At 42.6% G+C, this 259,698-nt stretch overlaps 3 protein-coding genes, 2 long non-coding RNA genes and 1 other non-coding gene across 13 annotated transcripts; 4 read left to right on the top strand and 2 right to left on the bottom strand.

The window, feature by feature from the left end:
* The first annotated feature begins 2,441 nt into the window (after positions 1-2,441).
* Positions 2,442-34,938, top strand: LOC118919736 (uncharacterized). 2 transcript variants are annotated; one of them, XR_008997411.1, is made up of 5 exons: positions 2,442-2,608; positions 8,231-8,346; positions 18,599-18,668; positions 31,304-31,426; positions 33,964-34,938. It is a non-coding gene; the product is annotated as an uncharacterized LOC118919736 (long non-coding RNA). The 2 variants fall into 2 exon arrangements; XR_005027627.2 differs by lacking the exon at positions 2,442-2,608 and adding an exon at positions 2,651-2,867.
* A 123-nt stretch (positions 34,939-35,061) lies between these two features.
* Positions 35,062-39,802, bottom strand: LOC118919690 (uncharacterized). The gene is made up of 3 exons (XR_005027607.2): positions 39,437-39,802; positions 38,308-38,414; positions 35,062-38,181 (listed from the first exon to the last, which is right to left on the bottom strand). It is a non-coding gene; the product is annotated as an uncharacterized LOC118919690 (long non-coding RNA).
* A 46-nt stretch (positions 39,803-39,848) lies between these two features.
* Positions 39,849-49,517, top strand: METTL2A (methyltransferase 2A, tRNA N3-cytidine). 4 transcript variants are annotated; one of them, XM_036899839.2, is made up of 10 exons: positions 39,907-40,003; positions 40,199-40,398; positions 41,085-41,128; positions 41,932-42,287; positions 43,169-43,218; positions 43,541-43,601; positions 44,921-45,060; positions 46,513-46,619; positions 47,880-47,945; positions 48,778-49,517. In XM_036899839.2, the coding sequence occupies exons 3-10, from the start codon at positions 41,095-41,097 to the stop codon at positions 48,951-48,953; spliced, it is 990 nt and encodes a 329-aa protein (XP_036755734.2). In that variant the 5' UTR covers positions 39,907-40,003; positions 40,199-40,398; positions 41,085-41,094; the 3' UTR covers positions 48,954-49,517. The 4 variants fall into 4 exon arrangements, 3 of the variants coding, with proteins under 3 accessions (XP_036755732.2, XP_036755734.2, XP_036755735.2); XM_036899840.2 differs by having other exon boundaries at positions 39,925-40,003; positions 40,199-40,290; XR_005027609.2 differs by lacking the exons at positions 41,085-41,128; positions 47,880-47,945 and adding an exon at positions 47,734-47,879 and having other exon boundaries at positions 39,849-40,003; positions 40,199-40,290; positions 48,778-48,947.
* Positions 49,518-71,945: 22,428 nt separating this feature from the next.
* TLK2 (tousled like kinase 2) lies at positions 71,946-190,455 on the top strand. 4 transcript variants are annotated; one of them, XM_036899760.2, is made up of 22 exons: positions 71,946-72,435; positions 74,214-74,296; positions 121,760-121,831; positions 122,707-122,776; positions 123,765-123,808; positions 124,531-124,626; positions 132,728-132,895; positions 143,982-144,077; positions 145,280-145,372; positions 154,693-154,803; positions 155,799-155,935; positions 161,590-161,742; positions 165,011-165,077; positions 166,077-166,174; positions 167,844-167,925; positions 171,623-171,714; positions 177,659-177,748; positions 180,999-181,168; positions 182,394-182,532; positions 186,032-186,143; positions 187,577-187,684; positions 189,703-190,455. In XM_036899760.2, the coding sequence occupies exons 2-22, from the start codon at positions 74,216-74,218 to the stop codon at positions 189,874-189,876; spliced, it is 2,253 nt and encodes a 750-aa protein (XP_036755655.1). In that variant the 5' UTR covers positions 71,946-72,435; positions 74,214-74,215; the 3' UTR covers positions 189,877-190,455. The 4 variants fall into 4 exon arrangements, with proteins under 4 accessions (XP_036755655.1, XP_036755656.1, XP_036755658.1 ...); XM_036899761.2 differs by having other exon boundaries at positions 71,946-72,430; positions 74,212-74,296; XM_036899762.2 differs by lacking the exon at positions 71,946-72,435 and adding an exon at positions 72,742-72,762.
* On the bottom strand, positions 138,669-138,772 carry LOC118919749 (U6 spliceosomal RNA). Its single transcript, XR_005027644.1, has one exon. It is a non-coding gene; the product is annotated as a U6 spliceosomal RNA (small nuclear RNA).
* An 11,119-nt stretch (positions 190,456-201,574) lies between the features above and the next one.
* Positions 201,575-254,499, top strand: MRC2 (mannose receptor C type 2). Its single transcript, XM_036899832.2, has 30 exons — positions 201,575-201,872; positions 232,662-233,063; positions 233,774-233,947; positions 234,149-234,313; positions 234,495-234,608; positions 235,117-235,260; positions 237,437-237,625; positions 237,781-237,935; positions 239,204-239,311; positions 241,161-241,276; positions 241,731-241,879; positions 242,430-242,647; positions 243,325-243,467; positions 244,540-244,642; positions 244,890-245,028; positions 245,141-245,176; positions 245,493-245,653; positions 245,756-245,823; positions 246,308-246,408; positions 246,690-246,832; positions 249,733-249,847; positions 249,959-250,122; positions 250,298-250,406; positions 250,948-251,186; positions 251,305-251,473; positions 251,567-251,716; positions 252,035-252,154; positions 252,359-252,538; positions 252,999-253,025; positions 253,145-254,499. Exons 1-30 carry the CDS (start codon positions 201,749-201,751, stop codon positions 253,366-253,368), a joined length of 4,449 nt encoding a protein of 1,482 aa, XP_036755727.2. The 5' UTR covers positions 201,575-201,748; the 3' UTR covers positions 253,369-254,499.
* The last annotated feature ends 5,199 nt before the right edge of the window (positions 254,500-259,698 follow it).

Raw genomic sequence — 259,698 nt, forward strand, 5'->3', positions numbered from 1 at the left:
TGAGATAGGGAAATTATGGTTTATCTGGGTAGTCTTAATGTAATCGTAAGGGTCCTTATAAGAGGAAGGCTAGAGGGTCAGAGTGAGAGTAGTAAATGTAATGATGGGAAAGGTCAAAGTAGTGTGGCCATGAGTGAAGGAACGCATACAGCCTCTAGAAGCTAGAAAAGGTGAGGAATAAATTTTCCTCTAGAGCCTCCAGGAATGCAGCCTTTGATTCTAGCCCTCTAGGATCCATTTTGGACTTCTGACCTCCCAAAATGCAAGGTAAAAAATTGTTGGTTAAACCACTAAATTTGTAGTAATTTGTTACAGTAGCAATAAGAAACTAATACAAGCATCAGAGTATTTATGGACATACTTTGAAACCATCACAGTCCAGCTTCTGGTCAAAAAAATAATTTATAGTCCTTCCACAGGCAAAATACACTTACTCCTCCTAAGGTTCACAAAGTCTTATCTGATTATAGCATCAGTTCAAAGTTCAGAGTCTTCTGAATAGGTCCAGAGGTAGATGAGTCTTGTTGCATTATTTGCTCAGATAGTCAAGTACAGTACCTCTCAATCTGAAGTCCTGTGAACTAAAAAGGAAAATACTACATATTCCCTTCCTACAACCACCAATGTAAAATGGTGTGCCAGGATAACTACAATAGATACTCCTGTTGCAACAGGCAGAAAATAGGAGATGCACAGAAGTCCCTAGTGCATAGCATTCCTAAAATTCATAGGTACAGTTTTTTGGTTCCACATTCAACACCTGGGAATAATTCTCCATGGCTTTTGGTTCTACCTCTAGGCTCTTGGTTTTCACCCTCTAAATCATCCTTTTTTCACGAAAGGTAGCATGTGTTTGCACCTAATAGTTTTCTTGGCCTGCTTCCTGCTTACAGAACTTGAGAGTCCAAATGCCTCTTTCCTTTTGGTGCTCTTTCAGCCCAAGCTGGCAGTGTTTCTCACAATACAACTCTCTTTAAAAATTGTGAATTTCCTGTAAATCTTACTGGGCTTCACTCCATGAGATAAAAGTCATATCCATAAATATCTGAGATAAATCTTTATCTTGGGCTTCTGCTGAAGGACTGACTATCTCGGAGTGATTATCTGAACCTCTTGAATGTGAGAGAGAAATACAACTTTATCATGCTTAGGCCACTATTACTTAGGGATTTTCTGTTACTGGCAAAAGAATCTAAAATCCTAACTAATATATCTTTGATGCTATTGGGGGTCTGTAAAACTAATAGAGTAACCAGCTAACTCATCAACAGATTCAGTACTAAAAAGCTACAAGTGTTCAAGCTTTGTTAAGCATCCATTACAATCCTTACACATTAGAAATTGATGCTTTGTGAATAGGTGCAAAATGGCCTGAGTCCATTAACATAGGTGACTGCAAACAGGGATGGGGTGGGGAAGTAGGGAAAGGGGGGCGGGAGGGTGTTTACAAAAATAAAAGGGCCTCAGCGCTTAGATCACTTATAAAGAGATAAATAGTATACACTTTAAAACTACTGAGGAATACCTACAGAGCAGTGTTTAAGATACAAATGAGCACAATAGCAGGTGGCACTGAAGAAATGAACTATTGTTAAAATTCTACACACATTTTTGAATTATCACAATCCTGGAAGAATGAGAAAACTGAGGTTTAGAGAGCATAAGTCGTTTGCCCCACTGCATACAGCAAATAGTTAGAATTTGAAATCAGACAGATCTGTCCCTAAAGCCCATTCTATTCACCTGTATGAATGTTAAGTAATTTAGATTGGAGAGCTCAGGTTGGTTAGGTCAATCAATGTGAAAAAATTTATATGTTTGTAAAGAAAAGGCGTTTTCAATCGTGGACTTTTGGGGGAAAATATTTTCAAAATACTCCTTGCTTGACAGAGTATTTACAACTTTAGTTTGGCAAACCTAAAAAATGATTAATTTCACCAGATTGGTTATATGCAACGTTTTAGAGACGTAGTACTGGCCAAAGCCAAGAAAAATCGATCTGTCTTCTCTTTTACCAGTATCATTTAATTTGCTGGACGCAAGAAAAGAAAAATTGGTTTTCAAAAAAACCCCAGAAAAACAGAAAAAGCATCTCTTACAGTAAGCGCTAGTCCTCTGAAGGGGGCAGCTTGGACTGAAGTTCGGCAAGATAGTGTCCTGACAAACGGCTTCTAGCAGCTGACCGTTACTGTGGAGTAGAAACCAAGAAGGATGGAATGTTTTAGAAGGGAGGGCGGGTATTCAAAGGATGGAGAGAAGATAGAACTGAAATAGGATCAGACTAGGGCGGACAGGACAGCGCACCAGAGAGTGAACAGAGCAGGAGGAGGAGTAGGTAGCGTGCAGGACGGAGGGTGCAATCGAGCCCGGCTGCGGGGGGGAAAAGCGCGCAGAGGAGCCCCGCCGCTCGTGGCCAGGCGCCGAGCCCCGGCCCGGTGATGTCACAATCTCTTGTGAGGCTGGCGCGGCCGGCGCGCGGAGGCGGCTGCGAGTTCCGGGGCTCTGTGCTGCCCCGACGGCCCTGACCTGTGGCAGCCATCGCGGAGTGCGTCGCGCCGCTCTCGGGCGCCGTCCCAGGCCTGGTGGGCGGAGCGGCGTGCTCGGTCAGGTGACCTGGGGGCGGAGCGAGGGCTTCGTGCTGCGCGAGGGGCTGAGTCTCCGAGGGGCTGGTGGCCGGTGCCTGCGGGGCCCGCAGCGGGGGCCTCTGGCTGGGAGGGAAGGAGGAACAGCCAGGGGCCCAAGGGGCCGACGGGGGGGGGGATCCTCAGGGGACAGAGGCTGGGAGGTGAGACTTGCGGAAGAGATGGCCAGGAAGAGCTTCTGGGGCCTGAGGGAGCAGATGGAAAAAGCACTGTGCTTGGGACAAAGTAAGACACTTACGGGGATGGGCGAAGGTTCCAGAAAGGGCGGCGAGGTGCGGGAGCCGGACAGTGAGGGGGGACGGGCCGGCGGCCCCTCAGGAACGGTGGTAGCGGTAGAAGGGCAAAGGTCACGGAGCTTGGGAAGCGCCCCTGCCTCTCCGGCCTGCAATGGGGCCCCTAAAGAGCACTTGTTTTCCATCGTAGGTAGTTTACGTGTTTACAGGACCACGTACATTCTTCCCAGAGACGGTAAGTTTGGTTAGCGCGGGGCCTACTGCAGCCGCCCCGAGCACAGGTTCTCGCGTGAAGCGCCGTTCACGGGGTCTCTGTGGGCAGAGACGCTGACGGGGGTGGTAGGTGTCGGCGTGAGCTTCCCCTGCCGGAGATGCAGGTGGCGTGGCCGGGGAACGGTGGGCACGTATGGAAGGCCAGAGCAGGAGGCGCTCTGCGAAGGGAACTGGGCAGCAGCGAGTACCCCGTGCAGGTGGCGATGTGAGAAAGTACAACTGTGAAAGAAAGCACAACGTAAATATTAAAGCTAAAAAGATCAAGGATTATGGTGAGCTTTTGGAGTCATATTCTTCCTGTCTCAGCTCCACCACTTGGTTTACTAAGTAGCTGTGGAATTGAGTGGAATTTAGCTCCTGGTTTTAGGAGTCAGAGGCAGGAATGTTGCTACTATTTTGTGTACATTGTGTGAGCAAATCGCAATCTCTCTGGCAGTTTCCTCATATATAATGAAGGGATTAGACTAGAAAGGTTTCTCAAATCATTCTAGCTCTGTTATGGATTCTGTGATTTCATGTAACAATAAGCAAGGAATCCTTTTACCCCTCCTCCCCCAACATTGATCTGTTAAGTCACAAAATTTTGAAAACTCTATACTCCACCAAAAATTGGAAAAACCCTTTAGTAATAATACAATAGCTTGATCTACATAGGAAATGAATCAATCATGATAGTTAAAAGATTACCTTTGGTATATCAGAGGGTTTTAATCAGAGGGTTTCCTCACTCCTTTTTGGTAGTTTTTGATGAATCAGATGGTGACAGCCATGATATAAGAATGAGAAAGGATGTGTGTGTGGGAGTGTGATGGGCAGAGTAGAGTATGGCTACTGGTGGCTGTTTTCTCTCTCACTCTCCCAGTGCCACTGGGACCCTAGTGGCAACAGATGCTCTTCTTGATTTTCATAGTTGCTTCCAGAGCTCTCTTTGCCCCTTTCTCAAAATGCTCAGTTTTGCATCTCACATCATCAGAATATACTACCCACCATCACACCTTTTTGCAGTCCAATCTCAGCTCCTGGCTTCCTGCCATTCTAACATTCCTGTCATAATTCTTGTGATTTTGGTGTTCATGCAGATGATCCTTCCAATACCCCAATGTCTCAGTTCCTACCCTCCTCTCCTACAATAATTTCACCTTTCTTCAGTCACTTGCTCCCTTCCTCATAGCCTCAATCTTGTATTACCAGTTACTGCAACTCCGTATCTCAGTATAGTAGTCTCTCCTTCTCCAAAGTTTTGCTTTCTTCGATTTCAGTTACCTGTGGTTGACTGCAGTCCAGAAGCGTATGATCTTCCTTCTGACAATACATATGTCAGTAGTAACTTACTGCTACGTCACAATACCTACACAAACACCTCACCTCATCTCATTTAGGCATTTTATCATCTCATATCACGTATAATAAGATACTTTGAGACAGACCACATTTACATAACTTATTACAGTGTATTGTTATCATTGTATTTATTATTAGTTGTTGTTAGTCTCTTTCTGTGCCTAATTTATGAATTAAACTTTACCATAGGTATGTGCATATAGGAAAAAACAGTATATATAGGGTTCAGTATTATTTGCCTTTTCAGGCATCCACTGGGGTCTTGGCACATATCCACCAAGTATGTTCTACTCTGTAACCATCACACTGCTGTCTTTCAGATTCAGTCACACTGCTGTCTTTCAGATTCAGTCATTCTCTAACAATCTTTGAACCCCACCAGGATCTTCAGTCTACCTTTTTTTTTTAATGTCCCTTACCCTCTCTTGTCCTTAGTTCCCACCCACCTACTCAGTTTGTTTCATGGTCAATAATTAAAACCACTCCTTTGCATTTTCCCCAGTTCCCTTATTACCTTTTCAGTTCATTTTACTTTCTTGGCTAAATGATAGCCCTAGATTAGATTTAAATCTCTGCCTCTGGATCAATTTCTGCATTGAACATGGCAGGAGAAAAACACACATCCATGCTTACTGGTTTCATTCCAAATTCATGATCTCTTACATCAAGGGGCTTGGATGCTGCCCAGCAATCGTGTTAATCAAAAGGGGCTTCTTGCACTCCCCTAGATGACTCTTTATAACAATACCTCTCTCCTCAAGCCTCCAGCACCTCCTCTCACATCCTCATTCTCAGTACATTACCTTGCTTTCTTGCCTCCTGTTTCACTAAGAAAACGAAAGCAGAGATGATATTCACAAGCTCCCACAACCACATCTACTCGCTCTATGTATAATTATGCCCAATTACTCTATCATGTCTCCTATTACTATGAATATACCCTTAGCTAATGCCAGACCCTCCCCTGTGGCATTCCTATCTCCTTTCTCCCACTTGGGAATTCTTTCTCCTACTTGTAATTCTCCCCTCCTGTCTGATAAATTTTTGCTCCTCAACTAGATTATTCCTATCTACATGGGAACATGCCTTTATATTCTCCCATCTTAAACCCTCATAACCCCTTTTCCTCTCACCTACTACCATTTCTCTTTCCCTTTATAGCATAACTCCTTGAAAGAGTCATCTCTTCTGATTGTCTCTAATTTCTCTTCCCCATTCTCTCCTGACCTCAATAAGGACATTATTTCCTTACCATACCACCCATATGGCTCCTCTTAGGATCATTGGTGTCCTCCATGTTGTAAAACCTAAGGAGTTACTCAGTACTCATCTTATTTGACCTAACAGCAGCATTTGTCACAGTTAATTAATTCTTCTGTTGAAGTACTTGTTTTCAACTGACTTACCAAGGACCCAAACCCACCTGATATTCCTTCCTCCTTGTAGCAACCAGTGATCCTTTCAGAAAGGACTTTAGATCGTACCATCTCGCTGCTCAAAACTCTCCAATGGCTTCCCATCTCCTCAGAGTACAAGCCAAAGTTCTTAATAAGATCTAGGGGTCCTCCATGATCTGCCTCCCTCACCTGACTCCTCTGATCTCCTTCCTTTCCCCTTTACTTTGTCTGCTTAGCCTCATGGGCCTTCCCAGTGTTCCTTGAACATTCTAGCTCCTTCTTTCTTCAGAGCCTGTGCACTTGCTTTTTTTTCTCTGGCTGAAATACTCTTTCCTAAGATACTCATTAGCTCCTTGCTTTAATTCCTTCAGGTCTGTACTCTCAAGTCTCCCCAGTAAGGTCTTCCTTGGCTACTCTGTCTGTTCCCTGTATACCCTACACCATGTGCCATATTCTCCCCTGGCTTGCATTTTTTCCCTTCATATTTATCACAAATAACATACTTTTACTTAATATATATATATATATATTTTTTACATATTTATCTACTGTCTCTCTCCCCAACTAGAACTCCATGGGCAGGACTTTTTTTTTTTCTTTCTATTCACTGCTGTATCCCGAAAGCCTAACACGTTGTAAGCATGCAATATATATGTGTCACATTCACGGATGGAGAGAGGAGTGGTTGATGATTGATGAAGAGGGATACAACTCTTCACTTCTCTTGGTTTGTCCTTGCAAGTTCACATATTTGTCATAGGATTGAAAGAGTTGAGAAGCAATTCTGTTGTCAGACTTAAGGGGGAAGAGACTTTCTTGTACTGTTTTTTTCTCTTAGCTTAAAGAGGGTTATGGGGTATCTGATTCATCCAGCAGATTAAGACATGACAGCTTTTTGATAATCAGTTCAATAAATTATTAAACAGTTCTTCATATTTACTCTGCTTAATTAAGTACTTTGATGACTTATGAAATCTTAACAAGCAAGCTCAATAGGGAGAAAACTCCTTCCATCCTTCATTCTTCCCTCTTTTCCTCCCCTCTTCTATCTTTCCTTCGTTCATTATATGTAATATGGTATTGCATTTGGTACTGTGAGAAATAATTCAAAGAATGATAAGATGCCAGTCCATTCCTTAGAAATTTAGTCTGTAGTTTATATAAGAGCTATACATGTGATAATTAAATAAAAATACAAGGCAAGTGAGTAATACCAGTTGAATAGTGAAGACAATAAGAATAGTGAAGACAGTAAGTGCTATGCCACGTAGTTTAGAAGTGAAGATTAAACTGGTTAGAGAAGATCTAAAAGAGTTTGCATAGAGCATATTGGTGGGGAAACCTGTGTAGCCATCTAATGTCGTCTGAGATGGGTATTTTTAACCTGGTTTCATTTTATTTTGCGTTGAATTCCAGGAATGCTGGACATACCATACTGAACAGTAATTACTATAACATATTTCCGAAATAAATGATTTTAAATTACTTTCTCACTATAGACAGAATACTAATACTTGTAGTTAAACCTTACAGTATAAAAAAGGCACTGATAATTGCAACTAACATATGTAGTATGTAATAAACTAGCAATATAATAAACAGCTCATCAAATGTGACTTAGATGATTTTAAAAATTGTGAAAATTTTGGAAATTGATAAAATTGGTTGGGATTTAAAGTTGGTCATTACATTTACATAGTGTGGAAATCTTTTGTTTAAAACAGGTGAAGGCATATTTTGTTTGCAATAATGTTGTTTTGAGAAGCAACGTTGTATGGTACTGAAGACCATGAGTTAGAGTTAAAAAACAGCTCTTGAGTTAGGCTGCCAAAGTTCAAATTCTGACTCTGCTATGCTGGCTGTGTAATTTTAGACAACCTGATCTAAGTCTTTACTCATCTGTAAAAGTGGGCGATGATAATTCCTTAAAGGATAATTGTGAGGAATAAATTAAATAATTCACATCAAAGTGTTTATCATAATGTCTAGTACACAGTATTTAGTAACATTAGCAATTATTGCCATGTTTAGTAGTTCTGCTTCTCTGGGTTTATTTGAATAAATAAATATAACTGGATTTTTTGTGCTTTTCATGCCATTCAAATTTGGATTTCTTCTTATACCATGAAAGGTAAAGTTAAGGGACTGGATGATTTCCTATGATTTGTGATCTATTTGTTACTTTTTCTAGAGTTTGTATGCATATCTGGGTTGGACATTATCTTTTAGGTATTATTCCATAAGTGGGTGTTACATTGAAAGCATAACTTCAGGTAGGTAAATATAATTACTTAAATCTCCTAAACAGGTATATGATTTTTTCTGTTTCTTTTTCTTTTGGCAGGAAATCTGTTTGTGCTATTGTTCATTCACACTTGTTCATCAAGGCCTTTGAGTCCTCAAAGGTAGAATTTACCTCTAAATAGAAAGATGGCAACTGAAGTACATCTATCCTGCCAGGTATTTTTTCAAAACAGTTTTCTAAAGATTCTTTCCTTTTTAAAAAAAAATTAGCTTACATTACCTCAGATCCATAATCAGTAAGCAAGTTCATAGAGTAATACAGTCATAGGATTTTGCCTAACAACTTATGTGACTTTTGAGCTCATTTAATGGACATATATCAAAATTTCATCCCAGAAACCCATGTAGTATCAAGAGACCTGTGGTGTAGGATGAGAGTATATTTGGGGGTAAGGACTGAGATAAATTTTCAGGAGACCAAAGGATTTAAACCTACACAAGAGTCTATATATAATGTAATTAATGATGTGGGGGTCTAACCAAAAAGCAATATAAAAGATACCAAGTTTCTGTAGCTTTCTTATCTGTGATTCAGGGGATGTTCTTATCCATTGGCTAGTATTGTTTCACCTAAAAAGCAATCTGGATTTCATTCAAAAGGATATTGCAAAGGAGAAAAGGGCCTATTGAAATTGTAGGAGAGGGGGCTATCCCAACAGGGAGAATGCTGTGACTGCAAGATCTGCAGGCATCTCAAGGGCTAGGCAAGAAGGGGCTTTCTTTTATAGAGAGGAGTAAATAAGGCTAGGAAGACCTGGATATGGGGAAGTGGGATGATCAGGTCAATAGATCAGAATATTTTAGGGGCCTGGAGGAAGGAGAGAAGCTTAACCAAAGTTTGGTTAGTAAGCATTTTGTTGTGATTAATTAGTGGGGATAAAACAGTTCAGCTAATCATTTATGAGGCAAAGAAAGTAAATTTTGAAGGTGTTGGCTTTGTCATAGGTAAACAAGAGGGGCATCTGTGAGTCTTACCTATATCATATGGGGAAGGGTGATTTGCAGTAAGCCATTTTCTAGAACACAAAAGGGTGAGGGGATTCCTTTAATCTTCACTGTTTTCCAGGTGCACAAGGCTTAGGTGGAATTCAGCATTGTCAACTGGGAATCTTAATCTTTTAAATTTATTCTTGTAATGGATCTGGTGCCACCATGTAAGACATGTATCTATACTATAATCCAAAAAACAATCTTAGGGCTTCTTGCTAAATGCTGATGCATATAATTCCTTCTTTTTGTACTTAATACTTTGTTGAATGTGCCTTTATAAACTGATTTTAAAGATGAATCTTCAAAAAATTAGCAATATTAAAATATTATGCTAGTTTATTTTCCTTAGGCTTTATGGTTTATACTTCACCGATGGTTCATCATTAACCATAGAATTTCAGAGGTTCCTTTCTTTCCTCTTCAGTGTTGTCAACATTTCTATTACTGTTTGACTGTTTCCATTCATCTGGCTTTTGATCAAGTTTTTGTGCCTCTCTTTTTCTTGAAATATCATTGATATATAATCTTATGTTGGTTTCAGATATAAAACTGGTTCAACAATTACCCATATTATTAAATTCTCACTCCCTCTAGTGCAGTTACTATCTATCAGTGTGGGAAGATGTTACAGAATCACTGACTATACACTCTATGCTGTCCTTCTGTCCCCATGACCAAGTTATATTGTGATTGCAAATTATTGTGTCCCTTTATCCCCCTCACCTTTCCCACCCATCCGCCCTAACCCCTCTACCTTGGTAACCACTAGTCCTTTCTCAGTGTCTATGAGTCTACTGCTATTTTGTTCCACTTTACTTTTTTTTATATTCCACAAATAAGTGAAATCATATAATATTTGTCTTTCTCTACCTGGCTTATTTCACTGAGCATAATTGCCCTCCATGTTGTTGCAAGTGGCAGGGTTTCCTTTCTTTTGATGGGTAAATAATATTCCATTGTATATATGTACCACATCTTTATCCATTCATCTATTGATGGACACATTGGTTGCTTCCATTATCTGTGTGCCTCTCTGTCTTTTAAGATGCCCCTCCTTTTTCTATTTTGTCTATTTAGATCCCCCTCCTGGTTTCTATTTTGGATCATTTTCTCAACTTTTCTAGGGATCTTTTCATCATTTGTAATAAACATCTATCTCATCAAGGCAGAAAATCAGGTTGCCTTTTAGAAACAAGTTGTTAAAATTGTGCCTCTGTTGTTAAGACCAATGTATGCAGATTGTAAAAGTCATTGAAATAGTTCCATCAATTTCCACCTCATGTGGAAATACAGGTTCTCTCTAAACTTCCTTGGTAATATGTTTTCTTGTTGTTGTTGTTATCATTAATGTACAATTACATGAGCAACATTATGGTTACTAGACTCCCCCCATTATCAAGTCCCCACCACCTACCCCATTATAGTCACTGTTCATCAGCATAGTGAGATGCTATAGAATCAGTACTTGTCTTCTCTGTGTTGTACAGCCTTCCCCATGCCTCCCCTACATTATGTGTGCTAATTGTAATGACCCATTTCCCCCCTTATCCCTCCCTTCCCACCCATCCTCCCAGTCCTTTCCCTTTGGTAACTGTTAGTCCATTCCTGGGTTTTGTGAGTCTGCTGCTGTTTTGTTCCTTTGGTTTTTTCTTTTTTCTTATACTCCACAGATGAGTGAAATCATTTGATACTTGTCTTTTCTGCTTGGCTTATCTCACTGAGCATAATACCCTCTAGCTCCATCCATGTTGTTGTAAATGGTAGGATTTTGTTTCATTTTTATGGCTGAATAATATTCCATTGTGTATATTACCACATCTTCTTTATCCATTCATCTACTGATGGACACATAGGTTGCTTCCATTTCTTGGCTATTGTAAATAGTGCTGCGATAAACATAGGGGTGCATATGTCTTTTTCAAACTGGGCTGCTGCATTCTTAGGGTAAATTCCTAGGAGTGGAATTCCTGGGTCAAATGGTATTTTTATTTTTAGTTTTTTGAGGAACCTCCATACTACTTTCCACAATGGTTGAACTAGTTTACATTCCCACCAGCAGTGTAGGAGGGTTCCCCTTTCTCCACATCCTTGCCAACAATTGTTGCTGTTTGTCTTTTGGGTATTGGCCATCCTAACTGGTGTGAGGTGCTATCTCATTGTGGTTTTAATTTGCATTTCTCTGATGATTAGCAATGTGGAGCATCTTTTCATGTGCCTGTTGACCATCTGAATTTATTCTTTGGAGAAGTGTCTGTTCAGCTCCTCTGCCCATTTTTTAAATTGGCTTATTTGCTTTTTGTTTGTTGAGGTATGTGAGCCCTTTATATATTTTGGATATCAACCCCTTATCAGATATGTCATTTACGAATACATTCTCCCATACTGTAGGATGTCTTTTTGTTTTACTGATAGTGTCCTTTGCTGTACAGAGGCTTTTTAGTTTGATATAGTCCCACTTGTTCATTTTTACTTTTGTTTCCCTTGCCCTCGGAGATATGTTCATAAAGAAGTTGCTCATGTTTATGTCCGAGAGATTTTTGCGTATGTTTTTTTCTAAGAGTTTTATGGTTTCATGACTTACATTCAGGTCTTTGATCCATTTCGAGTTTACTTTTGTGTATGGGGTTAGGCAATGATCCAGTTTCATTCTCTTACATGTAGCTGTCCAGTTTTGCCAACACCAGCTGTTGAAGAGACTGTCATTTCCCCATTGTATATCCATGGCTCCTTTATCATATATTAATTGACCATATATGTTTGGGTTAATATCTGGACTCTCTATTCTGTTCCACTGGTCTATGGGTCTGTTCTTGTGCCATTACCAAATTGTCTTGATCACTATGGTTTTGTAGTAGAGCTTGAAGTTGGAAAGCAAGATCCCCCCTGCTTTATTCTTCTTTCTCAGGATAGCTTTGGCTATTCGGGGTTTTTTGTGGTTCCATATGAATTTTAGAACTATTTGTTCCAGTTCATTGAGGAATGCTATTGGTATTTTAATAGGGATTGCATTGAATCTGTAGATTACTTTAGGCAGGATGGCCATTTTGACAATATTAATTCTTTCTAGTCAAGAGCATGGGATGAATTTCCATTTCTTAGTGTTCTCTTTAATTTCTCTTAAGAATGTCTTGTAGTTTTCAGGGTATAGGTATTTCACTTCCTTGGTTAGGTTTATTCCTAGGTATTTGTCAAAATGGTATTTGTCCCATTTTGTTGAGAGTTTTTATCATGAGTGGATGTTGAATTTTGTCAAATGCTTTTTCAGCATCTATGGAAATGATCATGTATTTTTTGTCCTTCTTTTTGTTGATGTGGATGATGTTGATGGATTTTCTAATGTTGTACCATCCTTGCATCCCTGAGATGAATCCCACTTAGTCATGGTGTATGATCCTCTTGATGTACTTTTGAATTTGGTTTGCTAATATATTGTTGAGTATTTTTGCATCTGTATTCATCAGGAATATTGGTCTGTAATTTTCTTTTTTTGTGGTGTCTGCCTGGTTTTTGTATTAGAGTGATGCTGGCCTTATAGAATGAGTTTTGGAGTATTCCCTCCCCTTCTATTTTTTGGAAAACTTTAAAGAGGATGGATATTGGGTCTTCACTAAATGTTTGATAAAACTTGGCAGTGAAACCATCTGGTCCAGGCGGTTTGTTCTTATGTAGTTTTTTTTTTCATATCCTATATAGCCTCTAGACAATTTTATTGTAGAATATTTAATGATACGGAAAAATATTCATCACATATTAATGAATACAGAATTAGTAAATCATAAAACAGTACATTGTATATGAAAGCAGTGGGTGAGTGGATTATGCAAGTTAAAATTTGTGTGTTTTTCTGCTTGTATCAGTTTTCTATTGCTGTGTTAAAAATCACCACAAATTTAGTGGTAGTTACACTTATTGTCTTATAGTACCTATGGGTCTGGAATCCACACAAGGCTTAGCATGATCTTGCTGGGGGTTTTACAAGCCTGCTATCAAGGTGTCAACTGTTCCATGGTTCTTGGCTGGATCATATTTCTTCAGGATCCTCTTCCTAGCTCATTGAGTTTGTTGGCAGAATTCAGTTGTTTGTGGTTGTAGGACTGAAGTTCTTATTTTCTTGCTAGCTGTCAGATGAATCTTATATAGTTTTTTTATTACAAATTCAATTTCGTTGCTCATAATTTGTCTATTCAGATTTTCTGTTTCTTCCTGCGTCAGCTTTGGAAGGTTGTATTTTTCTAGAAAGTTGTCCATTTCTTCTAGGTTATCCAGTTTGTTAGCATATAATTTTTCATAGTATTCTCTCATACTTCTTTGTATTTCTGGTGTCAATAGTGATTTTTCCTTTCTCATTTCTGATTCTGTTTATGTGTGTAGACTCTTTTTTTCTTGATAAGTTTGGCTAGGGGGTTATCTGTTTGTTTATTTTCTCAAAGAACCAACTCCTGCTTTCATTGATTCTTTCTATTGTTTTGTTCTTCCTGATTTTATTAATTGCTGCTCTAATCTTTATTATGTCCATCCTTCTACTTACTTTTGACCTCATTTGTTCATCTTTTTCTAGTTTCATTGTGAGTTTAGACTGTTCATTTGGGATCATTCTTCTTTCCTGAGGTAGGCCTGTATTGCAATATACTTCCCTCTTAGCATACCTTTGCTGCGTCCCACAGATTTTTCGGTGTTGAATTATTGTTGTCATTTATGTCCATATATTGTTTGAGCTCTGTTTTTATGTGGTCATAGATCCATTGATTATTTAGGAGCATGTTATTAAGCCTCCACGTGTTTGTGGGCATTTTTGTTTTCTTTATGTAATTTATTTATAGTTTCAAACCTTTGTGATCTGAGAAGCTGGTTGGTACAACTTCAATCTTTTTGAATTTACTGAAGCTCTTTTTGTGGCCTAGTATAAGATCTCTTCTTGAAAATGTTCCATGTGCACTTGAAAAGAATGTGTATCCTGTTGCTTTTGGATAGGTCCATCTGTTCTAATATGTTGTTCAGTGTCTCTGTCTCCTTATTTTTTGTCTGGTTGATCTGTCTTTTGCAGTGAGTGGTGTGTTGAAGTCTCCTAAAATAAATACATTGCATTCTATTTCCCCCTTTAATTTTGTTAGTATTTGTTTCACATACATAGGTAATCATGTGTTGGGTGCATAGATATTTATAATAGTTATATCCTCTTGTTGGTCCGACCCCTTTATCATTATGTAATGTCCTTCTTTGTCTCTTGTTACTTTCTTTGTTTTGAAGCCTATTTTTTCCGATACAAGTACTGCTACTCCTGCGTTTTTCTCCCTATTAGTTGCATGAAATATCTTTTCCCATCTCTTTACTTTTAGTCTGTGTATGTCTTTGGGTTTGAAGTGAGTCTCTTGTGGGCAACATAAAGATGGGTCTTGTTTTTTTATCCATTCAGTGACTCTGTGTCTTTTGATTGATGCATTCAGACCATTTACATTTAGGGTGATTATCAATAGGTATGTACTTACTGCCATTGCAGGCTTTAGATTCATGGTTAACAAACATTCAAGGGTAATTCTCTTACTATCTGACAGTCTAATTTAACTCACTTAGTATGCTATTACAAACACAATCTAAATGGTTTTTTTTTTTCCTTCTCCATTCTTTATATATTAGGTACCATATTCTGTACTCTTTGTCTATCCCTTGATTGACTTTGGGGGTAGTTGATTTGATTTTGCATCTGCTCAGTAATTAATTGTTCTAGTCTCTTTGCTGTGGTTTTATTTCCCCTGGTGATGGCTATTTAGCCTTAGGAACACTTCCATCTATAGCAGTCCCTCCAAAATACACTGTAGAGGTGGTTTTTGTGAGGTAAATTCTCTCAGCTTTTGCTTATCTGAAAATTATTTAATCCCTCTTTTAAATTTAAATGATAATCTTGCTGGGTAGAGTATTCTTTCGAGGCCCTTCTTCTTCATTGCATTAAATATATCATTCCACTCCCTTTTGGCCTGTCAGGTTTCTGTTGAGAAGTTTTTTGATAGCCTGATGGGTTTTTCCTTTGTATGTTATCTTTTTTCTCTCTCTGGTTGCTTTTAATACTCTTTCCTTGTCTTTGGTTTTTGCCATTTTAATTATATGTCTTGGTGTTTTTGTCATTGGGCCCTTGTGTTGGGAGATCTGTGGACTTCCATGGCCTGAGATACTATTTCCTTCCCCAAATTGGGGAAGTTTTCAGCAATTGTTTCTTCAAAGACGCTTTCTATCCCTTTTTCTCTCTCTTCTTCCTCTGGTACCCCTATAATGTGAATATTGTTCTGTTTGGATTGGTCACACAGTTCTCTTAATATTCTTTCATTCCTAGAGATCCTTGTTTCTCTCTCTGCCTCAGCTGCTCTGTATCCCTATTCTCTGATTTGTATTCCATTAACTGTCTCCTCCACCTCACCTAATCTGCTTTTAAGTCCCTCCATTGTTTGTTTCATTTAAGTTATCTCTCTCCTGAATTAGTCCCTTAGCTCTTGAATATTTTTCTGTAGCTCTGTTAGCATGCTTATGACTTTTATTTTGAATTCTTTTTCAGGAAGATTGGTGATTTCAGTCTCACTGAGCCCTCTTTCTGGTGTTTGAGGGATTTTGGGTTGAACAAGGTTATTCTGCCTTTTCATAGTCCTGGAGCAATGAGAGTTGGCATCAGTGAATGGTGTGTGTGTCAGCCGGGAGGACAAAGTCCCTTCCTACTTGCCAGTCACCATGCCTGTCTCCTGTGTCTGTGCCAGTTAACCATGTGCAGGGTGTGGCCTTTGGATTAATCACCTAAAGTGTTGTGGGCAGGGCGGCCCTCGGGATGGCCTAGGGCGATGGCGGGGTTTACAGGCAAGCAGTGCAGGTTCTGCCATGAGAACAAGGCCCTTTTGTGCATCCCGGTCTCAGCACCTGTCTTTGCTGTCTGTTCCGGTCAACTGAGCAAAGGATGCAGCCTCTGGGTCTGGGCCAGTTGGCCATGGGCAGGGAAAAGCCTCTGTGCTAAGCTGTGTAGTTGCTGTAGGTGGGTCTGCCCTCCAGCTTGTCTGCAGCAATGGCAGGGACAGCCGGTTTGTGCACAGGTGCTGGCACTGAGGAAGGAGCAGCAGGCTGCTTATTGTGGTGAGGGGCTTTGGGGCTGCATTGCCAACCAAGGGGATAAGACACCTGAAGCTCTTGAAAGTTCCAAGCCTGCTGTGCTGAGTGTGCTAGGATGATTTTGTCCAGCTGTTCCTTCTTCTAAACCCTTGCCTCTTTAAGACTTTTAAAGTGCCTGCTTTTCTTTTATCCCAGGGCAGCCAGTTGTGGGAACCTGTTCTCAGTCTTACTCTCAGACATTCCTTTTCAGCCCCTCTAATCTCCAGAGCACCATGCAGTGTGGGTCTGTGCTTCCAGAGTAGATTTCTAGGGCTTGGTATTTAGCAGTCCTGTGCTTTCACTCCCTCCACCACACTCCCCGCTTTGATTCTTTTCCTCCCACTTGTGAGCCAGGGTGGGGGTAGTGCTTGGGTCCCGCTGGGTAGTGGCTTTTTACTCTATCCCTTTCTGTGAGTTGTTGACTTCTCCCAGATGTAGACTGACTGGTGTACTGTTACTTCTGGTCACTCTTTTAGGAAGAGTTGTATTTGCTGTATTTTCAAAATATATGAGGTTTTGGGAGGAGAATTCCACCAGTACTCATGCCGCCATCTTTTCCTGTCCCCATTGCATCATAAATTTTAGAAGCCTCAGTAACATCACCTTATCTGATTCTGCAGATTATTTCCCTTGCCTTATAGGTGATGTAACAGTTGCTCTAAATTATTTAATGGACGCTGTCCATGAGTGCTCAAGGGTGAGTTGCAAGCTTTGATGAAAATGTTATAAATAGCGTCTAAGTACTTTGCAATTGGTAGATGAAAATATTTACTTTCATAATATTTAAATTCTGTCATACAACATACATTCAATTTTTGTGGATGTAGCTGAACTTGACTAAATAGTATAAATATCTGCTTCTATATCAATTCCTAATATTCTCTCACATTTTCTCCAAAAGAGCTGTACATTGTAGTAATAGATATCAAGAGCCAAAGAACTATTCCTTTTCCCACTAATCCCACTCCTAGGAATTTCTCTTGTGGAAATCATTTAATTGACTAAAAGAAATCTTTGCATAAAGTCCTTCAGAAAAATTTGAAACACTCTAAATATCTAACACTATTGGAATTGCTACATAAACCTACATGTCAGCCTAATGCGATATGAGATCATGTGTTGAAATACTAAGTATAAAGATTATGTGGTAACTTAGAAACATGTTTATGAAGTTATGGTGTTAGGGTAGAAAAGCAGAATACGGAATTGTATGTATATTATTAGATTTCCACATTCTAAAAGTACAACTTTATTGTCAAAAGCCAGAAATGGAATATGAAAAGCTAAAACACAGTTCTTGTGGTAGGGGGTGGAATTATATTTTTCCTTGTTTATATTAATCTTTGATGTTGTTACATTATTTTCACAATGAATGAGAAAAAAGTACTTTTGACTGTTGACTGAGATGAATTAAAGTTGTTGGGATGCATAGTGATTAGAAAAGCAAACCATAGGCAAATTGTTTTAATAAGAATACATTTTAAAACTGGTATATATTAAAAAACAATTGAATTTTCAAGTGGGGTGGGAGAAAGAGAAAAATAAAACCAAATCCCTATACATAGCTTAATTTGCTATGGATTTTTCAATAACCCAGCAGTCAGTTTCTAATCAACAGTATACTTTCTATATTTGTAGCCTCCTTCCAATTCCATAAACCAAAATTAATAACACAGGATTTTTTCCTGACCATCATTGATTCTGGGTCTATGTGGGCAATGGTATATATGAGAATGGATGATGTATTTCAGCCCTTGAAGATTGTTCTGCATATCTGCAACTTATTTCTCACTTTTCTAAGTAGTGATGATTGATGTACAGGACTTGGACAACATTCTAGCGAGTGAGGGTTGAGTTCAGAGAAGAAATGAAGGATCTGATTCCTCATGTGACATTTAATGGTGAGGTTCTTAAAAATTCTGTGGTGTTTCTGTTAGGCAGAAAGACAAAGGTGAGAGGGATGAAAAGGAGAGAGGTGCCCCCCCCCCAAATGACTCAAGCAGTTAGTCAGATAAAGCCAGAGAGCGAGAAATGACTCACAGAGCTAGTCAGATGAAGGCATGGGTTTAAGAAGGACTAGGAAAGGTCCAGGGTCTCCGCAGATAAGAACCATCAAAAGCATAGGCAAATACGTCAGCCTAATGTTTCACGAATGAGAGAAAGCCTAGAGGGCTAAGAGCTATCAGTCAAGGAATTCTCTGGCCTTCCAAAGCAGCATAAATCAAGGTTCACAATAAGGACTGCCCTGTTAATATCTACAGAGTGTAATCAAACTTACGTTGCTTTCCTGATTTAGGTTGCACATGGCGCTGTGAGTCCTTTGCCACTCCAACGTATTTTGGAGCCATGACTCAGATAGAGTGGTGGTAAGTTACTCTTACTTTCCTGTTGTGTTGGGCAGCCACCCTGGCCAAAGGTGGGCACGGGATGGCCACACTGAAATGCTGCTAGGGCAGGCCGCCGCTAGAAGACTCCCATGAAGGGAGGATTAAAGGTGGCAGCGTGAGAGGAGAGACAGAGGTTTCCTCCTAAAACTGGACACAATTAGAAAATATAGTTGGCGCAACTAATCCTGAGAGAACAACAGGAAAGAGGATGGCACCAGACTGCACACACCTGGAGAAAAGAGCAGACGTCACGGAACAGGGCAACGTACCAAAGCTATGGCCAGGCGGGACCCAAGCCCTTCTCCCACCCCAGCTCACCGGTGGTAGGAAGAGAAATGGAGCAGGGAGGGAGTGGAAGCCTGGGACTGCTGAATACCTAGCTACAGAGATCTTCTCTGGGAGCACAAACCTACATTTCATGGTGCTTTCATGATACTTGCATGACTACCGGGTTGGAAAGCTAATACAGGCAGAATTCCTGGAGAGACTGAGATTCCAGCTGCTTGTGGAAAGCAGGGATCCATATCCGGCTGCTCTGGGACAAAAGCTTAAACCTATGTGCTCGGCACACTGGTTAAGTCAGTGGAGACAGGCACAGCAACCGGAAAGCGGGGAACAGCTCTTTCCTCCCCCCAGGCACCAATACCTCTTTCCTGTGACCCCCGGCATTGCTTCAGGGGCTGAGCAGCTCCAGAATACAGCTTCTGGACACTAGAGGGCACCATATACAAATATGAAACGCCAAAGGAACCTGGTCCAGAGTAAAATTAATATAACTTGGGAGAAAGATTTAAATGACGTGGAACTTATGACTCTTCCTGAGAGGGAGTTCAAAATAAAAATCATCAACATGCTAATGGAGGTACAGAAAGATATCCAAGAACTCAGGAATGAATTCAGGTCGGAGATCCAATCACTGAAGAGCACGATGGAGGGTATTAAAAGGAGGCTGGATACAGTGGAGGAGACAATAAATGAAATAGAAACTAGAGAAGAGGAATACAAAGAAGCTGAGGCACAGAGAAAATAAAGGATCTTTAAGAATGAAAGAATATTGAGAAAACTGTGACCAATCCAAACGGAACAATATTCGCATTATAGGGATACCAGAAGAAGAAGAAGAAGAGAGAGAGAAAGGGATAGAAAGTGTCTTTGAGGAGGTAGTTGCTGAAAACTTCCCCAGGCTGGGGAAGGAGATAGTCTCTGAGGCCATGGAGATCCACAGATCTCCCAACACAAGGGACCCAAGGAAGACAACACCAAGACATATAGTAATAAAATTGGCAGAGATCAAGGATAAGGACAGACCATTAAAAGCAGCCAGAGAAAGAAAGAAGATCACGTACAAAGGAAAGCCCATCAGGCTAACATCAGACTTCTCAGCAGAAACCTTACAGGCCAGAAAGGAGTGGCATGATGTATTTAATGCCATGAAGCAAAAGGGCCTGGAACCTAGATTACTTTATCTGGCAAGATTATCATTTAAATTTGAAGGAGGGATTAAATAATTTCCAGAGAAACTTGTAGGGTTACCTGCGGATGTTCAATGAACAGAAGATGGAATTCCTGTACCCTTGAAGGACTCAAGGAGGCCAGGGATTTATGACTCCAAAGATCCTGTAACCGGTGTGGGGAATACACAGTAATGGACTGTTGGAGAGTTAATTTCAGGGCTTCTCGGGCCAGACTTCCTGCAGCTGCCAGGGCTCAGAGGCAAGGCTGCTACCCCCTGGCGGTGGTAACTGTTTGGAGATAAAGGCAACAGGATGGTACCCCGGCCCTACTGGCTGTGCTAGCACCCCGGTTGCCACCCCTGCCCTCTCTGCTGTATATACAGTAAAGGGCTTAGTTAAGTTGGGGAGCATCAACGGGGGTGCGGGGGATGAGAGCAACGTATCCTGCAACTGATTGAAAGCAGAAGCTACTTTGGTGGGTGAAGTTAGTGGCCCAGTAGGAGTCTCTGTGGCAGACGCATAAAGCGGTCTGGCCAGAAGGGCAAAGTTAGGCACCCAGTGTCTGAAAAATCCTACCAACCCTAGAAAGGATAGTATCTCGGCTCCTGAAGTAGGTGGCAAGAGAGCTTTAATTGCAGCCGCTCAGTCTGCTGTCAGGGCTCTAGTGGTGGGATTTAGAGCTAGCCCAAGGTATGTAACTTGAGATAGAGACAGCTGTGCTTTGGCAGGGGATACCCTGTATCCCATGTCTGCCAGGAAATTAAGAAGGGATGTGGTGTCTAGAACCTAGGTCTCCTTCGAGGCACTGCAAAGTAAAAGATCACCTATGTATTGGAGGAGAGTACTCTCACCCATTGAGTGTCGCTAGAGGTCCTCCGCCAGGGCCTGTCCAAAAAGATGGGGGCTATATCTGAATCCCTGAGGTAGAACTGTCCAGGTTAATTGTCTAGACCGATGAGTGTCAGGGTCTTCCCACGTGAAGGCAAATAGCAGCTGCGAGTCTGAGTGGAGAGGCATTGTGAAAAAGGCATCTTTAAGGTCTAGTACAGTAAAATGAGAGGTACCAGAAGGGACCTGAGACAGAAGAGTATATGGGTTAGGCACCACTGGGTGTAAGGGAATAACAGCCTCGTTAATTATTCAGAGGTCTTGAATGAGGCAATACGCTCCAGCAGGCTTTTTTACCGGCAAGATGGGAGTATTGCGTGGAGAGTTAGTGGGTACCAAAAGCCCCTGCGAGAGCAGACGATTAACAATAGGCTGTAGTCCCCTTTGGTGAGCCTGTGAAATAGGAAATTAGGGCCGAGAAGGGAAGCGGGATGGGTCCTTAAGGCATATTAAAACTGGGGTGTGGTGGGTTGCCACTACAGGGGTGGAGATGTCCCACATGACCGGATTGACAGCAGTCCAGGGGGTTGGGAGACTCAGGTCCCTGTCGTCCAACCCCTCTTCGCCGACCAAAGCAATGAGGGAACTTCTGGTGTGCTGTAAGCGTGCAAAAGGTGGGAGGGAAATAGAGGGTCTTAACTTATAGAGCAAATCCCGTCCTAATAGAGGGGTAGGACAGGAAGGCATGACTAGAAAGGAATGGGTAAACGGGATGCTTTGAAAGGTGCAGGCCACTGGGCCCATCTCAGAAGGCCTGGAGAGGGTTCCCATGACCCCAACTACGGAGACTCTGGCAGGATATAAAGGCCCTTTGAAGGAGGGGAGAACAGTGTAGATAGCCCCCGTGTCCACCAAGAAAGAGATGGGCTTACCCGCTACCCACAGCTTGGCCCTGGGCTCGGCGAGGGTGATCAGGGTGTCCAAGTCCAGGCATCTTCAATCTTCGAGGATGCCCAGCAGGTCTGAAGGGTAGTCTTTCAAGTGCATCCGACCCCGCAGGGCTCTGCCGCTGGAGGAGGACCACCCCCCAGTGGACAGTCTACTTTCCAATGACCTCACTTACCGCTGCTGGGGCACGGTTTGGTTGGTCTGCATGGTTGGTTGGGGCACTTGCGTGCCCAGTGCCCTTCTTCGCCACACCAAAAGCAAGGGCCCGGAGGTTCGAGTCGATCTTCAGGGACACCCCGACGATCTCTACGAGCCGGCCGCAGAGCAGCTGTTATGGCACGAGTCTGTTCCACCATTCGGGCAGCTGACCTCCTCTCAGTCTCGTCCTCTCGGGCATGAAAAACTTTAAATGCCATATCTACCAGGTCTCCTAGAGGGGTCTGGGGACCATCCTCAGCCTTTTTAAGCTTGCGCCTGATGTCGGGAGCTGACTGAGTTATAGAATGCATGGCCAGGAGAGAGGAACCTAATGCTGAGGCTGGGTCAATCTTAGTAAAATCCCCTAGGGTTTCTTTTAGGTTCTTGAGGAATTCTGATGGGTTTTCATCAGGCCTCTGGGTAATCTCTCTAAGTTTATCGTAATTAATGGCCTTTTGGGTGGTTGAGTTCATACCCTCCAACAAGTAGTGAACCATACAATCCTGGCACACCTCACCCTCGGGAGAATTATAATCCCACAGGGGTTCCTGTAGAGGAACAGCCTCCCTGCCCATAGGTTCCCGTTCATCTGTGGCATGGGCCTCATTGGCACAGTGCTGTGCCGCCGCTGTGACACGGTCATATTTCTCCGGGGTTAGAGTGGATTGGAGGACTACATGTACATCGTGCCAGGTGAGCTTGTAAGCTCAAGTGAGATATTTAAACTGTTTAGCAAACATTACGGGGTTGGAGGAGAAGGACCCCAATTGCTGTTCCACTTGGGACAAGTCTTCCAGGTCAAAGAGAACATGAACCTGCACCACCCCTTCAGCCCCCGCCACCTCTCTTAGAGGAGCCATCACGTGAGCTTGAGACCGCTGTGACTTAGAGTGGGTTACGGGAGGTCTAGACCATTTGGGCACTAGCCGCGGTGAGTAGGACGGCGGCGGGTTTGAAGGAGGGGACGGAGGAGGCGACACTGGCAGTGGGGGATACAACCTTGGAATCGATGCAGAACTCGAAGGCTGGGGACCAGGATATGGGGGAGTTTTATCCGTTTTTCCAAAGTGGAGTGAGTACCTGTGGAGCAAGATGACGGCGTGACCAGAAGAGAAGGGGAACAAGATGGACATTGAGGAAGGAAGCTGGCCCCCGCGGTGGGCCTGGAGGAGCGGGAAGGGGGGTAACTGAGATCTTCCACTGAGTCCGTCAGAGAAGAGCCTCCCAGTAATAGGAGTGGTAGAGATCGGTGGTCCTTGGCGGAGGCCTGGGCCAACAAAACTTGGGAAGGAGTACACTTAACACACAGATCTGGGCGGGCGTGCAAAGTTCAAAAAGCCTGCACATATGGGATTTCACCCCACTTTCCACTCTGGTGGCAATAATTAGTCAAGTCGGTGGAGAGGCCAAAATCGAAAGTTCCATCAGGGGAAAAGCAAGATTGGTTGTCCAAGGGATACTGAGTCCAGGCCTGAGAGCAAAGGAATACTAGCTTCCGTTTTCAAACTTCCCAGGACAAATATAGAGTAGCTAAATTAGAAGTGATACCGCAGCGTGGTCTGAGCCTCTGCTTTTGAGGGCTGGTTCCCCATGTCTGCGCCACCCCCCCCAACTAATCTGGCTTAGAGGAGTGCCCAGCGTTCCAAGCGTTCCAAGTCAGGGGAGATGTACTGGGAGCCTGTGTGAGGGATGTCTCCCACACCACAGGGCCAGGGGCAGGCCAGATGCCTGCAGAGGATGGGCTGGATGTCCAGGGGCCGGATGCCCCAACCTGGACGTAGCTACGATTTCGAACGTACCAGGTGAAAAGGAGTTAGGAAGGGAAACAGACCAGGGTAAACTGAGGGACTCACCGGAAAATAGTCCACGCAGTGGAGAGCAGGCTGAGGTCCCAAGTCGGGGAAGGAGAGGGCAGGGCCACTGATGGCCAGGTTTCGGCACCAAACATAAGATAAATTCTAACTGAAATGAGCAGGCGATGAGAGGCAACAAAAGGCCAGGCAGTTTATTTGAGCGCAATCCCAGGTGAGGTTCACCAGTCTGCACAGACACAGGCCAGAGAAGTCATGCCCAACCAGACAGACGGGGAGTTTTTATAAGCACAGGGAAGGGAGGGGGAAGTGGGCCACACCAGGGGTATGTGGGGAATTTTTATTGGCTCAGGGTCAAGTGATGGACAGCCAGAGGTCTCCTCCTTACGGATGGAGGTTGTCTGCATCCGGGGTTTGTCGGCACGTCACGGGACTGGAATCCGGGAAGAGCTGTCCGTTCCTTCCTTATATGGCACAGAGCTATTTGGTGCTGCCTTTGTTCCGCTTGCATTGTCCTCACTTTCCTCCTCCAGTACCTCCAGCCTTACACATGCAAGAGAATGAAACTGGATTATTGTTGAACTCCATACACAAAACTAAACTTGAAATGGATTAAAGACTTGAATGTAAGTCATGAAACCATAAAACTCTTAGAAGACAGCATAGGCAAACATCTCCTGAATATAAGCATGAGCAACTTCTTCCTGAACCCATCTCCTCGAGAAAGGGAAACAAAAGCAAAAATGAACTCATGGGACTACATCAAACTAAAAAGTTGTTGTACGGCAAAGGACATCGTCAACAAAACAAAAAGGCATCCTACAGTATGGGAGCATATATTTGTAAGTGACATATCCGACAAGGGGTTAACATCCAAAATATATAAAGAACTTACACACCTCAACACCCAGAAAGCAAATAACCTGATTACCAAATGGGCAGAGGATATGAAGAGACGATTCTCCAAAGAAGAAATTCAGATGGCCAACAGACACATGAAAAGATGCTCCACATCACTAATTATCAGGGAAATGCAAATTAAAACCACAATGAGATATCACCTCACACCAGTAAGGATGGCCAGCATCGGAAAGACTAAGAACAACAAATGTTGGCGAGGTTGTGGAGAAAGGGGAACCCTCCTACACTGCTGGTGGGAATGTAAATTAGTTCAACCACTATGGAAAGCAGTATGGAGGTTCCTCATAAAGCTCCAAATAGGAATACCATTTGACCCAGGAATTCCACTTCTAGGAATTTACCCTAAGAATGCAACAGCCCAGTTTGAAAAAGACAGATGCACCCCTATGTTTATCGCAGCACTATTTACAATAGCCAAGAAATGGAAGCAACCTAAGTGTCCGTCAGTAGATGAATGGATAAAGAAGATGTGGTACATATACATAATGGAATATTATTCAGCCATAAGAAGAAAACAAATCCTACCATTTATAACAACATGGGTGGAGCTAGAGGGTATTATGCTGAGTGAAATAAGCCAGGCAGAGGAAGACAAATACCAAATGATTTCACTCATATGTGGAGTATAAGAACAAAGAAAAACTGAAGGAACTAAACAGCAGCAGAATCACAGAACCCAAGAAGGGACTAATAGTTACCAAAGGGAAAGGGACTGGGGAGGATGGGAGAAAAGGGAGGGATAAGGGCGGGGAAAAAGAAAGGGTGTATTCGATTAGCATGTGTGATGTGGAGGGGGGGTCATGGGGAGGGCTGTGCACCACAGAGAAGACAAGTAGTGATTCTACAACATCTTACTACACTGATGGACAGTGATCATAATGGGGTTTGTCGGGGGGACTTGGTGATGGGGGGACCCTAGTAAACATAATGTTCTTCATGTAGTTGTAGATTGATGATAACAAAATAATAAAAAATAAATAAAAGAGACTGGAAAACACAGGTGAGATTTAAATTATGTTACATCAGTTTATTTAAATACTCCAGTTTTTATGTTTTAACTTAACAGAACTAGTAACATACTTTATAATCACAGATTTTTCAATCATTAGATTTCAAACCAGATTCTATAGCCATGTTCCTAAATTTAAGCTTGGGTATCAATATTTCATTTAATTTCAACAAATACCTAAACTTACTGAAAAACTATACAATCCAAGGCTTGGTGCTTAGGGGTAGGGAATATAAGAATAACAATGAAAAGGCACTCTGGTCCTACCTCCTATTGCTGTCCTGTCAACTCCGGGACCACAAGCTGCATTTTGGTATAGAACTGGCATAGATCATGGTTGAGCCAGACACCATGGGATGAAAGAACCAAGTCATCCCACAACCCAACAAAAAGTAGACTTATCAGCAGACTTTGTGTCCACAAAAATACAGGCCAGAAGATGAAATAATATCCCCAATTTAGAATATAATTCCCAGCTAAACTATCACTCAAGAGTGAGGGCAAATATACTTTCAAACAAAGAAAATGGAAGAGTTTACCTCTTAGACCTTTGCTAAAGTAACTATTGAAGGGTACATTTTAGAAAGAAGGAAACTAAACTGAAAAGGAAGTGAGATGCAAAAAGGTAGTGCACTGGCTTTGCTCTTCCTTAAATAGAAAAAGTATAATACTTCTCACTTCAGTGCCTTTATATGTGCTATTACCTGTGCCTACAAATGCTATTTCCCTTGATTTTTGCATGATTTACTTCCTTGCTTCAAGGCCTCTGCTCAAATGATATCTCCTCAGAGAAGCCTTCTGCCTACCACCTTATCTAAAATAACATCTTCCATTATCCCTTATGTACCCTGCTTAATGTTTCTACACAGGATGTATTACTATAGAACATTACATCATATACCTATTTGCTTATTTGTATGTCTCCAAAGTGGAATATAAGCACCATGAGGCAGGTACCCTGTATTATTCAATAATGTAATCCCAAATACTTAGTAGTCACTGGAACAGTCATTTGAATATTTTTAGTACTATTTTTGAGTAATATTAAAAAATATTAATAAATGGTGAACACATAAAATGGAAAACAAGAATTTAATTGATAAGAAATGACTGTAAAAAATAATAATAATGCCACAAACAACAACCAGTTATAACAAGTTAGAAGATATAAGAAGATAAAATTACCTCTTTTAAAGTCATAATAGAAGAGATAAAAATACCTGAAGATTACTTAGAAAATGTTAAATATCTATAGGAAGAAAATGTTAACATGCTCCTGAAGGACCCTGAAGAAAATGTATACAAAGAGAAACGTAGATCACGCCCCAGATTAAGAATGTTTGACATCATAAAGATACTGTTCTTTCTTGCTTGATCTATAATGTTAATGTGGTTTTAGAAATTTACCCAAAGGATTTTTAAAACTAAATGATCTGTTTCATACAAAAAATAAATAAGCAAGAACAGTCAGAACAGTCTGAAAGAAAGACATAATAAGGACAGGGACTAACAATATTAAACATTAAGGCATATTTAGTAAAAGTTCAAATGATTAAAACAGTGTGTTCTATTAGCATTTTAATAGATCCAAAGAATAAAAGAGAAAGTCCAAATATAGATAAAGAAAGAGAATTTTAATTTAAGAAAAATGGAAAATTTCAACACAACAGGGAAAAGATAGGTTGTTGAATAGACTACTAGGCAGTCATCTGAGAAAAAAAGATTCATAATTCATACCTTATTGAAATTACAAATAAATCAAAGATATAGATGTAAAATGGGAAAGGGGAAAAGAAATCTTTAAAAAACTGAAATAAACTCTGGGGAAGGCCTTCCTAACTATGACACAAAAGTATTTTTTAATAGAAAGATATTAATCCAACTACTTCAAGATCAAAAATCTCTACATGACCAAAAAAAAAAAAATCACACTTTCAACTCATAACACAAAGAGCTACCTTCTCTGATACATCAAAGAGCTTCAAATTGATTGTTAAAAAGCTAACCCATATAAAAATTGGCAAAGAATAGGAAAAGACAGCTCTCAGAAACATGAAAAGATATTTAAGCTCACTTTTCATAAAACATCCAAATTAAAACTGCCTTGAGATAATTATCTTTCCATATTAGATTGACCAAGATCAAAAAGTTGCAGAATCCATGGGGCACTCATAAATTGCAGATGGGAGTTTAAATTGGTTCATCCTCTACAGAAGAAATTTGGCAATATCTACCAACATGACAAATCTCACACCTTTTGATTATAGGTGAAGACTAATTTCTCCTCTACCTTCTTAGGGTCTTTGGCTGGGCCTGAGAATTAAATTGACATAAAATACTTCAACAGGAGAAAAGCATATGCATTTTGTTAAGCTGCACATGTACATGGGGGTCCCCACAAGAGAATGAAAACACAAAGAAATAGTTAGAATTGGACACTTATATACTGAATTGGACAAAGAGTAGTAAATTGTTAAAATGTGTCTAGGCAAAGGGATTTGGGCTAGGATACTTAATTTCATGGAGAAGTGACTAGGAAGATAAGGGGTAGGTTAACAAGGTTTGTTTGTTTCTCTCAGCCTTGACTCTTTCATCCTCAGTGCTAACAATGTTACTTTCCTCCTAGTATAGTGAAGACATCTTCCATAATGGGCAGGGTTCTATCTCCCGCATTCAGGAAGAAAATGGAGAGATCAGAGTGCCCTTCATATACCTGCTATTTTTCAAGTGCCTTCAGCTCAAAATAATCCTTAGGCCAAAGTCACATATTTTAGGCTGGCATATTCTGCCACCTTCATGACCTCGCAATTCCACTCCTAGGAAACTGTCTAGGATACACAGTTATCTTGCACATATTCCAAATACCACCCATACAGGGGAATTCATTACAAGGTTATCTATACTAGCAAAAGATCAGGGGGAAAACTAAACCATGACTAGGAGACCAGTTAAATTATGCTTCATCCAAACAATGAAACATTCTACAGCCATTATAATGGCTTAAGAAACTTTGTGTGATGATGTGGAAGAGCTCCAGATGGCCAAAGAAAATACAAAAAATATACACTACCATTTGTGTAAAAAGGAAGAAAAATACGAAATGCACATTTTTTTTTTCTTGTAAAATCTCCTGGAAGGAAATCCAAGAAAAAAATAACATTGGTTGCCTGTAGAAAGGGAAACTAGGGGATTGGGAGACAGAAGTGACAGAAAGATCACAGTATATACTCATCATACTTTTTGAATTTTGAACCATGTGCATGTTTTACCCTCAGAAAATTGAAATAAAAAAGAAGAATTACTGGTTTGAGGAGTATTAAACAATAAGAACTAAAATACTACACCACAGTAAAATGGAAGATGAGGAGGGTGGTGGTCAGAATTGAGCTTTCTAAGTTCTTTTTGTGTTTGGGTAGAGATTTATGATATTAGTTAAATCCATAATTCATTACATTAATTATGAGTGTTAAAATGTGAGGATAATGACTAAATCGAATAATGAATAATGTAATGAATATCATTAAAATGAGTAACTGTCAAACCAACAGAAGAAAAATATAAGAAGAAAGAAAACATGGGATAATAGAAAATGCAAAACAAAATAGGCAGAAAAATCAAGATATAACAGTAATCACAATAAGAGATTAAACATACCAGTCTAAAAAACAAGAATTAAAAGGAAGGAAAGACAATGGGTCATGTTTCAAGTTTAAAGAAAAGGATTCTGAGACTGAGTTTTAATAATTTTCAGTTATGTTCTTTAAAGGAGACATACCTAAAATGTAACAAAGAAAACTTGAAAGTAAGGGGACAGAAAACAATATATCAGGCAAATCCAAATTGAACTAAGCTGGTATCAATATATTAATATGGGAAAAGTAAAATTTAAGGAAAATATAACTAAAGATAAAGATGCTACTTAATGATTTTTAAAATCATGAGGAAGACATAGCCATCCTAACCTGTATGCACCTAGCAAATTGAGAGAGAAGGTAATAATTAACAGAATTATAAGAATTAAGTTTAAACTTTTTAAGGTATTATGCATGCTAAAATAAAGGAAGAATGGCTGCTAAACAAATAGGCAAATCCATAATCTCAGTGGGAGATTTTTATCATGCATCTCCAGAAACTGATAAAGCCAAACAAAAAAAATCAACTCCTCTTACAAAAAAATTTTAACTATGAAGGAAGAGAGATATGAAACTATAGGCTGATACAGAATCAGAGTCTAGACAAAATGGTTTCAGGATGCAAGAGACTTGAGCACATTTGTCACCAGAAGGAAGGAGCCCTAGAGCTGTTGTTCTCAGTCTTGGCTGCTCAGTGGAATCACCAGAGAAAGCTTTTAAAAACCCTATACCCAGGCCCCCACCTTATCCAATTAAATCAGATCTCAGAATGGGGCCCAGGCCTCAATATTTTCTCAAGTACCAACATGCAACGAAAGCTGTAAACCACTCGAGGAAAAGAGAAATTGAAGGTTAAGGAGAGCAGGACTGCTGGACTGGCTACACAATTTGGGGGGCCTAGCACGAAATGAAAAAGTGGGGCCCCTTGTCCAGAATAGTTACAGATTTAAAGACAGCAACAGCAAAACAGTAACCCAAACTCAGGGTTCTTCTTGATTGTCCAGGTCACTCCCCGATGATGCCAGCCCTGGACAGAGGAGAATTGAAGGTAAAAGGTCCAGGAGGCAAATAAACAAAGATGTGGGGAAAACTTTGGCATTGGAAATTAGGAAAGGCTCTCATATATAAGAAGGAAGGAGGGGGGGAAAACCTTAAAGGATGGAGAAACCCTAAGGTGGAAAAAAGAGTTAAAAGAATTCATATTAGGTAACTTTGAAGAGCCAAGATCATTAGCTGACGGAGTTTGAAGGTCTGGTTTTCCAGGAGCCACCGTAAGGACCATACGGCTGTTAACAGTGAATGAAGAAAAGTAATACTGAGCTATACCAAGGGCTTTGATGAGATTGGGAGACACACATTTTTGAAGAAAGCACTTGTGTTTACACGATTTCACCAGCATTGTTCAGCAGCCCAGCAAGAGGGATAATAGACGGCCGGTTCCCCATGAGAAGTTTGAAGTAACATGAATTGTACTGTGTGGAGGGCACATTCATTTTCAGTCTTTGTGATGGTTTGGGAAGTTTGGGTGAGGATGGAGTTGGTTTCTTCCTACCCTCCATATCCACTCCAAACACGAACCGTCTTCTGGTCTGTACTTACTCCTATGAGTAGGCGTCATCATTATGAAAGAGAATTTGCTAAATGGCACTGTAGATCCACGTGCCACAAAACAACTGGCAAGTGATTTAGCAATAAACCTTATAAATCATATACAAATGCTTTCATAATACAATATACTTCTGTTTAATATGTCTTTCTTATATAATTCAAACTAAAATATATAACTAACCTTCTTTTTCAAATGTGCATAAAGGCAGCAAATGTAAAGCCCATTGGCCCTGCCTCAGGCTATCCAACTGCCATCCTTGCCATTGATCAAATACTCAAGAAAAAGCAGAACTGGACAGTGACCGATGCAGCTGCTATTAAGCAGCACGTGAGTATCCACTGTTAAATGCCTTTCCAGAGAGCACTGACAAAAATATTTTCCACTTCAATGCTACAACCATAAAAATGAGATTTTTTCCTGCTCTGTCTTTAAAATAATACAAGATCATTTCTCATTTTTACCCATTGTGATGACATTTCTTGCTCTATATTCAAATGGACTCAAGTTTAACTTATAATTCATCCTACTAATCACCTATGGAGTCATAGCCAGCATTCTTTCTGGGACTTTCATCTGTTTCATGCTGGAAATAGCAACTAGTTAAAGTAGTCAAATGGTAGTCATAGAGAGTGGTGTACTCAATAGTATCATCATGAGTGAAAGCATCTTGATTATAGAGCTGAAAGAACAATAATAATCTTAGTAGTTCAAGTACACTTCGTAGGTGCCTGGCACTGTGCTCTATACTTACTCTACAAGTGCTCTACAAGTGCTCTACAGGTGCTAATTCATCCACTTATCACAGCAATCCTCTGAGGCAGGCATTGTTATCATTCTGTGTCATTTTAAAGATATGCACAGAGAGGTTAAGTGACTTGCCCTAAGACACATAGCTAGAAAGTAACAGAGCCAGGATTATAAACATGAGCAACTTGGCACCAGTATCCACTTTTAAGCACAACTCTATGCTGCCTGTCTAATTCTCAGCCCTGCCTTCATAGCAACTTTTGTGCTCCACAGAGACAGACTGAGGTGTATTATTTTATGCCACCTGCCTTCTGCTTTGACTCTAATGATCAAATTTCCTTGACACTTTATACTTCCTTGACCTTTACAATACTGCATCTTCAGTTCTCCTTGTAACTGTGTTCCTTACTCTCTCCTCTCCCCATCTCTTAAGTCTCCATATTTCCTAGTTTTCTAGCCTCATCCTACTGCTCTTCTCATTATATACACTCATCCGTTCATATGTTCAGTAAATATTTATTCCATGTTAACAAAGTTCTGGGATTAGGAGATTCCCACAGAGAAAAAAATGCAGTTCCTACCCTCAGTGAACTTGGAGTGAGAGTGGAAGATACAGAGGAGGAAATGAGCAGTAATAATACATTGGGACAAATGGACCTACATGTGGTCAGCTTTGCATACCACAAGTATGCAAAGGAATGGGCTCCGAGCGCTTCTCATCATGGTGCATGATCGCGTGGGGGTAAACAGAGGCTGTGTACAGCCAGAGGCCTCCAGCCTGGAGCACCAGCTGTCCCAAGGGCTAAGGAAGCTTGAGGAGATGGATAATTCGGCATACCTGTAACCCAGCCACATCAGAGTATTGGGGATCTCCGTGTTAAGGGAGGAAAAGCTAGGGCAGGTATTCTTTGGACTCTATTTTGTACTGTCCCCGTGTTTCAGCTGCTACCTATGTACTGATGACTCTAAAGTCTGCCACTAGCCTTCCCTCCAGTACTTCTGTCCCATCTCAGTGCCTGCCTGACGAACATTTTTACCTCCCTGTCTCCTAGTGAAATGAACTGGACATGTCCAAAACTAACTCACCATCTGCATCAAACTGGCTCTTCCCTGGGGATCCTGTATCTCAGTTGCGGATACCACCATCTCCCCAGTCACGGAAACAAGGCAGCTAGGAGCCATCCTTAACGTAACAAGTTTGCCTCATTTCCTCACATCCACCAGTCACCAACTCAGGCTTCTCTTGTTCTCCTGAAGATTTTCCAAATCTGTCCCCTATTACTACTGCCCTAACTGAGGCTCTCATTAGGTCTTGCCCCCCTATTTCTACCACATAGCTGCTCCCCCAACCCATTCTCCACACAGCTGCTAACAATCTACCATGAAGACCCAGCTGTGTCACTGTCCTCCTGAAGAGGGAATGCATCCCTCTCAACGATGGCAGGGTTAGTCAACCACATTTTCTGTTCCACACATGAGGCATTTATTTCACTTCCATCAGAAACAGTGGCTCACGACAGCCTGGTTTTCACCAAGGAAAGGGCTCTCCCTACCCTCACTGATGTCACAGCTCAGGGCCTGATAACAGCAGACAACACTGCCTAACTTGCTCACACTCGTTCCCTTCCATTTTAACTGACACTTCGGCAATACCGAAGTGCCATGTATCAAACGACCCCATGCCAACTCCAGGGAGCCTACTGCCTTTGAGCCTTTGTTTATGCTGTCCCCTCTCCCTGAGCATCTTCCCATCACCATTCATTCCCTCAGCTTGATCAGAGGGGCCCTACTCAGCCCAGCGTCTTCTCCCTTTCCGTCCTAGGCTGGGCTGAGTGCCACCCTTGGCACTTCTATTGTATCCAGAGCCTATCTCCCTCCCACATTTCCCCTGTTTTAATCTGTTGTGTTTTTAAGATTCTTTGAATAGCTATCTCATTATTCCCAATAATAAATTTTGATTGTCCATCAACTACTAATGTCAACAAGTACCACTACCCAATATATAAACTCAGTGACTTTCCAGTAGCCTGATAACGTAACTCAGGATATCTGTAATTCTGGTCCACCATCAGGGTATTTTAAGGTAACTACTGTAAATTTCTGCTTTCTCACTGCAGGTGAAGAGAGCTACAGATACCTATAATTTAGGAATTGCCCTTGAACACAGGAAAGAAATGCTAAACCTCTGGCAGAAGATCTGAGGGGATTTGATTGGAATAGACACTAAAAATGAGTCCTTTTATGACACCTCTTCTACTTACATCATGGTCCTGGAATGTTTGCCAAGAATTACTTTCCACAAAGGACTTAAGGTTATATGATGCCTACATGAACAGAAATTCCTTCCGCAGTTCTGTATTCTCTTCCTTCTCTGATATCAGTGAATGTGACAGAGAGACAGGAAGAAAAAGAACACGGAAAGGTCTCAAAGGGTTTTGATGATGAAATTTCTACATTTTCTAAACATCTCACTGCGAACTACTTTTCATAGATACCAAAATTATAGTTTCTTGCTTTTGTCTAGTGCCTTCTTGGTGGCTTAAATGTGACATCTTTTGATTTCTGACTAGTAAAAAAGTTTGAGTCATAATGTGGGTTCCCTTTCCTAATTCTTACTGTTAGTAAGTAGATGCCATGCTGTTATTGCCTAGCAAACAGCTGAGCTCTGCTGCCCCCATCTGGCTCAAAACTGCCTGGGCAGGAGAAAAGCTAAAGCTCGCACTTGTGAACTCCTGAGGGCCCTCCCAGCAATAGGCATCCGAGTTCATGTTAAGTGACATTAGTTTCTCTTTATTATTTGTGAAACAGGCCAGGGGCAGTGGAAGACAATGACTTTTCAGTTTCAGGGAATAATATCATCATCCCCCAGGGAATCTTGATTAAATTCAGGTGCTCCTTAGGCTCCTTAGCCACACATCTTCAGACCAATCTCTTAGATTACTCTTAAAAAGAACTGATCTCATCCATTATATTTGCTGTTGTTATTGTTCTTTAATGCATTTAAGAAATACATGTGAAACTATATTACAAGTTGGGCGGACCGTAATTTTTTTTGTTGAAAAATATACATAAAATCTAGTATCTTAATCATGTTTAAGTGTGTATCATCCATTACATTTTTTCACCTTTTAAGAAAAGGAAAACGTGTTCCATTTTAATGGGTAGATTCTATGATTTAAAATAATAACATACCATGAAAAATTAATTAAGGTTATGAAGGCTCCCAAAATTGTTTAATGAATTAGACTTGAAGCAATTTTGTTACCTTTAATATTCAAAACTGTGTAAATATATTTGCTGTTCTTTATAATGTTATGATGTTGCGATAAAAAACTAATCTTATAGATAAGTGACCATGTTTTCTAACTAGAACAAGATTTGTGGTTTGACAAAGAGGTTTATTTATTTATTTTTGGTACGGCTGCTAGGACAGCAGGCAGTCTAAAAGATGTAATTTGGATGCCAAAATATTAGACTTCGTGCAATATTTCCTTTGGGCAGTGGCTGTGGGGAAGTTGGGGTTCCTATGGCCAGGATCCTCACTGAACCTAAACCACCTGATGATGTAACTGGCCTGTTGCTAGGCTGCCGCTTCCACACCTTTAGGCAATAAGCTATTACTGCGCTATATAGAGAGCCAGGCCCCGTGCTCTGGGCGGAGGCAGAGGCGCTAGTGCTCAACCTACTGCCGGAGAACAAGCTGGGTAATAAACCCTTTCACCCCAAGAACGTTTTGCTGTAGATTACTTTGGCCAGGGCTGAAACCCATTGGCAAGAATGGCATAACAGGACAGAATATTTTTAAGTAGATTGATCCTGGAAAATCCAGAATGTACATTAATACATTATAACATTGTTACACACTGTTGGTGACAGTATAAGTTGGCATCTCTTGATGGAATGCAGTATAGCAAAAGGTACTCAGCCATTAATTTTTGTTGTTGTTGCTATCAATCTACAATTACATGAAGAACATTATGTTTCCTAGGCTCCGCCCTTCACCAAGTCCCCCCCCACACCCCATTACAGTCACTGTCCATCAGCGTAGTAAGATGTTGTAGAATCACCACTTGTCTTCACTGTGTTGCACAGCCCTCCCCATGTCCCCCCTACATGCTAATTATACATGTTTTTTCCCCGCCCTAATCCCTCCCTTCCCACGCATCCTCCCTAGTCCCTTTCCGTTTGGTAACTGTTAGTCCATTCTTGGGTTCTGTGATTCTGCTACTGTTTTGTTCCTTCAGTTTTTCTTTGTTCTTATACTCTGCATATGAGTGAAGTCATTTGATACTTGTCTTTCTCCGCCTGGCTTATTTCACTGAGCATAATACCCTCTAGCTCTATCCATGTTGTTGCAAATAGTAGGATTTGTTTTCTTCTTATGGCTGAATAATATTCCATTGTGTATATGTATCACATCTTCTTTATCCATTCATCTACTGACGGACATTTAGGTTGCTTCTATTTCTTGGCTATTGTAAATAGTGCTGCGATAAACATAGGGGTGCATCTGTTTTTTTCAAACTGGGCTGCTGCATTCTTAGGGTAAATTCCTAGAAGTGCAATTCCTGGGTCAAATGGTATGTCTATTTTGAGCTTTTTGAGGAACCTCCATACTGCTTTCCACAATGGTTGAACTAATTTACATTCCCACCAGTAGTGTAGGAGGGTTCCCGTTTCTCCACAACCTCGCCAACATGTGTTGTTGTTTGTCTTTGGGATGGTGGCCATCCTTACTGGTGTGAGGTGATATCTCATTGTGGTTTTAATTTGCATTTCTCTGATGACTAGTGATGTGGAGCATCTTTTCATGTGTCTGTTGGCCATCTGAATTTCTTCTTTGGAGAAGTGTCTGTTCAGCTCCTCTGCCCATTTTTTAATTAGATTGCTTTTTGTTTGTTGAGGTGCATGAGCTCTTTATATATTTTGGGTGTCGACCCTTTATCAGATCTGTCATTTATGAATATATTCTCCCATACTGTAGGATACCTTTTTGTTCTGTTGATGGTGTCCTTTGCTGTACAGAAGCTTTTTAGCTTGATATAGTCCCACTTGTTCATTTTTGCTTTTGTTTCCCTGCCCGGGGAGATATGTTCATGAAGAACTCGCTCATGTTTATGTCCAAGAGATTTTTGCCTATGTTTTATTCTAGGAGTTTTATGGTTTCATGACTTACATTCAGGTCTTTGATCCATTTCGAATTTACTTGTGTGTATGGGGTTAGACAGTGATCCAGTTTCATTCTCTTACATGTAGCTGTCCAGTTTTGCCAGCACCATCTGTTGAAGAGACTGTCATTTCCCCATTGTATGTCCATGGCTCCTTTATCGTGTATTAATTGACCATATATGCTTGGGTTAATGTCTGGAGTCTCTCTATTCTGTTCCACTGGTCTGTGGCTCTGTTCTTGTGCCAGTACCAAATTGTCTTGATTACTGTGGCTTTGTAGTAGAACTTGAAGTTGGGGTCAGCCATTAATTTTTTACCCCATTATTAATATTGACTTGCATAGTGTGTGCTAGACCCTGGATGTGTAACAGTGAACAGATAAAATACCGTGACCTCAGAGAGCTTAATAACAGAGCTAATTGTAACCACTGACACAGCACTTCCACTTTCAGAAATTATTCCTAAAGAAATAATCATGAATGTACAAATAATTTAGTTATAAGAATGTTCATCATGTTGAATTTTTAATAGTAAGAAACAAAGTAACTTAAGAGTCCAATAAATCATGGTACAGCTGTACAAAACCATACCAGAATCATTAAAATGAGTTGTAAAAGAATATTTCAAACAAAAAAATGATATTCGCAAGCTACTATTAAGTTTAAAAATAGGCTACACCTGTTAAGAGGTGTGAGAGAACTTTATGGGGTTCTTAAAACTTCAGATGGTGGTTGCACAAATATAGATTTTTATGAAAACTCATTGAACTTTACATTTAAAATGGGTGAATTTAATTTTATGTAAATCATACTTCAATAAGGCTATAAGAAAAAAAGGAAAAAGCCTTTGTTCTGAAACTATTTTAAATTAAAAATTAAAAAAAGACTGGAAGGATATAAACCAGTGTTTAATGAGTTAAAGATGAAAGGGGGTGTTTTCTTCTGTTTTATCTTCTAAATGTATTCCAATAAGCACATATTTTGCAGTAAGGAAAAAAACACGCTAAAGCTGTTTTAAAGTCGTTAAACTAGCTCATTCGGTTATCTGGGGCTGCTGCAGGTTCTGTGAAACAATAAGGAGGGCAAATCAGGGCACCAGGATCCCTTTCCCAGCCCTTCGGTTCCAGAACACACGCTCACACAGACCAAAATTTCCACTGATTGGAACTGAAAGAAAAGCATGAAACAATTAACTACCCCTGGGAGGGACTGACACCAAGGCAATAGTCCAGACAGAGTTCTTAACTTTACAGGCTTCAAACCCACGCCACCCACTGAGTTCTCGCTACTCACCAGCAAAGGGACCTTTAGCTCCTCTGAAATGCCGTGTTGGCTGAGGTATAGTTCCGTATGGAGTATGATACCACAGAGCACTCACAGCCATTTCTTCCAAATGTCTTCTGAAAAATTATTTCAAGTGCTTAAAAAGTTGGAGAAAAAGGTGTTCTACAGGTGAGGCAAAGACAACTGCAAAAGTTAAGTGTGGAATATTTTATCGCATTTCATAAAAAGGCCCCAAGTTGGTTGACATTTTAAGTGGCTCTAAATATTGGAACTACTATGAGTAACTTCAAGTGAAAGCAGAGAGTGAGCTTGATTGGGAGCATTTAGGTTTGATGTGGGGAGGAAAAAGCCTGTAGATGAGAGAACAAGACGCCAAGAATAAATGTAAATCAGCTATGTTATCTGCCGACAGCTGGCCTTGAGAAAAGAGAAATCCTTGTAATTGTTGGAAAGGATGTTTTGAAGACCATGTGTTCAAAATGTTTTGAAGACCATGAGAATGGCAAAAGAATTTTGCCTTCAAATAAAGAACAAGTTCTTTACTTTCTTTTTGATTCACTCAAGTATTTTATTTATTAGAGAGGGATTAGAACTTGTTCCAATTTCTTAGGTGGGAAAGGTACAGATAGAATCTCCCATTACTCCCCCTAGTTTTGCCTATGAAAAGAATCTGCAAGATCACTGGTTACCAGTGTGCTAAGTCTTGCACTGCACCACTTAAATAATTAGCCCTCTCCTCTTCTTCTAAGTGGAGTCACCGCTCTTCCCCTGGAAGTCTCAGCTAACTTATCTGATGTTGACAGCATATGTTCTTCTAGTCTTCTGAGTATCAGTTTGTAGTAATTATGGAAATAGAAATGTAAGGCTGGAATATTTCAGTATAACTATGTGGTTACGTATTACCATCTCTATTGTGCAAATAAGCTCAGGTACGTGTAATTCCAAAAACTGGACGGCTATGAAACTTTTTAAAACTTTTCTTTGGATATTCCATTTGAATTGACTGATAAACTTCGTGTTCTCTCATTTCCTATCCTCTCTCCCCCACCCAGAAAGTGTGGAGATGTGTATATACACACATATATACGCACACACCATGTACAACTGACTACAGAAGCTGGAAGCCCTATTTCCTTACCCTGCTTTCTACTTTGCTCAATTCTTCTGACCACCAGCTCTATAGTGGTACTAGGCAGCCTGATTTCTTAAAGTGATTCGAGATCTTTCCTGTCTCACAACTTGAGGGAAATTGGGGGACCTGTTAGAGGATCCTAGCATTGAAAGGAGGCTCAAATATAACGTCTATTTTCTTGCCAAGCCTGCACGTCCACCAGCGATTCCTCAGGGAAGAACGACTCCCGGGCGAAATTTCGCGGGGTAGCCGCGCATCTCTAGAGCGCCCTCCGCCAACTAGACACAGCCCCATGCGGAAGTCACGGCCTCCGGTCGCGGGACGCCAGGGCTGCAGCCGCCCCACCCCGCCCCGCGCCTCCGCTTTTCCCGCCCAGAACCCTAGCGTGCCCCGGAAGGGGGCGTAGCCCCGCGGGGCGCACTCGCGTTCCGGAAAGGCGGGCGCTTCCGGTTCCGTTGACATGGCCGGCTCCTCTGCGGAAAGCGTACCTGCCGCTGCGGTGGGCGGGAAAAGGCAGCAGTTCGGGAGCCGGTTTCTGAGAGACCCGGCGCGCGTCTTCCACCATAATGCCTGGTAACCGCCCTGCCCCTCGCCCAGCCTGCGGCTCTCCCTCTGTCCCGCCGCCCCAGAGCGCTCCGAGAAGCCCCTGGCCGCTGGCCACGAGTCCTGCTGCCCGCCTCCAGGCGCCCTCCTCCCAGGAGAGGGGCGTGCGGGGCCAGCCGCTCACCCGAACTTGAGGCCCCTAAGCTGCCCGTTTGATTTTTGTAGGGATAATGTGGAGTGGTCGGAAGAGCAGGCCGCGGCGGCGGAGAGGAAAGTGCGGGAGAACAGTTCCCAGCGGGTGTGTCAGGAGAAGCAAGGTGCGCCCGGGTGGGCCCGCAGTGTTGTCGACACCAGCGTACCGCGGAACGCGCCGTCCGGGAGAGGCTGCCAAGAGCCTTTGTTACTGGACTGAACCGAACTCGCGGGTAGAACGGGAGAGGGAGCGAATGGCAAGGATGGAAAAGGGCTGCATCTTAAAATATTGATAGGGTTGGTTTTGTTTGAGGGTTAACTATCTTGATAACTATTTTCTAGCTTAATTTTCTAGGTTAAGGCTTCAGTTGACCAGAGCTTTATTAATAGGACTGGCCTTTGGCAACCGTGCAGTCACAGGATTGTCGTAGAGGATGTGCTTTCTACATGTGATCACACCTTGCCTTAGGGAATGTTGCCACTGAAACCAGATTCAAGTGATCACATTCTAAATAGTGTTGGGGGAGGTAGCTAATGACTTGGATCACGTGTCTTTCCCGGCTATGATGGCTGTCAGGATTTAGGGTATCCGCCAAGCAAAGATGGGTGAAGCAAATAAGCAGTGGAGAAAGTGGAGATGAGTCTGGCCCAAGAAAAAGAGGCCGCTTCTGGAGAGTGGATGATTTCACTGCAGAGTATTGCTAGATACTTAGTGACAGGTGGGCCTGTGTCCTAAGAGGCATTGAAGGTAGGACTAGAAACTGGAGAGTAGTGCCCACTGAACAAGTTCCATGTGACAATTAGAAGATTCCAGATACAAAATGTTCGCTCAACATAGTTTGACAGAGATGAGATCAAAGCCAGTTAAGAATTGGAAGGGATTTTGCAAATCATATAGTCTAATGTCTTCATTTTACAGTTAAAGAAACATGGACCACAGGACATTAAGGGCCTTACCCAGAGGTAAGCAGCTAGTTAGTAGTAGCAGTGGTGAAACTAATATCTACTTCTTAGGTTTATATTCTTTCTGCTACAGTAGTCAAGGCTGTACATTGGCAAAGAGTAGAAAACAAATCTAGTACTGCCTTGATCACCTTAAACAACAGCTTTCTTTTAAATAGTCCACACTTCTCTAGTGTCTCCTGTCTGCTGTCATCAGAACTCATTTGAAGACATTTTCCCCCCTTGTCAGCATTTTCTATTTTCTTTCTTTGTTTTCATTTTTAATATCTTCTAGTAGTATTCAGTTCATTTCTGAGCTCCACACTAAAGAACTCAGAGAAATGTCTTTAAAGAAGAGCTGCTCTTGTCATACCATTGAGTTCACATGGGCAACAACTGAAAAATAACTAGGATACTTAACTTGTGAAAGAGAATATTTAGAGGGGGAAATAACTGCTCTTAAATACAAAAGAGTTTTGTGTGGCCCTGAGAAATAGTAGGGCCTTTTGACCAAAACGGATTGGAAAGATTTTTTGCTCAATGTGGTATATTCTTATAGTTAAGAACCATCCAAAGATGTGGGTGGAGAATTGATAGTAAGCTTCCTGGCAGAACTTGGATCCCTTGGGAAGGACAAGATAAAGAGGAAAATCAAATATGATAGGCAGTAGGACTAAATGACCTCCAACTCTGAGACTGTGGCTCTACTCGAGTATACTTATAGTATAAAATGACATTTCTCAAAGCAGGATGATAATTGACATTGGATGAAAATGGAATGTTGAGAAATGGTTCTTAAATTCTTCTTTAATAAATATTTACAGTTGACTATGAGCTCAATGCCCACAAATATTGGAACGACTTCTACAAAATCCACGAAAATGGGTTTTTCAAGGACAGACATTGGCTCTTTACTGAATTCCCAGAGCTGGCACCTATCCAAAATGAAAATCATTTGAAGGATTTGCTCTCTGAGAACAAGAGTAGTGAAGTACATGAATGTAGGAGCCCTGAGGATGGACCTGGTTTAACAACAGAAGAGCACAATTGTTCTTCAAACAGCCTTGGACATAAAACACAGGCACCTCCTGTGGAAGAGAGTGTGATTCAGAAACTCAGTCACCTGGAAATCTGTGCTGATGAGTTTCCCGGATCCTCAGCCACCTACCGAATACTCGAGGTAACTTCTCCTTACTGTCCTGGTAGCAAGGTTAGTGAAGCTGTTGCACTTTACACAGGGTGGTTCAGAGAGGCTGACCAAAATAGTGACATGTCTGATGGAGCTAACTAGAAGTTGGCCTGGAATCACCTCTCTTTTTTTGAATTAACTAAATGCCCTAAATGCAGACCAGATATCTCATGGTCATGACAGACAAAGATCACCTGAGGTGCTACCTAGGAACACATCTGAAAGTTGTAGCATCATGCTGCACCTGCCATCTGGAAAAGAGTCCCAGGTCACAAGACAACTTCTGTTATTTCTCTTCCAGTTACAAGATGGAGAGGTTAGTTGGCATGGTGCCTGCTTCCCAGGCATGGGGGAATTCTTGTCTTCTGAGTTGCAGTGGTGGGGCAGAGGCAAGGCTAGACCTAGAAAAGTGTCTAGGTGGGTCCTGTAATGGAAATTCACAAATTGGTGATTACACACTCCACTGGAAACCGATTAGCCTTGGGAGTGAGTCCTATGGTTTGACCTTGTACTTGTCCCTTACCCTCCCCAAGCAGAATGGGACCTCTGCCTCAGAGTTAGGGGGATTAATTGAGATGATGTATGTAAAAGGACGAAGAATAGTGTCTGGCACACAGTCAGCCCTTAGTGAAAGTGAGGCCTTTTTTTCCAGACCATCTCCTTTCTGCTAATGAAAGTCTGTGTGCTTGTCTTTGACGGCAACCGCTTTAAGGGTTCCTATGGTCAGGGTCAAGGAATGTTGTGGGTACTGTTTAGCTCTGGTCACTACACCTGCCCTATGAGCAAGGCTTTCTACTCTTGATTATTTTTCTAACTTCAGGGGATTAATTCTTTGGAAAGTTCTGTGATTAATAGTTCATTTCTGTCTGCAGGTTGGCTGTGGTGTGGGAAACACAGTTTTTCCAATTTTACAAACTAATAAGTAAGTATGTCGTAAAGTTTAACTGTATGATAGCGAAGAGGAGAAAAGCAGGGAGTTACTGTTTCCCAAAACTCTTCATCAAATTGCTAACTGGTTTATTGGGAACCCTGGGTTATGGGAGATTCCGATGTTTCGTTATCTTATAGATTGTTTTGCTTTAATTGGATTTGTAAGTTACCTTTGTCATCAGGAAATTAATGAAGGTTAAAACATGTTACATTGTTAATATATGGTGCCTTGATTTTTAACTTCACAGGAAAGAATTGGACATGGTACAGTTTGTAATCTAATTGTTCTGCTGGTTTTTTCCTGCCCATTTCAGTGATCCAAGACTCTTTGTTTACTGTTGTGATTTTTCTTCTACGGCTATAGAACTGGTTCAGGTAAGTACAGTGGCTCCTATCAGTAATTTTCACTAACTAGAAGGAAAGGGTCTCCTAAAAATAAAAATCAAGATCTCTAGCTATTTTCTTATTGTACTGTGATCAAAAAGTAAAAGATTTACTGAAACATCTTGGAGTAGAGGAAAGGGCCAGACGTGAATGTATAATCTGCCACTTGCCAGCTCTTGACCTCGCTAAACTTATGTTTTAAGGATTGAAATGAGATGATTGTTTCAGTCAGGTTTCTCTGAGCTATAAATCACAGAAACTCCAGACATACAAAATCTAGACAAACTCAGCCAATTAAAGGGAATGCCATAGAACTCAATGGCATAAAGTATAACCAGGAGTGGAGCTCTGTGCTGAAAAGGTGTCACATGCCAAGGCTTACTGGCTGGCTGGTGAGACATTGCCTCCCCTCCTGTCACAACAGGTCCCTCGAGTTCATGTTGTCTTTTCTCGCTGCTCGCTGCCCACTGCCCATTTGCCTTTGTTTTCTCTTTGCAGACCAGCTCTGTAGTTGGCTTTTCATTACTTTGCACATGGTCCCAGCATGCTTGCCCCTCCCAGTCACTTACAAGTTCACCCGGTTCAGGTATTCTCAGAATCACCCCAGAAGACTGTGTCCCAATTCCAGGCCCCAGGAAGAGTCTTGTTGGCCCAGGCCGGCCGATAGTCTACCTGCCATGTTTCAATTAGCTGTGGCCAGTGAGGAATGAAGGCACATTTTTGGAGAAAAGAAATGAGGAAAGGGAAGTTACTCAAAAATGTGTATTATAATCACATATAATGCTCCAAGCACAGGAGTTCAGGAATTAGTTACTCTTAAGGATCTACACCAGATGACTATTGAGGCTTATCTTTCGTTAGTTTTATGATAATAAAATATAAGTTAAATTTTCCACATCTAGAGAAAAAAAAACTTCCTTGGAGAAGGCTATGATCTGTGTAATATAGTTGGGTTAGGAGCTGTTTAAAATCATGCTTTTCAATATTTTGTCTCTCTCCTTAATGAGGTTTTCTTTTCCTTTTGATTACTTACTTTCCTAATCACTTTCCAGTCCTCAGATCTAACTGTGCATCAGAGTAAAAAATAAAAGTAGAGGTATTGGGAACATTCCATTTTAAAAGCACCAGTTATAGTCCAGAGGCTGTTCCCTAGAGTTGTTCTTAGCCTATCGAAAGAATGTGTGCCATAATGATTAGATCTATATTCCTCAGAGGGACGTAGCTACAGTTGCTCTTGAAGCAGGGTAAGCTTTCCTTCAGAGTATGTGAGCATTTTCTGACTTGTGTGCTTCTCTTCCTCCTGTCTGCAGACAAATTCAGCATATGATCCTTCTCGGTGTTTTGCCTTTGTTCACAATCTGTGTGATGAAGATAAGAGTTACCCAGTGCCTAGGGATAGTCTTGATATCATCATCCTCATATTTGTTCTTTCAGCAGTTGTTCCAGACAAGTAAGTTTTAGGTTCCTTAAACAGCATAACAAAAACAAAGCTTTGGTCAGGGACCTTAATATCAGAGTTCAGCCTTAAATTAAAAGGGCTTTCTGAAAGACACAAAGAAGCCCCTCCATCCAAGGGAAAGAGCATCTCAACCATTTACCTATATTTGTCTTGAAGTTCAACTTCTGTTTCAGCCTCTAAACCTCTGCTTATTGACTGCAGTGGTTGGTTCCTCTTTACACTGTAATAATTTAATATCACCAAAGGATGTGGAAGCAGCCTTTCTTGGGTGTGTGGGGACATCCCCTGTTGATAATCTGTTTGCATGTTGTAGAACTGTGGATGCCACAACTGTTAGATATCTAACACCCCATTGACCTTTTTTATTGCTTTGAATACATCATGCTTATTAACAGCACAAAATTTACAGTGAAGCCTAACCCAGGTTTTCTCTCATGCTGACGTTCTTTTGAAAACTGCAGTACAGGAAAATCAAACTTCCATAGATGAAAAGTCAAATGCTGCACCCTAAAAAACACTGTTAAAGCCTCACAGACATAGGCAGCCAGTCGTCCTGATGAAATACTGTCTTAAGGAAGCATTGCCGGCCTGAGACCCAGGGAAGTGATGGATTTTCTCCAGCCACACTTCCTCTAGAACAGCATTGAGTCATCTGACCTGACGGGGTTGTGAGTGTGAAACAAAGGCAGGTGGAGGATGGCCCTAAAGGCCTGGCATGGCTTTAAACATTTATAACTTCAGAAGTTCAAATGCTGCAAACTTTCAAAAACTTCCTTGGACTGAAACAAAACATTAAAATTAAAATTTCATTATTTAATATTCAAGCAGACTTAAACATTTTTTTTGCAAGTTTGTAGGATTTATATTTCTGAAGTTACTAAACCTGTGCAAGACTGTCTACATGGAAAATGCAGTCCGGAAATGTAATGCACTCTGCCCACAGTAATCATTTGCATACTGACTGTCACTGTATACTTGAGGTTTGGTCTGCACTTTAACAAATGGAAAAAATACAATCTCTGCCTTCAAAGAGCTTGGGCCTAGTGGAGCAGGCAGATGAGTGAACCAGTATTCCCCACACCAGCGGTCAGGGCTCCGCTCAGAGAGCCCCAGGGGCACAGGGCAGGGACGGCTTCCCTGTGAGGCAGCCCCAGGAGTAGGAAGTGAGCCAGGCGGGAGGGTATGTACTTCTCCTCCACTGACCCCCTCCTGCAGAAGCAGCTTCTCAGGCCTCTTCCTAGTGAAGGTGGTGGATCATGGCTACAGTTGTGAGCAGACGGCACATCACAAGTTTGGGCACGGGTGCCCATTCTAACTGAAGCAAGAGCAGAGGAGCTAAGGTTTCAGAGTATATTATGTCCCACTGGCTTTTCGGGACTTGCTATAAGGACAAGGAACCCTGTCCTTAAGGAGACCTGGTCTTTGTTCCCTCTTACCCGACAGGGTGCAGAAGGCTCTCAACAGGCTGAGCAGGCTTCTGAAGCCCGGAGGGATGATGCTTCTGCGAGATTATGGCCGCTATGACATGGCTCAGCTTCGGTTTAAAAAAGGTATTTTGCTGCAATGATTAAAACCATATCTGATGGCGTCATCAGAACGGGAACTCTAGAATTATAGCCCACATATAAAGCCATGTAATACATGACAAAGGTGGTATGTTTTTGAAGTTTTGTGTAATCTGGGTTTTAAAGAAGTCTTTTTAACCAAGATGGCTACTTCTAGAGGAGCTGTTTTTAGAAAAATACATTTGATTATATAAATAATTTTAAGTGTGGTATGGCAAAAGATATTAAAAAGTTAAAAGACAAGGTTTTGGTGTGTACAACAAAGACTGCATATCTGTGCTCTTCAAGGGGGCTGTGGCAAATTGATAAAGAAAAGGTCAGTGACCCGCCCATAAAATGGGGAAGGAATATTTTAGAGTTGATTCACAGAAGAGCATATCCAAATGGCCAAAAACAAAACTTTAAGGAAATAAAAATAATAGTACCATGAGATGCCAGTTCATAACCTGTTGCTGGCCAGTTCAAAGAAAGAGAAATGTTCTTTTATTATTCGTAGAAATACTAATTATTTGGACCTTTTTTTAAGTACACTGGTATTGTTTATTCAGCCCACCAGTCTGTGGGAATTATTCAAGAACGAGCACATATACGTAAAGCAAAATCCTGGAAACAAAGTGAATGCCTCTCAATTGGGGAATGTTGTGTCTGTCATGAGATAGACCCTATACCACTGTTCTCAGAGGGGTTTCTATTCCGTATTACCAAGTGAGAAAGGCAGTATAAGGTTGAGTATTTTGAATTTAGTCCCACATATAACAGGGGCTGGGGAAATATATGTAAGTAAAGCAAGTAAGATTATATTGATATTCAAGAGGTATAGAAAGGATTACACATCAGTTAAATTGACATTAGGTCGGGGGAGCTTAGCAGAACGGAAAGAGTATCCATGGTGAAAAAAAAAAGTTTCCTTAAACTTAGCTATATTGCTTGATTTTTATTTATTTAATTTTTATAAAGAAACTATGGTGGTTATTTGATCACAAGGGGCAGTGGGGAACAGAACACTAGAACGGGGGGCTGAGAAATCTCACGTGTTACTTAACACTGAAGTTTGATTATTCCCTGGGCTGCTCTCCTGCAAAGCACCATTCCTTTGTAGGAGAGAAATTGCAAAGTACCAAGGGTAACCAAGAAAGGAGTCCATTCCCTGCCCAACCAGTGATAACGGTGGTGCACGTGTGATTGGCAGTGAAATTCAAAGAAGGGCTTTAAAGTTTCTCTGATTTTTGCCACATCACTCTACAGGTCAGTGTCTATCTGAGAATTTCTACGTGAGAGGTGATGGCACTAGAGTTTACTTCTTCACACAAGGTATGAAAACACTTATCTCGATTTATGCTAGCACTCCCCAGAATACCAGGCTAGCTGTTCCTCAGGTTGTTCAGAAGTAAAGCCATCTGGCCTCTCCTGCCTTCTGCCGCCTTTGCCTGCCCTTCTCCACCCGACACCCAGCCCGCCTAAACCGTTCACTCTTCTCCGCACAGGCTCAGCTTGTGTGAGCGTTCAGTCCTCCACCCTGCTTGTCTGCTCTGCTGTTCCTCCCTGTCACTCTGTCCAGAATGGGAAACTGTCCACTTTGCAAGTTTCCAGTACAGCTGTTTGACCATCTAAGTGGTACTGCACCTTAGGGGCACCAGACTCGGGGTGAACGCATCGCTCAGGAGAGCGACCCGGAACTACTTTCCTTTGCTGCTGCTCTGCTGTCTGTTCCCTCCCTCGCGGTGCCTTGTGACAACTCCATTCCTGGGCCCTTTGTTGGGTCACTTGCTTTTTTGAGCCTTTGGTTAAAGTGATGGAACCTCTTCCCTTAGAAAAGTGACTTCGATATACACATAGGTAGTTTTTGCCTGTAATTTTAAGGTGTCCATAGAGCCCTTCTTGAAAATTCCTCCCCATCAGCTGACTTAAGGAAGCTGTCCCTCTGGGATCCAGGTTGCCCTTCCCGGTGGTTTGACTCCCCCTACCTAAATGTGAGCTTGCCGTTACCAAGCTGCTACTGCATTTATAACTAAGCAGCCCTGTAAAGCTACTTTAACTATGTAAATAATGACAGCAATCTCATGGAGCCCATTTAACATGGGAAATGGTAGATACATGCTTTTTCTTCAGTGGAGAGTATATGAACATCTCTTTTCTAAACTAGATGAATTGGACACACTTTTCACTACCGCTGGACTAGAAAAGGTTCAGAACCTGGTGGACCGCCGACTGCAGGTGAACCGGGGGAAACAGCTGACAATGTACCGAGTTTGGATTCAGTGCAAATACCGCAAGCCTCTTCTGTCCACGTACCGAGAGACACCTGCTCCTGACATGTGAGCTCATTGGGCCCAAAAAGAACATCCACAAAAGGTGTCTTGTCGGTGTAGGACAATTTCAAGGATTCAAACAGACTGGAACCTTGAACCTAAGAAAAATTACTTTTTATCAAGATTCTAACGATTGGGCTTCATATTTGTAAAGGCCTTTAATGTATACCTGAAAGCCCTTTAATGTATAACTGAAATGTTCATGGGAATCATTAATTTAAAAGCATCAAGAGTTTATTTCCCTCTGAAAGTATTATATATGATAAAGTGTCATTTGACTGTAAGTAACATTTAATTATCTGGGAATTCAAGTACCTGGGCTAGATGATTGATACATACGAAGGTGAATAAAGGTCTCATTCAGGAATGGGGGAAGCAAGTGGGAAAGAATCATCTGTTTTTGGTTGTTTTCCCAACTCAAAAATACCACTTTAAAGAGCATCAGGATGTGTCTGTATTAAGTATTTGGTTGTGGTCTCCACTTGGCTCTTAGTTCCATGGAATTTTAAGCATTGTTCCCCCCTTTAAGTAACCTGTGTCTAAAAAATTAAAAGGATCTTCACTTTTAGAAAAATTGCCTGATTTTTTTATTGTACCCTTAAATGTTTGATGCAAAAGGAATTAAAAACTTTATTTTAGCCTCATCAGTTCACTTCTGAGTTGGCTACATTTTTTCCTGTTCTGCTTTTTTCCAGTTACTACTTAATTTATATGGTGTATTTTTAATTTTACCAAATGAAGAATTTTAATTTTGGATTTTCAACTCAGATATTCATAATTATTTTATTATTTTAGTTATACATGTGAAGATGTGATAAGATACAAGCAATTTTTAAAAATAATTCCAGAGTTACAGAAAAGTATAATACATTTTTGGCAGGAATATCAGAAGTAATGCTGTGCTGTTCCCACAACTCCTTATTAGGAGACATGGTTTTGTATTATCCCATTATTGGATCATTGATGGAAAGGGGGGTCTCTCCTTGGTTTCTCTACTGTAAAGTTACGTACAGGTATTTTTCAGGGTAGTTCTTTGAGACTATATAAATAACTGACTCCTCATCAAACTTTACCTGTGAGTTTGAGCATCTGTTGCTGTTTGTTGGCTGAATTACTGTGGTGATGGTAGCCAAATAGTGTTTTCTAATCCCACTATTCCTTCCTACATATATTGGTTGACATTCTACTACCATGAAAACTTTTCTTTCTCAATTAATACAGACTCATGGGTTTTTTTATTCAGTGATGATAATACATTACTATCATCCTTTTGATGCTCCTACTCCCAGATTTGGTCAATGGGAGCTGCTTCCAGTGCTTCTGTGACCATTCAGCTGTCCCCATTATTCTTTGAGCACTTCAAGGAAAAGCTGTTACAGGCTCGTCTTAGAGATTCTCTGCCCCAGTCTGAATCAGCCCCTTCCCTAAGGAGTTCTGGTTTCTTTTAGTAGAGAAAGGCATTTAGAAACCAAGCTAAGTGTTCTTGCTGCTATTGGGCTGTTCCTGTTCCCAGGGTCCCCCCAGTGAATGGAGCTTAGGGATATATGTATATATGTACACACACACTTGTATCTACATTTCTATACTTAGTTATATATTGAAAATCATTTCAGATCAGTATCTTTGATTCCAATCCAACACTGCAGGATTTATTCTAGTTTATATTCTCTGTACTCAGAGTTCCCCTTTCCAACAGTCCCAAACTCCCTTGATCCTCAGGATATTTGGCAGCCCCCGCATATATAACCATTCCCTTTTTGCGACCACCCACAAATTGATGCCCTTCTCACCTCTCTTGGGCTCAGACACCCCATTCCAAGCCACTTGCCACCACTTCCACACACACATACCCTCCTCACCCTGTCCTGGGCCCAACACCCACATGGGACTACCACCACCCCTCTGCCCCTGGCTAACATTCACCTTGCTTGGCTTTACCTAACAAGTTTTAAAATGGGAGGGAAGGGTGAAGGAAGGAAGGCAGCTCCCATCTTTTCCATTGTTCTTGAAAAATGAGGGACAGTTGAATTTGAGACAGGTGCACTGAAGCTAATGGAACAGAGCCATGTTCCCCAAGGCAGTGCCCAGGGTCAGGTACAACCATTGCCCAGAGAGCTTGGGTTCTTCTGTGATTCAGCTCTGATTTTCTGTGCCTGAGTATGGACTCTGCTGATGCTGTCAAACCTACGGTTTGCAATGGGTCCACTTCCTGCCTTCATCTAAGTTCATACTCTCTTGGACTCTAGTTGAAAAACTAGAACCTTGGAAATTTAATAGGAAAAGGAAAATCTAATACACTAAGACATCCTACTTCTAATTAATTCCTATCTTTGTTTAAAGATGTTACTTTCATAATAGTGGGGAGTTCTATCTGTGGCTTAAAAGATGAGCTCAGGACAAACAGCTTCTTTCACTGTTCACAAAGGCCTGTTCTTCGGTTTGTGGCTGCAGCTGCTATTTTCAGGGCCAGGCTGCATGGTTGTGTTGCAGATTTTTACATACTTCTTAATTTGGTATGGTTGACTTGGGAACCTTGGCTGAGAGGTGGAAGAAGTGCTGGTGGTAAATTTCACAGGTAAAAGCACCAAGATGGTGAATCACAGCCACTTTATTTCAGTGAATTTCTAGGTTCAAGATGGGACATCATCTCTCGACTAGTCAGTGGAATGCAGTGCATGACCAATTTGCAGGACAAACAGCCATAGTTGGATTCCATGCTCCACTGGGGGTCCCTGAAATGCAGGAGCTCATGACCGTGACCAAAGGCTTCTGCTTGGCATCTTCCTGAGGTGAGCCCCAAATTGCCTTCATTCATTCATAACCCACCCTCCTTTCTCTGAGTTTGGATTTCTCCATTGAGAGTTAAAATATCCTTAGAAGGAGCTGTACTTGAAACCCTTATCAGCAATAGCATGTTACAGAAACACCCCTGAGGGATGAGCAGGGCTGGAGAAAGCTGTGTGTAGCCTGCTGTTGGTAAGCCCCCCACACCCTCTGCAGCCTTACTTCCCATTACTCAATGTTTATTTGGTGATAAAGGCTGACACTCAGTGAAGCTCACTAAACGATGAGTTCCTTGAGAGAACTTTGTATTCTCAGCACTTACCTGGTAGCAAAGCACCTGGCCCATGTTTGGTGCAAGTGAATGAGGACGGACGGATCAACTAACTTCTTCCTGCCCTACCCCTGCCCTCTCACCTTCCAGGACACCCACTGACACAGTTTGTATTTAACTCCAGAAGGGCACGGTGTAAAAGGGCTATGGTTGCCTGTATAAACAGTCAAGCTGGTTTAAATGAGAAAATAGAAGGTAGAAAGACACAGGTTACTCCCATGGACCCCCCAGAGCAGAAATATAGAGGGGCCACCATCTGCCCCAGACTCTAAGGACCTTCTGTCTGCTCCTCAGTCCACTTATAGGAGGCAACCATTACCTGGCTCCTGAGGCTTGATGTCTCTGTAAAGTGTGTGTGAAGTGTCTGTGTGCACGCACATGCATGCACATGTGTACCTCACACATTGGGTGTAAGCAGTCCTCAGAATGGGTTTACAGGCTAGGCAGAGCCCTCAAAGGCATCCACAGAGTACTGCTTTTGTTTCATCCTTTCAAATATCCACATCCAAGCACTGCCATTATTTGCTTGATCTTTCTCAATTACATTCTTACATTTATTTTAAAAGGAAACTTTATATCAGTGCTATAATGTAAAGTATCACTTGTCATGAATAGAAGTATTAAAAATAAATAAAATGAAAACAAAATAATAATATACTAGCTGGACACCATTGCTGGCCAAAGGGTTTGAGCACTAGGCCTGGAAACACCATAGTGGACAGAGCGGAGTTGCAGCTCTTGGAGCTCACATTGGGATGGGGATATTCGAGCAGTAAAGCTATAAAACAGGAATCAGGTGGGCATGTGCAGAGTAGGGAGGATAGAGAGGTGGAGGGGAGCTGGTGAAAGGGCACTGAGATGGGGTTGCCAGGGAAAGTCTCCTGGGGGAAGAACCTTCTGGACAGAAGGAACAGCCTCTGCAAAGACCTGAGGATCATGGTACACTGCCATGCTGTCCACCGCATACATGGGGAACACTGCATCATGAATATAGGCTTATGAGACCATTGCTCAGTCTTGTAATAAATGTATCTGCCTTTAGTACATTTTAATAAGAGTATTACCCCAATGCACTATGTAGTAAGAGATCTGTAAGAATGATTACCTGTCTCCTAGTGACCCTCAGGTCTAGAGTCTGGATTCTCTGTTCATGTGGGGACTATTAAAATATGAAGCCAGCCCAACTCACAAGAACCTGGTATAAAGACCAGGTTTATTGATCTGGAATCAGAAGCATAAGGAACAGGCCACAGGATCTCCCAGGGAAAGGAAGCTGCCTGAGAAACTGAATACATCAGAAGCTGATTAAGAATACACAAGAGTACTGGCACAAGAACAGACTCACAGACCAGTGGGAAAGAATAGTCTCCAGACATTAACCCAAACATATATGATCAATTAATATAAGATAAAGGAGCCATGGACATACAATGGGGAAATGACAGCCTCTTCAACAGATGGTGTTGGCAAAACTGGACAGCTACATGCAAGAGAATGAAACTGGATCATTGTCTAACCCCATACACAAAAGTAAATCTGAAATGGATCAAAGACCTGAATGTAAGCCATGAAACCATAAAACTCTTAGAAAAAAACATAGGCAAAAATCTCTTGGACATAAACATGAGCGACTTCTTTAAGAACATATCTCCCCCGGCAAGGGAAACAAAAGCAAAAATGAAGAAGTGGGACTATACCAAGCTGAAAAGCTTCTGTACAGCAAAGGACACCATCAATAGAACAAAAAGTTATCCTACAGTATGGGAGAATATATTCATAAATGACAGATCCGATACAGGGTTGACACCCAAAATATATAAAGAGCTCACACACCTCAACAAACAAAAAGCAAACAATCCAATTAAAAAATGGTCAGAGGAGCTGAACAGACACTTCTCCAAAGAAGAAATTCAATGGCCAACAGACACATGAAAAGATGCTCCACATCGCTAGTCATCAGAGAAATGCAAATTAAAACCACAATGAGATATCACCTCACACCAGTAAGGATGGCTACCATCCAAAAGACAAACAACAACCAATGTTAGTGAGGTTGTGGAGAAAGGGGAACCCTCCTACACTGCTGGTAGAAATGTAAATTAGTTCAACCATTGTGGAAAGCAGTATGGAGGTTCCTCAAAAAGCTCAAAATAGAAATACCATTTGACCCAGGAATTCCACTCCTAGGAATTTACCCTAAGAATGCAGCACTCCAATTTGAAAAAGACATATGCACCCCTATGTTTATCACAGCACTATTTACAATAGCCAAGAAATGGAAGCATCCATCAGTAGATGGATGGTTAAAGAAGATGTGGTACATATACACAATGGACTATTATTCAGCCATAAGAAGAAAACAAATCCTACCATTTGCAACAACATGGATGGAGCTAGATGGTATTATGCTCAGTGAAATAAGCCAGGCGGAGAAAGAAAAGTACCAAATGATTTCACTCATATGTGGAATATAAGAACAAAGGAAAAACTGAAGGAACAAAACAGCAGCAGAATCACAGAACCCAAGAAAGGACTAACAGTTACCAAAGGGAAAGGGACTGGGGAGGATGGATGGGAAGGGAGGGGAATCTTTAAATGCCACCAACAGTTGGGAAGTTCCCAAGAAAAAAGGGGGCCTTACGATTAGCATGTATAATGGAGGGTTATGGGGAGGGCTGTGCAACAGAGAAGACAAGTAGTGATTTTACAGCATCTTACTATGCTGATGGACAGTGACTGAAGGGGTATGTGGGGGGACTTGGTGAAGGGGGGAGTCTAGTAAACATAATGTTCCTCATGTAATTGTAGATTAATGATACCAAAATAAAAAAATAATAAAAAAGAAAGAATACACCAGAGCCCAGGAGCCGTATGGAGCCAAGAGGCTTCTGTCAGGCTGTGGCTGCCCCAAGGTCTCCATCTGCACCACGAAGCAACTGCTGAGCAGATCTGTAGTTACACTAACTGGCATTTGTTTAGATCATAATACCCTTTAAAAAGCTTTTCATACCTTAATCCTCACAGCACCCCTGTGAAATATAAGCATAATTATCTCCATTTACAGATGAGGAAATCTGAAGTTCAAGGAGGATAAATCATTTACCAGGGTCAGACAACTAGTGTTAATCTAAGGTAATTGGCCTAAGATTAAGGAGGGGTAGTTTGATGTAAATGATATTTGACATAATATATAGATTTAAACATTTTTTGCTCCAACCAGCTGTGCCTTCCCCAGGAAAATGTTACACTTGCTCAGATGTTACCCTGTAGCCTGCTGTCCTCTGGGAGAGGGAGTTGGAGAGAAGGCACTGGCCCCTCTGCCCATCTCAAACCTCCCAAGAGAAAAGAAAAACCTGCAACTGTTAGAAGTTGATACAACTATCAAAAGTCCACAAAATACACAAATTGTGTTGGTTTTGCAACATTGTACAATGTGCAACATTTTCATCAAAATAAAACATTTTAATCCAAGTTCCTTTACCCTGCTTGGGGCCCAGCCTGTGAGGCTCAGCTCAGCCTGGGGTGAAGGGAAGACCTGGATCCTGGAGGCCTCCTCTTCCCCGGGATCTCCACAAGGCCCAGGGTCAGCGTCATGGGCTGCGACCTGCTCCATCGCACCCACTGGGCACTCGGAAGGGCCCAGCTAGGCTTAAAGCTCTGCTGTTGCCATCCTGAAATTCTGAATATTTAACAAGGGGTTCCCGCAAATTGTGCAGCCAGTCCTGCTGCTGCTTGTTGCTTGCTCCTTCTTCTTCCCTCTTTCTCCTTCCTTAGGAAAGACAGGTTTTCTCTTGACTTTTCATTTTTCCTTCTCACCTGTCATCTGACTCTTGGCAACCCTGGGTTGGGCCTTCCTGCCCAGGGCAGGACCCCCTGGTTACTTCACTCTTCTGGCCTTTCCAGGCCCCTCTGTGTTCTCCCAGCAGACAGGCCTTCCAGACATGCCAAGCCTGGACCACTCAGGACTTGCTGCTCCTGCTGGGAAGGCCCTGCACATACCCCATCTTCTCATGACTGGTACTTCTTATTCAGGTCTTGGTTTGAATGCCCCCTTGCCCAGAGTCCATCCCAGCTGACACCCTCAACCAGTATCACCACCACCCCTCAGACCTCTCTCCATGCCCTGAGTCCTACCATATTATGTGATTATCTTTCTCATGACACAACAGTTACTTGTTTATTATCTGCCTCCTGGGGTCAAGGACATTGTCTACTTTGCTACCATTGTATTGTCAGTATCTACAGTGGTGTTTGGCACATAACAGGTGCTCAGTATTTACTGGGTGAATACCTAGAATGTCACCCAGAAGCTGGATACATAAAGGCAATCAGGCATCAAAGTGAAGAAAGTCAAGTTCTGCCATCTAATCCAGCAAGAAATAGACGGGCTAGAAATGGAAGCCTAAGCCCTGTGGATTGAGGGTGCCCACTAAATGTTTCTCAGAAGCCAAGTACTCCTGAGAAAGAAAGGGGAGTGAAAGCCAGCAAAGGAGCAAGGGATGAGGGCAGCTCAGAATGGTTTAAGGGTCAGAAACAATCCTAGGGAAGCCCCCTGGCCGGACCCCAAGGTACAGAGAGATGGGCAACAGTGAATGAGCTGATCCACTTGGAATCTTTAAATGCCACCAACACTTGGGTAGTTCCCAAATCTATGTGACAAGCTAAGGATCTCACATGGGCCTTGAACTAGTTTATCTAAATACCTCCTCCATCTCTCTCCTGGAAGGCCCTTGGGCACCTCAAACTCAGTCCAGCCAAAGAAGCTTATAGGAGCACGGAAAGAACAGCTAGGATTGGTGATGGGTATGAGGGGAGGGAGGCAGGGGTGAGAGAAACAGAATAACCTCCAAGTTTCAGTCTTCAACCATGGAAAGAATGTGTGTGTGGCATAATTAAGGGTTCAGTCGAGAAGGAGGAAAAGATTTGAGGGTATGGACAAGAGTAACAGGCCTGTGGTTTGAGCTGCCATGGCTTGGAGGCACCCAGAAGCCAGATACAAATTTGGAGCCAAGAAATAAGTGGGAGAGGATTTCAGTGAGGGACTCACCCCCGGAAAGGTGGTGGCTAAAGCCCTGTAATGGATGAGATCAGAGTGAGGGCTGAAAAAGATGTAAGTCTCCAGAACTGTGCTCTGAAGAAGGTGGGCAGGAGGGCAGCCCTTCAGGTTCATGACTAGAGGTTGCCCAGAGAGGGGACACCAGAGCCAGCGGAGGCCAGCGATAGTTGTCACCAGCTGGTGGAATCCTAGGGTTTCCTTCCCTATTATTTCCTGTATTTTTGAACTCTTTTATCATTAACTATATGTTGCCTTTTTTGGTTAAAAAAAACTTTACTGAAAAAATAGAAGGGGCAGCCCCAGTAGGTTAAAGTTTAAGACTAGGCAGAGATGGAGCCACTTGTGGGATCCAGGCCTTCAACCCGTTCCGCCAGAGCGGCTCCCGCGGCAGCCCGCCGGCCTCAGAAACCAGGCTCCAGGCAGCCAGGTTTCTGCCCCGTGACCTGCGCTCTGGCCGCAGATGGCTGGACAGGTGGGCATGTGACACATTCTAGGCCAATCAGCGCCCTCCCAGGACCTTAGCGCAGCCCCACGAGCACTGGGGCTGGATCTGTGTGGTGTGACCCGGGCTTTGGATGCCGGGAAGGCCGAGGACCCAGGGTAAGAGCATGTCAGGCAAAAGCCGCGAGCTGGGAACACCTCTCATTCTAGCGGCCAGAGGGAGGCCAGGGTAGGGTGGTGGTGGAAAGGGGTTGGAGAGAGGCAGGGCGAGACCACTGGGGCCTCAAACCCTGCCCGAGTTGGGATATTTTCTCATTACAATGAGAAGCTGTTGGAGGGTTGAAGAGTTTAAGTTGGGAGTGATCCAACCTGGATTACATTTTGAAAGATTAGTGCAATGGAAAGTGCACGTGGGGGTGAGGCAAGGGTGGAGAGCAGGGAGAGGCTCCCGGACAGTGGAGGCTGTGAGCATGGAGGCAGCAGGAGGCCAGACCGGACCCAGTGGGGCTGGAGAGGAAGGGGTGGAATCAGGACAGATGGCGGTGCTGTGACTGAGATGGGAAGGAAGGGAATACATTGGGACTTTGGTTTGGACCCGTTTAATTTTGGGTGCTGATGGCATGTCCCAGGTAAGAGGCCAGAAAGAAGGCAGTGGGGTGCACCAGTCTGGAGGTGGGTGGTGGATCCAGGCTGGACGACCCTGGGTGTTGGAAATGTGGGTGGCATTAGCATGCAGCTGGTGTTAAAGCCACAGGCTTAGATGAGACCTGGGAGCTCAAGAGGAGGGGCCCAGCACAAAGCCCTGGGGTACCCCAACATTCAGAGGACTCATGGGGAAGGGCCAAAGGAGGGGAGAGACCAAAAGTTTGGTGCCCCAGAAGCCTAGGGGAGACTGCCCTGGGGAAAGCGCTTGCTGAGGGCAGAGAAGGACTCTAGATGTGGTAACGAAGTTACTCTCACCTTGGACAATCTGGGTGGAGATTTAATCTGAAAGTTAAATTCTGGGGAGCCTCATCTTTCACGGGATCTGGATTAAGAAACAGCAGTGAAGGACGTTTTGGAGGCAAATGGGGAAATCTGAAAATGAACTTCGTATTAGATACTAGCACGTTAGTGTTGTGTGGTTACGTGAAACAATCTGGTTCTCAGGAGACATGCATTATAGCATTTATTGTAATTTTTAGGGGTAAAGGAGAGGGTGTCTGAAACTTTCCAGTGGTTGGATAATAACAACACACTAAGCATACATGCATACATGTATTTATATACAATTTAAAGATACACATTTAGGTATCTATATATCTAAGTGAAATATATATATGTGTATATATATATATATACACACACACTGTATAGGTATATATCAATTAGAGAAGGAAATCAAATGTGGCTAAATGCTTACTGGAAAATCTAGCTGGAGGGTATTTCAATACTTTCTCAACTTTTCTGTAAGCTTACATCTTTCCTTAAAAAAATGGGAAAAAATAAATTAGAGGAACAGCAGGTGAAGATGAAATAGAAACAGCACAGTTTCAAGGAGAGAAATGGCACAGAAGCTGGAGGGGAATGTGAGGCCAAGGGAGGATTTTAATGAGAGCATGTGTGTATGTGGATGGGAATTTTCCTGTGGACAGGGAGAAATGGGTGATGTAAGAAAGTGGGGAGAGGTGAAGGGCAAAGTCCTTGGAAAGGCAGGCCAGGGCCCTGAGCACACGCAGGGCAGCCTTTGGCCCAGAGGGACCCGTGCTGGGCTGCAGGGTCACTGGTGCTGGGCGGGCCTAGCTGATGGCCCCCCATTTTCTTCAAGTAGGATCTTAGGCTCTTGGCTGACAGGGACTGGTTGGGCAAGTGGGGGTTCAGGCAGCTTGGGGGCACAGGGCCAAGAGAAAAGTGGTCAATTTGTTGCTTTGTGTTTAAGATCTGAATGAAGATCATTCATTGGCTCAGGGAAGGAGCCAACAGAGGAGAGGTTTAGGCCATCCAGCCTCTGCTGCCCAGTTTCTCCATCTGTACCGCGAGGGGAGTGAGCTTGGAGAAGCCAGCGGAGCCTCCAAACTCCAGTGTGCTCAGCGGGCCTTTGTGACGCCTGATGCAGAGCTTTTACTCAATAGCATGTTTTGGCTGTTTAAGAATTAAAGGTGGCTAGAAAAACTAGACACTTGCCTAACAGGTTTCTAATTGAAGGTAAAAACCACTATACCCAGATTGAAGGGTATATTGCTTGAAGGGCAGATTGCTTAAGGCTTCAGGGCACCCCTGAGGGAATGAGGGGTGGCCTGAGGTCACTGGGCCTCTGGGATGCCCTGACAGGCACCGTGTGGGTAAAGGCAGTAAGAGGTCCTTTTGAGAGTAAATTCTGCTGTCCTGGCTCTCGCTGGAGTTGGCATCGCAGAGCATGAAATGAAACAGCAGATTAATGTGATTAACACTGAATAAACCTCTGTGTGTGAGCAAGCATAGCATGAAGTGGGTTCAGGAATAGTAAAATATCTATTATTAAAGACAGACTGCAGGGGTACCGTGGCATCTGATGACAAGCCATGGGCTGCTACCAGATGCAGGGTTCCCATAGTCCTCAGGCAGGTGCTTTGAGGGCTTCTGTACTAGTGCTCTTTCCAGACCCTGTTGGGGATCATCACCACTACCCCACTTTACAGATGAAGAAAATAAGAGCATTGCTAATAGCAGGTTTCCTACATCTTGAGGGCAGAGACTGTGGATGTCATCACCGGCTCCCCAGTGACTGGCTGAGCACCTGGGGGAGGGAAGGAGCCTCAGCCCGGGAGCTGGCCGGGGCCAAGTGCACTGTGCTGGGACGCCAGCGCTTGCTGAGCAACGGCTCCGGGCTGAATGCTTGACGCAGATGGTCTCACTTAGTCTTGATGACAGCCCTTGGAGGCTGGTATTATTAACCTCAAGAGGAAGCTGAGGGCAGGGTGGTTAAATAACTTGCCAAAGTTCACCTGGCAGAATCAGGATTCAAGCTCTCATTTGTCTGAACCAAAGCTTATGCTCTTGACTGCCTGGCTGGCCATTGTCTTCCAGGAGAGCGTGGAGTGGATTTTCATTCTTGCAGCCCCTTTACTTGAAAGCCTGACCACAGTGCAGAGCACAGATAATAGGGTGCTTGACAAATATTGGTGACTGTTGACTGAGGGGCTGACGGTTGGAATGGATGAATGGTTGGAGATGTGAACTCAGTCTTGGGGGTCTTTCTCTTCAAATTGAAGATTTCCCCAAAGCTTATGAACGCTCAATCTAATTAAGACAAAAAGGCATCAGAGAATTGCTGGGCCTTTCTTTTATTAACTGTCAAGTCCAATCTGTAGGCTGTTTATGTACCAAGGTCAGAGATCAGTCATTAGCTGCTCTCCTTTGATTCATCTGGCAAAGCGGGGAACGTAAAGTTCACTGATGCAAAACTGATTGGCAGGCAGAGGTACCCAGATGGCGGGGACAGGGACTATCAGAAGGAGTTCTAAGTCCCTCTCGGGTCAGTGCTGCTCCTGCGCTGTGCTGACTTTCTGGGCCCCAGGTTCCTGGGTCATAGCTCTCTGCACTGCTGTCTAGATGAGCAGCCAGTGCTGTCTGGACCTTGAGCGGCGTTCACGGAGCCCATCAAGATGGGTGGGGAGGAGTCCTTACTCCTGTTTCTGTCTGTTAACTTGGAGAGAGTGAGACATGGAAGGTTGGGTAGGCATGTGCTTGAAACTTCACAGATCAAAGGAATTTCTGTGGAAGCCTCCCTCAGATAGGCCTCGGAATCAGAAAGAGGAAGGTCATCATTACACCTGCAGTTTGCTGCCAGCTCATGACGAAAGCTGCCCCATTTTACAGCTTGTCTCTGGTGAGCTTGTGCCCGTGCCTACTCTGTGCTCCCTGGCAAAGAGAGTGGGGAGGCATGTGTGGCTGCAAAGCTGGCTCTACTTGCAGAACATCCGTGGGCTAAGAACCAGGAGGTAGGCAGCAAGTTCCAGAAGAGGGAAGTGGACACAGGAGATGTGGCTCATGCCAGTGAAGATGCGGAAAGGTCTCAAATACTCCTTCTTAACAGGACCAAATTTGATTCTGTCAGATCTGAGAGAAAAACCCTACCTGCCGGTCATTTAAAATACTTTTGTTAATCTTTGTAACTGGGAAATAGTGGTTTTCCACCACAGACAGCTGTCTAGATTTAACCCCTGACACTCACACATCAGCAAGGGAAGTAGTCCATTGAGAAGCAAAAAACAATGAAATTAAATAAACCAACCCCCGAACTCACCCTCATTTTATTTTCTTAGGAAAATGGCCAGGGTCAAGGTCTAGTCTGAGCAGGGAATGTCTCTTCTTTTGGTCTGTTTCTGGACAGGCAGGGGCAAAGTCCCTTTTCTGTTCTCCATGGCAGGGCTGGGCCCAGGTTGCACAGAGCTCCGGAGAGAAATGTCCACCAGGCGCAGGTGGTGACTCAGGACTTCAATGGCCAGGACTCATCCTTGATTTCAATCAGCAGAGGACAAGCATGTGCTGTTGTCAGGTGACAGGAAGGTGATAGAGAAAGGATCCTGGAGACCCGCACGCCAACCCCTAACCACAGCGCAACCTAATGAATATGATTTGCGCAGTAGGAAAACAGTGTTTTAGGTATACAGAGAAAAAAGAGGGTGGGGAAAGGCTTCAGTGATTCACAAAGCGGGTCCCAGACCGGCAGCATTAACTTCTCACCTGGGAAGTTGTTAGAAATGCAAATGTATGCATGCATGCCCCACCCCAGATTTACTGAGTCAGAAATGCTGGGGGTGGGGCCCAGCAATCCGAGTTTGAGGTGGCCCCCAGGCAATTCTGCTGCAGCTAGAGTTTGAGAATCCAGGGGATGGCAAACTATCCTGCAACCAGTAGCCTCTTTTTGCAAAGTTTAATTGGAACCTAGCCGTAGTCATTTACATGGCATGTGTGGTTCCTTTCCTGCTTGCCGGCAGAGTTGAATAGTTGCAACAGACACAATAGCCCACAAACCCTAAAATATTTACTCTCTGGCCCTTTACAGAACAGGGTTGCTGCCTTCCAAGGAGTGCGACGGGGAGAGGCTGGGTCCCCTCTTCTGCAGCTGGTGCTGCAAGGGCCTCTGGCAGCCGCGCTTCAGTCAGCTCGGTCCTGGGACTCAGCCATAGTTTGAGGACTTCCTGGGAACTTAAGTCAGTTTTCGACATGATAAGTAGGTATCAGTTAGGAAAGTAGGTTTTTCAGTCAAATGAGAAGTGCTAATTCCTGGAGGCCCCCGGTTACTGCCTGCCTGCTCTGCTAAGCCCTGGGCCTGATGCTTTAGGTAGCCTCGCTCCACCCTGTAGGATGGGTACTGTATCCCTAGTTTGCAGATGAGGAAGTGGAGGCTTGGAAGCTGAAGTAACCAGCCCTAGTTCACAGAGCTCAGCAGAAAAGAGCTTGGGCTGGGTCCCGGATCAGCCTTCTTCCAGGTCAGCTTCTTGGCCTCACACCCACCGCCTCTGTTTAACAATTACAGTATAGAGACTTGCCCTATGAACAGTAGGACACCTCAGGAATCTGTTAACATGCACAATTTTCATACTTTTGCCAGTGGGGGAGACAAGTCAAAAGGGGCCTGAGAACCCCACCCAGGTCAGCATCCTGGGGGTGCCCAATCCTGCAGGGAGCACAGTGAGGAGCGGGCAGGAATGGGCCCACACGGGTGCAGGACCGGCTCTCACCTGCACTGGCCAAGCGGGGCAGACGAGACCACGCAGATGCAGAACTGGTGCCAGGCATGAGACCAGCCTCTGGGTAACGTACACACCAAAGGCCTCAGCCCCAGGCCACAGATCCTTCTGCCCGACTCCTGTCATTGTGGGGGTACGTATAAGGGTGGCCCAGGGAAGAACAACTTGGTTTAGGTGAGTCTTATGTCTGTAAGAGCAGATAACCTATCAGGATATTTCCTGCTCTGATACAGGAGTGGAACAGATCATCTGGTCAATCAGGTGCCAAGTGTGCAGTCAGACTGGGGAACCCGTTACTATGTGATGTCCTTGCAGCATTGATGCTGGCGACTAGGAGTCACAGCAAAAGCAAAATCTTGCCCTGCTACCACATAAGGAAACTGGGGGCTAAAACACCACTGTCTGGGTGGTGGAAACGGGGACCTCTCCGCCTCAGCTGTCGATTTTGGTTTCCAAATATTTTGTTAGAATAGGAAGACCAAAACCATCCTTAACAAACAAGAGAGCTTCGTATATTGGGAAAAAGTTCAAATCTCTGAAGATTGCATTTTCAGAAGGCTAATGTTCAACTGCTTTCTCTAATTAAACAATTCAATGCCTGTGACCTTTGTATTATTTTAAACAAGCATTCTTTGGAGTATATCTTCTATATGCAGACTCTACACCAATCTTTCTTAACCTAGGTTCCCACATCCCATCCTCTCATAGCAGGTCATCTGAGCAGATGGGGTATCTGGAGCTCCATCAGGTGAACACGCTTGGCTGAGCCTCCCCCAGAGCAAGGCAGAGCTGAGATTTGAACCCAGGACTCGTGACCCTGTCTTATATTTCTCTCATAGCATCACATTTGCTCTGCAAGTAAATCTGGCCTTAGGAAACAATAAGGGGAGATCAGGGGGGCAATACCCAAGTCTGCAGATGGCTTCATTTAGATACAAGAGTATGTTTGGGGTGGTGGTTCTTGGAACCTAGATGGAAGCACATTTCTATTGGTAATGGACATGAGGCTACTGCATAGACAATCTAGGCTATAGATCAGGCGCAGCTCTCTATGACCTGCTATAACGTCACCCTCTCTTTCTCTGTTGTAATTACTGTTTTAGGGAGATCTTGCCTTGAAAAAATAGTTTCGTTTTGCATTACATGATACTTTTTTTAAATTTCAAAATACTTACATTAACAGGCTTCATCCTTAGAGAAACCCTGGGAGGAGGAGAAGTGTAGGTCTGTTTGAAGATGAGGAATATGAAGTAACTTTCCTAAAGTCTTATGCTAATAAGTGTTAAAGCAGAGTCTAAAACTTGAGGCTTCACCAAGATACCTGCAAAACTGAAAACAAAACTTTGAGGACTCAACAAGCGTAGGATGAGATCAGCCACTTAGAAAGAAGCAGGGTTGGCTAAGAATGGGGGATCCCAATTGCTAAGAAATGGAAAGCCTATACATTGCCTGTGGTTTCAGAAAAGGTGTGATCTGCCCACCCAGCCTCTAAGAGAGAGGAGCATAACAAGCCAGGCTGTGGTGTGATTCCATGAGAGGGGCAGATCCAGTGTCCTGATCCTTTAGACCACAGTGCCCAATTTCAAGGAACTGGCAACAGCAGCTGTCTAGCTTGTCGCAGTGGAGCCATTCAGATCATCACGCTCTTTCTCCTTGCGTGCTCACCGAGGAAGCTTCGGCCTGTGGTTTGCCTTCCTGAGTAGCTTTTCCTTGAGAAGAATCCTGGTCAGCTGTTGCTGCTTGGCGGTCATACTGTGCTTTTACGATGAGCAACTGGACGTCATGGGTCGCCTGCCATTCTTTCTCCCTGTTTTGATTACATTCTTCCTGAGTTGGATTACCTGAGGCAAGAGACCCAAGAGCTGAAAACCAGATTCTGGGTGGTGGGGAACTTGGTAAATCTTAGCTAAGTAACTAATGCCCACATCTCAACCTCCAAAGGCAGTGGAAACTGCCAGGCAGGAAATGTATGGCACACATTTAACATGGGGTAGTGCAGCAAGAAACCAGAATGAGATGAAGGAAAGTTAGAATTAATAGAACTAAAGGAGCAGGTGAACCTGGAGTGGGCCACGAGGGGCAGAACTGGGCATGCAGTGTGCCGTGTGCCTGACAGAGCCTGACCCCACCAAGTGGGGACAAACAGCACTGGTTCTGGGGCCAGGACATTTTGGGGAGAATTCCCCTTCTGCTACCTGGAAGCTGACTGGAGATTTCATACCTCCTTTCCACTGTCTCTTCCTCATCTGTATGGTGGTCCTCCCTCAAGGTTGTAAGGATTAAATGTGGTGATGAACTTGCTCTTATTCTAGTGCCTGCCCCACAAATGCTCAAGAAGGGCATTTTGTTGTAATCCCTGTCCTTTGAGATTAGGCATTAAACACAGGCTAAAGCCATTGGAACTCACTACAGTCTGAAGGACCTTGTTATGCCACAACCTTGGTGAAACTGTGGTCTCCCTTTGCCCTCAGCTCAGCAGCAGGCATCTTTCTCACTCAGTCAGGCAAACCCTAAAAAGCCTGGAAACATGCTGCAGCTTCGCCTGACAAAGTCAAAGTGCAAGTTCCGGCCCCAGGATACCTTCACTCACTATTCGCTTGCTGCAGACGGCAGCTTCATTTAGGCACCTGCTCAGATGACACATTATCAGAGAAAAGCTGTCCTGAACTACGGCTCATGTAACGGAGCATCCACGCTGCCACCAGGAGCTGGCGCTTTTTCCATTATCCTGCCTTCTCTCTCTCCGTGGCACTTAATCCCCCTGATGTGCAATCATATGTTTACTATCCGTGTCTCCCACTAGCCTGCACAGGAGCAAGGACTTAGTTTTGGGCTCTGCTCTTTCTTTTTATACTGCCACCCCCACTTCCCTTCTGCTATCCAAAAGCTTAGCAGGGTTGTTCTTTGAAAGAGACCCAAGGGCCTTCTTACTTTCCCATGGAAAGGCAGCTACATGCCAGCTCTACAGTATTTTCACATGTTTGCTAAAGATAGGATGTACTCTATCCAAGGTCCAAGGCTGGCTAGGTATCTGCTGAAGAGCACTCCAGGCAGAGAGATAGTAAGTGCAAAGGCCCTGAGGTGGGAGCTGGTAGTGAGGCTGGAGTGGAGGAGTTGGGGGTTGGGAGGTAGGAATAAAAGAGGGAATTACAAGGTTTCTGATGTAAGTAATGAAACAATGGAATTGCCGTTTGTTAACATGAGTCAGCTGGTGGGAGGAGCAGGTTAGGGTGTGTTAAGTTTTGAGAAGCTTTCAGGATGGAGGCCAAGTGTCAAGTGCTTTGCATACATTATTTCCACTGCACAGATAGGGAAATCGAGGCAAGAGAGGTTATGGGTCTCAGAACATGTATGTAGAAGGGCTGGGATTTGAACCAGGCTACTTCTCCAAGGGTTTGTCACCCTAAGCAGCACTGGTCACTGAAGGAAGGGCTGAGAGAAGACTTGCCTCAAGCTGGAAAAAACGAGAATAATTTGGGTGAGGTGAACTCAGGCTTCTTTCCAAATTTTGTAATATCAGGACAGAGTGGGCCCTTTGGTGTTGGACTGCCAAGTTTAGGGCAAATGAGAAGAAGAACTGCATCTCAGGAGCTGTGGGGCTTCTGGCAAATCCATTCCCACATCTCTCCAGGCTGTCACATGCCACAACCTTGGAATGACACGTGGAAAATCCACTTGAGGGTATTATGGGTTACACTCTGATTTTTCACATTTTCTAGTATGTGCTTAGAAATCATTCACAAAAAAGTATAACTCATGTACGAGAAAAGCCCTCCAAGCCTGATACCCAGGACATCTGCAGCCCAGCAGCACCTGGGAGCTGTTGGAAATGCAGAATCCCAGGCCCCACACCAGACATTGAATCAGAACCTACATGTTAGCAAGATGCTCAAGGAATATATGTGCTTGTCACGATTTGAGAAGCCCTAGAGCAGCCATTGGCAAACTTTCTACAGAGGGCCCTACAGTAAATATTTCAGGCTTTGCTGGCCTGTCACAACTACTCAGTTCTGCTGTTGTGGCGCAAAAGCAGCCACAGGCAAGATGTAAAGCAATTAGCATGGCTGTGTTCTCTGAAACTTCATGGACAACAAAATCAGAATTTTAAATAACTTCCAGGTGTCATGAAATACTATTCTTTTGATTTTCTTTCAACCATCTAAAAAACTAAAACTCATTCTTAGCTTAGGCATTGTACAAAAACACGCCCATCTTCTGACTTGTCCCCAATCTCCTACCCCTAGCTGGCGTGATCCCTCTCTCCCTACTCTTGGGGCACGGGGCTCCCCCTTTCCCTCACGGCCATGTCAGTGTGCGCCTCAAAGTCGCTTACTTGTCTAACATGAAAAGTCAATAGAAGAACTGAGATTTTGCAAATACACTTGGCCAGCTTCCACAAGTACAGTGTGTTTGCTGTGTCCCCTCTTGGAAGCTTTATTTGAGAAAACCCAGTATGGAGGATTCCAGAGCTAAGGGGGGGCGCTTGTTACATTTAAGTGGTATTTATTCTCTTTATCCCCCCTGTTTTCTATTTCAATTTCAGGGAAGAAAGAATACACAATGCAGGGAAAAAGACAATCATTAAAGAATACACAGTGCAGGGAAAAGGACAATCATTAAAAAGTAACATTTGGGAGGGAGAGAGTTGAAAGAGGAGCTTGGAGAAGGGAGGTGAACTCTAGGAGAATAAGGAATGCATGACTTGATAAATAAAGCAAACTGTGTCAAGGAGACTTGCTTAAGAAGAGTTTCAGAAGCAAGATAGGCAGTAAGAGGATATGAAAAAATACAGATAGGAGAGCGTTTGGCAGAGAATCTTACAAAGGCTGAGATCTGAATTTTTAAAATCTGTAGTGCATTTTCATGGCAACTGGCATGTTTCCATTTTGTTAGAAATCGGGAGAAACAGAGGAAATAACCCTGACTAAACGCCTACTGGATGGCAGGCACAGTTACAGGGCCCTTCCCATCAGTATTTCAATTTTAATTAAAGCCGCTCATGGAATTAAGGATGCTGGCCTCGGTTTTCAGATGAGGAACCTGAAAAGTGAAGAGTTGGGATTGGAACCTAGTTCTGTCTGATGACAAATACCTTAATGTTCTACACTGTCCTGCACGGCACAATTTATGGTGGAAATATTGCCTTCATGAAACTCCTTATTTCTTTGTATCATCAGAAGCCCTCAATTCTTTTTTTTATTATTACTTTTTATCTTTTTTTTTCTAAATTTTTATTAAGGTATTATTGATATACACTCTTATGAAGGTTTCACATGAAAAAACAATGGTTACTACATTCACCCATATCATCAAGTCCCCGCCCATACCCCAATGCAGTCACTGTCCTTCAGTGCAGCAAGATGCCACAGATAAGAAGCCCTCAATTCTTGGGGTTGGGGAAGAACATAAACAGAGGTGACTTTATGTTATCCTGTTTATTTTTCCCCCCCAAAAATGTAGTGCTTTCATTAAAGAGACATCAAGACCTGTCTGTTATGACGAAAATAGCACCACTAAACAACTCAGTACATTGGCAGCCTAGTTTCTGAAATTAAACTGTGTGCTGCCAAATCACTCTAACGACAAATGCATAATCCTTGGCAGAAATGTGGAGTTTGGGACCATTTTTTCAGGGATTACTCTGTCAGACATATATATTATCTCATTTAATGCTCCAACAGTTTTGAGAGGTCTTAACACCCTTTTATGGATAAAGAGACAGAAGATTAAATATCTTGCTTCAGGCTACACAGCTGGTAAGAGGCAGGGCCAAGATTACAACCAAGGACCTTGAGTAGAATGTGTGTCCTCTTGGCCACCACACTGCAGGAAAGGCTCCTTTTGGAAAAGGTGCAATCACATGAGATTCCACAGTGCACTCAACCTGCTTGGTATCACATGCCACAATCTCTTTGCTGCTGATGGTGGATGTTATGAAACTTTCAGGATGGACAGTCCTTGGTGTGGTATGGGTGAAAGAGCAAAAGTGGGTTAAACTAGTTTTAGCTTTCTGGTGTCTTCCTTAGAGCACCAGCCACCCACCCACTAGGACGGTGGTTCTAAAACCAATAGAAAAAGACTGACTACCCCAACATGCCTCTTGGAGATTGCCATATGCTTATTAAACATTTTGGGCTCTAACTAGGACTTTAGTAAAGGATTCCACTGAACTTTAACCTGGAGTTTCCCAAGGACCAGTGTACACTACTCCTTCATGTGGATTAACCTTTTAACATCTGCAGAGCACACGCTGGGACACTGGAACTAGTCTGAGGCATGTCTAGCCAGCTTGTAGGTGATTTCTGTAACTGTGAACATGAACCTGGAGGACTCATTGTACACTCCCCAGAAAGCAGGAAGAACCAGATGATCAACGTGCACATCTTCTAGTTGGATCTGTTTGCACCTTCTGCAGCTGATGGGAATTGGGCCTTTGCACGGGCCATGTCACCATTTGCCAGTTCATGACAAGTTGTCTCACAAGTTGTCATGTGATCAAACACACTTCAAGCAAGTTGGCTCATGAATCCAAGATTAAGTCACATTTTAAGAACCACCCAACAGCACTTAAATGATCCATCTTTCTCTGAGAAAGGGTGGGCCCTATTGTCTATGCTTTTTACCCCTTATTACTGATATATTTTTAAAATTCATTTTATTATTATTGATACTTGCTATTTTTATTTATATGCTGCTTATAATTAGAAGCACCCAATCTTTGTGGTAAGCAAATTCGTGACATAGTTCTGGGCAATTCCTATTGGGATGTGTGTCAAATTTAGAGTGGGACTGTGGACAAACCTATGACAATGTAAGTGCTTTGATATGTGGAGAAAAACACATTTTTTAATAAAAATTTAATCTTTCCCTTTATTCTAATGATTACCTCAAGAAATTACTTCGAGAAATGAAATCATAGCCTTTTAGACCTGGAAAGAACTTTGGAAATCCTCTAGTCCGAACCCCTCCTTCACTGATGAGGATGGCAAAGTTTGAAAAGATGAGGTAACAGGACCACGCAGTTTTGTCTGTGGAAGAGCTGGGCTGGAACTTGGTTCTCTGTCCTGTGTTCTTCTTTTATACTCCTCTCTCCTCATTTAAGAATTCAGTGTCATTTTAAGGGGTTACTTTCTTGATCATTCACTATAATGAAAGCTTGCCTCACTCGCTTTTTTTGTGCTGGAGTGGAAGTCAAGTAACATGACACTGCCTGCTCCTTGACAGCCCTCCACTTTGCCCTTTTTTCCTGTTCTCTGTTCTCCGAACTTGCTCTCCTCTCCCCTTCAAACACTGTTATGTTTATCTTTGGAAATAATTGTATGCACTTCGCAACCTGGCTGGGATCTGGAACAAGGTGACTCTTGCTTTAATGAGGTTTTTCCACAGTGCTTAAATTTGCCCAGGCGTTGGGAAGGTTGGACAACTAACACAAAGTGAACTGCCATCCTGAGTCCTTTCAGCAGGCCTGTATTCTGTTAACATAGGAAGACTTAAGAAGGGATAAGAAAAAACTGCAGAAACTCCACTTGAAGTACTTGCCTAACACCTGAAAAGTTCCAGGCTGTTGTTCATGGATTGAATTTTCCCCTTGTGATTTGCTTCTAGTCCTTAAGTCATCTTCAGACATCTGACCGAGGAAGCATCAGAAGAAAATAAAAAGTTGGGCATTTGCATTAAAGTTAGTGTCCTGGCTCATAGGAGTCGGTGGAGAGAGTGCTTTGCTCCTTTGGTGATGGGTGATCACAGTGGGAGCCTTTCCCTATGCAGGAAGTCCTCCGCGCAGCAGGGGCTACTGCGCACAAGAGCTCACGCTTTCATATTTCTCATTCCTCAGTAGACATTCTCTGAAGGGCAGGCCTGTTTTTTCCATTCTAGTACTTACCCTCAGGCCCCCTAAGGACCCAGGAGGGCCATGTTTTTAATCAGAGGTTGAAATAGAACCTCCCCCCGGGTGCCCAGGGAGAGTCCCTTTGGGGCAGCGGCTCGCCTTCTGGAGGGCAGCATCCTGGTCGGGGTGGGGGCTCAGCTTTGATCCCAGGGCACCTTTTGTCCCTGGAGACGCCCTGCCAACTAGGTATGTGGAGGGAGTGATGTCCGCTTTCCGGTGGGCACAGCGAACTCACTAACAGGGCGTCTCGGGGAAGTTCGGGCGGGGTCCGCGGTTCCCGGGGTTCTTCCTCTCAAATCCGTCCCTGGGTAGAGCGGCCCCACTTCTCACCCAAACTCGTGGAAATGAGGAATTAGGCGGGCGCGAGGTTCGGTGAGGCGGAGCCGGGGAGCAGCCGGCCCAGGCGGAGGGTGAGGCCCCTCCAGCGCCGGTCTGCGGCCCAGGGCGCCGGCCCAACCGCCTCGGCTGGGCGGGGGCCGCTTATACAAAGACGGCGGCGGGGGCTCTGGGACTCCAGCCCGGGCCGCTCTCGGGGCGGCCGGTCCGCGAGCGCCACCCGTTCGCCGCCCTCCGAAGCCCGGCGAGGCGGCAGACGCCTCCGCCGGCGCGGGGTCCCCTGGTTAACCCCTGCCCGTCAGCCCGGCTGCTGATTGGAGGAGGCGGGGCGCCGGGGCAGAGGGGACCCCCCCACCTTCCTCGTTCCCTCCCCCTCCTCCCCACTGTCGGCTCCCCCCCCAGGACCCCCCCCTGCCTCCCAGCCGTGCAAATCTCGCGAGGAAACACGCGGTTTCACTAGTGTGTTTACACCGATCACTACTAATCCGGACCGAACCGATCCGGATTAAGGGGCCGGAGGCGGGTCCTGGGCACCAGCGGTTCCGACCCCCCCGCCTTCCGCGCCGCACCCGAGTGGCCCCCAGCCAAGCGGGCCCCCACCTCCCGGCCCGGCCTGGGCACTCCTGCGCCTCCCTTGGCCTTTGTCCGGCGCCAGGAGGCCGGTCCCGCGCCCCCCGCGGCCGTCCGGGCCCCGGCCCGTGTCGGGCGCCTGGCTCTGTACGCGAGCCCGGGGATCTGCGGCCTCCGCGGCCCCCCTACCCCGCCGGCCCTCTCGTGGAACCCGGCGCCGGCGGCTGCTGCCCGGGCGGGGGTTTGCGGCGCTCAGGAGAGGCCCCGGCTCCGCCCCGGGCCTGCCCAGGGGGAGAGCGGAGCGGTCCGCAGCCGGGTCGGGTCGGGGCCCCTCTCTGGGGGAGCGTGGAGCGGCGGCGGCGGCGGCAGCAGGTGAGAGGCTGAGTCCTGGGACCGGGAGGGCGCCGGGCCTCGGGCATTAGCTGTTCGGGGGACCCCCTCGACTGAGGAGGCTGCGGCCCGGGCCCGCCCCGGGGCCGACGTCGGCGCCGGGCCGCAGGTCCTCGGCACCGAGGTGTGAGGGGCTCCCGGAGGGCTGCGGGTCGCCGAGGGGCCGGGCCGAGGAAGGGGGAGGCCCAGGCGGCCCTGGTCTGGGAGTGGAGCTGGCGGCCGGCGGGAGAGGGGGGCGCCCCGACAGCTGGAGGCCCCGGGAGCCTCCCGGGCGCCCCCGAGAGCTGGCCCGCCCTCCCTCCGTGACAGGTGGGCCTGGAGTTGGGGAAAGTTTGGAGCTGGCGGGAGACGAGGGGCGCCGGGACCAGGCCCCATCGGTCCTGCTTTCCGGCTGTGGGCTGCAGGGAGGATCCCAGCCCAAGGCCCCGCTGGAGTGAGACTGTGGATGTTTCCTTAACATGAGTTGACATTAAATGGAATAACCGCTGGGGCGTCATTTTCCGGGCCAGGCCTGGGGATGGAGCTTTAGGAAAGGTTGCGAGAGACCCTGGGGTTTGAGGGAGGCTGCGATCTCTGCCATTCCGGCCTTGCTTAGGGCAGGGCTAGATGCGAGGAAGGCCACTTAGGGGAAGCAACACTCAATCTCCTTTTTTCTTTCCCTCTTTTTCTGTTTTAAAGATGCCTTTTTACTCTTGCGAGAATTTTCTAATTCCCTGTCTAACCTGCTCTTGTATGTGTGGGTGAAACTTTGTCACCCTTTCATTCCCCTTTGCCCCCGGGCTCTCAGTCCAGGAAGGGAAATGAAACTGGAGGACTTGTAGGGGTTTTTACTGGAAATTGTGGAGTTGTTAGATTGCAGAGGAGAATGTTTAATTCATGTTTTAAGTGAACTTTTAAATCATGCCAATCATTCCAATAACCAATAATATGTTCAAAAGGTTTCTGTGTAGTGCTGTATGCTCCTTTTTCACTTTTAATACTAGGTTTCCGGTGGGTTCTCCAAGAGTTAATCTCTTGCAGAGGATGGACGTATTTGCTGAAAGTGGCCTGTGTATTAATTGGTCATGGAAGGAGTTTAAAAATGGTGTCCTCCTGCCCTTCCCTGCTTGAAGGAGTGCTAAAAGCAGATGTCTAGAGAAACCTACTGCTCTAGGGAGTGGTCAGAAAAAAGATTTCGTAAAGGGATGGTTATGGAGCTATACGAATTTCCTGAGTGAATGCAGGTTGATGGCTTTACCATGGGTTCTCTATTAAATTTAAAATAATTCCTTTTTTCATGAGCTGCTGTGAGTTTTTCAGAGAAAGGAGCTGTATAATAGCGTTATTTGAAGTTATTTGTAGCTTCTGATTCATTCTGTGTTAGTTAGAAATTATTATTAATGATTCATATTTTTAGATTAAGAACTAGTTCCTGTGTGTTTGGGAAAGAAATATCCAAAAGTACTTAGCTAAACTCAGCTTTCTTCTTTGCTAGTCATTGCTTAACTTTTACAGAGATTATATGAAGGGGGTGAGGGTTTTTTTTTCTGTATTTGAAAAGCAAAAATCAGAATTAGAGAAGAATGAGCCACTTTACAACTTTAAATGTTTTACTATTTGATGCAGTGCATTGTTGTTAATCCTTGTATGCAGTATTTACTTGACGCTTACCTGTATGTGACCATTCCGTGAAATAATTACTGTGCGTTTTGTGATCTAAAAATTGGTTCCTCAAGTTTTAGTTTTTATGGTCTCACAACCTGCTTTTTCATTTTCAATAGAAATGATGGAAGAATTGCATAGCCTGGACCCACGACGGCAGGAATTATTAGAGGCCAGGTTTACTGGAGTTGGTGTTAGTAAGGTGAGTAAAATGATGATAATGAACGCTGTTCATAGACTAATTTAAACACATTTAAAAAACAACTAAGAGCAATTGGGTGGACCATACTGATAGATTGCAGGGGAGAAGATTCGGCTCAGGATCTAGTGAACTTCTAAATCCTACCGTCATTCCAGCCATTCATTCAACAGTATGTTTGATGGTGTTCTGTATGGTAGCACATGCTCCTTTCTCCCTCTCTAAAGTAGGAGAGGTTTCCCGTGGGTCTTGTTGCAGGTATACTAACAGGATATGATTCTAGATCCTATGCTATATTTTGTCAAAACTATTCAGTCATGCAGAAGAAAACTGTTAATGGAAAGGTACTGGCACAGCTTCATACACTGGACTTGCTGGATAGTTGTATAGTAGCATTTTGAAAAATCTGCCTCCGCTAAGGCTGTTAGTTCTCCACATCTGCCATTCAGCAGATTCCTCCTGGCTGCTCCCCAGACTGCTTTCTCTCTCCCCCTATTTTTCCTTCCTGTTCACTCTTTATTTTAGTTCTGGGAGTATAAAATAAAATGAAGCCCCCATTAGCAGGCAGGTGTTAAGCAGTTTTTTGGCATCCTGTGTGTCCTCATGTATCTGCTACTTCACCCTTCTGCTCTCATAGGATGGTTTTAGTACAGTATGTAAAAACATTTATTATTTTAATACACTATGTAAAATATATATGTTTTTTTTTTTTAAACCTTCACCATTCTAAGATTGTAGCATTTACTTGGTCTGTAGACTTGTGAGTTTTTGATCCTTGGCTTCATGTGATACATTTCTTTTTGTGCTTTTCAAGAAATTTTATTTCTTACGGTGACTTACTAGTACCATGGTTTGGTTAGTGGCTTCTTAAAGGAGAAGGTGTTTATCAAGATTTACTTGGAAAAACTGCCTGCTTTGTTGGGTTTCATAATTTTGGTGAGCTGGGATAACTTGATAGTTTTTGTTTACTCAATGGATATTGAGTGCCTGCTGCATCCTAGGCATTGTGCAGGGTGTTAGGGATGACATCTCAACACATTGCCTCCAGACCCTCATTGTGGAGAGAGCAGGAGGTCCAGAGAGAAATGGTGGTGTAATGAGACCTGTCTTAGAACTGTGAAAAGGGAACACAGGATTTAAAAATATTTTGTAGGGCTTGGTTTCTTTGGCCATTTTAATTAAATAACTGGCTTCTGTAGCACTTTGGAGGGGCTGTATTCCTGATTTCCATTACATACTGAAGTTACATGACTAAATATAAATTTCCTGACCTGGGTAGAGTAGCTTCAACTGGAAGGGAGCAGTGTATTTGAGTATTAATTGATCTCTGATTTGGTTGATTACCTAAGAGTGACCTCTGATCTGTCTTTTGGAAATTCAGAAGGCTCACCTAAATCTGTTCAAGTCACCCACTGAGTACAAGTAAGTTTATATTTAAATTTATGTAGTTTAAATTCATTGGGCTTTGTTGTTAGGATGCTGTTCTTCTGTTTTTAGATTCATGAGAGCTACATCCAAGTACACTTTTTTTTGTTGGAATAGAGTGTAAGTGATGGGAATGAGTGACATTGTAAATTTTGCTGCCCAGGCCCAATTTAAAATCATGTAACTAAATAAGGTGTCAGAAAACTTAATCTTTCTGATAGTTTGACAGAAAGTTCTACATTTACCCTGTAGAAGAAGAAGTTCATTTATCCAAATGTTTTTATGTCATTAATTGTTATGTTATTTTGATATTTCCAGTCATGGTAAGTATATTGATTACAATAAATATGTTATTCAAGGACTGACAGGAGAGTTCTGTTTTTCCATGACATGAGACTTGAAAAAAAAAAGAAAGGGGTAGATTCCGTAGTTTGCACAGTTAGGAAGAGAAAAAGAAAATCTCCATTTTTTTATGACATCTGCCTGCAAAAAGACATTGTATGTCTCAGACCACTGATTTGAAGTAGGAGTCTGGAGTAGGCCATGGTACTAGGAGAAAGGTGCTTTTCGAATAACTTCTCCTAGCTTTGGTTTTCCTCATTATGGGTTACAGTTTCCCAGTGAGGATGTCATTGTGTTGAGGACAACTTTCAGTTTTGTGAAGATGAAGAGTTTTTTCAGTCCTTGCTCCAAATGGGAGAGCAGAGAGGCTCTCCTGAGACAGTGCCATCTAGTGGGACCAGTGCAGCCTCGTGGGCTGTCTTTGAGTTTCTCCTAAGCATAACATTTTCAGTGCTTTTTGATGTCCATAGAAGGAAGAAAGTTGGTGCCACTGTGGATTCTTTCCTAGTGGACAGGAGTGTTTTAAGTAGCCACAGTCTTTGCACCTGGTAGTTGTTATAGATCTTCTGTTATGTGGCTTCAAGTATGTTACACCTGCAGATTAGGCACACATCACAAAACTTAGGCTAAAACGAAATGGTTAAGCCACCACGTTTATTACTTATATTTTACTTGCTCTATACTTATATTTAGGTTTCTTACTTGAAAATTTTAAGTTTTCTTCATTTATATGCATTTGTTTTCTCTTTTTATTAGCGTATTTATAAATACTGGTAACCCAAAAGCATTTGTTTTACACTTTGGGGTGCACTATGTGGTTTTTGTTGATGAGCTTGGTGCTTTCTGTCGTGAGTTGATGATGGAGGAAAGTAGCCTAATGTGCACTGAGAAGCTATAGCTGTCCTGCCTTCTCTAGTCTAGCTGCCACTTCTTAAGAGGACCTGCAGCTGCATCTCTCTCCTTAGTGTTTTGAGGTGGTAAGGTTAAATTGGGCTGTGAACCTATTTCTTCATTTCTTGTTGACCTTATATATAAGCCTTTTTTTAAGGTCTCTAACTTTAAGCATTGGATAGTCCTTTTCCAGTAATATGAAACTGACTGTACCTTGTTTCCAGTGGGGGCCTATTGCAGTTTATAGTCCATACTTTGCTCCCTTTTACAAGCTAAGCACAGGTAGTCTTTGATTCTGGACACTGTGAAGTAGGGAGAATTCCTCCCTTTCACACACTGTTTGTTATCTGTACCTAGTTGAATTTTAAGGCTAATATAGTAGTAGCAAATACATAGCATGTACTATATGCGAGATACTGTTCAAGTACAATGAAAGCAATAAGAAGTGAATCAAGGCCTTTCATAACAGGGATATTAGTCTTAATAACTTGTCTCTTTTTATAAGACATCCTTCCCGATGCCCACTGCATTGCTTCCCACCAGTTGATTTATAGATTTACCAGAGATTCTTTTATGATAACTTGCATTTGTACTATAACTATATAATTTGAAATAAAATTGTGTAAACCAATGAAGTATGATTGTAATATGAAAGAATTGTTGATCTATGAAAACTAACTGCTTGGAAAGATTAAATACAAGGTGAGTCAGTAAGGAGATATCTATAAAAATTTACAAATTTTTTTTTTAAATCTGGAAGAATTTTTCATTTAGATCCTTGGCAAGTATCTTCTAAGTCTTGCTCCACTTTTAAAGAAATCGAAACTGGAAATTGTGGACGATGCACTATGGGTGTGGTTTGGATGAGACTGTGGAACTATAATCAGTGGATCTATAATTCAAAAGGCCTCTGTCAAAAGACTGGCAACAGAATATACATTTACATGTTTTAGGTTCAAAGAAAATGTTAAATGTGTCTTTTTTTAGATTCCTCACTGTAACCTACTTTTTTGATTAATGTCATTGGTTTCAGTTGTATTGAGTTAAAAGGATTAGGCAGTATGTGGATGGTATCGAAGAGCAAAATGAGAAGACATGAAAAGTGGGCCTGTTTTGGCGCAATAAAAATCTTCACATTATAGAGCCCCAAGTAAGACTGTACTTCTAAATAGTACAACATAGATTTTTTTTTCACGTGGTAGATTTTTGATGTCCTCTTTAAAATGATCTCTTCCTTAACCTTTTACAGATTTGTGAGTTTGACACATGATTACTTGAAGTAAAGTAAAATTTAACTTCTGAAAAGATGTTTAGCCAAGTGATAACCTTTCTCTTCTGTAGTCAATTACATAAATTGGGTGTCAGTGATAGATATGTAGTGTTAGCTATTTCACATACCAATGCCAATAATTTTGTCTTTAAAATACGTTTAGGTAGTTTTCATTTAATATATAGTTAGACAATGCTTAAAAAGCATAAATGCTGAGAAATAGTCTGCACTTACACCAGTAAGTTTTAAGGAACTGTTGATAAATGTATTATGTTTGCCTTTATTTTCTCTTTTCCCTTTCATTTACTTTAGTATTTAATTATGCCCTCATTTCACAAGTAGTCAAGTCTCAACTTAGGTCTCTTTTTTTCCTGAAGTTTCTCAAGCATTTGTCCCCCCCAACTGCTACTGCTTTAATCCAGACCCTAGCCAGTCTCTCCTCCATTCATCTTTCCATAAACTCTCACCAGTTATGATTCTAAAAATACTAATATATTGCTGTTTTACATCCTTGCTTTAAAGATCTCCATTGCCTGCTGGATGAAGTTAAAACTCCCTCTCCTAACTTTTCAGGTTCACGGCCAGTTATTTACTCCACCTGCTGTGCACTGCTACCTAACCTGTGACTGAGCTCCTGACCTGTAATGTTAGCAAACAGGCTTCTGCTGTCTTCTCTACCTTTCCTTTTTGTTTATTTTTTATTTTTTATTTTGCTGTCATTAATGTACAGTTACATGAACAACATTATGATTACTGGACTCCCCTTATTATCAAGTCCCCTCGACATACCCCATTACAGTCACTGTCCATCAGCATAGTAAGATGCTCTAGAATCACTACTTGTCTTCTCTGTATATACTGCCTTCCCTGTGTCCCCCCACTACGTTATGTGTGCTAGTCGTAAGGCCCCCTTTTTTCCCCTTATGCTTCCCTCCCCACCCATCCTCCCCAATCCTTTTCCCTTTGGTAACTGTTAGTCCATTCTTGGGTTCTGTGAGTCTGCTGCTGTTTTTTTCCTTCAGTTTTTGCTTTGTTCTTATGCTCCACAGATGAGTGAAATCATTTGATACTTTTCTTTCTCGGCCTGGCTTATTTCACTGAGCATAATACCCTCAAGCTCCATCCATGTTGTTGCAAATGGTAGGATTTGTTTTCTTCTTATGGCTGAGTAATATTCCATTGTGTATATGTACCACATCTTCTTTATCCATTCATCTACTGATGGACACTTAGGTTGCTTCCATTTTTTGGTGTAAATAGTGCTGCGATAATCATAGGGGTGCATATGTCTTTTTCAAACTGGGCTGCTGCATTCTTAGGGTAAATTCCTAGGTGTGGAATTCCTGGGTCAAATGGTATTTCTATTTTTAGTTTTTTGAGGAATCTCCATACTGTTTTCCACAATGGTTGAACTAATTTACCTTCCTACCAGCAGTGTAGGAGGGTACCCCTTTCTCCACATCCTCGCCAACATTTGTTGTTGTTTGTCTTTTGGATATTGGCCATCCTAACTGGTGTGAGGTGATACTGTCATTGTGGTTTTAATTTGCATTTCTCTGATGATAAGGCATGTGGAGCATCTTTTCATGTGCCTGTTGGCCATCTGAATTTCTTCTTTGGAGAAGTGTCTGTTCAGCTCCTCAGCCCATTTTTTAGTTGGCTTACTTGATTTTTGTTTGTTGAGGTACGTGAGCTCTTTATATAATTTGGATGTCAACACCTTATTGAATATGTCTACCTTTCCTTTTTATTTGCCTGATGAACTTTCATTTAACTCCTCAAGACATAATCTAGTTGTCTCTTTATAGCTTTTCCAGATACCGCCACCATTCTAATTATATTATCTTATTATTAAGCCTTGATGGTAACATACTTCTGTTGTAACACATATCATTTGTTTCCCATTCGTCCCTTGAGAATATGGATGACATCTTTCTCTGTGACTTTTCAAGTGCTTACCACCTTGTATACACTGAATAAATCTTTGTTGAATTTCAAAAGAGAAGATGAAAATAGGGTTATCTGTCAACCATATAGGTATGGTCTGCTCTAGCTTTTTATTTTAATCTAGTCTCAAAACTCTTGTTTTTTAATTGGGAGATTTGGTTCATTTACATTTAATGGAGTGACATATATTTGGGTTTAAGTCTTTCTTATATTTCTTTTAAACCTTTCTTATGCTTATTTTACCTTCTTTTGAAATGATTTTTTCCATTTATTCTCCACTGTGAAATAGAGAAATAAGCATTCTCATAATTTTTATTTCCCTTATCTTCAGATTTTTGTTGGTTACATTATTTTTAACATTCTGTTGTTCCCTCCTCTAGTTTGAAATTTATGTACTCTCATTGGTTACCACAGAAATTATAACATGTATCTTTATCAAAGATTATTAATGTCAATTAATATCTTTGCCCTCCTCTTTGTCAATTCAGGGGCCTTGAAGATTTAACTCCATTATTCCTCTCCTAACTCACATACTATTGTTCTATATTTGTCTCTACATTTTAAATTAATAGACTTTATTTTCAGAGCAGTTTTAGGTTTACAGAAAATTGAACAGATAGTAGAGTTCCCATGTGCTCCTTCCTCTACCCCTCTCGCCTATTATTAACATTTTGTATTATGCAGTAGATTTGTTACAACTGATGAACCAAGAACGATACATTATTGTTAACTTAAGTCCATCATTTAATGTTAGGTTTTACTGTTTGTGTTGTACAGTTCTGTGAGTTTTGATAAATGCAAAAAATGTCATGTATCCACCATTTGTATATATATTTTTGAGTCCATAGATTATTATTGAATCTGATTTACATAGTCAGAGTTCATTTAGCCTAACCTACATGTTTACCAGTTTACCAGTTTATTCTTCATTCCCTATTGCATATGTTCTTCATGCCTTTTTGCACCTCTGACTTTCTATCTGAAATATGTTTCTTTTGCCTGAAATACATCCATTGGAATTCCTCTAGTGTGGGTCTGCTAGTGATTGTCTCCCCATTTTATTTGCTTTAAAATGTCCATTTTTGAATTTTTTTTGAATGGCATTTTTGTTAGATTTAAAATTCCAAGTTGGCTATTAGTTTCTTTCAATACATTGTTCACTGTTGTCTGCTGGCTTTCATTATACCCTTTTCATTTTTAGTCTCATTGCTATTCTGTTGAAGGTAATCTATTTTTTTCTTTGTCCCTTTTTGAGATTTTTCTCTTTGTCTTTGATTTTCTACACTATAAAGTGGGGATGGGAGATCTGTCTAAGCTGCTTACTTTGTCTTTTTTCCTTTTATTTTCCTATGCTTTATTTATATCTAAATTTTTTTGGGAACCTGAGCATACACTTTTAAAAGAAATCATTTTAGAGTAGTTTTAGGCCCACAGCAAAATTGAGTGGAAGGTATAGAGATTTTCTATATATTCCCCGCCCCCTTACTACATGCACAGCCTCCCCCATTATCAGCATCCCCCAGCAGAGTAGTACATTTGTTAAAATCAATGAACCTATATTGTCATGGTATTATCACTCAAGGTTATGGTTTATATTAGGGTTCACTCCTGGTGGTGTACATTCTGTGGGTTTGGTCAAATGCACAATGGTGTGTGTCTGTTATAGTATAATACAGGGTAGTTTGACTGCCCTAAAACTCATTTGTGCTCCAACTGTTCCTCTCTTCCTTAATGGTGGCAACTACTAATCTTTCTACTGTCTCCATAGTTTCATCTTTTCTGGAATGTCATATAGTTGGAATCATACTGTATTAGCCTTTTTAGATTGGCTTCTTTCAGTTAGTAATATTCATTTAATTTTTTTCCATGTCTTTTTAAGGCTGTTAGCTCATTTTTTTTTAAATCACTGAATAATATTCCTTTGTCTGTATATACCACAGTTCATCCATTCACCTGCTAGAGACTATCTTGGTTGCTTCCAAATACTAGCATTTATGAATAAAGCTGCTATAAACATCTGTGTGTAGATGTTTGTGAATGGTTGGATTACTTTATTTATTCTGCTTGGAATTCATTGGACTTCTTGACTCTGTGGATGCTAGTTTTCATCAGTTCTAGAATACTCTTAGCCACTGTCTCATATTTGTCTCTGCCTTACTTTGTCTTTTCCTTCTTGCACTCCATATAAACATGTTAGACCATCTTACTGTATTTTCTCTGCCTCTTACCTGTCTTCTGTATTACTGACCTGTATTTTCCAGGGCTGAATACCGGGTACAGGCGTATCTTGTTATACTGTGCTTTGCTTTATTGCACTTAGTACAACACACTGAAGGTTTGTGGCCACCCTGCTTGAGCAAGTTGATTGGTTCCCTTCTCTCAACAGTATTCGCTCACTTCGCTTGTTTGTATCACATTCTGGTAATTCTCGCAGTATTTCAAACTTTTTCATTATTATATTTGTTATGGTCATCTGTGATCAGTGATAACTCACTGAAAGCTTGTATGATGGCTAACCTTTTTAGCAATAAAGTACTTTTAATTAAGGTTATGTACATTGTTTTTTTTAGACATAATGCTATTGTACATTTAATAGACTGCAGTATAGTGTAAATATAACTTTTTATTCAGTGTATACAAGGTGGTAAGCACTTGAAAAGTCACAGAGAAAGATGTCATCCATATTCTCAAGGGACTAACGGGAAACAAAAGATATGTGTTACAACAGAAGTACGTTACCATCCAGTGTACGTATGCACTGGAAAACCAAGACATTCATTTGACTTGCCTTATTGTGATAATCACTTTACTGTGGTGGTCTGGAACCAAATCTGCAATATATCTGAGGTATGCCTGTAGTCTGACTTACTTTCCACTTCTTTCTCTTTAAATTTGTCTTACCTGCATAAACCTATCCATTTGGTTATCACAATGGCTGGTTTATTTTTGGATTGTTCATATCCTGACAGGGTAGCCCTGTGCTTCTTGTTTAAGTCTGTGGGTGTCCCAGACTCCCCTCATTGGACAGGTCCTAGGCTTTGACTTTCTTCTCTTCCCATACTCCAAGGCCTCTTAAGATACAGCTCAGTCTCAAAGCTTTTTCTTTAGGATTAAATCAGCAAATGCCCTCAAGTAGAAAAATAATGTGTTTGAGCATTGAGCTTACCTTTTTGAGTTCTTGTTTTCTCCTGGAGCTTGGTATAGTAATTCCTTACCTTCCCCCTTTTCAGTCAGTAATGTAAAACTCTCTAACACAGAAGTGCATGAACTCTTGTGCTGCAGTGGGTAAAGAATCCATATCTTGTTTTCCCCCTTGTGATTTTTCACTTTTCATCTGCTTCCTTCCTTCCTATATGTGGTTGTGGTGATGTTATTGTCATCATTCCTGGCCATTAGAATCATTTATGTTATTTCTTATTCTCTGTTTACTTTTAGTTAAACAAAGATTAAATATACATATTTCTCAGAACTTATTTTTTTTAAAGGCAAGGGGAAGGAAAATTAATAAGATATGTTACTAGTTATTTCTTACATCAACCAAGTCTAGGAGTGATTCGGCTTGGTTGGTCTTGTTCTTCCTCTCTACCTTGTCTGGGTTTCAAATTGCTAGATCCCTCCCGGTGGTAGGTTTCACTTGGTCTTAACTACTTCTAGAATTGATGGGATGGATCGGTTAAGAATCTTCTTCCTATGGAAAGCAATATGGAGGTTCCTCAAAAAAGTAAAAATAGAAATACCATTTGACCCGGGAATCCCACTCCTTGGAATTTACCCAAAGAATACAACTTCTCAGACTCAAAAAGACATATGCACCCCTATGTTTATTACAGCACTATTTACGATAGCCAAGATATGGAAGCAACCTAAGTGTCCATCTGTAGATGAATGGATAAAGATGTGGTACATATACACAATGGAATACTATTCAGCCATAAGAAAGAAACAAATCCTACCATTTGCAACAACATGGATGGAGCTGGAGGACGTTATGCTCAGTGAAATAAGCCAGGCGGAGAAAGACAAATGCCAAATGATTTCCCTCATTTGTGGAGTATAACAACGAAGCAAAACTGAAGGAACAAAATAGCAGCAGACTCAGAGACTCCAAGAAAGGACTAGTGGTCACCAAAGGGGAGGGTTGTGGGAGGGTGGGTTGGGAAGGAGGGAGATGGGGATTGAGGGGGTGTGGGGGGTCATGGGGAAAACAGTGTATAGCACAGAGAAGGCAAACAGTGAATCTGTGGCATCTTACTACACTGATGGACAGTGACTGCATTGGGCTATCGGTGGGGACTTGATAACAAGGGCAAATGTAGTAACCACATTGCTTTTTCATGTGAAACCTTCATAAGAGTGTATTATCAATAATACCTTAATAAAAATAAATAAATAAAAGAATCTGATCTGCTTCCTAGTATGTTAGCCATGTTTAAATGCTTTTTAGGCTAAGATCTTTGACTTTTACAATACACTTGCCCCGTTTTTCTAATGCAGAAAGAGACTTGGCTTTTTCTGGTCCCAAAGATTCTTTCCTTAGACTTTAGGCACATTAAAAAAGAAAAGATTCCTGGAGTACTTGGTGACTTTGGCCTGCAGGAGGGTTCACCTTCTCACCTCTCCCTTCCCTTTGGTTCATTTGAGAGTAGCCTTTAGAGTGGGACCAAGAGCTTCTGTTGTAGGGTTGTTTGGCCTAGTACCCGCCTCCCCCGGTCAGCTTTTTTGCCCTTGGAGAGACTTTCATGGGAAATCTAGTTTCATAATTTGAACTGTTCTTGCTTTCTACCTGAGGAACATTCCTTTGCAGATGAGAGTAGTCTGAAGGATCTGGGATACCAGTGAAAGCTCTTCCTCTCAGTTTGGTTTATTAGTTCTACCTGTTTTCCAAGGTTGTCATGACTAAGTCAGGCTCTTTGCTTTCTTCTGTATTCAAGTACACTCATTTTCTAGAATCTTATCTTTACTGTTTAACAATAGAACATATTTATACTACATTAATCATCAGATGTAAGAGGTGTTGTTACCCTCACAGGTACATATCTTGTGCTGAGAAATGCTCACAGTAAGGGAATTTTGGTTGGTTTTGATAGCTTTGGAGACTTAGTTGGTAATTTCTTATGCAATTTGGGATACAGAGCTAAGAATACAATTTTCATTATAGTCATATCTTATTCTCTTAACATACCCTATAAAAAGACTATATACCCTGCAAAGTTTACTTAAATAGAAATAATGTAGCCTTGGTCCTGTTACCTTCTAAGGAGTTAACTAGCTGTTTGACTTGGAAGTCAGTTCAGCTGTGGACACTTTGGATTTAAAAAATTTGTTTTGGATGAACACCACCAAAAGAGGGAGCCATATTTGAGATAGGGGAAAATAAAACTTGAAAATTCTGATTAGGTATTAATACTGGTAAAGAATGAGTAGTGATGTTAAAATACAAAAAAAACCCTCAAGAACAAAGGCTGAAACAAAGTGTTGCGGAATTCTTTCCTTATTAAGCCCTTCGTTATATATATTTACAGGCTTTTGGGAATTGGGTTGCAAATATCACGGGAACAAAAAAAATACCTTGTCCTGCCCATTAAGTGTACTCTGAAGACAGCAGCTGGAAAATAGAGGTGGAGTATTTTTCTAAAAATACTCTCAAAGAAACAGTGATGTATCTTTTCTAATCCTAACTAGATGAAGGTGAGAAAGAGAGAGAATTTGGTCATTAAACTTTATTCTTTTTAAACTTTGCCATTTTAACCATAAGTGCACTCACTTTGTTATGTGACCACCACTGCTATTACCCTTCTCAATAACCTTTTCCTCCTTGTAAAACTGGAGCTGTTACAAACAGTAATTCCCTGTTTGCTCCTCCCCTCAGTCTCTGGCAAACCCCATTCTTCTATGAATTTAACTACTTTAGAAATCTCACATGAGTGGACTCATACAGTATGTGTCTTTTTGTGACTGGTTTATTTCACTTCTCGTAATGTCGTTGTGCCTCATCCATGTATCGGGATTACTTTTTAAAGGCTGAATAATATTCCAATACAGATACCACATTTTTTCCATTTACCTGTCAGTGAACACTTAGGTTGCTTCTACCTTTTTGGCTACTGTGAATAATGCTGCTATGAGCATGGGTGTACAAATAATTTGTATGAGTCCTTGCTTTCTCTTCTTTTGGGTGCATATGCAGAAGTGGAATGGCTAGGTCATATTAAACTTCACTCTTGTTGAGGCTTGATCTCCCCTCAGCCCTTTTCATTGACAAAGGGCAGCAGGAAGTGGTGACTCTTTTTCTTTTAGTTCACGTTCAGTAAAAGCCTTAGCAACCTTAGAAAAATTTTGTTAACAGTATTTTGCAGAAGAACTAGTAATATTCAAATTACATTAATTTTTTGCAAATACATGGTGTTATTGGCCTAGGAAGTTGAATAACTAAGCTGTCACATAACTTGGTGAGTTACATAAGATAACCCCCCCATTTTTTTTTTTACTTTTATCACACTTTTTTTTTGTATTGTTAATGTACAATTACTTGAACAACATTATGGTTACTAGACTCCCCCTTTTATCAAGTCCCCCCCCACATACCCCATTACAGTCACTATCCATCAGCATAGTAAGATGGATAGCCCCTTTTTTTTAACCAAAGCATAGATTAATTTTAAAATGATAACAGCTAATGACTATCAAAATTTGCTGTACTAGAATTTTATTTTAACCAGGACTACCTCAAATAAGGAATGTTGCCCACATAAAGACAACAAGGTGATGTTGTCTGTTGTAATGGATAATGACCTGTATGACTGATAATTTTACTTCTATTAAGAGTAAATACTTGACTTATATAAACTGCTGCCAGAATTGGTGTTAATTTAGTTCCTGTTTTGCCTGACTCCAGAGGAATATTAAGGATTAATTGTGGAATTAAAATGTAATACAAAGGGCCAGTTGATCTCAGGAGATGGTACCTCCAGGTCAGGAATAGCTTCTATTATCTTAGTTAAGTTTAGCAGCCAGAATTAGTGTTCAAATTTAGCAAAAGCCACTAGCGTCAAACCAAACTTCTTAACAATTGGCCAGCTATAAAGAAGACATAAAATACTCTGTCAATTTCTTATGAAAAGTTGTTTAACATACCTGCGTGATAATCTGGATAAGATGAAGGAAAAAAGGTGTGACAGCTGTATTGAAATTATAGTGCCAAATTTTTTAGCAGTTGAGTTCAGCCAGCTTTTACTGTTTGTACTGTGTTTAGGTGTTAGAGATTTTTTAAAAATCAGCCAGATGAACTATATACTCTTGAGGCCCTTATAATCAGGCAGACACCAACTCAGAAGCCTGTGGTGCACTGCTGAGGGTGGATGTGGAGATGTGAAAGTGTTATTAAGCTAAAAGAAGGGAGCATAATAATTTGCTCAGGGGTCAGATTGTATGTGGAATGATGAGGCTTTTTCTGTGTTGCTCAGAAAGATCACGGTAGATGAACAACCTAAGAAAAATACTGATAAAGTATTATGAGTAAGTCAGAATGATAGTACAGATTAGCTTAGTTTTGAAGCTGAGCAAAACTGCTTAGAATCCAGGACAAAGGTTCTTTCCTAAACAATTACTTTTGATTAGATATTATATTTATGTAGTACAGAATTTTAAAGATTTCAGAGACAGTGAAACATGTCTTCTATGCCTTTCCTATTTCCATCTGGTTTCCCTCCGTGGAGGTAACTATTATTAGCAGTTTCTTATATTTCATTATGATAGGATATATGGGATCTTTGCCATATATGTGTAGAAATATTAAGCTGTGTGCATGTGCATGCAAATACATAGGTATAGTGATCTCCACTATTTTTGAAAAATACAAAGACAAGTGTATTGTTACACTATTGTGTATTTTGCTTTTCATGCTTAAAATACTTTAGAAATTGTTTTATATTAGTACATATAGAATGTCCTTGTCATTTTTTTCAAGAGTTCTTAATACTCTGTTTTACAGCTGAACCATAATTTTAGCAGTTCCCTGTTGATGTACACTTAGATGGACAACAGTGTTTTGTTGATATAAGCAGTGCTATAGTGAATAGCCTTGTATATAATGTCATTTCACATGTTTCTGTATGTTTACAGGATAAATCCCTAGAAGTGGAATTGCTTGGTCAAAGGGTATGAGCATTTGTAGTTTTGGTAGTTACAGCTACATTCCTTTCCATAGAGAGGATAAAACTATATTCCTCGCATCAGTGAATGAGAACATTTATTTCCCCATAGTCAAGTGTGGCAAGGGAGACCATGGACAGATGGCAGGATTCTTGAACCTCATAAGGTTCACAGGTAAAAATTTGTATACATTCATGCATATGCCTTTTTCTGCGGGGAAGGGACCAGTTTTCATTACATTCTTAAAAAGTTCTGTGAGTTGAAGACTACTGTCTGGCAGTTAGTTGTCTCAAATTAGAACCTGCTGCTTTATATGGTATTTCTCTTTTACAGGAAGTATTTGAGCAGAAGCATGTAAATAATTATGAGAGATGCTGTATAGAGAGTTACTGTTTAAGAGACTGGACTAAATCTAATTCCCAACCTTTTATTTTTTTCTTCACTCCCTGGGAGGCCATGTTTTAAAAGGCCTTTTTTCTATTAAATTGAATTTATTAAGCAATACTTAATTTCATTAATCAGAGCTTTAGAGCAATATAAGGTGAGTTTTACTACAAGGAGTTAATCCTTTTATCTGTATGGAGTTTATAAAAATTTTAGCAGAAGTCAAGTAAATTGGGCATTTTAAATAGGCTCTGTAGGTGAAAAATAGTTCACGGACTCGCATTATTATCTTTAGGACTAAATTTGGGCATCTAAGTAGCACACCTGTATACCAGATAACCTTCAAGGCCCTTTTTAGTGCTGTATTGTGTGTGTTAGTAATATATATTCTGAGGTTTAAGAATGACAACCAATATTGAGTTCTGCTACAAATTCTATTACAGATAAACTTTTTCCATAACAGATTCAGTAGGGCTTTCATATTTTGGAATAATGGAATTTACTTGTAAAAATATATGTTATTGAAAATCACAGTGTTGTGGGTTCTGGAGAGAAAACAGGAACTTTACATAATTAATAGAAAGTTAAAAGATTTTATTTAGAGATAGCTGATGATGTTACATAAAGCCCTCTTTTTTTGATACTGTTATTTTCTGGTGGTTCATTTTGAAAGAGGGTTTTTCTAGAGATGTTTAGATGTGGGGGAAAAGTGAGGGGGATCTACATGTCATGTTAGATACTGGAGCAAGTTAAGAGTATTAAAAGCACTCATAAGGAATGTTTTTAAAAAACCAATTATTACATATTCTGGAACAGAACCAGGGGAGCCGTTTGTTGTAGATGACTTATTTTAACTAGTTCTCAAAAGTTTTGTTTCTGAAATAAAAATTTAAAACAAAATTCTTATTATGGGCTATCCTTACAGAATTTTTTATAGTAACTTTTGCTGTAATAAGATTTTGCTTTTACTAGTAAACATTTGATTGCAGTGACTTTCTAAGATACGGTATGTGTTATTGATTCAAGTAGTATTCAGATTATTTGAAGGTAGACTATGAAAGGTAAAATATGCATACCACTAAAAAAAGAGAGGGAGACAATAGCTGATAATCCCTTAAGTGGAGATAAAATGGAATACGGAAAAAAAATACACCTTAGGCTTAAAGAAGGAAGAAGAGGAAAAAGAAACAAAGTTATGACGAATATGAAAAAATTTAGCAGTATGGGAGATTTAAACCCAAATATATTGGTAAATAAATTGTAAATGGTCTAGCACTGTCATTAAGAGACAGTGTCACGTTTGATCACACTTAGGTGATCAAACCATATACTGTCTACGAGAAAACCACTTCATTTTTGCCTGTGTCTTTACATTTAAAAGGATGACTGAAGATACTATATAAACACTAAGCATAAAATGACTGGAGTGACTATATGTGTATTAGATAAAGGAGACTTCTGAACAATATTTTAGGAGGTTAAAGAAGTAACATTTCATAATGAAAAAGGATCAGTTCATTGAGAACACCCAACAGTCATAAATGAATATGCATACAATTATAGGAGGCAAAAACTGACAGTTGAAAGGAGCAATAGACAAATCCACAATTACAGTTGGAAATTGCATCATGCTCTCTCAGTAACTGATTTAAAAAAAGGCAAAAAAGTCAAGGATGTAAAGATTTGGACAATACTATCAGTGGGCTGTACCTAATTGACATTCATAGGATACTATGCCCACATTCTTTTCAAGGGCTCATGGAATATTTACCAAAATAGACTATATGCTGGGCTGTAAAACATGTTTCAACAAATTTAGAGGATTGAAATCATACAGAGAGCACCCTTGCTACAGTGGAATTAAATGAGAAATCAAAAAGAAAAAGATACCTGGAAAATCTCCAAATAATTGAAAATTAAATAACATACTTGTAAACAAACTTAAGGTCAAAGAAGAATTCAAAAGGGAAATTAGAAAATATTTGGAACTGAATGAAAATAAAAACATAGTATGTCAAAATTTGTGGGATGCAGCTAAAGCAGTGCTTTAGAGTGAAATTTAAAGCTTCAAAAAAGTTCTAAAATCAGTGATCCAAGCTTCTGCCTTAAAAAGCTAGAAAAAGAGCAAACTAAATAGAATTTAGCTAGAAGGGCTAGAAAAGTTAGCAAACTAAAAAGAATTAAAGAGTTGAAATAAATGAAATAGAAAGCAAATCTGAATAACCCTGTATTTATTAAAGATAATTGTATTTATAATTAATAGTCTTTCCACAAAGAAAAGTTCAGACCCACATGGCTCTTTATTGGTGAATGCTATTAAGCATTTAAGGAAGGAGTAATAATAAATTTTTCACAATTTTGAAAACTCTGTGAGGCCAGTATATATATATATATATTTTTTTTCATATTCACACCTTAATTTATTGAAAGGAATACTTTTAATTTTTAAGACATTTCACCATACTGGAATATAAATATATGTTCCAAAACATCCCTTGCATTGAAAAGTATACAAGAATACAGTAGGCACTTCTGTTGTATTTTTTATAGTTTTAGACCAATGATCAGCTATAAAGCCAAATGAAGTTCTTTTCAAGATAAGCTTGAAAAGATTGTACCTAGCACATAGGTGTTTGACAAGTGGTAGCAAAGTTATACTTAATAGAAAATGAACCAGTTCATGATGGACAGCATTAAGTTAATGCTTTTACTTAAAAATATTTTACAGAAAACATGTCGTGATATATTTTTCCTTAATTATACAAGTACAGAAGCAATATTAGATGGATACTATTGTAGCCAGTCCTTGTATTTCCAAAGATAAGAAATCCCAAGCCATGCTGTCATTTTAGAAGCAACTCTAGAGAAAAAATAAATGCAAAGAGAAAGAAATAGGGAGGCTGACAGAAACAGATACAGAGAAAGTATGTTATAATAAAGTGAATATAAAAGAAAAATGAGTTTCTCTCAGGAACTTAGTAAACTTCTCACTATACTAAGACCTAAACAAAAAGGTCTTTCCAACACCAGCTGATAGCATTGGGTTGACAGGGACACCTTGCTTTCAGAGTTTATGAGATGAAAAAAAAAAAAGAAGAGAAAGAGAGACTGGGGCATCTCCTGCCCTCTGGGAAGAGGAAGGCATGGGACCCATCAATCTAAATTAGAATATGGACAGCTCCAAAGGATGGCCTTCCTTTACAAAGGAAAACAAGTGTGTAAAGAGAATTGACGTGAAAATAAAGTGAAACAGGACTTATTTGTTTTAAATAAACTAAAGTTGTCAGAACTAGAAAAATTATATTCCAGGGTACAGAAAGAATTTATAGGTGTGATTTCAAAACCACTACTGGTGTTTTTAAAGACTTTTGGAAAATGAAAGAAAAAATTTTAAAAACTGTAATTGAACAAGGGTACTAATTTAAAGTCCAAAAGTTGCTTCTAAAATTTTTTCATAAATGATCTGTTTAATAATATATGCCAGAATCTTTACAGAAATACCATGTCATTTTTTCTACCTTTGCATTATTTATCTATTTTTAGCTTCACCATATATTTACAATTGTTGATAATAACAGATGTTAACCTAGAGATAGTTTTCAGTGATCTGAAAAAGTATTTTATCATGTTCTACAAATATTTTTTTTTTTTTTTAATATTTTTTTATTGAAGGGTAGTTGACGCACAGTATTACATTACATTAGTTTCAAGTGTACAACACAGTGGTAGAACATTTATATACATAATTCGAGGTTCCGTGTGAGGCCAGTATATTATCTTATTACCTTGATACCAAAGCAGGCAAAAATATTATGAAAAAGAAAATCATAGCTCAATATTCCTCATGAATATATACATACACACACACACACACACACACACACACACACATATATATATGCAAAAATAATTAACAAAATGTTAAATAATTCAATTAGCAAATTGAATCTAGCTTTATATGGATGTATAAAGGGTAATACATTATGACCAATTGGGCTTATGCCCAATTGCAGATTGATTTAACATTGAAAGTGAGTGTAATTTACCATATTAATAGAACAAAGGAGAAAAGCTAAATGATCTTGTAATAGATGTATAAAAAGCATTTGAATAAAATTAAGCCCTAATTTGTGGTAAAAGCTCTCAACTAGGAATAGTAGGGAATTTCCTCAATCTGATGAAAGGCATCTGTGAAAAACCTTAATGAACCACATACTTAATGGTGAGAAATTGAATGCTTTAACCTGATGTCCAGAATAAGTCAAGGATATTCTCACAACTTCTAGTCAACATGTTCTGAAGGTCCTAGCCAGTGCATTAAGGCAAGTAAAAAGAGCAAGCTTATAGACTAGAAAGGAAAAGAAAAACTGTTCATTTGACATGATTGTGCATGTAGAATGTCGTAAGTAATCTATTAAAAAGATATTAGAATTTAAGATGCAAGATCAATTTATGAAAATTAACCTTATTTCTCTGTATACTAGCAATGTACAATTGAAGTTTAAAAAGCAGTACCATTTACAGTAGTATCAAATAGTATAAATATAAAAACATTCCCGAAGAATAGAAGAGTGAGAATATTTCTGAGAGTTCCTTGTAATATGTCATAGAATTATCTTGTATTCCCATTTCATTGATGAGGACATTGAGGTAGAGGGTTAAAGAATATTTGTTTGTTTATGAAGTATTTGTTAAATACTTACTATGTAATAAATGCTGTGCTAGGGATATAGTACAGAGTGGTGAATACAAGAGTTGATTCTGCCCTCGTGGAATTTATAACCTAGTGGAGAATGAAGGAAAAAATAGATTTAGAGAATTGAGTTTCTAGCTTTGGTTTAGTATTTTTGATTTAGATAAATGGTTCAAAGCCTTTACCTTTTAGTTAGATCTTAAATATTGTAACTTACCTTTTAGTTAGATCCTAAATATGATTTACTGAATAATCTGATCTCTATTTGGGGAAACTATTTTACTGTAATGCATGCTTGGCAGTTTATAGGATTGTTAAAAGTGGTTGGTTTGATTGGTTAAAGTTTCATGTTAAGGATGGTCCATACATACCTCGCCTACTCTCATATAGGGGGAAAGAGGTAACTAATTTTCACTGAGTACCAACTGTATTTCAGGCACTGTTTCACCCCCCCTCCCTAATACACAGGATTATTTTATTTAATCCTTGCAATATCCCTAAGGTAGGAGGTTTTATCTCTTTTATCACAGATGAGAAGACCAGAGCTCACAGAGCTTAAGTGATTTGTCCAGTTTAATACAGTGGGTTCAGTGATTCTGTCCCACACCTACCTGATTGCAAGCTGTTCTCAATTATTTTTCTATTGGTCACACCCCTGGGCCATCCCATTCTTTCCCATTCAGGAGATACAAGGAGGTGATATTAATTTTTATGTGCTAATTTTGAATCTGTTCTTATTTTATTTAAAAAATAAGTTATCCAGAAGAAAAAAAAACAGTGATGTAGTTTGTGATATTCCTCACAGCTGACATGTCAAGACATCAGTTTTTAAATACACTTTAATCAAATCACTGTCTATTTCGGTTGCCATGTTAGTTTAACTCTGAGCCATGTAGCTTGGAAAAAAATTGCACTGGGTCTTTTTTTAAAAAACAGCTTTATTGAGGCACAATTCACACACTGTGCAATTCACTTGAAGTATCAGTAACCTAGCCAAGAGTCTTTACATGGCTTATACTAAGTATACTACCCTCCTCAATGATAGGTTAGTGGTAGTCTTTGGAGTTGGAAGGTGAGCGGATGAGACTGCCCTGCCTTAGTGGAATGGCTCCCGACTGTCCTTCCCTCAGACCAGATGTGTGGTGACTGGAAACTGCTAATGTGTGTGTAGGAGGTAGAGTCATTGGTTATATAAACTTAAAATTAAATTCTAGCCCTTGAAGGGGCATAAAGGACATTAGTGATGTCTGCCTGAATTTTACAAAGGAGTAAACTGAGGCTGAGAGAGAGTCTCTGACTTGATTAAGGTTATGCCACAATCACTAAGTGGTAGAACTAGAATTAGACTTCTGCCTCCTGTCGCTAATACTAATATATTGGGCTCTTAAATAGGAATTTTCCTGTAGGAGACGGCAGTGGGTTTGTTTTTTATACATTAATTAATGGTCTGAAAGACAGCCAAGAACCTAAACTTTTGGTCATCAAACTTTCTTCAGGGTTATGTACTTCTTGGATATTTTAAATCTGGATTATGTCAATCTTTATGTTTTTGTTCTTACAACCAGGTCTTCTATATTGTATTTACTGTGAATGTGCTTCAGGTTTTGTACAGAGCTTTTCTATTTACAATATTCTGTATATATTGAATTTGTAGTTTTTAATCTGTAAAGGAGTTTTTCCTGGCATAAGGAGAAGGGGTAAAGGCCAAATGGTGAGGTTTAAAGTGAAATATATAGTAGTCCATGTGACTACTGCTTCTGTATATTGAAATCATACTCCCTCCCCTTAGGATTAGTTTTTTGAATGATTAATTTTCAGTTATATAAGAAATACATACATACTTTTATAATACTGAGAACTGTAGTTGAGAAGTTTGTTATGTATCCATCTAGATATTTTAAAATACTGTACTAATTTTACCCATAGAAAACATACTGATTTTTTTTTTTTGAGAGGGCATCTCTCATATTTATTGATCAAATGGTTGTTAACAACAATAAAATTCTGTATAGGGGACTCAATGCACAATCATTAATCAACCCCAAGCCTCATTCTCAACAGTCTCCAATCTTCTGAAGCATAACGAACAAGTTCTTACATGGTGAACAAGTTCTTACATAGTGAATAAGTTCTTACATGGTGAACAGTGCAAGGGCAGTCATATCGCAGAAACTTTGTTTTGATCACGCATCATGAACTATAAACAATCAAGTCAGATATGATTATTTGGAAAACATACTGATTTTTGTATGTGGTTTTATAAAAACTGAATCATACTATCATTACTGTTCTGCAACTTATTTTTCACTCAGCAGATGATTTTGAGATCCACCACATAGGTGTTGCTATATGTAGAGCTAATTTGGATCACCGTTCTTTAAGCAGTCATCCTGTGAACACATTTGTAGGGAGTGTTTCATCACTTATTTAAAGAAATACTAAATGAGATAAAGGATTTGAAAATTAGAGGGAGAAAATGGTAACCTAATCCTTTCCATAGATGATCAGAAAACTCTGGAGGGCAGGATTGTGTTTGATTCTCTTCTGTATCTACCACAATAGTCATACAGTCTTGTGGTTCTAAGTACTTCATGTATCCAGCAAAATTGCACTGGATCTTTTTTTTAAAAAACAGGTTTATTGAGGCATAATTCACATACCGTGCAATTCACTTGAAGTGTACAACTCAATGGCTTTTGGTATATTTACAGAATTGCACAGCCATTACCACAATCAGTTTCAGAATATTTTCATCACCTCAGAAAAAAACCTTTAGCCCTTTGCTGCCACTCTCAAAACCACCATCGATTTGAGCTCTAGGCAACCACTAGTGTACTTTTGTCTCTATAGATTTGCCTATTCTGAACATTTGATAAAAATGGAATCATGCAATATGTGGTCCTTCCCTTAGTATCATGTTTTTAAGGTTCATTCGTGTTACAGAATGTATCAAAATTTCATTTGTTTTTATTGCCAAATAATATTCCATTGTATGGATAGACCACACTTAATTCTTCAGTTGATGGTGATTGGGGTTGTTTCTATTTTTTAGCTATTATGAACAGTGGTGCTGTAAATGTTCATGTACATGGTTTTGTGTGCACATTTGTTTTATTTCTCTTGGGTTTATTCCCAGGGGTGGAATTGCTGGGTCTTACGGGTTAAGAGATAACTCCATTGCAGACTGGATCTAATGTAAAACTAAGGACTTACATACTGTTGTTGTCACTAGTTTGACCATTTGAGGAACTGTCAGAATGTTTTCAAAAGTGGCTGCACCATTTTACATCCCCATTAGCATTTTATGAGGGTTCAACTTTATAATATTCTTGCCAACACATATTTAATCTGTTGTTTTGATTGTATGCACCAGATCCTGAGTGAATTACATAGACTCCATGGGCAGGTTTCTAGGAGAGAAGACAGTTAAGGATTTCTTGTTCGTATTGTTGAGCTTGCTTGTTTGGAAATGGATGTTATTAAATTACATGGTTAGGATAAGTCATGCCTGAAATACTAAAAATAATTTTTTTTTTTAGTTAAGGATTTTCTTGACAGTGTACTGTAATTTGTTTGCTTACTAAAACACAGAATCACTCATTTAAAATCATTCCCACTTTCTTTTTAGGTATAATTGACATACGTTATTAGTTTCAGGTGTAAAATAAAGTTATCCCACTTTTGTTCAAAATTAAATGGAAGTCACAAATGGACTTCATTGTATCTATTCCATCCGGGTCTATTTGCTACTGTTACTATTACAGTGAAGCTGGTTTATTGAATTGAGCATTTCTGGTTTCTAGATTAGTAAATTACACTTTTGTATCAAGGTTCATTATAATAGAAGAGTTACTTCAGTTACTCTGGTTTATAGTTATAAAAATTTTATTAGAATAGATTGTAATAGTGCTGCTAATTTTTAAATAAGTCAAAGTTCTTTTGTTCTTTAAAAGTTTGTTTTCTTGAATGGAGAGTTGCTGAAGATGATTCTATAAATTAAAGGGGTACTGTGCCCTCTGCTAAATTGGAAACATTCTGGAAGCAATGTGGGGATTCTGCCAGTAGCTGCGCATAGTATCTTTCCTAATTATGCATTCTCAAACTGAGGAAATAACCACAGGATGGGGTCAGGGACCCACTAGATCCACTGTTAGACGGACTTGAGCCCAAATTCCCTTGATCGCACCTCTGTAAGCCCCTGACTTATGGACCATTGTGATGTTTCTGTTCTTCTGATATTAATGTCAGTCTGAAGCAGTGTCTAGTAATCCTTGTGTGGATAGGCCAGGATTCTCCCCTGGCCTTTGTTGGCTAGCTCACTACACACATGTGGGCAATATGTTGTTACTGACTATACAAAGAGCTTTGCCCAGTGCCCTGGGTGACACGGTGGAGCGGCTACAAAGCTGCAGGAGAGCAGAGACAAGACTGCAGTGGTGGCAGCACCGAGGACCCAGATTGAGACGGCTGTGGGGTTAGAGAGGCCCAGAGGCAGATCCTAGCCTGCTGCATGCAGACTCGCTCTGTGTGGGTGGGGTTCTAGTGACTGACCTGCCACTGTGGGACTAAAGTTGGGTATAAACCCTTTCACCCCAAGAACGTTCCACTGTCATTTCTTTGGTCTCATTGAATCCACAGTGAACTTGTCTGGGGCTGAAACCCATTGGCAAGACACCTTGAAACGTCTTTATTTCATTTTCCCCAGTGCACAGTCACCCTAGTAAAAGCCGGAGTTCTTTGGGGGAAGGCTGCTAGTAAAATAGTGTAAATTTTTGGCAGTGTAGTGGGATATCTTCCTCAAGGAGACCCTTTATTCAGTGAGATCAGGGGCTGTAAACGGACTCATTTTGGGATTGATTGAGGATCCGTGATTCTCTCTTCAAATGATTCAAGTTAGGCCCTTTTTTAATTGACCTAGAACTTTTTCTGCTTATACAGATCAAGTAAGAATTTAATAGACTTCCCATCTGTTTCACTGCTAGGAACACTATGATCCCAGTGTTATTGGTCTCTGGGAGTCACACTTCTGATTGCAGATTTGACTCTGCTATGATGTAAAAAGGTGGTGCTACTAATGACTATAAACAAGTATAGAGACCCTTAGTTTTAACTTGCCGTTAGGTCTAGCCTTTAATGGTGTATCTTTAATACCTAAGGTAGTTTGACCATGTCAGCTGTCCTCCTTTAACTTAATCAAGTTTGACTTTTCTGCTTTTCTCAATCCCTTTTAAGATGCCAGTTTAGTCCAAGGAGGAAATAAAGTCTTTAGAAACTCAACAAATGTTGACATTTAAACTTTTACAGAAGTGGAAGATTAACCTTTGGTCCCTACTTCTACAAGCTTTACTTAGTTTATGTGGGCTTCATTCATGTGCTAAAGACTCGTTGTCAGCATTTGTATGTATCTTAACCTCAGTTTTCATGGGTTTATAACTTCTCCACAAAGTTTTCTTTAGACTTGTAACTGGAGTATTTCTTTTATTCCTCCCCTCCCCAAAAGTGCATTTCAAGTATATTAGGAATGTGTTTTACTTTGTTTTTGGAAACCATACTTTTTTTAAAACAAGAAACTCGGCTCTTGTCTATTTTTTAAACTGTCCATTTGATTTTTTACTTAAAAAAATCATTAGCAGGAGACAGAGTAAATAGTTTAAATGTTGGCATAGAAAATGGGGAGTCTTAACTATCATACTTCGTTAAAAAAAATTCTTACTAGCTTCTTTCTGAGTCTGAGTTGACTCTTTTAAGGGTCAGTTTCCCCTCCCCAGTGACTTAGATATTAGTAAGCATTCTTCCAAATAACTATTGTGTATCAAATATCAAGTAACAGACTATTTTACTTAGAAAACAAGATAAATGAAAATACTATGTACTTAAATTTATGGAATATGTACATCAAAGTACTTAACATGCAAGAGTATGAATTACCATTCAGTTTAAGGTTTTAGGAAAGATTTTTTTAAAAGGAAAAAATAAATATATTGCATTACAAAACAAAAGGATAGGAATTAATTCAGAGTTGGAAAATTAAGAAACAAAAAAGGGGAAAATAGAGGGAGTAAAGTAGATCTAAGAAAAGACATTGAGGACCTGTAAAGAGAAAAAACTGGAAACATGCTGTTAGTTATGTGATACTAATATAAAAGTCTCAGTGAAGTAGATTGTTGTGCCCAAACTTGCGAATCCCAGAAGACCACCAAGGAGCCAACACCGATGCAAAAGCAAAGAGCCTTTATTCGAGCTAGCTCGAGCTCAATCTCTCATCTACACCAACGCAGTGGCAAGATGCCAGAGAAAGCGAGTTTCAATACCACAAATGTTTTATGGGGTTCTAGGGCAGTTGGTGGGGTGATGGTCGTGGCTCTGGCTGATTGGCTGGATCTAGGGGTAGTTGGTGGGGTGATAGGTAGTGGCTCTGGTCAATTGGCAGGGTCTAAGGGTGGTGGGTGAGCTCCTTGCTGACTGGAGAGGAGAGACACCAAGCTCCGATTGGGTGAAATAGGATCCGGGTCCCGATTGGCTGAGGTAGGATCCAGGTCCCAATTGGCTGAAATAGAATCTGGGAGCTTGCCCTTTCATTCCCCCCTTTCTCTGGATACTAAGAAGGGACCCAATCATGGGTCTAATAAGGTTTTGCAGTTGTAAGGAGGTAAAGGCTGATACTGTTGTCTTAGCACCATTAGCTGGACTGTATTAATTCTATCTTTAATTAAAGTTATCAGTTTATTAAGGATACATGGTCCAAAGGTAAGCAGGAGTAACAAGATTACTAGGGGCTTGTATTGAGCACGGAGGACTATCAGTTGGATGGCCCCCATGTGGTCTCTGACAATCTGGACCAGCCTGTTGATGATACAGGGCCCAAGGGTTAGTAAAAAGAGTAGGATGGCAAGGGGTCCTTGAATATTAAAGATAATTTCCTGCCTTGATTTCTCTCTGGGACACTGGCGCCTTGGTTCGGGCGCACATCAAAAGACTGCATGCCCAGCCTCTAAGGTAGGCTGAGATATTGTCTATTTGCTAAAGAATCCTGCCTTTTACTATGCCGTCTACAGCTGGGTCTGCATGCTAAGTCAGTTGCTCAGCTTGCAAAATTACCTACTCAGATCTGAAGGAGGAAAGAGCACATAGGCCTGGGCCTTTTAGTATGCTAAAGTGAATCTTATACATGATTACAAATGATTAGCATAATAAAACATGTGCAACTCTTCTTTATCTGGGGAACATTAACTGATCTCCCTGAAGAATGATTCTAGAGCTTAATGTTCAACATAGTTTTAGTAGGGGGGGGGGGTTTCCAGCATGTAGTTACGTTGCTCTGATGGCAGATATCCTGCCCTGCCCCCTCCAGAGGCTCTCACCTTATTCTGTCTAAGCATATGGTTCCTGTCTCATCCTCCCCTCTACAGATAGAGACCCTAGCTGCTGCTAGGGAAAAGGGGCGATGACCGCTCTGGCTGCTTCGTGCTGAGAATGGGGCGCAGTAAAGGGTGCAGCTAGGTCTCCATCACTGGTCAGTTGAGAAGGCCTCAGAAAGTTGGCGCTTCTATTCTGGGTTTCATTTCTATTACTGTTTGCAGTTTTGTGGCTTCTAGGCAAGATAAAACAAATTGTGTTACTAGGTTAAGTAGCAACATCTGGAGTTGGATTTTCTATTCTGGAAGGACAAACTTGATGAGATTAAGAATGCATGGCTGAATATGAGAACTAGAAATATGAAGATTCTAATTGAGAATCATAGTCAGGTATTATGGGGAAACTAGAATTCTGGATATTAGGATTTAGTATAGATAAGACAGCATTATTGAAACAACACTTTTCTCTAAAATCACCCTTATTTTTATTAGAATTAGCCAGATTAAGAAAACAATTAACAGTTGGCTTGATTATTTGCATAAATACAGCAAGAAGAGCAATTGATTACATGGGCTCTTTTAAACGTGCCTGGCTGGAACTTTTTGTAAGGAATTTCAGATTGAACTTTTAAAGGCCTCTTGAGGCCAGACAGCCAAGCCAGACTTGCCATCAGGTTTTGCCTGCAGTACCTGTAGATTTGGGTGAATTCCTCTCTTCTCGAGGTCCCCGAGACATCTTGAGGTTCCTGAACCTGCCAGGAAGTGACCTTCCGTACCTGATAAGGCTGCTGGGAACCCTGTAAGCAAGGTACCAGGCCAGTTCTTCCAAGGGGCTTTGTTGGCTTTATAAAGCCAACCTTAGTTCCTTAAAGCTGTCCATATCTGAGTTTATGCACGTGTCTCTCAGGTATGACATTCCAGTCAAAGCCTTGGTAGTATAACCTGTGTTTTTAATTGGTCCTCTTACAAGGAATGCAGGTTCTTATTGAACTTATGCAAATAAACATACTGCCATGAAACATAAAAATACTGAAAACTTTTAAATTCTTGAGGGGTCAGGTAGAGAGAAAGATAAATGTTTCAATTCTGCTTATAAAGGTATTGTCATTCATGAAACTGTTGTCAGCTTAAGAGAAAAAGCTTAAAACGCTTTATCAGCAACATCTGAAACAAAAAGTCACAAAACCATCTTCCTTAGTTCACTTAATCCTATGTAACCAATACCTGTTCTGCTGAAATCTAGTTCTTTACTAGTGTAGGAGCAATAAAAGAGTGACTATAAATGGCAAAAGACTTACAAATGACAATGGTTAAAGATCTGATGAGAGCTTACTGCAAGACAGTAGACATAAGGAAATTCGGATATTTCTGTAACAAAAAAACATTCAGTAACAAAGTTTAGCATCATTCCCTTTGACAGTGCTTTCCAGGTAATTAAGCAGGTAAGTATATATCAGATAAATAAGCCAAATTAGTCAAATACTTTCTCCAACGAGAAAAAAATTCCTCTGACATGTTCCAGGGGCCCTCTGGAAAATATCAGAGTTAACTGGAGGTAAAAGTACCTTTTTGAATTTTATTTTGGGAAGTTGTCAGAAGAAAGTTTATTTGGCACTTGCTTAAATAGTATTATAGGTTGCTATGAAGCAATACTTATCCATTTAACCAGAATGGCAAAGTACCTCAAAGGCAAATAAAGAAGTTTACACAGTTGTTAGCAAACTTTAGCTTTTAGTCTTTTTAATATTAAAATGTCATTTTCTTAAATACTCAGACAACTCATTGAGACTTCAAGCATGAGAGACTTCTTTGATAAAATAATTAGAAAACCTTTTGCAGTCTTTCATCATTAAGAGCAGACTAACAGTTTAAGAAAACTGTCTTTTTAACTGAAAAGAAAATTCTAATTTTGCCATGTACTTGATACCGAGACTCATTTGCTTTAATTTTTTATAGCATGACCATATTAAATTCTTCCAAAACTTCCTACAACCTTCTTCTTATATATGAGTTCTCCCTCTAAATAAACAGCTGTACTTTAGAACAAAGTTACTTTCTATTATCAAAAGACACATTCTTTAGCATGCAGAAATGTTTTCCGTATTACTTTAAGTAGTTTTAATTAGAACTTAAAACCATTAGGTACCTTAATTTCTAGTGAACACTGAGAAGCAGGCTATTGTAAACTGTTACACTAGCATTCTTTAGATTCACAAATTTATGAACATTTTATAATTTCTGTAACTATGAGCTTTACAGCACAATCTCTCACTAAACAAAGTATATCAACTTAGCAAAACTTTAAGATTTTAGGTTACTACAAAGATTCTCAGGCTGCAGGTAGGTATACACACTGTAACACACAATTAAAAAGGTGTTCACTTGCCACACTCATTTAGTTCACTCATTCGTAACAACTATGTTAGATTACTTACAAGACCTTTACTGAATATTAGACAAAGCCAAGCCTTTAAGCATTTTATTCTCAAAAGATTTAGTAGATAACATCGACTTAAATGACCTTAGGTAAACTTAGGCAGCTGATAACTACAAAAGGACATGCGCGCCTCAGCCAAACCCAAATTAGCATTAATGCTTAACATGTTTTATCCGATTTTCTGAAAGTTTTGGAATGCCCAATTTTCACAAGCGCTTGTCTTTAAATCAATTTCATTAATACCATCCGGAGGTAGAAAGATATTTTCATTTACACACTTAGATACACAAACATACAGACTGAGACATAATGATAAGGTTCCCTCTGGCAGCCATCCGACATTGAAAACTGGCTACTCACTAGAACAAAAAGTCTGCCACCGACCCTTCTGGACTTCCACACTGAGGTTGTTAGCTCTTCCCCTAATATCTTTAACCTGTAAGAGAGTGGTTGGATTAAATGTTCCCTCCGGCAGCCAGCCAACATAAAAGGACGGCCTCTTGGAGGTGCAGAAAACATGAAATTTTCCCTTCCTGACATCCATGCTCAAATTGTGAGCTCTCTCCCTAACGTCTGAGAAAAATGGTCTGTCATGAGAGACAAGGGGGTCGTCTGCGTCTGTCCCATTTCTTCTGTCAACAATACTAAGACAAACATGACAAACAACAAACAGGCGCCTACAGAGAAGAATCTGCCGCGGCCGTGGAGGCAAAACTGAAAGTAAGTTGAGGGCCTGTCGGACTGCAGCAGCAGCCGACTTTCCTCACAGATGAGGACTTCAGCCTCCAGACGGGGGCAAAGGACATCTCCCAAGACCCCTGGTCGGCGACCCACCAGTGCGTCCGCCTAAGTCAATGCTGACCCAGATACAGATAGGAGCTCCTATAGGCTTATACAGGCTTGTTCGCAAACAAAAACAGTGAGACACAGACAAAGACAGAATGAGACACAGGTAGACAAGGACAGACAGATAACTGAGAGCACTCACTGACCGGCACAGGGCCCTCCGGGTCGGGAGTCCTGGGGGTCTCTGGGATCCCGGACGAGCCCCCAAATGTTGTGCCCAAACTTGCGAATCCCAGACCACCAAGGAGCCAACACCAATGCAAAAGCAAAGAGCCTTTATTCGAGCTAGCTCGAGCTCAATCTCTCATCTACACCAACGCAGTGGCAAGATGCCAGAGAAAGAGAGCGAGTTTCAATACCACAAATGTTTTATGGGGTTCTAGGGCAGTTGGTGGGGTGATGGTCGTGGCTCTCTGGCTGATTGGCTGGATCTAGGGGTAGTTGGTGGGGTGATAGGTCGTGGCTCTGGCCAATTGGCAGGGTCTAAGGGTGGTGGGTGAGCTCCTTGCTGACTGGAGAGGAGAGAGACCAAGCTCCAATTGGGTGAAATAGGATCCGGGTCCCGATTGGCTGAGGTAGGATCCGGGTCCCAATTGGCTGAAATAGAATCTGGGAGCTTGCCCTTTCAGATAATTTCATTCAAGGATAGGATTAAATGTTGACAAAGTAAGATACAATAATCAAAACCAAGGAAAAATCGTTATAAAAAAATTCCTCCTCCTCTTCCTCCTACCCCTTGAAATGGGGCAAAAATCCACTCCCTAGTCACTCATGGTCTGTCCTAACCTTTCAGGGAATAGATAATACTCATGTTAAATAGTAATAACTCTGATAGCAAAACTTGACAAATATGAGGAAGTAAAACTATAACCTAATCTCATTTCTGAATATATAGATGTTTAAATTCAAATAAAAATACTAGCAAATGACTGCAGGAGATAATTCCTTTATTTGTCTCCAGTAGTTTATCCTAAGAATGCTGGATAAGTTCAGTATTTTAAAAATTCGTTAATATATCTAGAGTCAGTATAGCTGAATGGCTAGTAGCACATATTTTGAAGCCAGATCACTTAAGTCTAGATCTTCGCTCTGCTTTTTACCAGTTGTGACTTTGGGGGTTTACTCAGTTTCTCTTAGAGTTTTCTCTTCTATGAGAGTAGTACTAACAGCTATTTTAGGAGGTTGTACATTAGTTTGTTGGGGCCTCCATAACACAGACCCCTGGGTTTAAACAGCAGAAAATAATTTTCTTACAATTTTGGAGACTTGAATTCCAAAGTCATGGTGTCAGCAGGGTTGGTTTCTTTTGAGGGCTTTCTCTCCGTGGATTGCAGAGGGCCACCCCTCTGTGTCCTCATGTGGCCTTCCCTTTGTGCGTGTGCATGCCTGGTGTCTCTGTGTCTTAATTTCCTCTTTTTATAAGGATATTGATCATACTGGATTAAGGCTCATCCTAATGACCCCACTTAATTTAATTATGTCTCTAAAGGGTCTGTCTCCAAATTACAATGCTGGGGTATAGGGATTAGGGCTTCAATATATAAATTTGAGGAGGACACAATTGAGCCCATAATAGGTTGTTAGGAAGATTAAACGTGCTAATATAGATTACCTGGCCCATGTAGCAAGTGCTACCTAAGTATTGTTTATCATTATTACTTAACTATAGCAGATAAATAATAAAAAAATAAAACTTTAAAACTTTTTATTTCAAAATAATAATTATAGATTTAAAGAAAATTGAAAAAAAAATGGATAAGGGAGGTTCCATGCACCCCTGCTCCTCCAGGTTGTGCATCTCATGTGATTATAGTGCGATACTAAAACCAGGAAATTGGCATTAATAAAATCCACAGAATTCATTCATATTTCATATTGTATATGTATCATTTGTGTGTGCATATGTATGTACTTTTGTATGGTTTTATTACTTGTGTAACTTTTTAAAACCACCTCCACAATCAAGATGCAGAACTGCTCCATCACCACAAAGCTCTTGCTACTCTTTTGTAGCCACCTCTACCCACTCTCTCTTAAAACTCTTAACTCCTGACAACCACTGATTTGTTTTTCTATAAATTCATCATTTTAAGAAATAATATTATATAATAAAATCATACAGTATACTACCTTTTGCAGTTGGCTTATTTCACTTGATACAATTTCCTTGAAGTCCATCCAAATTGTTGTGTATATAAATAGCGCGTTCCTTTTTATTGCTGAGTAGTATTCCATGTATGGCTAGCCACACTTTGTTTAACCATTTACACATTGAAAGACATTTGGTGTGTGTTTCCAGTTTTTGGCTGCTATGAATAAAGCCACTGTTAATATTGGTGTACAGGTTTTTGCATGAACATTATTTCACTAGAACAAATGTCCAGTAGTATAATTGTTGGGCCATGTGATAAATGTTAACTACATTTTTAGTTTTAAGAGAAACTGCCAGTTTCCAAACTGCCACAGTTTTCCAAATTGGCTGTACCTTTTTACATTCTCATCAGCAATGTATGAGTGTTGAAGTTTTTCTACATATTAAACTAGCGTTTAGTTTTGTCCCTGTATTTTATTTTAGGATTATGTTAGGTTGTAATGAAGTCTTATTGTGGTTTGAATTTGTATTTTCCTAATGGTTAATGATATTGAACATCTTTTTATTTTTTATTTTATTTTTTTATTTTGTTATCATTAATCTGCAATTACATGAAGAACATTATGTTTACTAGGCTCTCCCCTTCACCAAGTCCCCCCCACAAACCCCATTACAGTCACTGTCCATCAGCGTAGTAAGATGTTATAGAATCACTACTTGTCTTCTCTGTGTTGCACAGCCCTCCCCTTTCCCCTACCCCCCACATTATACATGCTAGTCATAATACCCCCTTTCGTCTTCCCTGCCCTTATCCCTCCCTACCCTCCCATTCTCCCCAGTCCCTTTCTCTTTGGTAACTGTTAGTCCGTTCTTGGGTTCTGTGATTCTGCTGCTGTTTTGTTCCTTCAGTTTTTCTTTGTTCTTATACTCCACATATGAGTGAAATCATTTGGTATTTGTCTTTCTCTGCTTGGCTTATTTCACTGAGCATAATACCCTCTAGCTCCATCCATGTTGTTGTAAATGGTAGGATTTTTCTTCTTATGGCTGAATAATATTCCATTGTGTATATGTACCACATCTTCTTTATCCATTCATCTACTGATGGACACTTAGGTTGCTTCCATTTCTTGGCTATTGTAAATAGTGCAGCAATAAACATAGGGGTGCATCTGTCTTTTTCAAACTGGGCTGCTGCATTCTTAGGGTAAATTCCTAGAAGTGGAATTCCTGGGTCAAATGGTAAGTCTATTTTGAGCATTTTGAGGAACCTCCATACTGCTTTCCACAATGGTTGAACTAATTTACCTTCCCACCAGCAGTGTAGGAGGGTTCCCCTTTCTCCACAACCTCGCCAACATTTGTTGTTGTTTGTCTTTTGGATGGTAGCTATCCTTACTGATGTGAGATGATATCTCATTGTGGTTTTAATTTGCATTTCTCTGATAACTAGTGATGTGGAGCATCTTTTCATGTGTCTGTTGGCCATCTGAATTTCTTCTTTGGAGAACTGTTCAGCTCCTCTGCCCATTTTTTAATTGGATGGTTTGCTTTTTGTTTGTTGAGGTGCATGAGCTCTTTATGTATTTTGGATGTCAAGCCTTTATCGGATCTGTCATTTACGAATATGTTCTCCCATACTGTAGGGTACCTTTTTGTTCTATTGATGGTGTCCTTTGCTGTACAGAAGGTTTTCAGCTTGATGTAGTCCCACTTGTTCAGTTTTTCTTTTGTTTTCCTTGCCCAGGGAGATATGTTCATGAAGAAGTCACTAATGTTTATGTTCAAGAGATTTTTGCCTATGTTTTTTTCTAAGAGTTTTATGGTTTCATGACTTACATTTAGGTCTTTGATCCATTTTGAATTTATTTTTGTGTATGGGGTTAGACAGTGATCCAGTTTCATTCTCTTACATGTAGCTGTCCAGTTTTGCCAACACCATCTGTTGAAGAGACTGTCATTTCCCCATTGTATGTCCATAGCTCCTTTATCATATATTAATTGACCATATATGCTTGGGTTAATGTCTGGAGTCTCTAATCTGTTCCACTGGTCTGTGGCTCTGTTCTTGTGCCAGTACCAAATTGTCTTGATTCCTATGGCTTTGTAGTAGAGCTTGAAGTTGGGGAGTGAGATCTCCCCCACTTTATTCTTCTTTCTCAGGATTGCTTTGGCTATTTGGGGTCTTTGGTGGTTCCGTATGAATTTTTGAACTATTTGTTCCAGTTTGTTGAAGAATGTTGTTGGTAATTTGGTAGGGATTGCATCAAATCTGTATATTGCTTTGGGCAGGATGGCCATTTTGACTATATTAATTCTTCCTAGCCAAGAGCATGGGATGAGTTTCCATTTGTTAGTGTCCTCTTTAATTTCTCTTAAGAGTGTCTTATAGTTTTCAGAGTATAGGTTTTTCACTTCTTTGGTTAGGTTTATTCCTAGGTATTTTATTCTTCTTGATGCAATTGTGAATGGAATTGTTTTCCTGATTTGTGTTTCTGTTGGTTCATTGTTAGTGTATAGGAATGCCACAGATTTCTGTGTGTTAATTTTGTATCCTGCAACTTTGCTGTATTCCGATAGCAGTTCTAGTAATTTTGGAGTGGAGTCTTTAGGGTTTTTTATGTACAATATCATGTCATCTGCAAATAATGACAGTTTAACTTCTTTTTTACCAATCTGGATTCCCTGTATTTCTTTGTTTTGTCTAATTGCCGTGGCTAGGACCTCCAGTACTATGTTAAATAACAGTGGGGAGAGTGGGCATCCCTGTCTTGTTCCTGATCTCAGAGGAGAAGCTTTCAGCTTCTCACTGTTCAGTATGATGTTAGCTGTGGGTTTATCATAGATGGCCTTTATTATGTTGAGGTACTTTCCCCTATACCCATTTTGCTGAGGGTCTTTATCATGAATGGATGTTGAATTTTGTTGAATGCTTTTTCAGCATCTATGGAGATGATCATGTGGTTTTTGTCCTTTTTGTTTATGTGGTGGATGATGTTGATGGATTTTCGAATGTTGTACATCCTTGCATCCCTGGGATGAATCCCATTTGGTTGTGGTGTATGATCCTTTTGATATCTTTTTGAATTTGGTTTGCTAGTATTTTGTTGAGTATTTTTGCATCTACGTTCATCAGGGATATTGGTCTGTAATTTTCTTTTTTGGTGGGGTCTTTGCCTGGTTTTGGTATTAGGGTGATGTTGGCTTCATAGAATGAGTTTGAGAGTATTCCCTCCTGTTCTATATTTTGGAAAACTTTAAGGAGAGTGGGTATTATGTCATCTCTGTATGTCTGATAAAATTCCAAAGTAAATCCATCTGGCCTGGGGGTTTTGTTCTTGGGTAGTTTTTTGATTACCGCTTCAATTTCTTTGCTCATAATTGGTTTGTTTAACTTTTGTGTTTCTTCCTTGGTCAGTCTTGGAAGGTTGTATTTTTCTAGGAAGTTGTCCATTTCTTCTAGGTTTTCCAGCTTGTTAGCATATAGGTTTTCATAATAGTCTTTAATAAATCTTTGTATTTCTGTGGAGTCTGTCATCATTTTTCCAGTCTCGTTTCTGATTCTGTTGATGTGTGTTGATTCTCTTTTTCTCTTAATAAGTTTGGCTAGAGGCTTCTCTATTTTGTAAATTTTCTCAATGAACCAGCTCTTGGTTTCATTGATTTTTTTTCTATTGTTTTATTCTTCTCAATTTTGTTTATTTCTTCTCTGATCTTTATTATGTCCCTCCTTCTGCTGACTTTAGGCCTTATTTGTTCTTCTTTTTCCAGTTTTGATAATTGTGATGTTAGACTATTCATTTGGGATTGTTCTTCCTTTTTTAAGTATGCCTGGATTGCTATATACTTTCCTCATAAGACTGCTTTCGCTGTGTCCCACAGAAGTTGGGGCTTTGTGTTGTCATTTGTTTCCATGTATTCCTTGATCTCTATTTTAATTTGTTCGTTGATCCATTGATTATTTAGGAGCATGTTGTTAAGCCTCAATGTGTTTGTGAGCCTTTTTGCTTTCTTTGTACAATTTATTTCTAGTTTTATACCTTTGTGATCTGAAAAGTTGGTTGGTAGAGTTTCAATCTTTTGGAATTTACTGAGGCTCTTTTTGTGGCCTAGTATGTGGTCTATTCTGGAGAATGTTCCATGTGCACTTGAGAAGAATGTGTATCCTGTTGCTTTTGGATGAGAGTTCTACAAATGTCTATTAAGTCCATCTGTTCTAGTGTGTTGTTCAGTGCCTCTGTGTCCTTACTTATTTTCTATCTGGTGGATCTGTCCTTTGGAGTGAGTGGCGTGTTGAAGTCTCCTAAAATGAATGCATTGCATTCTATTTCCTCCTTTAGTTCTGTTAGTATTTGTTTCACATATGCTGGTGCTCCTGTGTTGGGTGCATATATATTTATAATGGTTATATCCTCTTGTTGGACTGAGCCCTTCATCATTATGTAATGTCCTTCTTTATCTCTTGTGACTTTCTTTGTTTTGAAGTCTATTTTGTCTGATACTAGTATTCCAACACCTGCTTTTTTCTCCCTGTTGTTTGCATGAAATAGCTTTTTCCATTCCTTGACTTTTAGCCTGTGCATGTCTTTGGGTTTTAGGTAAGTTTCTTGTAAGCAGCATATAGATGGGTCTTGCTTTTTTATCCATTCTATTACTCTGTGTCTTTTGATTGGTGCAATCAGTCCATTTACATTTAGGGTGACTATTGAAAGATACATACTTATTGCCATTGCAGGCTTTAGATTGGTGGTTACCAAAGGTTCAAGGTTAGCTTCTTTAGTATCTTACTGTCTAACTTAACTTGCTTATTGAGCTGTTATAAACACTGTTTGGTGATTCTTTATTTCTCTCCCTTCTTATTCCTCCTCCTCCATTCTTTATATGTTGGTTGTTTTATTCTGTGCTCTTTTGTGTTTCCTTTAACTGCTTTTGTGGGTAGTTGATTTTATTTTTTGCCTTTAGTTAGTATTTGGTTGGTCTGCTTTCTTTGCTATGTTTTTATTTTCTCTGGTGACATCTATTTAGTCTTAGGAGTGCTCCCATCTAGAGCAGTCCCTCTAAAATACCCTGTAGAGGTGGTTTGTGGGAGGCAAATTCCCTCAACTTTTGCTTGTCTGGGAATTGTTTAATCCCTCCTTCATATTTAAATGATAATCATGCTGGATACAGTATTCTTGGTTCAAGGTCCTTCTGTTTCATTGCATTAAATATATCATGCCATTCTCTTCTGGCCTGTAAGGTTTCTGTTGAGAAGTCTGATGATAACCTGATGGGTTTTCCTTTGTGGGTGACCTTTTTCCTCTCTCTAGGTGCCTTTAAAACTCTGTCCTTGTCCTTGATATTCGCCATTTTAATTATTATGTGTCTTGGTGTTGTCCTCCTTGGGTCCCTTCTGTTGGGAGTTCTTTGTACTTCCGTGTTCTGATCGATTATTTCCTCCCCCATTTTGGGGAAGTTTTCAGCAATTATTTCTTCAAAGACACTTTCTATCCCTTTTTCTCTCTTCTTCTGGTACCCCTATAATGCGGATATTGTTCCTTTGGATTGGTCACACAGTTCTCTTAATATTGCTTCATTCCTGGCGATCCTTTTTTCTCTGTCTGCGTCAGCTTCTATGCGTTCCTGTTCTCTGGTTTCTATTCCGTCAATGGCCTCTTGTATCTTATCTGTTCTGCTTATAAATCCTTCCAGAGATTGTTTCATTTCTGTAATCTCTCTCCAGACATCATCCCTTAGCTCTTGTATATTTCTCTGCAGCTCCATCAGCATGTTTATGACCTTTATTTTAAATTCTTTTTCAGGAAGACTGGTTAGGTCTATCTCTTTCTCAGGGGTTGACTCTGTGATCTTGGTCTGTATCAAATTCTTTTGCCTTTTCATGGCAATAAAGATAGTTTGCGGAACTGGTGTGTGTGACGGCTGGGAAAACGTCCCTTCTTGCTGATTTGTGGCCTTCCTCTCCTGGGAGAACAGCGACCTCTAGCGGCTTGTGCTGGGCAGCTGCGCGCAGATGGGGCTTCTGATTCTTGCCGGGCAGCTATGGAGTTAAGCTCCACAGTTGCTGTGGAGTTAAGCTCCATGGTTGCTATGGGCGTGGCCTCCCTCAGGCAGTTGCTCAGATATGGCGGAGCTGCATCGGAGGGGAAACGCCGGGAGGCTGTTTATCTCCATCAGGGGCCTCCGTGCTGCGCTGCCGACCAGGGGGTTAGGATGCCCAGAATTCCCTGGGATTCCCAGATGTTGAACTAAGTGTCCCGGTACGCTTCTGTCCAGCTGTGGGGTCACTCAAAAAGCACTCGCTTTTCTTTGTCCCGGGGGCGCTGGCTGCGGGGACCCGCTCTCAGGTCTTGCTGTCCTGTTTCCCTAGTATCCAACACCCCACGCACGCATTGTGTGTCTGCGCTCCGGTGCGGATGGTTGGGGCTGGGTGTTCAGCAGTCTTGGGCTCCCTCTCCCTCCCCGCTCCGACTCCTCTCCTCCCACAGGGAGCTGGGGGGGAGGGGCGCTCTGGTCCCGCCGGGCCCGGGCTTGTATCTTACCCCCTTCGCAAGGCGCTGGGTTCTCGCAGGTGTGGATGTGGTCTGGCTGTTGTCCTGTGTCTTCTGGTCTCTCTTTTAGGAGGAGTTGTATTTGTTGTATTTTCAAAAATATATATGGTTTTGGGAGGAGATTTCTGCTGCTCTACTCAAGCTGCCCTCTTGTCTCTGCCCCTGAACATCTGTTTTATGCTTATTAGATGTCTTTATATCCTCTTCAGTGAAATGTGTATTCATGTTTTTTTGCCAGTTTTCTAATTGAATTTCAAAAAAATTTGAGTTCTTTATATACTCTACTTTCAAGGCCTTTGTCAGATATTGGTTTGCAAATAGTTTCTGCCAGTCTATGACTTCTCTCTTCATCCTGTTTACAGGGTCTTGCTAAGTAAAAGTTTTTAATTTTGATGAGGTTCTATTTATTAATTTTGTTTTTTTATGGATCAAGCGTTTGGTGTCAAGTCTATGACTCTTCACCTAGTCCTGGGTTGTGAAGATTTTTATCTTTTTTTTTCCCTGAAAGTTTTATGATTTAATGTTTTACATTTAAGTTCTCAATCTGGTTTGAGTTAATTATTAAAATAGGTTTGAGGTTTAAGTCAAAGTTCATATGAATGGTTTTGCCTATGGATGTGTAATCACTCCAGAACCATTTGTTGAAAAGGCCTTGATCCACTCTTTAATAGTAAAGGTAGAGGAGTTACCTTGAAAAAAGAAGAACAAAACAATGCTATTTATGATGATTATGTTTTATTCAATACAGTAAATGTGAAACTAATAAGAGAAATTGTGGAAAGGAGGATAAAACGTACTATTTACAAATGCTATGATTTTATATCTAGGCAACTAAATTGAAAGGAACAAACTGAGATGATAAAACAATTCAGTAGAGTTGACTGGCTTAAAGAGATAACATGAAAATTATATAATTCCAGCAGTGTCAGAATAATGGGAAAAGTTGAATCTCAGTTATTATAGCTTCAAATATTTGAAGATGTCTCAGTGAATGGGAGTTAAGCCCTGATGGCCCATAAGCTTTCATGCCTTGGTGTTCAGTTTACTCCTGGAGATAGTAACTGAGGCCAGAGGCCTGAACTGAAACTGTATAAAACTGGGGATTGGGAAGGGGCAAGCTAATCTATGAACTAGAACTAGTAAAAATGCCCACCAGTTCAGGACATAGGATAGTAGTGAGCCATATACCTTTGGACTTGTGGCTTTTTAAGCCTAGTGTAAGAAATGGAAACTCCAGCATTGTGTGGAAATCCGGGGTAGGAAAACTAAAGTAGAAATGTGTTTAAAACTGACGAATGTTACAGAGCCCTGGCAGAGGCAACCATTAAACTGCCCTTTAGGGGATTGCTCCTTAATCCCTGAAATGTGGGACAGCTCTCCCAAAGCTGAGTATGAACGCATACAAAACTGAAAAGCACCTTAGTAAGAAGATGCAACAAATGGGAAAGTTTACAACTGAGGAACTGATAATAATAGATCAGTTTGTAAAAGGACTTGATTATCTAATAATATGTAGTCCACTTTCTGCCTTTGTCCCCTAATGTCCTTTATAGTTGTTTGGTTTTGCTTTGTTTTGATATCCAGGATCAAATTAAGGATCATACATTGGATTTAGTCATGCCTTTTAATCCTTTAATTTAGTTCAGTTTTTCTGCTTTATTGTATTTTAATGATAATAATTTTCTTGAAAGATAATGTTCAGTTTGCCTAAAAGTCTTTGGTTAGCTCCCTTACTCGATTGTAAGCTGTATGAGAACAGGGAATATATGTCATTTATCCCTGCTAATTAAATTAAATCTAATGATTTTATGATAATTTGGGGTGCTGTGCTTCATAGAAGGAAGGGAAAGGGAAGATTAAATAATTCTTAGTCCTTTTTCTTTTGGTTAGACACACATATCCATGGAACCATAAGGATCCCTGTGCCTCCTGCATTGATTTTTCAAATGCTACAGTGTACACCACTGTTACATACTCTTTAGAGTTTATTTCACTATCAGCAACTGCTAATAAATAGGTTCTTCCAGTTCTCTTCTCCGTATTCATCACAGTTGCCATTTCCTTTTGAAAGTGAGGAATATTTGGTGGGTAAGGATAGCTAAAATATAGTCACACGGTTTATCATTATCCAAGGGGGGGAAATGTAACTTCATAAAAGTTTTAATAAAGATAATTCATGAGCAGAATATTTTTAAAAGTTGGGCATAGAAATATTCAATTTAAATTATTATAGAATTCTTATGTAAATATAGCTCTTCCCCTTAAAGCATCATGGAACTCTGTAATTACAGGAGTAAGTTTTTTGCCGTTTGATGTCGCTGGGAATACATGATTTTATTTTATTTCTTCTCTTTGGTTGCACTTTATTCTCTTTGTAGCTTCACAAGTATCTGACTATGAGGCTCTTGAGCATATTGTATTAATTACAGTTTAAAAGTAGTGCTTTAAGCTAAACTCTGTTTTCTACCTTTATCTCGTATCTACCTACCACTTCAGCATTTTATTAAAAATAATAATAATAGAGAAATGTGGTATCCACATATAAATCAAGTTTAAAAATCAAATGAATATTCATATTTGAACTGACTGTGTATAGTTCATAATGCATGAACAAAACCGAAAGCTTCTGTGATGACTGCCCTTGCACTGTTCACCATGTAACTTATTCACTATGTAAGAATTTGTACTCCATGTAAGAATTTGTTCGTTATGCATCAGAAGATTGGAGACTGATGAAAATTAGGCTTGGGGTGGATTAATGATTGTGCATTGAGTATTGACCCCCCTATACAGAAATTTATTGTTGTTAACAACTATTTGATCAATAAATATGAGAGATGCCCTCACAAAAAAAAAAAATATATATATATATATATATATATAAACACTTCCAATTGTAAAATAAATAAGTAACCGGGATGTAATGTATAGCATAAGGAATATAGTCAAAATATTGTAACAATTTGGTATGGTGATAGCTGGTACCTAGAATTATCATGTATATAAATGTTGAATCACTGTGTTGTACACCTGAAACTAATGTAATGTAATACTGTTGTCAACTACCCTTCAATAAAAAAAAAAAAAAGAAAATTAAAAAACTTAAGTATGAAAAAAAAAAAGTAGTGCTTTAAGGATACAGTGGAAGGAATATTTAATATATCCTAATAGGAATGTAAATTCTGACACTAATACTAGTAACTTGTTTTTTAATAGTTTATTGAGATATAATTCATATACCATATAACCACCTGTTTAAAATATACAGTTCATTCGTATTTAGTATATTCACAAATATGTACAGCCATCAGTAGTTTTAGAACATTTTTATGACCCCAAAAAGAAAAGCCTCATACTTTTTAGATATCACCACTGTATCTTACTACTCCTATCCTGAGCAATGACTAATTTATTTTGTCTGTCTTAGGTTTCCCTATTTTGGATTTTCATATGAATGGAATCATTTGATAGTGTGATCTATTATAACCAGCTTCTTTTACTTAGCAAAATGTTTTCATGGTTCATCTGTATTGTAGCATGTATCAGAACGTCATTCCTTTTTGTGGCCAAATAATATTCCATTGATGGATACACCGTTTTTTAACCATTTATCAGTTGATGGACTTTTGGGTTGTTTACACCTTTCAGCTTTTGTGAATAATGCCACTGTTAACATTTGTGTCCAAGTTTTTGTATGGACACATTTTAGTTTCTCTCCTGTATATCACTAGGAGAAGCATGCTGTGTCATAGAGTAACTCTGTGTTTAATTGTTTAAGAACTGTGAACTGCCTGTTTTTTTTTTATTTTTGAGAGGGCATCTCTCATATTTATTGATCAAATGGTTGTTAACAACAATAAAATCCTGTATAGGGGACTCAATGCACAATCATTAATCAACCCCAAGCCTAATTCTCAACAGTCTCCAATCTTCTGAAGCATAATGAACAAGTTCTTACATGGTGAACAGCGCAAGGACAGTCTTATCACAGAAGTTTTCGGTTTTGATCACACGTCATGAACTATAAACAAGTCAGATATGATTATTCATTTGATTTTTATACTTGATTTTTATGTGAATCCCACATTTCTTCTTTATTTTTTTTTAATAAAATGCTGAAGTAGCAGGTAGATGCAAGATAAAGGTAGAAAACATAATTTAGTGCTGTAATGCCTGACTGTTTTTTAAAGCAGCTGTACTGTTCTACATTCCCTCCAAAAGTGTATGAGGGTTCCATGTGCTCCACATTCTTGCCAGCCCTTTCTTGTTTCTTTGAATCTAGCTATCCTAGTACATGTGAAGGATATTTCATTTAGGTTTTGATTTGTATTTCTCTGTTAGCTAATGACATCGAGCTTCTTTTCTTATATTCATTGGCCATTTACATATCATTTTTGGAGAAATGGATATTGAAATCTTTTGTCCATTTTTAAATTGGGTTATCTTTTTAGATTTTTAAAAATTGAAGTATGGTTAATACACATACTAATCTTAACATTAGTTTCAAGTATACAACACAGTGGTTCACCAGTCACCCAAATTATTAAATCCTCATCCCCACTAGTGCAGTTACCATCTGTCAGCATAGGAAGATGTTACAGACTCACTGGCTATATTCTCCATGCTGTATTACCATCCCCATGACCAACTTACATTTTGATTGAGAATTTTTGTGCCCCTTTATCACCCTCCCCCACCCACCTACCCTAACCCCTCCCCCATGACAGCCATCAGTCACTTCTCATTGTCTGAGTGTGCTGCTCTTTTGTTCATTTTGTTTATTTTGTTTTTATATTTCACAAACAAGTGAAATCATGTGGTTTTTGTCTTTATCCACCTGGCTTATTTCACTTAGCACAATATCCTCTAGGTCTGTCCATATTGTCATAAATGGCAGGATTTCTTCCTTTTTTATGGCTGGATAATATTCCATTGCATATATGGACCACATCTTCTTTATCCAGTCATCTGTTGATGAACATTTTGGTTGCTTCCATATCTTCAGTATTAAAAGTAATGCAGCAATAAACATAGGGTGCATATGTCTTTCAAGCCAGGGATTTTATTTTCTTTGGGTAAATTCCTAGAAGTGGAATTACTGGGCCATGTGGTATTCCTGGTTTTAGCTTTTTTGAGGAACCTCCATACTGCTTTCCACAGTGGCTGCACCAATTTAAAATCCCATAAACAGTGTAGGTGGGGTCCCATTTCTCCATATCCTTGCCAACACTTTATTTCTTGTCTTTTGGATAGTGGCCATTCTGACTGGTGTGAGGTGATACTTCATTGTGGTTTTGATTTGTATTTCCCTGATGATTAGCAGTATGGAGCATCTTTTCATGTGCCTATTGGCCATCTGTATTTTTTCTTTGGAAAAATGTCCAGATCCTTTGCTCATTTTTTATTTGGGTTATTTGTTTTTGGTGTGAGGCATATGAGTTCTTTATATATTCTGGATGTCAGCCTCTTAATGGATAAGTCATTTATGAATACATTCTCCCATACTGTAGGCCACCTTTTTGTTCTGTTGATGTATAGAAGCTTTTTATAGTTTGATGTATTCCCACTTGTTTGTTTTTTATTTTGTTTCCCTTGCTCAAGGAGATGTATCCAGAAAAAAATTGCTCATCCTTATGTTCAAGAGATTTTGCCTATATTTTATTCTGTGACTTTTATGGTTTCATGTTTTACATTTAGGACTTGAATCCATTTTGAGTTTACTTTTGTGTATTCAGTTAGACAGTAATCCAGTTTCATTCTCTTGCATATAGCTGTGCAGTTTTCCCAACACCAGTTGTTGAAGAGACTTTTTTCCCCTTTGTATATTCATATATTAATTGGTCAGTTAATGTATTTACCATATATTAATTGACTATATATGTGTGGATTTATATCTGGGCTCTCTATTCTGTTCCATTGAGCGATGGGTCTGTTTTACATTTATCTTTTTAAATTAAAAGATAACTTAAAAATTATCTTTTGAATATGGAAGCAACCTAAGTGTCCATCAGTAGATGAATGGATAAAGAAGATGTGGTACATATACACAATGGAATATTATTCAGCCATGAAAAGAAAAGAAATTCTACCCATTTGTAACAACATGGATGGAGGTAGAGGGAATTACACTCAGTGAAATAAGCCAGGTGGAGAAAGACATGTACCAAATGACTTCACTCATTTGTGGAGTCTAAAAAATAAACAAAACTGAAGGAACAAAATAGCAGACTCACAGACTCCGAGAAGGGACTAGTGGTTACTGTGAAAGGGAGGGTGGGTGGGAAGGGAAAAGGGGATTTAGAGGCACTATAATTTGCAATCACAATATAGGTAGGTCACAGGGAAGGCAGTACAGCATGGAGAAGACAAGTAAGGACTCTTAACACATTATATTACACTGATAGACAGTGACTGCAGTGGGCAGGGGTTGAGGACTTGATAATATGGGTGAATGTTGAAACCACAGTGTTGTTCATGTGAAACCTTCATAAGATTGTATATCAATGATACTTTAGTAAAAAAAGTAAACAATATCTTTTTAATATGGAAACAACCTAAGTGTCCATCAATAGATGAAAAGTTAAAGAAGATGTGGTACATATACAAAACAGAATATTTTTCAGCTATAGGAAGAAAAGAAATCCTATTTGCAACAACATGGATATATCTAGAGGGTATTACGCTCAGTGAAATAAGCCAGGTGGAGAAAGACAAATACCAAATTATTTCACTTATTTGTGGAGTATAAAAACAAAGCAAAACAGAAGGAACAAAACAGCAGTAGACTCAGAGACATAGAGAAGGGACTAGTGGTTGCCAAAGAGGAAGGGTTGGGGAGGGAGAAGGGGATAGAGGGGCCCTATAATTCGTAATCACAATATAGATTAGTCATGGGGACAGTTGTACAGTGTGGAGAATACAGTTAACAATTCTGTAACATGTTACTACGCTGATGGACAGTGACCTCACTGGAGGGGGTGAGGACTTGATAGTATGGGTGAATGTTGAACCATTGTGTTGTGTGTTTGAAACCAATATAAGATTGTGTATCAATGATACTTTAATTTAAAAAACATTATCTTTTTAAAGTTGGGTGGTCTTTCTATTGAGTTGTAAGAGTTCTTTGTACAGCATACAAATCCCTTTTCAGATAGGTGATTTACAAATACTCCCATTCTTTGAGTTGTCTTTTTACTTTGTTGATAGTGTCTTTTCAACCTCTAAAAGTTTTTAATTTTGAAAAAGTCAAATTTTGATACAATTTTGGAGAATTTTTTCTTTTGTTGTTGGCACTTTTGGTGTCACATCTAATAATCCTTTGTCCCATCTGAGGTCATGAAGATTTACCCCTCTCTGTTTTCTTTTGAGAGTTTTATAGTTTTGACTGTTATATTTAAGTCCTTGAACAATTTTGAGTTAATTTTTACATGTGGTGTGGGGTAAAGTGTCCAACTTCATTGTTTTGCCTGTGGCCATCCAGTTGTCCCAGCACCATTTGTTAAAAAGACTATTTTCCCCCTATTGAGTGGTGTTGACAGCTTTGTCAGCCATCATTTGACTGTAGATTATGGATTTATCTCTGAACTCTTAGTTGTATTTCATTGATCTGCCCTCATGCCAGTATTATACTGTCTTGATGAATACTGTTGCTTTGCAGTAAGTCTTGAAGTCAGGGAATGTGAGTCCTCCTACTTTGTTCTTTTTCAGGATTGTTTTGCCTTTCTGGTCCCTTGTAATTCAATAGGAATTTTAGATAAACTTGTCGATTTCTACAAAGAAGTCATTTGGGTTTCTGATAGGGATTACATTGAATCTGTAGATCACCTAGTAGAGGACCGACCTCTTAACAGTAAGTCTTCTGACCCATGAACAAGGATTTTTTTGTTTTGATCTTTAATTTCTTGCAATGATTTTTTTGGTAGTTTTCAGAGTAGAAATTTTCCACTTTCGTTTATTCCAAAGCATTTCTTAAGTATGATGCTAATGTGAATGGAACTGTTTTCTTAATTTCATTTTCATATTTAAAAAATTTCATGACAATTTCATTTTCAGAAATAAAACTGATTTTTGTACATTGATCTTGTGTCCTACAGCCTTGCTGAACTCACTTATTAATTCTAATAGCATTTTAGTGGATCCCTTGGGGTTTTATGTATACAAAATCATGTCATCTGTGCATTGGGATAGTTTTACCTCTTTTCCTTTCCAGTTTGAATGCTTTGTATTTCTTTTCTTGCCTGATTGCCTGGCTAGAATCTCCAGTACAGTATTGAATAGGTGTAGTGAGAGCAGACATCCTTGTCTTGTGCCATGTCTTAGGGGAAAGCATCTGGTCCTTCACCATTAAATGTGATATTAGCTGTAGTTTTTTGTAGATGCCCTTTATCAGATTGAGGAAGCTTTTTGTTTATCTCAGAAGGTCTTTCTTTTGCCTTCATATTTTGAAAAAAATGCTTTGCTCAGTGTAGGATTCTTGCATGTTTGTTTATTTAGTAACTGGCTGGATTATTTTAGTGAAGTCTCTTCTACCATCTCAATCCCCACAGCGTTAAGCCTCTCGTGGTGCTCCTCAGGGAGGCATAGCTGAGTTCTCCCTATAGTCACCCTGGAATGACTGGTGCTGGTGTGGCTTGCTCCCTGACCAACCCAGCTGTTAAATTCCACTAATTGCCTAGACTGCTCTATTGTTTTCAATAATGCCATTACCACCCTGCATAAGGAACCCTTGATAAATTCTTTAACATCTCAACTTTCAGATACTGCCTGTGTGATACAAGAGGCCAAGAGAATTGATTTCCCCTACTTATTTTCCTTAAAAAATGAATTCGTTATATGTGGAAGTACTCTTATTTAGCAGGGTATTTTTGCACCTGACTAGAGTGAATAAAGGAAATGAAAATAATAGCAGTTGGGGAACTTTAACATGAGGGTTATTGTACTATGGTTGACTGAGTTCTTCTCAAGTTGGTTGGAGGTGTTGCAGTAACTCTTGCCTTCATTGACCTGGCTTAGACATCAAAGTCAGCAGTCTTCCTCCTCAGTTTTGCTGTCATCTTAGGTTTCCTTTTTTTTTTTTTCTTTCCAGGGGCCACTCAATAGTGAGTCTTCCAACCAGAGCTTGTGCAGCGTGGGGTCCTTGAGTGATAAAGAAGTAGAGGTAAGAAACCACATCCATTTGCAATTGCAAGACTTCGTATTCCCACACTTCCAGTCTGTGTTAAAGGATTGCACTGCAGAGCTTCCCAGGGCACCGTTAGGGTCTGTGTGAATGGCTCCCCTTTGAGGTATGTGCTCTTTGTGTCTGTATAGATGTGATGTGGTCCTGATGGTTTTTTATTATTATAATCTTGTGTGGGTGTTATCTTCCTTTATTAAAAAAATTTTTTTTGCTTAGTTGCCATCAATAAAAGGCAGAAATTTTCAGTTGCAGCTGAATTAGGTTAGGTGCCCTTGAATTTTTAACACTTTTCAGTACTTAAATAGAGTGGGTCAGTGTAGCCTTGGCCAACTTTAGTAACAGAATTTGAAGATGATTTTTTTAGGCAGATAACCTAGCTGTATGGATGTGGGTCCAAATCTACAACCATCTACTTTGCAGTTAGATATAAGTTTCAGTAAAGTAGAGCCAGTTGATTGATTAGGCAGATACTCCCTTTTTGAAAAATAGGGTTTGGATTTAAACTCTTTTAAAGTATAAATACTGTAACAGCTGCTGTCTGACAGCCTTGTATGCTAGATGTTTGTACTACATCTGTGCTTTATAAAATATCTTATTTAAGCTTTGCAACAAATCCAATTTACAGATGAGTAGATTGAAGCTCTGATATTTTAGAAGTTTGTCAAAATTGTATAAATGGTTTGGTTCCAGACCCTGTACTCTTTTCATGACACTGCCCAGAGTGGGACATGATTTAGGACTTGTCTGTGTCAGTTAAGTCTTCCTTATAAGTTTGATATTTTTTATAAACTCTAATTTTCATAATGTGAAAATTTTAAGAAAATGCTAATTGTTATGTATATGGTGTTTAACAGACTCCTGAGAAAAAACAGAATGACCAGCGAAACCGGAAAAGAAAAGCTGAACCATATGAAACTAGCCAAGGTAGTAATAATTTCACACCAATAAAAATACTAAATTCTTATGGACTTAGAATTTTCCAACTTACACTGAATAATTAGTTTGTATACAGAGGTTCCTAACAAAGGAGATTTGTGTATCTCAGGGGACTACCAGGCTGTTTATTATAGACTTGCCATTTGATACACACATGACAAAACTGTCAGTTCTTTGGGGACTCTTGTTTTCCCTGTTGTAAGTCGATGATTTTCTCATCACAAGTTTTTCTTCAGACTAAACATGTACTGTACCGAAAAGCACTTACCTTGGAGTTTTAACTATGTTTTGCATAATTATCAGTGATTTGTTACAGGCAAGCAGAAATGGTTTCATTTACATAGTTGTCCTTTCTACCTGCTTCCTTGCATGTCAATTATTGAATTGAAAATTATAACTATGGTAGTTATAATACCAAATATTTTCATATAATTAAAGAAAGAATAAATGGTTTGGTTTGGCTCTCCTGCTGCCCCCCGTTCTAAGCAATTGAAGCTCTAGTCTTTTTTACATATTTCTTCTTAATTGTTTTTTTTTAATCTACAAATCATTTTTTTACTTTTGGGGGGGAAATTCTCCCAAAGTGACAAGGTCACATAAAGGTTTTTGTGAATTAGAATAAACCCGTTTGTTTTGAACTCTTATTCTCTTAGATGGTGATGTAGATTATAGATTAGTTTTATTTTAATTTACAGTAGTGGCATAAGGTAGTCTATTTATAAAAGAAAGATGGGTGAATCTTCAAGGAAAGCAAGCTGTGGAAAAGTCTTCTTTCACTGTTTATTTAGACATTTATTATATGGAGAAAACTGTGTCTGCTCTTAGGATACAGGTATTTTGGCTCATTTGTTAAAAGTAAAGCCTGCACTGGAATTGATAACAACATATGCAGTTACTGAATACACAGTACATTTTAGTGAATGATGGTTTACATGTGTTATTGGAAAAACTATACTTACTTTGGTTTCATTTGCAGGGAAAGGCACTCCTAGGGGACATAAAATTAGTGATTACTTTGAGGTAAGTTAAATTTTTTGGGAAAAAAATCTATAGTGATTTTTTAAAACCTAAATCCTCACATTCATTTAAGGCTTAATAAAGCAGTATTTTGCCTTTTACTGTGTGCTTTTCCCCTCCTTCTCCATCTTTATCAGCCTGATGCCACCCCTTCTCTCTCTAAGAGGAAACTGCTGCTAACTTCCTAAAGCTAAATTTGTGATGATGTGTCTTGTCTGTGATGATATAAAAATTCACAAATGAGGTGATTTTTCTCTTGGCCAGACTAGGTTCCATGTCTTACAAAGATTGAAGTGGAATGACTTGAACCCCTCTTTTGTCCTCTTCCCTGTAGTCCATGGAGCATGTAGCGAGCTCACTGACCCGTGGTTAATGGTACTAAAGAGGACACTGGCAGCCACTGTACCGCTGTATTCCTGCTTCCTGTATTTTGAGACCAGAAGGGAAAACATTCTTCTCTTACGTCCTTTCAAAACCATGTGTACCTTCAGCTTTCTAGCCAGCCATGTTTTCTTTTTATCTTGGTACATTTCTGCTGGAGCTCCTTCTTAAAATCTCATTGGCAGAATTTGACTTAAATGACATTTTCTCTCTAGAATAAGATGTATTAAACTTAAAGGGGTCATATATAATTAAGACCTGTTTATATATTAATCTTTTACTCTCCTTATCTGAAGCATAGTACTGTTTTGAATTATTCATATCCATTTTTCCCTGTTGGCCAGTTTGCTGGGGGAAGCGGGCCAGGAACCAGCCCTGGCAGAAGTGTTCCACCAGTTGCACGATCCTCACCGCAACATTCCTTATCCAATCCCTTACCGGTAAGCATTCACCTGTAGAAATTTGACACCTGTTGTAGGAGACAAGAAGCCCAGGAACACTCAAGTGAAAGTTTCTCTTCCATTAATTACCCAAGGGGAATGAGGCATTAAGGAGAAACATTCATAGTATTATCTATCAGTCACTTAGATTCAAATCTGTACATTTTCATTTTAAAAGAACTAACTCTATTTCTCAGTATAATAAATTGCCTCTGAGCCTACATCTGAGTGTTCTGTCAGGGAAGTGATTTCCAACCCAAACATTAGGTTTTCATGCTTGCCAAACTTATATGTTCTTATAACAATTCTTTTCTTACAACTTTTTTGATTAGCTTGTGGCATTTGAATTGTTCTCAAGGCTTATTCAGTGACGTAGTAGAGAAGCTATATAAACTTGAGATAGGTTTGTTTCTTGCCTATACATGAGAGCTGAAGATCTTAGAAAAGCCTGCAGTTTTGCCACTCAGGAGACATTTGGCAATGTTAGAGTAATCTTTGGTCACAACTAGGGAGGACCATAAGCATCTACTTGGCAGAGGCCAGGGATGCTTGTTGCATCCAATAATGCCCAGAACAGGGCCCCCACAACAAAGAATTATCTGGTCCAAAATGTCATGAGTGGCCAAGGTTGAGAATCCATATAGCTAATGTAGGATTTTGTGTTAATTTGCTTGAGTGCCTTTGAGCAATTTGTTGATATCATGTAAGACCTCTTACTTGACAGTGTGTTCTGTCTACCAGTGCCTCCCTTGGATACTGCTGTGGGATCTTGGGGAAGAGGGGTCTCCCTAAGATTAGAAGTTTTCTTTCTAGGTGTCTCTTTAGGAAAGTTGTTTTACTCTTTCTCAGCAAAGTTGGTTAACTGTTCTTTTCCTAAGTGATTTAGTCTTCAGTATTGTTAAAGTGTTTTAAAATGCACTTCTTCCCGTCTTCTGTCTCATTAAAAACATGCATTTGTTAGGATGACTTATAATTATTAAAGCACTTTTGAAAGTAGAGTCAGCTGGAAAATTTTGGTTGTATTTTGTCATCCTTGCCATAATTTAAAATGTTAGGTATGTTTGGTGTGTAGATCTATTTGGTTTGGTTGAGATTTATTAGATAACTATTGAGGCCTGTGTCTTTTATTTTTCTTAAGTTTTAAACCAGTTAAAAGTTTTAAATGTTAAATGAGATTGCAGAATTATCTGTGGGACAGATATGATTTACAGAATTTTTGTTGTCTGTTATTCTTTTCTTCTTGAAATTTTTTTTTTCAGTTGGTTTTTAATTTTGTGACTACTGACCTATCATCTGTCAGTTTAAGTCAAGTCTTAACCTGAAGACAAAAGAGATGTGCTTGGGGAGTTCAGAGGTTCCTTCCCAGTGATATGGGTCGGGGTTGGGCATCACCATCGTGATGCAGATCTAAGTGGGTATTAGGTGTTGGAATAGGAACCAAACCTTAATTTCCTTTTTTCCATTGCTCTGAGAACTTCTTTCTCCTCCCAACTTAAAATTTGTGCTTTGTTTTTATTATTACTGATCTGTTGATCCCCTCAATCCCCTTCCCCACTCTCTCTCCATCATACTTGCCTGAAGAAACCTGGCCCTTGGCTAAATCTAATTTTCCACCTTTTCCTTGCCTGCCTCTAAGCAGCTCAGCATGGTTGGAGGAAAATGCATACACCCATGCTGGCTGATCTTGATCTCACTTTAAAAAGTTCATGACCTCTAGCTGCCTGCCAGGCCTGTCATATTTCCCTAGTTTCCTTTCCTAGATAAATAGCTCATATTTTTGTCATTTCCTACAAGCTTTCAGCAACACTTCCTCCCCCTCTACTGTCTCCACTGATGGCTTTGCTCTTTTATTTTACTGAAAAAACAGAAACAATCAGAAGGGGACTTTCACATGCTCCTACACCAAACCCACCAAGCTGTTCATGTCACTATCCATATGTGCCTTTTAGGATGAATAACTTGCCAGCCCTTTACTTGGGCATTGGCATCCCTGATAATTATGTATCCAATTCACTACTTGACATCTGCACTTACATAACTAACGGACAGCTTTAAAATGTCCACAAAGGAATTTCTGCTCCCCCTCCCTACCAGAACACCCACCACCTCCTGCTCCTCCTACAGTCTACCCTATTCTGGTAAATGAGTTTACTCTGTCTCCTTTTTCAGGTCATAACCTCATGCCCCATTCCTAATCCACCAGTAAGTCCTGTTTTTTCCTTTAAAATGTGTCAGAATCTGATCACTTTTCTATTCTTGTTCTCTGCCTTAGCCTCCTGTGTGGTCTCCCTGTTCCTGCATATGTCTCATGTGTTCTCCATATAGTAGCCCAAGTGAGTCTGTTCAATAACTCATGACAGATCCTGGCATTCCTCTGCTGAGAACTGTCCAGTGGTTAGTCCAAACTGTTCTAGGCTTATGTTGTCTAGAAGCTCCTATGTGATCTGTGTTGTCGTCACCCACCTGACTGACATCTCCAACTGGTCTCCGTCTCCCTCATGCCACTACAGCCACATCAGCTTCCTTGAAGCTCCTTTATTGCTGCGAGGCTCTTTTTTGCTTCAGGGTCTTTGTACTTGCTAATCCCTCTTCCAGGAACAGCATGATTAGTGATTTCTTCATCAGGTTATTGCTCAAAAATGACCTTATCAGAGAAGTCTTTCATGATCAACTCTAAAATAGTGGTCCCTTACCCATTGTTGCTCTGTCCCTAATTCTCCTTTATTTTAATTCTTAGTTATCACCTGACATGTATATTTAAATTTTTCATTGGTTCTTATTTATACATGTCTTAGAGGAGTATACATAGAAGTCTATAGCTTAATGAATTTGCACAGACTGTATAAGCACAAGAAACAAATATTCCTAACCCCCTCCCCCAAACTTCCTTATGCTCCCTTGCAGTTATTAGCTCCCCCGCTGCCACTGGGGATAGCCACTATCCTGACTTCTAACCCCATAGATGAGTCTTCCCTGTTTCTGTACTTAATCATGCAGTGTATACTCTGTGTCAGGCTTCTCTTGTTCAGCATTGCTTCTGTGAGAGTCATCTGTGTTGCCATCGGTTGTGGATCCTTCATTGTCTTTTGCGTGTGGTACAATTTTAACACATTTTGCTTAATAATTTATATTTTAATTTTTAACCATGCAGTTAATCTGTTGCTTACCTTCTCCACTAGAATAATTCTATGAGAGCAGGCACTTTGTTTACTGCTGTTGCCATCTTGCAGTGCTTATTACATAAAGGTGTAATTATTCTACTTCTCCCACTTGACATGAAGAGATAATATCTTGTTCAGTTTTTAGTCTGTAATACCCAAACAGTGCTCTAAATGCATTTTATCTGGTGTTTAACATATCCAAACCATTGTAGGGCATAAATATTTCCATTTTTATATCAACTTCTCATTATTATGTTTTCAAGGTAACTGACAAATATCATCTAGTTGAGGTTTTTTTCCTTCATTCTCTAATCCTTTTTTAACTTTGATATTATCCTATTTACATTTAATATAATTATTATTATAGTGGGTTTACATATACCATCTTTTAATGTTTTTTTTTTTTTCCTGCCTGTCCTGTGTTTCTCCTTTCATTTGGATTGATTTTTTTTCCCATTATTTCATGTTTCCCTCCTCTACTAGGAGCTAGGCCCTCTTTAGTGTTTCTCTTTCAAATTACTGCACATCATTAATATGCCAAAATTTTATGTTAATAGTATCTTTACCCTCCTCCCAAATAAATGACAACCTGAAAACATTAACTCTACTTACCTGCTGCTAACTTCATGGTAGTGGCATATGTTTTTACTTTGCCCTTTTTTTAAAGCCTCATAAAACCTCATTATTTTATACTATCAGTGTTGGTTTAGACTTACCTATATACTTATCTTTATACTTTTTCCTCATTGTATCTTACTACTTCTACATAAGGTCACTTTTCTTTTGCCAAAGTATTCCTTTAGTATTCCTTTCGTATGTATCTGCTGGGGGTTAACTCTAACTCTCTAGGTTTTGTTAGCTTAGAAAACTTCATTTTGTCTTTATTCTTGAAAGATCTTTTTGCTTTGTATATTTTTAGATTGCCATTTTTTTCTTTGAACACAACTGAGTGTATCATTACTATCTTCTGGTCCCCAGAAGATATTGAGAAACACCTTTTATTTACTTGTTATTTCTTTGCAAGTGTCTGCTTCGCAGCCCCCAGCTGCTTTTGAAATCTTTATCTGTAGTTCTCTGCAGTTTGCTGTAATGTGTCCTTTTATTTCTCTTGCTTGTGATTTGTGGGCTTTGGTATCTGTGGGTTGGTGTCTTGTACCAGTTCTGGATAATTACTAGCCACTGTCTTGTCAATATTATCTCTGCTCTGTTCTCCTTTTCTTCCTATGAAATTCCAATTAACCATATGTTGGACTGTCTCACTTCATCACTATACCTCTTCTTTCTGTTTTCTTTTTGTCTCTGTATGCTCCATTCTGGATTGTTTCCTGCCTTTCAGTTTTCAAATTCTCTGTTTCATTGTATCTAATTTGCTGTTAAACACCTTGAATTCCTAATTTTTGTTATTTTATCTTTTTGGCAGATATTTTCAAGCCTGTCTTTTATTTTTAAAAATCTAGTATACACAGTTCTTTGTCTGATAATTCTGGTATTTGGTGTTTTCATGAATCTGTTTCTGCTGTCTCTTGTTTTTCTTAGCTGTTGCTCAAGGCTTTATTTCTTTAATGCTTCATTTTTTTTCTGTGTGTTGCTCATTGTTCTTGGAGAAATTACTTAGGAAATTTCTTTGAGATCTAGGATGAAGATGTGTTCCTTCAGGGAGAATTTTTTATTTGCTTCTTACAAGGGCCTAGAGATTCTACCAATCTAACATCACTTCTAACTACTAAATTCATGGCTTGTGTTTTGTTTGGTTTGTTTATTGCAACCACCCAGGCAAAACTGATTTGGATTGTGTTAACATTTCTTGGGAGCCCCCGGCCATTGCCAAGGCAACTTCCTTGCAGCTCCCTGAGGGTGGGGGAAATTTTTCATCTGGTTTGTGTTTTCCCCGAGTGTGTAGCCCTTTGGAAGCCCAGTTTAAAGTGGGAAGGGTTTGTTGTTGAGTTCCCTGCCCTGGGTGGGCCTTTGTCTGCAACTGACTGCTTGGCACCATGGTGCTCTGGAATGGAAATCAGGAGCTATAGTTATCCTTAGGGCAAGTATGACTTTGGTGCTGCTTTTACCTGTCTTGTGTTCCTGATTTCCCATAGATTTTGCCCTGCAGATCTCTACTATCTTACCAACCCTTTGATGCTTGTAATAACTTTTTCATATTTTGTCCTTTCTTTATAGTTTGTCTTCTAAGGGAAGACTGGGTCAAACATCACAGCCTGCTGAATTTATAGAAATATTTAAAAATCTTTCAGCCCTTGTCAAATATTTATTGAATAAATAACAGAACGACTAATTTTAATATTGTGACGTCAGAGATTCATTCTCCCAAGTAGTGAGAATATTGTGGATGGGTATCACAAGTGTTTGGGAGCTAGAATTTAAACTTGGATTTGGTGAGATAAGAGTGTTGGTCTTAGGGAGGTAGATTCTGCTCATAGATTAAAGAACTGAATTCCTTTGTCAGTATCATTTTGGTTAGTTTATTTTACTTCTACTTTCTAAAGTGAAAACATGAAGTAGTTTTTCCTGATAAAGTGATACATGCTGTTTATGAGAGTCCAACAATTCAGAAGTGATAAAATAGAGAATTCCCTCCAAAAGAACTACTGTTAAGAGTTTAATGGACTTACATGTATACCTGTATGTTGATATAATAGATTTCTTCATTTCTGTTGTATTAATTTGTTTAACCAATATCCCGTAAACATTTTATATTCTATTAATAGTGCTGCGGTGAATGTCCGTGCATATGTATCTGTACTTACGCATTTTTTCCCTTTGGATAGAGTTCCAAAGTATAACTCTCTACTCAAAGAATATGCTCTCTTTAAAATATCATCATGTAATCGCTAGCAGATGATCAGAGAGTCCAGTTTCTGTATACTTGTGATACTGAATTTTATCATTGTAATCTTGGCCAGTGAGAAAAAAGCTTGTTTTAACTTACATTTCTTCATTAGTGATATTAAACATTTTTTCATAAATTTAATAGCTTTTTTTGATTTCTCTTTTAATGCTTGTTTAGGTCCTTTGCCTATTTATTTACTGAAGTATTTCTTTTCTCTTCCTGATGGGTAGGAGCACATTATTTATTAAGATTGTTAACTCACTGTCATTTATATTGTAAATATTTTTGCCTGTTTGTATTTTGTCTTTTATGTTGACTCTCACCATTTAAAAGAAAAAAAATTTGAAGTAGTCAAAAAGTTATCAGTGTTTTTCCTTTATGACTTACTGGTTTTGTGTTCTTCTTAGATGTTCTTATATGGTTTGTATTTTTAATGTCACGCTTAAAAAATCTGTCACCACTAGAAAGTCATAAAACCATTTGTTTATATATTCTTTTAATTTTTATGTACAAGGAAATAGTCTGTTTTTGATACCAATGTAAATATCCTACTATATTTTAATAAGTTCCTACTAATTTGAAATGTGCTTTAATCACAAATTATACTTCCATTTTATATGAATCTATTTTTGAATTTTTTATTCTGTGCCATTGGTTGCTTGATCTCTCTGCTCCTGTACCCAGTAGTAGACTGATTTAGTTACTGTTGCTTTGTGTAATGTTTTAATAGCTAGTCAAATGTCCGTGATATTCTTTATCAAAAATTTGTGGCTAATTCTGATTATTTTCCAAGTGAACCTCAGAGTTAATTTGTGAGTTCCATAAAGTAACTTCCCAGAAGGGTGCAGGAGAAAACTACACTCTCTCTTAAAAAAAACAAGACGACCCAAAAAAAAAATCCCTAAGCATTTGCTTTAGAAAAATTTGACGTCTATCAAATTTGAATCCAGGAACATGGTATCACCACTTAACTTTTCAGCCCATCGATGAAACTAGTTTTTCTTTATATGTAATCTGCCTATTTCTTAAGTTTGTGTCTAAGTATTTTACAGATTTTTTGAAATTTTGAATCTTTTTCTTCGATTACATATTCTGATTATAATCAGTTACTGTTGGTATATGTGGAAGCCACTGATTTTTGTATATTTATTTTATATTTGGCCATCTTACTAAGTATAATTTGTTGTTTTTCAGTTGATTTGCTTGGTTTTCTTTGTGAATAGTTATATCATCAAAAAATGACACTTTTAAATCTTTAATATTTTCCAATGCTTATACCTCATATTTTTTCTTACCAAATTGGCTGAGACTTCTATAATAATGTAGAATTATTGTGATATTAATGTGTTAACCGCTATCTAGTTCCTAACTTTGATGAGTGTCTCTAGTATAGCATCATTAATTATATTTATGTTGATTTCTGGGAAACATTATTTTTGTTGTGTTAAAGATGGATACTTCCATTTTTTTTTCTAAAGAGTTGTCTAACTGTGCATATCCTTTTTGGCATCTCAAGGGAAGAGTCTTGGTTTTTTTTTTCTCCCTTAAATTAAGGTAATGAGGTACATTAATAGATTCGTAAATAATAACTGTCCTTACATTTCTGGAATAAATCATACATAATTGTGTTATATTATTAGTATATTGTGGAACTTGTTTTGCTTGTATTTATTTTAGATTTTTACATCTGAGTATGGTATGGTGAGAATAGAACTGAGAGTGAAATAAGATCTACCTATAAATTAGGGGCAAATGTCTTAATCTTCGTTTATCTGCAGGATAGAAACGACATTTCTTTTGTAGGATTGATGGTATTATGAAGTTGATTTGTTGAACCCTATAAGATAATCTGGAGATTCAATGTTATATAGATACAGAACCATTAAAATATAATTTACAAAATTTAAATAAGATATTAACTCAGATTTTAGATTTATTATAATCCAATGATAATGCTAATCATGCTCCCCATACTTGTTTTTACAGAGGGTGTTATTTTTAATTCTTTTATTTGCTAACTGTTTTAATCTGCTTCATGTTTGGCAATATTAGATTTTCTTTCTTAAGTGATTTGTGCGTTTTCTTTAATGTTTTCCAGCGACGAGTAGAACAGCCTCTCTATGGTTTAGATGGCAGTGCTGCAAAGGAGGTATCAGAAGAGCAGTCGGCCCTGCCAACCCTGATGTCGGTGATGCTAGCGAAACCCCGGCTGGACACAGAGCAGCTGGCACAGAGGGGAGCTGGCCTCTGCTTCACTTTTGTTTCAGTGAGTAGTACCAAGGCTAAGTTTATGCGGATCCTTGTTGCCCCGGAGCTCCTTGAAGGTGGAGTAATTATTTTTTGTAGAGAGATGATGACATTTCTAACTCTGTGTAACTGGTAAAGGCACTGTGCTTTTACTCAGTCCTCTGGTTCAGGGAACTGAGAGAAACTGTCAAAGTCAGAGACCACCATAGAAAGGAAAAATATAATATTAGGTTGACAAAGAAGTAAAGAAAATACAGATCAAATTCCATTATCACCAAAGTACTTGTATAATTAAAAATAAAATCTCCAGACTCCAGCCATCATTATTTAAAGCAATATATTCAAGTCATAAAATTTCAGCATGTAGGCAGGCATTCGGTAGCACGCTTACCAATCATTCCCGCTGTGGTATTTGGGCAGCTTCTGTGCTTGTTTCTCTTGCCTCTTCAGAGTGTTGGTGTTGGTGGGGACTCTTGCTAAGAAAATTTGGCTGTTTGCTCCTTTCAGCTTGCTTCTTCCTCCCTCTCTGAATAATAAGAATTTGAGTGCTAAGAAAGTTTGACCCCATTTTTATTTGCTAAATTATAATGCAGTTTGACTCAAAAGTTGTAATTTTTCTTGGTTTCTGTGCCCTACCAACTAACTACTTGTTTGTTGCCAAAGATGGTATAAAGCAAGGGAAAGCCCATTGCTCTATTATTCCATTTTTAGGGGCATCTTTCAGAGCTAAAATCACCAGTGGTCCAAACTTTGTTCTCTTTTACTGGTTCATTTTCTCCAGTTATAATCCAAGTTTCCTCTTTATTTGCTCTGTGGAATCTGAATCACTAACCCACATGCAATTGTATTCAGAAAGGCCCTGAAAATAGTGTCTTAGGGAAAGGAAATAAAAAATTAGATAGGGAACCATTGTGTATTATTTGGAATACTTTCTTATAGTTATTATTGCTTCCCCTCAAAAAAGTGATAATACCTTTTTAAAACACAGAATTTTTAATCATCAAAGGAATGGAGAAACTTTTTGTGTGAGGACAGTATAATTTCATCCCTCAGGGGCAAAGGAAATAACATAAAATGAGAGAATTAACCAGTATGATACTGTGGGTAGCCTGACAGTATGGAATACTTTGTATGAGAATGTAGTAGTTCTCTATAGTACTGTTTTAGAGATTGTATCTGTCTGTCTGTGTATATATTTCATTGTGTGCTTACTATTCACTTACATTTGTTAAATCTTCATATTAGATCTAACTTTCCCAGGCAGAACCTTGGTAGGGGTGCAGGGTGGGGGAAGCTGTTTGTCCTTTAGTTCTTACATTGCCTTAAAAACCAACTGTTTCTCACTTAACGGGAGTTCCCTTTGTTCATTTCTCAAATATTTACTGAATGCCTACTGTGTGATAGGCATATAGTTAAATACAAAGGGTTTCGATCAGTGAGAACTTGTTCCCCTATTGTAAGCCTTCCATAAAAGGTATGTACGTGCAGGCTTGGGAGTGGGTGCATATGAAGGACAACCACCTGCTCAGTTCTGTCACCTTGTACACTCAGGCTGTTAGAGGAGTTGAGAGATGCTGCAGGCATATTTTTCTCACACGGAAGAGAGATGGCAGTTAGCAGTAAGAATGATATGTCAGAGTAAGGAACATGGAAACCGTATAAAAACCAAAGGCCTAAATGCTTTGGTACGGTTCTGTTTCTCTTTGCTTCTCTGAGGTTCCAGCCAGATATATATAAGCTTAGTAAAATAAAGAAGGAAAAAAAAAAGCTAACATTAATATAAAACAGATATTGTAAATCAGTAGATAAAAAAGCAAGTCTCCTGGGTAAGATTCCTTAAGGGAGGAACAACCTAAGACAGGCACAGTCGCACGGGGGCCATCAGGTGAGAAATTGGGGATCAACAGAGGTGAGGCTTAGAACCTCACCCCCCTGTTTTGAGAGAAATCTGCATCCGTGGATGTTTTGTTGCCCTTGTCTAGCTTGGATTAATACTTAGTCTATAGGCACAGACCTGATCATCTACATTTGCCCTCTTACAGCACTAAATTATGTTTTCTACCTTTATCTTGCATCTACCTACCACTTCAGCATTTTATTAAAAAATAATAATAATAATAATAAGGGAGAAATGTGGGATTCACATATAAATCAAGTATAAAAATCAAACGAATAATCATATCTGACTTGATTGTTTATAGTTCATGATGCGTGATCAAAACTGAAAGTTTCTGTGATATGACTGCCCTTGCACTGTTCACCATGTAAGAACTTATTCACTATGTAAGAACTTGTTCACCATGTAAGAACTTGTTCGTTATGCTTCAGAAGATTGGAGACTGTTGAGAATTAGGCTTGGGATTGATTAATGATTGTGCATTGAGTCCCCTATACAGAATTTTATTGTTGTTAACAACCATTTGATCAATAAATATGAGAGATGCCCTCTCTAAAAAAAAAAAGCAGGTCTCCTAAAAAAATAGGCAAAGACTATGAGCAGACAGGTGTATGGGGAAAAAAAAGACAAATGACTAATAACATGAAGAAAATGCTTAACTTCAGCCATTGAGAAATACAGAATAAAACAAGATAACATTTTTGACCTATCAAATGAAAGGTTAATAAGTTTGATAATTCAGACACAGATGCAGTTTTATATTGCCTCTAAGTTGTTATAGTCATTTGGACAAGTTGGTAATGTATCTCAGTGTTAAGTTTACATATTATTGGGTCCAGAAATTCCATTCCCATAAAACTGCACAAAAATAATTATTGTTTATAACTGTAATTTCTATCTATCAGTATTTCAACTTGGAATGTGACCTTCATGTTGCTAAGTCCAGTGATCAGTTCTCAGAACTTAGCCAGCCCAATTTATTAGCCACAATGGATCACTCACTCCCTTCTTCTCCAAGAACATGCTCTTTTTATGGCTTCCTCTTGATTCTTCCTCACATTGGAGTGCCCCAGGGCTCAATCTTTAGACCTTTCTGTTTGCCTTTATTCTCTACATAATCTCATTTAGTTTGCTTTAATTATCACCTGTCTGCAGGACTTGCATATTTATGTCTGTAGCTCAGAACCCTTCCCTGAATTGCCAGACCTATGTAGTCAGTCGCCTGTAAAAGTCATCTTCTCTGTATGTCAACCAGCATATCAAATTTCACATGTCCAAAACCGAATTCTTCATTTTGTTCCCCCACTTCAAACTCCTTTCTCCCATAGCCTTCCACATCTTAATAGTTGTCAGCTCTTTAATTGTTTAAAAACCTTGGAGTCATTCTTGTCTTTTCCCCCTTCATTATTACCACTTGAATTTAAACTGTCTGCCACTGAGGTTATGGTGGTAGCTTCCTAACTGGACTCTACTTCTAGCTTTGTCAGAGAGAGTGATCCACCTGAAAATAACTGAATGCCGAGTCATGCCACTCCTTCCACTCAAAGTGCTTGAATTGGCACATAGGCCCTGCATGGTCTGTCTCCTACCACTTTGGTATCTCTTACTACTTACTGCCTCTCTTCCTTACCAGGTTGCATCCACACTGGCTGCCTTGCTTCCTCAAATAGTACCTGGTAGGCTCTCACTTCAGGGCCTTTCTACTTACAGTTGCTTTAGTTTCAACATTCTTCCGCCAGATACCATCATGCCTTGCTCCCTCAGTTCTATCCAGTCTCTATTTAAATTTACCCTAAGACACAGTCCTGTATAAAATAAGTGCCTACACTATAAAACATCAACTCCTCCCTGCCCACCCCATACGATATCTACCTCCCGTGCCCCGCTTTAGCTTAGTCTTACCACCAGCTGACCTGCTATAATTTACTTCTTTGTTTGACAGTGGCTCTCCCCTGCCCCCCGTGAAGCCTCCATCAGGTTGCAGACTTTGGTGTCTCCAGTGCTAGGATGGGAACTGTGCTGATAGACACTCAGTGTAATATGTTGCATGAATTAATAAAAGCATCCTTCATATAGAGACTAGTTAAATAAAATACATGTACACGATGGAATGCTATACAGTACAAAAAACATATGTATGGGCTAACAATGAAAGATCTCTAGATAGGTATTAAGTAAAAATGGGTGACAGTATAAGAGTTTGATACTTTAAATGTTTAAAACTTACATAATTTTACATGTTTTAACATAGGAAATTTGATTTCTTAAATTATAAGCATATGATGTTCTAAATTGTAAAAGTAGTACATGTACATGGCCCTTGAAAACTTGAAGTGATGGAGAAAAGTAAAATTCTTTTTCCTTCACACCCCTCAGAGAACTACTGTTAACAGTTTGTGTTTTAGATTTTCTACTGATTACCATTTTAACTTCAAATAATGTCTCTTATCTAATCAACTTTAAACAAGATCTGTTTATTCCCTATTCTGAGAGACGAGTTTGACATACATACTCATTAACTATTACCCAGCTTCCTTTCTCATCTTTCAATTTTTTTTAGCTATTTTAAATTACAAGTATGTGGTATTTAGTTTGTAATTTTAACTAAATTGACTCTTTTCTGCTTGATAAGTTATTCTGAAACTTGAAAACACTTACGAAGCACTTACAGTATTATGGCTGTTTCATTATTAGGCATGGCAAAACCAAATGATTTTACTGGATGCTCCAAGAAGAAAACATCCTCGTCATTGAAAGTAACTTTTGAGAAATTAACATTTTCCTAGATAGCCAGATTAACATCACATTTACCTTTTATTAGTGTCTAAAACATAAAATAGAACTTTCATCTTCTAGGCCTGTTGGGCTACATTCACATATAGTTCTACTACAAAGGCAGGCCTCATGGATTTTCATGGATGTTTATTAGTAAATTTAATCATTTCTGGGGTGCACAGTCACAGTCTTATTTATCCTTTCATCAGTTGATGGACACTTGGGTTGTTCCCACTTTTTGGTTATTATGAATAATACTGTCATGAACGTTCACGTATAATTTTTTGTACAGATATGTTTTCATTTCTTTTGGGCATATACAAGAGTAGAATTGTTGGGTCATATAGTAATTATCTTTAAGGAACTGCCAGATTGTTTTCCAAAGCAGGTGCCCCATTTTATGAACCCAGCAGCAGTGTATGAGTGTTCTCCACATCCTTGTCAACACTTACTACTGTTTGTTGTTTTGAATATAACAATCCCGCTGGATATGAAGCAACATCTCATTGTGACTTTGGTTTGCATTTCCTGAATATTAAAGGATAATGAGCATTTTTTTCATTTGCCTGTGGCCATTTGTATATTTTCTTTGGAGAAATGTCTACATAAACCCCTTGGCCTTTAAGAAATTTGGTTATTAGTCTATCTGTTGTTGAGTTGTAAGGGTTCTTTATGTATTTTGAATATTAGATCCTTATCAAATATATGATTTACAAGTATCTTCTCCTGTAGATTGTTTTACTTTCTTGAAGGTGTCCTTTGAAGCACAGAAAATTTTAATTGTGAAAAAGTCCAATTTATCTGTTTTTTCTTTTGTTGCTTATGCTTCTCATTGTTTAGCTAAGAAGGCTATATTTTAACATAAGGTCATGAAAATCTACTCTTGTGTTTTTCATCTAAGTGTCCTTTTTTTTTTGTAGAGTTGGCATGGTTTGTTGTTGTTGGTTTTTTAATTTTGTATTGAAGAATCATTGATACACAATCTGGTATTGGCCCCAAATGTACAACACAGTGGTTCAGCAGCTACCCACATCACCAGATCCTCAGCCCCTCTAGTGTACCGCAGTCTGTCAACACAGAAAGATGTTAGAGACTCACTGACTGTATTCTCCATGCTGTACAAAAACACGGATGCTTCATGAATTTGTGTATCATCCTTGCACAGGGGCCATGCTAATCTCTGTATCATTTCAGTTTTAGTATATGTGCTGCTGAAGCGAGTACCTACGTGTCTTTTTAACTCTTATCTTTAGGTCTATGATCCACTTTGTGTTAATTTTTGCGTATGGTATGAGGAAGGGGGTCCAACTTTATTCTTTTGCTTGTGAATATCTAGTTGTCTCAGTACGATTTGTTTAAAAAGCCTGTTCTTTCTCCATAGAATTGTTTTGGCACCCTTGTCAAAAATCAATTGACTATAAATGTAAGGGGTTTATTTCTGGACTCCAGATTTTACTCAGTTGAGCTATATAGATGCCTGTTCTTATGCCAGTACCACACTGTCTTAATTACTGTAGCTTTGTAGTATTAAGTTTTGAAATCAGGAAGGGTGATTCCTCTTTGTTCATTTTCCAAGATTGGGCCACAGGATCTCTTAGATTTCCATATGAATTTAAGGACCAGCTTTTCAATTTTTGTAAACAAATCAGCTGAGATTTAAAGCAGTTGTGCTGAATCTATAGATTGAGGTCTCTCTTTATGTGTGTGTGTGTATTTAAGTCTCTTTAATTTCTTTTAATAATACCTAACAGTTTTCAGTGTACAGTTCATGCCCTTCTTTTTTTAAAACTATTTGATACTATTACAAAATTTTCTTAATTTATTTCAGATTGTTTATTGCTATAATATAGAGTTGATTTTTATATATCGACCTTGAATCCTGCAGTCCTGTTGGCTTGTGTTTTATTTAGTGCTAATTGGCTTTTTTGGTAGGACTTTGTGTATACAAAATCATGTCATCTGTGAACAGGGAAAGTTTTACTTCTTTTCCAATCTGGATGCCTTTTATTTTTATTTATTTATTTATTTGTCTGTCTGATTGCCCTGGCTAGAACCTCCAGTGCAGTGTTGGATAGTAGTGGTTCAAGTGGATATCCTTATCTTGTTGCTGATCTTAGGGGGGAAGCATGGGATCTTTGATAGTAAGTATTGTGTAGGCTGTATGTTTTTCAGAGAATGCCAGTTTTTGTGGGGGTTGAGAACATTCCCTTCTATTCTGAGTTTGAATGTTTTTATCACAAAAGAGTGTTGGATGCTTTTTCTACAGCTACTGAGATGACCTTTTGGTATCTTTTTGTTCTTGAAGTCTACCCACTGTTTATCTTTTCCTCTGTTAATGCTGCTTGTCATATGGTAGGCTTTTTCACTCTTAAAACTTATCTTTTTACTTCAGAGATATTTTATTTACTGTTCTGTGATTATTCTTTCTGTGTTCTCTGGAGAGCCTATTAGATAGTTTGAGAGCTTCTGTGCTGTTAATGTTTTTTAACTTTTCTTCTGTGCTGTTTGACTTTTTGTTTTACTTTCTGGGAAATTTTCCTGATACTGTCTTCCAGATTACTGATTCTTTATTCAACCATGCCTGTTTTGTTATTTGACTTACCTATTTTAAAAATTTTCGATAATGTTTGTCAAGTTTATTTTTCATATTCTTTGTTGTTTTTTTGTTTTTACATATGTGATATCCTTTTGACCCTCTCTGAACATACTATATATATTTTTTCTTTTTTTATTTTGAATCGTTAATGTACAATTACTTGAACAACATGGTTACTAGACTCCCCCTATTATCAAGTCCCCCCCACATACCCCATTACAGTCACTGTCCATCAGTGTAGTAAGATGCTATAGAGTCATTACTTGTCTTCTCTGACATACTTTATTTTTTAAGTTGTTTTTCTTGAGTTATCTGTTCTGTTGTGGATCAAGTTTTGTCTTTTCATGTCATATCTTCTTTGGGTTGTTGGTTTTCTTGAAAACGCACATTTTAGCTTTAGTTGGAGGAAGTGTTAAAGTGATTAATATAGGTCGTTGGCATGAATTTTCCCCTGCACTAGCATAGTACTGATTCCCAAATAATCCACACCACACATGGTGGAGAGTTGACTGTGATCTCTCCAAGTATCTGGTACTGTAGGCGGAAAGACCAGCTCCCTGCAAGTCTCAAAATAGGGAGGCCTTTGTTTTGGTGAGTAAACTACTCTAGTCTTTGCAGTGCCTTCTGTTCTTCCTTCTTTATGTCAGTTGTGGAGGATGGGATACTGGACTTTTTCCCCAAGCTGCAGTGTTCACATCAGGAGTGTTCCTTCCCTCCTCCTAGACCCACTGATTTTTCCTTTTGAAATAATTTATTTACATTCATTCTAAGTTTTATTCTTATGTAAGAGACTTGGGGTAAGAAGCTGTAGTGTCCAGGCCCCTCAGTCTTCAGTGTGGGGGATTAAATGGGACACTGCTGGAATGTTTCAAATGTCTGATAATTGTCCCATGGGTCATTCCTGGTTTTTGTAAATGTAAATAAATCTCAACATGGAGCTTCATTGCAGGAACTTCCTCAAAAAGATCCAGCCTGTTTTACTGCTTATGTTTTTTGAGCTGTGAATTTCTTTGTTTCACTGTCTCTATCAATCTGATCCCGATTACTTTTGAATGCTTAAAATTCGTTTTTGAAAATTTCTGATCCTTGACTCTCCCTGTTTCTTGTGCTATTATGATTTCATTTAAAAAATTTCTGCATATCATATCAGTAGGACTTTGGGACAACCAGCCTGTGACCTATGTGATATCCTTTTGACCCTCTCTGACATACTGTATTTTTAAAGTTGTTTTCTTGAGTTATCTGTTCTCTTTTGGATCAAGTTTTGTTTTTTCATGTCAGATTGTCTTTGTTTTGTTGGTTTTCTTGATACATTAGATGTATCTAATTAAATGATACACTAGAAGCCAATACCATTTTTATAATAAGAACAAGGAGTATAGAAATCTGAGAAGAATATTTTGCAAGGCAGGAATTAGACTAAATGCACAACTACAGAGCACTGCTCAGCAAGGCCACCGATGTCCATTCTCATTTCCCTGGGACATGGTTCTGTCATCACGGATAAGCTCTCTGTTTCGTGGTTTGGCATCCCTAAGTGTTTGACACAGGACCAGGCATCAAGGTTCACAGTTAGTATTGAGTGAATGATCCGAATTAGAGCACTTTTTCTACCATGGACTCACTTGTAAGTCCTTATATTTGTGTAGTTACCTTTTGAAAGCACTGTTTTCGTTTTCATGAGAAGTTGCTACCTCCTAACCTGTGTTCCACTTGCTTAGTTAACTTTTGCAGTTTTACTTCTTATCATTGGGCTATTTGTACATATGTTTTTATAGAAAGCGTTAAATTGAAAACCTGCTGTGGAATCACATTCTAGCACCCTTCGTTTGCCACAAGAAAATTTATAATCAGAAATGAGCACATGTAAAAAAAAAAAAACACTTTAGCCAAACCCACATACTAAAATTACGAAGTTTATAGAAGAGCCTTTTAGTCAGTCATGTGATTCTTACCATCTCTTACTGCAGATATAGTTTAGTCATCCTCATTTAGAAACATTTTTAAAGGAGAGGATTTTAAGAGCAATCTAACGATAACTGAAGAAGATAATGCTTGTGTCATAGTGCAGTATAGTGCTTGAGGTTCATAGTGCTCAGTAAAAAACCGAAAGATTTGCCACATGGTAGAAAGGGCAGAGAACAATTTTCCCTGCTCTGGACTCTTCCTCAGCTTGGCTCTGCATGCAGCTCTGCCACTTGCAGGCTGTGTGCATTGTTTAACCTCTTTGAGACTGGTTCCTTGTTTCTGACTTCTCTGATCCCCCCCATGAGTCTTCTGTCTTCCCCTAGGGTTCTTGGACACATTCTCTACTTGGAATGACCCTGTTGTCTCCTCTCTGCCTGCTAACTTCCTTCAAATTCATTCAAACTCTGATACTACCTTCTGTAGAAATTCAGCCCTTAATCTCTGGGTTGTACCCTGTTACATATTAGTACAGTACTTAACCTAATAGGAATTTTTTATTTATTATATGATCATTTATTGAACAGTTTCTTTCAACAAATTTTATTGAGTACTTAATAATTATCTTCCCTTGGATTATAAGCTTTATTGAGGCAGAGTAATGACTGTGTCTGTGGGTCTTGTTTCTGTTTTTTTAGCCCCTAACAACCAGCACAGTCCTTAGACATAGGGAGTACTCACCGAGTAGCTGTTGAATGAGTAAGTAAAAAGGGAGATAATAATACCGCCTACCTTATTTACAAGGTGGTTGTGAACCTTTGGTGTAATTTTGTGTATGAAATTCTTAGCTTGTTAGCAGCCTGGTCGTAACAGTACCTGTAACTTAGCAAAAGGCAAGCAGTCTGCTCTGGCCATTGAGAGTGATTATTGTGGACACAGATAACCCTCAACTCTTGCCCTCCCACTTAACAGCTGTGAGACCCTACATGGGGTGCTTAGTATCTCTGATTTGCATTTTCTTTATAAGTGGAAAACATAACCACCTTTTAGGGTTTTGGTAAGCATTACTTGTTATCATGACAGTGAAGCATTTACCTGACAGTAATTGCTCAAAAATGGTGGTTATAGCATTGCTAATAGTTAATGAGTAAGGAAAATAATTAAAGGAATATTTAGAAAGTATTCACATATGTGGAAACATTGCATTCCCTGAGATAGTAGCACTATATTTCCATTAGCCCATAATCTGCAGAATATTCAATATTTCCTAATTACATCTGTGATGGGTTGTATTTTGTTAGGTACAATCTTGTTCTTAAAAGGAATTGGGGAGTATAATGATTTGTATATGCCTGAATAGCTGAATTATATTAAATCCAAAACCTTATAGACTTATAAATGCCTTCAAGTGTCCTCTATCCAGTTGTGTGTTAAAGTCACAATGATCAAGTGACAATATAGAAAAACAACCTGAATTTTTGGACCACTATGTGTTCATGGATAATGTATGTGGACTTAGGAGGCTGTTCTGAATAGTAGTAGCTCACAGTCCTTCCTGCCTAAAGTCATGAGCAGCCCTCCTTGTGCATTGGGTGCTTTGCCAGCCTTTTCTTACAAAAGCATGTTACTCTACAGGTGAAAAGGGCCTGTTACTACAGAAACAACTTTTAATTTTCTCAAGTTCACTATTTAAAAATTTATTAAGAAGCATTTGGTACTTTAAACTATTTACAGAAACATGGTCCCAGCCACCAGCGTTAGCCTTTGCTTCTCATTTTGAATTGTTTTACTTTCATCTTGGCTACATGGCCTTGACTTCTGACTTTCATGAGAAGGCGTTTGTTTTATATAGTTAATCATTTTCATTCATACAATTGTTTCTGGAGAAAGATGTAAAACTTTCTTGTGATTGGTAATATACCTTTACTACAGGCTCAGCAAAACAGTCCCTCTTCTACGGGATCTGGCAACACAGAGCATTCCGGCAGCTCCCAAAAACAGATCTCCATCCAGCACAGACAGACCCAGGTAGGTTGGTGATTGATAAGGAGAGGAGGAAAATATCTGCTTAGAAATAAATGCTAACCACATACAAAATCTATGAGTCCTTTCTTTGTTTCCTTTGACTTTACCTCATTAGTTGTGTGTGCAATATTCAGAACTTGAATTATTAGTATTTAAAGTCTTTTGGAAGGTGCTTTAACTTTTTGAATTGTTTCTTTACTGTGCTGGTGTATTACAGCAGAAAATGCTTACATTGCATTGTGCTGGTGGGGAAGATCACTTGTGTTGGAGACCTGTAGGCCTGGGTTCAAATTTTGCGTCTGCAGCTTACACTTTGTCTTCTCAGGCCTCAGTTTTCTTGAGTACAAATCATTTGTAAATCGTGGTTGATTATCTCAGACAATATATACAAAATGCTTACTAGGGCAGTGCTTACAGTAGGCTTCAATGAATGTTAATTCCCTAATTTATGAAAGTAGTTAATTTATTCCTTGTATCTGCCTGTTTGGCAAGACCAACCTAAACTTCTTTAACTGTGGCACACCAACATAATTTCTTCCTTAAATAGTTTTCAAACGCTCTTTTTAATTTAGGGAATGTTGTGAACATCCAAAGTTAAAACCTGAAAAGGAAGTGAGTATATCCTCCACTTTGTGGTGTTGAGCTAGCCAAATAGTATACTGGGTTTTCTTGAAGCCTCTTGGCACTGTGTTGCCTTCAAGACAGGATACTTGGCAATCTGGGAGAATTTCTTACATCTTAAGAGCTATATAACCCTCAGGAGTAGGTTGTAATTTTTCTTGAATTAAGAGTTTTGAATGGTTGAACAGACATAGTTGAGCATTCAGCTTCATCTCGCCCCTTTCTGTTGCGCTTTGCTTCCACTGGGTGGCGTGTTTGTTCTTCAGAGATTTGGGTCATGTCTCTGCGGTCCTTTTCGATGAAGTTAGTTTCATTTCTAGATTGGTGTTTCTGTATTGTTCAGTGTTCAGGAAGTTGGAGAATTCATATATTTGATTCCAGAGTTAACATGTTTTTGAAGTGCAGTGTAACAATCTAAGGCTTAAAGAATGGGATGAGAAAAGCAGATTTAATTTCTTGAGCCATGTGATTCCAGACTGTTAGTTTTCTGCAAGTGCTTTCTTCTAAAAAAGTAAGAAGAAAAATGAGAAGACATGTAATATTTTGAGACTAATTCTGAATTTATTTTCTCTTTGTCTCTATAGTCTGACCTCACAATAGAAAAAATATCTGCACTAGAAAACAGTAAGAATTCTGACTTAGAGAAGAAGGAAGGAAGAATAGATGATTTGTTAAGAGTAAGTATTAAAATGTGGTAAGAGATTTTATAACAAGCACTGACTGATGTTATGTATATGTAGATTATGTACGTATTGTAGAGGTGATTAATATTACCAGATAACAAAGTTAAGTCATAAACATTTGAATATTTTCCTTTAATCTGAGGGAGTCTGAGTGGGAACCAGCACCAAACCTTAATTGTAAGCACTACCTTTAAATTGGATATCTTACACTGTAGAATTTTAATATTTAAATTTATCCTAGAGAAATATTATATTGTAAAATATAAATTTAAATGTGTAAAAATAGTATACATGTATACTACATATGTGAACTATTGTATTTCATGGAACTGTGGGAATAAGTATATAATACTGTTTTCCCATTGCTGAGAAGTTATTTTAATATTCTTGAATTTTAAAAACTATTTCCCAAGTACTTTTCAGCCCAGGTTTTGCATTTTATATCTTTTATAACCTCATCTAAATTATTTTTTTGCTTACAAGAGAAACTTTAAAAACAGCTAATCTGGAGTTAAAAGATACCTCTAGAAAATATACTGTGATATTATAAAAATAAATTTTTAATATGCAATTAGGCCTATTGGCTCATTCTTTAAAAATAGTTGTTACAAAAACAATCCATGCTTTTTATAATAAATTTAGAGAATACTGAAAAATATGATACCTGTAGTTCCAGTAACTGAGATAAAACATTGCTTCATTTCCTTCAGTAATTATTTTGAGCCACTTGTAGTATATTTATACAGAAATATACATAAATTTACACACTAACATAAAATGCATATATACATAAATATTACTGAGTTATAAATAAAATTGGCTAACATTTTTATCTTTTCCAGTGAATTAGAAGGTTAGGTTTGATCCTTACTTGTACTAATGACAGTAGTTTTCAAACTGTCTGCAGGGGTCCTACAGGTTCTATAGAGGAACCTCCAGGGCCCCCATAACACAGCTGGGTGGGAATCTGCAACCTTGTTTTAACAGTTTTCGTATTTGGTAAGACTCGGTTTGAATAAAGGTTCTGTTTAATAATAAAGATAATAAAAGTCATTGTGTGTGATTATCTCTTCTCTAAAAATTTTTACCTTTATTTCTGTAATTATCAAAATATAAAATAGTATAATTTACTTCTGTGTAAAATCTAGAATTTAACATATATCTAACCTATAAGCCTGGTTTTTATGAGTAAAATCTAATGTTTTTAGCTGTTATTATTAAATTGCTTAAATATTTCATATAAGTCTTAAAGTCAGTTTTATGTCTAATTTACAGTATCACACGTATTTGTTAAACTGGTTTCAAAGCTCATTGGCAATGTTATTTTTCTTTTAATCATAGTTTTTAGTCTTAGTTCATCTCTTGAATGACTGGAACACATTTTTATGTAATAATTTTTCAAGAAGGATATATCCTTTTTAGTGTCTAATTTTTGGTGCATTTGTAGAGTTGAGAGTTCTTTCACTTGCCTTCCCACGTGAAAACAACACCATGTGTAACATTTTCATCATAACCTGTTGGCCGCCTCCTCTCACCTCCCTAATTGAGAACCTACATACACACACGTGTACACACGCCCCTTTGTAGTTTTTCTAGCATTTCATGTTTCAGAGGAGGCCATGACCTAAGGGACAAACACTAATCTGTTTTTCTGTGATAACGATAGATCCCCCTCACCTTTATTTGTGTATTAGAAAAATTTGGCCCAGGTACATCTCTTTATGGGTCTGTATATTTTTATTCTGGAAATATGTGGATATGCCTGATTTTTTGCCTTTTTCTGTCTTACACTGGCCTCTTCCTTGGTATCTACCTTGGATCCCTGATTTCTATTCTTATATCATTTTATGTCTCATTTAATGTGATTTTGAATTTCATTAAACATTCATTATGTCTTCCATATATTTTGATACTTACTGCAGCTCATAATGAATTTTTGTTGAAGTATAGTTGGTATACAATCTTATATTGGTTTCAGGTGTACAGTACAGTGGTTCAGCAGTTACCTACATTATTAAATCCTCACCCTCTCTAGTGCAGTTATTATCTGTCAGCATAGGAAATTGTTACAGAATCATTGGCTGAATTCTCCATGTTGTACTACCATCCCTGTGATCAACTTATATTATGACAGAAATTTTGTGCCCATTTATCCCCCTCCCCACCCACCTACCGACTCCCTCCCCCATAGTAACTACCAGTCATCTCTTAGTGTCTGTGAATCTACTGCTATTTTGTTCTTTTTTTAGATTCCACAAATAAGTGAAATATATGGTATTTGTCTATCTCTGCCTGGCTTATTTCACTGAGCATAATACCCTTTAGGTCCATTCATGCTGTCACAAATGGCAGGATTTCTTTTTTTATGGCTGAAAAATATTCCACTGTGTATATGTACTACATCTTTATCCATTCATCTATTATTGGATGCTGTGGTTGCTTACTTATGTTTTTACTTACCCACTTTTTTCCTTACATAATTCACTTTCTTACCCCATCTGTACATTCTTTTATTCCTGATTCATAGACATCATGTCTTTTTGCATTTATGGAATATAGCAAGCAGTATTTTTAAATGTTCTTTTGATTTCTCTAGGGTGTTCTTTTTTATTGTCCTCAACTGCTGTTCTCTTTCTTTATTCAGAAATACTTTTTTTTGTTGTTTTCCTTTTTACTGTCTTTCAGTAAGGAGAACCATGTTTTACCTTAGTACCTATCTTCTGTCTTTCACTTTTAGCATATATACTGGCTTGGGTTGCTCTTATTCCTTTATTTGTTCACTTGGGTGCTGAATTGCCAAAAATTATAATTAGATATATTATGGGTTTAAGAAGCTCCTAGCCCAGTTCCAGTGCTGGTAGGTTTTTGGTCAGAGTAGCTCTGCTGGACTGAAAAAGGATCATGGGCTCATCTACCTTCATATCCTGACTCAACTTAAGATTGAGAAGATAGAGTATGTGAAAGTCTGAATCCTAACTTAATACTCCTTTTGGGTTTTAAAAGAATGCCTGCTTTCATTTTCCAAGAAGCAATCTGTCATCTTTCCTCAACACTACCCACCTTGTACTCTCATTTTCTGACAGCTGTAGTCTTTCTTTGGATGTAGAGCAGTGCCAAAGGAACGGATAGGTCAAAAAGGGAGGCCAGGAAGGATAGCTACCATCTTTTCTAGTTGGTTAGAACTTGTGTTTTTGATCTGGCAGGGCAGGGGGAATGACCACTGGTCTTGATACCTCCTTTTGGGCACTCAGGGATCGTTCATTGAGTTCTCCCATTTTAGTAAGATGTTAGTTAAGGCTGCATCAGGAGTTGCTAGCCAAGTGCCACTTTAAAACTCAACACAAAATTTTTAGTGTTAGAAACCAGAAAAATTTATTTAAAGTTATTAACATTTTTGAATAAGCTGCCACAGATTGATTCCATACATTAGATTACAGATTTCAAGGGAATGATAACATTCCAAAAATAGTTATATTTACCCAAATGTACTTGCACTTTGCCTTTATAGTGTCACCCATAGAACTTTGTAAGAACCGATAGGAAGAAGTTGTACTTATGAGGAAAGTAAAAATTTGGAGATGGAAGCCATTGTACACTGATCACTTTAAAAATGAAGTTGAAAAATCTCAAAAATTGAGTGTGCTGTAATATCTTCCACTTGTGCTTTTTACTGTTTAAAAACACATCATTTGATTGGGAAATGCCATGTTTGTTTGTTTTTTTCCCATAAATAAAGCAAGTTAATGTAAAGAAGCATTTTTTTGCCAAAAAAATAGAGATCCTTTGTTTAACACAAGAGTAAATTCAGGAGTTCCAAGTCAGAAATTAACTTTGGGTTAGTGGTTCTTTTCTTCTCGGTTATTGTAAAAGGCTTGAATTTTTCAAAAAGTATTTAGTCCATCTTTCTGACCACAGCTAAATGAACTGTATCTACATTCTGGCATTCTTGAACCAGGCAGGACCTTGTATTCAACTTGTTTGTTAGTTCTGTGTTAGGCAGGCATGGGTGTGCCTGGCTTCTCTCGTAAGAAACATTTATGTAAATTCATGTCTCCTTTTCTTTGGAAACAACAACAGAAAAATAACCATTGAACATAAGGAACATTATGTGGTTTTTTTAAAAACTAATTTTTTTAGGGTAAGTGCTCAATCACCCTTTCTATTTTTACATATCTCACTTATTGTAGGTTTTTTTCCTTCTATTTTGTAACGACTTAGGCATATGTGATGTACTGAATTTAGCTGTAACTGGCTTTTGGGAGGAGTAAAATATCAGTAGAAAACATGCCCAGTTCTAGTAACAGAATTCATCTTTAAAAGATAGTTGCTTTTACATCAAAAAGAATAAAATACCTAGGAATAAACCTAACCAAGGAAGTGAAGGACCTATACCCTGAAAACTACAAGACACTCCTAAGAGAAATTAAAGAGGACACTAATAAATAGAAATTCATCCAATGCTCTTGGGTAGGAAGAACTAATATTGTCAAAATGGCCATCCTGCCTAAAGCAACCCACAGATTCAGTGCAATCCCTATCAAAATACTGACAGCATTCTTCAATGAACTGGAACAAATAGTTCTAAAATTCATATGGAAGCGCAAAAGACTCCGAATAGTAAAGCAATCCTGAGAAGGAAGAATAAAGCAAGGGGGATCTTGTTTCCCAATTTGAAGCTCTACTACAAAGCCACAATAATCAAAACAATTTGGTACTGGCACAAGAACAGACCCATAGACCAGTGGAACAGAATAGCAAGTCCAGATATTAACCCAAGCACATATGGTCAATTAATATACGATAAAGGAGCCATGGATATACAATGGGGAAATGACAGCCTCTTCAACAGCTGGTGTTGGCAAAACTGGACAGCTACATGTAAGAGAATGAAACTGGATTACCGTCTAACTTCATACAAAAAAGTAAATTCGAAATGGATTAAAGACCTGAATGTAAGTCATGAAACCATAAAACTCTTAGAAGAAAACATACGCAAAACTCTCTTGAATATAATCATGAACAACTTCATGAACGTATCTCCACAGGCAAGGGAAACAGAAGCAAAAATGAACAAGTACGACTATATCAAACTAAAAAGCTTCCTTACAGCAAAGGATGCCATCAATAGAACAAAAAGGCATCCTACAGTATGGGAGAATATATTCATAAATGATGGATCCGATAAGGGGTTGACATCCAAAATATATAAAGAGCTTCATGCACCTCAACAAACAAAAAGCAAATAAGCCAATCTAAAAATGGGCAGAGGATCTGAATAGACACTTCTCCAAAGAAGAAATTCAGATGGCCAACAGGCACATGAAAAGATGCTCTACATCCCTAATCATCAGAGAAATGCAAATTAAAACCACAATGAGGTATCACCTCACACCAGTTAGGATGGCCAACATAGAAAAGACTAGGAGCAACAAATGCTGGCAAGGATGTGGAGAAAGGGGAACCCTCCTACACTGCTGGTGGGAATGTAAATTAGTTCAACCATTGTGGAAAGCAGTATGGAGGTTCCTCAAAAAACCAAAAATAGAAATACCATTTGACTCAGGAATTCCACTCCTAGGAATTTACCCTAAGAATGCAGCAGCCCAGTTTGAAAAAGACAGATGCACCCCTATGTTTATCACAGGACTATTTACAATAGCCAAGAAATGGAAGCAACCTAAGTGTCTATCAGTAGATGAATGGATAAAGATGTGGTACATAGGAGGCGGAGCCAACATGGCAGCGTGAGTAGGACAGTGGGATTCTCCTCCCAAAAACATATATACTTTTGAAAATACAACAAACACAACTAGCCCTAAAAGAGAGACCAGAAGACGCAGGACAGTGGCCAGACTGTAGCTACACCAGCGAGAACCCAGCGACTGGTGAAAGGGGTAAGATACAAGCCCCGGCCCGGCGGGACCCGAGCGCCCCTCCCCCCAGCTCCCGGCGGGAGAAGAGCAGGCAGAGCGGGAGGGAGACGGAGCCCAGGACTGCCGAACACCCAGCCCCAGCCACCTGGGCCAGAGTGCAGACACAGTATATGCCCAGGGGGCCCTGGATACTGGGAGAACAGGGGGTAAGACCTCAGAGCGGGTGCTGAAGCTGATGCCCCTGTGACAAAGAAAAGCGGGGGCTTTTTGAAAGTCTTAAAGGGACAGGGACTTAACAGCTTGACGGAAACAACCCAGGTCACAGTACAGCAGCTGGAAATTACAGGGAAAACCGGGCGCACTAACCCCCTGGGCAACAGCTCTGAGACCCCTCACGGAGGCAAACAGTCAAGCAGCCCCCCCATCCATCACCCCACCGGGCGCTGCGAAAGCAGAGAAGCAGCCTGAGACAAATTCCGCCCACAGAAAGGGAAATTTCTCCCTCCCGGCCAGGCAAGACACAAAGACCCACTCTACACGCAATTACCCAACACAAGCCACTAGGGGTCGCAGTTGCCCCAGTAAAGAAAGGCCAGTAGTAAGTGAAAATTTTGGCCCTCCCAGCTGACAGTCAATAGCACCTGTCAACATGAAAAGGCAAAAAAATATGATCCAGACAAGACTAACCCAGACAGCTTCGGCATCTGCTACATCTTCCCCTGAGAAGGAATCTGGGGAGATAGATTTAGCCAGTCTACCTGAAAAAGAATTCAAAACAAAAGTCATAACCATGCTGATGGACTTGCAGAGAAATATGCAAGAACTAAGGAAGGAGAATTCAGAAATAAAACAAGCTCTGGAAGGACTTCAAAACAGAATGGACGAGATGCAAGAGACCATTAATGGACTAGAAAACAGAGAACAGGAACGCAGAGAAGCTGATGCAGAGAGAGATAAAAGGATCTCCAGGAATGAAAGAATTTTAAGAGAGCTGAGTGATCAATATAAAAGAAATAATATAAGAATCATAGGCATTCCAGAAGAAGTAGAGAGAGAAAAGGGGATAGAAAATGTCTTTGAAGAAATAATTGCTGAAAATTTCCCCAAACTAGGGGAAGAAATGGCCTCTCAGACCACAGAGGTGCACAGAACTCCCATGACAAGGGATCCAAGGAGGGCAACACCAAGACACATAATAATTAAAATGGCAAAGATCAAAGACAAGGACAAAGTATTACAAGCAGCCAGAGAGAAAAAAAAGGTTACCTACAAAGGAAAACCCATCAGGCTATCATCAGACTTCTCAACAGAAACCCTACAGGCCAGAAGAGAATGGCATGATATACTTAATGCAATGAAACAGAAGGGCCTCGAACCAAGACTACTGTATCCAGCACGAATATCATTTAAATATGAAGGAGGGATTAAACAATTCCCAGACAAGCAAAAGTTGAGGGAATTTGCATCCCACAAACCACCTCTACAGGGCATCCTACAGGGACTGCTCTAGATGGGAGCACTCCTAAAAAGAGCACACAACAAAACACCCAACATATGAAGAAGGGAGGAGGAGGAATAAGAAGGGAGAGAAATAAAGAATCATCAGAATGTGTTTATAATAGCTCAACAAGCGAGTTAAGTTAGACAGTAAGACAGTAAAGAAGCTAACCCTTAACCTTTGGTAACCACAAACTTAAAGCCTGCAATGGCAATAAATTCATACCTTTCAATAATCACCCTAAATGTAAATGGACTGAATGCACCAATCAAAAGACACAGAGTAATAGAATGGATAAAAAAGCAAGATCCATCCATATGCTGCTTACAAGAGACTCACCTCAAACCCAAAGACGCGCACAGACTTAAAGTCAAGGGATGGAAAAAGATATTTCAAGCAAACAACAGAGAGAAGAAAGCAGGTGTTGCAATTCTGGTATCAGACAAAACAGACTTAAAAATAGAGAAAGTAACAAAAGACAAAGAAGGACATTACATAATGATAAAGGGCTCAGTCCATCAAGAGGATATAACCATTATAAATATATATGCACCCAATACAGGAGCACCAACATACCTGAAACAAATATTAACAGAACTAAAGGAGGAAATAGAATGCAATGCATTCATTCTAGGAGACTTGAACACACCACTCACTCCAAAGGACAGATCCACCAGACAGAAAATAAGTAAGGACACAGAGGCACTGAACAACACACTAGAACAGATGGACCTAATAGACATCTACAGAACTCTACATCCAAAAGCAACAGGATACACGTTCTTCTCAAGTGCACATGGAACATTCTCCAGAATAGACCACATACTAGGACACAAAAAGAGCCTCCGTAAATTCCAAAAGATTGAAATCCTACCAACCAACTTTTCAGACCACAAAGGCATTAAACTAGAAATAAACTGTTCAAAGAAAGCAAAAAGGCTCACAAACACATGGAGGCTAAACAACACGCTCCTAAATAATCAATGGATCAATGACCAAATCAAAATGGAGATCCAGCAATATATGGAAACAAATGACAACAACAACACTAAGCCCCAACTTCTGTGGGACGCAGCAAAAGCAGTCTTAAGAGGAAAGTATATAGCACTCCAAGCATATTTAAAAAAGGAAGAGCAATCCCAAATGAACGGTCTAATGTCACAACTATCAAAATTGGAAAAAGAAGAACAAATGAGGCCTAAGGTCAGCAGAAGGAGGGACATAATAAAGATCAGAGAAGAAATAAATAAGATGTGGTACATATACACAATGGAATATTATTCAGCCATAAGAAGAAAACAAATCCTACCATTTGCAACAACATGGATGGAGCTAGAGGGTATTATGCTCAGTGAAATAAGCCATGCGGAGAATGACAAGTACCAAATGATTCCACTCATATGTGGAGTATAAGAACAAAGAAAAAGCTGAAGGAACAAAACAGCAGCAGACTCACAGAACCCAAGAATGGACTAACAGTTACCAAAGGGAAAGGGACTGGGGAGGATGGGTGGGAAGGGAGGGATAAGGGGGAAAAGGGACATTACGATTAGCACACATAATGTAGGGGGGGGAGTATGGGGAAGGCAGTATGGCACAGAGAAGACAAGTAGTGATTCTATAGCATTTTACTATGCTGATGGACAGTGACTAATGGGGTATGTGGTGGGGACTTGATAATGGGCATCTACTAACCACAATGTTGCTCATGTAAGTGTATATTAATGATATACCAAAATAAGTTTTTAAAAAAGATAGATAAGTTTGTTAAGAGAAAATAAAGGAGTGAAGTATTTGCCTTTTTTTAAAAGACATAGTTACTTTTACCTCTTTGAATTTTAATTTTGGATTTGATTCAACAACATTTTCAGATACTGTAGGAACTGCTTTTTAATTAATCTACCTCCTTTGAAGCTTAACTAAAGAAATTTTTTCCATTGAAGGCCAATTGTGATTTGAGACGGCAGATTGATGAACAGCAAAAGATGCTAGAGAAATACAAAGAACGATTAAATCGGTGTGTGACGATGAGCAAGAAACTCCTTATAGAGAAGGTGCGTGGTGAACGGTAACCCAGACTCTTTTCCAGGGTGCTCAGTGGGTGTCATTATTGTGGCTCCTCCTTTCTTACCTGAGATGAAACTATTTCAAAGTAGGGATTTTTAGGAAAAGGCTTCTTATGATTTGACAATTACAGGTCCTTTTCGCATGGACACTGGAGGAAGCATCTAGAGTGATAATTTGGGATATTTTTTCTGGTTGTACATTGCTTTGAACATTGTGTTGGGACAGCTTGTCCTCGTTGAGTTTATTGGGGTGCTGCTCTCCTAAATTCTTATTCCATCCTATCAGTTGTAGTGTGTATCCTACTGCTGTTACGAACATTTAGCAATAGTTATATTTCCGTTTCAGACATGATATTTGGAGCAACATATAGTAGTGTGATAATTGATTTCTGCTTTAAAAAGTTAAGTTGGCATATACCCGTATATGATTAATTGGATACCTAATTTATTATGTTAATTGATTAGTTGTGACTTGACTTGAATAGTTATTAGTAACTATTTCTTGAAAGTTCTTAAAATTATATCCTCAGTACTTATTCATCTTACACTGGAAGTTTTAAGAAAGCAATACTTCCTGATGAAATTATTACAAGCTAGGGGTTTGAGACAGACTGGGTGGAGGCTGGCAGGGGTGCTTGCTTTCTCAGAAATCTTTGGAATGCTGTTAAAAGGACAGGGAACACTGGTAGTGTTTTTAAATACTTTTAAACACTGATAAAATATTTTATTGATGTCAAAGATACTGAGGAAAACTTTCACCTTTTAGTTTATTCATTTATAGAAAGGAAACCGCTTTTGCCCACATTTTTATGAAAAATAATATGTTAATATGGAGAATTTAGTTTTAGGGTCCTTTCTAAAATCAATGTAGATTCAGCCAGTTATACTAAACTTTGAACAGTATAGTACAAAAATATATATAATGCTATATCTGAGTTCTCATAGGAAAATAAAATTATTTTCTATTTGTTCATTCCCATAAGTCAAAACAAGAGAAGATGGCATGCAGAGATAAGAGCATGCAAGACCGCTTGAGATTGGGCCACTTTACCACTGTCCGACATGGGGCCTCTTTTACTGAACAGTGGACAGATGGTTATGCTTTCCAGAACCTTATCAAGTAAGTGAATTGTGATGATTAAATTGAGAATTGAAAGGCTGGTTTGGATTTTTTGAGTTTTCTGTAATCAGAGTCATTAAGAATCCTAGTAGTGGAGTTATCTTTTCATTTAGTTTTTAGCCACAAATTGTGTAAAGAAATACAGGGAATGAGGAAAAGTCCAACAAAAAGGATATAAGTAATCAGAGGAATAAAACCTGGGTTCTAAATTAAAGCTTAAAAGAATCAGAATTGCCAAAGCTAAGGAAGAAAAATTGAAGACTTGATATCTTTTTAATTATTTAATGCGTTTTCTTGAGGAGTTATCCTGAGTTCACAGAAAAATGAATGGGCAAGGACCTAAATAAGGAAGAAATTCCTGAGTTAGGTATAAATAAAAATAAAACCCTAGAATAACCTTATAGGACATGCCCCGGAGGCTCTTTAAGGAGACAGCATCCAGTCATCAGAGACAGTCGCTTCCTTGTAGGCAGGCACTGAGCCAGTGGTTAAGCTGCTGACCATCCCCACTGTCTGCCTGTCAGCAACTTAGAGTGCAGAACACTCTTTACTTAATTGTAAGTTGTTTTGATACATTCAAGTGTTTACTCCAAGGAGGGAACTAACATGTAAAATCCTAAAATTCCAACTCTGTAAATAGCTAATATTAGCCCAGGACTTAAGAAAACATCTTGAGATTGTAGTACCTTTTGGTGTATCTAATTTATTTTGATTTGTTAGGTCATCCACCTGAGAGTGGGTTGCAGGCATTGTATTTTTAACCACAGGTTCTCAAACTTCTGATTGTGCATCACCATGATTTGGAGGGTTCCATAGACTGCCTGTCCTGCCTTATTTTTCTTGCTGATAACTTGCTAAGCATTAACTGGAGAGCATGGGACTGCTTTTGAATAGTAATGAATGATAAATAAGTAACAAATTTATGCCTGAAAGAAAAGTACAGATACTGATGTTATTAATGATACTTTGTTAAAATGAACTTCTGGGTTACACGTTAGTAATCATTGCTTTGTCTATAATTAACCTCCAACTTGATTTAGGTGTGTTTTTGGCTCACAAATGTACCGTCAGTATGCATAATTTGGGGTGATAAGAGACTCTTGAGTCAAAGATACAAAACTCTGGGAGAAAAACAAAGCCTTTTGAGTTAGGCCAAGTGCCAGAGGCTCAGATTGGCATCTGCTCTGAGCACTAAGCATAGGTAACCGCTGATAGCAGAAGTGCACCAGAGCGGTGTATACAGCTGCTCAGGGCGGAGGCACAGTACTCATTTCATAACACCCTAAGATGTGTACATTGCCCTGGAAATGGCACAGCATCCAGTTTTGTTAGAATTGGATCAGAGGATATAATTTGTATCCCCGTTACTGGCGAAAGCCACCTAATACTCAGACTGAGACCCGAATGTGATGCTCTGCCAGCCTTTGACAATGGTTACCCCTAAGAAGGCAGTTTTAAAATGTCAAAAGATTTTGACTAAAAAAGATAATAGGTTTGCATAGAGATGTAAAATGTAACTATTTCTAAGGCATGATTACAGTTTTTGCTGATAGTAACAGTATTTTATCTTTTTACTAAGTAAGCAGCCTGCTGCCCAGAAGGTTCTGGAAATCTTAAACAGAGTACAAAATTACGACTATGCTGTAGAGCATTTGATGAGAGAAATTGGGACTGTCTAAATGAGGTCCCTGACCAGGATTGTTTCTGCTAGGTGGATAGCATTTTTTCCTGATTTTAACTCATGGAAATTACAGAATGTCCATCTCTTCTCTTTGGAAGCTGTTTCTGGCCAATGTTTAGTAATTATAAGTATTTTCTAAGTTTTACTTAAATAAATTAATTGAAAAACTCCCTTTCTTGATTTTTAAGGCAGAAATTGAAATTCTTTAGCTGTAAAAGGCTGTGTCTGGCATCCTCACAAATGGTAATTCTCCGTGTATGGGAAACACCATTCCACAGGATTTGGTAGGTGAGGTAGCTGGACACCAGGCAGCAGCAGGACTAGGTTTTAAGGGAAGAGACAGACCTCAAGATACTTAAAAATTTAATCAGATAATCAAATATAGTCTCAAAAGGAGGAGCTGCAACATAGTTCTTTTGTTTTCCCTTTGTTCCTTGGCTCTTTCTCAAGTGATCTTTATTTCCTAAAACGGAAGGTTTACTGTCTAACAGGAAAATCATAATCGGATATATAATGTTTTTTGGCCAAGTTAGTAATTTTTCCTTTCCAAAGCATGTTTGACTCTGTTGAAAAAGTAGCATATTTTACAGATCTCAGAAAGTAGTTATATTAAATACTATTGTTATTCAGTACGCTATTTTTTATTTAAATAAGTCTTAAAGTCTCAAATAGTGGCAAGGAGGTAAAAATTTCTTTATTAGGGTTTTGTTTATGTTGAAATAAACAACAGTAAAATAATGGAATTTTACCTTTATACAAAATTATGGCCATTTAAGGTAAAGATTATCAGAGGGTGTGAATTAAACTGTATAGCATTGTAATGCTAGTCCAAGTATTCTGGTGTGGAAGAAATTGTAGAATCTCATTTTAAAGTGATGTCTTGTGAACCCTCTGATTCTCGGTGACACGCTCCATAGTGAGAGACAACTCTTTCTCGATGCTGTAAATGCCAGCTGTTCCCTCCATACCATTTCCTAGTTCCTAGTAGATAAAGAACACATGAAATCCTGGGAATCCTTAAAAATTCTCATCTGTGATATTCAGGTGCTATCTGTAGATAATTGCTAAAATACTTTTTGGTTAAAATAATGTCTGAAAAATGTGTGCGTTTTTTAATACCTCATCTGCTAGTTATATAGTATGATTGGAGTCTAGTTGAAGGTGTCTGTATTTGTTTCTTAGGGCTCCTGTAACAAAATGCCATAAACTGGGAGTCTTAAAACAACATAAATTTGTTCTCTCACAGTTCAGGAGGCCAGAAATCCAAAATCAAGGTGTGGGCAGGATCACACTCCCTCTGAAGCCTCTAGGGAGGATCATTCTGTGGCTGTCGTGTGTTGTGACAGCATAGCTTCAGTGTCTGCCCCCATCTTCACATGATGTCCCCCTGTTTGTCTCTTTGTTTCTCTCCTCTGCTTATAAGGACACCAGTCATACTGGATTAAGGGCCCACCCTACTCCATATGACCTCATTTTAACTAATTACATCTTCAGTGACCCTATTTCCAAAGGTCATAATCTAAGGTACTATGGGGTTAGGACTTTAACATACCTTTTCTTGTGACACAGTTCAACTTATAATGGTGCCTCACTAAGACTGATTGTCTTGTTTTCTCTTACGGGCTATGGCTTAAATTTTAAATAGGGTTATTTAGATTTGAGTGGGATGGATTTATCAGACCACTGATGCTTCTATAAATGTTAGCACAGATAATCTTTCTGTGGGTGATAAAGAGTGAGCATTCTCTAAAATTGATGCAATGCAAGAAACACTTAAGGATCCGCTCTATGAAAGGCACTGTCGTATATGTTGGAGACACAAGGGTTGTTAAGACATGGTTCTTGTTCTATAAGAAGTTAGGGTTTACTGACAGAATCCAGACTGTCCCAAAATAAACCTAAATGAAGTCTCATCGATAGACTGTTTTTAGGTGGCTTTTATTTGTAAATATAAATAGCTAAATAGTTTCAAGAATAAGAATTAATGCAGGAATTCTTATTGTAGACAATGGTGACTTCTGACAACTTCTGGCACATCAGTTTTATGCCCAGGCAAGCTCTTTCATCCTCAGAGTATACAATTTAAGATTTCTCCAAAGGTGTTTTGGCATCGGTGTACCATGTGTTCAGGTTTATATATATGATGGCTCTAAGGCTCCTTTCTTGGTGAATCTGCAGAGATTAAATGTGTAGATTCTCCCTGAAAGCAATAGAAAATCAGTTTCATGTTTAATAAAGATGTTTGCTAAAATATTAATCTTCCATAGCAGTTAGTCTTCAAAGACAAAGTGTTGTGGCATTCCACTAGCCCACTAGTTTATTATAGTTTAAACTATATATTACATGGTTATCCCCAGAGAGTTCAGAGTGCCTTGCACTGATGGCCCCTAAAAGGGTAGAAATGAGCTAAAAATATTTCACCAACTTTTTTGGTTGGGAAACTTTTGAGTAGGTAAATATTTTCCTCAGGGACATTCATTGAGTCTGAAGGAGGATTTTGATTTTACCTAAGGATTCTGTGTCTCAACCCAAAATTCTTTTAAACCATGAATTATTTATATACATATATTTTGGAGGGGGAGACATATCTCTAATGATAGTTAAATTTTTTTTCAGACAAGCAGAAAACTATTGAATTACAATTTCCATTCTGCCCTTAAACTGACATCTAATCAGTGACCCAGCTCATCCCAAAGCCAAAGAAATTGTATTGTCAGCCAAGTAGTTATTTAATTGTAATACTTTGATTAGGTTAACCTTGCTCACAATATTGCCCTTAGAGATATGGCAGCATAAATTTTATTATGGGTATTTACCCTGGCATATAGTCTTGTCTTTCTGGTTGCCATTCTTTCAAGAAAGATACACTGAATCTGGAAAAGGTCTAGAGACTCACTACTACAGTGTTTAGGGAAGAGGGTAGAATAGATTCCATCAGATTCTTCCATTCTGCAAAAATGAAGGGTGGATCAAGGCAAGGAGATGGGGGTGTCATGGTAGGCGAGGGGGAGTGACTGTGTGACTGTCACCTGTGATAGATGATTTAAAGATTTTAGTCTGCTAAATGGTTAATCCCAAATCTTGCTTTATTTTTATATACCAAGTCTTTAAACCTTAATATCTGTTATGTGGCTGGATACAAGAGAGAAAGTGGCTTTCTTATATTGGTATTTTCATTGACTCCGAATTTGTAAACTAGTTAGAAAAATTTGACCATCTTATTAGGAAATAATTCTAATGGTATTGGTGTTAGATAGATATCTGAAGAATCTTTATATATGTCATTCATTGATTTGTTTTACATACTATTTCCTAAGGAGTTTCTTCTAGCTGCAAGGCTTCATTGTGCTTCTCTGAATGTGCATTTTCTCAAAAAACTTGAGGTTTCACTATATCAATGAGTGGAAATGACTTGGGGGATGAAAAAGGCTCCTGTAGACTAGAATAAAAGGTAGATCTAAAAAGAAAATGTTTTTTTACTTTGTTTAGCCTCCTTCAAATTTGGTATCTTTCTAGATGTAATTTGAGGAAAATTTTATTCAAATAAAAAGGCATCTGGAACCTTTTGTACTTCTTAGGTAAATACAGTTCTTTACTTCAGTGGGGTCATACGAGAGAGTTGTTTTCTTAACTATTAAAAAGGAATCAGAAAAATCTTCCTTTCAAGTCAGAAAATAAGGTCACAATAGAAATTTGATGCTGTTCCTTCCTCTCCACTCTACTACCATGAGAATAATCAGCATAACCAATGTCTTAAAGCACAGATTCATTCCAAAAAAAATCTTTACTATCACTGTTTATTTAGCTCTCCCAACCTGAAGTTAAAATCAAATCAAATATTGGATTTAATGGGGCCTATTTTTTCTGAAATCTTATCAGATAGGAAGGTGACAAAGATAATTGTGTTTATTCTATAGCCATTAAAAAAAAATCTTGACCTTGTTCCTCTGTGCAACATCTTTTATATGTCTAGGCAACAGGAAAGGATAAATTCACAGAGGGAAGAGATAGAACGACAGCGGAAAATGTTAGCAAAGCGGAAACCTCCTGCAATGGGACAGGCCCCTCCAGCAACCAATGAGCAGAAGCAGCGGAAAAGCAAGACCAACGGAGCCGAAAACGAAACGTATGTTTTTATTGACATGAGCTGTGAGATATTGTAATGTCCCCCAACATACAAAAAGTTCTGTTGAATGACGCTGGGAAAAAATGATAAATCATCAAAAAAATGATAATGGAGATTTCTAGAGTTTCACCATTCTTTTTAGTTACACTAATGGATTTGCTTAACTCATATAAAAGTCATACAAGAGCAGCTCATTTTCTTAGTTCTGATATTATTTAGGGAGTTTGGATGAGAGAGAAGTAGTGTCACTTGACATCATGATCTTTGGCTGCTCTTGTAACAAATATGAGGTCATTAAGGTATTCAAATGGTGTAATAGCGTATGTGTAGTTCTAGATTATGGTATGTTGGTGTCCTGTTAGAGGGATTTCCTGGCCAATATTTTCAGACTGAAGAATGCTCTTTACGGTCATAGAGTACTTAACTACAATCACTAACTTAGGAGTAAGCTAAGAAAAAATAGGTTTTATTTTAGGAAGGGACATTTTCCCAATAAGCCAACTCTTGACATCACTATTATTTTTTCCTGTTCTGGGGACCTAAGGAAAACACCAGTCAGTATCTTGAAGTTCAGTGTAGTCATCTCTTTCACTGCCAATCAGCAATTATTACATAGCTACCATGTGTGGGATGGATAGAACATCCTGAGTATAGATGCCTGCCTTTTTTGCTCCTGCCCCATGTCAGATTTCCCAAATTTGATCATTGAATTTTTGACCACTAAAAGAGTCTTCCTCTGGGACAGGAGTTGGCAAGCCTTTTCTATAATGGGCCAGATGGTTAATCCTTCAGGCTTTGCAGGCTAGCAGGTCTTTGTTGCAACTATTCTACTGCTGTAGCCTGAAAGTAGCCATAAACGATGCATAAATGAATGGGTGTGGTTGTGTTCCAATAAAACTATTGAGAGAAGCAGGTTGTGAAGTGAATGACCCACAGGCTATAATTTGCCAACAAGGCAGAAACTGCCAAACCATTAGAATTGGCATGGGAAATAAAACCTATGTATTATTTGCCTGTTTACAATATTTCTTGCCTTCCTTGAAGACATTTAAGCCATCATCTCTGTGTTCAAGAGGTTTTCACATTAAAAAGGGAAAAAAAAGATATTTAAATAAATAGTGTACTCAACCTCTAAGGAATTGATGTTAACCATGAAGTGGTTTCTGAATTGGATGTTTGAAGTTTAAAATGTATATTTTTATAGAAATAGTCATTGGTATGGTAATCAGTCTTTCTGTCATGGCCTATGCTTGTTTTTCACGGGAAAAAGAAATTTTATAAAGCTGACATTGTGTGATTCTTTAATTGAAAATAAGTTTCAGGTATAAAGATAGCCACAGATAAAAGATAATGATAACATATAGTTTATTGACTCATATGTCTTTTGCCTTATGTTTTCATAGCAGTTCACAAAAACATATTAGCCCATAATCTACCTTAAGTATAATAATACTTTTATTACACCATTGTTGGAAGTTTATCACATCCTAGAAATATATCTATCTTTATTCTGGTGAGGAAAATGGCTTAACACCACTCCTCACCCCTTGCTCACCCAATGTGTTGGGGGGCCTTTTCCTTGACGTACATTTGTAAGTCTTTCTTAAATGCTTATTGTATACTCAGCCCTACTGTGGACATTGGAGATACAGAACAAAAGGATAGAGCCCCAGCCTTAGGATCTCACAGCTTATTTAGAAGAAATGAACAGATGCATAATCTAATAATTACATTAAGTGTAGTGATAAAAAGTGTGTACAGTGAATAAGCTTAGAAAATATCTTCATTCTTATATGACTCTGGGTATTTTTTAACTAGATCATAAATAAAAAAAACATTTCCTTTAAAAGGTCCAAGTAGGAGCCCAGATTTGAAAGATTCTCCAGGCAGATACTGTACACATTAATCTGATCATTGTTTTCTTTCGTGACTCTATATTGTGAAGGGACTCTCCCCCCAGTATCACTTGAAAATTATTTGATGACAGTGCATGAAATCATTGACTTAGGAGTAATAGAGAAGGCATAGGTTGCTTCCTTCCATAGAACAATAATTAGAATTCAGTCTAGGTCAGGAATGTGTCAGTAAGCAGTTACCATCTGGAGTCCTGTGTAAAATTCAAACTGGAAGGCCTTTGGTCCAGTTTTTAATTAGAGTGTCTGTGATTTGGCTCATTCCTTTGGCCAGAAGTCAGAAACAGCCCTCTAGAGTCTTGGAGTGAGTCACATTATCCTTTGCTGGTATGCAGCCTGTTTCAGGCAGAGAAAATTCTTAACTATGGTTTTTCATTTCTCCCTTTTTTACTGTGATATGAAGTAATGGATGTAATATTTCTGGAGAATATTAAAGGTGTATTCTATAATATTGACAGATAGATGTAATAGCCCTAGGTGTATTTCTTTTTGTTATTTATTTTCTGTAAGTCAGACCTCAAAGGCTTTGTGGCCCTTCGTCGTTGATAGAATTGAATAGCTGTTTCTTTCTCCTGCCATTTAGAATATCAGTGAGATCTAAAACTTTGAAGTACATATGTGTGCTTCTAGAATGTTAAGAGGCTGAAGGTGGAGGAGTAAGATATCACTTCTGATATGCTCCTCCTTGAGACATGAGGATGCAGTTGGGGTAGGTGGAACAGGAAACACGTGATTACCCATCGCGTCAGCCCTTTGAGAATTGTATGTAGCATTTTACAATTTATAGATTCTTCTTATATTCTTATTTAATAGACACCACAGCTTTGTCAAATAGGTATCATTACTTGCTACATTTTTAGGAAGCTGAGACTTCAGAGGTTAAAGTTGCTTGCCCAAGGTCACATGGCCAGTGTCCCAGGTTGTATTTTGAGCTCGAGACTCCAAATCATGGATTCTTTCTTCTGTATTGTTCCTTCTCATTATTATAGTGTCAAGGTAAAAAAATAATCAAATCCATTGGCTATTTTGCCTTTCAAAAATTTTTTAGACCTACAGTTTTTGGCAATCTCTCCAAATGGGTTTTCATGTGGGTGATATATGGGACAAAACTTACTTTATGTAAAATACAGCTCATTTATTTTTCTCATTTTTAAAAATAAATTAGACTTGGCTTTAAAGTCCTTACTTCACATCACATCTTACAAATCGCAGACATTTTCTCCTGTCAAAGTATTGCAAAATAATCTTTTGGTCACTTTAATTAAGAGACTGAATAGCATGCTTTGGTATTTCTCTTTACACAGGCCCACTATAATTTTAAATAATTTATTGGAATTACTACCATTATTTTCCAGGTTAACATTAGCGGAATACCATGAACAGGAAGAAATCTTCAAACTCAGATTGGGTCATCTTAAAAAGGTAAGTATAATGAGAAAATCTATCTGGAGACATGTAATTTTTAGTTTACATGTGATGTTGAAGCTGTTTGGTTCCTGGGCAAATTTAACAGTTGCACGTACCTGCTGGTATCTTGCCATCACTTTCTGTAGTCACATCCTGTATTCTAATGGTGAGTTCGTGTCTTTCAATTTTTGAGTCAGTTCGAGCCACCACATGCTAGTACTTTTTCTACTGCTGATGTACTAGTAGATAATTCTGTATAACCAAGGCTTTGTAAGTCGTTATACTTATTGTAAAATTAAATATACAATTAAAGCAGGTGATCTGTTGAAAACTCTTGTGGTATTTTAAATTACATAGCAGCTCCTATCTCTTACCTAAACTGGTTAAGAAGAGGTCTTGTACCAACAGTATTGTAACACAAAGGCACCTACATAGAATTTGTTATTGATGATGTTCATGGAGTTCTTTTAGATGTAGATAGGTTATCTCTTAGATTGAACAGCCCCATATATTTTTGGTAGGTGCTGCTTATGGTGATGAGGTTCAATAATATTTAGTAAACTGTTGTTTGTGTGTGTTTTTTCCCTACGAGTTTCTCAGATCTTGTTGTATCAGTGGAACCTAAGGTATCAAGTATAATCTGTACTTACAGAACAGAACTAGATAGAGAACCTGATTTTTGTTTAAAAAAAAAAAAGATTGCATGCCTTTATATGTACTTAAACAAAATATTTGTGGAAACTTACATGAGAAACTTAACAGTAGTTATAGCTATAGGGAGGAGGGTGCAGGGAGCAGAGGACTTCTTTCCTGTTGTACTCTGTATAGTTTGGATTTTATTTTGCTATGGGCTTGTTTTTTATCATCAAAATTCTAGTTCTTAAAAGAATCTTTTTCAGTGCAAAACATCTTCATTTAGCTTTTCACAAGAGAAATGTCTGCTGTTTTTGAAATGAGATTCTAAAAAGATAAGGCTTCCCGTGTTTTGAGCTATTTCTTTCCTTTTCACTTTAGGAAGAAGCAGAGATCCAGGCAGAGCTGGAAAGGCTAGAAAGAGTTAGAAATCTACATATCAGGGAACTAAAAAGGATACATAATGAAGATAATTCACAGTAAGCAACTTGGGGGTATGTCGGGTTGGAGATTGCTGAGCACTCTCTGACATGAATGGTCTCGAATGGTGTTTTTGCTTCATATGAATTTGGTAAATGATTCCAGTGTATTTAGCTCTACTATAAGATGTAATACAGTGTTAACAAAATTATGATTTGCTTTAGTTTAACCAGTAGCATTTTACATGAGTAGGGGGTCTCTAAAACAATATAGCTTTGCAGTTGTAAATGGCTGGGATACACTGTATGTCCAGATTTACCTACAGAACCTTACTAAAGGGAAGCATAGGTGACAGTGTGGTGTTGTGGAAAGATTGCTGGGTTGAGGTGACACCCAGTTTCCAAATGATCTTTAAGGGCCACTGGAGTGTTGAGGTTTTAAGCAAAACTCTCATGTTCAGCACATTAAATGTAGATAAATGCTCACTTCTGTTTATATGTCATTAAAGGGATTGAAACTGCAAAGTAGATTGCACGTGGGAAATGGCTTCTGTCTGTAAGCTGCTCTTTCCCACATCTTTCTGATTCTGAAACATGAAATTGTTTTCTTTTCGTTTTTGTTTTGCATAGCTATAGCTTGTATATTTTTGTTTGGCCAGTGTGAGCAATAGACTTTTCTTTCTGCAAAGAGCAGGCAACAGCAGTTACCATTACTGAGCAGCCTCTGTGTGTCAGGCATAGTGCTAAGTGCCCTTATGTTCTGTCATTTAATCTTCATGAAATCCAATGAGGTAGGTCATCTTCAGTACATAGATTTAAAAATAGGCCTAGAGAAAGTAAGTGAACTCATCCAGGAGCCGGTAACTGGTGTGATCAAGCAGAGTTAAACTTGGGTCTGACTCCAGAGCTCTCCACCATGCAGTCATGTCTCTCCATGGCATGCTGCTTTCTCAGAATCAGCCTAAAGAAACTTCAGGATTAATAATGGGGCTGTTTAAGATCAGGAATGAGGTAGAAATAGTTTAATTTTTTTTGCCAGATTCTCTCATTTCTTTGTCTTACTGTTAGAAAACAACACAAGACAGAATCCTATATGGGGAATACAGTTAGATCATGAAGACTTTTTAAGAAAACAAATGCACATAGAGTATGTGACTCACTTTATAATGAAATCCAGGTTTATGGGCATGGGAACATCTTTGAATCACACACACACACACACACACACACACACACACACACACACACACACACACACCCACACCCACACCCACACCCACACACCCACACACACCCACACCCACACACACACACACACCCACACACACACACACACACACACACACACACACACACACACACACCACCACCCCACCCCCCAAGGACTGTGAAAGGGACGGAGCTCGGTAGAGCCTCCCCCACCCCCGGCCCACTTCCTAGCAGAACCGGAAGGCAGGGAGGTCAGTAGAGCCCACAGGTCTAACTGTTGCTGTGCTATACCACCCCTGTCTGTCTTGTGGCTCCAGCCAATGCTGTTCATGGTAACAATGCTGTCTTTTTGAACTATGTAACTTTATGTGCAGAATTAGCTGTATTGGTGTTAAGTGCCAAGCTGTCAACAGCAGCTAAAATCATACGTATAAAATGTTAGATAATCTGAGAATTTTACAAATATGGGAGATTGTGTAGTTCTTGACCTCAGGATGTTATATATTCCCTGTTCCCACAGATTCAAAGATCATCCAACGTTAAATGACAGATATTTGTTGTTACATCTTCTGGGTAGAGGAGGTTTCAGTGAAGTTTACAAGGTGAGTATGTGGGACTGGGTGCAAAGACTGAGGATTAAATCACTGGTTATTACCACCTTAGAGAACATATACAATAGTGATAACTGTGGGTTGATATCTTTTGACTGAAATTCAAAAACTTTTAAGAACCTGTATCTTCGGGAGAACTGCTTTTAGTAAGCTTAAGTAACTAATAAGCAGGATACAACATTTTGCCCTGCTTTCAAGTTTAAAAATAAAAATATAAAAATAAATACAAACTCAAAAAAAACAAAAAGGAAAAACAAAGCTCCTGGTAGTGGAATTATGGTTGTTTTTATTCTGTTTCTGTACTTTCTGCCTTATCTACTTTTGGTAGAAGTGGTTATGTGCTACTTTTACTCTCATAAACTTTTTTTTTTTTTAAGTAGATGTGCTTAAGTTAATTTTTACTTGAAAACCTGTTTTTGTTTTTAAAATGTTCGCTTTTCTAAGAGCAGTAGTAGCTGGTATTCTGAAGGCGCACCCTGGCTGAGAGTGCTTCAGTTGGGCCAGCAGCCTCCAGTTGATTCTTAGTAAAGGGGGAATAGAGGAATTCAGCCAGCTTTAAATGTAGCAGAGGCCCATAACATCTTCCCAGCCACAGCTACATAAATTTCTCCACATTTTTCTGGCCCCAGGCTTTTTAAATGCAGAATTGGTTTATTAATTGGTCTTTACTGCATGACCCTTGTAATGCCCTCTTTTCTAAGGTGCAGTTTTCATTGTTATGATTTAGGTTATGCCCATATAGATTTATATAAGGGAACTCTTCTGAGTAAAATAATTAGTTTTCATTTCAGATGAAACAGTAAAAACTAGTTATATACCATTTTCCCTTTTTTAATGTTAATTTTTTATTGTATATACATAAAATTTACCCTTTTAACTTTTTAAGTGGACAATTCAGTGGCATTTACATAATGTTGTGCATTATCAACGTCCATTTCTAGAACTGTACAATTTTTAGTGTACTGCTTGCTGGGTTTGGTTTTGTAGTATTTTATTCATATTTTTTTATTAATGTTCGTAAGTGGGCCTGGCTCATAGTCATCTTTTGTATATAGGCAGCACTGTTTAGTTTTGATGTCAGAGTTATCCAAGAATGAGCTGTGAAATTCCTCTTTTCCTGTGCCTGGAATGCTTTGCATTACACAGGAATTGCTGGCTTCTGTAACGTTTAGAGCTGACTCAGAGCCGCCTGATTAGCTGTCAATTTAGAAGAAAATGAACACCTTTTCAGTTCCTTTTACAGATACTGATCTATTCATATTTCTCCCACCTTCTTAAGTCACTTTTGATAATTAAATTTTTCTGGAAAATCTGTTTCATCTTGACTTAAAAATATCATCTGTACCATAATTATTTCTCTTTTCTTATGAAATGTTTATTTTTGTATCTCATGACTAATAGGCCAGAGATGAGGCAATGTTTTACTTCTTTAAGAATCCATTTTGTATTTTGTTGATCAAATCTACTGTTTGATTTTTCTATTTCATTAGCTTTTGCTTTAGCCCCTTCCTTCTGTTGTCTTTATTTTTACTTGTTTTCACTCTTGAATCATATGCTTAATTTATTTTTAATTTTTGGTAATTTTTTTTAATGTGGTTGAAAAACAAAACTTGCCATTGTAGCCATTTTAATTGTACAGTTTGGTAGTGTTAGGTATGTTCATGTTGTTCTGAAACAGATCCCAAGAACTTTGCCATCTTGCGAAACTGAGACTCTGCCACCCCTCCTTTTCCCCTGTCCCGATCCCTGGTAGCCACCTTTCGGTTTTGATGAATTTGACTACTTTTAGACACTGCATGTAAGGGGAATCAGTGTTTGTTTTTTTGTATGAATGGCTTATTTCACGTAGCATAATCTTCTCAAAGCTCATCCATGTTGAAGCATGTGACAGGATTTCCTTCTTTTTGAGGCTGAATAATATTCCACTGTATATGTATACTTCATTTTCTTTATCCATTCATCCTCAGTGGGCACTTGGGGTGCTTCCTCCTGGTGTTTGTTGGGAGTAGTGCTCCTTTGAACATGTACATGCAAACATCTCTTCAGGACCGTGCTTTCAGTTCTTTCGACTGTATACCCAGAAGGAGGACTGCTCCTTTTTTATAATCATCAAAATGGTTCTTGGTGCTTCCCAGTTACTTCTTAAGTGATTTCTTCATCCAGTTTTTTTCCAAATGTAGTCTTCAAAGATTTTAACATTTCTGAAATCTAGATGCTTCTTACAATGATGTGTACCCTTAATGTAGTCATTCTTCTGCTGTTCTCTGCTGCCCTAAAGCCCCTCAACGCAGTGGTGGAGCACAGTGACTTGGATTCAAAAATCCAGTGTGGTAGTTGGAGAAAATGACACTTGCAGTATTGTTTGTGCTTTCACAAATTAGATGGTATTTAGTCTAATTTGCAATGACTTGGAATGGTTCCCTATGGCAAAGCCATGATGGTATACATGCTTCCAGGTGGACTTCACACTTTGTGAGAAAAATATAGTTCAAAAGATCGCATTTCTGTGAAATAAGATACTGTGTTTGAACTGAGTGGTTTTTATATTTTAAAACATACTGGTTTAAATTTAGTATAAATTAGAAGTTTGTTTTCTAAGCAACGCTCTCTTGCATGAGGTGCTTTCTTATAGAGAGCTTACATTTTAAAAGATCTGTAGAACAGTCCTCTCCAGTATTCATGGACTGTGTACATCTTGTGCCTGTTGCTTTCATCTGTTTGTACAGTTGTGGAAACTGGATGATGGGTGGTAACAGTGTTGGAACTGAAATAGTAGGTTTTTAATCTGAAGTTTAAAAACTAAGAAAATTATTTGTTGTAAAGAATTCCCTAATAAATTCTTTCGTATAGTGGAAACCTTTTGTATTAAAATGCTACTTACTTTATCAAATTGTGATTTACACTTAAAACAGCCTCAAAAACCCATCTGTTAACCAGTCCGTGACACAGCACTACCCAGCTGATGGGGAACTTGCCAGTAGTGGTGGTCTTTGGGGAAGGCATGTCTCTTGCTTTGGACAGTGCTGGAGAAGTGACTTGGTGTGACTGACTACAGACATTGTAGGGATCAAAAACTGCTTTTTATTTTATCAGCATATATGGGTGGGACTAAAGGCAGAGCTGGTTTTTGTTTTAGTTTTAATGTTTTTAATTTTAATCAACATAGTATTAAAAATTATGAGGTTATTTTCTTAGCAAACATGGCAAAGGGGTATATCCAGATGGGTTATTTCTCAAGGAGGTAGATAGTCTCCATCTCCAGCATTTCAAAAGTGGCAGGACTTACTGCTGAAGCATGTCAAATCCCAGTGTCAGCTGAGGGAAGAGAGACAGCCTAATGGAGAAAGGTCCCGAACAGTGTAGATGATGTCTATAAAGTAAGTTGTTTGGAAGTGACTGTTAAGGCATGGGCTGTCTTTCTGTTTGTTGTATGTCCTTGGTTTTATTTTCTAAACCCCTTGGTGTGCCAGTGTGTCTGGCAATGTCTAAATTATCTGATCACAAGTTTCAAGAAGATTGTTGCAACTGTGCAACAAGTATGTGATGTGTTGTCTTCCTCTGCTGTTTTTATTTAATAATGCATTTTGGACTTTGGGTATGTGGATCTGTTAAATAGAAGCTTCAAGTCAATTGCCTGTAACTCTTGTTAACATTTATCTAGAGTGTAATTTATTCCTTTTCTTTACAGGCATTTGATCTAACAGAACAAAGATATGTAGCTGTGAAAATTCACCAGTTAAATAAAAACTGGAGAGATGAGAAAAAGGAGAATTACCACAAGTAAGTGATCCTGGAGCGCGTCTCAGTTTGCAGAGTTTAGTAACAGTAGCTGTGTCAAGAGCTTTATATGCGTTGTTGTTGTCTGATCCTCATAACTATCCTGGAAGACGGAATAATTTTCCATTTTGCTGATGAGGAAACTGATACAGAATTTGAGTAACAGTTAAGTAATGACTGAGCTGATATTTAAGCCTAGACTTCCTTTAATCCAAAGCCTGTGCCCTTAACCTCCCTTTCCATTGTGTGTCTAAAGTAAGCTACAGTAAACAAGCCTTAGAAATCAGTGTTGCTTAGCCCTAGAAACCAGATGAGAGTGTCCTTTGGTGGTGTAGGGATCCTAGGGAGCTTTGGGTGGGGCTTTTTCTGTTGCCTCAGTCATTTCATTGCGGGGGATACAGTCGGGGGGCACCTGGTGTGCCTCGTTGGTACTTGTTAGACTGGTTCTGCTCCTCAGCTCTGTGCTCATCTCCCCCATCACAGTTTGCCTGTCTGAAAGACTGCAGGCTCAGTGGCCTGCTTACTGTGTTTGCCTCTCTTCAGAATGCCACTCGGGGCAGCCCTCATCTGTACTTGGAGTGGGGGGTGAGGGGCAGGTTGTGATTTTTGCACCCCGCAGCGGGAAGCAGGCTGAGCACCAGAACATTGGCATCCGTGGGTACTTGCTTTGGAGGCCACACACACCTAACCTGCTACTAAGGCCCCACTGGGCTTCATACTGTTTCCTGTTGTAGGTACAGGTGCTGAGCTAGACCCATCCTACTCCTGACAGGAGGAGGATACAAACAACCTTTTGATACAACCACCTCCCTTCTCTAAAAGCAAGTTTTTTCTTATAAACAGTACTTTGGAGGGAAAAAAGCAGTAGACTTTGAAGTAGCCTTTTGGTTGGTTTCTAAATGTTAAGAGGAAAATAAAACATTTCTACATTGTCAACCAGTTGTTGGGCATGGACCAAGGCAGAGACAGCTTTTGCTGTATTCCTATTGTTCACCAGGGCAAGGGACCTCTTCCTACCTGTGCAGATTGGCAGTGGCGCTCAGCACTGGAGGACAGGGTTCCTCCTCTAGCATTAGGAGAAGTAGGCATTAGCAGAGGTAGGAAAAGGGACAATATGTGGTTTATGCATGGCATCCTGCCTGTATATCTTCCGTGACAGGCAGCTGCAGTCCAGATGCTTCTGAGGAGCAGTTACGTTATTATAAGTACATTCCAGTCACTTGACGTGCAGGGACGAATGGCATGCCACAGTGACTGCCAGGAGCGCTTCAGAGAGGGAAACCACATGTTGTTCTGACCAGTTATGAAAGAGAGATGTTGCCGTTATACTGAGCTGCTCAGAGTGCCTAAGGATGTTGGAAGAGTACGTGCTTCCCTTTAAGGTTCCCTCTGGCTCTCCTTGGAGCCTCTTCTGTTTCTTACATGCACTGACCACTGTAGACTGGTTGACTCCATGAGGGATCAGCCTTGATCAACCTTGAGAAAATAGTTCCTGTGCTGGGATTTTTTTCTACATGCTTTACCCAGTCTCAGTATCTCAGTATGACCTTAAAGAGAACTTAGGTCTTGAGTATTGGCTTAACTACCGGTGGGCGTTCTGCTTGCCCTAGCCTTTTGAAACTGAGGGATTGAAGCCAGGACTGTGTACCTCCTTGACAAGCTATTTTGAGTCCTGGCTGTTTTGAGTTTGGTGCCTTTCTACATTTCTCTACCAAACAGTCATAGAGCAAGTGAAGAAGATTGTCCCATTTTTCTGAGCAAGATATTTACTGGTCCAGCTCCAGGCTCACAGTCAGGCTGTATTACTGTCTGTTTCCTCACCAGAGGTGGGAATCATGGCACCTGAGTGCTTTCTATGGAGCCATCTGGGCAGGGGCTATTTCCTAGTTGACAGACACACTGGGGAGGGGGCGTGTAAAGTTCTTGTGACCTCCATTTATCTTTGGTGGGAAATTGTTAAGCACTTCCACCTTTGAAGGATTTTTTTTGCTAAGTGATATGAAATCATACTATGAGTTTTAGGGTACTGATAATAATGAATTAATAAAATGTCTTTAACTCCTTTGAACTTAAAGGAGGCTTATAACAAACACATAACAGATTGAAGAGAGTGCTTTAAAAATTCAGTATTAAACCTTAAAGTAGTAGTGATTCCCACTCGTCTGACACCAAATGAAATGGAGTCTTTTTTTACCTACATATATGTGTAATCACAATGTTATACACAGCAGTAATAGTAGTATAACTCCATTCAGGTTCCTGGACCCGATTCCAGTGTGTGTGTGGGAGGGGGGCCTTCCCACACATACTACCACCAGGCAATTCTCAAACACCAGCAGCGTGTCAGTTCTGATGCTACCTGCCCTGAGACAGCACCAGAATCCGCAGGTTAAGGGCTCTGTCCTACAGGGCTGGCCTCCACCCACCACTCCAGGTGCTGGTCACAAGCTCCAGGCTATTCCCTGTGCTTCTGACCTACCGGCTACAGATTGGAGGTTCCCATGACCTCCCTCTTAGGTTCAATTGGTTTGCTAGAGTGGCTCACAGAACTCATGTTTACTAGTTTAATAAAGGGTACCATAAAGGATATAAGTCAACAGCCAGATGAAGAGAGACACAGGGCAAGGTCCCAAATGAAGGAGCTTATGTCCTCAAGGAGTTTGGGGCCTGGCTTGGGGGCCCGTGGAGGCATTCTGGTTCCCCAAGCGTAGAAGCTCTCTCTGACAGAGAAGCAGGATCCAACCAAGCAAAGCAGGCAGAGCAGAGAGAGAAGCTCTTCTCAGGGGTTTTTGTGAGGGTTTCATTGCATAGTCATGATTGACTGCATTATTGGCCATTGGCTGATTCAGCCTCCAGTCCCCGCTTGGGTGGATCCAAGTCTCATTAAGATCACAAAACACCTGTTTCACTTTTTGGACAGCAGTGTTTTCAGGAACTGTGGATGAAGACCAGTATACCTCAGAAATATATATTTGGTCATGTGAATGACCAAATATGTATTTCTTTTTTTTTTTTTTTTTTTTGTAGATAATTATTTTTTATTGAAGGGTAGTTGACACACAGTATTATATTACATTAGTTTCAGGTGTACAACATAGTGATTCAAGATTTATATACATGATAATTCTAGGTACCAGCTATCACCATACCAAGTTGTTACAATATTTTGACTATATTCCTTATGCTATACATTACATCCCGGTTACTTATTTATTTTACCATTGGAAGTGTGCACTTTTTTTGTTTGTTTGTTTGTGAGGGCATCTCTCATATTTATTGATCAAATGGTTGTTAACAACAATAAAATTGTGTATAGGGGAGTCAATGCTCAATGCACAATCATTAATCCACCCCAAGCCTAATTTTCGTCAGTCTCCAATCTTCTGAGGCATAACAAGTTCTTACATGGAGAACAAATTCTTACATAGTGAATAAGTTACATAGTGAACAGTACAAGGGCAGTCATCACAGAAACTTTCGGTTTTGCTCATGCATTATGAACTATAAACAGTCAGTTCAAATATGAATACTCATTTGATTTTTATACTTGATTCATATGTGGATACCACATTTCTCTCTTTATTATTATTATTTTAAATAAAATGCTGAAGTGGTAGGTAGATACAAGATAAAGGTAGAAAACATAGTTTAGTGTTGTAAGAGAGCAAATGTAGATGATCAGGTGTGTGCCTGTAGACTATGTGTTAATCCAAGCTAGACAAGGGCAATAAAACATCCATGTATGCAGAAGATTTCTCTCAGAACAGGGGGGGTGAGGTTCTAAGCCTCACCTCTGTTGATCCCCAATTTCTCACCTGATGACCCCCCTGCGACTGTGCCTGTCAAATATGTATTTCTTATGATTCATTATATCACATTGGTACACTTCAGTGTCACAGTAACATTATGAAATAGGAGAATGCTGCTGTGATCCTGCACAGTAAGGTCTTTTATTACTCTTCCTTTTATGGGGACGAATTCTCAATCCCATCTGGAATCAAGACATTTATTTGGGAAAAAAAGGAAAACACTCAAAATAAAAGGTTGTCTTGTTTAATTTTGGGTTCTGTTCCTCATCTCCTTTTTTCTCCTTACCCCCCAAACAAAAAGCAAAGATTGTTTTACTTTAAAATTTAAAAGCATTAATAGTTACTACTAGATTTCTTTAGCTCTCCAAAACAACACAGTACAAAACTCTGCAGTAGGAAGCATTTCATACAAGCTGTCGGCAGAAATGATTGTATCTGAATTAGTATACTCTTGCATGATACTCTTCTGATTATCTAGGATAAAATCATTTAAAAAAATCTAAATATATATCCACTTAAAGAGAGTAGAAGACTACCACTTCAGTGGATAAGTTGCTTCCAGTGTCTTATTCACAGGGCGTCACTCCCTTGGACACCCAGTGGAGAGTGCCCCGGGGGAGGCCCGGCAGAGGCCCGCCCTCCCGAGGAAGCGGGAGAAGCAGCCCAGAGGCAGCCGGATGTGGAGGGTGTACTTTCAGTGACTCACAACCAATGTCTAACCTTGTTTTTCCGTCTTTTTTTTTTTTTAAACAACATCACCTTACCACCAGATGAAATAGTACATGGAATGTTGATGTAGGGAAAAGGAGAGGTGTGGAGCTGCTTTGGCTGAACGAGGGTTTGGGCCAGAGACGCACTTGCTCAGCATCTCCACAGGCGCCCCGTGGCGTGGGTCTCCGGGCGGGCCTCCACACGGCCGGCGCTGTGCGGGTAAAGCCCAGGGCAGCGCCGTCACAGAGCCCAGGGCAGCGTGCGCGGGAGCACGGCTCTGCCATGGTGCTGGCAGGCCTTGCCTTTTCAGAAAGACAGGACGATGAAGCATCGTAAGAAGCAAAAACTGCCGAAAGTGGCAGCTTGACAAATAAGCCTAGTCAATCAGAATTTCCGTTGGGGAAAATCATTTAATTACTTCTAGATTCCTGTTCCTCTGCCTGCCTTCCCCTGATTGTTCCCCAGTTTTTCTTCAGTTGAGTACTTCCTGTGCATTTTTGACATTGTGGAGTGTACCAATTACAGAAAACATCACTTTATTTTTCGTTTTATTTTATGATACTATGGAAAGTTTCTCTTTTCTGACTCTTGCTTTATAACAAAATGCTCTAAACTAAATGATGCTAGATTACTTAAAATATAATAATTTCCTGTCGCTGTCTTTGTAAATAAGAACTAAGTACTTTAAAAATTATTAGTGATTATATTGAATAAACATGTTCTATTATTCTCTTAGAATTCAGTATATGAACATGTCAGATTATAATGCATTTTGGTTCCTAATCTTACTAAATGATTTAGAATTGGAAGAGTACTAAAAAAGAAATGTTAATACATACATGTAAATTCTTATTCCAAGTAAACTAGGGTTTCTGTAACTCCAAGTTTTCTATTAATCTCACATTTTCTTAGGAGAAACTAAAGTTGATAGCTCTTTAAATTCTTTCTGTAAAGAGTAGGACTTAAAAAGAAACAATTAAAAGCACTGCTAATTGCCTTATATAACTGGCAGTTCTTTTAGCCAAGGAGTTTACATGCTAAAATCGATCCCCTTGATGTAATCCCAGGATATAAACATTTATGAAGTATTAGCTTTAGAGGAGAGAAAAAATGCTGTCTTTATAATTTTTAAAGCTCTGTAATTTGGGTATAAATATTAAAAGAGGTGAAATTGTGATAGAATAAACTTGAAAGGGACATAAGGTTAGAATCCATTCAATCAACAAATACATGAGCACCTACTGTTTTCTTAATAGCTTGGTAAATGCTGGTAGAGAAAAAAGGATGAGGAAAGATATGGGGACCAGATGAATCTGAATGAAACAAGCAGAAACAGTGGAGAAATGAAAATGTATTTAGGGGCATCCTTGAAGAATTCTGAAAGACAGGCCAAAGTACAGAATGTTAATTTTCCATTTCGTTTACAGGCATGCATGTAGGGAATACCGGATTCACAAAGAACTGGATCATCCCAGAATAGTTAAGCTGTATGATTATTTTTCACTGGACACTGACTCGTAAGTGCTATGCCATTTTAGCTTAGCAGTTAATATTATTTTCTTGCAGTATGTTATCTACTCATGAAATAGAGTTTAAATCTGGGTCCAGGAAATACTCTCTGAGGGAACCAAATATATTTACTTATGGGAAATGATCATAGGTGATTTCACTTGGGCCAGCAAGACATCCCTTGTCCACAGGTATGCAGCTGTGGGGAGAGGGCTGGGGCTTATCTGTAGTATTTACCAATTTCTGTGGTGTAAATCTCTCAACATCTGATTTCAAGCTACCAACCTTAAAAATAAAAGCTCTACTGAGATATAATTTACATACCATACAGTTCACCTATTTAAAATTTATAATTCAACAGTTTTAATATATTCACAGATACGTGCAGCAATCACCATAGTCAATTCTAGAACATTTTCACTGCCCTGCTAAAGAAATCTTGAACCTTCTGTTGTCATCGCCCTATTTCTCTCTCCCTACCACCAGCCCTAAGCAACCACAAATTTACTTTTTGTCTCTATAGATATCCTGTACTGGACTTCCATATAAATGGATCATATAGTATATGGACATTTGTGATTGGCTTCTTTCACTTAGCCTGATGTCTTATTAAGATTCATTCTCATTGTAGCACATATTGGTACTTTATTCCTCTTAATGACTGAGTATGTTCCAAATGCCACTTTTTGTTTATATATTCATCCTACCAGTGGCTCAATAACTAGCTCACAAAATCCTGAAAATTTAGCTGTCAGCTCTTGGAAACTGACACAGATTGGTACCACCAAACCACTAACATGTACCAGTGGGTGTGGACTGTTTGAGAGAGTCCCTGCCCCACCCTGATGAACACTGACAGGCCTTTTAAAGAAGTACAAGCAGTGTAGTTTTATCATAGAACACAAGTGAATTGCCACAGATGAAGGTGTAACCTAATCCTGTGTGGTAATGTATAGGTTCATAGGCTTATAGACATAAGAATTTAAAAAAATTCTAGGTCTGCCTTCTCATTTTATAGATGGAGATTTGAGGACCAGAGAAGCTAAATGAGTTGTCTGAGATCTTTAATAATCTTAGGCATTGTTTTATTTCATTACCTGGTGTAGGTGAGCTCTAGCACCTGTGGGTTTATCCAGAAGTTTAGAAATATCTCAGCATTTGGAAACATTTTCTCTGTGGAAGTCTGATTAGAGTCAGAAGAACATGCCCTGGGCCTGGCCTGCAGGTGTTCCTGTTAGCCAGCCTCGCAGGGTGATTCTAGGAATTTTGGCCTGTTCTAGACAGCAAGTGTATCAGGAAGGCCGAGAATTGACCCACATTTAGAAATGATCCTAAAAGAAAACCCTTGGAAACATGACCTATCTATCCCCTCTTCCATCTGTCTCCATCTTCCCTTTTATACTGGGGTGGCCCTTGAACCAAGCATAGCCTTGCGTGTTTAGCATGGAGTGGGGTTCAGAAAAATAATCTAGTTAAAGAGCAAGTTTGTGGCTTTACTGTTTTGCTTAGAGTAAATTCCTTAAGTTCTAAATAGGACACCCTCCCTCTATCCCCAATGTAGAAATGTAAATACAAAAACCATTTCAAGGATAAATATAATGACTTGGGTTATCCGGTATTTTGAATTGTGTATATACTTTTAACTAATCTGAGAAATTGAGTTAAATATGTGCTATTCTTGAGTTGTTTACTTTGTTTTTCCTATTATGTGTATGGTGAATTTTCACCAAAAATAATACCATTGTTTGAGAGTCTTCTGAGAGTTGTTTGGGTATTAAAAATGAGATTTTATTTTCGGCTTGCATTTGGGTCAAATAATAAATCCATCAAGCCTGAGAGTCTGTCTCAGATTTCAGCATCCCAGATCAGAATCTGTAAATTTCAGGCATTCATTCTCAAATAGCGTGTTAGCATGACCTAGTACACTGCTTCATAAGACACATAAGCTGTTGTTCAGTGTGGGGATCCCACAGGCCCGTTTAGTCCACATTTCGCTGCAGTGCTTTTTGAAGGCCTCAAATTGCTCAGAAGCCTGTGGCGCTAGTCCTGAGCATGTTTTGTTCTCTGCTCCTCACCCTTGTAGCCTCTGTTCATCAGGGTCGCGTGTCAGTTGTTCAACAGGGTTCAGCCACTGAGGAGACAGAGGTGATGGTGGGTGGGGACTCCTCCCCCAAAGCTGGTTCCAGTTTCCCTTGGCGACCCTGGGTTCTGGTTGCACCATCTCCTCCCTCTGGCCTTAAGGTGCCCCAGTGGCTGCCTGCTATAGGTGATCTCTGGGGTGCCCCAGTAGCTGCCTGCTATAGGTGATCTCTGGGGTGCCCCAGTGGCTACCTGCTATAGGTGATCTCTGGGGTGCCATGCCTCACTTGCCAGTTTATCTTCTTAACTCTTCCATCATCTGTGTCATCAATTCCCTGAATTAAAGTCTTTTTGTTTCAGATACTCAAGTGGTTATTTCCTGACTAGACACTGAATGACACACCATCATTGTCACAGCTTAGAATCGTTTAAAAGGGATTCATCTCCCAGGAATAATCAGAGTCCAGAAAGACTTACTTCAGTTTATAACTGCCATGGAAGATGGCCACATTATCCTAGTACCACGAATGGTATATAGATTTAAATTTGGGCCTGTATGGTATTTTCATATAATTTAAGGGGGAAAGCCCATACTACGTAATAACCCGTTTGTTAGAGCCACAGATACTGTACTTGTATTTAGCAAATGGAAGTTGTACTACAGTATTTTGCCAAACTGCCAGGAGCTGTAGTAAACATACAACCAGTCCTTGGGGCCTGGGCAAATCCTAGGGTCTTTCTCTGTGTCATATAAAACTCAGGGTCATATAAAACGTTTGCAGTGAGAATTGTGCAGCTAATCACAAAATGCTTGTTTAGAAATGGGGCATGGCATTGATATGTAAAGGAGACCTTTCCAAAGAAGATACCTGGCTTAAATACATGAGTTCTCTTCAGCACTTGTTTAGTTGTGATTCAGGAAGAGGTGTGTCGGGTGAGCTTCAGCCCAACAGGTTCCCACAGGAAAGGTGTGGAGGTTCTTCACCAAGAGAGTAGGAGTTTTCTTCCTGCAGACCACTCAGGTAGGTAATACTGAGTAAAGAGGAGAAGAGTATTTTAAGTTCCAAAGAAGAAAGGAGTGAAAGGCTGCTTACCTGAAGTCTTCATTGTGGCTGCTTTATTTAGTCTTGACCTGCTTGCTCTTATCCCACCGTCAAATGTTGGTTTATTTGTCTTTAGGTTTTGTACAGTATTAGAATACTGTGAGGGAAATGATCTGGACTTCTACCTGAAACAGCACAAATTAATGTCGGAGAAAGAGGCGCGATCCATTATCATGCAGATTGTGAACGCTTTAAAGTACTTAAATGAAATAAAACCTCCCATCATACACTATGACCTCAAACCAGGTATGTCTAACTTGAGGAGAGAGTATTGGTGGCTTTTCTTTGGTCTTGTAAGTGACTTTTAATTTTATAAAGTTGGAGAATTTGGCAGGAACCAAGGAGGCCTAATAACATCCGACTTCAGATTTCCTGGGTAGGTGTGGGGATAAAAGAGTCCTGGCCATGCAGTGCTGGGTTTAGGAGGGGGAGTCAGGTTATTAAATGCTCTGGAGAAACAATGTCCTTGTCTTTAGAGCCAGGGCAGTTCGTGATGTCAGCTCAGTTAAAGAACTGATCTGGCAAGCTCAGTTTTGTTTTTTCCCATTACTCACACTATGTAGCAGTTCCTCTGTTCCAAGTGTTTGATACGTGCCCCCAAATTAATGAGATTATGCACATAATCCTCGTATTTCATTAAGTTCCAAACAGTTTTCCATCTTTTTGTGTGATTACTTTCTGACTTCAGTAGTCATCAGCAAACAGTAGAGGGCAGTTAGACTTAACCTCTGTATTTTGCTGTCACCCTTGGCTGTTTCCTGGAAGCCTGTGTGTGTTCTCTGTAGACGGCTCTAACCAGCAGAACATGGGTGTCAGGAGGATGGTTCCCGTTTACCCCCTGGTGTGGCATGCTTGTTAACTTGGCTCTCCTCTTCTGGGACCTACCTATTGAATCTCATTATTCACTATTATTTAATGTTCTAATACAGTTCAAATGACTGAGATACTCATTACAGTGGAAGTGATTTTTAAACGCATGCCCATTATGTGACTGGGTTTTCCCTCACTCACTGCAGTCCACATGCCCACCACCAGAACTCTAGGTGGCACTGTGGTACTGGCTTTGATTCTCTCATATGTTTTCTTTGATTTTTTTTTTTTTATCCTGAAACTATTCTGTGTGGTTTAGAGTTGAGAGATCCTTACTGAAAGTTCAGATGAAACTTTCCCACCATTTTTGACCAGCCGTACAAGTGAGTTATTTTACTTTGGCAAGTTATTTTTTTCCACTGCTCATACTGGTGGTTTTGGCACATTAAGCAGGTGATTCTTGGAAAATGAAAGTTTACAGCCAGACACTGAGGACTCTATCCCAGCATCCAGAGTCCAGATTGTTCTATTTCAGGAATTTAGATATTTGCTATTGTTTGCAAGAGTTTGAGTTCACTTGTCCCCATCTTGTCTGTTATCACCTTGGATTTGCCTCTTAATTTGTAAGTCTGTTTTTATTCATGAAGTTTTATCTTTTTAGGTAATATTCTTTTAGTAAATGGTACAGCGTGTGGAGAGATAAAAATCACAGATTTTGGTCTTTCCAAGATCATGGATGATGATAGCTACAATTCAGTGGATGGCATGGAGCTAACTTCGCAAGGTGCTGGTACTTACTGGTAGGTATTGGGAAGTCTGACAGATTGGCTGGCAGAGATGTGGTTGTGCCATACTAAAGCATTGGCAATTAATAATATTTATCTCCTGTTTGCATAGGTAAAAATGCCGAAACCAGAGGAGACTTTCCCTCCCCAGATAGTTACTGTCTTTTTAGCAGTTGGACTCTTTGTATTTACAGCAATTTGTCTTAATTTTTCTTTTCTTTCTTGAGAATCATTGAGAGAGAGAGACTGTGTGTAGCCAGGTGTTTGAGTTGTGTGTTTTGTCCCTAGGGCTGGCTCTACCGAAAGGAAGAGAATGAGATTGCTCCTGTGTATGTAAAGAATGGCTAAAAGCTTTTCAGTACAAATGCAGGTCTCTTGGTGGGTTAATGTGATGAGGGACTTGTTTCTGGAGTTGCATGAGGAACAGGAACTCTGAAGAGCTGGGGATCTTTGAAGGCGAGGATGTAAAGTAATGACAGCATCACTTGAAATCTAAACAGGAGAAAGTGAGCCCAGTCTGCCAAGAAAGTCACCCATCTCTGTCAGCTGTGTTCTAAGGCTTTGGGCCACACTTTCTTCAGCCACCCTAGCCCACTGACTCCACCTGCCTGTATTCTCTGACTTCTGCCTAGTCTTCCTTTTGACAAGTGAGAAGCATAAAAGATACCTGTGACCAGGCATTTAACTTTGTGATTGTAAAGGTGTGTTAACAGAGCTTCCTTTTCCTTCTGAGGTGGTAACACGGAGCCACATCTTGAAATGTGTGATTCTGAACATGGAAAATAGTATTAAGTTGGTCAGATCACTTATCTGGAGTGTCCTGGGCCTTGGCAGAACAGTGACTGCCTAGTAATGAGGGTGTTGATCTGAAGCGGACAGAAGAGGGAGGTGTCATTTAGCACACAGGATCAGTCCCACTGTCATCAGTCCAATCATATTTAAGTTGTGTGTATTAAAGAATTGACCAGATTTAGCAGAAAAACACCATGTGCATAAAATTTCTGCTTTGTCTTGTTCTTTATTGTTTGTGGAAATGGTATCTCTGGTAAAAATCAGTCCTTAAATTATAACTTTGAGATTCTAGGTCTAAAATAGAAGTTACATTTACAGTGTTTATTTACTATGGTGGTTACTGTGGGTTAGTGTTCCTGTCACTAAACAGTTACTAAACAATACAAAAATACCTGCTTTTGGAAATTCTGGAAACAGGGCTATATACCTCTGCTACATAAACTCACTGGAACATGGATTTGAGCTTTTTGTTTGACAGCATTTTATTTTTAAATGGTGAATTCCTTTTTACCTTTAGATTTAGTTATCTCATTGCTACCTATTGCCATATTTGATAAGCTATAAAAACTCAGGTTGAAATTTAAATAAAAATTATATAATGTTTGGGGTTTGCATCAAAGTAATATGTTTGTGGGGGGAGGTGGGGAAGAGGGTACATATGACCGAAGATTGGCCACATGTTGGTAATTATTGAAGCTGGGTGGTATTTATTTGAAGACTCCTTTTACTATTCTTTCTACTTAAGATTATATTTGAAGATTTTTTTCATAATAAAAAGTAAGGTAGGGAAGGGGCTACTGAGAAAATTAAATTTTAGGAAGTCTCCATATTGGTAGAAGCATGTCATAATCACTATCCTCAATATGTGGTCCTTCTGTGATGTCCCAGAGATACAAACAGGGCTGGAGGACACAAATTCTAAGTTACTGTTTGCATTATTTGGTTTTTCAGAGTTCTTCTACATTGAATACTACTTTTAAGTAAGTGACCTGTAGACTAAGCCATTTTCCTCTCTAAGAATTTTACCATGATGGAATATGTAACTTTGGTCTTCAAACACAATTTAGTATAGTATCGTGGGACTGTTTTCTACTCTCTCCCTAAGTCCTTGATAGGGAATTAGAATGCTTATTATTTTCAGTATTACTTGGGTGGAGGTTTAATTCTTCCTGTACAGATGGGGAAACCAAGACCTAGAAAGTGACTTGGCCAGACTTATACTATCAAGTGACCATGTCTTTTGTTTTCTAAATATTTGACTACATTATTACTCTGTATTTGGACAAGTTCTTCCCCACCTCTGCGAGAAAGTTAACAGATACGTTAAAGTGATCATTTTAGAATCAAAGTTCTATTTGTTATTTATCCAAGATCACATTTAAGTCATGTATATTAAAGAATCAAAAACCATGAAAACTAATTGTCAGTTTTCCAGTATGCCCTGATCACCTTTAAAGAAGGAAATACAAAGGTTAATGGCATATAGAGGAGCAGTTCTTTTTATAAATTCTTTCTCCTATATTTTTATTTCTTTGCTTTCTTCCCCTGTTCACAAATTCTCTTTATATATTTTCATTTTCCAATGTATTGGCTAAAAGTTTTCACTGTGAAAGAATAATCAAGGTCAGTGGTCTTAATCATCAAAAATGTCTGTCAAAAATAATAAGAGACAAGAACATGAAATTAACTTATTTAAAAAAAGAAAGCCCTTCATCTGAACATTTTCTGCCTCTCTTGTGGTCCCCTTAAAGCTATAAGTTTAGATTTTTATACTAGGAAAACAGCAGGGTCTAAAGTAAAGTTTTCACAGTTGATTTTGCCAGCATGAAATCTGCCAAAATCAATCTGTTATCTTCAAAATTCTGCCTTCCAGCTGTGCCATGGGTAAGACTCCAGCAACGAGTGGAAGCATATTTGCTTTTCTAAATGCCAGGAGGCACTCACCATCCACACCATTCAATGTGGTGTGGTTAGCATCTAGCTAGTCTTTTTAGAGGTGGGAAGGGCTGGGGGAGGGGGTCGGATTCAGATGAGGACTGGGTTGTGCTAACAACTCGGTCGGCTTTTTATACACTAGTTGTCAGTTTTCCAGTATGCCCTGATCGCCACCCTTAAAGAAGGAAATACAAAATATCCTTTGATAATTTGGACTTTACTGTCGCCATTGGTTATGTATTGTAGTGATTTCCAGTCCATATTTCCAAGAGGCTACCTTAAGAAGAGAGATTAGTAATGGGTCCTGAATTCATTTGGACTTTTAATTGTAACAGTTACTTCTTTTAGAGACATCTTCAGCCAACATGACAGGAACCCCATTCCACTTCCAGTTAGATTTTAATGTTTGTAGCTTCTGCCTTCATAAAAGGAAATATACTTTTTGTGTCCCTCCCTCCTTTTTTTCAGCTTGCTGAATGGCACTTAACATAAGGCACAACTCTGGGAAAGGTGGCGGGGGTGGGTGAAGTAGGGAGGAGGGAGAATATTCACCTCTCAGTAAACTGAGAAATGTACTTTAAGGCTTCACAGGACATTACTGCCTCCTAATGTCTTAGAATATCTTTACATTTACTTTCTTCAGCTAGGTCTAAGTTGCTTTCTCAGCTGTTAAAATTCAAATGTTTTTATTTCCAGCAAGTACTTTTGGAATGCCTTCCTGTACTTATGCATGCCTTTAATTTGTACAGTCATTTTTCTAAGAATTTTTATTTCCTTTTTCTCCCAGGTATTTACCACCAGAGTGTTTTGTGGTTGGGAAAGAACCACCAAAGATCTCAAATAAAGTTGACGTCTGGTCAGTGGGTGTGATCTTCTACCAGTGTCTTTATGGAAGGAAGGTAAGGAAGGAAGAAAGTCAGTGTGAAGGCTTGACTTCTGACCTGGGTGGCACGTGTACACAGTGGCATGGTGTGGGCCGTTCTGTTTGAAGTTAATCATTGGGTCATGCAGAACAGAATCCTGAAATTTGTGGTTTGAAGAAAATACCTACGTAATAATAAAAGCTTCATGCACAAACAAATTTCCAATCCTAGGGCACCTAATGAATGTTGCTGGGCTGTTGCAAACATGCATTTTTGCTGTTATAAATCAGGATATGTTTTGAGTCTGATAATATTTATAGGGGACTGTATGAAATAGTTTATTGATTCTTAAGGGTCCCAAGAACTGAAACTTGAAATATCTGCAGGGCTTTTTATTCCCAACCACCCCATTACTTAAAGCTGCTATTATTAATAGAAGCATGCTTTATGTTTCTGCATGGGGAGGTGGTGTTGGAAGGTAATCATTGTTACCTCTTATCAAGGTGATAGATCATTTGAGCAAATAATAACCTCAGTAGAAAACTATACTAATGAATTTTCATATTTGTGTTTTCCTTGTGAGCATAATACCTTATAAATGTATGTATTAGGAGCCAGTTACGTATTTAATCTTATTTCTGTTGTCAGTGTTGTATGTTTCAGTGCTGTCCGTTAAGCTCTGGGTATAAGCCATTTGGGAATTCTGCAACTCCTCTGGACTCTGAATACTTTTATTACCATCCCCAGACCAAGCTCTTATTCGGATTTTAGCTTCCTCTTTAACTTTTCCCTGGTCTTTCCTTATCCTACCTGTGATATGGGAAGCTCTCCATAGCTAGTAGGAGTTACTTAAGGTCTCTGATAATGTGGAAGTGCTACCGATAATGGTGGTAGAGTTTATCTAAAAGAATTGTTTGTGATCTCTCAGTAGAAACCCTATGGAGATGATACTAGGCTTAAACTTATTTTTTTAAGACTTTATGAGAAGATGGCAATTTGGGACACACATGAAGCCACTAAGTAGCCCCAACTCTGTTTTTTTTTCCCACTCTGTCCTTACCCCTTCTACTACTCCATCTCTTTCTTACCTGTTTCTTTGGGTTGTCACTGGCACACATATGCAATGTGTAAGCCCACAGGGTATCACTCAGAGCAAAAGAGGTTGCTTGTTCCTGCTCAGAATCTTTTTCTTTGCTGGAAGCAAAGCTTAGCAGAGGTGGTATGATACAGCAGGTGCTGCGTCTGGTCTTAGATCTGCCTAACTGAGGTATTGGTCTGTGAGCAAGTTACTTAAGCTCTGAGCCTTTCCTCCTTTATCTGTAGAAAGAGAGAGGAGATCATCTCCAAAGTCCCTTTGAGCAGTTCTCACTAACACATTTCTTCTTCCCTTCCCTATGGTTTTACACTATGTTCTCTTTAATTTTAACTGGAGGCCTATCCTTTTCTGTTTTTTTGTTTTTATATGATAGCCTTTTGGTCATAACCAGTCCCAGCAAGATATTCTACAGGAAAATACTATTCTTAAAGCTACTGAAGTTCAGTTCCCGCCAAAGCCAGTAGTAACACCTGAAGCAAAGGTAAGTTTTCACTTATTGGCCAGTGGAAACCACTGCTTTGCTTTTTGTATTATTTCCGTGGGTGATAGTGGATGGATTATTCAGTACAAAATTCAGGAGTCATTGGAAACATTCTCCTCCCTCTAAATGTGTATTTCTGCAACCCTTTCCCTCCCCTTCTTCTCCCACAACACATACTGAATGCCCATTAATTACTAGACTGTTCTGGGTTGTGGAGAAGGAACTGTGAATGTGTAGCAAGACATTCTCTGTGTAGAACTGTAGACAAGATCCCTGCCCTTAAGGAGTTTACATTCCACTAGATGAGACAAACAATAACTAAAACCAGATACGTTTTAGATAGTGATAAATGTTACAAAGAAAATAAATCAGAATAAGGGGCTAGAGAGGTGGGAACCCTTTTTTGATGGCATGGTCAGAGAAGGTTTCAATGATGAAGCGACCTTTTGAGCAGTCTTGAGTGATATGCAGGTGGGAGCCACGTGTAAACTTGGGAGAAGAATATTCCAAGCAGAGAGAAGTGAGTGAAGCTCAGATATGTGTGTAAGCTTAGCAGGTTCACAGAGCAAGTGGAGCAGAGGGGAGAGTGGGAGGAGAGACAGCAGGACTGATAGTAAACTGCGATGGGAAGCAGTTTTGAGGGTTTTAATCAGGGCAACTGTGTGATCTGATTGCTGTTTCAAAAGCCTATCCTGGCTGCTGTATAGAGAGAAAATTCAAGGTAAAAGGAATTTATTTGACTGGTATCCAACTCAGGATAACCTGCTTAACTCACAAAGAATACCGTTCATTTTCAAAGACCAGGGTCATAAAGGCCATAGTCATTTCTCTGAATTTGTTGTTATCCTTGAAATACTTTAACTGAGTGGCTACCAATAGGTGTTTTTTATTTTGAAAAACCAGGATTGGTATACTTTTGTATTTTGTTAATTAAACATGGAAAAAAATAGAAAATCAGTAGTTGATTTCATGTTCTAGACATTTTAAATAAGACTTTTTTAAAGAACAGCTTTAGATTCACAGCAAAATTGAGTTTCAATACTTGGGAAAGTATAGTTCCCACATAGCACCTGCACCCCTCCCCCAGCCTCGCCAGCTGTCAGTGTCCCGAACCAGAGTGGTATGTGAGTTATAATCAGTGACCTACATCAAGACATCACTCTTATCCTACTGTGAAGTATGGACTTTGGTTGATAATTATATTTTAGATTTTTAAAAACCAGTTCATTAATCTAAAATATTATAGGACTTTGATTAAATACAACTGGTTAAAAAATAGGAAAAGACAGATAACCTGTCCAAGGACCTTTGTGGTAAAACTTGTAGAAACTGAGACTACACAGTCCTTTATGCCTAATACAAAGGAAACCTCCATGTTGGTAATAAATAAGGATTCCGAGTCAAAACTCACTCGTGTGTTTGCATGCTGGCAGCACCCTTGGGGAGGCAAGTTCTCTTCAGGTTTTCCTTTACTACTTAGATATGTGTCTGACCATTTGCTTAGTGACCTGTCAGAATGAAGACACCAGAAAAGCATGTACCAATCGGACACACTGTAGTGTCAGCCAGTGTCGGGTCTCCACACCTGCACCTGCCTGTGGTAGTACTTTGCCATTACAGTTTGCACTTTTCAGGAAGTGCGTGTGAGGTCGTGGTGTGTAAAGACAGGCCCTGAATTAGACTGTGCCTGTGCAAACCAGCCAAGGCAAAGAGAGATTTTTGTGTTGGTCTCTGTGTTTTGGGAGCAGAGATATTCAGAGGTCATGCCCTGGTTCCCCTCTGGAACGGCTCAGCTGCCTCCATCGGTGGAGTCAGTGGCCACAAGGAGTCGCTGCTGCCAGTGCCTCTCCTTCCCTGGTCTTCTCTGGGTCCACCTTGTGGTTTCCTGGAAAGCTCTAAGCGCTTCTCTGTAGGAGACATACGTGCTGGGCCCTGGCAGCTGCTACAGAGCTTTAGGGTTCCCTCTTGGGATGCCAGAATTACCTGCTTTAGGCTTCTTCACGAAACTTTCCTTTCAGGCGTTTATTCGACGATGCTTGGCCTACCGAAAGGAGGACCGCATCGATGTCCAGCAGCTGGCCTGTGACCCCTACTTGCTGCCTCACATCCGAAAGTCGGTCTCCACAAGTAGCCCTGCTGGAGCTGCTATTGCATCAACCTCGGGGGCGTCCAATAACAGTTCTTCGAATTGAGACCCACTCTAGGCCACAAACTGTTCGGCACACACAAAGTGGACAAATGGCATTCAGCAGCGGGTCTGGAACATAGCGAATCCGAATGGATCTCATGAAACCTGTACCAGGTGCTTTTATTTTCTTGCTTTTTTCCCATCCATAGAGCATGACAGCATCGATTCTCATTGAGGAGAGACCTTGGGCAGCTCTGGCCAGGCCTCATAGGAGAAGGCCCCGCCCGAGGTTCCGGCGTCAACGGCCACTGCGGTGGCTGCTCTGAGTGAGGAAAAAATTAAAAAGAAAAACTGGTTCCATGTACTGTGAACTTGAAAACATGCAGACTCAGGGGGGGGTCCCTGATGCAGTGCTTCAGATGAAGAATGTGGACTTGAAAATACAGACTGGGCTAGTCCAGTGTCTATATTTAAACTTGTTCTTTTCTTTTAATAAAGTTTAGGTAACATCTCCTGAAAAGCTTGTAGCACAAAGGCTCAGCTGGGGATGGTGTTTGACTTCGGAGGAAAAAAGTTGCTATTGCCCGTTAAAGGCACTAGAGTTAGTGTTTTATCCCTAAATAATTTCAATTTTTAAAAACATGCAGCTTCCCTCTCCCCTTTTTTATTTTTAAAAGAATACATTTGTTCATAAAGTGAAACCCGTATTAGCAAGTACGTGGCTTGTTCATTCCAATCAGATGCAGCTTTCTCCTCCGTCTGGTCTCCTGTTTGCAATTGCTGCCCTCCTCTCTGGAGGGAGGGTTGGGTGGGGGTACCGAGAGGTGTGGGGTTTGCCATTGGACAAAGAATGAGGTTAGAAGACTGCAACTTGGAGTCTCTCTAGGTTTCCAACTATCTCTTCATTATTTGAACACTTGACGGTTGTCCCTTTTAATTTATTTGAAGTGCTATTTTTTTAAATAAAGGTTCATCTGTCCATGCAGTCCTCTTGGATTCTCTGAATGTAGTAACTTTTAAAACTTCCAGAGGCGGGCAGAAAATGGGCTGGGGAGCCATGTGCTCCAGGGATCAGGAGGTCGTACCCACGGTCTCTGTGTATATTTCTTGTTAACCATGATATTAAAACTTGATCAGCACATAAGCTTTCCTCTGTTAGATCTTTTGGCAGGGAACAACCTCCAGTCCTCTAAATTTTGTGGGTGTGTACTGGTGTGCGTTTGTGTGTGCATGTGCACACACACACATTAACTCACTTTAATAGATTCATCAACTGAAGTTAAAAAATAATCTCAAATAGGCATTTTGAGAATAGATATTTCAGATATCAGCAGTCTCTTTGAACTTTTTTTTTTTAATTTGGCTGTTTCTGAGATGTATGAGCAACTGAAGATGGAGCTGAAATGGGAGATGTGTGGCCCCACCGTGCCCTTGAAACAGCAGAGCACTCGACAGCAGAGAGGGAAGGAGGCCAGAGCTTGAACATGTGGTAGCCAGCTTGGAATGTTACTAACATATGTGGCAAGAGGTCTCAGCCAGAAATATTTAAAGATGCAGCCTTCAGGCATGCTTCTCTGGGCAGGGGAGAGGGAAGTCAGGAAGGGCAGAGAGCTCTCAACTCATGAGTCTAGTAGTTCTTTTTCATGTGAAAAATGCCACTGGTGACACATTTTCTAAGGCCCTTGTCTGTTTTGTGTGCCTAGCCCAATCTCCCCAGTTTCAGAGATTCTTAAGGGAAGATGGAGTGTTCCAAACTGGAGAGAGGTTTATGGATAGGTGTAGCCTTGTGGAACTCTGAATGGAAGGAAGTCAGCGCCGGAGCCCTTGGTGCCCCCTGCTTTCCAAAGCTCTTGTATTGCAATATATATTTATACCTGTGCACACAAGCATGTACACATTATGATATATGTGCACACGTGTGTGTATGTATAGATTTTTCTTTTCAACCATTACTTTCAAGCTCCTAAGCAAAGAGTACTCATGGGGTCTCAAAAATTGGGCACAATGCTGAAAGGATGGTGTCTGCATTTGTGAAGAAAAGGGCGGATTGTGTTTAAATTTACTCAAAATACAAAGTTCTCTTTTTTTTTCCTCCTCTTCATTCAATGATCTTGTGGGGTTTTTTAAACTTCTTTTTAAGGTTGAAAGAATGCTGCATCCTTAAGCCTTTCTCATAACTTCCTGCCTCCTTTTCCTCATGGGCTTATAGGTGAAGCTGTGGGATTTTGTTGATCTACCTTTTCTACCCTTGTCCTAAAGAAGGTACGCCCTCTCCTCTTGCTTTCACTGGGTCCAGGGCCTCGTTGGAGCCGACTGGGCTTGGCTGCATCAGGGCAAGGCTCTTTCCCCTGCATGGACTGGTTCCAGAGAACTAGTGCAGAACGCTGACCTTTTCGAGACTTTAAGGCAGCCAGTGAAATCACTAAATGGGGTTCTTCAATGACATAGTTTGTTAATATGGGTTTCACTTTTTCCAAGAAAAATCCCTTATTGCCACAATGCTGATTCTAAACAATGACAAAAAAAAAGGTGTGTATAAATTTGTAATTAAACCAAGCCAGACTGTTTTGGCCTTTACCAAGTTGGAGGGTGGGGAGGATATTAAAATAAGTTTTAATGAGTGAATTCCCAGCCTCTTGATTTTACTCTAGTTCTCCAGCTTCATACAGGGCCCTTACCACGTAGGGTGTATACAGGCAAATACTGGCTGCTGGCTGAGCTGAGTCCCAGTGGACATCACCGCCATGATGGGACTGTGTTGATTCATGCAACACCTTTTGACCCTCCAGTGTGCCAACAACCATGCTTTTTGGTGAGAATACAGCAGGGAGCAGGATAGGAAAGGCCCACTTGTCAGTTCACAATCTGGGGCAAAGGCACTGGGTCCCAAGAGATGGAATACTGGGGTCTGATGGGAAGGAATTGGGCTCCAAATTATCTATCGTGAGATGGGCAGCTGTAATTGGAGACTGGCCATTGAGGCTGTACGCACCCCACTTCTGTGGCTGACCAGGACATGTCTGCTCTTTTAGAGGGTTTGCTGCCCTGACTAGTCCTGGAAGCTGAGAAGACTAGCAGTCAAAGAGTTCTGATGTTTCTTAATTTAGAAAACAACTCTCTTTAAACAGAGTCATCGCCTAGAATGCTAGAGTAGAAGCAAGTTCAGGTCCAGCTCCTTACTTCTAAGAAGGCAAACTTACAACTAGCATGATCCATCATGGCAGTTTTTTTTGCTTCCCCCTTTACTCATTGTTCTACTTGCCCAAGCTCTCTTCATTAAAATCTACCTGGGGTAAGTGGGGAAGAGACATGGTGCCCAAACTAGTTTTGGGTTATGGAGAGTCTGTGCTTCCGAAAGCTGTCCTGTTGTAGTTTCTTAACGCAGAATCACCTAGCAGTTAAGAGCCTGGGCTTTAGAATTAGGTCTGGTTCAGATCCTACCTCTGCAAGCCTCAGGGATATCTCCTTGCATGGTTGTAGTAAGAAGTAGGAAGAAGGTATGTAAAGTGCCTGACACATAAGAGAATAAAAAAATGTGGTTTAAACAAGATCACAAGATCCAGTGAGGGGATTGCTGGTCCTGGAACCTCCCAGGTTTGCTGGTTGAGATTCAGAGCCGTCCTTCTGGCCAGCTGGCCAGGAGGTCTGCCTGCTTTGGGGCAGTGATGCAGACCTTTTCAGGAGCCTCCCCTCTGGCTTGAGAGTCAGGATGAGCCACTGTCCCACGAGGTCTGCACTCTCCCCTTAGCTGGATCCATGACTGCTTCTGGCTGCATCTGGGAGGAACATTTTACAGGCCACTGTGGTCCCCAGAGCAGCAGCATCAGTGCCATCTAGGAACCTGTTCTCAGCACCTACTCCCCTCTCCCCGACAGTGCTGTCTCTCCCCCACTGGCCCCAGAGCAGCAGCATCAGTGCCATCTAGGAACCTGTTCTCAGCACCTACTCCCCTCTCCCCGACAGTGCTGTCTCTCCCCCACATGACTAAGCACTGAAGGGCACAAGTCCTGCTGACCTTCCTGTCAGCTTCAGCAGTAGCAGTGGGCCAGTTGGAGAGGGTGGCTAATTCACCCAGCTGGAAGACAGAGATGACTGTTTAATGTTCTGTTAAGGGATAAAAAAAAAATCTGTCTTAAACTCTGGGCTGTCCAGGGAGCAATAATGTCATACATATGCTCCTTTTTTCAGGAGCCCCAGGGGGAACCCCACAACATGTCCCTTAATGGTCTTCTCTTAAAATACATAACGACTCACCGGAGCCTTTGCATGTAAATTAATTTATTACGTTTTCCTTCTACCTGAGGGTTTCAGAGAGGGGGTGACCTGGGTTGGCTTATGAGTCCAGCCTGCCAGTCCAGATTAGGGGGAGGAGGAGGGTTAAGGAAGGAGTGGTTAGGGACGGCTGTGGAGCTCTGCGGGCGGGTCAGGGGAACCTGCCAGAGGCTGGGAAAACAGTCAGGCTGGGGAGCAGTCCTGGACCTGCTGGGGGCAGGGAATACAAGAGCCCTATTGTGCTTGGGTTGCTCAGCAGGGGCCCGAGACAGGCTGGAGTCAGCAAAGGGGTGTGTGCGTGTGTGCTTGTGTGAGGCTCTGGGCTGGAGACCCGTGGTGTGAAGGGGTCAGAGGGCAGCTGGCTGGCGACTTGGCCCCGCCCCCTGAGCTGCAGGTCAGAGCTGTGAGAACAGCCTCACCTCCAGGAGCCTGCAACTGTGGTGGCCTCCTGTGCTGTCCAAGCCTTTTCACCCTGAGGGCGGCCTGAGGAGGGACTGTCGGGGCATGTCAGTGAAGGGAGGGGCTCCCGCACTACTGGACTGCTGGCTTGTGGGGAAGTTTATCAGCTATGTTCCTTATACCCTAGGTGTGGGTGAGCTACACACATATCCCTCACTTTACAGGTGAGGAAACAGGCCCAGAGAGGTTTGGTGACTGGTAGTAGGTGGGAACGATTGAATGGGGAGGGACTGTCTGTAGGCTTGAAAATTTTGCAAGCTGGATTCTCTGTGGGCTGTCCTTGGTCAGAGACTGCTACTGGTGAAGGCTGCCCTCAGTGCCATCTGGGGGCACGTCCTGCCCTAACCTAGGGCTCCCTGCCCCCTGTTCCCTCATGGCTATCCCTGAGAACCTACTGGAAGACCCAGCCGTCCTGGGCAGCAGCCCTGCCTCTGGAGACCCGTGCTGGAACTGAACTTCGGTGGGGAAGTAGGGCAAGGCCTCACAGAACATTTGTTTTTCAGGTTTCCTGAGCTGTCTGACCTTGTCATCTTGCCTTATAGAGGAAGAAGCAAAAATCCTGGCCAACTGTCTTCTGGCTCCTCAGTATCTTTACAGACAGGTGGGAATAGTCCCCTCTGCCTTGGCATCTTCCGTTGCTGTAAGGCTCGAAAGAGTGGGAAATGAGAAGATGTTTTCAGCAACTGAGAAAGTAAAAAGCAGAGTGTGTAGCTAGATGCCTTCTCCATGTCGCGGGGGGCCCTGGAGAGCTGTCTGTAGCACACAGAAGGCCCAGTGTGGGAAGGCCCCGTTCCAGAAGGAAGCCAGTCCCAGAGTCAGACCAGGGCCCTTGAGCCCAGCTCCCATGCCCTGAGAGAAGGGCAGGCTGCTGGGAGGCATGAAAAGGAAAGTCTTTACCTGCAAATAAATTTCAGGAGCCATTGCTTCTTTGCATCTACAGTCTCCTTCAGAATCCACAACCTTTATACACTAACCCTGCTCCTCAGCCCACATTAACTAGACAAAATAGTGCTAGGGTTTGGAATCATAGAACAAGACAGCAGGAGAGCCCCTGCAGAGGACTCCATTGAGGTCACAACACTGCACTCAGCTACGTGACCTCGGACCAGGTGCCTCCTCTCTGAGCTACAGCTGTCAGTTCTATGAACTTGATGCATCCACTCAAAACACATCTATTGAGAGTCTTCTGTTTATAATATCCTGGGCTGGGCTCTGTGGGAGGTATTAAAGGTACATCAGACTTAGCTTCTGCTTTAAGGAAGCTTATTCAGAAGCTAAATGTAAGTTGAGAGCTGGTGAATTTCTTAGGTGTGAGATGAGGTCCCTGGGGATTTGGGAGATGGTGTTGAGCTGGGCTTGGAAAGATAGGCAGAATTCAATAGTGAGAAGGGGCAGATGTTTGCAGCAAAACGACCTTCATACTTTCTGTGCTCTTACATACAGAATGTCACTCCAAGACCCCGCTGTGCTCTCTCACACCTCCAAGGCCTTTGCAAATGCTGTTCACTGGCCTTGGCCATCTGACTATCTTTGAAAATTCAGGTTAAATATCACCTGCAGCCTGACCTCCTCTGGGCTCTCACGGCACCATGCACACCTCTCCCTTCCCTGCCTTGTCCTGTGTGTGTGTGTTCACTCTGGCACCACAAGAGCCAGCCCCTCAGTGAGCCCAGGGCCCAGTTGAAGGACTGACAGGTAGTTTGGCCTGTTGAAGCATGGTGCCCAGAGGGGGAGGCAGGGCTGGCAGGTGTGGTGAGATGTGAGGATGAGAAAGAATTGGGGGCAGGTCAGGGAGGGAGCAGACCGGAGCTTGGCAGGGTCAGGCTTGGAGACTGCATAGCTATTCCAGGTCCCCAAAAGCAGTATTTTTCATATTTATTTGATGGCAACCCACAGTAAGAAATATTTAACATCTCAACCAAATATGTATTTCACAGAATTTAACTCGCATGAGTGTACTCTGATGTTAACTGTTTTACTTCATTTTTAAAATGCTGGTCACCACCCACTGGTGCCCCCGGTCCACATTGTGCTGCTTTGCTGTGGTCTGTGGAAGGTCAGGCCAGTCTCTTGGAGCTGGACTGGGACGGGGGCCAGCTGGATGCAGCCACCTGGGTCCTGTTGAGGTCAGGGGCTCCAGTCCTCCAGGGGTCTAGGGCAGAAAGGATGGAGCAGGGGAGGTTCTGTGTCAGTAGAGCCCCTTCCTGCCTGTTCTGCCTCCAGGCCAGGATCAGTGAAAGGCATGCAAGGCTGTTGGCCCAGCCTTGCTTTGAGGGTCAAATACTGAGAAAACCTTACCCTGCTTTGGGGGAGGGAGACAGGGACCAGGGAGCAGGCTCAGAGGACTTCTTGGAAGAGAGAAAAAGCTGCTAGCCCAGCCAGAGCTGTGGACCAGAGTAGGCCTTGACTACTGGCTCAGCCGAGTCCTCAGTGCAAGGACGGGCAGAGGAACGCAGCTCCAGGTTGTCAGAGCAGACAGGTGACAACATCCCCCTGTACTAGCTGGGCTGGGCAGTGGAGGGTTTTGTGAACTACCCCCCTCAACTGCAGCTGGTTCTTCAGCTCAGCTCTGCCGTTCCCTCTTCCTTGCAGTACCTTGGGCCTCCTCTACTCTCTGAACCCCCACTGAATGGCCAACTTGCTCCTGACATGGTAAAGCCTCCCGAGTGGAGGCAGGAGGCAGTGAGGATCCTAGAGGCATTTTATTTGTTAGCCCTTCTGCAGCCCAGTCCTGAGCCCTCCTGCTCTGAGCTTCCCCTGGGGCCCTGCTGGCAGCTGCTGGCATGATTCTGTGACGGCTCCACCTGGGAGTCCGCATCCAGGTGCTCTTAGACTCATGGGAAAGAAGCCTGCGCTTCCTGCTGCCTGGGAGGAAGGGGTTGGGAGGTAATAATCTCCTTTCCCTTGAAAAAGAAGGCTGGAATTTGGAGTCCCTTTGCTGGAACAGTTTTCTAATACCGCCGTTGGACCGAAAGCAAGTGGATATAAACTCAGTGACTCTACGAAGAGCAGGGGCTGGGGGCTCCTAGGTGTTCTTCAACAAAAGGGAGAAGGGGAAGAGCCTAGGAAAAGCAGGCAGAGTCTTAGGTTATGTTTGTGACCATACTGGGGTAGACCAGTCAGAAGAAGACAGACCAGTGATAAAATTCCACCATAATGTGGATGTGGGAAAAACTGTTCCTTTAGGTTAACTGACTGTCCCAAGGTCATATAGCCTAGAAGAGCCAAATCTTGAAACCTGTGTCTGTCTGAATCCCAAACTGGCCTTCTTCCTTCCCTCTCTAGCCCCGTCCCTCCTGAGATCCTCAGTGCTATGGATGAGGGGGCAGCCACATGGCCTCAAAAGATGGATTGCCAGAGTGCAGACCCAAGATGAGGAGATGCAGGAGCCCAGACAGAGGGAAGAGAGGGTGGGACCCCTGCTTGGCCAGACTTCTCTCTGGCTTGGGAAGGTGAAGGGTGCAGAAGATCTTAGATGCCATGCCCCTTGGGGTTCATGCCCCTTTTCTAGTTGCCTTCAGGTAGGGACCACCCATGTCTGTCTTTTTATCTTCTTCCACTTGGCCATTCTTCCTGTCTTATGTTCTTTCCTAAGCTTTTGTGTAGCCCATGGACACCCCCTGGCCTGCCTGGGGGTGTCCATGAGCTCTGCTGCCCTGGGCAGCTTCCTGCTAGAGAGGCTGCTGAGAACCAGGGAAGAGGAGACTTGACTCAAGAGGAGCCCTAACTAAGCACAGTGAGTAATGATACCAAACTTGTACATCAAAGGGCACCTGAGACTCAGAAAAGCAGTGACTTGCTCAGGGTCATGTTAATAATGAAAGGCAGAGCTGGAATTCCAGCTCATTTCCGACCCCCAGGCCTGGACTCATCCCACTGCCCCATGTTGGGCTGTTTATTAGCAAGCCAGAGTGAGCATGGAGATGCTTCTGCCTGGATTTGTTTTTTTGTTGTTAAAAAAAACTATCATTTTTGTATACAGTTAAATATGAGATTGTCAGACAAGGAGAGGAGGTTGTATTGTTCTCTCATGCAAAGGAAAACACCCAGTATTGGAATCCTGATAAAACTAACTTGTGTAGCTCTCATGGAGCAGGGCGTGTGGGGGGTGTGGAGAAGGTAGGCAGGGCCAAGGGTAAGGAGTAAGGGTGACACTCTTATGTCCAAATGGCAAAGGAAGAAGATAGGAAGCAGGGAGGGGACTAATATTCCCTAACATCTTTACCTAGGGGCTGTGCCATCCCTTTATGCCTAACATTTAGTTCTCAGGACACGGTAGGAATTGTTGCCCCATCTACAAATAGAAATTGTGAACTCAGAGAACTTGAGTAATTTACTGAATATCATGCACTTAGTAAGTGGGAGAGCCAGGATTTGAACTCTGAAGTCTGTGCTCCTTCCACTAAACTGGTTTTGATAAAATCAGCAGACCTGCAGGGCCTGTTGCTGGCCAGCAGTCAATGTCTGAGGGAGAGCCTTTTCTCAGTATCTATTCCACCATAGCAAATAGTATTCCAGCAAAAATCCCTGGATCAGCTCATAGACTTCACTAAGTCCCCAGCACTTAGCCTGATGTCTGGCATGGAGTAACAAATGGCTGCAGCTGAGCTTTAACAGGAATGATGAAGAAGCCGTAGACACAGAGGACACTGGCCCTTTTTTGGAAGTAGATGAGGGTCTGGGTCCTGGTGAGGGGTTTTTCTGAAAGCCCCAGCCCTCTCACAACGTGCAACACGCCTGCAGACTGTGACCATGTTTGTTAGAACTGATCCTGCACAGGATCTTGAAGCAGGGGGACTGGGCTGGATTCTCTAGAGGGAGAATTGCCCACACGTGGCCACCCGGCTTTCTGCCCCACGAGCTCAAGATCTAGGTCAGATGGTGGCTGCAGAAGTGGGCCGAGATGGACAATCAGCAGAATATAATGTGTGACCCTGGCAGTCTGGAGCAGGAAGTCCAGACTGAACAAACGTCTGTCCCCGCTAAAGCAATGCATGTTCCTGTTCCTCAGCTCTTGAGTGGCTGCCATTACCTGTCTGGAATATGGCAAAAAGTGTGTCTTCCCCACTGAACAAAATTCTTCTAGGACTGCAACTCGTTTTCCTAGCAGCTAGCAATCAGTGGGTAAATGAAGAAATGAGAGAGCATCTCCTGTGTGCCTGGCACTCTGGACTGTGCTGGAGATGCAGACTTTCTGGACCCATGTCATTCACTTGTGATGTCAGGTAGTTGTTTTCTTCCCTGTTGGTGGGAGGAATGCCAAACCCGACTCAGACCGGTAGATTGGAATGGAGATCGAGCAACCCTGTTTGAGAACCTGGAGGCCTCTTGGGAGCCCTGCTTGAGTTCCCTTCCAGAGTTTCCTCTGGCCCATTGGTGAGGCTGTAGCCAGTATAACCAGAGATAAAGTGAGCAGAGGGAAGCCTATAAGATGACTTTGAGAAGAAGCATCCTGTGTTTTGGCAACTCAAGATGGGGAAAAAGAAAGCAGCTTGGCTGAACCTGGCAAATCCTCAAACCCCTTGTAGATAACAGGACTATGAGAAGAGGGAGGCCAAGAAGATGATCTCTGAAGCAGCCCCGGCATGGCCAGTCGCCTGCAGAGCACTGGGATCCCAGGATATGCCACACCAAGAAGATGTGCCCCGAAGGACAGATGCAGCAGTCACGAGGAGGAGCTTGGCTCTGTCAGACCTGCCAAGCTAGCTATGGAGTGCCAGGGGCTTCATTGGCCTGGCTGCTAACCATATTTTTAGGGCCAAAGTATGGATGGTGGGAATCTTTCCAGGGGACTGTAGGGGATTTAAGTGGGTGCTCATGTTGGGGTCCTGCAGGCACCATACTAATAATTGCCAAGAATTTTAGCCCAGCTGAGATGGAAAGAGCTAAATTAGCATCTTTGGCCCCACACCTCATTGCAGAGATTCGGAAAGATTAACCTGAGGGAAGGGTAGTAGAAAAGGAGAAAAAGATTCTGAATTTGGTATTTCCAAAAATAGCACCAGGGTGGACAGCACAGGAAACAAAAGTTAGCAGTTTTCATAGTGTTTTTTATTACTCCTGGTCAGTCTTCTCTGCATTTGGCTTCAGTAAAGGTCTCAGTCTGGCTCTGAGCACAGAGAGCCCAAGTGACTTTTCCGAGGTCGCCCAGGAAATCAGAGGTAGAGGTAGGGCTGGACTCCCAACATCCTGACTCCCCGCAGTGCTCTGAGCCGCAGTGACCTGTTGCATAATACAGAATAACTCTGGATTGTCTTGCCTTTTATGAAATTTCCATTTGGGCCTTTGCAACCAGCCAGCAGTCGGGTTGCTGGTGAGAATGATGATGTGTGGCTTCTGGGACGTCCAGTGGACAGATTTTCCCTAGGATTCTGGATACGCGCCCCAGCTAGCAAAGGCGCTACACCCCTGTGCGCCAGTAACTCTGACAACGGGTCACGCAAGTGCTAAAAGACGAGGTGCAACTGTTGGCGCTCCGCACACAGCACCTGGGCCCTGCCTCCCCTCCCCCAGTCTTCTTCGCCCCTTGGTGAGCCCCGGGCTCCGCCCCTTCCCCACCAGACCCGGGAGGGGTCGGGTCCCTAAGCGAGGAGGTAGCGGATGCTCGGCGGCTGGAGCGACGCCAAAAAGAGGCGGGCCAGGGCGGGCGCCCGCGGCCCGGGTCTGGCTGCCGAGGTCTACCGTGCGCCCCCGCCCCTGCCCAGCCGGGCCTCTCAGCCCACGTCCCGCCGCGCCGTGAAGTTTGCGGAAAGTTTTGCAGCGGCTTCCCCGCCCGCTTGGGTCGGGGAGTTGTGACGCACCGTCTGGGGCTGCAGCCCGGACCGAGGCGGGGAGAGAGGGAAACGGAGGGCGAGGGCCAGCGCGCACGCAGGGGTCTTCGGCGCCCGCCCTCTTCTCCCCGCCCTCGGCGCGCGCTCCGGCCCGGCCCGCGCCTCCCCTCCCCTCCCCTCCCCTTCCACGCGGCCCGCTTCCCTTCCCTCTGCTCCTCAAACCCTCCTCCCCTCCCGGGTGCCGCGCTCCTCCCTCCGCCCCTCCGCCCGGCCTGCCTCCTCCCCTCCTCTCCTCGGGAGGCATCACTTCGCCCGGACCCTGAGGAAGACGCGAGCCCCTCGCGGGCGGCCAGCACAGCCCAGCGCGGGGGCCGCCTCCACACGCCGCGCCCGCGCGCCCTCCGCCCCCGGCTGCCCGGGCTCCGCGCCGCGAGCATGGGGCCCCGCCGGCCGGCCCCCGCGCCCTGGCCGCGTCACCTGCTGCGCTGCGTCCTGCTCCTCGGGGGTCTGCCCCTCGGCCGCCGCGGCGCCCCTGGGGACGCCGCCGCCGCCCTGCCGGGTAAGGCGCTGCCAAGCTGGCCAACCTCGGGGGCCGGGCGGGGGGAGCGCCGGGGAGCGGGCCTCCCTCGACTTTTCCCTCCTTTTTTTATTTTTATTTTTTTGGCCAGGAGCTCGTGTGCGTGTGTGAGTGTGTGTGACTGGGTTTTTAAAAATCGTCTCCGCTTTTCTGAAAGCGAGGAGGGGGAGAGGGGACGAGGAGAGCGCATGGGGTGGGGGAGGACCTGAGTGGAACCAGATGTGACGGGCGGCGGGGGAGGGGAGCTCGGGGGTCTCCAGCCTCCTCGGAGGGAGAGGGCGGGCTCCGGAGGACCCCCGCGCCCGCCCTCCCGGGCCACCCGGCGCCGGCCCTGCCCTCGGCCGGGGACCTGCGTGCGCGTCCCGGGAAACCAGAGGCTCCGTCCACGAGGCTCCCGGCCGGTCCCCTTCCTTTTGCCCCAGGACTGATGGGTTATTACTGTTTACGAATTATTCGTAAGGACTTGTTTGCCCTTCCTGGCATCTGAGGGTGTTTGTATGTTCTTTTCCACACTTGGTCTAAAAGGACGGCTTGTGGCATGCGGCATCCGCACCGCTTGAACGGAGTTCTGTGGGGCAGTTTTGTGCCACCAGGATGCACCGACAGGCTGGCCACCCTGTGTGTGTGCGTGTGTGCTGTTGTGTGGGTGGCTCTGAGCAAACTGGCACCCCTCCAGAGTGGACAGATCTTGGGCGGCAAAAGAGCTACTAAAGATGCAAAAACCCAACCAACGGAAAACAAAAACCGGAGCTGTGCCTTCTCTTTCTGCTGCTCTTTCAAAGGGTGACAGTGAAGCGTGGGGGCAGACAGACCCCTCACCCAGAAGCTGAGAGCTCAGGGACAGATCTATTTCCTGGGCGGGCTCCTTGGAGTCAAAGCTGGAATAGCCTTGGAGGGTATTCTAGCCAGAGCTGGGCCCAGCTTGGTCTTGCTTTGTATTTCATTTGGGGCTGGGGTGAGTGAAAGGAGTCAGTCCGTGCAGCGTTTGCAGTTTTATGCCAAGCCCAGACAGCCCCCTGGAGGACCTGGGGCCTCTGGTCGTGGCCAGTACTCGCTTGGTTGGCCCTCCTGCCGTGACGTAAGAGACCAAGACACGTATCTGCCCTGATTGTGCTGATGGGAGAGGTGCGGCTGGGGTGACCCATAGTCACACCAACCAGAACCCCCTGCTGGACTCCGGACCACCTGGAGTCCAGGCAGTGACTCCCTCCCCACAGCAGGTCCAGGCTGTCCCCTGCCTCCCTGCCCTCCTACCGGAGTCGTGCTCCTCTGCGGGGAACTCAGAAGTGCGGCAGGCAGCCGGGAGGAGTGCGGGAGGGTGGCCGTTCCAAGAGACTCGGAGCCCATTTTAAAGCCAGGCGCTGGGAGAGTCTCGGCCAGAGTGCTGACTCGGCCTTCCCCCCCACCCCCCCGTGGAGCTTTGGACGGAGCGGGGGAAATGCCTGGTGAGAGGCCCAGGCAGGGAGGACGCCTTGAGTGCCCCTTCTGCCTCCTGGTCTCCTCCCGGCCGTCCTTGCCCCTAGCTACCACAGCCTCAGAGGGGCCCCTTCCCAGTGGCATTGCATTAATCACCCCAGAAGCCTAGGTATGGGCCTGGAGGAAGTTGGGGGTGGGGATGGCCAGGTCTCCACCCCAGGAGTTGAGCAAGAAGAGGGCGGAGCTATTGTAGGTCCAGCCCCTGAACATCACTGTACCCTCTGCCCAGAATGCTCCCCCTCTGGACCAGATTCCCTCCTTAGCCCCCTGGACCTGCTGAATTTGGTGGTCGCAGCTCCAGGATCTGAATGGCCCACGAAGTACTCCTGCAATATGGGGTTGGGTTTGGCGGGGCTGCTGGGGTGAAAGTTACCCTGGGGAGGGGGTGCCTGTGGGTGGCTTCCTTGACCCCCAGAAAAGGAAAGCCCTGTGGGCTGAGAGGGGGGAAGTGCCACAGCTTCCCTATGGGTGGTGGGACAGCTGGGCAGCAGTGTCTTCTTGGTGTGGGATGGCAGAATTCATCTTTTCTTCCCCTCTGTGGAGGGACCCACAAAGCACGTTAGAAGACCTCTTTGTAAATTGCAGTATTGATGCATTTTTCTAGCACTGTCTGATCAACGCTGAGCCAAGTACTTGGGGAAGAGGGACGATACAGAAGATGTTAGGATGCATCCTTAGAGAAAAGAAAATGTTGGAGAAACTAGGGTGGAAGGGCAAAGGGTCACTGATGCTCTTTGGAGGCAGGCTGGGTGGGACCAAGCATTTTGGGGGCAGGGAGGGGAGCAGAGAGGGCGAGACCAGGAAGGTGAGCTGGGCTGTTGTGAGGATTATGTGGAAGTGTGTTGGGCTGGGGTGGAGTGTCCCTGAGTGGGCTGGGAGAAATTCCTCTTTCACTGTCCGGGAGTGAAAGAGGAAGGTGGCTATGTGCCTGGGAAGCCAAATCAGGGGAACAGCTTGCCGGCTACCAGTGGGGACCCATGGAGAACCCCTGAGGGTTTCTGAGCAGAGGAATGAGATACGGATTGGAAAGGGGAACTGGGAGCCTCAGGAATCAGGTGTCCAGGTGGAGGAGTGAGGAGCCCTTGGAACTCTTCCTGTGGGTACAGGCTGCTGTCTACAAGACAAGGAGGGGAGGCATTCCTTCCCAAAGGCATCAGGTACTTTCTGCCAGAATCAGCCAGACAGATCGCCTGCAGTTCCGGTCCAGCTCCTGGTGAGTCATGGAGTTTGGGGCCTTCTTACTATCCACCCACCATCCGCCCACGACAAAACTCAGTCTAACCTGCTAGCCTTCTGTGAGCTGCCAGGGCTAGAGTGGTGCCCAGCTGAGCCAAGGTTGTGCTGAGATCCGGCCCTCCTGCTGTTAACCTGGGCAAGGTGAGGGTGCAGGCTGGGGAGGAGGAAGCGCAGGTCTGGCTCCCATTAGAGAAATCTTGCCAATGCCTGCATGGCACAGTGATTTGGGTCCATGAGATGATGTGAGAGGTGAAATTTTCAGAGAAGTATTCCTGGGACTCGCCACTAATGTAAGCATTGATGGGCCCACTGCGCCCTGCTGAGGGATGGAGCGATAGTAGGCATGGCTACCATTACTCGTGTGCTGGGCTCTGTGCCAGGTGCTTTACAGGCAGTAGCTCTTCTATCTCACAACCCTGGAGGGTGTTATCACCCATTTTACACCCTGGCAGTTAGCAGTTTAGAGCTGTTATTTGCTCAGGACCACACCACTTGACCACTAGGAAGTTGTAAAAGCAGGTTCGAACCCAGGTGTGGCTACTGAGCCCAAACATTTCAGCACCAGGCCGTGCTGCATCTCCGTAAAAGTAAGCACCGAGAGTGCGTGTGTCGGGAAAGGCTGGAAGGCTCTACTTCACGCGTGTTTCTCCCCAGAGCTCCCAAGACTAGAGCATCCTCTTGACGTGTCCTCCGGAGAGGAAGCCCAGGGAGCAGGCAGAGTGGGCAGCCCCCTGCCATACTCCAGCTGTCTGGGTGGTGCTCGGCTTTTCTCCCTGGGCCCCAGAGGCAAGGATGGAGCCCCCCTCAGTATCCTCAGGATATCCAAGGTGCCCGCTCTGAGAAGGCATCCATCAGCGAGTGACAGAGGGGCCTGGTGGTGGAGGAGCCAGGCCCCACCCGGCACCCGAGCTGCCCCGAGGTTAGGGAGTCACATGTTGGTTCAGTCCATGGTCAGACGAGCCCATGCTGCACTGAGAGAGGATGACTGTGGCCGGTCCTTGTGAGCCCACCTCCCCCTGCGCCTCAGTGGGGGTCCCTGGACCTGGAGGGCCTGGGCATTGCTGACAGGAAGTGTCCCTTCCTATTTAGGCCTTCATAGGATGGGGAGGGGCCCCTTTCCCATGACTGGATCCCATAAATCTGGGTGGGGTGGGCCATCGGGTGGTGACGCAGCTCTTGGAGCTCACACTGCACACTGGGCACTGCAGATCCCAGTGACTCCTCAGCTAGGAGTTGTGTCAGTAAACAGGCAGCCTGTTTGGGGTCCGCACGTGGCATCTGCAGCCCTAGGGACCTGCTGGCATGGGCCAACACTGGCCCCTTAGGGGGCAGATTGGGTGAGCCCCAAATTTCACACATGGCCCTGTGTAGAACTCCTTTCCTTTCTTGCTCCCCCTGCTCCTATTCACACCTCTCTGTCGCCTCCCCTGAGCCCCTGGGTGGAGCAGACCCCTCCGGCCCTGCTGGGCGGGGCCCCTCTTGCCCTGCGTTCTGCCTCCCAGCCCTGGCTGTGTTCTGGATGGAGGATGTGGAAGTTCAGCTTCTTCCCAGCCCCCCTCCCGCCCCCCTGCTGCCCTGTCCCCTCCTGAGCTCGTTCCAGGTGTCCCTGCCTCCGGGGCTCACCTGGGCTTAGGGAAGAGAAGCACCTGGATGTTGCACACAGGGATAAACCCCAGAGTGGAGGGGGCCCCCCCTTTTTTTTCCTCTTTTCTCTGGTATCGCCTCGGAGGACACGGTGAGAAGGTCCTGTGTTGGGCTTGGAGCCCCTAAAGTGAAAAGCAAGAAGCCAGTTTCCAAGCCTTTTTTGACACCCTCGGAGAGTGTTTGGAAGGGGAAGCTGATATGGTGCTCCCCTGAGTAGACTGAGGCAGGCGTGTGGCACAGCTGGGAGTGGTCAGTCCTCTGGAAATACAAATCGGACAGCATCAGTGGGACCAGAATAAGTGCTCCTCACCAGCTCTGTGACCTCAGGCAGACTCAAGCTGCTGCTTTTGTAAACTGGAAAAAATAAAATAATACCTCCTGGCAGGAGTATTTTAAGAATTACACAACAAGGAGATAATATATATATGAGATACGAGATAATGCCTAGTACAATGGTGGACAGAGTCGTTTCTTAGCCGATAATACTAAATTACTGCTATTTTTGTTATTGAGAAGAGAAAATATGAATATCAAGGGACTTATTTATGAAAAAACATAGGCCTCAAAATACAAAGTCCTGACTACAGCCACTTAAAAAACAAACAAACATCAAAGCAGACCTAAAGCCATTGGTGACATTTTGCTAACTACTTTAAGTGCCTAAAAGTCACCATACTTTTCCTGAAAAGTAAATTTCAATCCTCACTTGGCCTCACTCCTCAAACCCCTCAACTTTCCTTCCCTTCTTTTCACTTCTCTTCATGGAACTTATCTAGCTCACCTTCACTCAGGAACTGAGGAGTTTCCTGTGACCCTGGGCGTCAGAGCAAAACCCAGACCGTCCCTGGCAGACTGCGGTTGGCCATACTGCCCCCACCTCCCGGCCGCCTGGCTTTGTCAGCAAGCTGGCAGAGAAACTGCCCCTCAGTGGTCATGGTGATGAGGCTCCCTAATTGCTAAATTCAGTGGCCTTCCTCAGGCTCACCTTGCAGCATGGATGTCACCAATAGCCCCAGTTTTAGTGCATGCCCAGTGGAAAATAAGTAAAATGTAAAAAATGTGAAGTCTTCCCTCCCCTCAGCCCACACCCTCATGGTAACCACTGTCAGTAGTTCGTGGGATAGTCCTCCATTTTTTATACATATGCACACACACAGAAATACTTGTTTTACACAAATAGGACCACATTTTAAGCTGTATAATACAATAAAATAATTTTTATTTTATAATTTTCTTGGAGATCATTCCATGACAGGCTGCAGAGCTTCCTCACTCTTAACGGTGCTCAGTGTCTCATTGTAAGGATATACTGCCTTTAAAAAAAACAACTACTTCCCTATGAATGGACAGACAATTTTTTGAAAATTCTCTCTTTCCCTGGCCTTTCTGAGGCAGTCTCATCTGTGACCTCTGCCTCCTATCTCCCCTCCATCCTCAGTCCAGTGCCAGCTCTGCTGCCACATTTGTGCTCCTAAAGGGCAGCTTTAACCATCAATAGAACAAAATCTACACTTTTCTGAAGTGAGAGTTGGAGGTCTTCCATTTTCAGGTTTTACCTCTTCTATTCAATCCCTTGCCCAAGTCAAACTGAGTTTCTTGCTATCACACGCAGGTGCTGAGTTCTGCTCAGCCAAGCCTCTGCTCATGCTTTTCTTCCAGCCAGGAGGGCCTGGCTGCACACGTCTGTCTCTGAGTGCCAACTCATCCCGGAGGCCTGTGAGTTGCCCTCAGCTGGAAGAGCTGCCCCCTGCCTGGTGGAGCTCTGTCTTCCTTCCTAGACTCCGGGACAGGGCCATCTTATTTCTGCACAGTGCCTTGGATGCAGTAACATTTAGTAAATATTGAAACAAAAAAAATAACAGACTAGGGTCCACCATCCCTGGCTGGCTAACTGAGCTTTAATTGACATATAACACTGTGTTGCTTTAAGGTAGATAGCTGATGATTTGATAGATGTGTGTATTGCAAAGTGATTGCCAGAATAAGTTTAGTTAACATCCGTCACCTCACATAGTTGCAAATATTTTTTTTGTCTTGTGATGAGAACTTTGAAGAGAGTTATCTCCCAGAGTTTTAGATGATGTCACAATCATGAAAAACATGTGGCATTGAATTAAACAGACCAGTGGACTGGAATAAATGCCAAAAGTTAGCTTGAACTGTTCAAGAACATATTGTGAGACACCCCAGAGGAATCTTTACTTTGAAATGTTTTGGACAGCTGGATTATAAATTAAAAATTGAATTTCTGTTTATAGCCAATCACACTTGAGGAAGTTCAGATGGCAAGTTGTCACACAGAAAGTGCAAAGACCACTAAAAATCAAAGCTATGGACAATTTATGTAGCTCCGAGTGACAGCATGTATGACTGGGGCATTATGAATTGGTTCAAGTTTTTAGGATTCAGCCTTTCAGATAATATATAAGAAACTAGATATATAAGACTTTATATCCTTTGACCTCATAATTCCATTTTTAGGAATTTATAAGGCATTAATCCCAAAGAGAAAAATGTTCATAGAAGGGCTATGTGTAGTAGCAAAACAAATTAGAAACCATCTAAATCCTGGACAAGAGTATGAGATATCTTAACATGAGGTATCTTAAATGAGGACAAACTGAGATATCTTAACAATGGACAATTTATGTAGCTCTGAGTGACATATATATGCTATTGTCAGTACATGGAAATATGTCTAAGAAGGAAAGTTCTTACGGTCACAAGGCAATCTTACGAAATAATATGTATTAGTAACAGTTAAGTGAAGCTGAATGCCTGATCACTGGCCTTCATTTTTTTCATTCAGTCAGTTAACTTTTTGTTTTTGTGTTTTTCTTGAGCAGTGACAATGTGCTAGGCACGGTATTTGATGTTAAGGACACCATGGTGAACCAGCCAGACATGGTTCCTGCCTTCCAAAAGCTTTTATTTGGAGAGCAATCCCCCCAAAATGTAGAGCAACATAAATAGAGTCAAATGTTCACTGATTTCATTTTAGGTGCAATTTTAAAGTTCATTAGAAGAAAGGTGGAAGCAAAAGACACCTCTGAAATCTCAGACGTGGGATGGGTGGGAACCTGTCTGACAGCAGAGAGCACAGCCACGAGTGAGACCAGCCTGGTCAGGTAGGAATTCACCGGGAAACGCCTTGCGGGCAGTGTTGGTCTCCGAGGAAAGGACTTTCTGGTATAACCCAGAGATGCTTAATCTCGTTTCTGAAGGATCTCAGCATTGGTGGTTTAGAAGAGATTGGAAGCACTATTTATAATAACCAAAACAGAAATAAAAAAGAAGAAATATGGGTAAATTACAGAGTGTCGATCAGGCAGAGAAAGACAAATACCATATGATTTCACTTATTTGTGGAATATAAAAAAACAAAGCAAAAGAGAAGGAACAAAACAGCATTAGATTCATAGACACTGAGGAGTGACTAGTGACTACCAAGGGGGAGGAGAATGAGTGGGGGAGGGGTGGGTGGGGACTGTTGAACCACTGTGATGTGCATTTGATTTAAAAAAATAGATTGTAGACACACAATGAAATACAATGCAGCAGTGAATGAATGAACCTCAGCTACATCCATCGACATGGGTGACCTTAAGAGACATAATGCTGAGTGGGAAAAAAAACCCAGAGGCCTACATTGGTATTATACTCTTTCTCAGACCATTAGAAAAGTTGAAAAATAAACAAACAGTGAGCACCCATATACTCTTCACCTAGAAGCACCAACTTCTTGCCACTTTTGCTTTAACTCACTGTGTGTGTGCCTGTATCTGGTAGTGCTTTGAAGCAGTTGTAGATGTGACATTTCACACCTAAATACTTAAGCATGTATCAACTAAAAACAAAGATACCCTCCTATACAGCAACAATACCTTTATCACATTCAAGAAATAGATAAAATAATTGTTGCTAGTATGCAATCTGTGTTTGGATTTCTCCAGTTGTCCCAGTAATGCCCTTTACAGCTATTTTTAAGTCCAGGATCCAATTTGGTGTATCTCTTCAGTCTTCTAATCTAGAATAGTGGGTTGGCCTTTTTTTTTAATATGGCATTGCATTTTTGATGGTTCCAGGCCAGTTGTTTTGAGAATGTCTGCAGTCTATATTTGCCTGATTGTTCCCTCATTAGATTCATGGTCAACATTTTTGGAAAGAAAACTACATGGGTGAAGTGTGTCCTTCCCATCGTTTCACATTAATGTCAGTTTGTTCCCCTATTGGTGATACTAACTTTGATCACCTTGTTTAGGTGGTGTTTACCAGATCTCTGCTAGGAAGGTGTCTTTTCCTCTTTGTATTTAGTAGATAATCTAAGGAACTTAAAACTACTCTTAAAAGAGCAAAGTTGTTCATAGCAGTGCTATTCCTAATAGCCAAAACCTGAAAACTAGCCCTAAACTGAAAACAACCCAAATGCCCATCAACAATAGAATGGATAAATTGTGGTAGGTCCACACAATTGAATAGTATACAATGATCATGAACAGTCTACAACTACATACAGCAGTGTGGATGAAGCTCACAAACACTGAGCCCAATGCAAAAGAGTTCATACCATATGTTTCCATCTCTATAAAATATAAAAAAGAGGCAAAACTGATCTATGCTGTTTGAAATCAGGAGAGTGGTCACTCTTAGTGGGAAAAGTTGTGATCAGTGGAGTCCCAAATAAAATTTAAAAGAACAAACGGAAGAGATGTCTAAGTGTATATGGCAAGAAGCGCATACAAGCCCATGAGAAAAACACAAGAACCTTCAGTGGTTTTAAGACATCAGGATCAGAATAGATAAGACAACAAAGGTGGTGAACAGCGTTCACAAAGAAGGAATGGCAATGTCTAATAAGCCTGTGAAAAATGTTTAAAATTACTGGTAATCAAAAATATATATATACCATTTCACTGCTTACAGTAGTGCCAACAAAGATTAATGTAACAATATATTCAACATAACATTATTTATTATTAAGATAATCTGTTTATAAATTGAAGGCTAATAGCTAGGGAATGAGTAAATGAAAGGTATTTCACATCATGGAATAGCATACAGCAATTGGTTTTGTAAAATTTTGTTAAGACAGAAGAAAAACGTTGCTGAAATATCAGAAACTAAAAAAAAGGTTCAAAAGCGGTTGTATGATGTGTGTTGTATATGTACAGTCGACCCTTGAATGACATCAGGGTTAAGGGCATTGTCCACCATACAGTTGAAAATCTGCATACAACATTCGACCCCCAAACACTTAACTACTAATAGCTTACTGTTCTTATAGCAGTAAATGATAAAAGACTAGTTATCCACATATTTTGTTTTCAAGACATACTTAACTTTTTAACTCTTTCAATATTTCTAGGCTGAGTGGCTCATCTGAGTTTTTCTAAATTGTCACAAATCTCCAAAAATTTCCAAATATCAAAAGAAATCTTCATTTTTTTCAATATATTGGGCCAAAGTGTAAGGGAACCGATGCAGTTCACACCCTCGGTGTCAGCTGATATGTGTATATGTTAACATGGACAGGAATTATACTTTGGGTAAGTGAGGTCGGTAGAGAAATCATACCAAATTAATGGAAGTTGTATGTCACAGTGTACTACACTATATTGTGTTATATATTATCTAACAGAGGTGATTATAATTAAGACCTTTCTTAAACACGACTGTATTTTCAGCAAGGGCTGCAGGGGGCACCTTCCTCCTTGTCTGATCATGTGATTCCGGCGCACTCCCTGGACTCCCATCACATACCTGGGCCAAGCCTGCAGCACGTGACTCCACAGAGTCAGTCAGAGCCTCCTGGGCCTGCCAGCCCTTCCCAGGCAGCAGGTGGGAAGGTGGCCCTCCTGGACTGTGGTCGGCCCAGCTGAGCCGGCCTGGCTGCGGAGGAGACAGTGAAGCTCGGTTACAATGTGAGCGGCCCCAGAACTTGGGGTTTTACCTGGTCTGCTCCACACCAGCCCCTCCCGTTGATTTTTTTTAAGGTATAGCTGGAGCTTGGCTTTTCCAATTGCAGGCAAGGAGTCCCCAGTGGGTGGGGAACCTCAGAACAGGTTTTCTGAAGATGCTGTTGGGGTGCTCACAGCAAGAGCAGGGGTCTGAACAGCAGGGGTAGAGAACAGCAGGACACAAATTCTGTAAGTACTAAATGTCAGTACATGTATATGACACTGGGTGCAAACCAGAAAGGTACCAGTAAGTTAGGAGATAGGCTTTTAGAAGGCTTCCTGCTTTTTAAAAAGCTTCATGACATCTCTATATAACATTGTGCAACAAATGAGAAGTGGGGACCACACTATTTACTGAGCACATAAAGTTTCTGCCAGGGTTAGTACTAGGCAACTCCACATACACTATATTTTAAATCTTCACATTCCTCCCGTTCACAGATATGAAAATTGAGAGCCAGTGTCACATATCTAGTGAGTAGCAGAGCAGGGGATGTAATCTAAGTCTGTTTGGTCCCCGGCATGATCTTTAATTTTATAAATGAATAAGTATTGGTTATAATATAATGAACATTTGCAAACCCACCATCTAGTCCAAGGCAGAGAATACTTGTACTTACCCGTGTGCATCTGCACTGTCTTTGTGAACTGTCTGTTTGTGTCCTTGATCATCTTACCCCTTCAGGTCTTAGCTTACTATTATTGGGGTCTCTGTTTTTCTCATTGGCTTGGTATGAGCTTCCTGCCATATTCGTTACAAATATCTTTCCCTTGTTTTTTGTTCATGTAAAGATTTTATTTGAGAAGTATCTTTTTCATGCCCCCACTTCCTCCACACAGTTGGCCTTTGGGGTAAGGTTTACAAAGTCCTTTGGTGGTCAGACTGGACACACTCTTTCCTGGGAAGGCTCCTGAGACCCTTTCCCTCCCCCATCTTCCTTCCTTCCTTCAGCCCTCCCTGGGCTCCCAGCACATCTGAACTTGTGAGGAGCTTCAGTTTAGTGAACTTGAATGAAGCTGCAAAAAGACAATGTTCCATTTTTTTTTTTCCCAAGAAAAGCATACATTTTCATGATTGTAAAAAATGATACCTATTTTAGAAAAAGTTAGCAAAAAAAATAAATAAATAAAATAAATTACTCCAAATCTCACCACTAAGAAACAACCACCATTAATATTTTGGAGAATATCCTTCCAAATTGCCTCTCCTGTCCTCTCCCTCTTCCTTTATAAAACTTGACGTAAATGTTTTCCTGTGGTTTTTGTGACATTCTTTCATGTGCCATTATGTCCTTAATACGTTTCCACCCAACTCTTCCCCTGGCTGTGCCGGATTCCACTGTGTGGATGTACCGTGCCTTATCCCTTGTTGGACATCCAGCTTATTTCTCATTTCACTGCTGGAGACACTGCTGTGTGCATCCTGGCACACTGGGACCCTCGCTCAGGCCTGCAGACGGGGGGGATCCTGACTCAGGGTGGGAAGCTGGCTTGAGCTGCATCCGTCTAATGCCTCTGAACTCACCCAAGTTCTCTGTTGTCCGGGTCTCTGCTCCTTGACAGTAGCTTTGGGTGTTGGTCTGGCCTGTGTGTTGGTTTTCCCAGGGAGCACCTTTTGGGTCATTCCTCCAACCCTCTTTTTCCAGCTGGGCTGCATTTAGTGTAAACTCTGTGCACATGGGTGGAGCTCACATAGATTTTAAGTTCGAAACAAAGGATACTTGTTTCACTTATTCTCTATACACACACACACATTGGCTATTTTCTTTTTGAAAGTTAATGCAAATTTTGTCACTTTATTAAGTAGACAATTTACAAAGGACTTTATAACCTTTTTTTTTTTGTATCATTAATCTACAAATACATGAAGAACATTATGTTTACTAGGCTCTCCCCTTCACCAAGTCCCCCCCACATACCCCTTCACAGTCACTGTCCATCAGCGTAGTAAGAATCTGTAAAATCACTACTTGTCTTCTCTGTGTTGCACAGCCCTCCCCATACCCCACACACACTATACATGCTAATCGTAATGCCCCCTTTCTTTTTCCCCACCCTTGTCCCTCCCTTTCCACCCATCCTTCCCAGCCCCTTTCCCTTTGGTAACTATTAGTCCATTCTTGGGTTCTGTGATTTTGCTGCTGTTTTGTTTCTTCAGTTTTCCTTTGTTCTTATACTCCACATATGAGTGAAATCATTTGGTACTTGTCTTTCTCCACCTGGCTTATTTCACTGAGCATAATACCCTCTAGCTCCATCCAACACGTTGGCTATTTTTTAAGAATTACCGAACATGGTGATTGTAGAAAATGCAAAGGGAAGATAACAAAAACCACCAGCTATCCCACAACTCAGTGATAACCACTGTTAGCACGTGGGCATATGCTGATTGTGAAACTCTGGTGTGCCTTGGAATCACCGGGGAATCTTGTTTACCATCCAGATTTTCCTTCCTGCTGAGATTCTAATTCAGTCAGTGTCCTGTGGGGCAGGGGCGCCTGCACTGTAAGCAAGCCCTCTAGGTGATTAAAAAGACCAACATGGCAAAAATGTCTTTCCAGACTTTACTTGATTTAAAAGAAAATAGACATGAGATCATACTGTACATTCAGTTTTTTAAAAAATCAGAATCCATGTCTAAATTACCTTTAAAAAATCAATTTCTATTATGTGAGTGTATTACAGTTTACTTGTCAACACCATATTGCTGGACATGAATTTTCCCCCATTCACTGCTACAGTAAATAATGCTGTGTAGCTAAATCTTTGCATAGATTCTTAATGAGTTCGTAAGTTAAATCCCTAAGAAGTGAATTCTGGGGTCAAAGGGTTTGTGTTTTTGAAGGCTTTTGATAGGTGTCGGTCACCAGATTCTCCAGAAAGGTTTCCCCCCCGGAACTCCCACCACCAGGAGTTTGCATGGGGCCATGCGGGGAGGCCTTAACCCCCTTTGCTCGCAGCCAGTGTGCCAGCCACCTGATGGGCAGCACCAGGGGGCTCCGGGCACATTCCAAGTGCTCAGTAATGGTTAGGTAGGTAAACATAAGGAGGGTTTTCTCCACTGAACAGATGAAGCAGGATGCTGAGGGATGGAGAGGTCAAATGTCTACAGCAGGAATTCCAACCCAGCCTTGCATCCTGAGCCTGAGCTCTCTCAACTACACTATGACTTTTGATTACTGTCAGAGAGGGAGGGATAGTGATGTTATGGGAGCAGTACTTTTTTACATGGTCCTGAAAAATGTATGGACGAAATCAGGAGAAGGGAGTGAAAGACTGGAGAAAGAAGTTGTTGGGGGGGGGGCCCTGCACAGACATTCCTTTGTAAGTCAAGGCTAATGTGTTAAGGTAGGTCTTCGAGATGTTGCCATGGTGGTGGTGCGTGTGTGACCCTTTGTGGCTGTCCAGGGCAAAGCAAGTTAAACTCGAGCTTTGAGCACAGAGTTGGGTGCTGTGGGAAATACAGAGATTGGGTTCCTTCAAAGATCTTAAGATCTCCCCTGTGACTCCCTTCCCCCGGTTTTATTTACTCTAGAAACATTATAATACTGTAATAGAATGTTACGTGTAATCCCAACCTTCTGGCACAACGAATAATTTCATGTTTCCCATATTCCCTTCTATTCAGTGTCTGTATATAGATCTGTTTTTAAGGAGGGTATAATTTAGAGGATGTGAAACCCTTACCCATAGGACAGGGCAGCTTGCCTCTCCACCCCCCTTGGTCCGGCTCAGTTCCACAGCGCGGGTATCCAGCGTCTGCTGTGTGTCCTGTGCTGGGAGACACATGGGTAAGACACAGCTCCTGAGCACAAGGAGCCATTTAATGGGGGGGACAGACCTAAAAGGATTGTTTTAATATTCCTGTAGCTCTCCCCAGGAGTCTGTGAAGAGGCAGGGAAGGTATTTTATAATTCAGTTTACAGGTAAGAAAACAAGAGTCCCCTCAGGTCATATAGAAGGAGAACCTGAACTCTAGGCTGAATCTGGAGTCCCAGCCTGGGCTTCCCCAACCCCTCTGCTCCTCCCATTTTGTAGGTAAGGGGCCCCAGGGCTGCATGACTGCCTGAGTGCCCTGCACGCTCTGTCCTCGTCCTCCTGCCAGGCCAAGTGGTGCAGGCGTTCCTCCATCTCCTTCCACACGCTGCCTTCCAGTTGCATATTGTGTGACCTTATTTTCCCTTTATGACTGCCCTTGGAGTTTAGTTCTGCAGAACCAGCATGTGATGGGGAGAGCAGCACACCCCAAGCTGCCCCGACCCTCCCAGAAATCCCCCCGCTTTCCCCTGACACACTCTCCATGCCTCTTCTCAAACACCTTCCAGGCACACCCAAGAAGGGGTCCAAAACTTCAGAGGCTAGAAACAAATGATAGTAGCTGTGGCTCCCATGGGAAATAGGGGGGGAGGACTCCACATCTGGCCCTGGAATTTATTTTTCTTTTAATTCTTCTGAAGAGCAGCTTAAACACTCGAGTCCTGGCCTTATTTCCTTTTATCGTTTCCTCTATCCAGATAGCAGTGTCTGCTAAGCCTGGTTCCCAGGCTCCACTGTAAAACAAACAGATTCTTGAGCTTACCTCCCGTCAGGACAGAAGCTCTTGCTTAAATACCAAAAAACAATAATGGCCTTGCTTAATCCTCCCAGAAACCCACGGGACAGGTCTCAGTCCTCTCCCGAAGTGAGGCTGGCAGCCCCAGAGCTCAGGCAGGGGTTTGGACCTGTGTGGGTTCAGATTCCAGAGCTACGCTCCTAACCCCTCCACGTGGTGCCTCTGGAAAAGGTGTGGATAAGGGCCTATTGGCATAAGGTCCTATTGGCTGGTTATTGCTGAAGTCAGCAAGGGTTTAATCTTTGACATATAGTTTTAGGGAGATCCTGAAAGTTCCTAAGCAAAAGATAATAATTCAGGTAACTATAAAGAGTGCCATGCTTTGCATTTGGAATCAGACAAGTCATCCTTCAGTAGTGCCACATCAGGAGGTCAGAGAATTGCCTGTGTAGAGCAAAAGCTCATTATGAACCATGTCATGATTCCTCAGAATCATATTGTGCTGTTTCAGATACGTCCTGTGAAAGGAATGCAACATGTTACAGGGACATTGTGGTTACAGTGAAGCCTTATTTAGAGGCCTCCCTCCTTCCCCCAACCTTTATCTTTTGTTTTGGAATAGGCATAGCCCTCTGGTGATTCTTAATAGAGACCAGGGTACTGAAGAATGTTCCTCCACTCTGATAAAAACAGTCACGCAAGCACGATGATAAAGGCCACCTCATTCCACCTCTGTGTTGGGATGGGGGTAGGAGGGGTACAAAAGGGATGGGTGGGGACTGTGGCAAATTAGTGAACCCCCTCCCAGGTTGGCAGCTCCACCCAGCAACTGTGACTGGCTGCCTGCAGGAACACTGGCTCAGTGTTGTCTGGCCTCTCAATATTTCCAAGAGAAGCTGGAAATCCAGATTTTTATGTGAAACCTGTCAAGTTTTAAATGTCGGCTCACTTTTCTTTCACACACTATGAAGGCCAAGCGCAAGTAGCCAGAGGTTATCGGTTTAAGTACCTAGAACAGTTGTTTGGAGCTCAGCTCTGCAATCAATCTTCCTGGCTTCCCATCTGAGCTCTGCCCCTTACCAACTGTGTAATCAGATGTTTAATCTCTCAGCTATTTAATACCTCAGCTTCCTCATCTGTCAAACGGAGATAGGAATTTTAACCTGCTTCTGAGGATTGCTATGACAATTAACAAGAGGATTAAGGAGAAAGCCTTGGAACCCCGTGCCTGGTACTAACAAGTGCATGGGAAAGGTTAGCTTGAATCATTATTTGCATCTCTTTCCATAAGTGCAGGGTGACCCTGTGTCCTAGTTTGCCTGTGACAGTCCTGGTTCCAGCTTGTACTGGTGTCATTAATGTTAACTCCCTTTTTCATTCTCAATATTAGACAATAAATTTCATGCCAACCTTTATAGGCAAAACTGGCATTATGTTGTTTCGAACATTAACAAGTTTTGGTCCTACTGAGAAAGTCATGGTTCCAATTGTTGAAGTTTCCTTGGACAGGTAGCTAACCTGTCTGTGTTTCACTTTCCACATTCTTGTCAAAGTCCAGAAAAAAATAGAAGTAAAATCAATGAATCACTGAAGTTGTAATTATCAAAAGTTTATTGTGCACACACCAAAAAGACAGTTTGCAAACCAAGAGTACTCAAACCAAAACATGGAATAAGGCTCAGAGGTATGTTGTTATAAAGTGGCTTATAGAGGGTATAGGCAGTGACTGTTTATTCTTCATGGTGATCGGCTACAATATTAGAGTTTTATTATAATATTAGAATTCTCTTAAAGGGAATTCTGTAGTGTTTACCTCTTATCAACTTTGGGGAACAATTTTATGACGATTTTCAGAGGCCTAAGCAAGAGGTGACCCACGACAAGTTGGCCTCGTTTGTCTTGCAAAGTAAGCTAAGTTAGTTTGCTTGTGTGACTAAACTGGTTTTATCTGCTCAGGGAATTTTCAAATGTGGTCTCCGTTTTGTTTGATTTTAGCAATTCTCCGCTTTTGGTCCTTCTAGCAAACTGAGGGTGTGACCAACTAGTACAATGCGACCAACTAGTACAGTGTTACTCCTGGTTACCACTGTGGATGTAGCTGGGCTGAAGAATCCCATAATTGTTGTTTCCAATAGTTGAGTTGTCTAGACAAGGGTCTTGTTATTGCTCTTATGATAGTCACATCGCCATCATAGATACACGAGGTCAGATCCTTGAGTCCCTCATATATTCTAATCCTGTTGGATATTATTTGATGTATGAGTGGCTACTGAAAAGCATTTTAAACCCTTGAGAGTTTAAAATACAATGCACTAGATTGTTTAATATGATGACTACAAGGAAAATGATAGCCAAGGATTGAAATGTTTTTCCCAGGGCAGAGATTCCTAGAAGCCCAGATGTAACCAACTAAACAACTCAAATAGGTTTATTCAGGCTTTACCTTTCCAGGTCAATTTGCGTGCGTGCGTGTGTGTGTGTGTGTGTGTGTTTACATAGGCACAACATGCTGTATTAGCAGCCACATATCCTCATGATTACTTAGAACAGGATGAACACGAGGATGTTTAATTTCAGGGGGCAGTGGTATAGATGATCTTCCACCTACTGTAGGCCTCTATATGATGTGAGCAATCAGGTAATTTAATAAAAGTCATTTCTATGGAAATAAAAACAGGTTAACAGTTCAAGCAAATTATAAATTTGGTTTCTGAGTTTAGAGAGCAGCCATTTGAGACAATGTCTAGATTTCAGTTCAAAGCATCTTCAGATGGTAGAATGAGAATGACAGTCTCCATCTGATGGATTTTCCAGGGTTGCAGTTTGACTGTCTTTGATGTCATCGGGTGCTCTTTTGAACATTCTCAAGTGATCCATACAGCAACAGGCATGAAGATTGTGCACATGTGACCTATTGTGGTGATTTCTCTGATGTTTACAAGTAGATAACAAAACCACAAAGGCAGTTAACAGAACCAGAATCTGATAATGAGTACACTGTAGTTTTCTATTGAAATATAATCTTTAAAATAGGTATCCCACTTTTATCAAAGATATGTACAGCGAAACTAATTTATTTGTAAAAATAAGTCTAGTCTTATTAAACCTTGATTATTTACATAAATAGTAAGGATAGTGATTCTATGTATATTCTCAAGTATGATATTTCAGTCAAAGCTTTGGTAATATCCAAGGGGTTTTATTGGCTCCATACAGGCAACCTTAATTCTTTTAAATTGTCTGTAATAAGGAATCTCAGATTAGACCTTTAAAGTCTCTTTAGGCTAAGAATCCATGCTAAGGATTTGTCTAATTGTGTCCTATTATAAGGATCACAGATTCTTGTTGAGCCTATATAAATACATATATTGTCCTGGGAAAAAAAATGTTTAATAAGAGTTTCTGAGTTTTGGAGGGATGAGGTCGGGAGAGAAATGTTTCAACTTTTGTTTACAAAAGTATACTTTATCAAATTGCTCTAAGTTATAAATAGCTTTAAAAAAAAGGCAGAAAAAGGAGTCCTTTAAATAGGGGAAACAAAACATTAAAAAACCAGCAATGTTTTAAATGAAGTCATAAAAATTATAATTATCTTCATCAGTTCATTCAGTCTCCTGTTTTTAATTTTTGTTTTGCTTCATCTCGGGTTAGCTGCTTTAGGAATCAGTCACTTTTCTATTAGAGTTTTAGAAATTCTTACCTACTTCAGTGTTATGATCTTAAAATCACCAGAAACTTGTATTCTAGAGTACTTGTCAGGGTCTTTTCCATAGTCTCTTGGAAGATGAAGCATTTTTCTGCATAGTTGATTGTAAATGCTTTCAGAAGAATCAAGAGTAAAACAATAATGATCTGTTAGTGACAAAAGACTTAAAAGTAGCTATGGTTAAAGATCCAGGGAGAGTTCTCCAAAAAATGATGCAATCTAAAGCAAATTGTTATTTTTGTGATATATAATATTATAAAATAATAACTGGAATTATGACTGATAACATTATACCAGGACATATCAGATTTTTAGGAATTTTGTATAATTTCTGGAACACTTATATTAATAACATATACCTATGTAAATATAATCTGAGAAGGTTAAACATTACTTTTTATTTGGCGATGTTCCCGTGCAATTTAACATATCAAATAAGTCTAAATAAATTAACATTTTTCTTTTATATAAAGAGATCAAATCTTGAGATCTTCTAGGGGCCCTCTATAAGATTCCAAAGTTAATTTGAGGTCAAAAGGCTTCATTCAGAAATTGACTTGGGGAGGTTTGTTAAACGTGTCAGAAGATTTAGAATACTTGTTCAAAAAGGATCACAGTTCACTGTGAAACAATACTTAGTTATCCATTCAACCAAAATGACAGTTAAGAGAGTTCAAAGGCAAATAGTTGTATAAAAAAAGTTATATAATTGTAAAACCCTTAGCTTTTTAATAGAGAAGACTCAGTTTTCTTAAGTAATTGAAGACATGATACAGTGTGAAGCACAGGAGATTATTTTGTTAAAACAGAATCTTTATTTTCCAGGTAGATTACTTAAAAGGTTAAAGAAAAACCTTTCACAATCTTATCAAGAGCAGAACAGCAGTTCAAGACAGCTTTGTTCTTTTAGCAAATGAAAAGAAAATTAAGTTTAAAGCAGTTTCATGTAAGTACATTATTAAAGCTCATGTTTTAAAACCCTTATAATAAATCAGTATTAGCCAGCATTGACCTCACAACATAAAATTTATTTTCCACAGTCTTCTGCAACTTTCTATATCCATTTAGGTCCTATCCCACTCTTTTTCCTTGCTTATTCTGAGAGCAACCAGTGATTTTAGTTCAGACAACATTATTCTCTTTTTTCTTAAGAAAAACACATCCTGTATTCCCTGCATACTCTGCATGTAGAAATAATCCCATTTTCTTTCCATATTTTGTATACAAAGTTGTTTCCCTTCACTCTTATTTAATAGTTTCATTTTTACATATTGATTATAAATTTTAACTATTAGTAACTTTTCCCCTCCAGTGAAAACAAGGAAGCAAGCAGTTGTGTACTATCATATATTAGCATCCTGTAGTAGATAAGCAAATTTATAAATACATAATTAAAAAATTAAAGACAGATGTTTTTCATAGTATAATTTCTTAATATGGCAAAGGACATATTTATTAATAGACCAAAATATCTTTTGTCTTGACTCTATAAAAATTCAAAAGCCAAAAGTAGATAAACTAATATTTAGCAACTAGTACCTCAGTATACTATCTTATTTGGAAATTAGAAATTCAATGAGTATCCATTATTTACTTTAACTTAGTATAAACTTTTATCTCATTTGAATTACTTGTTTTTAACAATTATGCTTAGATTAGACATCAAACAGCTAACCATCATCTTAAGTTATTTTCTTTGTTGACAGTTCTGTAACAGAGATATTATGAGCTTGTCTGAGTAGACACAGGAAATATTGTATGTTTGCATTACATTTAAAGAGAGCAATTCTTAAGCCTATTTTTATTAACCAACAAACTTAAAGTAGTTTTTATTTATCAAAGATTATCCTAGATTATGTGAAGTTGAAAATATATTGGGTTAGATTCTACATTTAAAAGTTTTAGGGTTACTTAATTTATATAAGCACTTATGCTTTAGGCCAATTAAATAGAATTTAAAAAAATATCATATATACATAATATACATGTGTTCATAGATATACATCAACATATAGACAGACACAAACTGAGACTTTATAGCTTTCATTTAAAATTTTTAGCTCTCAGGCACAATAATACAAAACTCAAAAGAATAGTTATATTCAAATTGTGTATCTGACAGATGGACTGTTAAAGTTATCTGTTCAGACAGGCAAAGTTTTTTCTAAAGATTTTTATCTGCATGCTGTAAGGATTCTTTTAGAGAAGATATTTTTGGAGTTATTTTGTCCTTTGAAAGCTTCTGTATACCAATCAAAGAATGCATTCCATTGTCTCTGGGAGGTTTGAGAGTCTCTCTTTTCAAGAGTGCCCCTTAAGGGAGACTTATCTAAGTTAAAAATTCCTCGGAGTGACCACTACAATTCCAAATTATCCAAAAGTTGGCCCATTTTCTAAAAAGGCACAAGATCCTGGTCCATAGTGGGTATACATACAAGAAGCAGGTTTTGGAGGGAGGTGGCTGAAGGTTTTAGACCAAGTGTACTCCATCTTTGCCTTTAGATTCCCTAAAATGAATAATCTATGGGGAGCCCGGGAGTCCTACTACTGCGTAAAACCGAGGAAATCACAGGCTTCTCCCCTTACAGAAGAAAGATAACTTTCCAAGAAGCTTCAACAAACAAAAGCAGCAATTTTGCACAACAGAGATGGAGAGTTCAGAATGCAAAGGAGCAGAACTCATATCCAAGAGAGACTTACCCTCAGACTCTAGGGTTGGTGAGAAAGCAATGAGTTCAATGGTCTCTGTGGGCAGTAGCACCTGGTTGCTCACTGGCCTTGGGACTTAGGAGGAAGGGATTGTCTTTGGATCCCACTTTTGACACCATGAACTGACAAAAGTTCAGAAGCAGAAGTCAAACCAATGAATCACAGAAGTCGTAATTAGTAAAAGTGTATTGCTTGCACACCAAAAAGACTGTTTGCAACCTGGGAACATGCAAACCAAAACATGGAATGAGGTTCAGAGGTATATTGTTGTAAAGCAAATTATATAGCATGGAGACAGTGACTGTTTAATGCTTCACAGTGATTGGTTACAATTTAGAATTTTCTTAAATGAAAGGGAATTGGTTACTGGTTACTTCATATCAATTTGTACAAATAATTTAGGTGTTGCTTATAATTTTCAGGGGCATAAGCCAGAGGTGATCCAAGTCAAGTTAGCCTTGCTTGTCTTACAAAATAAGCTAAATTAAGCTTTGCTTGTATGACTAACTGGTTTTGTCTGTTTAGGGAATTTTCAAGTCTTATCTCCCATGTGTGTTTGATTTTAACATTCTGAAGTATTCAAGAATGAATTCTAAGATCCCTCAGTTCACATTCATTCTGTCATTTGACAAACATTTATTATGAATCTAGACTATACCAGGCAAATACCCAGGAGGTGGAGAGCCCAGGGACAGAAACTGGGTCCTCAAGGGGTGCTTGGCTAATGAGGGCCTCCTGTGCAGGGTGATGGGAATCTCTAGTCTTTTTTTTAAGTGTCATTTGTAAGGCTGTTATCTAGAAATTGTTCATAAAATGTTTCTAGTGAGTGAATATTTACATTTGAAACCTTAATTTATCACAGACAAATCATTACATTTCAGTATAGTTCAACACATTTTAATTTTTTGTGAGTATCTACATTAAAAAAAAAGTGTGTGACTATCGAAAATGCAGAAGGGTCCAAAGGAGAGTCTATGCTATCTTCATTTCTGTTGACTCTGCAGTAAGCCAAGGAGACTTATAATATTTTAACCTTAGGTTACAATTCCTACCCCCACATTCCTCTGCAACCACTTTGTTAAAACTAAATTTAAAAAAAAGAAATTGCTCTCCCCTTATTTGGCTGGATGTCTTCTAATAAATCCACTCACTCACTCATTTACTCAGCAGTCAACCAGGTGTGGAGCACCTAACCTGGTCCTGTGGCGGGGCCCATAGGACTCCCCTGCCACTGATTTTTATGAATTAATCCGCTCACTACTCCCTCCCACATAAATAAAACAAGTGGCTCAGCAGAGGCCTTCCAGCCGGCTCTAAGGAGTTGGTGGGCATTGTTGTGTAGGTGTTTTTTGTGCCTTGCACGCCGCCTTCCAGTAGCAAACGCAGAACTCGGGCCAGTTCCAGTCCAGATTCCTCAGTTCTGCCCTTCGCGACCGGGTTAGTGATGTTGGATTGTGCCGGCGCAGAAAGCCACTTCCTGCCGCGACGGAGCCGGCAGCCCTCGTGAAGTGTTGTGAAAGTTGCCCACCCTCTCTTCCCCGTCCCCACCCCGGGGGACGGAAGTGGCTTTGGGCTGTTTATTTTGGCTGCGGGCTAACAGACGGCACCCGGCCTGGGCCTTGCAGCCTGCTGTATGCAGAGCTGGGCTCGGGAGCGGGGCCGACCTCCGGGCGGCGCGGGAGGCTCCGCGCGGAAACGCCGGGGGCGCGGGAGAGGAAGGGCCGCGCGCCGCGGGGGCAGGGCGCACCTTGGAGGGAGGGAGCCTGGCGTAGGAGGGGGCGCACATCGGAGGGAAGGCGCCGGGCGGCGTGGGAATGCCCTGCGGAGCACTGTCCAGCGGCGGCCAAGACCAGAACTCCGAGGGCACGGGAGGGTCCCAGTGCCGCAGGTACTGGGGGCAGGGGTGAAGGAGGAAGGGGGTCAAGGTGCGCTCCCCCGGGATGCTCGGTGAGGCAGTGACGCGGGGAAAGGGCGTAGCCGCGGGCGGTGCCCGGGAACTGTCGGTGCTGGCTCGACCAGAGGATGGAGGCGGTAGCGGTTCCGGTTCCGTCAGGGCCCGGCGGTTCACCACCTTCATCCCGCAAGACGGGGCCTGGGCAGAAGACAGACTGAAGAGGTTGCGATGCTTTAGTCTGAGGGGAGGAAGGAGGAAGGGGTCAAGGTGCGCTCCCCCTGGGATGCTCGGTGAGGCAGTGACGCGGGGAAAGGGCGTAGCCAGCAGGCTATGAGATCGAACACCATTCAGTTGCCATGTGGGAGGCAGGGGGCGAGGATTTGCGTACCCAGCGTGCCCCAGGGGGCAGCCCCACCCAGCCCGCATCATCTGAAAGATGGGGCGGGGAGGGTGACAGTTGTCTTTCTGAATTTTCACGAATTCCCACACCCCATCCCCCCTTCAACATCCCTCTTTTCTTGCATTAGACAAACCCACCTCTTAACCCATTCCTGGCCAGCTTACTTTCGCACCTTCTCAGAACATAGCATATCACATTTTGCAACATGAACACTGACAGCAGGTAGAAGGGCATCTCTAGAAATGATTGACAGAGTAAGCTTAGCATGGCTGGACAGAGATTGAGATGACACATGCATGAGAGCAGCAGAGCCTTGATGGGGCCAGAGGGAGGGCAAGTAGTTGGGCTGGGCTGGAACGGAGGTGCCTTTGGGGAGGAGGGAGGAGGGTGTGAAAGCCTGGAGGGTAGGTGGTAGAGGGAAGCCCAGACAACCCAGGATTTTGGCGGGGATATTGCACGGTTGGGACAGGGTCTTGTAACTCCCCTGCCTCCCAAGGAAGGGGCGTCCTGCCGTACCCCATCCATCCAGGGCTAAGGTGTCTGCCCTTAATGGACATGGACACAGCCACAAGCAGAGGGCGGGCCAGGGTGGGGTGCTGGGTCCCCAGGGTTGCTTTCTCAGCAGGGCGGGGCTGGCAGCTTCTGCTGACTCAGGGCCATTTCCAGGCCTGGCTTCCAGGCCAAGTCCCTTATTGAAAACAGCTGCTCCTCTTGGCTGGCAGCCCTGCAACCCTGGCTTTCCCTGGGATGACCCCTCACCTCTGCATGGCCTGGGGAGGGGAGCCTGCTGCTAATAGGCTCAGTGGCTGGAGGCCACCCTGCTATGCCCATGGGGACCAAATCTGGTCATCCAGGGCTTGCCATCTGGCCCCTGGTCCCAAGCTCTCTAGGTGCTGAACCAGGCTTGTCACCCGGTCCCCAGTCATTGCTCTTGTCATGGAACACCCTCCTAGCCGTTGTCTCTGCTTGTGCCTCTCAGGGTTTTGTTTGACATGCCTCTCATTCAGTAGATACTTGTTGAGAGACTGCTGTGTGCCAGGCACAGTGCTAGAATTAACCTCCCCTCTGCTTCCTTCAGCACAACGTCTTCATCTTCAACTCGTAATGAAGAGCAGCCGTCTTATGCGAGGTCAGACCTCTGGCTGCCTCTGCTGCTGGGCTGAGTCCGGAGAAGCTGCAGGACCGCTGAGAGGTTTGCTCCTGAGACACACACAGTTGTGAGCCTCTGCACTTGGCCTCAGGACTCCGCCAAAGCAGCCATGACAGCTTACAGCAGGCAGAAAAGGAAAGGAGGCTGCGGTGAGCCTCAACAGGGAGGAGACCAGGCTTTGAAACCCCGGTGCCTTTGAGCACGGGAATAAATTCCCAGAGTGATGACTGGATGTCTGAGAAGTGAGGAAGGTTCCTGTCACCCTTCAGTGCTCTGGAAAACCCCTTTCTATCCAACCCCTTCATTCCCCATGTTGTCTGAATTAGACCCAACTATTCTGCATGCTCCCTGGTGTGTTGCTCGTAGCGTTTTCATGGACCGCTTCATGAGTTCTGCTTCTCCAGCTCCACTGTAAATGTCACCAGGGGAGAGCCCATCCCATCTAATTTTCCTGCAGCCCCTTACTACAGGGCTTCACAGATGCTTGTCATCTGCACAGCTAGGAGGGCCTGTGGGGGGGCAGCCAGAGGGGTGACAGGACAGGTGGGGATCCTGTATCCAGGCGTCAGTTCTGACATGGCCCAGGACTCATCACTGGGCTGACGGTTGGAGGGATCCTGGAACAGCGTCCTCCAGGGAATTAGAGAGCATGGGCCAGTGTTCCAGACTGGGAAAAGGGCTTTGGCTCCTAGACATAGGCTTGTGTGTTTATCAAGACTCTTGGTTACAAGGACAGAAACCCAACACACACAAGTTCAGCCAAAAAGGGAATGTGGCTGCAAGCAGCCCCAAGTGATTCACAGGACAGGGGAAGCACCACAGGATGCAGGGACTGGGATTGGACCTTCAGCACCACCGTGACGTGCTTCCTCTCCTTCCATCTCTCAGCTCTGCATCTCTTTCTGTGTTACTTCATTCTTGCTCGTAGCAGAAGGGTCTCTTCCTCATTATAGGAAACGTGGCCATTGGCAGCCCGGTTTAGTCATCTCAACAGAGAGAGCAAAATGCATGCATCCCAGTGGAGGACTTTGATCAGCCCTGTCTGGGTTTTGTACCCAATCACTGGGACCAGGGGCATGGACACTATTATTGGCCAGGAGTGTGCTCACTCACATAGCCAGAGGTGCAGGAGAGTTCTTTAAATAAGAAGGGGATGAGGAGTTTACTGGGCAGACAAAAGCAAAGGCCAGAGATTATGGGCAGCTCAGTGAGGTCAAGAATTCTGTTATTATCTCTGTATCTTCCACATAGATCCCAGCCCCTACCAGACCATGTGATGATAGGCCAGATTATGCCTATATTGCTCATCACTGTACCCTCAGGGCCTGGCACATATGAAATTCTCAATAAATATTTGCTGAATGGATGAATAAATCACATCCAGTTGGTACCCAATGCACAGTTCCCTGCCTCGCTTCATTCATTTATTCACCCACTGAACAAGCACAGAATAAGCCACAACCTGGTGGATACAGTGCACTAGGTGTGATGTGGTTGCCAACAATATGTAAGAGGTTATCTTTGTCCCGGTGAGGAACATACAAGATCTGTGAGGGGCACTTCCAGTCCTTGAACTGACACCTGTTGCCCCCAGGCATTTGGAGTGAGGCCAGAGCTGGGTAGGACTGGGGGGGCCTTCTTGGGATGAGCTCCCTCTGCTGCCTCACGTGTGCTTGCTGAGAGCAGGGGTGCAAAGGCCACAGATTCAGTTCTCAGAGTGCTTTCATTCCCTTCCCTTTCCTCTTAGCATCTGCAGCTGGGCCACTGTTGTGCTTGGTCTCGTCCTACATTGGACCCTGGATAAACGGCCTCCTTTCTTTGAGGGCCCAGGCTCACCCCTCAACTTTGGGTGGAAAATGCTCTCCCAAGAGTCCTCCAGCCCCAAGCTTGGCAGAGTCCTCAGCATCCACTCCCAAGAATTCATCCCAGCCTCCCCTTTGCTTTGTGCCTCTCCTGCAGGCCTCCCCCACCCCCACCCCGCTCCCAAATTCCTCGTCCTTTTTTTCATTTGCTGCTGAGGCAGTGCTGTGACCTGCTACTCCCTTCTCCCCACTTCCTCCAGATCCTCAGTGCTTTAGAGTCTCCCTGCCCCCAGACACCTGGATTTTAAGAGTGTTTGCCCTCGTGTCCTGCCATGTGCAAATGCACTGTTTTGCTCAAACTAGGACAGTGCTGAAAGGTACGGTGATGGGGCATCCTAATGTCTTCCCTCTCTGGGCCTTAGTTTCCTCATCTGTCGACTGAGGGAAGGTGGCCTGGTCGTGGGATTGCCTCTCTCTGCTGACGTGGACCTCTTGGACCCTTCATTTGCCATTTGGTAGGACTGCGCGGGCTGGCTGGAATTGCTTTAGCCCGACTGCGCGGGCTGGCTGGAATTGCTTTAGCCCACGTGTGAGTTTCCTGGTTGAGAAGGAGGGGAAGATGCTGTTCCCTGGGCTGCTCTGGGCTCTTGTGATGTTTTAGGCCACATTGTCCAGCCCTCTGAGAAGCATCTATAAAAGCAAGCACTGTTTTTCTCCCCTTTCCGGTCCCACGCCCTTTCCCTACCCCCTGCCAAGGACCACTTCTGTTACTACTGATGGTCCTCACTGGAGTGCAGTTTCTGGGAATCAAATGCCCAGTGGTTAGAGGAGGCTTGGACAGGCCTGGACCAAGTCCTGGGGCTAGTTTATGATTCTGGAGGGTGGCGAAGGGAAAGAGCAAGTTGAGGGGAGGCCCTGAATGGGAAGGGTTAGCTGTGCCAGCTGCCCTAGTGGTTCTTCAGGAAGTCACCTGTGTCTTGCTCAGAGAGGACCCCGATCCTGGTGTTGCCCAGGAGCAGAGTGGCCAGTGTCCCTGTCCCACCAGCCCTCCTGCTGTGGTGTTTTGAACCCTCCGTGACAAGAGCTGTGGGTGCTGTTTTAGGAAAATTAATCTGGCAGCTGGGACAAGGAGCAGAAAGATAGACTGGTTGGTTGCAGTTATCTAGGCATGAGATTCATTCATTCATTTTTCACTAGGTATTTATTAAGCACTACTGTGTGTCAGGCTAAGTTATAGACACTGAAGATACAGTGGTGGAGAAGACAGAGCAGGTCCTCAGGAGCTTGTGAACAAGAGGAGAGACACAGAAAATAAAAACGTGTCAGATAATGAATTCTGGTCCTGGGAATGGCAGGTAGCTTGTATTAGTCTAACTCTCTGGCCAAGAGTATGGACAGACTAAAGATAAAATATAAAATACAGTGGTTTGAGAGCAATCAAAAACAGATAATGGGGAAGAAACTGTCTTTGAAAGAAAAGTTCTTTACACAGCTTTCCCCCCTGACAGCGCTGCCTGATTTAAGAAGCTCAAACAGAAAGTGGCAGTTTTACTGTTTGGGGCTACCAGAAAAGCTAAAAATTGAGAGGGAAATCCTGGAAAGCAAGGAGCCATAGAGATGTCCTCCTACCAATTCCCAGTCCTTGGGGCTCCTAAACTGCACAGGCAGAGTGAGGCCTCCCACCAAAGAACAGCAGCTGGGAGGCAAAGGTTTCAGTTGCCTCCTGGTGTTGAGGAAACAGAGTTTGGATTTCAAGTTCCACCAAGTTGGAGGGGCTTGGTAATTGCCTAAGATTTCCCTTTGAAACTCCAGAAAGGCCTCACCTTATGATTAACCCTAAGGCTAAGGGCCACACCCTAACACTAAAGGCAAAACCCAAGCAACCCCACCCTAACAAAGCCTAAAACTAAGTCTCTACAGGATCAAGGTGATCCACCAGTAATTTAACTGCCTGCCAGAACAAAACTCAACATTCTTTTTAGAAAGACCAAAAAAAAAAAAAAAATCCAGACTCCAGATACAATTTAAAAAATCCAGACAGACACTTTATAACATTATCCACAATGTCCAGTATATAACAAAAATTACTAGACATGCAGGCAGCTGGGAAAAGTGACCCATCGTCAAGAGAAAAAATAGTTAGTAGATGCAGACTCACAGATAACCTAGATGTTGAAAAAAAAATCAGATAATAGTAAATGCTGTGAAGAGAATTACTATCAAGCAATGTGATAAAAAGTAACTGTGTGGCTACTTTACATTAGGTCAGGGAGGGCCTTTTTAAAAATGTGACTTTTTTTGAAATGTGAAATGCCAGGCAAAGGAAACAGTGCAAAGGCCCTGAGGCAGGAAAGAACCAGGCCTGTTCAAGGAAGAACAAAGAGGTCAATGTGACTTGAGCAAGAGGAGTAATATGATCCAAGATCAAACTGGTGGGCAGGACCAGACCATGTAAGCTCCTGTGGCTCCTAGTAAAGAGTTTAAATGTTATTTGAAGGGTGATGAATTGTCTTTGAAAGACTTTAAGCAGGACAGAGATTTGTCTGACTTATGTTGTTTTTTCTTTTAATATGAGTGATGTTGCTTCAAGTACTTAAGTGCCAATTGCATTTCATTGTTTTAGCTGTGTATACATAACTTTACTCATTGTCTACTACATTGTTATTTTCTTCATAATCTATTATGTTTTTTGTAGAAGCTTTTTTTATATTAGGGAATAAACTATTTTCCTCTAATAAATTACATTTACATATATGTCATTTGAGTTTTGACTTCGTTTATGGCATTTTTCTTGCCATGAAAAAAATCATGTCATTGAATTCATCACTGTTTTCTTTATGACCTTCAACACTCCAATATTATTAAAAAAATTTTTTTTTGGAACTTATTTACATGTTTAAAAGATCACTCTGGCTGACTGTGGAGAATGGCCTATGGAAGGATGACAAGGCCAGTGTGGTAGAACAGAAAGACCTTGGGGCCTGGACTCAGAAGACGAGGTCCAGATTTCAGCTCCATCTCTGTCCAGCCTTGTAATTAGTCACATCATTTCACCACCATTAGTCAATGTTTTTTTTTTACTTATAACATGAAATAATAATAACTTATAGTGTTCTTACCATGTGTTAGATCCTGTTCCAAACACTTTACATGTATTACCTCATTTAAACTTTACAATAGCCTTATGAGGAAACTGAGTCATAGAGAGGTTGCACACCTCACCCAAGTCACACATTGAGTGGCAGAGCTGGAATTTGAACCTTAGTGGTCAGATTCATGTTTTCAAGACATGGACATGATCCAGAGGGGCTAGTGGCTGATGGATGCCAAAGTTCTTTGGAGAGTGGGATGTGCCGTATGTGTGTGCTGTGTACTTAAGTGGCAGTTGGGGAACAAGTAGAAGGTGGATGGCAGAAAGACCTGGGTTTGCTTACTGGCTGTGTGATACTGTGAGGAGGTTACTCATGTCTCTAAACCTCAGTTTTCCCTTCCTCCATTCTTTCTTCCCTTCTCCCCTGCCATTCATTCATTGATTTTTCCTTTTTTCCTTTTTCCTTTCTTTTGTTCTTTCTTTCTCCTCCCACCCCTAACAGCCATACAGAGATATAATTCTCATATCAAAGAACTCATCCATATAAAATGTACACTTAATTCCTAACGTATTCACAGAAGTTTGCAACTATTGCAGCAACCTAATTCCACAGCATTTTTTTCATCACTTCTAAAGAAACCCTGCCATTGAGCAGCCACTCCCATTCCTGTTACCTCCAGCCCAGCCCCAGGCAACCACTAATCTACTTTCTGTACGTTTAAGTCTCAATTTCTTAAGCTGTGGGAAAAAAACACACTATGTAACAGCAATTGGGATAAAGTTGCAATGTGCTGTGTGATGTAAATGCCTCCACTGCTCATCATAAGATCTTCAGAGAAATATCCAGTACCCAACTTGCTGTGTGGAGTTTGGTTTGCTTTTGGGGGTGGGGCGGAGGACTGAATCCTGCCTCCAGGTGAGCATGGGGCTAGAAGAGGCTGGCCCTGCCGGCTCTGCCTTGTCTGGACACAGCGGATAGCAGTGCCTTTTGCCCCCGGCTCAGGATCGGTAGTGAGGACTGAGTGCTGTAACATAGGAGAGAAGGCCGACAATCCAGCACCAGGCTCCTGGTCAGGGTCTGAAGGCAGCCCTGGCCATCAAGGGCTAGCCAGAGAGCCTCTGTGATTGGCTTCATGTCCTGCTTTCCCTTCTAGAACCCAATGTCTTCCTCATCTTCAGCCATGGACTGCAGGGGTGCCTGGAGGCCCAGGGAGGGCAAGTTCGCATCACTCCAGCCTGCAATGCCAGTCTTCCTGCCCAGCACTGGAAGTGGGTCTCCCGAAACCGGCTCTTCAACCTGGGTATCATGCAGTGCCTGGGCACAGGCTGGCCGGGCACCAACACCACGGCCACCCTGGGCATGTACGAATGTGACCGGGAGGCACTGAGTCTTCGCTGGCACTGCCGCACCCTGGGTGACCAGCTCTCCCTGTTCCTGGGGGGTCGCGCTGGCAACATGTCCAAGGCTGGTGCGTCTGAGCGTGGTGACCAGACCCGCAGTGGCCAGTGGCGCATCTATGGCAGTGACGAGGATCTTTGTGCTCGGCCGTACTATGGTGAGAGGCTGCTTGCAGGGAAGGGGTGGTGCCCTTGCTGTCAAGGGACAGGAGCCTCTGAGGGAGATCCTGGGGGACAAGGCCATTGTTCTCTGCAGACCTTCGGTGGTTGCATCTCTAATTGTAGCGGGAAGTGTTTTTGAATAATTAAGTTCAAAGCATTTAATCAAAGCATTAACTGTATAAAAAAATTAATACATGCTTATAAAGACCAACAGTACAAAAATGTATAACATAAAATTAAATGAAAATTCCCTTCTCTCAGGCCCACTCTTCAGGGGAAACCCCAGGGCAACTCCCAACAGGTGTTTTGATCCCCTTTTTGCAGGGGTGATCGTGGACCCAAGTCACCTAGTGAAGGGCCTTTGTGGTGGGCAGCTCCATCCTGGGAGGAGGTCCTCTTCCTGTGTGCCACCCTGGTTCCAAGATGGAACTTGGGGGAGGGGCAGCAGGATTTTGGACAGGCCTTCAAGGCCTTGGGGAAACCCCTTCCCAGCCCTATGGGATGAGCAGCTGGGCCTCTGCCAGGCACCTGGGCTGACCTAATGGCAGAGGGAGCCTTAAAGCCACTGTGGCCCTACTGCCCCACCCCCTCTCTGCTGACCCCTTCCCACTCTCCACTCCCAGAGTTATAGAGGACTTCCCGGAGGGGTGAAGGGGTGGGCAGCCTCTGGGGCCCGATGCTAAGGGCCTGGCTTCCCCCCTTGCAGAGGTCTACACCATCCAGGGAAACTCCCATGGGAAGCCGTGCACCGTCCCCTTCAAGTATGACAACCAGTGGTTCCACAGCTGCACCAGCACGGGCCGCGAGGATGGGCACCTGTGGTGTGCCACCACCCAGGACTACGGCAAAGATGAGCGCTGGGGCTTCTGTCCCATCAAGAGTGAGCGCAGCCGGGTGGAGCGGGGAGTGCAGGGTGGCCCCTGGAGGGCGGCTGGGCGTGGAGGGCCTCAGTATAGGTGGCCCCAGGTGAGAAGCTGCCCCTCCTCTCAGTGTGGCCTCTCTGCACTCCTTGAGGGGCCCCCGTGTGGGTCCCGAAGGAGGGGACTGGGAAGGGACCCATGCCTGGCTGTCATGGTGGCAGGTAATGACTGTGAGACCTTCTGGGACAAGGATCAGCTGACCGACAGCTGCTACCAGTTTAACTTCCAGTCCACGCTGTCGTGGAGGGAGGCCTGGGCCAGCTGCGAGCAGCAGGGCGCAGACCTGCTGAGCATCACCAAGATCCATGAGCAGACCTACATCAATGGTGAGGGCCAGGCAGCCCCGGGGCCCGGGAGGATCGGCCGGGGTCTGACCCACCGCGGGGGCAGGGCAGCAGGAGCCCGAGGCCTGCCCCCACCTGTGGAGTAAGGATGCCACTATGGGGCTGAGAGTGGGAGGGCTGGGCACGGGGCAGCCCCCTCTCACTGTCGCTGCTCTGCTGTCAGGGCTGCTCACCGGCTATAGCTCCACACTGTGGATTGGCCTTAATGACCTGGACACCAGTGGAGGCTGGCAGTGGTCAGACCATTCACCCCTGAAGTACCTCAACTGGGAGAGTGGTGAGGCACCAGGCTCAGGGGGCCCTGGGGACGCCACAGGCACTTGGCCCACTAGTTCTTCTTTGCTTTGTATGGTACTCCAGGAAGGTGGCATGGGGTGGGGTGGGGACAGAATTCTACCCTATCCTGAGCTGGGCCCCACTAACCTAGGCAGCCCCTTTGTGTGAACTAGGACCTGGTGCCCTTTTCTCAGGGCTTTTGGGAGAGGACTAGGTTTCGGCCCCTGCTCACCCTTTCAGCCACAGGCATCAGGGCACCCAGGGACCAGCAGGCTGGCCAGAGAGGCTGAGTGGGGCGGGTACCAGTTGCTGGGTGAGGGTTCAGGATGCTGTGGGCCCAGGTGAGAAAACAGTGAGGACCCTGTGGTGCCCAGTGAGGGCAGCCAGAGCGGAGTGCTGGGCATCTCCAGCTGGCTGAGCTTCTGAGGGAGCAGGAGGTTCTCAGGCCTCTAGGGGCCAGGGTATGAGTTTCTCTCTCCTGGGGTGCTGGCACTCTGCCCTCCCCACAGATCAGCCGGACAACCCAAGTGAGGAGAACTGTGGCGTGATCCGCACGGAGTCCTCTGGCGGCTGGCAGAACCGCGACTGCAGCACTGCCCTGCCCTACGTGTGCAAGAAGAAGCCCAACGCCACGGCAGAGCCCCCACCTCCAGGTGAGCATAGGTGGGGGCCACAGGGTCGGGGTGGGGCTCAGCAGGGCCCAGCCACCCAGCACAAGGGGATTCGGATCCTCTCCATTCTTGTTTAGCGGTTCCACTAAAGTCTGAACAAACTGTGATGTGCTGATAATTCACTCAGGGAACATTTGTTGAGAACTGTGTTAAATGCTGGCAATTCTGTGTCCTTGTGGCGGTCACAGTCTGCTGGAGGTAACAGACATCTAAACACACAGTTGGAACATTCTGAGTTATGTACTGTTATAAAAATATGTGTAATAAATGTGAGAAGAAATGCCTAGGGGAGAAATTGATTGAAGCTTCTGAGAGTTAAGGAGGGTTTCATGGATGTGACATTGGATTTGGGCCTTTCAAGTCAAGTGTAAGTTTAAAAGGGCATAAAGAGGTGTGAGGCAAGGGCATTCTGGCAGAGAGAACCCCAACCCCATGTGCAAAGGTGTGGAGGCACGGCAGGATGAGCGGCTTTAAGGAGGAGTATTGCAGTCTGGGTGGAGTATAGAATCTACTTAAAGTGGGGTCCTTGGACCAGCAGCACAGCATCACCTGAGAGCTTGTTATAAATGTGGAATCTCAGGCCCCCCTCCAGATACGGTGAATCAGAACCTGCATGTCACAAGATCTTCAGGCGGTTCGTGGGCAGGTAGTTTGAGAAGCGCTGGCTCAGAGCACAAGGCAAGAAGAACAGTTCAGAAGGCAGGTTGCAGCCAGTCCCTGAAGTGTCTTGGCTGCTGGGCCAAATTTGGGTGGGGCTTCAGGAGCCTTCACAGATTTCTAAGCCAGGGAGTGTCTTGCTCTCCAATTTGTGATTCACGGGATAGCTTTAGGGGCCTCGTGGAGGAGTTGGGGGTGAGGCCGGGCCCTGCTTTGGGGACTGTGCCCCTAAACTGTTGTGCAGTCTTGGGCAAGCAGCTTAGTGTCTGAGGTGCAAACTGAGAATGAACTCGTATCCCTTGCAGGGCTGCTCTAAGTCTGGAGTCCTGGCCTGGCCCAGAGGAGCATTTCTCCTTATGTGGCAGAGGACTGTCACTGTAGGTAGAGGGGTTTCTGAACGAGTCCAATAGCTGTGGGAATGGTGGGGAGGAGATTTCTAGAAGGAAAATACATCAGAACCAGAAAAAAATCCACAATCCCCCAGGAAATTAAGAGGTTACAGAGGGAAACTTCTGCTTCTGACCTTTTATTGCCATAGACTGGCCCTGGGCCACTGCCTTGGGTCTTAGCTCAGGGGCCGACAAGAGATGACTGACAGGTCCTGGGCCACGGAGTGAGCCCACTCAGGCTCCCAGCCCTACCCACTTTACAAGGTCTCCAAGAAATGGTATGGCCGGACCCCGGAGCATCTCCCAGAATCCCAGACTGGGATGATGCTTCAAGTAAGCACACACTTTCCTGCCTGACCAGGCAGGATCCTGCCTGAGCCTGACACTGTGGGTGGTTTGGTAAAGTCTTGTTTTCTCTTGCCAAGACCCAGGTGAGGGCTTGTCTCAGCTGCTCTCAGACCCCCATCCCTAGAGGGTGAACCTGAAATGCATAGAAGTTGGGGGAAGAAGGGCCTGGGCCTGGTTTACTTCTCAGCCATGGGGAGCAGGAGAGGAGCTGGGGGTGGGGGAAGAGCAAGAGGAAGAATCCCAGCCAGGGGATGCCAGCCAATCAGCAGTGACTTCACAGCCACCAACCTGGGGGGCCTCATTTCCCCTGCACCCCTCATCCTGGATTGCTGGGCCGGAGGGCTTTAATGGATGTAACTTGAGACGATGATGGTGATTTCATTCATTAAGCCAGATAAATGGGCATTCAGATGACTTCCAGCGGGGAACCCCATTTACTGAGGGTGAAACTGAGGCTCCCAGGGCTGGTCTGTCCTGCATCCCTTCCCATCTCTTTCTGAGAGCCTCTGCTGGAGGGACAGTCCTGTCCTGGGTTGAATCTGCCCCCACCGCCTGGGGCTCTGCTTCTGGGCCACCAGTAGCCCTGGAGGGCTTTGTCTTTTCAGCTTAATTCAGCATGCAGACCTGTCTCGGTGCGAAGGGCTGATCTGGGACAGGGTTGGGGAGGAGGTGACTTCGGTGTTCTGCCTGAGTTGGCACCCAGTGGGTCAGTGCCCAGGCTGGGTGGCCCGCTCCCTGAGCAGCAGCCTCGTGCACCTCTGCAGACGTGTGGGCCAACGTGAAGGTGGAGTGTGAGCCCGGCTGGCAGCCCTTCCGGGGCCACTGCTACCGCCTGCAGGCTGAGAAGCGCAGCTGGCAGGAGTCCAAGAAGGCGTGCCTGCGAGGCGGCGGCGACCTGCTCAGCATCCACAGCATGGCCGAGCTGGAGTTCATCACCAAGCAGATAAAGCAAGGTCAGGGGCTGCCGTCCACACCTCCAGGCTGGGGCCAGGGCCCCCCTCCTGCCCCTCCCATCCTGTTCAGCTCAGGGATTGTCCCTTCACCCGTCGCGGGGTGGTGAGGCTGACCTCCCTATGTCTTCTATCCCTCTGTCCTGCTGCACCCCCAGAGGTGGAGGAGCTGTGGATTGGCCTCAACGATTTGAAACTGCAAATGAATTTTGAGTGGTCCGATGGAAGCCTTGTGAGCTTTACCCATTGGCACCCGTTTGAGCCCAACAACTTCCGGGACAGCCTAGAGGACTGTGTCACCATCTGGGGACCGGTGAGAGCCCCCTCTCCCCAACCCCCTGGTGCTTCCCCAGCAGAAGGATGTCCTATTCTCAGCCCTTGCCTATAACATCACCTGTTGCCCCTCGGAAGCCCCTTCTTCGCCACTAACTCCTTCACTTCCACGTGGCGAGATCACCAGGGCTTGAATCTCCCTCTTCCTCCCCCAACTAGCTGGGTCACCTTGGACCAGTTACTTAACCTCTCTTTTCCTCATCTGTGCCTCAGTTTCCTCATCTGTCTCCGCACACTAATGGTGCTAAACCTCAGAGGGTCATTGGGAGGATCAAAGCAATTCATTCTTGTGAAGCCTCAGGCTGCTGCCTGGTGTGGTCTTGGTCTCCTCCCAACTGCTCTTCCCCGCCAGCAGGTGGCATCAGAACCCACATTATGTGGCCATGCTCCCCAGGCAGGGCTGCTTTGTGCCAGCCCTGCGCAGCCCAGGGCCCTGTCTCCCCAAGAAGTTATGCGGTGATGCCTACCTGCCATTGCTTGGGCAAAGCCGCAGAGTGGGTAGATGAAGGAACTGGTGCAGGGCTTCAAGCAAAGGCAAAAGACCCTTTAAAAAGGGGCAAAGCCAGAGGGACGGACTCTAAGGACAGATAGGACATTCTGCTGTGAGGTACTGCAGAGCCAGGGACTGCAGAGACAGAGCCATCTGGCATAGGGATGCTATTTTTAAAAATTTAGAGACAATTATTTGTTGAGTGCCATGTGCCGGGTATTCTCCTGGGGGCTGGGACATACAAGCGCCTCTGCCCTCCGTTCGGCCGGGAGGCTGCGGATGCAGGAGGCCTAAGCTGGTTAGGAGGGGCTGAGGACTCAATTCCTCTTCAGCTCCATCAGCCGAGATTCAGGTCTGGGCACACAGCCCCTGCTTACCCTGGACTTGCAGGTACTGGCTGGACACCTTGCAGAACTAGGGTCTCATATGCCTATCCTGCCTTTGGCTACACTAACAGTCTTAGCCAGTTTGTCCTTGATGTTTATGAGATGAGCTATAAGTACTTAAAAGTGCACCTTTTCCCGTTTAGACAGGGCTTGTCAAAGTTTCAAGGCATTTGCATCTCAACTCTGTGCTCTCATCGGCCTTGGGGGGCTTAGAGAACTCATCCTGCTTTCCCCTTTTGCAGTCTGGAACACAGAGAGGTCAAGCATCTTGCCCAGAATCACACAGCAAGTCAAGAGGCAGGGCCAGGTCGAGAAACCAGGTTTGCCAAGGGGTTGGGGCTGCTGAGACTCTCCCTCACCCTGTGTCCCTAGGAAGGTCGCTGGAATGATAGTCCCTGCAACCAGTCCTTGCCATCCATCTGCAAGAAGGCGGGCCAGCTGAGCCAGGGGGCGGCTGAGGAGGACCACGGCTGCCGGAAGGTGAGGGTGCTTCTGGAGCTGTCCCTGGGTGGGGCCGGCCAGAGGGGAATCCTGCCGCCTCCCTTGGCACACCCCCTCCTCCTGCGCTCAGAACTGCTCTGTTCCAGGAGTGATGTTGGATGAGGTGGGGTGGGGGGAGGAGGGGCTGTTGGGAGGAAGCAGAGATCCCCACCCCCTGCCCCGAGCCCTCTTTTCTTGGGGAAGCCACTTCCTAGAGGCAGCAGAGAGCAGGAGTGGGCATGGGCGGCCCCCAAGTCTGGCCCAGTCATCACCTGAGCGGAGGCTGCCTGGGTTCACCCCCAGTCCTGCTTTGCCACCTCTGTCTTTGCGGGCACACACCACACCATCTGATGCAGTGTGTGCTTGTTTGCCCCCCTCTGGGAATGAGGCCACGCTGGTGCCTCCCTCCTGTGTGCCTAGCCCCAGGGGCTTCCAGAAGATGTTCAGGGAGGGTAGAGATTAGGCCTGAATGGGGGGATAAATGAGGGTGAGAGATGGATGGTCCCCAGCCGAGCAGGGTGTGAGTGGTGTGGCTGTCTGTGGGGAAGCTGCTCATAAACGGCACTTTGTGGCGCTTTGGCCGCTGATGTCTCCGTCTGTGGTGCTGAGGCCACCCTCCAGCCACCTGACCCTGCCTGCCAGTTTGGCCCCTCACTCTGTTTTCCTTTGGATTAAGCCCCTTACCGCACCCACCTGACCTGCACCCCAAACTTTCTCCCAGGAGAGGAGCAGGAAACACCCACAGGCATGCCCCCCAGTGAGGCGAGGGGGAGTGCACACAGGGACCCAGCTGAAGAGTCTGGGGGCCCAGCATGGCCAGCAGCTGGCCCAGCGGCTCTGCCTGGCCTGGGTGAGGTGGAGGTGGGAGGGAGCGGACTTACCACCTGCCCTGGCCCCAGGTGGCCTGGAACGTGTGTGGGAGGTTGAGCCAGGGTCTTAGCACAGCCCTGCTGAGCGTTCAGGGATCTGCCCCCAACACGCATGCACACACATACACCAGCTCTCTTCTGCTCTGGCTCCTGCCCAGGAGGCTGTGTCTCTCTCAACCTCAAGCCCAGCCCAAGGCTTCTCACTTCAAGGCTCCCTGGAGGCGACGGTCCTTGCAGGCAGCTAGTGTCCCCACAGTAGGAGCAGGGCTGTGGTGAGGACAGGCACCTTCATGATATGGGGCTCTGCCTTGCAGTGTCTGTGTGCAAAGTCAAGTCACTTATTTGCTCTGAGCCTCAGGTCCTGTTCTGAAAGGCTGGAGCAGAGAGCCCTTCAGGGTGGCACAGGGGGGCTGTCTATGGGGTGTGTGGGGAACGGATGGTAGGGGGCCAGGCGCTCAGGAGCAGTGGTCTCTCTTCCATGGCTTTGTTGCCCCTTGCTGAGGCTCTGTCCCCGCCTCCCACCCCAGTCTAGGCACATCCTCACCTAATCCAGCTTTTCCAGGCTCCTGAGGTTCACCAGCCCCCTCCACATCCTGGCAGCTCTCCCAGCTTTTCGGCCCTGGTTTCTCAGCCAACTGGCAATTTTCCCGCTGCACCTCTCGGTTTAAATGCCCGAGAGAGGAGTCCGAATGGGCCGTTTGTCTTTCTTCACCAGGCCGTGGCCAGGTCACTAGCTGCCTCCTGATTGGAGCCGTGCTCCCACCAGTGGTCTGGCAGATGTGGGGAACGGTAGTGGGGGGAATGGGGAGTGACAAGGCGCAGGTCACAGAACAGGAAGAGCTGTCTGTGGTGTCGCCCAGGCCCCTCTGTCCCGCAGCCCCCTGAGCGTGCCGCAGGTGACATCTCCCCACCCCAGGACTTACGGGTGGAGGAGAGTCCTCCCCACAGACGTCCCTCTTCTGCCTGCTCTCTCGAGCCAGGGTTGGACATGGCACAGCCCATCCTGCTACTGGCTGGGAGAGGACCAGGCAACCTACAGTGAGGCCCGGCGCCTCTGCACTGACCACGGCTCTCAGCTGGTCACCATCACCAACAGGTACTGGGGTGGCGGGCGCTCCATATCCCGGCCTAACGTGGTCCCTCTACCAAATGGGGTAGCATCCTGCTGTCAAGCACAGACGAACCTGTGTCCTTTGAGCCTTAACTGGCTCCAGGGCCTTTTTCTAATATTTTCATAGGAATGAATCCTGTTTATTAAGCCACCCCAGTGTGGGGCAGGGCGTGGGCAGGGCAGGAACAGGTGCGGATGTGGGGCTGTATGTACAGGAGAGGCCTCAGCTGTGTCTTATCTCCTCTTTTCTCAGCAAGGCACAGGGATTCAGAAGGTAGAGGGAAAGCTGGGTTGCTGAGTGTCAGCTACCGGGTCCCCACTTCCCTGAGCAAGTACCTGGTCGGGCTCAACACCCAGGCTCCCAGTGCAGGGCATCTGGCCTGTGGCCCAGGGAGTAGTGGGGACGAGCTTCCTGCCTTGACCAGCTTCTCACTCCCAGGTTTGAGCAGGCCTTTGTCAGCAGCCTCATCTACAATTGGGATGGCGAGTACTTCTGGACCGCCCTGCAGGACCTCAACAGCACCGGTTCCTTCCGCTGGCTCAGTGGGGATGAGGTCATGTACACCCACTGGAACCGGGACCAGCCGGGTGAGCGCCTCCTCCGGGCCCTCGGTCAGCCCCCTTCTTTCACTCTCGGTCAGGCTGGGAGCCACAGGGACCTGCTCTGCGGGGGGAGGCCCAGGGCTTCCCAGTGCACTCACCTTCGTACCATGCGGTGAAGGTGTTAGGAGCACAGGCTCTGAGCCATAACCACCCAGCCCATCTGTTCCTTATTAGCTATGCATTTTGAGCCTCAGTTTCTTCAGCTGTCAAATGGGGATAATGGTTCTTTCTTCCTAAGGTTAAGGTGAGGTTTACACAATGTAAGTACTTTCTGTGATTATTACCATTTCATGCTATCTTTTTTAACCCTCTCAATAACCTGTTGTAGTAGATGATGAAATAGGCTGAGAGGTTAAACAACTTGCCTAAGATCTCACAGGAGCAGACACAGAGCTGGTACTCCACCTCCATTTCCTTCCTCCCACAGAGCGGGTCCCTGCAGAGATGAGGGCTGGGGTGGTGCCTCTTGGGGATGTGAGGGAAGGCCAGACCCTGAGTCCTCCAAGAATGTGGGGCTTCTTTCTCTCTCCTTCAGGGTACAGCCGTGGGGGCTGTGTGGCCCTGGCCACGGGCAGTGCCATGGGGCTGTGGGAAGTGAAGAACTGCACTGTGTTCCGGGCTCGCTACATCTGCCGGCAGAGCCTGGGCACACCGGTGACCCCTGAACTGCCTGGGCCAGACCCTACACCCAGCCTCACCGGCTCCTGTCCCCAGGGCTGGGCCTCAGACCCCAAACTCCGGCACTGCTATAAGGTAGGCGGCCTGTTGGCACGGGGGGAGCAGGTGGGCCCCTGGGGGCACTTTCCCCACAGCAGACTGCAGACAGGTAATTCCCAAAGAAACTGTTGTCAATGGAATCTGAGGCCTGGCACCTACTAGGTGGTCTATCAACAATTGGGGAATCGGAGAAATCATAGAAATCATAGGTTTCAGAGGTTCCCAAATTTGAAGGTGAGGCTGGTTGCTTTTCAGAATCGCTTGGAGAGCCTGATAAAAATAAAAATAAAATTGTCTAGGCTGCCACTATGGAGACTGGGATTCAGTAGGTTGGGGTGGGGCCTGGGAATTTGTATTTTTAAGCCCTGCCAGATTGAGGAGCCACTAATGTAGTCCAAGGTATTTTATTATATGAAGAAACAGGAGTCTAGGGAAGGGAAAGGGACTTGCCCACAGTAAACTGTGGCTCCACTGGGATGAGGGTCCTGATCTGCTGGTCAGGGGCGCCGGGCAGCAGGCGTTCTATTGGAGTTTGCTGTGCCTGCTTCCCTTCCCTGAGCTCCTTCTCTGGTGAGCAGGAGTGTCTTTCTTAGTGAGCAGGACTGTCCAGTGAGGCCCCAGCCGCCTTCCCACTGCTATCGTGGGAGGGCAGGTATCTCCTGGGGAGGTAGGACAGTGGGGACAGCGTAGACAAGTGGACTCTGCTCCTGTAGGTGTTCAGCTTGGAGCGGCTGCAGGACAAGAAGAGCTGGGTCCAGGCCCAGAGGGCCTGCCGGGACCTGGGGGCCCAGCTGCTGAGCCTGGCTAGCTATGAGGAAGAGCACTTCGTGGCCAACATGCTCAACAAGATCTTTGGGTACTGAGCTGGAGGTGGTGGCCTTTGTGCACACGTGTGGGCTCTTGGTTATGCTGGGCCCAGGGCAGGGGACAGGGTGAAGGTGTCCCCAGGGAGGCCTGTCCAAGGGCTTAGAATGACCTGTGTATTTGCAGTTAGTGCCAAAATCCTGTCCTCACTCAAGCAGTCCTGGCATCGGAGACTCTGTGGCTCATGAGCCTTATGGAGCCAGCAATGCCCTCCTCACATGCACACATTTTCACAAAAGCAACCACCCTCCCCACCCCTTCTTCATGGCAACACCTTCCTTCTACTGATCCAAGATAAGCATTTACTTCCCACCCGACCCATCGCGTAATAACCCACACTCCTCAATAAACAGCTTTTCCGGAGATAGAGGAGGAGAAAGGCTACAACGTGAGCATTTGCCCATGGGGCCGGGGGTGGGGCGTGTCCTTCCAGGACCCCATCGCTGTCCTGTGGGCTTCCAGCATCCTATGACACACAGCACGTATCATCCCTTAACACCAGAGAAAATCCAAATGGATCCAGGCTTCCTGAGCTCATAGTCCCAGGGATCTCTCCTCCCTCCCAGCAAACATCATGGTTGCATTAGCTGAGTAGTAATTACATTAGCTCCCACTGATCAGCAACCCTAGGAAGTACCCCTTATCAGTGACCTTTGTGGGCTGGCAGAAAGGCTGGGTTATTTGCTCAAGGTCACAGAGTAGGTCCTTGGTGAATCAGGACTGGAATCCAGGCTGATCTGATTCCAGAGCCCCAAGTCTATGCCCATCCCCACTGACGGAGCATCCCTCAAGCGAAAGCCTGCAGAACCTTGCTGGCAGGGCAAAGCCCTCACTACGGGAAGCAAAGGGAGGGAGCCAGGCCTGCCTGCAGTGGGCCGCGCGCCTGGTCCAGCTGGGCCAGTTCCCTCGCGGGAGGAAACTTAAAGGCGCCCGACAGTGGAATGTCCGGTGGGTGGAGCCCAGATGGAGAGGCCCCCCGGCTCTGGGGACTGCCCGGGCGCTGCTGTAAGGGACTTTTGGCCCTCTCATCCCCCATCTCGTCTCCACCCGCGGTTGTGCTGAAGTGAATCAGAGCCCGAAGTACATGAACAGCACTGGTTTTGGATCGGCCTGAACCGTCGGGACCCTGGGGCCGGGCAGAGCTGGCGCTGGAGCGACGGCCTTGGGGTGAGAGGGCCTCCAGAAGGCTGGACGGGAGGGGGTGGGCGGGGCGTCGGTGGGCGGGGCCTTCCTGGGGGTGGGGCGGGGCTTAGCGGGGGAGGGCTTCTGGCCGGAGCTGGCAGGTGCGGGAAGCCGAGGCGGGGCGTCCAGCGCAGGCTGGGGTTTCCCCGCCCAGGCCAGGCCTCTAGGTCGCGTGTTCTGGGGGTGCGGGCAGCCTGCGCCCGGTGCCTGACAGCCCTCCGACCTCCCTCAGTTCTCTTACCACAATTTCGACCGGAGCCGACACGACGACGACGACATCCGGGGCTGTGCAGTGCTCGACCTGGCCTCCCTGCAGTGGGTGGCCATGCAGTGCGAGTCGCAGCTGGACTGGATCTGCAAGATCCCTCGAGGTTGGGTGGGGTGGTGCTGGGGAACCCGGAGGGGACGAAGGGCTGCTGTTCGGGGCGGCCTAGGAGAGGGTCTCCTTTCCCTGCAGCATCCCTGTCCTGTTTATCCCCGTAGGCACCGACGTGCGGGAGCCCGACATCAGCCCGCAGGGTGAGAACCCAGTTCACCCTGCTTCCCATGGCGCCCAGGAGAGGGGAAGGGGCGTCACCTCAGGCAGGGCTTGGCCGGGACATAACGAAAGAGGTTAGGGGTTCGAGCGGAGAGAATGGGAATCAGGGCTCCTGCAGCCCTGTGGGCATCTGTCTCGAAGGAGAGGCAAGCTTGGGCCTGGACACCGCTGTGCCTGCCCCAGGTCCAGTGGGCCGGCAGGCCCACCTGCCGCCTGCCCGGGACCCTCCTGCCCCTTCTCCACTGGGCTCGCTGGCAACCCCAGCCTGGCCACCACCCAGCGGGCGCTGTTCCTCAGGCCCGCAGGAATGGCTGCGTTTCCAGGAGGCTGAGTACAAGTTCTTCGAGCACCACTCCACGTGGGCACAGGCGCAGCTCATCTGCACGTGGTTCCAGGCAGAGCTGGCCTCTGTGCACAGCCAGGCCGAGCTAGACTTCCTGGGGCACAACCTGCAGAAGGTGGGCACGCGAGCGAGCAGGGAGCTGTGGTCAGGGGAAGGACAGGCCCGGGGGCAGTGGAGAGGCCCTGCCAAACCTCCCCTGCCCGTCTGGCTCCCCCAGTTCTCCCGGGGCCAGGAGCAGCACTGGTGGATCGGCCTGCACACCTCAGAGAACGAGGGGCGCTTCAGGTAGGAGCCCTCCCGGCAGCAGGTGTGTGGGGGCCGGGAGGCCTGGATGGCCAGCGCAACTCTAGACAGGAGCTGGGGAAGGGACAGCACACAAGCAGTGAGACCCGCACTTGGGTCCGGTTCTGGCACTCAGTGGCTGTGTGGCCTTGAGAAAATGACAGCCTTTCCTGGGCCTTGGCTTTCTCATCTAAAAATGAGAATAATGTGGAGCACACTGTTGCCCTTGCCCCTACCCTGGGATTCTTAGACTTCTTTTCTAGTTAAAGAAATGAGTGCTCAAGGAGGGCTGGGTCTTACCTGGAGGCACCAGGCCCTTGGATTCCCAGCTGCACTGAGCTCAATAGCCCCATTCTCAACCTATGGCCACTGAGCCCCCAGACTTGGGCCATTCCCTGCCCCCCTTCCGTGGCCTTCGTTGCTGTACACAGGGGCATTCGGGTCCCGGGTCAAGGCTGGAGTCACCTCCTGCTCGGTGCCATTGCAGGTGGACAGATGGTTCCATTATAAACTTCATCTCCTGGGCACCTGGCAAACCTCGGCTCATCGGCAAGGATAAGAAGTGTGTGTACATGACGGCCAGCCGAGGTGAGGGCAAGGTGGGGGCAGGAGCCCAGGAGTGGGCCAGCACAGCGGCAGTGAGGTGTGCCTGCACAGGGGCCATCAGGCCCTCCTCTTTGTTCCCACAACCCAAGAATGGCTAAGACCCAGAAAGGGGAGAGCCTGTTCCCTGGACTGGCAGCCACAGAGGACTTGAGTCCAGAGCTGGACCCAGGGCCTGAGCCCCAGTCCTGCCTCCTCTCAGGGTAGGAGGTGAGGTTGCTAAGCCCTGCTCTGTCCTGGGGGTGACTGCCCTCCTCTTTCTGCAGAGGACTGGGGGGACCAGAGGTGCCTGACCGCCTTGCCCTACATCTGCAAGCGCAGCAATAGCACCAGAGAGGCACAGGCCCCAGACCTGCCACCCACGGCCCTGGGGGGCTGCCCCCCTGGCTGGAATCAGTTCCTCAACAAGGTAGGTGTGGGGGGGGTGGCCTTCAAGAGAGGCAGGGGAGAGGATGTGAACATGAGAAGGCCAGACCTCAGGAGTCTTGGTCCTTTGGCACCATCAAAGTCATGACCTCTTGCCCATATCCACCAACCTCTCTCCTACTTGACCCCAATGCCTGGGCTAGACTCCTTGGAAAATAATTCACTATAGAAGCACCTTCCAATTCACCAGGTAATGAGGTTGTCCACATAGTTTGATGATCAGTGGTCACAAAATATTTGGTAATGAGCTCTTATTAGTAAAACAAAATGTTTGACATAAAGTATGTGGGTGTATATTATGTGTGTAAGTGCATATATATATTTTCTTCCATGCTAGTGTGACTACATTATATACAGTAAACTGTGCGCAGGAACAAAGCAATAGGAAGCATGAGTTTAAGACTTAAAAATAGCATTTTAAGTTTTAAAAGTTTTCCTTGCCTAGTGGTATGAAATAATGTGCTCACTCAAAAATTATCAGTTATAATTATTACTGTTTAAATAATTTTTATAAGAGCAAGGTGACTGCATATACTTCATTATTTTTAAAATACGTTGACACTGTGATTTGTGACTTTGAAGCTCTTGTTTGAAGTTCAAATGATTTTAAAACATGCATTTAATGGTTGTTGTCAGTTAAAAAGTTGCCTCACAAAAACAAATAGATCAAAATGAAAAAAGTTCCTCCACCTTTGGCTGGGCCTTCTAAGTCACTCTCTCCATTTTTCATTCCTTCTGCCAATTAAACAAAAGTTTTTGTTTAAAAATTGGCTAGTAAATTTCTGCATCTTGAACTGATTTGCCTCATAAAATAATCAGAAGACTCAATCAAAAGGGCGTTAAAAAAAGTCTTTGGAAGATTTTTTTTTAAAGCAACATTTAGAAAATTACTTTCCCAACTCTTCTGAGTGTGCAGGAAAGTTTGGGGCAATACAATTAATCAGAATGTATGTTCTTCTAAACATGTCTTCAAAATGTTCCCTCTGGAATGTGAGTTTCTTCCAAAAGTGGTTACTTTCATACCCATGGGCTAATTTATGAGACCTGATTTAGGCCTTCATTGTTTTTACCTAGTGGCTAAAAAACTTTCTCCCAGGAAGAGAAGGGTGCTGGTTCCCCATTACCTGTGATGTCAGTAGTATGCACTTCAGTCCATGCTTTCTTTGCAGGACACTGTAAGGCCATTTAGCCCGATTATGAGGTTCGATTAGTTAACACTAGAGAATATAATCCATAAATCTTTGTCACACATTGGAGTGCGGCCAGCTCTTGGTGTCATGGTGCTCTTACACTTTCCAGAATATTCAAGCAGATATTCTGTCTTTTCTGCCTTAAAAAAAAAAAAAAAAGTAAGGCACTGTGTATTGTTAAAACTTTGGAAAAAACAGAATGTAAAACTTACCCATACTCCCCAGAGAGAACCACCATCACTATCTTTACTCCACTTTGTTCCTTTTCCCATGTAACTGAGATCATACTAAATGATATAGTTTCATATCCAGCTTTTCTTTCTTAGTATGATATTTTGGGCACTTTCTCATGTCATTAAAATTTTCCAAAAATTTATACTCATGGCTTCTTGCACTTAATATAAAACAGTATATTTTATATGTGTAATTGGTTACTTTCTTAATGCGTCATCCTCACAATGATGACAGTTACTCTGTGTCGCAAGCCTTTGGATACCTTCCCGCAGGCACCTTGCAACCTCGCTGTGTCCTCCCTCGCATCCCTGCAGCATCTAGCTGTAGGTTAAACATGTAAGGGTTTGCCTCTCCCACTAGCTCCAAGCAGGGCCCCTGGCACCCGACATAGCAGTTAAAACACTTGCGCGTGATAGGGAGGCCCCGAGTGTTTGCTGGACCCAACTGAATACCTCCTCCCTTAGCTGCTGCTTTTTGCTGGTCCTGATGTGACCTCGCTGCTCCTAATTTTATGACTAATTTTATTAGTTATTTAAAGAAGGCCTTAGAATGGCTGTGAACTACTTCTGTAAATCAGGTATATGGGCTTTGTAACAAACCTCCAAAAAACTGTGACATTGTTTCTGGATTTACAACTTTCTATCCCAAATCTGACATTTGTATCAGTAAGCTGGAGCGAGGTGTAATCATTAATAGTAAGCCTAAGAGCTTTCACTTAAGCACACTCTGTGTCATGCACTATTCTCTTTACTCCTTAAAATGACCCCCAAAGACAGGTATTTTCATTGCCATTTTATAGAAAAGTTGAGGCCAGAAAAGTTAAGTCTGATCTGGAATCTGACCCGTACCTCCCCCTCCCTGCTTTGTGACTCCAAAGCTTCTTTACCTTCTTTTTCCCCCATCACACTCTCTCTGCACAGAAAATTACTGGGTATCGCTCATTTTCGAATTAAGAGTGTTCCCTTGATAAAAGATTTCCCACCACACAGGATTCTTTTAACTTTATGGAAGTAATGAAGGTGGGAAAAGAAAAAATAAGAGTTAGAAGCTGCTGCCTAACAAAGATCCTTCAGAAATAAAGATAAAAATATTCTAAAAATGAACATTGAGTTCAAAAGGCAAAATAACAGATTTCAGACAACACTCAGGAAGGTGTTTAGCTGAAAGCGAGACAGACCTTGTCCCCATGGGAGGCCCAGGTGCTACTGTCATGGGTAATAGTCTTCAGTGGCCCAAAGAAATCCTCCCACTTAAAAAATTCTCCGGAGCATGGGCAAGAGTGTGTGAGTCTGCTGTGCAGGAGCCTTGCTCAGGGAGACCCAGATGTCCCTGTTCTGATTTGCTCTCACAGTCCCCAGAGCCTCCCAGGGCCTGCTGCTGAGGGGTGTGCAGCAGAATTTCAGGGCTTGTGAGACAGTGAGGCAGAGCTAGACATCACGCCTTCCCCTCTGCCCCGCAGTGTTTCCGCATCCAGGGCCAGGAGCCCCAGGACCGGGTGAAGTGGTCAGAGGCACAGTTCTCCTGTGAACAGCAAGAGGCCCAACTGGCCACCATCGCGAACCCCTTAGAACAAGGTAGGGCCAGCCCATGGGGAGGCCCCTGTATCCTCTACCACAGCCCCCCAAAATGGCAAGAGCAGAGCAGGCAGGGGGCTGTGCTGTTGCTCACAATTCTCTCTCCTATAGCATTCATCACAGCCAGCCTGCCCAATGTGACCTTTGACCTTTGGATTGGCCTCCATGCCTCGAAGAGGGACTTCCAATGGGTGGAGCAGGAGTCTCTGCTGTACACCAACTGGGCCCCTGGGGAGCCCTCTGGCCCCAGCCCTGCTCCCAGCGGCAACATACCAGTGAGGAAGGCCCTCCCTGCTCTCCCCTCCGCTCCCCCTGCCCTGTCCTGCGGCCCTTGCCTTCACCCCCAGGGTCCTCGCCTCTTCCAGCCTCTTTGCTCATAGTGCAGGCTTTTGGGGCCAGGGCATGGAGGGGCAGCCGCTGGGGCTCCCCTGAGCAGCTCCTTCCCCCCAGACCGGCTGTGCAGTGGTCCTGCACAGCCCCTCAGCTCACTTCACGGGCCGCTGGGATGATCGGAGCTGCTTGGAGGAGACGCATGGCTTTCTCTGCCAAAAGGGCACAGGTAGGTGTCACCCATGAAATGGGCAACCCCAGCACTGGCGTAGATGCTATAGGCGATGCCAGGAGTAATGAAACATGATCTTGACCTCAGGGGGCCCCAGGGTCACTCGCAGAGTCTGGTATCTTCTTAGGAAGCAGATGGGCAGAAAGGCAAGGTACCCATCAGAGGGAAAGGCAGGGGGTCTCGGGTCTCAGGAGGAAGGTTTGGGGGTGTGGAGAGCTGACCAGGGAGACCTAACCACTGAGCAGATGTGGTATGGGGGGCTGAGTGTGCTGCTGAGGCGCCTGCAGCTCCAGGCACATGTGCCTCTGCCCTGGGTCCCTGGCATAGGACTAGACCAAGGCTCCAGCTTGCTCATATGATTGTTGGGCAGATGTATTGTTAATAGCATTGGCTAACACTGCCTGAGCCTTAGTCTGCGCCAAGCACTGCCCAGTGGAGCCCTAGTCTCTGCCTGATGTCTGGCACTTCCCTGGCCTCAGGCCTGGGAATGGGATGAGGGAAGCAGAGGCTGGCCTGAGCCCTGCCCCCTTCCCTGTAGACCCTTCCCTGAGCCCATCCCCAGCAGCGTCGCCTCCAGCCCCAGGTACTGAGCTCTCCTACCTCAACGGCACCTTCCGGCTGCTGCAGAAGCCGCTGCGCTGGCACGATGCCCTCCTGCTGTGTGAGAGCCGCAACGCCAGCCTGGCCCACGTGCCTGACCCCTACACCCAGGCCTTCCTCACGCAGGCTGCCCGAGGGCTGCGCACACCACTCTGGATTGGGCTGGCCAGTGGGGAGGTGGGTTCCGGCACTCATCCCGGCCCCTTGTGGGGCCCACTCCCCTGATCTCCCCCTTGTCTCCTGCTAGCCCCCTGCCTTCCTGCCTCTCTCCCACCCTGATGGCCCTTGTACCCAGGGCTCCCGGCGATACTCCTGGGTCTCAGAGGAGCCGCTGAGCTACGTGAGCTGGCAGGATGGGGAGCCCCAGCAGGCAGGGGGCTGTGCCTACGTGGATGTGGATGGGGCCTGGCGCACCACCAGCTGTGACACCAAGTTGCAGGGGGCAGTGTGTGGAGTGAACAGTGGTGAGTACCCACCCACTGGAGCTGAGGAGGGGGCAAGATGCAAGCCGTCCCAGGAGGACTCTGGGCCACTTTCTCAATCCTGCATCCCCACAGGGCCCCCTCCTCCCCGAAGAATAGGCTACCGTGGCAGCTGTCCCCAGGGGCTGGCCGACTCTGCGTGGATTCCCTTCCGGGAGCACTGTTACTCCTTCCACATGGAGCTGCTGTTGGGCCACAAGGAGGCGCTGCAGCGCTGCCAGAGAGGTGGGCCAGGGCAGGCTAGGCCCTGTGTGGCGACTGCTCTCCAGGACACATAGGCCCTGTGAATGCAGCCCCATGCTACACTCGACTGTAGGCCGCACTCCCACATAACTGCTCCTCACGTGCCAGTACACGGAGACCATGTGACATCACATGTATGTAACCCCTGCCACATACCTGCACACACATGTGCACACACACATGCATGGGCTCCGTAACATCCTCTACTCAGGCTACCAAAGAAGAGGGCTGGGGCCTCTCTGGGGGTCTCTGATTCCCCCAGGAGACCTGTCGGCCCTGACGTGGGCCCCTTGTGTCCAGCGGGTGGGGCAGTCCTGTCCATTCTGGATGAGATGGAGAACGTGTTTGTCTGGGAGCACCTGCAGAGCTCTGAGGGCCAGAGTCGGGGCGCCTGGCTGGGCATGAACTTCAACCCCAAAGGTGGGTACCCTGTGGATGGGATCAGGAGCGTAAGGCCTCAGGCTGTAGGGGAGATGCTCCCCACCAGGGCTTGTGGGGTGAGGACTCGCGGGCTACAGAGCTGGCTACAGAGCTGGCTCCGGCCCAGGCCTCTTCTTGCGCACCTGCTCCTGCTTTGCCTTGTCTCCCCCGCCCCACACTCCCTCAGCGCCTTCTTTCCCACAGGAGGCGCCCTGGTCTGGCAGGACAACACAGCTGTGAACTACTCCAACTGGGGGCCCCCTGGCCTGGGCCCCAGCATGCTGAGCCACAACAGCTGCTACTGGATCCAGAGCAGCAATGGGCTGTGGCGGCCCGGGGCCTGCGCGAACACCACCATGGGCGTCGTCTGCAAGCTCCCGCGAGGTGAGGGCGTCGGGCGCACAGCTCCGCCTCCTCCGCCCCGGCTCAGCGGGAGCTTGGGCAGGGCCAGGGGCTGCTCCTCCTCCTGCAGGTGACATGGGGGTGGGGGTGGGGGGCGCATGAACAGACAGGCTGGGGACTGCCAGGCCTACCTCTACGATGAATCGGTTTGTAAGATGGACTGGCCCTTCCTACAAATTTCCAAACTAGACAGCAAACCCATCACTTTGTAGTGTTGTGGGTACAGACGGGGTTCAAGCCCCAGTCAAACCACGTGCTAACTGTGTGACTATGCGTAAGTCACCTAAACTCTGGGCCTTCAGCCTTCTCATATATGAAAAGTGGGTGATAACAGCACCTATGAGTTGAAGTGAGCTAATAACATGGCACTCAGCAAGAGCTCTGTATGTGTTCCTTGCGGTTGTCACTACTGCACGACTAACGGTCCTGCTCTTCCCTGCAGCTGAGGAGAGCAGCTTCTCCCCGTCAGGTGAGCGGAAGGCGAGGCTGAGGCCAGCCCTCCCCCTCTGTCCCTGGGAGGGGTTGGGGGGCAGCTGCCGGGGGTGGGGCGGTGGGGGTGGCTCCTCAGCCAGGCACCTCCCGCCGCAGCCGCGCTCCCTGAGAACCCAGCGGCCCTGGTGGTGGTGCTGACAGCCGTGCTGCTGCTCCTGGCCCTGCTGACCGCGGCCCTGGTCCTCTACCGGCGGCGACGGAGTGCTGAGCGAGGGGCCTTCGAGGGCGCCAGGTACAGCCGCAGCGCCTCCGGGCCCAGCGAGGCCACTGAGAAGAACATCCTGGTGTCCGACATGGAAATGAATGAGCAGCAGGAGTAGAGCTAAGGGCGTGGGCAGGGCCGGGCCAGGAGGAGCTGGGGAGGATGGGCCCTGGGTCAGCTGGAACCCCCCAGCTACCAGGCCAGCTGGCCTGTGGAGGGGTGTCCTTGAAGCCACTGTTAGGAGCTGGGGCTGGGCAGGGCCTGGGCTGTGAGGACTGGGCCGAACCCAGCTGGGTGCAGTGTGGCGTTTCCCTTTTGAGGGGGCCTAAGGTCTTGTCACCTGGGCCTGAGTCCCCCACGGTGACCAGAGGCAGGATGGGAGCCTCTTTCTTCCTGTTTCCCTGCAAGCCCCCTGCCCAGGCCGGCTGCTCAGGCTCCAGGACCCCCTTCCCATTGCAGAGCCTGAGGGGCCTCCCCCGAGCCCTCACCTAGCCCCTCTTGCTTCTCCCCCTCCCGCCTGGCAGCCTCAGCTCTGAGCATCTTGCCCATCTCCCCTCCCTGTGTCTCACCCAGCCCTTCCTTCTGAGCCAGGGTGACACTGTTGGGGGAGTCCTCTTGGTCTTGGGGGAGGTCAGCTGAGGGGGCTGAGCGTCTGTCACTTCTGTGCTTGCTGGGGTGGCCTCGGGCATGGCATGAGGGGCCTGGGTGGAGCCTGAGAACCAGTGCAGCCCCGTGGTGTCAGCCAGGCTGGAGACAGGACTGGGGAGAGACACCTGCCCTCCTGGGGGTGACCAGGCTGGGTTCGGGTGTCATCTCCTGCCGGTCGGGGGAGAGCTCTGTCTCTAAAGAGTCCCCTGTGGGGACCAAAATAAGTTCCCTACCATGTCCAGCTCCTGGCTCTGGTTTAGAGAGAGAGAGAGGAGGGGGTTGCTGGAGTGCAGGGGGCCCCAGAGAAGCAGGGGCCAGGGGCAGCTCCAGGCACCCGCCCTCCAGGCAGCGCAGAGGGACAGCACCCCGGCTCCCGGAGTGGCCCCATGCAGGGCAGCCGACCCAGTGCCTTTCCACAAGGCCAAATCCCAGCCCAGTGGGAGCCTACGGCCAGTCCTGGTGCCACTGCACGGGACAATGTGAACACAGACTCGAAGATGTGGTCCCTTTTTTGTAGTTCTTAATTTTTTTAATGTGCCATTATTGTTTAAAAAAAAGAGAAAAGCAAAGCAAACAAATAAAACATCTTTGATTAGCTTGAGAGAGAAGGTTCCTCCTTCGTCCCATTGTGAGCCCTGTTCCCCCTAAGCGCCTCCGAGATGAGCGGTGATTTTGGAACTCACTTACTGTGCTTTCTCTGCAGCCTGTGGTTACCCTGTCTCTGGGCCCCACAGAGATACTCGCACTCCCACCTCTTGCCTTCCTGGGCCTGCTCACTTTTTCTCCATTCTTGGGGATCTGTCTGTGGGCGAGAGCGTGAGAGCTCCCCAACAGCTGTGAGCACAGGCACCTTAGCTCACCTTTCCACCTGTGAAATGGGAGAACAGGACCCACCTCCTCTGGTTGCTTTACAGATGTCTGAGGATGACATGAGATCATCTGTGCAGAGCTAGAACAGTGCCCGTGGGCTCAGACAGCGAGTGCCCATGGATGCTGGCTGTCAGTGTTATCTCTGGGCTGCTGCTCCCAGGGGAACATTCAAGGTGCCCAGGCCGGCCCTGGGTGGGGGTTCCACATCACCATCCTTCCATGGCAGCCATCATACCTGCCTTTGAGCTGGGAGAAAGAGCCCATTTGTCCTTGGGGAGCTGGGCTCAGACACCACCTGGAGGCAGTGGAGTCGATCCCGAGACCGCCTTCCTGCCCTCCCACCTGCCTGCACTTACCCACTCTTTCATTCCTGATATTTGAGCTGGAGATAGAGCAGCGAACAAAGGCCTTGCCACCAGAGGACAGCCAGCTATGCCAGGTCCTAGGCGAAGTGCCATGAGGGGTCCAAAGCAGCCAAGGGGAGGGCGTTAGTTTGGACTGGGTGCTCAGGGAGGGACTTGCCAGGGGAAGTGAGAGGACAGCGGAGGGGCGCGAGTGAGCAGGCCCCAGGCCCCGGGGGGTTTGGGGGGACAGCAAGTGCAAGGGGTCCCTGGTGCTTCAGAGACCAAGCAGGGAGGCCAGGCTGGCGGGCTGTGGGGAGGGGCATGCAGGGCCCTGACTGCTCCAGACCTTGAAGGCAGTGGTAGGAACCAGATGTCCCTTTAAGTAGAGCGGGAGCCAGTGGGAATGGCTGATCTGATCGACCTTCTGAGATGGTGGTTTGGATCAGGACTCAGCAGTGGTCAGATTCTGTGCATGCGTGTGTGTTCTGTTCGTGATTTTTAAAAATACGTTGCTACTTTTCTGAATAAGTCCTACTGTCCCGGTTTTCGAAGCCTCACAATGTAAGAGTCACACTGACAAGTCCAAAGCAGGGTAATGAGTGCCATTTCCCGAGTCAGGGAGCCCCAGGGAGGGCTTAGCAGCTGCTTTTCTGGAGCCCACAGCTGAGGCCGAGCCCAGGCCCTCCTCCCTTCTCTGCAACCCTAAGAGTGGTTCCTGCCAGGCAGCAGCAGGACCCGGGGAGGGGGCTGCTCACGTCGGGGAGGGAGCCCTGTCCCACGGGGAGGTCCTTAGTGATCCAACCACTTCTCCAAATTGAGGAACAGCTCCTCGGTAAGTGCCCTGCCATTGGCCAGAACACAGATTGCATGAGCAGGCTTCAGGGAGCCATCGTGGGGCAGGCGCCCCCTGGGAAGCCCGCAGCTGACCCCTGGCCCAGGAGAAAGAGAAGCAAGGGGTGAAGGCAGGGCCGTAGCTCCCGAGGGGGAAGGGGAAGTGACCCAAATGCGCAGCGCTGCTTGGGGGCAGAGGCCGGGGAGTGCCCAGAGGCTGAATCACTCCAGAAACCTGTCACTCTTCTCTCCTCCCCTGGGTGGCTCCCGTCCTCCCCAGAGCCCTGCCCAAAAGCATTTCAGACAGCTTCACAGGCACCCCGGGGTTTCCCATAGCCCTTGTTCTAAGCCCTTCTGTTTGGGGGCTCTGCCTGCCCAGGGGAGGGTAAGGGAATGCCCACTGATCTCTGCGACTCTATCAGGGCAGGAGGAAGGCTCTGGGCCGGGGGCTCTTTGCCTCTGGCTCCAGAATGTGCTGCGTCTGGAAGACTACATGGCAGACCTTTATTTCTGCTCATTCAATTCAGTAAGCCTGAAGGACCTCCTGTACATTCCATCTTTGCTGGATGGGGGATGCCCTGGGACACATCCTGGCAGGCCTAGGCAAAGAGCACTGTATGCCAGGCACTGAGCCCAGCCTTCACTTGCAGGGCCAAACCGGCTCAGCTCTGGCCACCAGGATGTTCAGTGACCGGTGAATCCATGAATGAATGGGAGAATGGGGCCACTCTCCAGAGGAAGGTGTCAGGTCTTTCACAGCTCTTCCTGTCAAGCGAGATGGCCTCCTCCCAGGTGTCCTGGCAGAGCTGGCCTGGCCCAGTGGGCAGTGCCATGGGGCCTCAGGGGTGAGGAGCCAGCCAGCCACACCACATGGCAATCTTGGAATGGAGCTCTCGGGCCCTGCCAAGCTGCCTTGCGCACTAGGACTTGAGTCTTTTGCAGGAAGCAGGGAAGGAATTGCATCTTCAGGGAGGACCACCAGAAAGGAAAGCAGGGAGAGGGAGGAAGGAGGGAAAGGAGACAGGAGGTAAGGAGGGCCTCAAGAGGACCGGCGTGAGACGAAAGTGCCCAATGATTCAGGCCTTTGTCTTTGGGGCCGGGACTGCCAAGAGGCCCCCAGAAAAGGCTGACTTCCGTCTTGACTCTCACCAGAATCTGCAGTACTTCAGCTGCATATTTCAGTCCTTCCTCATCCAGAAAAGCAGGCAAGGGGCCAGCACCAGATAAAGAACAGGAGCAAAGCAGCAAGCAGACATTTTCCTCTTGAAATGGCTATGTTGTTGGTCATCAATGCAAAAAATTGACTATCTTCTGGTATCAGTGGATGGCAGAACTTTAGTTTTAGCCATTTCAGGGAAATGCTGGTCAATTTAGGTTTTCTAAATTAGTTGGCATTTTCTCCTTTCCTCCCTGGCCATCCATCAGGGTGTATTCCTGCTGATCTTGCAGAGACACCATTCTGCTGCTCTTCTGTATCTCTCTCTCTGGGACTTGGGAAACTTCTGGATGGTGTCTTTCCCCAGATTGGGCTGCTGAGGACTCCAGACCCTGCCTCAGCCATGCTGTTCCTCCATGATGATAAAAATTATAAAACTATTTATTGGGTATTCACTATGTTTGGTCCTATTTCAACTGCATGCCATGAATTACTCATGTTCTCCTTTCAACACACCATGAGATAGGTGTTACTGCCCCCCGTTTAAAGATGGGGAAATGGAAACACAAAGGGGGGGAGGGCTTGCCATGCTCCCTCTTCTCCACCCTCCCTGCTCCATGAAAAGTGCTGGGGGGTGGGCAGCAAGCACCAGGGAGCCCCCAGCAATCTTGCGGTCAGGCCCTGAGACTCAAGAACTTTGTCCTGGCCTATCATCTCTGCGGAGACTTTCAGAAGCCAATTTTGAGTTTAAGGGCTAAGAATGACCTCTTTGCTGTTCTTCCCTTCCAAGGCGGTGGAGGCAGGATGGCTGGGTGGCTTGGGCTGGGTTGGATGGTGGGATACAATGTGCAGAATTGCATAGAATGCATAGAAATGAGGTGGGACTCAACTGATTATCAGACATTGACACTTATATTTTAAAGCTCACATTTGCCTCCCCCACCAAGCTGACAGCCCGAGACACTGTGGCAACAGGTGCTGTCCCCAGCCTCCTACTGTTGGCTCTTCTAGATCCCACTCTCATCATCTCACCAGTCTGGGTTGGGGGCTTTTGGTAGCTCCCTGCTGCCTGTGGGTGGACCCTCAGCAACTTAATCTGGCCCCCCGGCTCACCTGCCCAACGACCGTGCTCTGGCGAGGGGCCTCACCACCCGGCGCCTGTGTGTGCTCCTGCCTGCCCTTCTCTCCACCATCTTTCAAGGCCCTGCTGACCCTGTGGTGGTGACCACCTATTCCCCTGACTTCTGGAGCTGGTTAAGGATGTTACCCTTTCAGGCAGTCTAGGAGCATGGCCTTGGACTGACTTTACCCAGTAAACTTGGGTACATTGCTTATCTTCCCAAGGTCAAGTTTTGTGATGGTTAATTTTATGTGTCAACTTGTCTGGGTTTATGGATGCCCAGGGAGCTGATTAAACATGATTTCTGGATGGGTCTGTGACGGTGTTCTGCGAAGAGATTAGCATTTAGATTGGTAGACTGAGTAAAGAATATTACCTCCCCAGTGTGGGTGGGCATCATCCAAGGGCCTGAATGGAACAAAAAGGTAGAGGAAGAGTGAACTTTCTCTCTGCTTGAGCTGGGACACCCATCTTCTCCTGCCCTTGAGCGTCAGAGCTTCTAGTTCTTAGGCCTTTGGACTTGGACCAGGACTCATACTGTTGGGTCCCCTCGTCCTCAGGTTTTCGGGTTTGAACAGAAACGACATCACTGGCTTCCCTGGGCCTTCAGCTTGCAGGGGATGGATTGCAGGACTTTGCCGCTGGCATAATCACATGAGTCAATATCTCATAATCAATATCCTCCTATGTATCTCTATCTATCCTATTGGTTCTGTTCCTCTGAGAACCCTAATATCTGCCTTCCAGGCTGATTGTGAGGAATACAGATAAATGGGAAAAGCTTATCTCTAGGCCCAGCTCAGGAAGTGCTCTATCAGTGGCATGCCTAGACTCATATTACCTCGGTTGGACTTTTTCTATATATGTCCTGTTGTCCCAGTGAGACTGAGCTCCAAGGTGGACATTGTGCATTTTTTTCCTGGCACATAGTTGATGGTTGATCAATGTTTGAGGTTCATGAAGCCAGCTGCCTAGGAGCCAAAGGCTTGGAAAGACCCCCCCACTTGCCTCAACTTCTAATAGATCCTGGTGCAATTTACCCAGCAATGGAGAAAAGAGCCCTTTCCATCAGTGTCTTTCAATAAATGAGACTTGGCCCTTTCGGCATCTCAGGCCAAGAGAAGCCCACGGGCAGACCCCTGGGCCACAGCGATGTTGAATTTATAGTTGGGGTTGATATCAGTTCTGCCATGTCTCTCCCATCCCAGACTTCATAGAAGGCACCCCTGGGTGTGTGAGTAAACCCAGCATTGGCAGATGCAAACCTGTGACGGCCTCAGGGTAGTGGCCTGGATGCTGTCATACTGTGGATTTGGCCCATCAGAATGTTGACATAGCTACCTCAAATTGCATCAAACCCCCTATAAAACTTATTTTTTAAACAGGCACTGTACCTTCTTAGATAATTATCAGTATTGACTCCTGGACAAAACTTTTATCTTCAGTTAACCTTTAAGTCCAGTTGAAAAATAAAGGCCT

The sequence above is a fragment of the Manis pentadactyla genome, chromosome 4, assembly GCF_030020395.1.
Source record: "Manis pentadactyla isolate mManPen7 chromosome 4, mManPen7.hap1, whole genome shotgun sequence".
NCBI classification, from domain to species: Eukaryota; Metazoa; Chordata; class Mammalia; order Pholidota; family Manidae; genus Manis; species Manis pentadactyla.

What these genes read in the sequence shown, in the direction of transcription:
- MRC2 (XM_036899832.2), top strand. Translation starts at nt 201,749, where the DNA reads ATGGGGCCCCGCCGGCCGGCCCCCGCGCCCTGGCCGCGTCACCTGCTG. An exon ending in CACCAAGCAGATAAAGCAAG is followed by an intron (nt 237,626 to 237,780) that starts GTCAGGGGCTGC and finishes CTGCACCCCCAG; the next exon opens with AGGTGGAGGAGCTGTGGATT. An exon ending in AACTCCGGCACTGCTATAAG is followed by an intron (nt 242,648 to 243,324) that starts GTAGGCGGCCTG and finishes CTGCTCCTGTAG; the next exon opens with GTGTTCAGCTTGGAGCGGCT.
- TLK2 (XM_036899760.2), top strand. Translation starts at nt 74,216, where the DNA reads ATGATGGAAGAATTGCATAGCCTGGACCCACGACGGCAGGAATTATTA. An exon ending in TGAGTGATAAAGAAGTAGAG is followed by an intron (nt 121,832 to 122,706) that starts GTAAGAAACCAC and finishes GGTGTTTAACAG; the next exon opens with ACTCCTGAGAAAAAACAGAA. An exon ending in GCTTTCCAGAACCTTATCAA is followed by an intron (nt 155,936 to 161,589) that starts GTAAGTGAATTG and finishes TTATATGTCTAG; the next exon opens with GCAACAGGAAAGGATAAATT.
- METTL2A (XM_036899837.2), top strand. Translation starts at nt 39,891, where the DNA reads ATGGCCGGCTCCTCTGCGGAAAGCGTACCTGCCGCTGCGGTGGGCGGG. An exon ending in CCAATTTTACAAACTAATAA is followed by an intron (nt 43,219 to 43,540) that starts GTAAGTATGTCG and finishes TGCCCATTTCAG; the next exon opens with TGATCCAAGACTCTTTGTTT. An exon ending in AGTTTACTTCTTCACACAAG is followed by an intron (nt 47,946 to 48,777) that starts GTATGAAAACAC and finishes TTTCTAAACTAG; the next exon opens with ATGAATTGGACACACTTTTC.